This window comes from Somniosus microcephalus, chromosome 6 (genome assembly GCF_052327205.1).
Source record: "Somniosus microcephalus isolate GS21.2 chromosome 6, FLI_Smic_1.0, whole genome shotgun sequence".
NCBI lineage: Eukaryota > Metazoa > Chordata > Chondrichthyes > Squaliformes > Somniosidae > Somniosus > Somniosus microcephalus.
The window spans coordinates 279,819,387-280,107,744 of NC_140992.1; the positions used below are offsets into that span (position 1 = coordinate 279,819,387).

General features: G+C 51.1%; 2 protein-coding genes and 1 non-coding gene across 3 annotated transcripts; 1 reads left to right on the forward strand and 2 right to left on the reverse strand.

Moving 5' to 3' along the window:
- The first annotated feature begins 38,725 nt into the window (after positions 1-38,725).
- On the forward strand, positions 38,726-163,322 carry LOC147116762 (large neutral amino acids transporter small subunit 2-like). The gene is made up of 11 exons (XM_085991910.1): positions 38,726-38,935; positions 93,338-93,542; positions 94,409-94,560; positions 114,397-114,522; positions 131,931-132,084; positions 137,482-137,605; positions 138,906-139,009; positions 140,868-140,964; positions 145,711-145,860; positions 154,539-154,713; positions 162,696-163,322. Exons 1-11 carry the CDS (start codon positions 38,845-38,847, stop codon positions 162,812-162,814), a joined length of 1,497 nt encoding a protein of 498 aa, XP_085848036.1. The 5' UTR covers positions 38,726-38,844; the 3' UTR covers positions 162,815-163,322.
- Positions 163,323-200,889: 37,567 nt separating this feature from the next.
- Positions 200,890-227,664, reverse strand: lrp3 (low density lipoprotein receptor-related protein 3). The gene is made up of 7 exons (XM_085991911.1): positions 227,399-227,664; positions 216,405-216,446; positions 212,120-212,258; positions 209,659-209,867; positions 206,977-208,063; positions 205,314-205,446; positions 200,890-201,956 (listed from the first exon to the last, which is right to left on the reverse strand). The coding sequence occupies exons 1-7, from the start codon at positions 227,436-227,438 to the stop codon at positions 201,093-201,095; spliced, it is 2,514 nt and encodes an 837-aa protein (XP_085848037.1). The 5' UTR covers positions 227,439-227,664; the 3' UTR covers positions 200,890-201,092.
- An 8,877-nt stretch (positions 227,665-236,541) lies between these two features.
- trnat-agu (transfer RNA threonine (anticodon AGU)) lies at positions 236,542-236,615 on the reverse strand. The gene has a single exon. It is a non-coding gene; the product is annotated as a tRNA-Thr (tRNA).
- Between the last annotated feature and the right edge of the window lie 51,743 nt (positions 236,616-288,358).

The following is a 288,358-nucleotide window of genomic DNA, read 5'->3' on the forward strand; positions in this document are numbered from 1 at the left end:
CCCGAGTCCTGGACAACCACGTGTGCAGGAGCTCAAGCTCTGGGTTTCAGAGCTTGATCAGCAGCTGGTGTCACTACGGTGCACTTGTGAGGCTGAGAGTTACATGGATAGCACGTTTCAGGAGGTGGTCACCCTACAGCGTAAGAAGCATTTCTGCAGCTGCAGACGTGACTCTAGGATGGTATGTTGCCTCCCTGGTGCCAGGGTTAAGGATGTCACTGAGCGGCTGCAGGACATTCTGAGGGGGGAGGGTGAACAGCCAGAGGTTGTGGTCCATATCGCTACCAACGACATAGGTAGAAAGAGGGATGAGGTCCTGCAGGCAGAGTTTAGGGAGCTAGGAGAGAGATTAAAAAGCAGGACCTCAAAAGGTAGTACCCGGTGCCACATGCTAGTGAGTACAGGAATAGGAGGATAGAGCAGATGAATGCGTGACTGGAGAGATGGTGCAGGAGGGAGGGTTTTAGATTCCTGGGACATTGGGACCAGTTCTGGGGGAGGTGGGACCTGTACAAGCCAGATGGGTTGCCGGGACCAACATCCTCGCGGCGGGGGGAGGGGGGGTGTTGCTAGTGCTGTTGGGGAGGGATTAATCTAATTTGGCAGGGGGATGGGCACCAGGATGTAGCCTTAGAAAGGAGAAACAAGGTGCACAAAGGATTGGCAGACACAGATAGCACTGGAGTAAGAAATAGTACAGTATTAGGTGGGGTCAGACTAAGAGAATACAAGGTGGTCTGAGAGGTTTACAGTGCATGTGTGTGAATGCCCGAAGTGTGGTAAATAAGGTTGGTGAGCTGCAGGCGCCAATAGACACATGGGAATATGATGTCGTGGCGATAACGGAGACCTGGCTTAAAAAAGGGCAGAATTGGGTTTAAATATTCCTGGATACACAGCGCCAGGGACCTGGGTTCGAATCCGGCCTCGGGCGACTGTCTGTGTGGAGTTTGCACATTCTCCCCGTGTTTGCGTGGGTTTTCTCCGGGTGCTCCGGTTTCCTCCCACAGTCCAAAGATGTGCGGGTTAGGTTGATTTGGCGATGATAAATTGACCCTTAGTGTTAGGGGATTAAATACGTGGGGTTACGGGGATAGGGTGGGATATGTGTCGGTGCAGGCTCGATGGGCCGAAATGGCCTCTATCTGCACTGTAGATTCTGTGATTCTGTGATTCTGTGATATAAGGTGGGAGAAATTCAGTATCGCCCCGTTTGCGGCGCAATTATCGGCCGGGCACAAAGTTTAGCGCCGGCACTAATTATCGCCTCCAACTACAAACTTGGCTTCTATCGCCCCTGGAGGTGATTGGAGTGCTTAATCAGGCGCTACACACCTCTCTTAAGGCGCTAACACCGAGGAGCGAGGCGCTACCTCAGAGCGCTGGCGAAGCTCATGTGATGTCAGTCAGCAATGGAACACAGACACACTGGCGCCGGCCAGTTCTTAAAGGGGAGGGTCGATCTTGCTCTCCATCCACACCCTGCTCATTGCAGCCTTGAATCTCAGCCTGGAGAGACCTGTACATCAAATCTGCTGGAAAGAACAATGGAGAGACCCAGGGAAAGAGCTCAGAGTGCAGCCCCCATAGTCTCTTCTAAATCGATGCAAGGAAGATCAAATCAAAATGAACCTGCAAAGTGCTGCTCAGTATCCAAAACTCCTTCACACAGCGTTGATTCTCTCCAGAAGTCTCTCACTCACTCAGAATGCGTGGTGCAAAAATTTCACCAACAAAAAAAGGCAGGAAGCGGTCGCCTTTAAATAGTGTTCCCCCAGTCCCTTCCCGACTGCAAAACGCTCCCCTCAGCCTTAGCGGCAAGGCGGTAAGGCAGGGGGTGCTACTCAATATCCGGTCTGGGGCGCTACCGGGACGTTGCACGCTCGACTGATGTCACAATCTGTGGGCGCAGGAGATCGTGGTGGCAGTGTTTAGCGCCGCCGCAAAATGTCTAGTCAATTTCGTGAGCGGTGCAAACATCGCCGTGCCCGGGCGCTAGTTGCTTTGCGCCCCATTAGCACCCTCTTAAGGCGCTAACCAGAGGCGCAAACCAACCGAATTTTTCCCCCAAGATGTTCAGGAGAGATAGGGAAGGAAAGAAAGGAGGTGGGGTGGCAGTATTGGTTAAGGAGAATATTACAGTGCTGGAGAGAGAGGAGGTCCTGGAGGGGTCAAAGACAGAATCTATATGGCTAGAGTTAAGAAACAATAGAGGTGCCATTACAGGTGTATTATATAGGCTGCCAACTAGCGGGAAGGATACAACGGTATTACCATCGCCGAATCCCCCACCATCAACATCCTGGGGTCACCACTGACCAGAAACTGAACTGGACCAGACACATAAATACTGTGGCTACAAGAGCAGGCCAGAGGCTGGGAATTCTGCGGCGAGTGTCTCACCTCCTGACTCCCCAAAGCCTTTCCACCATCTACAAACCACAAGTAAGGAGTGTGATGGAATACTCTCCACTTGCCTGGATGAGGGCAGCTCCAACAACACTGAAGAAGCTCGACACCATCCAAGACAAAGCAGCCCGCTTGATTGGCACCCCATCCACCACCGTAAACATTCACTCCCTCCACCACCGGCGCACCGTGGCTGCAGTGTGTACCATCTACAAGATGCACTGCAGCAACTCGCCAAGACTTCTTCGGCAGCACCTCCCAAACCTGCGACCTCTTCCACCTAGAAGGACAAGGGCAGCAAGCGCATAGGAACACCACCACCTGCAAGTTTTCCTCCAAGTCACACACCATCCTGACTTAGAAATATATACGCCAATCCTTCATCATCGCTGGGTCAAAATCCTGGAACTCCCTCCCTAACAGCACCGTGGGAGTACCTTCACCACACGGACTGCAGCGGTTCAAGAAGGCAGCTCACCATCACCTTCTCGAGGGCAATTAGGGACGGGCAATAAATGCTGGTCTTGCCAGCAACGCCCACATCCCAGGAATTAATAAAAAAAATACATAGGAGCAAATTTGCAGAGAAATGACAGAGGTGCACGAACTATAGAGTAGTGATAATCATCCTATTATAGACTGGGATAGTAATAATGTAAAGGAGAGGGGGAAGATATTCTGAAGTGTGTTCAAGAGAACTTTCTTGATCAGTGTGTTTCCGGCCCAACGAGGAAGGAGGTATTGCTGGATCTGGTTCTGGGGAATGAGGTGGGTCAAGTGGAGCAAATGTCAGTAGGGGAACATTTAGGGAACAGTGATCATAGTATCATTAGCTATGGAAAAGGACAGGGAGCAATCTAGAGTAAAAATACTTAATTGGAGGAAGGCAAATTTCAGTGGGTTGAGAACGGATCTGGCCCGGGTAAATTGGAATCAAAGATTGGCAGGCCAAACTGTAATTGAACCATGGGCTGCCTTTAAAGAGGAGATGGTTCGGGTACAGTCGAGGTACATTGCCACGAGGGGGAAAGGTGGGGCAACTAAAGTCAGAGCTCCCTGGATGATGAAAGAGATGAAGCAAAAAAAGGAGCCCATATGACAGATGTCAGGTTGAGAATACATCTGAGAATCAGGCTAAATATGGAAAGTTCAGAGGAGAAGTGAAAAAGAAAATAAGAGGGGCAAAGAGAGGGTATGAGAATAGACTGGCAGCTAACGTAAAAGGAATCCAAAAGTCTTCTTTAGGCATATAAATAATAAATGGGTAGTAAGAGGAGGGATGGGGCCGATTAGGGGCCAAAATGGAGACCTACACATGGAGGCAAAGGGTATAAGAACATAAGAAACAGGAGCAGGAGTCGGCCATTCGGCCCCTCGAGCCTGCTCCGCCATTCAATAAGATCATGGCTGATCCAATCTTGGTTTCAACACCACTTTCCCGCTCTCTCCCCATATCCCTCGACTCCCCTGTAGTTCAAATGTCTGTCAATCTCCGCCTTGAATATATTCAGTGATTCCGCCTCTACAGCTCTCCGGGGTAGAGAATTCCAAAGATTCCCAATCCTCTGAGAGAAGAAATTCCTCCTCATCTCAGTCTTAAATGGGCGGCCCCTTATTCTGAAACTATGCCCCCCTAGTTCTAGATTCCCCCACGAGGGGAAACATCCTCTCAGCATCTACCCTGTCAATCCCCCTCAGAATCTTATATGTTTCAATAAGATCACCTCTCATTCTTCTAAACTCCAATGAGTATAGGCCCAACCTGCTCAACCTTTCATTATACGTCAACCCCTTCATCCCAGGAATCAACCTAGTGAACCTTCTCTGAACTGCCTCCAATGCAAGTATATCCCTCCTTAAATATGGAGACCAAAACTGTACGCAGTACTCCAGGTGTGGTCTCACCAACGCCCTGTAAAGTGGCATCAAAACTTCCCTACTTTTATACTCCAACCCCCCTTGCAATAAAGGCCAACATTCCAATTGCCTTCCTGATTACTTGCTGTACCTGCATGCTAGCTTTCTGTGTTTCATGTACCAGGACCCCCAGATCCCTCTGTACCGCAGCATTTTGTAGTCTCTCTCCATTTAAATAATAATTTGCTTTTTCATTCTTCCTTCCAAAGTGGATAACCTCACATTTTCCCACACTATACTCCATCTGCCACCTCACTGCCCACTCACTGAACCTCTCTATATCCCTTCGCAGACTCTTTGGGCTGGATTGTCATTGAGGAGGCGGGTAGGAGGCGGGACTACAACTTTCGGGGTTGTAGTCCCGCCTCCATTGAGTTGTGGCCAACCCACGCAATTTTAACTTGATTGACCTTGATGAGCCCGCCCAGCAGGCTCAGCAGGCCAATTAAGGGCCACCCGGCAACAGGTGACATCACAGACTGAAATTTCATCTGTCAAAACCTTTTGACAGATGAAATATCAGCGATCGACAGCTGTTTGAAGCTGTCAAACACTGACAATCTGTACTCTAAGTTAATTCCTTCCTCTCAGGATGATTTAGAGATCTCTCTGGAACAGAAAGCTGAACGCTGGAACTTTTGACAGCTCGTGGCCATTCTGCTTTCTGTGCCGGTGAGATGAGGGACTCCCGAGACCTGAAGGAAGGAAGGCTGTAAAGGTAAGTAAAACTTCTTTAAACACTTTAAACGCACCAAACACACTTAGCTTTGCACTCATGCACACATCACGCACCTGAACACCGGACATCTCAACCCCTCCAAGCCCTTCATCCCGACGGTCTACCTCGCTAACTTGGCGTGGTTTGGAGCCGTCGGGAATCCCACACTTCAAGAATGAAAACAGGGATTAGGCTAAAAACTGCCTGTTAACTACCTGTTAACAGGCAGTTAATTGGCACTAATCCCCTTCCCGCCTCGGGGAGGCGGGTCCCAGTGCGGGTCGGGTACCCGCCTCCTGTGAAACTGGCATGGAGGCGGGTTGGGGGCGGGATGGGTTCGCGCCCCCTGATTTCGGGATTTTAACCCCCCACACGCCTCCAATCCCGCCTCCACGGCCCAATGAAAATCCAGCCCTTTGTGTCCTCCTCACAACTTGCTTTCCCACCTATCTTTGTATCATCAGCAAATTTGGCTACATTACACTCGGTCCCTTCATCCAAGTCATTAATATAGATTGTAAATAGTTGAGGCCCCGGCACTGATCCCTGTGGCACCCCACTAGTTACCAATTGCCAACCGGAAAATGACCCATTTATCCCGACTCTTTGTTTTCTGTTAGTTAGCCAATCCTCTATCCATGCTAATATATTACCCCAACCCCGTGAGCTCTTATCTTGTGCAGTAACCTTTTATGTGGCACCTTATCGAATGCCTTCTGGAAATCCAAATACACCACATCCACTGGTTTCCCTTTATCCACCCTGTTTGTTGCATTCTCAAAGAACTCTAATAAATTTGTCAAACACGATTTCCCTGCAAAGTTAAAGCACACGGTATTGGGGGTAAGGTATTGACTTGGATAGAGAACTGGTTGGCAGACAGGAAGCAAAGAGTTGGAATAAACGGGTCTTTTTCCGAGTGGCAGGCAGTGACTAGTGGGGTACCGCAGGGATCGGTGCTAGGACCCCAGCTATTCACAATATATATTAATGATCTAGACGAGGGGACTAGATGTAATATCTCCAGGTTTGCAGACGACACAAAGCTGGGTGGGCGTGCGTGCTGTGAGGAGGATGCAGAAAAACTCCAGTATGATTTGGACAGGTTGGGTGATTGGGCAGATGCATGGCAGATGCAGTATAATGTGGATAAATGCGAGGTTATCCACTTTGGTGGCAAAAACAGGAAGGCAGATTATTACCTGAACGGCAATAGATTGGGAAAAGGGGAAGTGCAACGAGACCTGGGTGTCCTTGTGCACCAGTCGCATGCAGGTGCAGCATGCAGGTGCAGCAGGTGGTTAAGAAGGCAAATGGTATGTTGGTCTTCATAGCGAGAGGATTCGAGTACAGGAGCAAGGATATCTTGCTACAGTTGTACAGGGCCTTGGTGAGACCACACCTTGAGTATTGTGTGCAGTTTTGGTCGCCTTATCTGAGGAAGGATGTTCTTGCCATGGAGGGAGTGCAGCGAAGATTCACCAGACTGATACCTGGGATGGCAGGAATGTCGTATGAGGAGAGATTGGGTCGATTGGGCTTATATTCACTGGAGTTTAGAAGAATGAGAGGGGATCTCATTGAAACTTACGGGGCTTGCAGCGCGTGTAAGCCCCGTATTTGCACTTACCCCGCGCTCCTGCCGATCAGCTCCAGGGACGCCTGCACTTGCAGAAACTGAAAGAAGAATCCCGGGCAGCGTATGACGTCACGCCGCCCAGGAGTGCAGCCAGCGCGGAGCCAGGAGCGTGCAGTGTAAGTGAGACACGCCCCTTGAGGTCTCAGTTTCACTGGACACGCCCCCAATGTTTCTGTTAAGCTGCTTTGCTTTTTTACATGCAAAGCAGCAGTTTAAATAGGTTTTTGGAAGTTTTTTGAAGATTTTGGTAACTTTTATAAACTTTTTAAAATGTTTACGTTATTTTGAGTAATCTGAAGTAGTTTTAAAGAGAATTAAAGCAATTTAAAGACTTTTAAAAGCCCTAAAAGAATTTTTTTAATTCCATTTATTTATTTAGCAATGTCGTCGTCATACGTGTCTTCACACTGTTCCCTTTGGGGAACTGTATGAAGTGGTGGAAGGATTTATGGCCGTGATTAACGCTCATTCCGTGACCGTAACCATCTTTGAACCAGCCATTAGGGCGGTTAGTCCTATGGCGGGAGGGTTTTACGGGCTCCCACAAGCTATACAAGGAGGGGGGGCCACCCACACCCACGGACGCAAATATCCCACTGGATGTCAACCCAGAATTTAGAGCCGGCGCTCCGACTCCACTTGCCGGGACTGTCTGGAGCGGGGTTCGAAACCCTACCCTGATCTGGCCCAGCGGCAGGGATCCTACCGCTATGACAAAGGCCCAATCCGATTAGCAACGTGAAATGGCAGCATAGGGCTCCAGTCATGGGGAGGGAAAAGGCGCAGGAAACGTATGGGTGTCACCTTTTGTGCGGAGTGGGCCTTTTGCGTAGCAGTAAGCATCCCCGCCGCTGGGCCAGAAGGAGTAGGGTTTTGAACCCCACTCCAGACAGTCCCGGCAAGTGGAGTCGGAGCTCCAACTTTAAATTCTGGGTGGACATCCAGCGGGATACTTGCGTCCGTGGGTGTTGGTGGCCCCCCCCCCCCCCCCCCCCTCAGATGGGTTGTGGGAGCCCGTAAAACCCTCCCGCCATAGGACTAACCACCCTAATGGCTGGTTCAAAGATGGTTACGGTCACGGAATGAGCGTTAATCACGGCCATAAATCCTTCCACCACTTCATACAGTTCCCCAAAGGGAACAGTGTGAGGATACGTCCGATGATGACCTCTTGCGCAATGCACCTCCTTGGACCCTCAGTCGCAGATGCGAGGGGGCAAGTCGTGCAATTGTTAAATTTTTTATTTTATTGACATGTAAAATGTTGGCCCAATAATTCCCTTCCAAATGCGCTAGTACGGTCGGGGTACTTACGCATCTGGCCGGATGAAATGCCGGTTTTCAGCATGCACAGTGCATGTGGGGAAAACCGGCATTTCCTGTCCTCTGAACGAAGGGGTTCAGAGGCAGAACGCGTGCGACTGCACAGGCAGCGCGTGCGCAGTATAATTCGCCGCTTTCATTAATGCTTTCAGTGAGATCCAGTCATTACAACTTACACATGAAAAAAGCATGGGTACAGTTGCTACAGAGGCTGCAGAGGAAGATATTTCTTATCGTGGAGCTTCTGAAAGTATGTATGTCTGTATATATTCCTTTGCGTGTTATGTATATATTCCTTTACTTATGTGTATGAATGTATTATTTAATTATGACTTTCAGAGAAAGTAACTTATTGGAAAATCATAATTAAAAACATACATTCATACACATTAGTAAAGGAATATAAAACATACATACATATACGTAAAGGAATATATGTGGACATACATACATAACTCACTCTCACATTCCATTCACACAGCCACAATTGCTCCTTCTACCTACCGTTCTGAAAACCCTTTTAAAAAAAAAATTTAAACTTTTAAACTTACTTAAAATTTCTTAAAATAACTTCCCTCCCTTTCCCAAACAAAAATATTGCATTTCAAAAGCTCCACGATAAAATATATCTTCCTCCGCAGCCAATGAACAACTTTACACTTGCTTTTTTCAAGTGTAACTTCTAAGGACTTAACCTCACGGATTTCATGAATGAAATCCACGAAGTTCACTGCGCAAGCGCTGCCTGTGCAGTCGCACGCGCTCGAGGTCTGGAAATGCCGGCGTTCCCCGCATGCGCTGTTCATGCTGAACGCCGGCATTTCCAACGGCCAGAAACGTGAGTAAGCTGACCGTACTCACGCTTCTGGCCTGGAATTTCTGGCCCATAAAATTCTAACAGGACTAGACAGACTAGATGCTGGAAGGATGTTCCCGATGGTCTGGGAGTCCAGAACCAGGGGTCACAGTCTAAAGATAAGGGGTAAGCCATTTAGGACTGAGATGAGGAGGAATTTCTTCACCCAGAGAGTGGTGAGCCTGTGGAATTCTCTACCACAGAAGGCAGTTGAGGCCAATTCATTAAATATATTCAAGAAGGAGTTAGATATATTTCTTAAGGCTAAAGGGATCAAGGGATATCGGGAGAAAGCAGGGACAGGGCACTGAATTTGGATGATCAGCCATGATCTCATTAAATGGCGGAGCAGGCTCGAGGGACCGAATGGCCTACTCCTGCTCCTATCTTCTATGTTTCTATAAAACCATGTTGACTCTGCTTGATTGCCTTATGATTTTCTAAATGTCCTGCTATTACCTCCTTAATAATGGATTCCAGCATTTTCCCAATGACAGACGTTAGGCTAACTGGCCTATAGTTTCTTGCTTTTTGCCTCCCTCATTTCTTGAATAGGGGAGTTACACTTGCGGTTTTCCAATCCGCTGGGACCTCTCCAGAATCCAGAGAATTTTGGTAAATTACAACCAATGCATCCACTATCTCTGCAGCCACTTCTTTTAAGGCCCCAGGATAAAGACCATCAGGTCCAGGGGACTTGTCGGCCTTTAGCCCCATTAGTTCGCCTAGTACTTTTTCTCTATAGCCCCTTGATTATCTATTATTATTGGAATGTTTTTAGTGTCTTCTACCGTGAAGACTGATTCAAAATATTTGTTCAGAGTCTCTGCCATTTCTCTATTTCCCATGATTAATTCCCCAGTCTCATCCTCTAAGGGACCAACGTTTACTTTAGCTACTCTCTTCCTTTTTATATACCTCTAGAAGCTCTTACTGTCTGTTTTTATATTATTTGCTGGTTTATTACTCTATCTTCTCCCTCTTCATTATTTTTTTAGTCATCCTTTGCTGGTTTCTAAAAATTTCCCAATCCTCTGGCCTACCATTAATCTTCGCAACATTATATGCCTTTTCTTTCAATTTGATTCCATCCTTAACTTCCTTAGTTAGCCACGGATGGTTCATCCTTCTCATGGAGCCTTTCTTTCTCACTGAAATATATCTTTGCTGAGATTTATGAAATATCTCCTTAAATGTCTGCCACTGCTGAGCTACCATCTTACCCATTAATTTATTTTCCCAGTCCACTTTAGCCAACTCTGTCTTCATACCTTTGTAATTGCCTTTATTTAAGTTTAGGACACTAGTTTGAGACCCAAGTTTCTCACCCTCAAACTGAATTTGAAATTCTACCATGCTATGATCACTCTTCCCTAGAGGATCCTTTACAATGAGATCATTAATTAATCCTGTCTCATTACACATTACCAGATCTAAAATAGCCTGCTCCCTGGTTGGTTCCACAATGTATTGCTCTAAGAAACCATCCCGAATACACTCTATGAACTTGTCCTCAATGCTACCTTTGCCAATTTGATTTGTCCAATCTATACGATGAGTAAAATCACCCATGATTATTGCAGTACCTTTTTTACAAGCCCCCATTATTTCTTGATTTATACTCTGTCTTACAGTGTAGCTACTGTTAGGGGGCCAATATACTACTCCCACCAGTGACTTCTTTCCCTTATTATTTATTATCTCCACCCAAACTGATTCTACATCTTGATCTTCTGAGCCAATATAATTTCTCACCACTGCACTGATCTCATCATTTATTAACAGAGCTACCCCACCTCCTTTTCCTTTCTGCCTATCCTTCCGAAATGTCAAATAACCCTGAATATTCAGTTCCCAGCCTTGGTCATCTTGTAGCCCCATCTCTGTAATGGCTATCAGATCACCCATTTATTTCTATTTGTGCCGTCAATTCATCTATCTTGTACCGAATGCTTCATGCATTCAAATAAAGAGTATGGCTGAGGTACTAAATGAATACTTTGCATCTGTCTTCCCCAAGGAAGAATGTGCTGCCATAGACATAGTGAAGGAGGAGGTAGTGGAGATACTGGATGGGATAGAAATTGATAAGGAGGAGGTACTAGAAAGGCTGTACTTAAAGTAGATAAGTCACCAGGACCGGATGGGATGCATCCTAGGATGCTGAGGGAAGTAAAAGGTGGAAATCGCGAAGGTACTGGCCATAATCTTCCAATCCTCTTGGATACAGGGGTGGTGCCAGAGGACTGGAGAATTGCAAATGTCAGGGTTAGGGTTATGGTTCAAAAAAGGGTGTAAAGATAAACCCAGCAACTACAGGCCAGTCAGTTTAACCTCGGTAATGGGGAAGCTTTTAGAAACGATAATCAGGGACAAAGTTAACAGTCACTTGGACAAGTGTGGATTAATTAAGGAAAGCCAGCATGGATTTGTTAAAGGCAAATCGTGTTTAACTAACTTGATCGAGTTTTTTGATGAGGTATCAGAGAGGGTTGATGAGGGCAATGCGGTTGATATGGTGTACATGGACTTCCAAAAGATGTTTGGTAAAGTGCCACATAATAACAAAGTTGAAGCCCATGGAATAAAAGGTACAGTGGTAGCATGGATACGAAATTGGCTAAGTGACAGGAAACAGAGAGTAGAGGTGAACGGTTGTTTTTCGGACTGGAGGAAGGTATACAGTGGTGTTCCCCAGGGGTCGGTTATAGGACCACTGCTTTTCTTGATATGTATTAATGACTCAGACCTGGGTGTACAGGGCACAATTTTAAAATTTGCAGATGACACAAAACTTGGAAGTATAGTGAACAGTGAGTGTTGTGTATGTACCTTTAAGAGAATAACTGGTCTCAGACTGCAGTACCGGCAGTGACCACCCCTGTATAAAAGGCGCTAGTGAGCCTCTGTAGTTTCAGTTTCCCGATTGACTTCATTCAGTAAAGACTTGTTTTGTTCAACTCCTGCTGTCCGTGTCTCAATCATACACGGACATAATACTGGCGACGAGCAGATACGAACTTACCTACAGTCTGCACCACCTCCTGGGATCCATTCCTGCAGCGAAGTGAGCAGAGGTCGAGGCCAGAAGGAAGAAAGAAGCAGTAGAAACGGGCGTCGACCGTGGGCATCCGCCCCTGCGTTAGCGGAGTTGAAGATTGCTGGAGAAGCTGTCGAAAGCGGGGCCTGGTTCCTGTCGACGGTGCTTCAGCTAATCGGGCTGGTGGCAGGTAGTACACTGATCCTTCCTGGGCTGCGGCGGTCGCGAACTCGAGCGGGTGGCTTGCAACGGGGCCGAGCAGTGTTGTCGGGAAGAGGAGAGAGGGTGGAGCACACAAGGCGCGGCCGGTGCTACGAAGCCGGGCTGCGTATAGACCGAAGAAGAGGGAGGCAAGAGTCCCACAGGGTTGTTCCACGACGGGAAAATAATTTTTTAAAAAAGAAATATTAAACGCGCAGGAAACCACGAGGAGCTGCAGGTTGCAACGGAAACCGTGGAAAGCAGCGCTAGCAACAGCGGGGAAGAAGGCAAAGCGCGGGAGGCGCCATCTTAATCAGCGGGTAAGAAGGCAAAGCGCGGGAGGCGCCATTTTGTTAAATCGGGGAAGAAGGCAAAGCGCGGGAGGCGCCATTTTAGATTTTCAAGATGCCGAAGACTGGCTGTATCACTGCCTTTGAGAATACAATAGAGGACTGGACCACGTATGTGGAAAGAGTCGAGGTATATTGCGAGGCAAACGAAATAGCCGATGAGAAAAAGGCATCGGTATTGCTAAACTTAATGGGCGCTAGAACGTACGGCCTATTGTGGGACCTGATTGCTCCAGCCAAACCGAAGGCGAAGAGTTTTAACGAAATTGTTGCTGTCCTACAGGAACACCTAAACCCTGCACCGCTGTTGATAGCAGAAAGATTTAAATTCCACAGGAGAACTCAGCATAAAGATGAGAGCAATGCTGAGTACCTTACGGAACTACGCAAGCTATCAAAGCACTGCCAGTTCGGAGCAGGACTGGCAGATACCCTACGGGACAAATTTGTCTGTGGACTCCTGAGTGAAGGAACACAGAAGAAGTTACTGTCAGAGAAAGAGCTGACGCTAGATAAGGCTTTTAGCATGGCAGTATCGTACGAAGCAGCAGCCAGGGGAGCTGCGGAAATTCAACAAAAGCCACAGGAATACGGCACCCACGAAATGACATGGGGATTTGCAAAATGTTATCGCTGCGGCAGAACTAACCATGACCAGAAGGACTGCTGGTCCAAGGACAAAATATGTAGGCAATGCGGAAAGATGGGACACATTGCACGAGTTTGCAGGTCTGGGAAGAAGACCAGCGACAACAAAAAGGCTACTAAGGAACCGTACAAGAAAGTACAAAAGATGACGGACAGTAGTTCCAAAGACCAGATGAGCGAGAGTGAATCCGGGAACAGGAGACTAAGCTGTCTCAAACTTCACAATGTAATCGCAAAAGAGGATCACCGAACCATTTGGGTCACCCTCACGGTAGCAGGGTCCCAAGTTAAAATGGAATTGGATACAGGATCAGCGCTAACCATCATGAATCGACGAGACTACGAGCGGCTATTCTCACACATACCCTTGAGAGAGACATCCATCGTCTTGACGACGTATACGGGGCAAAAAGTATACCCCAGAGGGAAAATAAGGGTGCCTGTCGAATACAACGGCAAGAAAATACGGAAATTGTATCTCTACATACTGCAAAATGGTGGACCACCGTTATTGGGACGTGAATGGATCAGGAAGATAAGCTTAGATTGGCACTCCATTCATGCAATGACGGTGGACGGTAAAAAAGATGAAGACGTCATTACTGGACGATTGTCAACAATCTTAGCTAACGCCAAAGAGGTATTTCAACAAGAACTGGGCACTCTTAAAGGCGTAACCGCCTCGATAAAAATAGAAGAGAATGCAATTCCCAAGTTTTTCAAAGCAAGACCGGTACCATATGTAATTCGCCCAGCTGTCGAGGCAGAGCTGGAGAATCTGGAGAAGGCAGGCGTGTTGTCTAAGGTCGACTGGAGCGAGTGGGTGACACCCATCGTTCCTGTCATGAAGAAAACGTTAAGCAATAAGTCTGAGGAGCCAAGGAAGGTTCGCATCTGTGGGGATTTCAAGGTGACGGTGAACCCAGTCCTTCACACAGTACAATATCCTCTTCCAAGGATAGAAGACATCTTCGCCTCACTGTCTGGAGGGAAGCGTTTTACAAAAATTGACCTAGCACAAGCATATTTGCAGATGGAGGTTGAAGAATCCTCTAGGAAGTATCTCACGATAAACACTCACAAAGGTCTTTACCAGTATCATCGATTGGTATTCAGAGTAGCATCGGCTCCGGTGATATGGCAAAGAGCGATGGAACAAGTCCTGCAAGGGATTCCGGGGACTCAGTGTTACTTGGACGACATCCTTGTGACAGGTGAAGATGACAGTGAACACCTTAACAACCTAGAACAGGTGCTCACTAGACTACGGGAACATGGGCTACGAGCCAACCGCCCCAAGTGCGAGTTTTTTATGAAACAGATATCGTATTGTGGCCACGTGATTGATGAAGAGGGGTTACATAAGTCCCCTGACAAAATTGAAGCGGTTGTTAAGGCCCCAGCGCCTGAAAATGTGTCGCAACTGAGGTCATTCCTCGGATTGGTGAATTACTACCATAAGTTTTTGCCGAATTTGTCGACAATTCTGCACCCACTGAACGCCCTGCTACGAATGGGAGTAGCATGGAAATGGAGCAATGACTGTAAGCGGGCCTTTCAGAAGAGTAAGGACATAATCACTTCAAGAGAAGTATTGGCTCACTACAACCCAGCACTGCCGATCAGACTGGCGTGTGATGCGTCTCCCTACGGCATTGGGGCGGTACTGTCACATAAATTCCTTGATGGTTTAGAGAGGCCGATAGCTTTTGCGTCATGCTCGTTAACTTCTGGCGAGCGTAACTACGCCCAGATTGACAGAGAGGCCCTCAGCCTAGTGTGGGGGGTGAAGAAGTTCAATCACTACCTGCATGGTCAAAAATTTACTCTGCTAACCGATCATCAACCTCTTGTCTCCATTTTCAACCCTCAGAAGGGCGTACCGATAATGACAGCGCAACGGCTGCAGCGGTGGTCCCTTTTCCTAGGGGCACACCAATATGACATCGAGTACAAAGGAACTAAACATCATGGAAATGCTGATGGATTGTCACGCCTACCGTACCAACGGTGGAAGAAGAAGACCTTGCAGTGGATCCAATGGAGTTATTCCACTCGACCATAGTCGAATGTCTCCCTGTGACGAATGCAAACATAGAAAAGGAAACACGGAATGACCCGACACTATCACGGGTCTATGATTTAACGGTGAAGGGATGGCCAGCACATGGCGAACCACTGCTGCCAGCATTCTCGCCGAGAAGAGAACAGCTGTCAGTGTGCAGAGGAACCTTGATGTGTGGATCCAGAGTAGTAATTCCACCTAAGTTGACGGATAGGGTGCTCAATGAGCTTCATGAGGGTCATCTGGGTGGGGTAAAAATGAAGAACTTAGCCAGAGCATTTGTGTGGTGGCCGGGAAACGATAGAGAAATCGAAGAGATGACCAAGAGCTGTGCAGGATGCCAGAAGGTCCAAAATGCCCCACCACAAGCCCCTCTACATCCATGGGAGTGGCCCTCATCTCCATGGCAAAGGGTGCACATTGATTTTGCTGGTCCCTTCATGGACTCGATGTTTTTAATTGCGGTGGATGCACATTCAAAGTGGCCAGAGGTAATAAAAATGTCCTCAACCACCACAGAAAAAACTATCACAGTTTTACGAACCATATTCGCCAGGAATGGGCTGCCTGAACAGATTTGCTCTGACAATGGACCACAGTTTGTGTCTGAAGAGTTCCGGAGGTTCTTAAAGAACAATGGTGTTAAGCATTACACATCTGCCCCATATCATCCAGCCACTAATGGATTGGCCGAGAGGTTTGTTCAAACATTCAAGAAGGCTATCAAGGCAATGTGTAATGAAGATATACCCCTACAACACAAGGTGGACAACTTCTTGTTTACCTACCGGAATGCGACACATGCGGTTACCAACCAAACTCCAGCCATGATGTTCTTCAATCGAAGACTACGATGCCGCTTGGATTTGGTTAAGCCAAACGTCCGAAGAGATGTGGAGAACAGGCAGTTTCGGAATATGAATGAAAGGCCGACCAGGAGTTTTAAGATAGGTCAACCAGTTTTGACCCGGGACTACCGCACTGAGAAATGGCAGCCAGGAACGATTTGTACATGGCAAGGACCTCTCATGTATACCGTGGACGTTGGAGAGAGCATTGTAAGACGCCATGCTGACCAGATTCTAGAGTCACTGGAAAACGTCAACTCCACACCACGATCTGATACACCTGACAATGAAATCGACGTACCAATTGCAGCTACCGCAGAATCGGTGATATTGGAAGCAGATGAACCAAACAACGACATTAATCCCGACTCAACCTTGCCAGAAGAACCTGATACCCCAAAGAGGCGTTATCCAGACAGAATCAGGAAGCCTCCTCAAAGACTGAACTTATAATTGCTTAAACTTAACCAATGTATCTAGCAACCGTAATTGTGATTGTAATTCGTTATCATTTAGTTGTTAAATGAATGTTATGTACTGTTTATCTAAAAGGGGAGGAATTGTTGTGTATGTACCTTTAAGAGAATAACTGGTCTCAGACTGCAGTACCGGCAGTGACCACCCCTGTATAAAAGGCGCTAGTGAGCCTCTGTAGTTTCAGTTTCCCGATTGACTTCATTCAGTAAAGACTTGTTTTGTTCAACTCCTGCTGTCCGTGTCTCAATCATACATGGACATAATAGTGAGGAGGATAGTGATAGACTTCAGGAAGATATAGACAGGCTGGTGGAATGGGCGGACACGTGGCAGATGAAATTTAACGCAGAAATGCAAAGTGAACATTTTGGTAGGAAGAACGAGGAGAGATAATATAAACTAAAGGGTACAATCCTAAAGGGGGTGCATGAACAGAGAGACCTGGGGGTATATGTGCACAAATCATTGAAGGTGGCAGGGCAGGTTGAGAAAGCGGTTAAAAAAGCTTACGGGATCCTGGGCTTCATAAATAGAGGCATAGAGTACAAAAGCAAGGAAGTTATGATGAACCTTTATAAAACACTGGTTCGACCTCAACTGGAGAATTGTGTCCAATTCTGGGCACCGCACTTTAGGAAGGATGTGAAGGCCTTAGAGAGGGTGCAGAAAAGATTTACGAGAATGATTCCAGGGATGAGGGACTTCAGTTACATGGATAGACTAGAGAAGCTGGGGTTGTTCTCCTTGGAGCAGAGAAGATTGAGAGGAGATTTGATAGCGGTGTTCAAAATCACGAGGGGTCTGGACAGAGTAGATAGAGAGAAACTGTTCCCACTGGCAGAAGGGTCGAGAACCAGAGGACACAGATTTAAGGTGATTGGCAGAAGAACCAACGGCGACATGAGGAAAAACTTTTTTACGCAGCGAGTGGTTAGGATCTGGAATGCACGGCCTGAAAGGGTGGTGGAGGCAGATTCAATCCCGGCTTTCAAAAGGGAGCTGGATAAGCACCTGAAGGCAAATAACTTGCAGGGCTGTGGGGAAAGGGCGGGGGAGTGGGAGTAACTGAAGTGCTCTTGCAGAGAGCCGGCACGGGCTCGACAGGCCGAATGGCCTCTTTCTATACTGTAACCATTCCATGATTGTATTCTATGACTGTATGAAAGGTTTTGATCGAGTGGATACAGAGAGAATGTTTCCACTTGTGGGGAAGAGCATAACTAGAGGCCATCAATATAAGATAGTCACCAAGAAACCCAATAGGGAATTCAGGAGAAACTTCTTTACCCAGAGAGTGGTGAGAATGTGGAACTCGCTCCCACAGGGAGTGGTTGAGGCGAATAGTATCGATGCATTTAAGGGGAGGCTAGACAAGCATATGAGGGAGAAGGGAATAGAGGGTTATACTGATCGATTTAGATGAGGAAAGACGGGAGGAGGCTCGAGTGGAGCATAAACGCCGGCATGGACTGGTTGGGCCGAATGGCCTGTTTCTGTGCCGTATATCCTGTGACACACACACACTCACACTCACTCGCGCGCGCGCGCACACACTCGCCCGCGCACACTCGCGCGCGCACACTCGCGCACACACTCGCGCACACTCACGCACACACTCACGCACACTCACGCACACACTCACGCACACACTCACGCACACACTCACGCACACACACACGCACACACACGCACACACGCACACACTCACACACACTCACACACACTCACAATCACACACGCACTCTCACACACACTCACTCACTCTCACATACACTCACTCACACACACACTCACACACACACACACACACACTCTCTCACACTCACACACACTCTCTCACACTCACACACACTCTCTCACACTCACATACACACACGCACACACATACGCACACACACTCACACAGACACACACAGACACACACTCACACACACACACACACTCATGCACACACTCACACACACACACACACTCACAATCACTCACACACACACACACACAGACACACACACGCACACTCTCACACACACTCACTCACTCTCACATACACTCACTCACACACACACACACACACACACACACTCTCTCACACACACACACTCTCTCACACTCACATACACACACGCACACACATACGCACACACACTCACACAGACACACACTCACACACACACTCACTCACACTCACATACACACACTCACACACACACTCAAACACTCTCACACACACTCACTCACACTCACATACACACACGCACACACACACACACACACTCACACATTCACACACACTCTCACACACACTCGCACACACACACAATCTCACGCACACTCACTCACACTCACATACACACACACACACTCACTCACACACACTCACACACACTCACTCACACACACACACTCTCACGCTCACTCACACACACTCACACACTGACACACACGCACACTCACTCACACACTCAAACACAAACACACTCACACGCTCACACACACACACTCACACACTGACACACACGCACACTCACTCACTCACACACTCACTGATTTTCCTCTTGGTGGCCCAGGTGGGCACTGAGGTGAAGCTAGCCTCTCCTTCCCCCGCCCCATCCCCTGGGATCAGCTCTCTCAGCACGGAGCAGAGACGGACCCGACCCGGCCCGGCCCGGCCCTTCTGTGAGGCTCAGACCAATCCTGGCTGGTGCATTAATGAACAAATGAAGTGTGGCAGCCCTACAATGGAAATCTTTGTCCCAGGATTAACATTCTTCTTTCAAACAAAAGCAGATTAACTGGTCAGCCACCTCACAGCTACTTGTGGGATCCTGCTGTGCACAAAGAGCTGCCAGTTCGTCTCCATAACAGAGCCATGGCACTGGGAGACACAATAAAGCGCTGTTATTTCCTTTGCTTTAATAATGTTCCCGATTCCTTGCCGTGGTGAAAGCTGACGTTCCCCAGATAAGCCGAGCCTGTGAGTATTTCACAGGGTCGGTACGAGCGGTGAGCAGCTCAGACTTGGGAACGGCCTCCTGCCCTGTGCGTGCGATCGCCAAAACACAGACACGAGGAAATCATCGGGCTCGGTGAGATTTAACTGGCTCCTGGACTTCCACCCACATTACAACAGTGACCACACTTCAAGAAGCACTTCATTGGCTGTAAAGCGCTTTGGGACGTCCCGAGGCCGTGGAAGGCACTGGAGAAACGCGAGTCTTTCTTTCTTGGATCCTGAAGGTGATTAGCTCATGAATTGCCCCCTCCTCGAAGCAGCAACAACAGACGGGAGACTCGGGGATGCTGTCTGGCCGAGTCTCTGGTTATTAGAAGTTCTCTGGAGCCCTAATCCGATGAGTCATAAGAATATTCCACGGCCAACGGACTGTGTCACTCGTGTCCCATTAGACTTTATATACAAATCAAAGGCTCCTACAGCACAGGAGGAGGCCATTCGGCCCATCGTGCCGGCACTTTGAAAGATTCTCTCCAATTGGTCCCACTCCCCCACTCTTTCCCCACAGCCTTGCCAATTCTTCCTCTTCAAGTATTTCTCCAATTCCCTTTTGAAAGTTCCCATTGAATCTGCTTCCACCGCCCTTTCAGGCAGCGCGTTCCAGATCACAACAACTCGCTGCGGAAAAACATTCTCCTCATCTCTCCCTCTGGTTCTTTTGCCAATTACCTTCAATCTGTGTCCTCTGGTTACCGACCCTCCTGCCACTGGAAACAGTTTCTCCTTATTCACTCGTTCAAAACCCTTCATGATTTTGAACGCCTCTATAAAATCTCCCCTTAACCTTCTCTGCTCTAAGGAGATCATCCCCAGCTTCTCCAGTCTCTCCACGTAACTGAAGTCCCTCATCCCGGGTACCATTCTAGTAAATCTCCTCCGCACCCTCTCCAAGGCCTTCCCATCCTTCCTAAAGTGCGTTGCCCAGAATTAGAAACAATGCTGAGGCCCAACCAGTGTTTTATTAAGGTTCAGCATAATGTTCTATTCATTGGTCAGGAACTCAGATCTCCTCAATCTTCTCCTTTACCTCCTGTAGATGCTGCCTCTCACTGCCCCCCAATATGCCCACGCCACCCCCTGGGAACATTTGATGGGACCGTGTAGAGGGAGCTTTACTCTGTATCTAACCCGTGCTGTACCTGCCCTGGGAGTGTTTGATGGGACAGTGTAGAGGGAGCTTTACTCTGTATCTAACCTGTGCTGTACCTGCCCTGGGAGTGTTTGATGGGACAGTGTAGAGGGAGCTTTACTCTGTATCCAACCCTGTGCTGTACCTGCCCTGGGAGTGTTTGATGGGACAGTGTAGAGGGAGCTTTACTCTGTATCTAACCCGTGCTGTACCTGCCCTGGGAGTGTTTGATGGGACAGTGTAGAGGGAGCTTTACTCTGTATCTAAGCCTGTGCTGTACCTACCCTGGGAGTGTTTGATGGGACAGTGTAGAGGGAGCTTTACTCTGTATCTAACCCGTGCTGTACCTGCCCTGGGTGTGTTTGATGGGACAGTGTAGAGGGAGCTTTACTCTGTAGCTAACCCTGTGCTGTACCTGCCCTGGGAGTGTTTGATGGGACAGTGTAGAGGGAGCTTTACTCTGTATCTAACCCGTGCTGTACCTGCCCTGGGAGTGTTTGATGCGACAGTGTAGAGGGAGCTTTACTCTGTATCTAAGCCCGTGCTGTACCGGCCCTGGGAGTGTTGTGTGGCACTGCCACCGTGCTAAATGGGATAGATTCAGAACAGATCTAGCAGCTCAAAACTGGGCATCCATGAGGCGCTGTGGGCCATCAGCAGCAGCAGAATTGTATTCCACCACAATCTGTAACCTCATGGCCCGGCATATTCCTCACTCTACCATTATCAATAAGCCAGGGGACCAACCCTGGTTCAAGAAGGAGTGTAGCAGAGCATGCCAGGCGCAACACCAGGTGTATCTAAAAATGAGGTGCCAACCTGGGGAAGCTGCAACACAGGACTACATGCATGCTAAACAGCGAAAGCAGCATGCTATAGATAGAGCTAAGCGATCCCACAATCAACGGATAAGATCAAAGCTCTGCAGTCCTGCCACATCCAGTCGTGAATGGTGGGGGACAATTAAACAACTAACGGGAGGAGGAGGCTCCAAGAATATCCCCATCCTCAATGATGGTGGAGCCCAGCACGTGAGTGTGAAAGACAAGCTGAAGCGTTTGCAACCATCTTCAGCCAGAGGTACTGAGTGGATGATCCATATCGGCCTACTCCTGAGGTCCCCACCATCACAGAAGCCAGTCTTCAGCCAATTCAATTCACTCCACGTGATATCAAGAAACGGCTGAGCGCACTGGATACAGCAAAGGCTGTGGGCCCCGACAACATCCCGGCTGTCGTGTTGAAGACTTGTGCTCCAGAACTAGCCGCACCTCTAGCCAAGCTGTTCCAGTACAGCTATAACACTGGCATCTACCCGACAATGTGGAAAACTGCCCAGGTATGTCCTGTCCACAAAAAGCAGGACAAATCCAATCCGGTCAATTACCGCCCCATCAGTCTACTCTCAATCATCAGCAAAGTGATGGAAGGTGTCGTCGACAGCTCATTCAAGCGGCACTTACTCACCAATAACCTGCTCACTGATGCCCAGTTTAAGTTCCGCCAGGACCACTCAGCTCCAGACCTCATTACAGCCTTGGTCCAAACATGGACAAAAGAGCTGAATTCCAGAGGTGAGGTGAGAGTGACTGCCCTTGACACCAAGGCAGCATTTGACCGAGTGTGGCATCAAGGAGCCCTAGTAAAATTGAAGTCAATGGGAATCAGGGGAAAACTCTCCACTGGCTGGAGTCATACCTTACACAAAGAAAGATGGTCGGTTGAAGGTCAATCATCACAGCCCCAGGACATCGCTGCAGGAGTTCCTCAGGACAGTGTCCTAGGCCCAACCATCTTCAGCTGCTTCATCAATGACCTTCCCTCCATCATAAGGTCAGAAGTGGGGATGTTCGCTGATGACTGCACAGTGTTCAGTTTCATTCACAACTCCTCAGATAATGAAGCAGTCCATGCCCGCATGCAACAAGACCTGGACGACATTCAGGCTTGGGCTAAGTGGCAGGTAACATTCGTGCCACAGAAGTGCCAGGCAATGACTATCTCCAACAAGCGAGAGTCTAACCACCGCCCCTTGACATTCAACAGCATTACCATCGCCGAATGCCCCACCATCAACATCCTGGGGATCACCATTGACCAGAAACTTAACTGGACCAGACACATAAATACTGTGGCAACAAGAGCAGGTCAGAGGCTGGGAATTCTGCGGCGAGTGTCTCACCTCCTGACTCCCCAAAGCCTTTCCACCATCTACAAGGCACAAGTCAGGAGTGTGATGGAATACTCTCCACTTGCCTGGATGAGTGCAGCTCCAACAACACTCAAGAAGCTCGACACCATCCAGGACAAAGCAGCCCGCTTGATTGGCACCCCATCCACCACCTTAAACATTCACTCCCTCCACCACCGGCGTACCGTGGCTGTAGTGTGTACCATCTGCAAGATGCACTGCAGCAACTCGCCAAGGCTTCTTCGGCAGCACCTCCCAAACCCGCGACCTCTTCCACCTAGAAGGACAAGGTCAAAATCCTGGAACTCCCTCCCTAACAACACTGTGGGAGTACCATCACCATAAGGACTGCAGTGGTTCAAGGAGGCGGCTCACCATCGCTGCACTATCGGAGGGGCAGTACTTAGGGAGTGCTGCACTGTCGGGAGGGCAGTACTGAGGGATCGCTGCACTGTCGGAGTGGCAGTACTGAGGGAGCACCGCACTGTCGGAGGGGCAGTACTTAGGGAGTGCTGCACTGTCGGGGGGGCAGTACTGAGGGCGTGCTGCACTGTCGGAGGGACAGTACAGAGGCATCGTTGCACTGTCAGAGGAGCAGTACCGAGGGAGCACTGCACTGTCGGAGGGTCAGTACTGAGGGAGCACTTCACTGTCAGAGGATCAATACTGAGGGAGCACTGTACTTTCGGGGGGGCAGTACTGAGGAAGCACTGCACTGTCAGAAGGGCAATACTGAGGGATCGCTGCACTATCAGAGGGGCAGTACTGAGGGAGTGCTGCACTGTCAGAGGGGCAGTACTGAGGGAGCACTGCATTGTCAGAGGGGCAGTACTTAGGGGAGTGCTGCACTGTTGGAGGAGCAGTACTGAGGGAGCACTGGATATTGGGAGGTGTCGGTCATAAGCTTCCCTTTTTTCTTCATCCTACCCTGTATGTCCCTAGACATCCAGGGAGCTCTAGATTTGTTAGTCCCACCCTTTTTCTTTAAGGGAACATATTTGCTCTGAACCCTCACTGTCTTGGTAAAGGGTTTTGACCCGAAACGTTGACTCTAATTTCTCTCCACGGAAGTTGCCTGGCCTGCTGAGTTTTTCCAGCATTTTCTGTTGTTATTTCGGATTTCCAGCATCTGCAGTATTTTGCTACCTCACTATCTCCTCCTTGAATGCCTCCCACTGTTCTGACACTGATTTACCTTCAAGTTTCTGTCTCCAGTCCACTTTGGCTAAATCACCTCTCAGCTTAGTAAAATTAGCTTTTCTCCAATTGAGAACTTTTATTCCTGGTCTGTCCTTGTCCTTTTCCATATAGACCCTAAATCTAACTGAATTATGATCACTACCACCAATATACTCTCCCACTGATACCCATTCCACCTGCCCAGCTTCATTCCCGAAAACTAGGCCCAGAACCGCCCCCTCTCTTGTTGGGCTTGCTACATACTGGCTAAAAAAGTTCTCCTGGATACATTTTAAGAACTTTGCTCCCTCTATACCTTTCACACTAATTTTATCCCAGTTAATAGTAGGGAAGTTGAAATCCCCTACTATTACTGCCCGATTTTTGCACGTCCCAGAAATGTGCCTACATATTTGCTCTTCTATCTCCCTCTGACTGTTTGGGGGTCTATAGTTCACTCCCAGCAGGGTGATCGCCCCTTTTTTTGTTTTTCAGTTCAACCCATATGGCCTCATTGGATGATCCTTCTAACATATCCTCCCTCCTCACAGCTGTAATTGTTTCTTTAACCAATATTACGACTCCCCTCCTTTTTTATCCCCTCTCTATCTCGTCTGAAAACCCTGTAACCAGGAATGTTGAGCTGCCATTCCTGCCCTTCTTTCAGCCATGTCTCAGTAATAGCTATAATATCAGACTCCCACGCGTCTATCCGTGCCCTCAGCTCATCTGCATTATTCACTAGACTCCTTGTGTTGAAGTATATACCATTTAGCACTGCCAAACTCCCTTGTTGTCTATTTTCTAGCCTTTGTTTCTTTTGCCTTCCAAACTCGTTTACTAATTTTCTGCCTTCCATTTCCAGCTTTGCTTCTCTCCCTTCTGAATCAACTCTCAGGTGCCCACCCCCCTGCCAAGCTAGTTTAAACCCTCCCCAACAGCACTAGCAAACCCTGCTGTGAGGATATTGGTCCCGGTCCTGTTGAGCTGCAACCCATCCGGCTTGTACAGGTCCCACCTTCCCCAGAAACGGTCCCAATGCCTCAGGAATCGAAAGCCCTCCCTCCTGCACCATCTCTCCAGCCACGCATTCACCTGCTCTATCCTCCTGTTTCTGTACTCACTAGCACGTGGCACCGGGAGTAATCCGGAGATTACTACCTTTGAAGTCCTGCTTTTTAATCTCTTTCCTAGCTCCTTAAAATCTGCCTGCAGTACCTCATCCCTCTTTCTGCCTATGTTATTGGTACCGATATGGACAACGACCTCTGGCTGTTCACCCTCCCCCCACAGAGTGTCCTACAGCCGCTCAGTGACATCCTTGACCCTGGCACCAGGGAGGCAACATATTATCCTGGAGTCACGTCTGAGGCCGCAGAAACGCCTGTCTGTTTCCCTAACTATCAAATCCCCTACCACTATTGCTCTTCCACTCTTCTTCCTCCCCCCCATGCAGCTGAGCCACCCATGGTGCCGCGGCCTTGGCTCTGGCTGCTCTTCCCAGAGAAACCATCGCCCCCATCAGTATCCAGAACTGAATACTGGTTAGCGAGCAAGATGCACTCAGGGGACTCCTGCACTACCTCTGGCGGTCACCCATTCCCTCTCTGCCTGCACACTCTTAAGCTGCGGGATGACCCCCTCTAGAAACGTGCTATCCACGAAATTCTCAGCCTCGCGGATGCACCACAGTGACTCCAGCCGGAGCTCGAGTTGCTTTAGCTGGCGACACTTCCCGCACGTGGTCGTCCAGGACTTCCCACATGGCAAAGGATGTGCATTCCACGGGACTGAGCTGCCCTGCCTTGCCTCTAATTAATAGACAATTAACTCAAAACACTCACCAGCTACTCACCAATCAGCTCCTTCCCTTGTGCAGACGTCACTTTTTAATTCTGATGGCCCTCTTTCAAATTCTGCCCTAGTTGAGTTGCTCCCGCTCAGGGCTGGCTTTACTTAAAGTAGATAAGTCACCAGGACCGGATGGGATGCATCCTAGGATGCTGAGGGAGGTTAAGGAGGAAATTGTGGAGGTACTGGCCATAATCTTCCAATCCTCCTTGGATACGGGGGGTGGTGCCAGAGGACTGGAAAATTGCAAATGTTACACCCTTGTTCAAAAAAGATGTAAGGATAAACCTAGCAACTACAGGCCAGTCAGTTTAACCTCGGTAGCTTTTAGAAACTATGGCCAAGATTTTCCGGGGGGTCAGCGGGTGCGATCGGTGACGAGTCGGGTGGGAAAATGTTTTTTTCCCCAGCGGGTCGGGACTCCACTGTGAACCCGCCGCCACATGCATTTACTAAATGTCGGGTCTGTGAGCGCTGAGCAGACCCGACACACAGTGGCGGGGGAGCCAATTTAAATCATTAGTGGCTTGTTTACAGTCACCGCTTAACAATGGTTTTAAACTGACCTTTTGAATTTGACAGCTCGCCCACGGGTTTCACGCTGTTGCTAGACCACATCTGTGAAGCTGAAGCGGGAGGTCAGTGGCCATTGAATCAGCTGATGAGTTGACAGCTTCAAATGTCAAGTAAAAGCTCCCACCTTACAGAGATATCTTCCCTCAGCCACAAGCTCTTCCTCACTGCATTTCCACAACAGATTCAGGATGCTGCAAGTCTTTACACATGTCTTCATCCAGTCTGACCTCATTACCTCTCTCACCATCGACAGATCGCTTCTGTCATCTCTACTTCACCTGCCATCTATTCCATCAGCATCGGTGCCCGTTATACTCTCTCACCTTGGTCCTCAGAATCCCACCACAATCAGCCCCAACACCAGCAGCACCAATCACACCAGCAGCACCAACAACAACACCAACCATCTCCGCAATCAACTGATGCTGCACAGGACAGTGGACATCAGCACCCTAGAGGCCAGGGATGGCCTCACCATGACCAGATTTAATTCACTTGATGCTGTACACCCAGGCTGCCACATGATACACCAGGTTGGTACCACCCCACATCAACACCATAAAGCATCCCTACAATGCCCAAGCCATTTCTTTCACACTCACTGCATTGCTGGAGTCTCACCATTCACTGAAACTCACTAAGCCACTTCCAAAGGTGCACACAAATCTGTCCAAGTACGCAAAGTGTTGAAAATAAAGGTTTCAATATTTGACACCACTTTAACAGAAACTTTACATGGACATTGCATAAAACACACAAATGCCTACCCTTGTATGTTTTTAGTTGGTATACTTGGACTAGGATGAGGGTGAGTGTGAGGCGTGGCTAGTGAGATGGAGAAGTGATAGTGTAGATAGAGAGGGATGGGTGGAGGTGCAAGGTAAGTTGGTGTGAGTAAGGATGTGCAGGAGTAGGGTAGGGAAGGCAGAGTGATGGGGATGTGATGAGTGGCTCAGCAGGATGAGGTTGAGTGTGGCTTTGCAGTAACGTTTGTGATCTACTGAGATCATTGAAAGGTTTGCGTCACTGCAGTCTGGTCCTCCTGACCACATCCCTGCTTGTGTCCTCCTGTGCGAGGTGCAACCAGGCTGCGTTGATCTCCTGGAGCGGTCTCTTCTGCCCATGGGAAGGGAAGAGGACCTCGCTGCTTGCTGTGACTCCCTCCATAAGCATATGGGAGAGCCTGGGTGCAGACCTGTGCCTCTGTGCAGTCTTTGCTAGTGTTTGCAGCACCTCAATGCTGTAGAACACTGACTGCACAAATATCAAAATGAATGTGGCCGTGGTCCCTTTAAGGAAACCGGCTGATGACGCGTCATCAAATGACGTCACCTGACCCGCTTACTCTAATTGGCCAGGAAACACGCTGGGCGGGGCTTAATAAGCCCAATCATCGTAATTTCATTTTGGACAGCGGGCTGGAGTCAGGCGCGGGATCGGGAGCAGCACCAACACCGCCCGTCACGGACCTGCCGAAGTCAGCAAAATCCCGGCCAAGGATCCAGGACAAAGTTAACAGTCACTTGGACCAGTGTGAGATAATTAAGGAAAGCCAGCACGGATTTGTTAAAGGCAAATTGTGCCTAACTAACTTTAATTGAGTTTTTTGATGAGGTAACAGAGAGGGTTGATGAGGGCAATGCGGTTGACGTGGTGTACATGGACTTCCAAAAGGTGTTTGATAAAGTGCCACATAATAGGCTTGCCAGCAAAGTTGAAGCCCATGGAATAAAAGGGACAGTGGCAGCATGGATACGGAATTGGCTAAGTGACAGGAAACAGAGAGTAGTGGTGAACAGAGAGTAGTGGTGAACAGAGAGTAGTGGACGGAGAATAGTGGTGAACAGAGAGTAGTGGTGAACGGAGAGTAGTGGTGAACGGAGAGTAGTGGTGAACGGAGAGTAGTGGTGAACGGAGAGTAGTGGTGAACGGAGAGTAGTGGTGAATGGAGAGTAGTGGTGAACGGAGAGTAGTGGTGAACAGAGAGTAGTGGTGAACGGAGAGTAGTGGTGAACAGAGAGTAGTGGTGAACAGAGAGTAGTGGTGAACGGAGAGTAGTGGTGAACGGAGAGTAGTGGTGAACGGAGAGTAGTGGTGAACGGAGAGTAGTGGTGAACGGAGAGTAGTGGTGAACGGAGGGTAGTGGTGAACGGAGAGTAGTGGTGAACGGAGAGTAGTGGTGAACGGAGAGTAGTGGTGAACGGAGAGTAGTGGTGAACAGAGAGTAGTGGTGAACGGAGAGGAGTGGTGAATGTTCCACAGGGGTCGGTTCTAGGACCACTGCTTCTCTTGATATACATTAATGACTCAGACCTGGCTGTACAGGGCACAATTTCGAAATTTGCAGATGACCCAAAACTTGGAAGTATAGTGAACAGTGAGGAGCAGAGTGATAGACTTCAGGAAGACAGACAAGCTGGTGGAATGGGCAGACACGTGGAAAATTAAATTTAATGCAGAAAAGTGTGAGGTGATACATTTTGGTAGGAAGAACAAAGAGAGGCAATATAAACTAAAGGGTACAATCCTAAAGAGGGTGCATGAACAGAGAGACCTGGGGGTATGTGTGCACAAATCGTTGAAGGTGGCAGGGCAGGTTGAGAAAGCGGTTAAAAAAGCATACGGGATCATGGGCTTCATAAATAGAGGAATAGAGTACAAAAGCAAGGAAACTGGGAATACACAATGAATGGTAGGACCCTAGGAAGGACAGAGGATCAGAGGGACCTTGGTGTGCATGTACATAGATCCCTGAAGGCAGCAGGACAGGTAGATAAGGTGGTTAAAAAGGCATATGGGATACTTGCCTTCATTAGCTGAGGCATAGAATATAAGAGCAGGGAGGTTATGATGGAGCTGTACAAAACGCTAGTTAGTCCACAGCTGGAATACTGTGTGCAGTTCTGGTCGCCACACTATAGGAAGGATGTGATTGCATTGGAGAGGGTGCAGAGGAGATTCACCAGGATGTTACCTGGGCTGGAGCGCTTCAGCTATGAAGAGAGACTGGACAGGCTGGGGTTGTTTTCCTTAGAGCAGAGAAGGCTGAGGGGGGACCTGATTGAGGTGTACAAAATTATGAGGGGCATAGATAGGGTAGATAGAAAGGAACTTTTCCCCTTAGTAGAGGGGTCAATAACCAGGGGCCATAGATTCAAGGTAAGGGGCAGGAGGTTTAGAGGGGATTTGAGGAAAACTTTTTCACCCAGAGGGTGGTTGGAATCTGGAACTCACTGCCTGAAAGGGTGGTAGAGGCAGGAACCCTCACAACATTCAAGAAGCATTTAGATGAGCACTTGAAACGCCATAGCATACAAGGCTACGGGCCAAGTGCTGGAAAATGGGATTAGAATAGACAGGGCTTGATGGCCGGCGCAGACACGATGGGCCGAAGGGCCTCGTTCTGTGCTGTATAACTCTATGGGCAGGATTTTCATTGGGCTGTGGAGGCAGGATTGGAGGTGTGTGGGGGGTTAAAATCTCAAAATCGGGGGGCATGAACCCATCCCGCCCCCAACCCGCCTCCATGCCAGTTTCAAAGGAGGCGGATACCCGACCTGTGCTGGGACCCGCCTCCCCGAGGTGGGAAGGAGATTAATGCTAATTAACTGCCTGTTAACAGGCAGTTAACAGGCAGTTTTTAGCCTAATCCCTATTTTTATTGCTGAAGTGTGGGATTCCCGACGGCTCCAAACCACGCTAAGTTAGCGAGGCGGACCGTCGGGCTGAAGGGCTTGGAGGGTTCGAGATGTCCGGTGTTCAGGTGAGTGATGGGTGCATGAGTTCAGAGGTAAGTGTGTTTGGTGTGTGTAAAGAAGTTTTACTTACATTTACTTACCTTTACAGCCTTCCTTCCTTCAGGTCTCGGGAGTCCCTCATCTCACCGGCACAGAAAGCAGAATGGCCGCCAGCTGTCAAAAGTTGCAGCATTCAGCTTTCTGTTCTGGAGAGATCTCTAAATCAGCCTGAGAGGAAGGAATTAACTTGGAGCTCAGATTGTCAGTGTTTGACAGCTTCAAAGAGCTGTCAAAAGCTTTTGACAGATGAAATGTCAATCTGTGACGTCACCTGTTGCCGGGTGGTCTTTAATTGGCCTGCTCAGCCCGCTGGGCGGACTCAACAAGGTCAATCAAGTGAAAATCGCGTGGGTTGGCCACAACTCAATGGAGGCGGGACTACAACCCCGAAAGTTGTAGTCCCGCCTCCTACACGCCTCCTCAATGAAAATCCAGCCTTATGACTCTATGACTCTATGATGAACCTGTATAAAACACTGATTCGGCCTCAACTGGAGTATTGTGTCCTATTCTGGGCACCGCACTTTAGGAAGGATGTGAAGGCTTTAGAGAGGGTGCAGAAAAGATTTACGAGAATGATTCCAGGGGTGAGGGACTTCAGTTATGTGGATAGACTGGAGAAGCTGGGGTTGTTCTCCTTGGAGCAGAGAAGATTGAGAGGAGATTTGATAGAGGTGTTCAAAATCATATGGGGTCTGGACAGAGTAGAGAGAGAGAAACTGTTCCCATTGGCGGAAGGGTCGAGAACCAGAGGACACAGATTTAAGGTGATTGGCAGAAGAACCAAAGGCGACATGAGGAAAAACTTTTTTACGCAGCGAGTGGTTAGGATCTGGAATGCGCTGCCTGAAAGGGTGGTGGAGGCAGATTCAATCGTGGCTTTCAAAAGGGAGTTGGATAAGTACCTGAAGGCAAAAGATTTGCAGGGCTACGGGGAAAGGGCGGGGAGTGGGACTAGCTGAAGTGCTCTGGCAGAGAGCCGGCACGGGCTCGACGGGCCGAATGGCCTCCTTCTATACTGTAACCATTCTATGATTCTAAATGCAGCTCCTGCACTCCTTTCCTGACTCCATCAGCTCCAGCATTCTGGACGGTCTCCCTCCAGTTCTCAGTGGACAAGGACCCACAGAACAAACCCGCCGGAACTGGCGCTCAATGGACAGGTCAGTCAGAGAGGCCGCGCAATTGCTGGGTTTGGGATATGGGAACCTGGCCCCGTGGAACATCGGGAGCTTCCCTCTGCTCCGACCCCAACTTCACACTGCTCCCCTGCGATAGAGCGCTGACAGCACAACTCGCGAGCCCAGGCTGACACTACAGTGGTGCACAACCCTTTAAACTGTCACACTTAGAACATCAGCTCAAAGAATTTACAGACAGGAGCAGACCCGCCCAAGAGAGTAACAGTCAGTTCACAGATAATAAAAACAGCAAATGCTGGAAGCGCTCAGCAGGTCAGGCAGCTTCTGTGTAGAGAGAAACAGAGTTAATGGCCCAGAAATTCGGGTCGGGGGCTTCCCGCGGGTGCAAGCCCCCGACCTGCACTTACCTTGCACACCGGCCGTTGAGCTGTGGGCCCGCGTGGAATTCCGCTCCGGGGCCTCCTCCAACTGCCGGCACGCAGTGCTTGCGTATCCCAGGGGCGCAGTTAGTTCAATGCGTCCCCGGGGATCACGTGGGCCATGGGGAGCCAATCGGAGCAGGGAATGCTTCATTCATAAGTTTGACAAGAAGGACTGTCAAACTTATAAATACTATAAGCCCTAAAACATCACTAAAACTTCAAATAAATTTTTTTTTAATCACATTTTTTAAATAAACTATAAATTACATGAAATAACTATTTTAAACAATAATTTACATTTTTGAAAAAAATAATTTTATTTTCTAATGGGGCTAAAAATAAACATACCTTTCTTTAAAGTATTTAAAAATAATAAACCTGTGGAAAAAATGTTTTAATTTTAATTAATTCGCCACTTACCTTGTAAAAAGCAGGCCCTGCGACTGCTTTTTAAATTGGCCCAGAACTTGGTGTCGGGGGCTTGCCGCGCGTGCAAGCCCCCGATGTGCACTCACCCTGCGCGCCGACATCTGAAACCTGGGCCTGCTTGCATTTCCTGTCACAGGCCCGGTTCCGATGTCGGCGCGCTGTGCTTACCTGATCCAGCGGCGTAGTTAGTGCGATGTGCCGGCTGGGATCAGGTGAGCACTGTGCAGCCAATCAGGGGAGGGGAAACTCATTCATGAGTTTGAGAGTAAGAACTGTCAAACTCATGAAAACTACGGGGGCCCAAAACACTATTTAAACTTTAAATAAAAATTAAAAAAACATCCCAATCATTAAATTAAGTATAAATAAATTTTAAAAAATAATTTAAACAATAATTTTTTTTTTGAAAAAAATAAATTTTTAATAAAAAGGGTCTCAAACTAAACTTACCTTATTGTAGATTCTTTAAAATAATAAACCTGTGGAGAAAAAAATTCTAAATTGCACTAAAACACCACTTACCTGTAAAAATAAATACTTACGTGTGCTTTTTACAAGCGTAAAGACCGGAGGCCTTTACACAGGCGCAAATCCCCCAAAACAGAGGAAATCCAAGATGCACGCGCTGCCCCCTACAGCGCACGCGCTAGCCTCTTCAACTCTTGGGTTAGAGGAGAGGAAATGCCGGTTTTCAGCGCATGCGCTGTGCATGCTGAAAACCGGCATTTCCTCCGGCCAGACGCGTGAGTGCCCCTTCCGTACTCACGCGTTTGGGGAGGAATTACTGCCCCAATGTGTAATTTCTGCAGACTTACCCTCCCAGGAAAACCTGCAAAGAAAACATAAGTTCGATGCGCACGCGCAGCCTCTCCCGCGCACGTGTTCGAACTCTGAACCCCTTCGTTCAGGGGAACGGAAGTACCGGTTTCCCGCGCATGCGCAGTGCATGCAGGAAACCGGCACTTCCATTGGGCTTACGGGTGAGTGCCCCGTGCGTACTCACCCGTGGAGACCCGAAGTTCTGGGCCATTTAATGTTTCATCAGAACTGGATATAACAGATTTTCAGCAAATAAAGAGGCAGGTAATGGGGGAGGGGAGGAAAGGACAAAAGTGGTCATCCAACCTGCGACTGGTCTCCCCAATATCGAGGAGACCGCAGCGTGAGCAGCGAATACAATGGCCCGGATATTCCGATCCCTAGGGGTGGGATCGCGCTGTGTACACACCCATGGGGACATCGGAAATGTCGCTTTCAGGCATGCACATCGCACGCGCTGAAAACCGGCATTTCCGATCTGTCAAGAATGCTCCTGACAGATCGGACGCCCGCCCTGGAGCAGGACCTCTGCGGGCGGAGAGTTCCGCTTTCGGGAGCTCCTCTGCCCGCAGAAAACCTTTAGAATCCTTACGCCTGGTAAAAGCAAGTGAAGGCCGGCTTTTACCAGGATAAGAGTTGAAAAAAAGTTATAAAAAATTTAAATTTTCAGTCATTTATCATTTAAAAATACTTTTAAAAAGAGGTAAGTTTATTTTTAGCCCCGTAAAAAACTTTACTTATTTTTCTCAAAAAATTAAATTTTTGTTTAAAATATTTAATTTATTGTAATTTCAACTAATTTTAAATATGTGATTTTTTTTAAATTTATTTAATGTTTTGCAGTGTTTTTGGGGTGATCTCCATTCCTATATTTGACAGGTCTATCTGTCAAGTGTATGAAGGGAGATTCCCCTCTTTGATTGGCTCCCCGTGGCCCACGTGATCCCAGGGACGCTGCGAACCGCCTGCGCCCCCGGGATACGTGGGCCCTGCGCACTTGGAGTTCAAGAGGCCCAGCATCGGAACTATACGCACCTCGGGAGCCCTCAGGTAAGTGCGTAGATTTTTTCCAGATCGGAGGCTTCCGCACACGGGAAGCCTCCAATCGGAAAATACGGGCCATTATACTAAATGACAAGAAGTACAAGTAAATCGCTGTTTCACCTGGAAGGGGTGTTTGGGGCCCTGGACGGTGGAAGGGGGGGGAGGTAAAAAGGCGGGTGTTGCATCTCCTGTGCTTTCACGGGAAGGTGCCGGGGGAAGGGGAAGGGGAGTTGGGGGTGATAGAGGAATGGGCCAGGGTTTCGCGGAGGGAGCGGTCCCTTCGGAATGCTGAAAGGGGAGGTGAGGCGAAGATGTGTTTGGTGGTGAGATGCTGCTGGAGGTGGCGGAAATGGCGGAGGATGGGCTGGATTGGACCCCCTAGAATGGGGCGGTGAATCAGTGTCATTCTCCCTCTTTGGGGATTGGCTCTTTCCCCTCGCCACCCCCCCCCCAGTCAGATAGCGATTGGTTAGATCTTCTCGGCCACTCACAGTCCAGGAATGGGTGCCGGACACATGGGCCCTTACGGCCCAACGGCCAATCGGAGCCCACCATTGAGGGAAGCTTCAAACAATCAGCAGCCCACCGTTCTGGGTACTCCGCCATGCCAGCCAATCCCGGCCTCCGGCATCCCGGTATTCTAAAGTGTTCAAGTTATTCCGACGCCTGCTTGAGCGAACATTGGGGAAAGTCGGACGGCTCCCAGAAACGGAAGACAATGAGTCAAACGGGGCAGAAGAAAGATATTTGCACGGGGCCCAGGGTGAGGCGAACACACAAGCCTGATTGCACTCCCACAGTTGGGTTGCTACGAGATGCTCAGCTTTCGCTCAACAACTTGGGAATCTCTGTTCAGGGGGCGGCTCCTCAATCAGAACACGCCGACTTCACATCTGATTGTGAGGCTGACGTTATTCTACTCCAGCACCAGAGCCGGGCCTCACACTCTTTCCTTTTGGTTTAGGCCGTGCAGTCACTCTGGGCCATGCCCCCTCCACTCCTTATTTCCTGTAACCCAAGCCATCAGAGATACCTTTCCCATTCCGTAACCCAGCAACAGAGGGCACACATACTGAATGCAATACTCTCACTGCTCAGTTCCCCATTTCCTTCATCCTACCGCCTTTGATCCCCTTCCTTCTCCCTCGTCACCCATCACCCCCTGTGCTCGCTGACCTACATTGGCTCCCAGTCCGGCAACGCCTCAATTTCAAAATTCTCATCCTTCTTTTCCAATCCCTTCATGGCCTCGCCCCTCCCTATCTCTGTAATCTCCTTCAGCCCCACAATCCCCCGAGATATCTGCGCTCCTCTAATTCTGGCCTCTTGAGATTCCCTGATTATAATCGCTCCACCATTGGCGGCCGTGCCTTCAGCTGCCGGGGCCCCAAGCTCTGGAATTCCCTCCCTAAACCTCTCCGCCTCGCTACCTCTCTCTCCTCCTTTAAGACGCTCCTTAAAACCGACCTCTTTGACCAAGCCTTTGGTCACCTGTCCTAATATCTCCTTATGTGGCTCGGTGTCAAATTTTGTTTGATAACACTCCTGTGAAGCACCTCAGGACGTTTTACCATATTGAAGATGCTACGTAAATGCAAATTGTTGTTGTCGTGTGCCATACAGCCGAGGTACAGTTTTAAAGTGGATGCAGGAACAGAGAGACCTGGGGTGTTTGGACACAAATCTTTGAAAGGGCACAGATTTACGGTGATTGGCAAAAGAGCCTGGGGGGAGATGAGGAAACACTTTTTTACGCAGCGAGTTGTTGTGATCTGGAATGCGCTGCCTGAAAGGGCGGTGGAAGCAGATTCAATAATAACTTTCAAAAGGGGAATTGGATAAAATACTCGAAGGGGGAGGAATTTGCAGGGCTGTGGGGAAAGAGCGGGAGAGGAACTAATTGGAGAGCTCGTTCAAAAAGCCAGCACAGGCTCGATGGGCCGAATGGTCTCCTCCATTCTATGATTCTGTACACTTTCCTCTCTCCAATTTCCTGCCCTCTTCCCTCAAGACATTGCATCGCTTGTGGGTGCAGTCCCGTGGGAACCTCCAATGCCTCGCCTACATAACAGCTGGACTTGGCAGGTTATTCAATCCTGGAGGGTATTGGGGTTGTTTGTTGGGGAGCCATGCTACCCACTGCCCCCTGAGCTCAGCTAGGACCACTCCCACCAGCCATCAGATGCCTGGGTAACCCACTCCCCGAATTTCTTCATGGTTACCTCCTTTCATTGTGTCGGCCGTGGCTCAGTGGGCAGCACTCTCACCTCTGAGGCAGAAGGTCGTGGGTTCCAGACCCACTCCAGAGACTTGAGTACAAAAATCTAGGCTGACACTCCCAGTGCAGTGCTGACAGAGTGCTGCACTGTCGGAGGGAGCAGTACTGAGGGAGCGCCGCACTGTCGGAGGGAGCAGTATTGAGGGAGTGCTGCACTGTCGGAGGGAGCAGTACTGAGGGAGTGCCACACTGTCGGAGGGGCAATACTGAGGGAGTGCTGCACTGTCGGAGGGAGCAGTACTGAGGGAGCGCCGCACTGTCGGAGGGGCAATACTGAGGGAGCATTGCACTGTCGGAGGGATAGTACTGAGGGAGCGCCGCACTGTCGGAGGGGCTGTACTGAGGGAGCGCTGCACTGTCGGAGGGGCAGTGCTGAGGGAGCGCTGCACTGTCAGTGGGGCAGTACTGAGGGAGTGCCACACTGTCGGAGGGGCAGTACTGAGGGAGCGCCGCACTGTCGGAGGGGCAGTACTGAGGGAGTGCCACACTGTCGGAGGGGCAGTACTGAGGGAGCGCCGCACTGTCGGAGGGGCGGTACTGAGGGAGTGCCGCACTGTCGGAGGGGCAGTACTGAGGGAGCGCCGCACTGTCGGAGGGGCAGTACTGAGGGAGCGCCGCACTGTCGGAGGGGCAGTACTGAGGGAGCGCCGCACTGTCGGAGGGGCAGTACTGAGGGAGCGCCGCACTTTCGGAGGGGCAGTACTGAGGGAGCGCCGCACTGTCGGAGGGGCAGTACTGAGGGAGCGCCGCACTGTCGGAGGGGCAGTACTGAGGGAGCACCGCACTGTCAGAGGGGCCGTCTTTTGGATGAGACATTAAACCGGGGCACCAGCTGACCAGAGCTGGACTCAGTGCTCAAGGTGTGGTCTGACCAGCACTCTGTACAGTTTTATTGACTTCCTCTGATTTGTTCTCTACTGATTTACCAATCTTCAGTTCACTTGGTTGATTGCTGATCTGTCATGAATTCGCACCTGAAATGTTAAGTCTACTGATTTCTGTCAGCCTCACCGTGAGCTCTGAGTCCAGCTCTGGTCAGCTTACTGGGGTACAGTCCCACATGTGCCAACACCGAACCTTTTCTTTGTTGTGTAAGGATGTCAAGTGATGTGGAGCAAAGGTGGGTGGATGGAGTTGAGGAACAGATCAGCCATGATCGAATAGAATGGTGGAGGAGGCTCGAGGGGCTGAATGGCCTCTTCCTGCTCCTAATGTTCCTACGTTCCCAAAGGCACGGCCGTTATCTACAGACACAACAGGCAGGATTTTCATTCAGGAGTCGGGTGGGAGGCGGGACTACAACTGCCGGGGTTGTAGTCCCGCCTCCATCGAGATGCGGCCAATCCACGCGATTTTAACTTGATTGACCTTGTTGAGCCCGCTGGGCGGGCTCAGCAGGCCAATTAAGGGCCACCCGGCAACAGGTGACGTCACAAACTGAAATTTCATCTGTCAAGAGGTTTAGACAGATGAAATATCAGCGTTTCACAGCTGTTTGAAGCTGTCAAACACTGACAGTCTTACTTCTAACCTGAGTCCTTCTCCACAGACTCAGTTAGAAATCTCTCCTGCACAGAAAGCTGCAGGCTGTCACTTTTGACAGTTCGCAGCCGTTCTGCTTTCTGTGCCGGTGAGATGAGGGACTCCCGGGACCTAAAGGAAGGAAGGCTGAAAAGGTAAGAAAAGGTAATTTACACTTCTTTAATCACTTTAGACACACCAAACACACTTACCTTTGCACTCATGCACACATCACTCACCTGAACACCGACATCTCGACCCCTCCTTCAACCCGACGGCCCGCCTCCTCTAACTTGGCGTGGTTTGGAGCCGTCGGGAATCCCACACTTCAACCTTAAAAATAGGGATTAGGCTAAAAACTGCCTGTTAACAGGCAGTTAATTGGCACTAATCCCTTCCCGCCTTGGGTAGGTGGGTCCCAGTGTGGGGTGGGTACCCGCCTCCTTTGAAACTGACATGGAGGCGGGTTTGGGTGCGGGATGGGTTCGTGCCCCCCGATTTTGGGATTTTAACCCCCCGCACGCCTCCAATCCCGCCTCCACGGCCCAATGAAAATCCTGCCCAACGTCCCTCTTCCATTGTTGAGATTCTCTCTGGGTGTGGTGAGAAACCGTGAGCTGACGTTTCCACTTTAAGAGAATGAGTCGGAGTCAGGTGACTGAGATTGGAAGGTTTACTGAGAAGCTGCTAACATCTCTCTGAGACGGGCTGAAGTCTGCTTTAGTTTCTTGTGGATAAAATGTAAAATTTAGGACGAGTCTCCGCTCACTCCAAATTGAACAACTCTGTGCGCTGCCTCCTGTTCTCCAGGGGTCTGAGGGGGAAGGGAACCTTCATCCTGAGCTAGGTTTGTGCAGTGACAGGTTTGGCAGCAGTTCGTCCCTCTCTTTCTCTGGGTGACTGATGGCTGGAGAGGGGTAAGCGAGGAGGAGCCAGGAACCCAGCGGCAATTCTTAGCAGCAATGCCGGCAAATAAACGTCCAGGCGACATCCCTGATCGAGTGGCATTGAAAAAGGAGATTGGTCTGACCAGTGCCTGTGCCATTATTGTGGGTAAGTACTGAGGACAGGGAGAGTACGGGAGAATCATTGCCTCTGCTGAAAACTTCCTCCCATCAAAGTCTGGAGCATTTTTATGATGCACTTTTAGACGAGTCGATTGAATATCTTTCTGTCCAAGCTGCGTGTGTGTTTCTATAAGTTTTATACCTTTATAAATTTTAACATGTTCTTATCCGATTGATAAAGTGACAGGGTCTCAGGCTAGGGAATCGAATCGGGTTCCTCAGACCCTGAGTCTCAAGGAGACACGAGCCTCACAGCCGAGCTCGGAGGACCCGCACCCACCAGATTCATTCATATGTGCGAGCATCTCTCCCCCTTCCTGCACTCCCATTCGCTCAGATTTAACGTTGTTTTTTTAAACTGAATGTTAATTGTAACAGAAAGCGGCTTTGAACAACTCACTCATTCACCCGAATCAGGGCAACTTTCCAAAAAAGACCACTTTCAGGGAAGTGAATTTTCTCAAGAGCCGGAATCCCCAGCGCGGGGAATAATCCGTGGATCTCTTTAAAGGGCCAGTGCTGTCGGTGTTGTCCATGGGAGGCGGGGCCATCAATCACCCAGTCAATTATGTCACAACTTCGTCACATTGTGATGTGAACTACATCGGAACACATCGAGTTGAGAACAGATTTTGTAGACAGCTCTGTTCTGAGTGACTGTCAGGGCCATGGTTGCAGAGTATCATCTGACCCACAGTCCACATTCTTCCAGCTCGGGATCTCAATTCACATCTATCCCAGACCGATCGCATGAAGGTCCACTCTGCTTATTCTGCCAAGTCTCAACATCAAACACTCCCAGGGCAGGTACAGCACGGGTTAGATACAGAGTAAAGCACCCTCTACACTGACCCATCAAACACTCCCAGGGCAGGTACAGCACAGGTTAGATACAGAGTAAAGCACCCTCTACACTGTCCCATCAAACACTCCCAGGGCAGGTACAGCACGGGTTAGATACAGAGTAAAGCACCCTCTACACTGTCCCATCAAACACTCCCAGGACAGGTATAGCACGGGTTAGATACAGAGTAAAGCACCCTCTACACTGACCCATCAAACATTCCCAGGGCAGGTACAGCACGGGTTAGATACAGAGTAAAGCACCCTCTACACTGACCCATCAAACACTCCCAGGGCAGGTACAGCACGGGTTAGATACAGAGTAAAGCTCCCTCTACACTGTCCCATCAAACACTCCCAGGGCAGGTACAGCACGGGTTAGATACAGAGTAAAGCACCCTCTACACTGTCCCATCAAACACTCCCAGGGCAGATACAGCACGGGTTAGATACAGAGTAAAGCTCCCTCTACACTGTCCCATCAAACACTTCCAAGGCAGGTACAGCACAGGTTAGATACAGAGTGTGATGAAATATGCCATTCATCACTCATCTGTATTCTCTGTGTGTGATTGTGCCTGTGACTGTGGTTTAGTTTCAGTTTCATTTCCCTTACCTCAGTTCCATTTCCTCACCTGTATTTTATTGTGTGTAGGGCTCCGCCCATACCTGGCCTCTACTTAAGCAGGCCCAGTGTGTCTCACATCCAGTACAGCCGACCTCTGGATGGGAGACACTTCTCTACTGTGTGTTACCTTCTAAGTTAATAAAAGCCTTGCTTTGTTCAGTTAACATTGAGTCTCAGATTTATTGAGGCACATCACAGAGTAAAGCACCCTCCACAGTGTCCCATCAAACACTCCCAGGGCAGGTACAGCACAGGTTAGATACAGAGTAAAGCTCTCTCTGCACTGTCCCATCAAACACTCCCAGGGCAGGTACAGCACAGGTTAGATACAGAGTAAAGCACCCTCTACACTGTCCCATCAAACACTCCCAGGGCAGGTACAGCACAGGTTAGATACAGAGTAAAGCTCCCTCTACACTGTCCCCATCAAACACTCCCAGGGCAGGTACAGCACAGGTTAGGTACAGAGTAATGCACCCTCTACACTGTCCCATCAAACACTCCCAGGGCAGGTACAGCACGGGTTAGATACAGAGTAAAGCTCCCTCTACACTGTCCCATCAAACACTCCCAGGGCAGGTACAGCACGGGTTAGATACAGAGTAAAGCTCCCTCTACACTGTCCCATCAAACACTCCCAGGGCAGGTACAGCACGGGTTAGATACAGAGTAAAGCTCCCTCTACACTGTCCCATCAAACACTCCCAGGGCAGGTACAGCACGGGTTAGATACAGAGTAAAGCTCCCTCTACACTGTCCCATCAAACACACCCAGGGCAGGTACAGCACGGGTTAGATACAGAGTAAAGCTCCCTCTACACTGTCCCATCAAACACTCCCAGGGCAGGTATAGCACGGGTTAGATACAGAGTAAAGCTCCCTCTACACTGTCCCATCAAACACTCCCAGGGCAGCACGGGTTAGATACAGAGTAAAGCTTCCTCTACACTGTCCCATCAAACACTCCCAGGGCAGGTACAGCACGGGTTAGATACAGAGTAAAGCTCCCTCTACACTGTCCCATCAAACACTCCCAGGGCAGGTACAGCACGGGTTAGATACAGAGTAAAGCTCCCTCTACACTGACCCATCAAACACTCCCAGGGCAGGTAAAGCACGGGTTAGATACAGAGTAAAGCTCCCTCTACACTGTCCCATCAAACACTCCCAGGGCAGGTATAGCACGGGTTAGATACAGAGTAAAGCTCCCTCTACACTGTCCCATCAAACACTCCCAGGGCAGGTATAGCACGGGTTAGATACAGAGTAAAGCTCCCTCTACACTGTCCCATCAAACACTCCCAGGGCAGGTACAGCACAGGTTAGATACAGAGTAAAGCTTCCTCTACACTGTCCCATCAAACACTCCCAGGGCAGGTACAGCACGGGTTAGATACAGAGTAAAGCTCCCTCTACACTGTCCCATCAAACACTCCCAGGGCAGGTACAGCACGGGGTTAGATACAGAGTAAAGCTGCCTCTGCACTGTCCCATCAAACACTCCCAGGGCAGGTACAGCACGGGTTAGATACAGAGTAAAGCTCCCTCTACACTGTCCCATCAAACACTCCCAGGGCAGGTACAACACGGGTTAGATACAGAGTAAAGCTCCCTCTACACTGTCCCATCAAACACTTCCAGGGCAGGTACAGCACGAGTTAGTTACAGAGTAAAGCTCCCTCTACACTGTCCCATCAAACACTCCCAGGGCAGGTACAGCACGGGTTAGATACAGAGTAAAGCTCCCTCTACACTGTCCCATCAAACACTCCCAGGGCAGGTACAGCACGGGTTAGATACAGAGTAAAGCTCCCTCTACACTGTCCCATCAAACACTCCCAGGGCAGGTACAGCACGGGTTAGATACAGAGTAAAGCTGCTCTACCTGGTAATTACTGTCAGCAGGGGCTGACTCTGGGCTTTGGAATTTCTGCTGGTATAAAAACAAGGGGCTTTTGCTAATGCACGGAGGTAACTAGCACCGAGTCCAGTTCTACAGAGTACTGCTTCTAAAGAAATTCGGGAATTTGGTGAGGGGCGGAATTTTGTGATGTGGGGGTAAGAGGTTCTGCTTGATACTTAAGAAATATAAAGAACTCAGGTGAAATTCGGACTGTGGGCTAAATTACAGTAAAGATCTAAAGCATAAAACTAAATTTAATAAATTAATCAAGTTTATTAGCTAGATTGAAAACTATTAATAGACAATTGAGTATTTCAAAACTTGAAAACCTAATTAGTTAAATAAAATACAATGGCCCAGAAATTAGGTTCGGGGGCTTGCCGCGCGTGCAAGCCCCCGATGTGCACTTACCCGGCGCGCCTGCCGTTCTGCTCCCGGGACGCTTACAATTCCTGTTTTCAGTTGATTACTCCCGGGCAGCGTCTGACGTCACGCCACCCAGGAGTGCAGCCAGCGCGAAGCCTGGAGCGCGGAGTCTAAGTTAGACACGCCCCTTGAGGTCGCCTTAACATAGGCCACGCCCCCAATTTTTAACACAAGCTGCAAAACAATTTTACATACAGAGCAGCGTTTTAAATAAAGTTTTTGTATTTTTATTAATCTTTAGGTAACTTTTATAAAGTTTTAAATACTTTTACACTATTTTGAAGAATGTAAAGTAGTTTTAAACAGAATAAAAGCGTAGTTATTTTGATGAGCCGGCTGGGATCACGTGGGCACTGGGCAACCAATGGGAGGTTGCAAAAGTTCATTCATGAGTTTGATAGTAAGAACTGTCAAACTCATGAAAACTCAGGGCGCCCAAAACAGCACTTAAACTACAAATAAAAGTTAAAAAAACATCCCACTAAATAAATGAACTATGAATAACTAAAAAACTATTTTAAACAATTAATCAAATTTAAAAAATTTTTTTTTTTTTAACAAATAGGGTCTAAAAATACACTTACCTTACTGTAAATTCTTTAAAAATAATAAAGCTGTGGAAAAAATGTTATAATTTTAAGTAATAGACCACTTACCTTAAAGAATTAAGTCCTTACGAATGTAAAAAGGAGAGGCCCTTACACGCGCAAACCTGTGGAAAAAAAGGAATTTCAGCGCGCACGCATTCGTCCTCTGAACCCCTTGGTTCAGAGGACAGGAAATGCCGGTTTCCCGCGCATGCGCTGTGCATGCTGAAATCCGGCACTTCCAACGGGCCCACGCGTGAGTATCCCGTCCGTACTCACGCGTTGGGACCGGAATTACTGGCCCAAAAGAAATGTGTTGCAGCTGCAGCATGTGGGAGCTGGAGGACCCCAGTCTGATCCACAGCGACCACATCTGCAGTAAGTGTCTGCAGCTCAAGGAACTTCGGCTCAGAGTTGATGAGCTGGAGTCCGAGCTTCGGACACTGCGATGGGAGGGGGAGCGTTACCTGGACACTGTGTTCCAGGAGGCAGTCACACCCCTTGGGTTAAATACTTCAGATTTGTTCCGTGGTCAGGGACAGGAGGGTGTGACTACAAGCGAGGCAGGTATTGGGATCCAGGAGGTAGTGGTGGAGGAGCCTCAGCCCTTGCACTTGTCCAACAGGTACGAGATTCTTGCTCCCTGTGTGGACGAGGCCAGGGACTTCAGGGAGGATGAGCAAACTGACCACAGCACCGTGGTACAGGGGACCATTCAAGTGGGGGGAGTAAAAAGAAATGTTGTAATGACTGGGGACAGTATAGTGAGGGGGATAGATACTGTTCTCTGCAGCCGAGAGCGTGAGTCCCGAAGGCTGTGTTGCCTGCCCGGTGCCAGGGTTAAGGACATCTCCTCTTGGCTGGAGAGAAACTTGGAGTGGGAGGGGGAGGATCCAGTTGTCGTGGCCCATGTAGGTACCAATGGCATAGGTAGGACTAAGAAAGAAGTTCTGCTGAGGGAGTATGAGCAGTTAGGGGCTAAACTAAAAAGCAGAAGCACAAAGGTAATACTCTCTGGATTACTACCTGAGCCACGAGTAAATTGGCATAGGGCCAATAAGATCAGAGAGTTGAATGCGAGGCTCAAGGATTGGTGTGGGAGAAATGGGTTGTGATTCATGGGGCACTGGCACCAGTACTGGGGAAAGAGGGAGCTGTTCCATTGGGATGGGCTTCACTTGAACCATGCTGGGACCAGTGTCCCGGCGAATCGAATAACTAGGGCTGTAGATAAGGCTTTAAACTAAATAGTGGGGGGGGAGGGTTCAGGTGAGGGGAAACTTAGAAAGTTAAAGAGAAAGGACAAGGCAATAGTGCAGGGTAGCGATGGGGCTAATGATAACCAGAGTGTGACAGGAAGGGACAGAGTGTACAAGCATAAGAGTGCAGCAGCAAATAGGGTCAGAGTAGAGAAAAATGGTAAAAAGACAAAATTAAAGGCTCTTTATCTGAACGCACGCAGCATTCGTAACAAGATAGATGAGTTGACGGCACAAACAGAAATGAATGGGTATGATCTAATAGCCATTACAGGGACTGGGCTGCAAGGTGACCAAGACTGGGAACTGAATATTCAGCGATATTTGACATTTCGTAAGGATAGGCAGAAAGGAAAAGGAAGTGGGGTAGCTCTGTTAATAAAGGATGAGATCAGTACAGTAGTGAGAAATGATATTGGCTCGGAAGATCAAGATGTAGAATCATTTTGGGTGGAGATAACAAATAATAAGTGAAAGAAGTCACTGGCGGGAGTGGTGTATACGCCCCCTAGCAGTGGCTACACTGTGGGACAGAGTATAAATTAAGAAATAATGGGGGCTTGGAAGAAAGGTACTGCAATAATCATGGGCGATTTAAACATAGAAACATAGAAAATAGGAGCAGGAGTAGGCCATTCGGCCCCTCGAGCCTGCTCCGCCATTCAATGAGATCATGGCTGATCATCCAAACTCAGTACCCTGTCCCTGCCTTCTCCCCATATCCCTTGATACCTTTAGCTCTGAGAAATATATCTAACTCCTTCTTGAATATATTTAAAGACTTGGCCTCAACTGCCTTGTGTGGTAGAGAATTCCACAGGTTCCCCACTCTCTGGGTGAAGAAATTCTTCCTCATCTCTGTCCTAAATGGCTTACCCCTTATCCTTAGACTATGACCCCTGGTTCTGGACTCTCCGACCATCGGGAACATTCTACCTGCATCTAGTTTGTCCAGACCTGTCAGAATTTTATAGGTTTCGATGAGATCCCCTCTCATTCTTCTAAACTCCAGCGAGTATAAGCCCAATCGACCCAATCTCTCCTCATACGTCATTCCTGCCATCCCAAGGATCAGCCTTGTGAATCTTCGCGGAACTCCTTCCATGGCAAGAACATCCTTCCTCAGATAAGGTGACCAAAACTGCACACAGCACTCAAGGTGTGGTCTCACCAAGGCCCTGTACAACTGCAGCAGGACATCCTTGCTCCTGTACTCGAACCCTTTTGCTATGAAGGCCAACATACCATTTGCCTTCTTCACCGCCTGCTGCACCTGCATGCTTACCTTCAGCGACTGGTGCACAAGGACACCCAGGTCTCGTTGCACTTCCCCTTCTCCCAATCTATTGCTATTCAGATAATAGTCTGCCTTTCTGTTTTTGACACCAAAGTGGATAACCTTGCATTTATCCACGTTATATTGCATCTGCCACGCTTCTGCCCAATCACCCAACCTGTCCAAATCATCCTGGAGTTTCTCGGTATCCTCCTCGCAGCACACACGCCCACCCAGCTTTGTGTCATCTGCAAACTTGGAGATATTACATCTAGTTCCCTTATCTAGATCATTAATATATATTGTGAATAGCTGGGGTCCAAGGACCGATCCCTGCGGTACCCCACTAGTCACTGCCTGCCACTCAGAAAAAGACCCGTTAATTCCTACTCTCTGCTTTCTGTCCGCCAACCAGTTCTCTATCCAAGTCAATACCTTGCCCCCAATCCCATGTGCCTTAACTTTACACGTTAATCTCTTATGCGGGACCTTATCGAAAGCCTTTTGAAAGTCCAAATACACCACATCTACTGGTTCTCCCTTATCTATTTTCCCAGTTACATCCTCAAAAAATTCCAGTAGATTAGTCAAGCACGATTTACCTTTTGTAAATCCATGTTGACTTTGTCCGATCCTGTCACTGTTTTCCAAGTGCTCAGCTATTACATCCTTTATAATGGACTCTAGCATTTTCCCCACTACCGATGTCAGGCTTACCGGTCTGTAATTCCCCACTTTCTCTCTACCACCCTTTTTGAATAGTGGGGTTATATTAGCTATCCTCCAATCCATGGGAACTGTTCCAGAGTCTATTGAATTTTGGAAGATGACCAGCAATGCATCTACTATTTCTAGGGCCACTTCCTTAAGTACCCTAGGATGTAGATTATCAGGCCCTGGGGATTTATCAGCCTTCAATCCCATCAATTTCCCCAACACCATTTCCCTACAAATACTGATTTCTTTCAGTTCCTCCCACTCATCAGACCCTATGCTTTCCAACATCTCTGGGAGGTTATTTGTGTCCTCCTTTATGAAGACAGAACCAAAATATGCATTTAATTGGTCTGCCATTTCTTTGTTCCCCATTATAACTTCCCCTGCTTCCGACTGCAAGGGACCTACACTTGATTTCACTAATCTTTTTTTCTTCACATATCTATAAAAGCTCTTATAGTCAGTTTTTATGTTCCCTGCAAGCTTACTTTCATATTCTATTTTCCCCTTCTTAATTATAGATTGGACAAATAAAATTGGCAAAGGTAGCCTTGAGGGAGAGTTCATAGAGTGTATTCAGGACAGTTTCTTAGAACAATACATTGTGGAACCAACCAGGGAACAGGCTATTTTAGATCTGGTAATGTGTAATGAGACAGGATTAATTAATGATCTCATTGTAAAGGATCCTCTAGGGAAGAGTGATCATAACATGTAAGAATTTCACATTCAGTTTGAGGCTGAGAAACTTGGATCTGAAACTAGTGTCCTAAACTTAAATAAAGGCAATTACAAGGGTATGAAGACAGAGTTGGCAAAAGTGGACTGGGAAAATAGATTAAAAGGTAAGACAGTAGATAAGCAGTGGCAGACTTTTATTTCATAACTCTCAGCAAAGGTTTATTCCAGTGAGAAAGAAAGACTCTACGAGAAGGATGAACCATCCGTGGCTAACTAAGGAAGTTAAGGATGGAATCAAATTGAAAGAAAAGGCATAAAATGTTGTGAAGATTAGTGGTAGGCCAGAGAATTGGGAAATTTTTAGAAAACAGCAAAGGATGACTAAAAAAATAATAAAGAGGGAGAAAATAGATTATGAGAGTAAACTGCCTGTAGCAAGAAATATAAAAACAGACAGTAAGAGCTTTTACACGTATCTAAAAAGGAAGAGAGTAGCTAAAGTAAATGATGGACCCTTAGAGGTTGAGACTGGGGAATTAATAATGGGAAACAAGGAAATGGCAGAGACTTTGAATAAATATTTTGTATCTGTCTTCACGGTAGAAGGAAGAATAGAAAAGCAAAATATTATTCAAATGGAGAGAGATTACGGAACGCTGCGGTACAGAGGGATCGCTGTGTCCTCATACATGAAACACAAAAAGTTAGCATGCAGGTTCAGCAAGTAATTAGGAAGGCAAATAGAATGTTAAGAACATAAGAAATAGGAGCAGGAGTAGGCCAATCGGCCCCATGAGCCTGCGCCGCCATTCAATAAGATCATGGCTGATCTGATCCTAACCGCCAATCCACTATCACAGAACCATCTCCTGAATCTAACAGAATTAGACACACGAAATAGGAGCAGGATCAGGCTACACGGCCCCTGGGCCCGCTCCGCTACCCACAGGGCCATGACCGATCCAAACCTAGACTCATGTCCAAATTCCTGCCCGCTCCCCGTAACCCTTAATTCCCTTTACTTCTAGGAAACTGTCTATTTCTGTTTTAAATTTATGTAATGATGTAGCTTCTACAGCTTTTTGGGGCAGCATATTCCATGGACCTACCACCCTCTGAGTGAAGTAGTTCCTCCTCATCTCAGTTTTGAAAGAGCAGCCCCTTATTCTAAGACTATGCCCCCTAGTTCTAGTTTCACCCATCATCGGGAACATCTTCCCCGCATCCACCCGATCCAACCCCTTCACAATCTTATATGTTTCAATAAGATCGCCTCTCATTCTTCTGAACTCCAATGAGTAGAGTCCCAATCTACTCAACCTCTCCTCATATGTTCATCCCCTCATCCCCGGGATTAACCGAGTGAACCTTCTTTGTACTGACTCGAGAGCAAGTATGTCCTTTCTTAAGTATGGACACCAAAACGGTACGCAGTATTCCAGGTGCGGTCTCACCAATACCTTGTACAACTGAAGCAATACCTCCCTATTTTTATATTCTATCCCCCTAGCAATGAAAGCCAACATTCCATTGGCCTTCTTAATCACTTGCTGCACCTGCATACTAACCTTTTGAGTTTCGTGCACCAGGACCCCCAGATCCCTTTGTACTTCAGTACTTTCCAGTTTCTTGCCATTAAGATAATAACTTGCTCTACGATTTTTCCTGCCAAAGTGCATAACCTCACACTTTCCAGTATTGTATTCCATCTGCCAAATCTCTGCCCACTTACTTAGCCTGTCTATGTCCCCTTGCAGGTTTTTTATGTCCTCCTCACTCACTACTTTCCCTCCCATCTTAGTATCATCTGCAAACTTTGATATGTTACACTCGGTCCCCTCCTCCAAATCGTTAATATAGATTGTAAAGAGTTGGGGACCCAGCACTGACCCCTGCGGAACACCACTAGTTACTGATTGCCAGTCTGAGAATGAACCATTTATCCCAACTCTCTGCCTTCTGTTAGATAGCCAATCCTCTATCCATGCCAGAATATTACCCCCAATCCCGTGATTTTTTATCTTAAGCAATAATCTTTTGTGTGGCACCTTGTCAAGTGCCTTTTGGAAATCTAAATACACTACGTCCACTGGTTCCCCTTTATCCACCCTATACGTTACTTCCTCAAAGAACTCCAGCAAATTTGTCAAACATGACTTCCCCTTCATAAAACCATGCTGACTTTGTCCTATTAAATTATGATTGTCCAAATGTCCTGTTACTGTCTCCTTAATAATGTACTCCAAAATTTTACCTACCACAGATGTTAGGCTAACCGGTCTATAGTTTCCAGCCTTCTGTCTACTGCCCTTTTTAAATAAGGGTGTTACATTAGCAGTTTTCCAGTCTGCCGGGACCTTTGCTGAGTCTAGGGAGTTTTGGAAAATTATTACCAATGCATCCACAATCCCTACCGCCACTTCCCTCAAGACCCTAGGATGTAAGCCATCAGGTCAAGGTGATTTATCCGCCTTGAGTCCCATTATTTTACCGAGTATCACTTCCTTAGTGATTTTGATCGTGTTTAGCTCCTCCCCCACTTTAGCCCCCTGTTTGTCCAGTGTTGGGATATTCTTAGTGTCTTCTACTGTAAAGACTGATGTAAAATATTCATTCAGTGTTTTTGCCATCTCCATATTTCCCACCATTAATTTCCCGGTCTCATCCTCTAAGGGACCAACATTTACTTTAGCCACCCTTTTTCTTTTTATATAACTATAAAAACTCTTACTATCTGTTTTTATATTTTTTGCTAATTTACTTTAATAATCTATCTTCCCTTTCTTAATCAATCTTTTTGTTATTTTTTGCTGTCTTTTAAAGTTTTCCCAATCCTCTATCCTCCCACTAGATTTGGCTACCTTATATGCCCTTGTTTTTAGTTGAATACTATCCTTAATTTCTTTACTTAGCCACGGATGGCTGTCTTTCCTTTTACACCCTTTTCTTCTCAGTGGAATATATATTTTTTGGAAGTTGTAAAATAACTCCTTAAATGTACACCACTGATCATGTATCGTCTTACCCTTTAATCTATTTTCCCAATCCACTCTACTCAATTCCGCTCTCATACCTTCATAGTCTCCTTTATTCAAGCTTAGCACGCTTGTTTGAGATCCAACCTTCTCACCCTCTAATTGAATATGGAATTCAACCATGTTATGGTCACTCATTCCAAGGGGATCCTTTACTAGGACATTTTTAATTAATCCCGTCTCGTTACACAGGACCAGATCTAAGGTTGCTTGCCCCCTGGTCGGTTCAGTTACATACTGCTCAAGAAACCCATCCCTAATACACTCAATGAACTCATCCTCAAGGCAGCCCTGCCCAATTTGATTTGTTCAATTAATATGATAGTTAAAATCCCCCATAATTATAGATGTTCCCTTATTACAAGCCTCAACTATTTCCTGATTGATACCCCATCCAACAGAATTGCCACTGTTCGGAGGCCTATAGACTACGCCCACTAGTGTTTTTTTCCCCTTATTATTCCTTACCTCCACCCAAACTGTTTCATTATCCTGATCTTTTGACCCAATATCATTTCTCTGTATTACAGTGATTCCTTCCTTTATTAACATAGCCACCCCACCTCCCCTTCCTTCCTGCCTGTCCTTCCTGATCGTTAAATAACCTGGTATGTTTAATTCCCAGGCATTGTCACCCTGCAGCCATGTTTCTGTAATGGCCACAAGATCATACCCATATGTAGTTATTTGTGCCATTAACTCGTCTATTTTGTTACGAATGCTACGTGCATTCAGATAGAGAACTTTCAAATATGTTTTGTGACACTTAGTTCCTGCTTTTGCCCTTTTTATTATTTTACCTTTTACTCCATACCTTCTACCCCTTCCTGACATGCTCTGGTTTTTAATTTCCCCACTGCTACCTAAGTCTATGACCTTCTCTGTTGTCATTTTTATTATTTGCTCTCTAGGAACCTCCCCCCCCCACTAGTTAGTTTAAAGCCCCCTCTACAGCCCTAGTTATATGATCCGCCAGGACTCTAGTCCCAGCACTGGCCAAGTGAAGCCCGTCCCAACGGAACAGTTCCCTCCTGCCCCAGTACTGGTGCCAGTGTCCCAGGAAGCAAACCCCATTTCTCCCACACCAGTCTTTGAGCCACACAGTTAACTCTCTAATTTTATTTGTCCTAGCCAAATTCGCTCGTGGCCTTTATTGCAAGGGGGATGGAGTATAAAAGTAGGGAAGTCTTGCTACAACTGTACAGGGTATTGGTGAGACCACACCTGGAGTACTGCGTACACAGAAATCACAGAAACCCCACAGTGCAGATAGAGGCCATTTCGGCCCATCGAGCCTGCACCGACACATATCCCACCTGATTTCCGTAACCCCTACACCAACACATATCCCACCCTAGCCCCGTAACCCCACGTATTTAATCCCCCTAACACTAAGGGTCAATTTATCATAGCCAATCAACCTAACCCGCACATCTTTGGACTGTGGGAGGAAACCGGAGCACCCGGAGGAAACCCACGCAAACACGGGGAGAATGTGCAAACTCCACACAGACAGTCACCCGAGGCCGGATTCGAACCCGGGTCCCTGGCGCTGTGAGGCAACAGTGCTAACCACTATGCCACTATGCCACCGCGCTACAGTTTTGGTCTCCTTATTTAAGGAGGAATATACTTGCATTGGAGGCAGTTCAGAGACGATTCACGAGGTTGATTCTGGAGACGAAGGGGTTGTCTTATGAGGAAAGGTTGAGCAGGTTGGGCCTATACTCATTGGAGTTTAGAAGAATGAGAGGTGATCTTATTGAAACATATAGGGGGAAAAATTCAATTGGTAGCACCACACCTTAGCGCCTTAAGAGGGCGCTAAGTGGGGCGCAAATCAACTAGCGCCTGGGCGCGGCACTGCCCAGGCCACCCGCAAAATTCAGTGGGAGGTTAGTGGCGGCGCTAACCGGTAGCGCCCTGCAGCGCTGCGCCACTGGCGATGACATCATTGGTGTGCGCAGCGTCCTGCTAACGCCCCGGCCGTGTCCCATCAAACACTCCCAGGACAGGTACAGCACGGGTTAGATACAGAGTAAAGCTCCCTCTACACTGTCCCATCAAACACTCCCAGGGCAGGTACAGCCTGGGTTAGATACAGTGTAAAGCTCCCTCTACACTGTCCCATCAAACACTCCCAGGACAGGTACAGCACGGGTTAGATACAGAGTAAAGCTCCCTCTACACTGTCCCATCAAACACTCCCAGGGCAGGGACAGCACGGGTTAGATACAGAGTAAAGCTCCCTCTGCACTGTCCCATCAAACACTCCTAGGGCAGGTACAGCACGGGTTAGATACAGAGTAAAGCTCCCTCTACACTGTCCCATCAAACACTCCCAGGGCAGGTACAGCACGGGTTAGATACAGAGTAAAGCTCCCTCTACACTGTCCCATCAAACACTCCCAGGGCAGGTACAGCACAGGTTAGATACAGAGTAAAGCTCCCTCTACACTGTCCCATCAAACACTCCCAGGGCAGGTACAGCACGGGTTAGATACAGAGTAAAGCTCCCTCTACACTGTCCCATCAAACACTCCCAGGGCAGGTACAGCATGGGTTAGATACAGAGTAAAGCTCCCTCTACACTGTCCCATCAGACACTCCCAGGGCAGGTACAGCATGGGTTACATACAGAGTAAAGCTCCCTCTACACTGTCCCATCAAACACTTCCAGGGCAGGTACAGCACGGGTTAGATACAGAGTAAAGCTCCCTCTACACTGTCCCATCAAACACTCCCAGGGCAGGTACAGCACTGGTTAGATACAGAGTAAAGCTCCCTCTACACTGTCCCCGTCAAACACTCCCAGGGCAGGTACAGCACGGGTTAGATACAGAGTAAAGCTCCCTCTACACTGTCCCATCAAACACTCCCAGGGCAGGTACAGCATGGGTTAGATACAGAGTAAAGCTCCCTCTACACTGTCCCATCAAACACTCCCCGGGCAGGTACAGCACGGGTTAGATACAGAGTAAATCTCCCTCTACACTGTCCCATCAAACACTCCCAGGGCAGGTACAGCACGGGTTAGATACAGAGTAAAACTCCCTCTACGTTGTCCCATCAAACACTCCCAGGGCAAGTACAGCACACGTTAGACACAGAGTAAAGCCTCCTTTACACTGTCCCGTCAAACAATCCCAGGGTAGGTAAAGCACGGGTTACAGACAGAGTCAATTTCTCTCTGCACTGCCTCATGAAACACTCACAGAGCAGGTACAGCACGGGTTAGATACAGAGTAAATCTCCCTCTACACTGTCCCATCAAACACTCTCAGTGAAGGTACGGATTAGATACAGAGTAAAACTCCCTAGACACTGTCCCATCATACACTACCATGGAAGGTACAGCACGGGTTAGATACAGAGTAAAGCTCCCGCTACACTGTCCCATCAAACACTCCCAGGGCAGGTACAGCACGGGTTAGATACAGAGTAAAGCTCCCTCTACACTGTCCCATCAAACACTTTCAGGGCAGGTACAGCACGGGTTAGATACAGAGTAAAGCTCCCTCTACACCGTCCCATCAAACACTCGCAGTACAGGTACAGCACAGATTGGGAGAAGGGGAAGTGCAACGAGACCTGGGTGTCCTTGTGCACCAGTCGCTGAAGGTAAGCATGCAGGTGCAGCAGGCGGTTAAGAAGGCAAATGGTATGTTGGCCTTCGTAGCAAGAAGGTTCGAGTACAGGAACAAGGATGTCTTGCTGCAGCTGTACAGGGCCTTGGTGAGACCGCACCTTGAGTATTGTGTGCAGTTTTGGCATTAAAAGGGAAATTAAAGAAGTGTGCAATAAGGGCACAGCAGTCATCATGGGTGACTTTAATCTACATGTAGATTGGGCTAACCAAATTAGTAACAATACTGTGGAGGAGGAATCCCTGGAGTGTTTACGGGATGGTTTCCTGGATCAATATGTCGAGTAACCAATCAGAGATCAGGCCATTTTAGACTGGGTATTATGTAACGAGAAAGGATTAATTAGCAATCTTGTTGTACGAGGCCCCTTGGGTCGGAGCGATCATAATATGATCAAATTCTTCATTAAGATGGAGAATGAAGTAGTTGACTCAAAGACCAGGGTCCTAAATTTAAACAAAGGAAACTACGATGGTCTGAGGAGCGAGTTGGGTAGGATTGATTGGGGAATGTCACTCAAAGGGTTGATGGTGGATAGGCAATGGCAAACATTCAAAGACCAAGTGGATTAGCTACAGAATTTGTTCATCCCAGTTTGGCATAAAAATAAAACAAAAATGGTGACTCAACCGTGGCTAACAAGGGAAATTAGGGATAACATAAGATCCAAGGAGAGGACATATAAATTGGCCAGAAAAAGCAATAATCCTGAGGATTGGGAGCAGTTTAGGATTCAACAAAGGAGGACAAAGGGATTAATTAAGAAGGGAAAAATAGAATATGAGAGTAAGCTTTCAGGGAACATAAAAATGGACTGTAAAAGCTTTTATAGATATGTGAAGAGAAAAAGATTGGTGAAGTCAAGCGTAGGTCCCTTGCAGTCAGAATCAGGGGAATTTATAATGGGGAACAAAGAAATGACAGACCAACTAAATACATATTTTGGTTCTGTCTTCACAAAGGAGGACACAAATAACCTCCCAGAGATGCCGGGGAACATAGGGCCTGATGAAAGGGTGGAACTGAAAGAAATCAGTATTTGTAGGGAAATGGTATTAGGGAAATTGATGGGATTGAGGGCTGATAAATCCCCAGGGCCTGATAATCTACACCCTAGGGTACTTAAGGAAGTGGCCCTAGAAATAATAGATGCATTGCTGGTCATCTTCCAGAACTCGATAGACTCTGGAACAGTACCCATGGATTGGAGGGTAACTAACGTTACCCCACTATTCAAAAAAGGTGGTAGAGAAAAAGCGGGGAAGATAAGCCTGACATCGGTAGTGGGGAAAATGCTAGAGTCTATTATAAAAGATGTAATAGCAGAGCACTTGGAAAGCAGTGACAGGATCAGACAAAGTCAACATGGATTTACAAAAGGTAAATCGTGCTTGACTAATCTACTGGAATTTTTGGAGGATGTAACTGGTAAAATAGATAAGGGAGAACCGGTGGATGTGGTGTATTTGGACTTTCAGAAGGCTTTCGATAAGGTCCCACACAAGAGATTAGTGTGCAAAATTAAGCTTCATGGGATTGGGGGCAAGGTATTGGCTTGGATAGAGAACTGGTTGGTGGATAGAAAGCAAAGAGTTGGAATAAACGGGTCGTTTTCTGAGTGGCAGGCAGTGACTAGTGGGGTACCGCAAGGATCGGTCCTAGGACCCCAGTTGTTCACAATATATATTAATGATCTGGACGAGGGAATTGGATGTAATATCTCCAAATTTGCAGATGACACAAAGCTGGGTGGGAGGGTATGCTGTGAGGAGGATGTCGTGAAACTCCAGTACGATTTGGACAGGTTGGGTGATTGGGCAGAAACGTGGCAAATGCACTATAATGTGGATAAATGTGAGGTTATCCACTTTGGTGGCAAAAACAGGAAGGCAGACTATTATTTGAATGGCAATAGATTGGGAGAAGGGGAATTGCAAAGAGACCTGGGTGTTCTTCTGCACCAGTTGCTGAAGGTAAGCATGCAGGTGCAGCAGGTGGTTAAGAAGGCAAATGGTATGTTGGCCTTCGTAGCAAAAGGGTTCGAGTACAGGAACAAGGATGTCTTGCTGCAGCTGTACAGGGCCTTGGTGAGACCGCACCTTGAGTATTGTGTGCAGTTTTGGTCGCCTTATCTGAGGAAGGACATTCTTGCCATGGAAGGAGTGCAGCGAAGATTCACCAAGCTGATACCTGGGATGGCAGGAATGACGTACGAGAAGAGATTGTGTCGATTGGGCTTATACTCACTGGAGTTTGGAAGATTGAGAGGGGATCTCATCAAAACCTATAAAATTCTGTCAGGCCTGGACAGACTAGATGCAGGCAGGATGTTTCCGATGGCCGGGGAGTCCAGAACCAGGGGTCATAGTCTAAGGATAAAGGGTAAGCCATTTAGGACTGAAATGAGGAGGAATTTCTTCACCCAGAGAGTGGTGAACCTGTGGAATTCTCTACCACAGAGGGCGGTGGAGGCCAATTCATTAAATATATTCAAGAAGGTGTTGAATATATTTCTTAAGGCTAAAGGGATCAAGGGATATGGGGAGAAGGCAGGGACAGGGTACTGAATTTGGATGATCAGCCATGATCTCATTTAATGGCGGAGCAGGCTCGAGGGGCCGAATGGCCTACTCCTGCTCCTATATTCTATGTTTCTATGTTAGGTTAGATACAAAGTAAAGCTCCCTCTACACTGTCCCATTAAACACTCCAGGGCAGGTACAGCACGGGTTAGATACAGAGTAAAGCTCCCTCTACACTGTCCCATCAAACACTCCCAGGGCAGGTACAGCACGGGTTAGATACAGAGTAAAGCTCCCTCTACACTGTCCCATCAAACACTTCCAGGGCAGGTACAGCACGGCTTAGATACAGAGTAAAGCTCCCTCTACACTGTCCCATCAAACACTCCCAGGGCAGGTACAGCACGGGTTAGATACAGAGTAAAGCTCCCTCTACACTGTCCCATCAAACACTTCCAGGGCAGGTACAGCACGGGTTAGATACAGAGTAAAGCTCCCTCTACACTGTCCCATCAAATACTCCCAGGGCAGGTACAGCACGGGTTAGATACAGAGTAAAGCTCCCTCTACACTGTCCCATCGAACACTCCCAGGGCAGGTATAGCACGGGTTAGATACAGAGTAAAGCTCCCTCTACACTGTCCCATCAAACACTCCCAGGGCAGGTACAGCACGGGTTAGATACAGAGTAAAGCTCCCTCTGCACTGTCTCATCAAACATTCCCAGGGCAGGTACAGCACGGGTTAGATACAGAGTAAAGCTCCCTCTACACTGTCCCATCAAACACTCCAGGGCAGGTACAGCATGGGTTAGATACAGAGTAAAGCTCCCTCTACACTGTCCCATCAAACACTGCCAGGGCAGGTACAGCACGGGTTAGATACAGGGTAAAGCTCCCTCTACACTGTCCCATCAAACACTCCCAGGGCAGGTACAGCACGGGTTGCATAGAGTAAAGCTCCCTCTACACTGTCCCATTAAAAACTCCAGGGCACGTACAGCACGGGTTAGATACAGAGTAAAGCTCCCTCTACACTGTCCCATCAAACACTCCCAGGGCAGGTACAGCACGGGTTAGATACAGAGTAAAGCTCCCTCTACACTGTCCCATCAAACACTTCCAGGGCAGTTACAGCATGGGTTAGATACAGAGTAAAGCCCCCTCTACACTGTCCCATCGAACACTCCCAGGGCAGGTATAGCACGGGTTAGATACAGAGTAAAGCTCCCTCTACACTGTCCCATCAAACACTCCCAGGGCAGGTACAGCACGGGTTGATACAGAGTAAAGCTCCCTCTACACTGTCTCATCAAACATTCCCAGGGCAGGTACAGCACAGGTTAGATACAGAGTAAAGCTCCCTCTACACTGTCCCATCAAACACTCCAGGGCAGGTACAGCATGGGGTAGATACAGAGTAAAGCTCCCTCTACACTGTCCCATCAAACACTCCCAGGGCAGGTACAGCACGGGTTAGATACAGTGTAAAGCTCCCTCTACACTGTCCCATCAAATACTCCCAGGGCAGTTACAGCACGGGTTAGATACAGAGTAAAGCTCCATCTACACTGTCCCATCAAACACTCCAGGGCAGGTACAGCATGGGTTAGATACAGAGTAAAGCTCCCTCTACACTGTCCCATCAAACACTCCCAGGGGAGGTACAGCACGGGTTAGATACAGAGTAAAGCTCCCTCTACACTGTCCCATCAAACACTCCCAGGGCAGGTACAGCACGGGTTAGATACAGAGTAAAGCTCCCTCTACACTGTCCCATCAAACACTCCCAGGGCAGGTACAGCACGGGTTAGATACAGAGTAAAGCTGCCTCTACACTGTCCCATCAAACACTCCCAGGGCAGGTACAGCACAGGTTAGATACAGAGTAAAGCTCCCTCTACACTGTCCCATCAAAGACTCCAGGGCAGGTACAGCATGGGTTAGATACAGAGTAATGCTCCCTCTACACTGTCCCATCAAACACTGCCAGGGCAGGTACAGCACGGGTTAGATACAGGGTAAAGCTCCCTCTACACTGTCCCATCAAACACTCCCAGGGCAGGTACAGCACGGGTTGCATAGAGTAAAGCTCCCTCTACACTGTCCCATCAAACACTCCCAGGGCAGGTATAGCACGGGTTAGATACAGAGTAAAGCTCCCTCTACACTGTCCCATCAAACACTCCAGGGCAGGTACAGCATGGGTTAGATACAGAGTAAAGCTCCCTCTACACTGTCCCATCAAACACTGCCAGGGCAGGTACAGCACGGGTTAGATACAGGGTAAAGCTCCCTCTACACTGTCCCATCAAACACTTCCAGGGCAGTTACAGCATGGGTTAGATACAGAGTAAAGCCCCCTCTAAACTGTCCCATCGAACACTCCCAGGGCAGGTATAGCACGGGTTAGATACAGAGTAAAGCTCCCTCTACACTGTCCCATCAAACACTCCCAGGGCAGGTACAGCACGGGTTGATACAGAGTAAAGCTCCCTCTACACTGTCTCATCAAACATTCCCAGGGCAGGAACAGCACAGGTTAGATACAGAGTAAAGCTCCCTCTACACTGTCCCATCAAACACTCCAGGGCAGGTACAGCATGGGGTAGATACAGAGTAAAGCTCCCTCTACACTGTCCCATCAAACACTCCCAGGGCAGGTACAGCACGGGTTAGATACAGAGTAAAGCTCCCTCTACACTGTCCCATCAAATACTCCCAGGGCAGTTACAGCACGGGTTAGATACAGAGTAAAGCTCCATCTACACTGTCCCATCAAACACTCCAGGGCAGGTACAGCATGGGTTAGATACAGAGTAAAGCTCCCTCTACTCTGTCCCATCAAACACTCCCAGGGGAGGTGCAGCACGGGTTCGTTACAGAGTAAAGCTCCCTCTACACTGCCCCATCAAACACTCCCAGGGCAGGTACAGCACGGGTTAGATACAGAGTAAAGCTCCCTCTACACTGTCCCATCAAACACTCCCAGGGCAGGTACAGCACGGGTTAGATACAGAGTAAAGCTGCCTCTACACTGTCCCATCAAACACTCCCAGGGCAGGTACAGCACAGGTTAGATACAGAGTAAAGCTCCCTCTACACTGTCCCATCAAACACTCCCAGGGCAGGTACAGCACGGGTTAGATACAGAGTAAAGCTCCCTCTACACTGTCCCATCAAACACTCCCAGGGCAGGTACAGCACGGGTTAGTTACAGAGTAAAGCTCCCTCTGCATTGTCCCATCAAACACTCCCAGGGCAGGTGCAGCACTGGTTCGATACAGAGTAAAGCTCCCTCTACACTGTCCCATCAAACACTCCCAGGGCAGGTACAGCACGGGTTAGATACAGAGTAAAGCTCCCTCTACACTGTCCCATCAAACACTCCCAGGGCAGGTACAGCACGGGTTAGATACAGAGTAAAGCTCCCTCTACACTCTCCCATCAAACACTCCCAGGGCAGGTAGAGCACAGGTTAGACACAGATTAAATTTCCCTTTACACTGTCCCATCAAACAATCCCAGGGCAGGTACAGCACGGGTTAGATACAGAGTAAAGTTCTCTCTACACTGTCCCATCAAACAATCCCAGGGCAGGTACAGCACGGGTTAGATACAGAGTAAAGCTCCCTCTACACTGTCCCATCAAACACTCCCAGGGCAGGTACAGCACGGGTTAGATACAGAGTAAAGCTCCCTCTACACTGTCCCATCAAACACTGCCAGGGCAGGTACAGCACGGTTTAGATACAGAGTAAAGCTCTCTCTACACTGTCCCATCAAACACTCCCAGGGCTGGTACAGCACGGGTTAGATACAGAGTAAAGCTCCCTCTACACTGTCCCCATCAAACACTCCCAGGGCAGGTACAGCACGGGTTAGATACAGAGTAAAGCTCCCTCTACACTGTCCCATCAAACACTCCCAGGGCAGGTACAGCACGGGTTAGATACAGAGTAAAGCTCTCTCTACACTGTCCCATCAAACACTCCCAGGGCAGGTACAGCATGTTGAATCCGTGAATCTTAAAGTATGGTGTTCTTTAATAACTAGACGGAGGCTGTAGATTAACAATCAACAGGTGTTTACTGGAGGAGGGTTGTCTAAAGACTAACAGTACAGATGCCTGCTCAAGGCTTATATACAGGTGTGGTCACTGCCGGTACTACAGTATGCAGGAGCTGTAAAAGTAGTTCTCTCTTAAAGGTACATACACTACAATTCCTCCCCTTTTAGATTAACAGTACCCATAACATTCAAATAACAGTTAACACTTTAACATGCACATTTAACTGAAATAGTCCATTTATACATTCAGTCTTTGGGGCGGCTTCCTGATCCTTTCGGGATAGCGCCTTTCCTGAGTGTCTTGTTCTTGGTGCGGACACGATTCTGGCCCCCTGTCGTCGGTTAGTTCATCAGTTTCCGCTGCTACTGTTTCTGGGGTAGATACTACCGGTATGTTGGGTTCATCCCCAGGTACGCGAGACATGGAGTTGACTCGTTCCTGTGACTCTAGGGTCTGGTCAGCATGGCGTCTCACAATGTTCTCCCCGACATCCACTGTGTACATTAGTGGCCCCTGCCGTGTGCATATCGTTCCTGGTTGCCATTTCTCTGTTCGGTAGTCGCGGGCCAAGACTGGTTGTCCTACAGTGAAGCTCCTTGTCGGCTTCTCATTGATGTGCTGGAATTGCTTATCCTCAACATTTCTTCGCACATTTGGTCTGAGCAAATCCAGACGAGATCTCAACCTTCGGTTAAAGAACATCATGGCCGGGGCCTGGTTGGTAACTGCATGTGTCGCATTTCTGTAGGCTAACAGGAGATTGTCCACCTTATGCTGTAGTGGAATTTCATCATCGCACATGGCCCTTATTGCCTTTTTAAAGGTTTGTACGAACCTCTTAGCCAATCCATTTGTGGCTGGATGATACGGGACGGATGTGTAATGCCTTACCCCATTCCTTCTCATAAATTTCCGAAACTCTTCGGACACAAACTGTGGTCCATTATCAGAGCAAATCTGCTCTGGCAAGCCGTTCCTGGCAAATATGTTCTGTAGGACTGCAATCGTTTTCTCTGTAGTGGTGGAGGACATTTTGATCACCTCAGGCCATTTCGAGTGCGCATCCACTGCTATTAAGAACATTGAGTCCATGAATGGACCAGCAAAATCAATATGCACCCATTGCCATGGAGAGGAGGGCCACTCCCATGGGTGTAGAGGGGCATGTGGTGGTGCATTTTGGACCTTCTGGCATCCTGAGCAGCTCTTTGTTAGGTCCTCGATTTGTTGATCGATCCCCGGCCACCACACATAAGCCCTAGCAAGGCTTTTCATTTTCACCCCTCCCAGATGGCCTTTGTGAAGCTCATTGAGCACTCTCTCCCTTAACTTGGGTGGAATTACCACTCGGGATCCACACATCACTGTCCCCTGGCATACTGACAGCTGTTCTCTTCTGGATGAGAATGCTGGCAACAGTGAGTCGCCATGTGCTGGCCATCCCTTCACCGTCAAATCATATACCCGAGACAGTGTCGGATCATTTCGGGTCTCCTTCTCTATATCTGCGTTAGTTACTGGCAAGCGTTCAATTATCGACGAATAAAATATTTCGATAGGGTCCACTGCTGGTACTTCCTCCGCAGTAGGCAGTGGCAGGCGTGATAGCCCATCAGCGTTTCCATGCTGTTTCGTGCCCTTATACTCGATTTCATATTGGTTCGCCCCTAGAAAAAGGGACCATCTTTGTAGCCGTTGTGCAGTCATCACCGGAACGCCCTTCTTTGGATTAAAGATGGAGACAAGTGGTTGGTGGTCAGTCAGCAAGGTGAACTTCTGCCCATGCAGATAGTGGTTGAATTTTTTTGCTCCACATACTAGGCTGAGGGCCCCCCTGTCAATCTGGGCGTAGTTGCGCTCGGCTGAGGTTAGTGACCGAGACGCAAAGGCCACTGGCCTCTCCAACCCGTCTGGGAATTTGTGCGACAGCACCGCTCCAATACCATAGGGTGATGCATCACACGCCAACCGAATTGGTAGTGCTGGGTTGAAATGGGCCAACACCTCTTTTGATGTGATCAATTCTTTGCACTTCTGGAAAGCTCGTTTACATTCGTCATTCCACTTCCATGTTACCCCCGTTTGCAGTAGGGTGTTCAGTGGGTGTAGTACTGTAGACAAATTCGGCAAGAACTTATGGTAGTAGTTCACCAGCCCGAGGAACGACCTCAGTTGTGACACATTTTCCAGTGCTGGAGCCTTGACTACTGCCTCAATCTTTTCAGGGGACTTATGTAACCCCTCTTCATCAATAACATGGCCACAATACGAGATCTGCTTCTGGAAAAACTCGCACTTGTGGCGATTAGCTCGTAGCCCATATTCCTTTAATCTAGTGAGCACCTTCTCCAGGTTGGCGAGGTGATCACTGTCATTTTCGCCCGTGACCAGGATGTCGTCCAAATAACACTGGGTCCCTGAAATCCCTTGCAGGACTTGATCCATTGCCCTTTGCCAAATAGCCGGAGCCGATGCTACCCCGAACACCAGCCGGTTGTATTGGTAGAGACCTTTATGAGTGTTGATCGTGAGGTATTGTTTCGAGGCTTCTTCTACCTCCATTTGCAGGTACGCCTGGGCCAGGTCAATCTTAGTGAAGCGTTTACCTCCAGATAGCGAGGCGAAAATATCTTCAATCCGTGGAAGCGGATATTGTACCGTGTGAAGGACTGGGTTCACTGTCACCTTAAAATCCCCACAGATGCGGACCTTCTTTGGTTCCCCAGGCGTATTACTCAACGACCTCTTCATTACAGGAACGATGGGTGTAGCCCACTCGCTCCAGTCCACTTTGGACAGTACTCCTGAACGTTCCAACCCTTCCAGCTCTGCTTCGACAGCTGGTCTGATCGCATAAGGCACTGGTCTGGCCTTAAGAAACTTTGGGCTTGCATTTTCCTCTATTTTAATCGTCGCTGTTATGTCTTTTAGTGTTCCTAGTCCCTCCTGGAACACTTCTTGTGCGTCAGTTAGCATTTTTGACAGTCGTCCAGGTGTGACGTCATCATCCTTTTTGGCCTCAACCTTCAGTGCCTGTATGGAATGCCAATCTAATTGTATCTTCCGGATCCATTCACGTCCTAGTAGTGGTGGTCCTCCATCTGGCAATACATATAGGTCCATTTTTGGTATTTCCTGGCCTTTGTATATCATGTTCACCCTTATTTTTCCTCTGGGGTAGACCTTTTGCCCCGTGTACGTCTTCAAGACAATCTCTGTAGCCTTCAAGGGTATATGTGAGAATAGCCGCTTGTAGTCCCTTCGGTTTATGACTGTTAGGGCTGATCTTGTGTCCAATTCCATTTTCACTTGGACTCCGTCTATCTTGAGCGTGACCCAGATAGTCTGGTGATCCTCCATTTTGATTACATTATGTAGTTTCAGACAACCCAGCTCCTTGCTTCCGGAGTCTGTATCACTTTTCTGTTCGTCTGAACTACTGTCCATCACCTTATGTACCTTTTTGTACTTCTCCTGTGGAGATTTCTTGCTGCTGGTTTTCTTCCCTGACCTGCAGACTCTTGCTATGTGTCCTGCTTTTCCACACTGTCTGCACACTTGGTCTTTGAACCAACAATCCTTCTGGTCGTGTGTTGTTCTGCCGCAGCGATAACACTTCCCTGCTCCATGTGACATTTCATTGGTGCCATATTCTTGCGGTCTCCGTTGTATCTCTGCAGCGCCCCGTGCGGCTGCTTCGTGTGATATTGCCATGCTGAAAGCCTTGTCCAGCGTAAGATCCTTTTCTGATAGAAGCCGTTTCTGGGTTCCTTCACTTTGAAGCCCACACACAAACTTGTCCCTTAACGTATCTGCTAGTCCCATTCCAAACTGGCAGTGTTTCGATAGCTTGCGCAGTTCCGTTAAATACTCAGCATTACTTTCGTCTTTCTGCTGGTTCCTTTTGTGGAACTTAAATCTTTCTGCTATCAGCAGCGGTGTGGGGTTTAAGTGGTCCTGTTGGATTTCCACTATGCTTTTGAAATCCTTATCCACTGGCTTCTCTGGGGTTATTAGGTTTCGCAGTAAGCCATACGTTTTTGCACCCATGGAATTCAACAAAACCAGTGCTTTCCTGGCATCTGGCACTTCATTCGCCTTGCAGTACACCTCAATGCGTTCCACATATGTCGCCCAATCTTTGACTTCATTGTCGAACGCAGTGACACTGCCACTCTTCGGCATCCCTGGGTGTGGTTAGACTTTCTAAAATGGCGTCTCCCGTGCTCTCCCTTCTTCTCCGCTGGCTCAAAATGGCGTCTCCCGCGCTTTCCTTTCTTCCCGCGCTCGCCCTTCTTCTCCGCTGCGGCTTCAAAAATGGCGTCTCCCACGCTCTCCCTTCTTCTCCACGGCTCAAATGGCGCGCTCTCCCTTCTTCTCCGCGGCTCAAATGGCGTCTCCCGCGCTCCCTTTCTTTCCCCGCGGACGCTGCTCCACCCTTGAGCCCTGGCTGCGCTCTGCGCGTTCTCCTGTGCACCTCTCTTGTTGCCGCCGCTCGGTCCTGAACCCCGGCTGTGCTTTACCCGCTCTCTCTTTTTGTTTTCCGTCGACGCCGCTCGGTCTTCAACCCCCGGCTGCGCCCTGTGCGCTCTACCCTCTCTCTTACCCCGTCGACGCTGCTCAGCCTTTTCTGGTCGGTCGGCTCCAGCCGCCGCTGTCCGGGAAGGGTCTGCGCTATACCTGTTGCCAGTCTGTTGCTGGATCGTCGTGGCTGGAGAACCAAGCCCAGCTCTCAACAGCCTCCCCTGCGATGTTCACTCTCTGCCGGATGACTGGGCGGTTGCTCGTGGTCGACGCCCGTGCTTCTGGCCTCGACTTTCTTCCACCGTCCTCCCGGAGCAAATCCTTGAAAGGAAATGCAGAGTTGCAGGTAGATTCGAATCGACCTGTTGAATCCGTAAATCTTAAGGTATGGTGTTCTTCAATAACTAGACGGAGGCTGTAGATTAACAATCAACAGGTGTTTACTGGAGGAGGGTAGTCTAAAGACTAACAGTACAGATGCCTGCTCAAGGCTTATATACAGGTGTGGTCACTGCCGGTACTACAGTATACAGGAGCTGTAAAAGTAGTTCTCTCTTAAAGGTACATACACTACACAGCAGGGGTTAGATACAGAGTAAAGCTCTCTCTACACTGTCCCATCAAACACTCCCAGGGCAGGTACAGCACGAGCTAGATACAGAGTAAAGCACCCTCTACACTGTCCAATCAAAGGCTCCCAGGGCAGTTATTGCACGGGTTAGATACAGTGTAAAGCACCCTCTACACTGTCCAATCAAACACTCCCAGGGCAGTTATTGCACGGGTTAGTTACAGAGTAAAGCTCCCTCTACACTGTCCCATCAAACACTCTCAGGGCAGGTACGGGTTAGATACAGAGTAAAGCTCCCTCTACACTGTCCCATCAAACACTCCCAGGGCAGGTACAGCACGGGTTAGCTACAGAGTAAAGCTCCCTCTACACTGTCCCATGAAACATTCACAGGGCAGGTACAGCACGGGTTAGATACAGAGTAAAGCTCCCTCTACACTGTACAGTCAAACACTCTCAGGGCAGGTACGGGTTAGATACAGAGTAAAGCTCCCTCTACACTGACCCATCAAACACTCCCAGGGCAGGTACAGCATGGGTTAGATAGAGAGTAAAGCTCCCTCTACACTGTCCCCATTAAACACTCCCAGGGCAGGTACAGCACGGGTTAGATACAGAGTAAAGCTCCCTCTACACTGTCCCATCAAACACTCCCAGGGCAGGTACAGCACGGGTTACAGGCAGAGTAAAGCTCCCTCTACACTGTCCCATCAAACACTCCCAGGGCAGGTACAGCACGAGTTAGACACAAAGCTCCCTCTACACTGTCCCATCAAACACTCCCAGGGCAGGTACAGCACGGGTTAGATACAGAGTAAAGCTCCCTCTACACTGTCCCATCAAACACTCCCAGGGCAGGTACAGCACGGGGTTAGATACAGAGTAAAGCTCCCTCTACACTGTCCCATCAAACACTCCCAGGGCAGGTACAGCACGGGTTAGATACAGAGTAAAGCTCCCTCTACACTGTCCCATCAAACACTCCCAGGGCAGGTACAGCACGGGTTAGATACAGAGTAAAGCTCCCTCTACACTGTCCCATCAAACACTCCCAGGGCAGGCACAGCACGGGTTAGATACAGAGTAAAGCTCCCTCTACACTGTCCCATCAAACACTCCCACGGCAGGTACAGTACGGGTTAGATACAGAGTAAAGCTCCCTCTACACTGTCCCATCAAACACTCCCAGGGCAGGTACAGCACGGGTTAGATACAGAGTAAAGCTCCCTCTACACTGTCCCATCAAACTCTCCCAGGGCAGGTACAGCACAGGGTTAGATACAGAGTAAAGCTCCCTCTACACTGTCCCATCAAACACTCCCAGGGCAGGTACAGCACGGGTTAGATACAGAGTAAAGCTCCCTCTACACTGTCCCATCAAACACTCCCAGGGCAGGCACAGCACGGGTTAGATACAAAGTAAAGCTCCCTCTACACTGTCCCATCAAACACTCCCAGGGCAGGTACTGTGAAGGAATAGCCATGATTCAGAGAAATACACGATACCATGAACAGATTTCTAATATTATTAATACATGATATACTGGTTTTAAAATTGTAAAACCTCAGAGACAGAAGCTGTAAACAGAGAACAGGCTTCTGAGATAAAGATCAGTTGATGACAAAGTTGTAAACAAGCTTTGAAATAGGAATAGTTAAATATACTAGAACAATGAAAGATTGAAGCAAACCATTGGCATTTCCGAAAGGTCTACGGTTTGCAACCAACCCAATGAGAATGCCCAGTTTACGATGTTATAAGTTAACATGTAAAACAGAAACACAAACATTAAAAGAGGCAAGTGCCTTTGAACAGATGACCTGCTGGTCAAAAAGTTTTTATGTTAAACTTGGAAGACAGGAACCATAAGATTAAATATGCAACCAATTGAAATAGCTAGAAAACAAGTAAACACACAGTTAAAGTGGTTTTGATTTACATATTGTAAATATAATACCAAGAAGAAGGCTTTGAAAATATGACTTCAATAGATGACACCAAGCAATCACATGGTTTTTGTATTAAACTTGGAGCAGCACGGAGTTAAAATGTCTGCTAAAAACTAGTAAAGCCAATATTAAGAATTGAATGAAAGCATTTTGTAAGAAAGACATCAAACAGAAACCATAGCTGTCATTGTTTTTATTGTAGGAATTGACGAATTCCTACGAATAACTGAGATCGACACAGGAGAACAATGAAACAGGTCTTTACTCAACGGAGATGCCACGAGGACTGCCTTGGCAGTCACGTGGTTTGCGACGTGACGTCATCACGTTTGCCCGCGTTTTCCCGCGCTCTTAAAGGGGCCACGCCCCGTACATGCAAACTCTATATACAAAACACAGTAATGCCTAACACAATGGCACAGGCTTAGGCTGGTGTTAGAACATCGTTAAAGAGAATTATGTACAGTTAGCCAGAGTCATTCAGTGGTTCTGCCACATGATGATGGTTTTTGGAGCACCTAAAGGTAGAGAAATAATTATGCATGCAGTAGTTGAATTGATAGTAAGATAGAAAGCATTCAAACAGAGATATCAATAAAGACAATTAGCTGATATCAGCAGAGAACATCAAAGAAGAAACCATTGCCAAAAGAGTAAAAAACATAGACCTTTTCAAAAGAAAGGCAGAATTCGCTAAACGGGCAAAGCGTTTCTCAACTCTTCAGAGGCATCTCTGTAAGTCTTTAACTATGAGTCTTGGGAAGTCAAAGTAATTGATTTTGGTGGGTAATCTGGATTTAGAAATAAGTAAGAAATAAGAAATGTAACGAAGTAAAGATTTAAGAATAAGGATCTCATAAGAACATAAGAACATAAGAAATAGGAGCAGGAGTAGGCCAATTGGCCCCTCGAGCCTGCTCCGCCATTCAATAAGATCATGGCTGATCTGATCCTAACCGCCAATCCACTATGACAGGGCTATTTCCTGAATCCAACAGAATTAGACACACGAAACAGGAGCAGGATCAGGCTGCACAGCCCCTGGGCCCGTTCCGCTACCCACAGGGCCATGACCGATCCAAACCTAGACTCATGTCCAAATTCCTGCCCGCTCCCCGTAACCCTTAATTCCCTTTTCTTCTAGGAAACTGTCTATTTCTGTTTTAAATTTATGTAATGATGTAGCTTCGACAGCTTTTTGGGGCAGCATATTCCATGGACCTACCACCCTCTGAGTGAAGTAGTTCCTCCTCATCTCAGTTTTGAAAGAGCAGCCCCTTATTCTAAGACTATGCCCCCTAGTTCTAGTTTCACCCATCATCTGGAACATCCTCCCTGCATCCACCCAATCCAAACCCTTCACAATCTTATATGTTTCAATAAGATCGCCTCTCATTCTTCTGAACTCCAATGAGTAGAGTCCCAATCTACTCAACCTCTCCTCATATGTCCATCCCCTCATCCCCGGGATTAACCGAGTGAACCTTCTTTGTACTGAGTCGAGAGCAAGTATGTCTTTTCTTAAGTATGGACACCAAAACTGTATGCAGTATTCCAGGTGCGGTCTCACCAATACCTTGTACAACTGAAGCAATACCTCCCTATTTTTATATTCTATCCCCCTAGCAATGAAAGCCAACATTCCATTGGCCTTCTTAATCACTTGCTGCACCTGCATACTAACCTTTTGAGTTTCGTGCACCAGGACCCCCAGATCCCTTTGTACTTCAGTACTTTCCAGTTTCTTGCCATTAAGATAATAACTTGCTCTACGATTTTTCCTGCCAAAGTGCATAACCTCACACTTTCCAGTATTGTATTCCATCTGCCAAATCTCTGCCCACTTGCTTAGCCTGTCTATGTCCCATTGCAGGTTTTTTATGTCCTCCTCACTCGCTACTTTCCCTCCCATCTTAGTATCATCTGCAAACTTTGATATGTTACACTCGGTCCCCTCCTCCAAATCGTTAATATAGATTGTAAAGAGTTGGGGACCCAGCACTGACCCCTGCGGAACACCACTGGTTACTGATTGCCAGCCTGAGAATGAACCATTTATCCCAACTCTCTGCCTTCTGTTAGATAGCCAGTCCTCTATTCATGCCAGAATATTACCCCCAATCCCGTGATTTTTTATCTTAAGCAATAATCTTTTGTGTTGCACCTTGTCAAATGCCTTTTGGAAGTCTAAATACACTACGTCCACTGGTTCACCTTTATCCACCCTATATGTTACTTCCTCAAAGAACTCCAGCAAATTTGTCAAACATGACTTCCCCTTCATAAAACCATGCTGACTTTGTCTTATTAAATTATGATTATCCAAATGTCCTGTTACTGTCTCCTTAATAATGGACTCCAAAATTTTACCTACCACAGATGTTAGGCTAACCGGCCTATAGTTTCCAGCCTTCTGTCTACTGCCCTTTTTAAATAAGGGTGTTACATTAGCAATTTTCCAGTCTGCCGGGACCTTTGCTGAGTCCAGGGAGTTTTGGAAGATTATTACTAATGCATCCACAATCCCTACCGCCACTTCCCTCAAGGCCCTAGGATGTAAGCCATCAGGTCCAGGCGATTTATCCGCCTTGAGTCCCATTATTTTACCGAGTACCACTTCCTTAGTGATTTTGATCGTGTTTATCTCCTCCCCCCCTATAGCCCCCTGCTTGTCCAGTGTTGGGATATTCTTGGTGTCCTCTACTGTAAAGACTGATACAAAATATTCATTCAGTGTTTTTGCCATCTCCATATTTCCCACCATTAATTTCCCGGTCTCATCCTCTAAGGGACCGACATTTACTTTAGCCACCCTTTTTCTTTTTATATAACTATAAAAACTCTTACTATCTGTTTTTATATTTTTTGCTAGTTTACTTTCATAATCTATCTTCCCTTTCTTAATCAATCTTTTTGTTATTTTTTGCTGTCTTTTAAAGTTTTCCCAATCCTCTATCCTCCCACTAGATTTGGCTACCTTATATGCCCTTGTTTTTAGTCGAATACTATCCTTAATTTCTTTACTTAGCCACGGATGGCTGTCTTTTCTTTTACACCCTTTTCTTCTCAGTGGAATATACTTTTTTTGGAAGTTGTAAAATAACTCCTTAAATGTACACCACTGATCATGTATCGTCTTACCCTTTAATCTATTTTCCCAATCCACTTTACTCAATTCCGCTCTCATACCTTCATAGTCTCCTTTATTCAAGCTTAGCACGCTTGTTTGAGATACAACCTCCTCACCCTCTAATTGAATATGGAATTCAACCATGTTATGGTCACTCATTCCAAGGGGATCCTTTACTAGGACATTTTTAATTAATCCTGTCTCGTTACACAGGACCAGATCTAAGGTTGCTTGCCCCCTGGTCGGTTCAGTTACATACTGCTCAAGAAACCCATCCCTAATACACTCAATGAACTCATCCTCAAGGCAGCCCTGCCCAATTTGATTTGTCCAATTAATATGATAGTTAAAATCCCCCATAATTATAGATGTTCCCTTATTACAAGCCTCAACTATTTCCTGATTGATATTCCGTCCAACCGAGTTGCGACTGTTCGGAGGCCTATAGACTACGCCCACTAGTGTTTTTTTCCCCTTATTATTCCTTATCTCCACCCAAACTGTTTCATTATCCTGATCTTTTGACCCAATATCATTTCTCTGTATTACAGTGATTCCTTCCTTTATTAACATAGCCACCCCACCTCCCCTTCCTTCCTGCCTGTCCTTCCTGATTGTTAAATAGCCTGGTATGTTTAATTGCCAGGCATTGTCACCCTGCAGCCATGTTTCTGTAATGGCCACAAGATCATACCCATATGTAGCTATTTGTGCCATTAACTCGTCTATTTTGTTACGAATGCTACGTGCATTCAGATATAGAACTTTCAAATGTGTTTTGTGACACTTAGTTCCTGCTTTTGCCCTTTTTATTACTTTACCTTTTACTCCATACCTTCTGCCCCTTCCTGACATGCTCTGGTTTTTAATTTCCCCACTGCTACCTAAGTCTATGACCTTCTCTGTTGTCATTTTTATTATTTGTTCTCTAGGAACCTCCCCCCCACTAGTTAGTTTAAAGCCCTCTCTACAGCACTAGTTATATGATCCGCCAGGACTCTAGTCCCAGCACTGGCCAAGTGAAGCCCGTCCCAATGGAACAGCTCCCTCCTGCCCCAGTACTGGTGCCAGTGTCCCAGGAAGCAAACCCCATTTCTCCCACACCAGTCTTTGAGCCACGCATTTAACTCTCTTATTTTATTTGTCTGAGGTATAAGAAAAGTAAGCTAATTATATTCTGAATTGTTAATGTTGCGACTGATTCAACAGCAGTTAACTGAATGTCATCTCTTAAATAAAACTATATATTTTTAGAATTGTCTCAAAGAGTAATTCTATATAAACTCGCAAACCCAAATTCTGTACACTATTTTGCAAGGAGTTGCAGAATTCTGGGGGGTATTCCGAAGCCTTATAATATCTGGAAGGTTACAGTCTAGTTCAACTTATTAAAAGTACTATCTGGAGGATGGTAACATCGTCAGTCGTTCCTTTCATTTAGGGAGAGATAGCCTGAACCTTTATACCCATTTAAGCGTCTTATGCTATTCGGCTATCCCTAACTTAAGTTGAGGTTGAACGTCTGGGGAATACGCCTGTTCTGGGATGGCCCAAAAGGGCTAGGACTGTAATTATGCCTTCAGTATGGGTTAGATACAGAGTAAAACTCCCTAGACACTGCCCCATCATACACTCCCAGGGAAGGTGCAGAACGGGTTAGACACAGAGTAAAGCTCCCTCTACACTGTCGCCTTAAACACTCACAGGGCAGTTACAACACGGGTTAGATGCAGGGTAAAGTTCCCTCTACACTGTCCCATCAAACACTCACAGGGCAGGTACAGCACGGGTTAGATGCAGGGTAAAGCTCCCTCTACACTGTCGCCTTAAACACTCACAGGGCAGGTACAGCATGGGTTAGATGCAGGGTAAAGCTCACTCTACACTGTCCCATCAAACACTCACAGGGCAGGTACAGCACGGGTTAGATGCAGGGTAAAGCTCCCTCTACACTGTCCCATCAAACACTCCCAGCATAGGTGCAGCAAGGTTTAGTCACAGAGTTAAGCTCCCTCTGCACTGTCCAATCAAATACTCCCAGGGCAGGCACAGCACGGGTTAGATACAGATTAAAGCTCTGTTTACACTGTCCATTCAAAAACTCTCAGGGCAGGTATGTGTTAGATACAGAGTAAAACTCCCTAGACACTGTCCCGTCATGCACTCCCAGGAAGGTACAGCATGGGTTAGATACTGAGTCTAGCTCCCTCTACACTGTCCCATCAAACACTCCCAGGGCTGGTACAGCACGGGTTATATACAGAGTAAACTAACTCTACACTGTCTCATCAAAATCTCCCAGGGCAGGCACAGCACGGACTAGATGCAGAGTAAAGCTCCCTCTACACTGTCCCATCAAACACACCCAGGGCTGGTAGAGTACGGGTTATATACAGAGTAAACTCCCTCTACACTGTCTCATCAAAATCTCCCAGGGCAGGTACAGCATGGATTAGATACAGAGTAAAGCTCCTTCTACACTGTCCCATCAAACACTCCCAGGGCAGCAACAGCAAGGGTTAGATACAGAGTAAAGCTCCCTCTACACTGTCCCATCAAACACCCGCAGGGCAGGAATAGCATGGGTTAGATGCAGAGTAAAGCTCCCTCTACACTGCCCCATCAAACACTCCCAGGGCAGGTACAGCACGGGTTAGATACAGAGTAAAGTTCCCTCTACACTATCGCATCAAACATTCCCAGGGCAGATACAGCACAGGTTAGATACAGAGTAAAGCTCCCTCTACACTGTCCCCATCAAACACTTCCTAAGAAGGTAAAGCACGGGTTTGACACAGAGTAAAGTTCCCTCTGCACTGTCCCATCAAACACTCCCAGGGCAGGTACATCATGGGTTAGATAAAGAGTAAAGCTCCTTCTACACTGTCCCATCAAACACTCCCAGGGCAGGTACAGCACAGGATAGATATAGAGATAAGCTCCTTCTACACTGTCACATCAAACACTCCCAGGGCTGGTACAGCATGGAATAGAGACAAAGTAAAGCTCCTTCTACACTGTCCCATCAAACACTCCCAGGGCTGCTACAGCATGGAATAGAGACAAAGTAAAGCTCCCTCTGCACTGTCCCATCAAACACTCCCAGGGCAGATACAGTATGGGTTTGATACAGAGTAAAGCTACCTCTACACTCTCCCATCAAACACTTCCAGGGCAGGTACAGCACGAGGTAGATAAAGAGTAAATCTCCCACTACACTGTCCCATCAAACACGCGCAGGGCAGGTACAGCACGGGTCAGATACAGAGTAAAGCTCCCACTACAATGTCCCACCAAACACTTCCAGGGCAGGTACAGCACAGGTTAGATACAGACTAAAGCTCCCTCTACACTGTCCCATCAAACACTCCCAGCGTAGGTACAGCAAGCTCCCAGCGAAGGTTCAGGAAGATTTAGTCACAGAGTTAAGCTCCCTCTGCACTATCCAATCAAATACTCCCAGGGCAGCCACAGCACGGCTTAGATACAGATTAAAGCTACGTTTACACTGTCCCATCAAAAACTCTCAGGGCAGGTATGTGTTAGATACAGAGTAAAACTCCCTAGACACTGTCCCATCATGCACTCCCAGGAAGGTACAGCACGGGTTAGATACTGAGTATAGCTCCCTCTACATTGTCCCATCAAACACTCCCAGGACAGGTATAGCATGAGTTAGATACAGAGTAAATCTCCCTCTACACTGTCCCATCAAACACTTCCTGGGCAGTTACAACACGTGTTAGATACAGAGTAAAGCGCCCTCTACACAGTCCCATCAAACGCTTCCTGGGCAGTTACAGCACGTGTAAGATACAGAGTAAAGCGCCCTCTACACTGTCCCATCAAACACTCCCAGGGAACGCACAGCACGGGTTAGATACAGAGTAAAGCTCCCTCTACACTGTCCTATCAAACATTCCCAGGGCAGGTACAGGACCTGTCAGATAGAGAGTAAAGCTCCCTCTACACTGTCCCATCAAACACACCCAGGGCAGGTACAGCCCGGGTTAGATACAGTGTAAAGCTCCCTCTACAATGTCCCATCAAACTCTCCCAGGGAAGGTACAGCACGTGTTAGATACAGATTAAAGTTACCTCTACACTGTCTCATCAAACACTCCCAGGGCTGGTACAGCACACATTAGAAACAGAGTAAAGTTTCCTCTCACTGTCCCATCAAACACTCCCAGTGCAGGTACAGCACGGGTTAGATACAGAGTAAAGCTTCCTCTACACTGTCCCATCAAACACTCCAGGGCAGGTACAGCACGGGTTAGATACAGAGTAAAGCTCCCTCTACACTGTCCCATCAAACACTCCAGGGCAGGTATAGCATGAGTTAGATACAGAGTTGAGCTCCTTCTACGCTGTCCCATCAAAATCTCCCAGGGCAGGTACAGCATGGGCTACATACAGAGTAAATCTCCCTCTACACTGTCCCATCAAACACTCCCAGGGCAGGTACAGCACGGGTTAGATACAGAGTAAAGTTCCCTCTACACTGTCCCATCAAACACTTCCTGGGCAGTTACAGCACGTGTTAGATACAGAGTAAAGCGCCCTCTACACTGTCCCATCAAACACACCCAGGGAAGGCACAGCACGGGTTAGAAACAGTGTAAGGGTTCCTCTACACTGTCCCATCAAACACTCCCAGGGCAGGTACAGCACGGGTTAGATACAGAGTAAAGCTCCCTCTACACTGTCCCATCAAGCACTCCCAGGGCAGGTACAGCACGTGTTAGATAGAGAGTAAAGCTCCCTCTACACTGTCCCATCAAACACACCCAGGGCAAGTACAGCGCGGGTTAGATGCATTGTAAAGCTCCCTCTACAATGTCCCATCAAACACTTCCAGGGCAGGTACAGCGCGGGTTAGATACATTGTAAAGCTTCCTCTACAATGTCCCATCAAACTCTCCCAGGGAAGGTACAGCACGTGTTAGATACAGATTAAAGTTACCTCTACACTGTCTCATCAAACACTCCCAGGGCAGGTACAGCACAGGTTAGATACAGATTAAAACTACCTCTACACTGTCTCTTCAAACACTCCCAGGGTAGGTACAGCACGGGTTAGATACAGAGTAAAGCTCCCTCTACACAGTCCCATCAAAGACTCCCAGGGCAGGTACAGCACGGGTTAGATACAGAGTAAAGAACCCTCTACACTGTCCCATCAAACACTCCCAGGGCAGCTACAGCACAGGTTAAATACAGAGTAAAGCTCCCTCTATACTGTCCCATCAAAGACTCCCAGTGCAGGTGCAGAATGGGTTAATTACAGAGTAAAGCTCCCTCTACACTGTCCCATCAAACACTTCCAGGGCAGGTACAGCACGGGTTAGATACAGAGTAAAGCTCCCTCTACACTGTCCCATCATACACTCCCAGGGCATGTACAGCACGGGTTAGATACAGAGTAAAGCTCCCTCTACACTGTCCCATCAAACACCCCCAGTGCAGGTACAGATTGGGTTACATGCCGAGTAAAGCTCCCTCTACACTGTCCCATCAAACACCCCCAGGGAACGCACAGCACTGGTTAGATACAGTGTAAATCTCCCTCTACAATGTCCCATCAAACTCTCCCAGGGAAGGTACAGCACGTGTTAGATGCAGATTAAAGTTACCTCTACACTGTCTCATTAAACACTCCCAGTGCAGGTACAGCATGGTTTAGATACAGAGTAAAGCTCCCTCTACAGTGTCCCATCAAACACTCCAGGGCAGGTACAGCACGGGTTAGAGACAGAGTAAAGCTCCCTCTGCATTGTCCCATGAAACACCCCCAGGGAAGGTACAGCACGGGTAAGATACAGAGTAAAGATTCCTCTATACTGTCCCATCAAACACTCCCAGGGCAGGTACAGCATGGGTTAGATACAGTGTAAAGCTCCCTCCACACTGTCCCATCATGCACTCCCAGGAAGGTGCAGCATGGGTTAGATACAGAGTAAAGATCCCTCTACACGGTCCCATCAAACACTCCCAGGGCAGGTACAGCTCAGGTTTGATACAGAGTAAAGCTCCCTTTACAATGTCCCATCAAACACCCTCAGGGCAGTTACAGCACAGGTTAGATACAGAGTAAAGCTCCCTCTACACTGTCCCATCAAACACTCCCAGTGCAGGTACAGAATGGGTTAGATACAGAGTAAAGCTCGCTCTGCACTGTCCCATCAAACATTTCCTGGGCAGGTACAGCACGGGTTAGATACAGAGTAAAGCTCGCTCTGCACTGTCCCATCAAACATTTCCTGGGCAGGTACAGCACGGGTTAGATACAGAGTAAAGCTCCCTCTACACTGTCTCATCAAACACTCCCAGTGCAGGTACAGAATGGGTTACATACAAAGTAAAGCTCCCACTACACTGTCCCATCAAACACCCCCACGGAAAGCCCAGCACGTGTTAGATAGAGAGTAAAGCTCCCTCTACACTGTCCCATCAAACACACCCAGGGCAGGTGCAGCACGGGTTAGATACAGTGTAAAGCTCCCTCTACAATGTCCCATCAAACTCTCCCAGGGAAGGTACATTACATGTCAGATACAGATTAAAGTTACCTCTACACTGTCTCATCAAACACTCCCAGGGCAGGTACAGCACAGGTTACAGACAGAGTAAAGCTTCCCCGACACTGTCCCATCAAACACTCCAATGGCAGGTATCGCATGGGTTAGATACAGAGTAAAGCTCCCTCTGCATTGTCCCATGAAACACTCCCAGGGAAGGTACAGCATAGGTAAGATACAGAGTAAAGCTTCCTCTATACTGTCCCATCAAACACCCCCAGGGTAGGCACTGCAAGGGTTAGATACAGAGTAAAGCTCCCTCTACACTGTCCCATCAAACACTTCCAGGGCAAGTACAGCTCGTGTTAGAAACAGAGTAAAGCTCCCTCTACACTGTCCCATCAAACACCCTCAGGGCAGTTACAGCACAGGTTAGATACAGAGTAAAGCTCGCTCTGCACTGTCCCATCAAACACTTACAGGGCAGGTACAGCACGGGTTAGATACAGAGTAAAGCTTCCTCTATACTGTCTCATCAAACTCTCCCAGGGAAGGTACAGCACGTGTTAGATACAGATTAAAGTTACCTCTACACTGTCTCAGCAAACACTCCCAGGGCATGTACAGCACAGGTTAGAAACAGAGTAAAGCTCCCTCTACACTGTCCCATGAAACAATCCCAGGGCAGGTACAGCATGGGTAGATATAGAGTAAAGCTTCCTCTACACTGTCCCATCAAACGCTCCCAGTGCAGGTACAGCACGGGTTAGATACAGAGTAAAGCTTCCTCTACACTGTCCCATGAAACAATCCCAGAGAGGTACAGCACGTGTGAGATACAGTGTAAAGCTCCCTCGACACTGTCCCATCAAACACTCCCAGGGCAGGTACAGCATGGGTTAGAGACAGAGTAAAGCTCCCTCTACACTGTCCCATCAAACACTCCCAGGGCAGCTACAGCACGGGTTAAAGACATAAGAACATAAGAACATAAGAAATAGGAGCAGGAGTAGGCCAGTCGGCCCCTCGAGCCTGCTCCGCCATTCAATAAGATCATGGCTGATCTGATCCTAACTGCCAATCCACTGTCACAGAACCATCTCCTGAATCTAACAGAATTAGACACACGAAATAGGAGCAGGATCAGGCTACACGGCCCCTGGGCCCGCTCCGCTACCCACAGGGCCATGACCGATCCGAACCTAGACTCATGTCCAAATTCCTGCCCGCTCCTCGTAACCCTTAATTCCCTTTACTTCTAGGAAACTGTCTATTTCTGTTTTAAATTTATGTAATGATGTAGCTTCGACAGCTTTTTGGGGCAGCATATTCCATGGACCTACCACCCTCTGAGTGAAGTAGTTCCTCCTCATCTCAGTTTTGAAAGAGCAGCCCCTTATTCTAAGACTATGCCCCCTAGTTCTAGTTTCACCCATCATCGGGAACATCCTCCCCGCATCCACCCGATCCAACCCCTTCACAATCTTATATGTTTCAATAAGATCGCCTCTCATTCTTCTGAACTCCAATGAGTAGAGTCCCAATCTACTCAACCTCTCCTCATATGCCCATCCCCTCATCCCCGGGATTAACCGAGTGAACCTTCTTTGTACTGACTCGAGAGCAAGTATGTCCTTTCTTCAGTATGGACACCAAAACTGTATGCAGTATTCCAGTTGCGGTCTCACCAATACCTCCCTATTTTTATATTCTATCCCCCTAGCAATGAAAGCCAACATTCCATTGGCCTTCTTAATCACTTGCTGCACCTGCATACTAACCTTTTGAGTTTCGTGCACCGGGACCCCCAGATCCCTTTGTACTTCAGTACTTTCCAGTTTCTTGCCATTAAGATAATAACTTGCTCTATGATTTTTCCTGCCAAAGTGCATCACCTCACACTTTCCAGTATTGTATTCCATCTGCCAAATCTCTGCCCACTTACTTAGCCTGTCTATGTCCCCTTGCAGGTTTTTTATGTCCTCCTCACTCACTACTTTCCCTCCCATCTTAGTATCATCTGCAAACTTTGATATGTTACACTCGGTCCCCTCCTCCAAATCGTTAATATAGATTGTAAAGAGTTGGGACCCAGCACTGACCCCTGCGGAACACCACTAGTTACTGATTGCCAGTCTGAGAATGAACCATTTATCCCAACTCTCTGCCTTCTGTTAGATAGACAGAGTAAAGCTCGCTCTGCACTGTCCCATGAAACACTCCCAGGGAAGGTACAGCATGGGTAAGGTACAGAGTAAAGCTTCCTCTACACTGGCCCATCAAACACTCCCAGGGCAGGTACAGCACGTGTTAGAGTCAGAGTAAAGCTCCCTCTACGCTGTCCCATCAAACACTCCCAGGGCATATACATCACAGGTTAGATACAGAACAAAGCTCCCTCCACACTGTCCAACCAAACACTCCCAGGGCATATACAGCATAGGTTAGATGCAGAGTAAAGCTCCCTCTACACTGTCCCATCAAACACCCCCACGGAAGGCACAGCACGTGTGAGATACAGAGTAAAGCTCGCTCTACACTGTCCCATCAAACACTCCCAGGGCAGGTACAGCATGGGTTAGATACAGTGTAAAGCTCCCTCTACAATGTCCCATCAAACACTCCCAGGGTAGGGAAAGCACAGGTTAGATACAGAGTAAAGCTCCCTCTACACTGTCCCATCAAACACTCCCAGGGCAGGTACAGCACGGGTTAGATACAGAGTAAAGCTCCCTCTACACTGTCCAATCAAACACTCCCAGGGCAGGTACAGCATGGGGTTAGATACAGAGAAAAGCTCCCTCTACACTATCCCCATCAAACACTCCCAGGGCAGGTACAGCACGGGGTTAGATACAGAGTAAAGCTCCCTCTACACTATCCCCATCAAACACTCCCAGGGCAGGTACAGCACGGGTTAGATACAGAGTAAAGCTCCCTCTACACTGTCCCATCAAACACTCCCAGTGCAGGTACAGCACGGGTTAGATACAGAGTAAAGCACCCTCTACACTGTCCCATCAAACACTCCCAGGACAGGTACAGCACGGGGTTAGATACAGAGTAAAGCACCCTCTACACTGTCCCATCAAACACTCCCAGGGCAGGTACAGCACGGGTTAGATACAGAGTAAAGCTCCCTCTACACTGTCCCATCAAACACTCCCAGGGCAGGTACAGCACAGGTTAGATACAGAGTAAAGCTCCCTCTACACTGTCCCATCAAACACTCCCAGGACAGGTACAGCACGGGGTTAGATACAGAGTAAAGCACCCTCTACACTGTCCCATCAAACACTCCCAGGGCAGGTACAGCACGGGTTAGATACAGAGTAAAGCTCCCTCTACACTGTCCCATCAAACACTCCCAGGGCAGGTACAGCACGGGTTAGATACAGAGTAAAGCTCCCTCTACACTGTCCCATCAAACACTCCCAGGACAGGTACAGCACGGGTTAGATACAGAGTAAAGCTCCCTCTACACTGTCCCATCAAACACTCCCAGGGCAGGTACAGCACGGGTTAGATACAGAGTAAAGCTCCCTCTACACTGTCCCATCAAACACTCCCAGGGCAGGTACAGCACGGGTTAGATACAGAGTAAAGCTCCCTCTACACTGTCCCATCAAACACTCCCAGGGCAGGTACAGCACGGGTTAGATACAGAGTAAAGCTCCCTCTACACTGTCCCATCAAACACTCCCAGGACAGGTACAGCACGGGTTAGATACAGAGTAAAGCTCCCTCTACACTGTCCCATCAAACACTCCCAGGGCAGGTACAGCACGGGTTAGATACAGAGTAAAGCTCCCTCTACACTGTCCCATCAAACACTCCCAGGGCAGGTACAGCACGGGTTAGATACAGAGTAAAGCTCCCTCTACACTTCATGGTCATCTAGAGCAAGGGAAGCGGATTCTGGTGAAGAGGGGAGGAACTAAGTGGAGGGGGCGGGTTGTGAAGAATGCTGTTCCCTGTACCGGACACCAGGGGAGACTGTGTCTTGTGTCAGACAGAAGATGGACCAGAGCTGCAGCATCTCTGGTCAATGAATGTGGCTGATTTAACACTGGGTGAGTCAGAAAGGCGCCTGGACATAAAGGGACAGTTGTTACTTTGTAGTGTCATCCGTGCTTAGCGGGCAGCTCTCTCTCTCGCCTCTCAGTCAGAAGGTCGTGGGTTCAAGTCCCACTCTAGAGACTTCAGCACATAAATCTAGGCTGACACTCCAGTGAATGCTGCCCTGTCGAAGGTGCCATCTTTTGGATGAGACATTAAACTGAGGCCCCGTCTGCCCTCTCAGGCGGACGTAAAAGATCCCATGGTCACTATTTCGAAGAAGAGCAGGGGAGTTCTCCCCGGTGTCCTGGGGCCAATATTTATCTCGCAATCAAGATCACTAAAAACAGATGCTCGGGTCATTATGACAGTGCTGTTTGTGGGATCTTGCTGTGTGCAAATTGGCTGCCGCGTTTCCTACACTTCAAAAAGTACTTCATTGGCTGTGAGGCGCTTTGAGACGTCCCAAGGTGGTGAAAGGCGCTGGAGAAATGCGAGTCTTTCTTTCACTTTTAATGTCGAGACAATGTGGAGAAGGAATTAAAAAGCTGACAGAGTGCCGGACAGAGAGCCCAATATACATGCTGAGGATTCACAGCGCACGGACAGACACCAACTTGCATTTATATAGTGCCTTTAATGCAGAACTAGGTCCCAAAGCACTTCAAAGAAGCATCATAGATAGAAATTGACACCGAGCCATAAAAGGAGATATTCGGGCAGGTGACCAAAAGCTTGGCCAAAGAGGTAGGTTTGAAGGAGAGTCTTAAAGGAGGAAAGAGAGGTAGCGAGGCAGAGAGGTTTAGGGAGGGAATTCCAGAGCTTAGGGCCCAGGCAACAGAAGGCACGGCCACCAATGATGGAGCGATTAAAATCAGGGGTGCTCAAGAGGGCAGAATTGGAGGAGCACAGAGATCTCGGGGTTGCAGGGTTGGAGGAGGTTACAGCGATAGCGAGGGGGCGAGACCATGGAGGGATTTGAACATGAGGAGAATGATCTCAGATGAAAAAGGCCTCAAATGTTGTAAATAATCCTTTCCGACTCTGAGCCTGTGCCCACTGCTCCTGGAGTACCTGCACGTTATCCTGTTCAGTATCTTCTCATTGACCTCTATAAGAAGCTCCAAGTCTCCCCTGGATGGTCTTCCCCCTGGCACTGGGCATCAGCCTTGCTCGTGGCTGGATGACCCACTGTTCAGAAAGAAAAGAAAGACTTGTATTTCTACAGCGCCTTTCATGACCTCAGGAAGTCCCAAAGCGCTTTACAGCCATTGAAGTACTTTTCTGAAGTGTAGTCACTGATGACGCTGGGGAGAGCTCCCCTGCTGTTCTTCGAAATAGTGCCATGGGATCGTTTACATTTCAACTGAGAGAGCAGACGGGGCCTCGGTTTAACGTCCCATCCGAAAAATGGCACCTCTGATAGTGCAACATTCCCTCAGTACTGCCCGTCAGACAGGGCAGCACTCCCTCAGTCTCCGACAGTGCAGCACTCCCTCAGTACTGCCCCTCCGACAGTGCGGCACTCCCTCAGTACTGCCTCTCCGACAGTGCAGCACTCCCTCAGTACTACCTCTCCGACAGTGCGGCGCTCCCTCAGTACTGACCCTCCGACAGTGCGGCGCTCCCTCAGTACTGCCCCTCCGACAGTGCGGCGCTCCCTCAGTACTGCCTCTCCGACAGTGCAGCACTCCCTCAGTACTGCCCCTCCGACAGTGCGGTGCTCCCTCAGTACTGCCCCTCCGACAGTGCGGCGCTCCCTCAGTACTGACCCTCCGACAGCAGTGCTCATAGAAACATAGAAGATAGGAGCAGGAGTAGGCCATTCGGCCCCTCGAGCCTGCTCCGCCATTCAATGAGATCATGGCTGATCATCCAAATTCAGTACCCTGTCCCTGCCTTCTCCCCATATCCCTTGATCCCTTTAGCCTTAAGAAATATATCCAACTCCTTCTTGAATATATTTAATGAACTGGCCTCCACCGCCCTCTGTGGCAGAGAATTCCACAGGTTCACCACTCTCTGGGTGAAGAAATTCCTCCTCATTTCAGTCCTAAAGGTAAGGTAAGCTGAAGGTTATCCACTTCGGTGGTAAAAACAGGAAGACAGATTATTATCTGAATGGCAATAGATTGGGAAAAGGGGAAGTGCAACGAGACCTGGGTGTCCTTGTGCACCAGTCGCTGAAAGTAAGCATGCAGGTGCAGCAGGCGGTTAAGAAGGCAAATGGTATGTTGGCCTTCATAGCAAGAGGATTCGAGTACAGGAACAAGGATGTCTTGCTGCAGTTGTACAGGGCCTTGGTGAGACCGCACCTTGAGTATTGTGTGCAGTTTTGGTCACCTTACCTGAGGAAGGACGTTCTTGCCATGGAGGGAGTGCAGCGAAGATTCTCCAGGCTGATACCTGGGATGGCAGGAATGACGTACGAGGAGAGATTGTGTCGATTGGGCTTATACTCACTGGAGTTTAGAAGATTGAGAGGGGATCTCATCGAAACCTATAAAATTCTGTCAGGTCTGGACAGACTAGATGCAGAAAGGATGTTTCTGATGGCCGGGGAGTCCAGAACCAGGGGTCATAGTCATAGGATAAGGGGTAAGCCATTTAGGACAGAAATGAGGAGGAATTTCTTCACCCAGAGAGTGGTGAGCCTGTGGAATTCTCTACCACAGAGGGCGGTGGAGGCCAGTTCATTAAATATATTCAAGAAAGAGTTGGATATGTTTCTTGAGGCTAAAGGGATCAAGGGATATGGGGAGAAGGCAGAGACAGGGTACTGAATTTGGATGATCAGCCATGATCTCATTGAATGGCGGAGCAGGCTCGAAGGGCCGAATGGCCTACTCCTGCTCCTATCTTCTATGTTTCTATGTTTCTAAATGGCTTACCCCTTATCCTTAGACTATGACCCCTAGTTCTGGACTCCCCGGCCATCGGGAACATCCTTCCTGCATCTAGTCTGTCCAGGCCTGACAGAATTTTATAGGTTTCGATGAGATCCCCTCTCAATCTTCTAAACTCCAGTGAGTACAAGTCCAATCAACACAATCTCTCCTCATACGTCAATCCTGCCATCCCAGGTATCAGCCTGGTGAATCTTCGCTGCACTCCTTCCATGGCAAGAACATCCTTCCTCAGATAAGGCGACCAAAACTGCACACAATACTCAAGGTATGGTCTCACCAAGGCCTTGTACAGCTGCAGCAAGACATCCTTGTTCCTGTACTCGAACCCTCTTGCTACGAAGGCCAACATACCATTTGCCTTCTTAACCGTCTGCTGCACCTGCATGCTTACCTGCAGCGACTGGTGCACAAGAACACCCAGGTCTCTTTGCACTTCCCCTTCTCCCAATCTATTGCCATTCAAATAATAATCTGCCTTCCTGTTTTTGCCACCAAAGTGGATAACCTCACATTTATCCACATTATAGTGCATTTACCATGTTTCTGCCCAATCACCCAACCTGTCCAAATCGTACTGGAGTTTCACGACATCTTCCTCATAGCATACCCTCCCACCCAGCTTTGTGTCGTCTGCAAATTTGGAGATACTACATCCAATTCCCTCGTCCAGATCATTAATATATATTGTGAACAGCTGGGGTCCTAGGACCGAACCTTGCGGTACCCCACTAGTCACTGCCTGCCACTGGGAAAACGACCCGTTTATTCCAACTCTTTGCTTTCTATCTGCCAACCAGTTCTCAATCCAAGTCAATACCTTGCCCCCAATCTCTTTTGCAGGCAAGCTAATTTCTTATGCGGTACTGCCCCTCCTACAGTGCGGCACTCCCTCAGTACCGCCCCTCCGACAGTGCGGCGCTCCCTCAGTACTGTCCCTCCGACAGTGCGGCGCTCCCTCAGTACTGCCCCTCCGGCAGTGCGGCACTCCCTCAGTACTGCCCCGCCGACAGTGCGGCGCACCCTCAGTACTGCCCCTCCGACAGTGCGGCACTCCCTCAGTACCTCCCCTCCAACAGTGCGGCGCTCCCTCAGCACTACACTGAAGTGTCAGCCTGGATTTTTGTGCTCAAGTCTGTGGAGTGGGGCTTGAACCCATGACCTTCTGACATAGAGGTGAAAGTGCTGCCCACTGAACCACGGCTGACACCTGATATCCCGGTGACTGTAACTGTACACACTACTCCAGGTGTACACACTACTCCAGGTGTACACACTACTCCAGGTGTACACACTACTCCAGGTGTATACACTGCTCCAGGTGCAACCTAAACAGGGCTAGTGTACAAGCTTCAGTGTGACCCCATAAAATTCAACAGGGGCTAAAGGGTTAAATCATGAGGACAGTTTTTATAGACTAGGCTTGTATCCCTTTGAGTTTAGAAAATGAAGAATTTATCTAATTGAGGTGTTTAAGATGATTATAGAATTTTATAGGTTAGATAGCTGGAAGTTATGGGTAGAATTAAGAAATAGTAAAGGACTTTAGACTGTAGTGGGAGTTTTGTATATGCCCCTTGGTAGCAGCTGTGAAGTGGCAGAATGTATAAATGCAGAGACTAGACAAGCATGTAGTAAAGGTAGAGTGGGTTTTAATGGGGAATTTTAACTTTCATATAGATTGGGATAAGCAGACTAGCACCTGTCAGAAAGGCAGTGAATTTCTTTAGCATGTCCGGGTTAGTTTTCTACAACAATATGTCCCAGAGGCAACAAGGGGGCAAGCCATATTAGATTTAGTAATGAGTAATCAGTCAGATTTAGTTAACAGCCTAACTGTGCGTGAACATTTATCCAATAGCGATCATAACATGATCAAGTTCAATGTAACGTTTGAAAGGGAGAAATGCGAAACAGCTACTAAGATTCGAGATTTAGGCAAGGCCGACTTCAATGGGATGAGGCAGAGACTGTCCACAGTAAACTGGGCAAATCTGAAAAATGGGGAAAACGGCAGAAGATCAGTGGGAGATGTTCAAAAATGAATTTAATGTGATACAGAACCACTTTATACCCTTGAGGGGCAAGAGTTCTACTTGTCAAAAAAAAACAGCCATGGACGACTAAAGAGGTAAGGGGCAGCATTAAAACTAAAAGAAAAGCATACAAAAATGTAATAAATATCACAGATCCCGGCGAAAGGGAAAGATACAAAAAACAGCAAAGGGTCACAAAATAGATAGTAAGAACTACAAAAAGGGAGTATGAAAAGAAATTTGTAAAGGATATCAAAATCAACACAACATTTTTTTACAATTATATTAGGAAAAAGAGGGTGGTCAGGGGCAATGTTGGCCCCTTAAAAACTGAAAGCGGTGATATTGTCCATGATAATGGGGAAATGGCGGACATGTTGAATAATTATTTTGCATCAGTATTTACAGTAGAGGAAGAGGATAGCATGCCAGAAATCCCAAGGAAACTAAATCAGGGACAGGGACTCAATAAAGTTAACATAAGCAAAATAGCAGTAATGAAGAAAATAATGGCACTAAAGAGTGACACATCCCCAGGACCAGATGGTTTCCACCCCAGGGTTTTAAAGGAAGTCGGTGAGCTTATTGCAGATGCCCGAACTATAATCTTCCAAAGTTCTCTCGATTCAGGAACTGTCCCTTTAGATTGGAAAATTGCACAAGTCACTCCCTTATTTAAGAATGGCAAGAGAGGAAAACCAGGGAATTCTAAACCAGTTAGCCTAACATCTGTTGTTGGGAAATTGCTAGAGTCGATAATTAAGGATAGGGTGACTGAACACCTCGAAAATTTTCAGTTGATCAGAGAGAGCCAGCATGGATTGTGAAAGGCAGGTCATGCCCGACAAACCTGATTGAATTTTTTGAAGAGGTGACTAAAGTAGTGGACAGGGGAATGTCTATGGATGTTATTTATACAGACTTCCAGAAGGCATTTGATAAAGTCCCACATAAGAGACTGTTAACTAAGGTAGAAGCCCATGGAGCTGAGGGCAAATTATTGACCTGATTAGGAAATTGGCTGAGCGGCAGGAGACAGAGAGTGGGGATAATGGGCAGGTACTCTAATTGGCAGGATGTGACTAGTGGTGTCCCGCAGGGATCTGTGTTGGGGCCTCAAATATTCTCAACTATTATTAACAACTTAGATGATGGGATAGAGAGCGACATATCCAAATTTGCTGATGACACAAAGATAGGTGGAATTGTAGGCAGTGTAGATGGAAGCATAAAATTACACAGGGATATCGACAGATTAAGTGAATGGGCAAAACTGTGGCAAATGGATTTCAATGTAGGCAAATGTGAGATCATCCATTTTGGACCAAAAAGGATCGAACAGGGTCCTTTCTAAATGGTGAAAGGCTAAAAACAGTGGAGGTCCAAAGAGACTCGGGGGGTCCAGGTACACAGATCATTAAAATGTCATGGATAGGTACAGAAAATAATCAAAAAGGCTAATGGAATGCTGGCCTTTATATCTCGAGGACTAGAATACAAGGGGGTCGAAATTATGCTGCAGCTGTACAAAACCCCGGTTAGACCACACCTGGAGCACTGGGAGCAGTTCTGGGCACCACACCGTAGGAAGGATATATTGGCCTTGGAGGGAGTGCAGCGTAGGTTTACCAGAATGATACCCGGACTTCAAGGGTTAAGTTACGAGGAGAGATTACACAAACTAGGGTTGTATTCCCTAGAATTTAGAAGGTTAAGGGGTGATTTGATTGAAGTTTTCAGGATATTAAGGGGAACAGATAGGGTAGAGAGAGAGAAACTATTTCCGCTGGTTGGGGAGTCTAGGGCTAGGGGGCAGAGTCTAAAAATTAGAGCCAGACCTTTCAGGAGTGAAATTAGGAAACACTTCTACACACAAAGGGTGGGAGAAGTTTGGAACTCTCTTCCGCAAACAGCAATTGATGTCAACTGTTAATTTTAAATCTGAGATTGATAGATTTTTGTTAACCAAAGGTATTAAGGGATATGGGGAAAAGGTGGGTATATAGAGTTAGGTCGCAGATCAGTCATGATCTCATTGAATGGCGGAACAGGCTCAAGGGGCTGAATGGCCTCCTCCTGTTCCTATGGTCCTATGTTCCTGCTACTTCCTCTGGTGGGGGGAGTCCAGAACAAGGGGGCATAAACTAAAAATTAGAGCCAGGCCGTTCAGGGGTGATGTCAGGAAGCACTTCTTCACACAAAGGGTGGTGGAAATCTGGAACTCTCTCCCCCAAAAAGCTGTTGAGACTGGGGGTCAACTGAAAATGTCAAAACTGAGATTGATAGATTTTTGTTGAGTAAGGTTATTAAGGGTTACAGAACCAAGGCAGGTAAATGGAGTTAAGATACAGATCAGCCATGATCTAATTGAATGGCGGTACAGATTCGAGGGGCTGAATGGCCTCCTCCTGTTCCTGTGTAACAGGCTCGAGGGGCTGAATGGCCTCCTCCTGTTCCTGTGTAACAGGCTCAAGGGGCTGAATGGCCTCCTCCTGTTCCCGTGTATCAGGCTCGAGGGGCTGAATGGCCTCCTCCTGTTCCCGTATAACAGGCTCGAGGGGCTAAATGGTCTCCTCCTGTTCCCATGTAACAGGCTCGAGGGGCTGAATGGCCTCCTCCTGCTCCCATTTAACAGGCTCGAGGGGCTGAATGGCCTCCTGTTCCCGTGTAACAGACTCGAGGGGCTGAATGGCCTCCTCCTGTTCCCGTGTAACAGGCTCGAGGGGCTGAATGGCCTCCTCCTGTTCCCGTGTAACAGGCTCGAGGGGCAGAATGGCCTCCTCCTGTTCCCGTGTAACAGGCTCGAGGGGCTAAATGGCCTCCTCCTGTTCCCGTGTAACAGGCTCGAAGGGCTGAATGGCCTCCTCCTGTTCCTGTGTAACAGGCTCGAGGGGCTGAATGGCCTCCTCCTGTTCCCGTGTAACAGGCTCGAGGGACTGAATGGCCTCCTCCTGTTCCTGTGTAACAGGCTCGAGGGGCTGAATGGCCTCCTCCTGTTCCTGTGTAACAGGCTCGAGGGGCTGAATGGCCTCCTCCTGTTCCTGTGTAGAAGCCCGGGAGAAGCTATCAGCAGGGAACCAGATACAGAATCCCCTCGGTGAACCCATTACACTGATTTTTTTTAAATAATTTCGGCTCAGGAATTCCGCTGTGGCCTTGGGAGGGTTAACTGGCCAAACTGTGAGTCTCAGCCAGCGACCCTGTCACACAGAAGGAACCGCAAGAAAAAAGTCTTGTTTGTCACAGTTGAATGATGTCGCTGCCAGGGTCTCTGTGTCATCTGTATGCAGAGCCAGGAGCCGAGGCATCTGCACTTTTATCCATTCCGCGGGAGAAGCCCCTAGCAACCCAGCTTGGCTCCCATTTCACTCTGGTTAAGGAGCTGCCCCAGGACTTCCTACAGTTGCAGCCAGACCTGTCACTGAGTCAGAATGGCCCTCTGGACAACTTCACTTCCACCGACACAACTACTAACAGGCCCGAGAATGCAGCCCGGCCTAACCAACACCCACTAATTGGAATGATCGGGAGTGCTCGACACAGCCTAAAGTGTTTCTGTAACAACTGCAGCAGTGTTACATTACCCTCAATGGCTTGTTTTTAAAATTAGTTCTCGGGATGTGGGCCTCGCTGGCAAGGCCAGCATTTATTGCCCATCCCTAGTTGCCCTTGAGAAGGTGGTGGTGAGCCGCCACCTTGACCCGCTGCAGTCCCTGTGGTGAAGGTGCTCCCACAGTGCTGTTAGGGAGGGAGTTCCAGGATTTTGACCCAGTGACGATGAAGGATCAGCGATATATTTCCAAGTCAGGATGGTGTGTGACTCGGAGGGGAACTCGGAGATGGTGGTGTTCCCATGACAGTGCTGCTCTGTGGGTAATGGCAGTGCAAGATGATGGCCTGAGCCATCCACAGCGGGAAGGTGCGCCCCTGGTCCCTGCTGAGCTAACCGGCTTCAGAGAGCCTGGTCACAGAGGCTGCTACAGTTAATCTCAGTGGCCCTGGATACGGGAGGAGGAAGTGTGCGTGTTGGGAAGCACGGGATGGGCGGTGAATCCCGACCTATTCTGGGAGGAGTCCGGTGTTGAGAGTGAAGTTGCTCTGGATTGCTGCAGATTTCGGTGTTAACATCGGGACAGCACAGTGCTGGCCTGGGTAATTCTTCCAACATGTTGCTGTGTTTCCCAGGAACAAGCTTAGTGTCCGCAGAAAAGGGCAATTGCTTGAAGGTTTAAGCACCCTTTCCTGATGGAGCCATTCCCTCTGGTATCCTATCTCTCCCTGTTCAAGAAATGGATAAATATTGGAAAAGGAGAAATTTGCAGGGCTCTGGGGAAAGAGCAGGGAGTGGGATTCATTGGAGAGCTCTTTCAAAGAGCCGGCACAGGCACGATGGGCCGAATGGCCTCCTCCTGTGCTGTATGACTCTGTGATTTTTACTCTGGTACCCCAGCTCTCCCATTAAAGCCCATCCTCTGGTACATCACTGTCGTGGTAAAGTTGTTTGGAAAGACTGACCATGTTACGGAAACATCATCATCTCATCATTGTAGCAGAAAGATTTTAAAGGAGGGACTGGAGCTAGAAAAGGCCATGATCAAGGCAGGGAGAGGGGCACAGCATGTAAACACAAGGCAGTGATGGGAATTTGTACAAAAACTTGCGAGGCCACAGTTAGAGTATTGCGCACAGGAAGGATATTGGAGCCATTGAAGGGGTGAAGCAGTGACAATCCAGTAGAATGAGATGAGGAATGAAAGGTTAAATTGATAGAACCAGAGAATCATATCGCACAGGAGGAGGCCGTTCGACCCATCGTGCCTGCTCCGCCATTCAATGAGATCATGGCTGATCATTCAAACTCAGTACCCTGTCCCTGCTTTCTCCCCATATCCCTTTAGACTTAAGAAATATAGCTAACTCCTTCTTGAATATATTTAATGATTTGGCCTCTACTGCCCTCTGTGGTAGAGAATTCCACAGGTTCCCCACTCTCTGGGAGAAGAAATTCCTCCTCATCTCTGTCCTAAATGGCTTACCCCTTATCCTTAGACTGTGACCCCTAGTTCTGGACTCCCCGGCCATCGAGAACATCCTTCCTGCATCTAGTCTGTCTAGTCCTCTTAGAATTTTATAAGTTTCAATGAGATCCCCTCTCATTCTTCTAAACTCCAGCGAGTATAAGCCCAATCGACCCAATCTCTCCTCATACGTCATTCCTGCCATCCCAGGTATCAGCCTGGTGAATCTTTACTGCACTCCCTCCATGGCAAGAACATCCTTCCTCAGATAAGTTGACCAAAACTGCACACATTACTCAAGATGTGGTCTCACCAAGGCCCTGTACAATTGCAGCAAGACATCCTTGTTTCTGTACTCGAACCCTCTCGCTACGAAGGCCAACATACCATTTGCCTTCTTAACCGCCAGCTGCACCTGCATGCTTACCTTCAGCGACTGGTGCACAAGGACACCCAGGACTCATTGCACTTCCCCTTCTCCCAATCTATTGCCATTCAGATAATAATCTGCCTTCCTGTTTTTGACACCAAAGTGGATAACCTCACATTTATCCACGTTATATTGCATCTGCCATGCTTCTGCCCAATCACCCAACCTGTCCAAATCATACTGGAGTTTCTCTGCATCCTCCTCACAGCACACACGCCCACCCAGCTTTGTGTCGTCTGCAAACTTGGAGATTATGGCCTAGAAATTCGGTAGGCTTAGCGCCGCTTTTGAGGCGCTAGAGGGCCTAGCGCCGGAGTTATGGCCAGTTTGGAAATTGAGTGGGTCCCTAAATCGGCGTTAGGCCGTTAGCGCTGCGCCGGCACCGATGACGTCATCGGTGTGCGCAGCGTCCCGGTTGCCATGGTAACCCGCCCGAACTCCGAAATTGACTTGCGGCCGCCTCGCCCGTGGCAGCCGCAAGCAACGTTCTGGCAGAGGTGCCTTACTGGACTTTGCGCCGGCGCATTAAAGGCCCCGTGGCGGCCGGCCGCTTTCCCGCCGGCCGCCTGGCCGCAGCTCCCTCCCCGGACTTCTCCCCCCCACCCCCCGGGACAGATGCAAGCCCGGCACTTGTCCGAGGTGCCGGGCTCATTTTTACAATGATTTTCGCGGGCCGCGGCCGGGTGCAGGCAGCTCCTCCTTAAGGGAAGGAGGAGGCCTGCACTTCCCGAACCTGCTGCACCGCAGCAGGCGCCGCAGCGCCGGAATAGCGCCGCAATTCAGCGCGTAGCGCCAGTTTTCAGGCGCAAACAGCTTTCAGCAGCGCCGGCAGCCGTTTGGGCGCAGAACTAGTGAATTTTTGGCCCGCCCAGCGCGACTTAGCTCCGGCACTAACTTCCGGCGCTAAAGCCGTCGCTGCGCCAAAACCCAATTTCTAGGCCATTACATCTAGTTCCCCTGTCTAGATCATTAATATATATTGTGAATAGCTGGGGTCCTAGCACCGATCCCTGCAGTACCCCACTGGTCACTGCCCGCCACTCGGAAAAAGACCCGTTTATTCCAACTCTTTGCTTTCTGTCTGCCAACCAGTTCTCTAGCCAAGTCAGTACCTTGCCCCCAATCCCATGTGCCTTAACTTTACACGCTAATCCACCGGCCTTTCAGGCAGCGCATTCCAGATTGGGGCTATTTTCATTGAAACTAAAAGGTTAAGGGAGAATCTGATGGAAGTTTTCCAAATTGTGGAAGATTTTGAGAGGGTAAATAGTAGAAGATTGTTCCCATTGGTTGGTGAGTGGGTAACAAGGGGACCCAGACTGAAGATCATCACTGAAGGTGGGAGTTAGAAGAAATGTTTTCACACTGAGGATTGTTTGGACACGGAACAATTTACCGCAAGGGGCTATTGGGGCAGAGACTGGAACATCATTTAACAGCGAATCGGATAAGAGTTTGAAAAGGAAGAATATAAAAGGAGGTAGGGGAAGGCCGGGGGTGAGAGCAGGAAGCTCCAATTGAGGAGCTAGTACCGGCACAATGGCCTCATTCTGTGCCGTAATTGCTATGAGTCAGTGAGAAGGGAAATTGAGTGTGAATGTTTGAGAATTGTAACACCTCGTGATGTCAGAATGTTTTCTTTCCACAGGTAACATCATCGGATCCGGAATCTTTATCTCCCCGAAAGGAGTCCTGGAACACGCGGGCTCTGTGGGCCTGGCGCTCATTATCTGGATGCTGGCCGGGCTAATCACTGTCATCGGGTCCCTTTGCTATGCGGAGCTTGGAGTGACAATCCCCAAGTCAGGAGGAGACTATGCATATGTCAAGGACGTGTTTGGAGGATTACCAGGGTACTTGGGATTGGGGATTCCCAGAGTTTTCTCCCCACCGTGCTGGGATACGGTTCCAAGTGAATATTCTTCTTTGCGGGGCAGCGAATGTTGGCAGGCTATTCGACTGCACTGAGCGTCACAGTCCCGTCTGTGCACACACAGCAGGGATCATTGGATAATGATCTGGAGCAGGAACCGTGGCTGAGTATTGTTCCATCCCGACCTCCCCCCCCCCACAATCCCCGCCCGGGGACACTGAGACCAATGGTCCTATCACCGCCCCGGCTAACAGCACAGATCAGAGGTCGAGCCCGAGAGCTGTGTCTGGACAGTCCAGCTCTGCACTGGACAACACGCAATGATTTCCCCCTTTCTTTCTAGCCCATTGCCCGCCCTGTTCTTGCTTGACCCTGGCTCACCGCCTGCTCCGTGATAGGCTGTAGGGATGTGAGAGCGCCGTCACGCTCACACGCAATCTGATTTTCCCTGGGTGTCCCCCCCCCCACTCCGTGTGAGTCGGATGGAGATTGCGGCCCCTCCCCACAATCCATGCCACCATCGGGGTCACCAACCTTCCGGGATTGGCCTGGAGTCTCCAGGAGTTGAAGATTTATCTCCAGGACACGGCTTCCAGCAACACCCAGGAGAAAAATCACAGGAGCACTAAAATAAATTATGTCTTTTTCTCTGAGCATGTTTACTTATTAGTTACAAAAAAATATTGGCGGCAGGAGGTCATGTGATGAATCCTCCAGGGACACGGCCAACCAGAGTTGGCGGTCCATGTCACGGTGCGTTGATACTGCGCGGGGCTCAGAGCGGTCCGCGTGCTTCCGTTGTTGCGATGTGCCTGAGGATGATGTAAGGCTTCTTGTTTTGCTCAGGTTCCTGGTGCTGTGGAGCGCCCTGCTGGTCATATCTCCCACCACCCAGGCCGTGATGGCATTGACCTTCTCCAGTTATGTGCTGCAGCCAGTCTTCCCTGCGTGTGTGCCTCCGTACATCGCCTCGAGACTCCTGGCCACAGTCTGCCTCTGTGAGTATCAAAGCCGGACATTACAGTGTAATGGCAGACCAATTATATACAAACTTTGGTTCTGTCTTCACAAAGGAGGACACAAATAACCTTCCAGAAATGTCGGGGAACATAGGGTCTAATGAGAGGGAGGAATTGAATGAAATCAATATTTGTAGGGACATGGTGTTAGGGAAATTGACGGGATTGAAGGCCGATAAATCCCCAGGGCCTGATAATCTACATCCTAGGGTACTTAAGGAAGTGGCCCTAGAAATAGTAGATGCATTGCTGGTCATCTTCCAAAATTCTATAGATTCTGGAACAGTACCCATGGATTGGAGGGTAGCTAATGTAACCACACTATTCAAAAAAGGTGGTAGAGAGAAAGCGGGGAATTATAGACCGGTAAGCCTGACATTGGTAGTGGGGAAAATGCTAGAGTCCATTATAAAAGATGTAATAGCAGAGCACTTGGAAAACAGTGACAGGATCGGACAAAGTCAACATGGATTTACAAAAGGTAAATTGTGCTTGACTAATCTACTAGAATTTTTTGAGGATGTAACTGGTAGAATAGATAAGGGAGAACCAGTAGATGTGGTGTATTTGGACTTTCAGAAGGCTTTCGATAAGGTCCCGCATAAGAGATTAGCGTGTAAAGTTAAGGCACATGGGATTGGGGGCAAGGTACTGTCTTGGATAGGTAACTGGTTGGCAGACAGGAAGCAAAGAGTTGGAATAAACGGGTCTTTTTCCGAGTGGCAGGCAGTGACTAGTGGGGTACCGCAGGGATCAGTCCTAGGACCCCAGCTAATCACAATATATATAAATGATGTAGACGAGGGAACTAGATGTAATATCTCCAAGTTTGCAGATGACACAAAGCTGGGTGGGCATGTGTTATGTGAGGAGGATGCCGAGAAACTCCAGTATGATTTGGACAGGTTGGGTGATTGGGCAGATGCATGGCAAATGCAGTATAATTGTGGATAAATGCGAGGTTATCCACTTCGGTGGCAAAAACAGGAAGACAGATTGTCATCTTGACGGAAAGAGATTGGGAAAAGGGGAAGTGCAACGAGACCTGGGTGTCCTTGTGCGCCAGTCGCTGAAGGGAAGCATGCAGGTGCAGCAGGTGGTTAAGAAGGCAAATGGTATGTTGGCCTTCATAGCGAGAGGATTTGAGTACAGGAGCAAGGATGTCTTGCTGCAGTTGTACAGGGCCTTGGTGAGACCACACCTTGAGTATTGTGTGCAGTTTTGGTCGCCTTATCTGAGGAAGGATGTTCTTGCCATAGAGGGAGTGCAGCAAAGATTCACCAGACTGATACCTGGGATGGTAGGAATGAGGTATGAGGAAAGATTGGGTCGATTAGACTTATATTCGCTAGAGTTTAGAAGAATGAGAGGGGATCTCATTGAAACTTATAAAATTCTAACAGGACAAGACAGACTAGGTGCAAGAAGGATATTCCCGATGGCAAGGGAGTCCAGAACCAGGGGTCACAGTCTAAGGATAAGGGGTAAGCCATTTAGGACAGAGATGAGGAGGAATTTCTTCACCCAGAGAGTGGTGAACCTGTGGAATTCTCTACCACAGACGACAGTTGAGGCCAATTCATTAAATATATTCAGGAAGGAGTTAGATATATTTCTTAAGGCTAAAGGGATCAAGGGATATGGGGAGAAAGCAGGGACAGGGTACTGAATTTGGATGATCAGCCATGATCTCATTAAATGGCAGAACGGGCTCAAGGGGCTGAATGGCCTACTCCTGCTCCTATCTTCTATGTTTCTATGCCTGTCCACTCCTAGTTCACTCGATGTGCAAACCCACTTAGTCCATTTAATATAAATTTTTAAATGGCAATGGAGAAAATAATGGGACTGAAGATAGACAAATCTCCAGGAAATGAAGGTTGCCACCCCAGGGTATTGAAAGAAATAGGTGTGGAGGTTGCAGATGCATAAGAACATAAGAAATAAGAGCAGGAGTCGGCAATTCGGCCCCTCGAGCTTGCTCCACCATTCAATAAGATGATGGCTGATCATCGACCTCAACTCCATTTTCCCGCCCGATCCCCATGTCCCTCGATTCCCCAATCCTGAGACTGTGCTCCTAGTTCCAGACTCTCCAGCCAGGGGGGGAACATCCTCTCAGCATCTACCCTGTCAATCCACCTCAGAATCTTGTACGTTTCAGTGAGATCATCTCTCATTCTTCTAAACTCCAGAGAGTATCGGCCCACTCTACACAACCTCTCATCATAGGACAGCCCTCTCATCCCAGGAATCAATCTAGTGAACCTTCGTTGCACCGCCTCCAAGGCAAGTATATCATTCCTCAGATAAGGAGACCAAAACTGTGCCCAGTACTCCAGGTGTGGTCTCACCAAGGCCCTACTCTTAATTTTCCAGAGCTCTCTCGATGCAGGAATTGTGCCTTTGGATTGGAGAGATTTTCATTCCATTATTTAAGGCGGGAGGTGGGAGAATCCCGCTAACTGCAGACCGGTCAATTTAACATCAGTGGCACGGATTTTAACTCTTGCCGTCTGACAGAAACCGGACAGGGGGTCCGTTAAAATGAGGGAACAATTTCCGCCCTCCGCTCCCACTGTCCTCCCGCCGGGTCCCGACATTATCCTGCTCCGCTCAACGGGTCGAGCGGCTCCTCTTTAAATTCATAGATTCATAGAAGATAGGAGCAGGAGTAGGCCATTCGGCCCTTCGAGCCTGCTCCGCCATTCAATGAGATCATGGCTGATCATCCAAACTCAGTACCCTGTCCCTGCCTTCTCCCCATATCCCTTGATCCCTTTAGCCTCAAGAAATATATCCAACTCTTTCTTGAATATATTTAATGAACTGGCCTCCACCGCCCTCTGTGGCAGAGAATTCCACAGGTTCACCACTCTCTGGGTGAAGAAATTCCTCCTCATTTCAGTCCTAAATGGCTTACCCCTTATCCTTAGACTGTGACCCCTGATTCTGGACTCCCCGGCCATCATAAACATCCTTCCTGCATCTAGTCTGTCCAAACCTGCCAGAATTTTATGGGTTTCGATGAGATCCCCTCTCAATCTTCTAAACTCCAGTGAGTATAAGCCCAATCGACACAATCTCTCCTCATACGTCATTCCTGCCGTCCCAGGTATCAGCCTGGTGAATCTTCGCTGCACTCCCTCCATGGCAAGAACGTCCTTCCTCAGGTAAGGTGACCAAAACTGCACACAATACTCAAGGTGCGGTCTCACCAAGGCCCTGTATAACTGTAGCAAGACATCCTTGTTCCTGTACTCGAACACTCTTGCTACGAAGGCCAACATACCATTTGCCTTCTTAACCGCCTGCTGCACCTGCATGCTTACCTTCAGCGACTGGTGCACAATAACACCCAGGTCTCTTTGCACTTCCCCTTCTCTCAATCTATTGCCATTCAAATAATAATCTGCCTTCCTGTTTTTGCCACCAAAGTGGATAACCTCACATTTATCCACATTATAGTGCATTTGCCATGTTTCTGCCCAATCACCCAACCTGTCCAAATCGTACTGGAGTTTCACGACATCCTCCTCACAGCTTACGCACCCACCCAGCTTTGTGTCGTCTGCAAATTTGGGGATATTACATCCAATTCCCTCGTCCAGATCATTAATATATATTGTGAACAGCTGGGGTCCTAGGGCCGATCCTTGTGGTACCCCACTAGTCACTGCCTGCCACTGGGAAAATGACCCGTTTATTCCAACTCTTTGCTTTCTGTCCGCCAACCAGTTCTCTATCCAAGTTAATACCTTACCCCCAATCCCATGTGCCTTAATTTTGCACGCTAATCTCTTATGTGGGACCTTATCGAAAGCCTTCTGAAAGTCCAAATGCACCACATCCACTGGTTCTCCCTTATCTATTTTACCAGTTACATCATCAAAAAATTCCAGTAGATTAGTCAAGCATGATTTACCTTTTGTAAATCCATGTTGACTTTGTCCGATCCTGTCACTGTTTTCCAAGTGCTCTGCTATTACATCTTTTATAATAGACTCTAGCATTTTCCCCACTACCGATGTCAGGCTTACCGGTCTATAATTCCCCGCTTTTTCTCTACCACCTTTTTTGAATAGTGGGGTAACATTAGCTACCCTCCAATCCATGGGTACCGTTCCAGAATCTATCGAGTTCTGGAAGATGACCAGCAATGCATCTGCTATCTCTAGGACCACTTCCTTAATTGGCCTGGGATGTAGACCATCAGGCCCTGGGGATTTATCGGCCTTCAGTCCCATCAATTTTCCTAACACCATTTCCCTACAAATACTGATTTCTTTCAGTTCCTCCCTTTCATCAGACCCTATGTTCCCCGGCATCTCTGGGAGGTTATTTGTGTCCTCCTTTGTGAAGACAGAACCAAAGTATGTATTTAGTTGGTCTGCCATTTCCTTGTTTCCCATTATAAATTCCCCTGATTCTGACTGTAAGGGACCTACGCTTGACTTCACCAATCTTTTTCTCTTCACATATCTATAAAAGCTTTTACAGTCAGTTTTTATGTTCCCTGAAAGCTTACTCTCATATTCTATTTTCCTTTTCTTAATTAATCCCTTTGTCCTCCTTTGTTGACTCCTAAACTGCTCCCAATCCTCAGGATTATTGCTTTTTCTAGCCAATTTATATGTCCTCTCCTTGGATCTTATGCTATCCCTAATTTCCCTTGTTAGCCACGGTTGAGTCACCATTTTTGTTTTATTTTTATGCCAAACTGGGATGAACAAATTCTGTAGCTCATCCATTCGGTCTTTGAATGTTTGCCATTGCCTATCCACCGTCAACCCTTTGAGTGCCATTCCCCAATCAATCCTACCCAACTCGCTCCTCAGACCATCGTAGTTTCCTTTATTTAAATTGAGGACCCGAGTCTCTGAGTCAACTACTTCATTCTCCATCTTAATGAAGAATTCGATCATATTATGATCGCTCCGACCCAAGGGGCCTCGTACAACAAGATTGCTAATTAATCCTTTCTCGTTACATAATACCCAGTCTAAGATGGCCTGATCTCTGGTTGGTTCCTCGACATATTGGTCCAGGAAACCATCCCGTAAACACTCCAGGAATTCCTGCTCCACAGTATTGTTACTAATTTGGGCAGATCGATGGGTCATTTTAGTCAGTGGCCTGAGGAAGGGAGAGTGACCGGGAAAGTGACTGGGAGAGTGACCAGGAGAGTGACCGGGAGAGTGACTGGGGGAGAGTGACCGGGAGAGTGACCAGGAGAGTGACCAGGAGAGAGTGACCTGGAGAGAGTGACCAGGAGAGTGACCGGGGGAGTGACTGGGGGAGAGTGACCAGGAGAGAGTGACCGGGAGAGTGACCGGGAGAGTGTGAACAGGAGAGAGTGACCGGGAGAGAGAGTGACCGGAGAGAGTGACCAGGAGAGAGTGACCGGGAGAGAGTGACCAAGAGAGAGTGACCAGGAGAGAGTGACCAGGAGAGAGTGACCGGGAGAGTGACCGGGAGAGAGTGACCGGGAGAGTGACCGGGAGAGTGGCCGGGAGAGAGAGTGACCGGGAGAGTGGCCGGGAGAGTGACCGGGAGAGTGACCGGGAGAGTGTGACCAGGAGAGAGTGACCAGGAGAGAGTGACCGGGAGAGTGACCGGGAGAGAGTGACCGAGAGAGAGTGACCGGGAGAGAGAGTGACCGGAGAGAGTGACCAGGAGAGAGTGACCGGGAGAGAGTGACCAAGAGAGAGTGACCAGGAGAGAGTGACCAGGAGAGAGTGACCGGGAGAGTGACCGGGAGAGAGTGACCGGGAGAGAGTGACCGGGAGAGAGTGACCAGGAGAGAGACCGGGAGAGAGTGACCGGGAGAGTGACCGGGAGAGTGGCCGGGAGAGAGTGACCGGGAGAGTGGCCGGGAGAGTGACCGGGAGAGAGTGACCAGGAGAGAGTGACCAGGAGAGAGTGACCGGGAGAGAGTGACCAGGAGAGAGTGACCAGGAGAGAGTGACCGGGAGAGAGTGACCGGGAGAGTGGCAGGGAGAGAGTGACCAGGAGAGAGTGACCGGGAGAGAGAGTGACCGGGAGAGTGGCCGGGAGAGTGACCGGGAGAGAGTGACCGGGAGAGAGTGACCGGCAGAGAGTGACCGGGAGAGAGTGACCGGGAGAGAGTGACCGGGAGAGTGGCCGGGAGAGTGACCAGGAGAGAGTGACCGGGAGAGAGAGTGACCGGGAGAGAGTGACCGGGAGAGAGAGTGACCGGGAGAGTGACCGGGAGAGTGACCGGGAGAGAGTGACCAGGAGAGAGTGACCGGGAGAGTGGCCGGGAGAGTGACCGGGAGAGAGAGTGACCGGGAGAGAGAGTGACCGGGAGAGAGAGTGACTGGGAGAGAGAGTGACCGGGGGAGAGTGACCGAGAGAGAGTGACCGGGAGAGAGAGTGACCGGGAGAGAGAGTGACCGGGAGAGAGTGACCGGGAGAGAGTGACCGGGAGAGAGAGTGACCGGGAGAGAGTGACCGGAGAGAGTGACCGGGAGAGAGAGTGACCGGGAGAGAGAGTGACCGGGAGAGAGAGTGACCGGAGAGAGTGACCGGGAGAGAGAGTGACCGGGAGAGAGAGTGACCGGGAGTGAGTGCCCAGGAGAGAGTGACCGGGAGAGAGTGACCGGGAGAGTGGCCGGGAGAGTGACCGGGAGAGAGAGTGACCGAGAGAGAGAGTGACCGAGAGAGAGAGTGACCGGGAGAGAGAGTGACCAGGAGAGAGAGTGACCGGGAGAGAGAGTGACTGGAGAGAGTGACCGGGAGAGAGAGTGACCGAGAGAGAGAGTGACCGAGAGAGAGAGTGACCGGGAGAGAGAGTGACCGGGAGAGAGAGTGACCGGGAGAGAGAGTGACCGGAGAGAGTGACCGGGAGAGAGAGTGACCGGGAGAGAGACTGACCGGGAGAGAGTGCCCAGGAGAGAGTGACCGGGAGAGAGTGACCGGGAGAGTGGCCGGGAGAGTGACCGGGAGAGAGAGTGACCGAGAGAGAGAGTGACCGAGAGAGAGAGTGACCGGGAGAGAGAGTGACCGGGAGAGAGTGACCGAGAGAGAGACTGACCGGGAGAGAGAGTGACCGGGAGAGAGAGTGACCGGGACAGAGAGTGACCGGGAGAGAGAGTGACCGGGAGAGAGAGTGACCAGGACAGAGAGTGACCGGGAGAGAGTGACCGAGAGAGAGAGTGACCGGGAGAGAGTGACCGGGAGAGAGTGTGACCGGGAGAGAGAGTGACCGGGAGAGAGTGTGACCGGGAGAGAGTGACCGGGAGAGAGAGTGACCGGGAGAGAGAGTGACCGAGAGAGAGAGTGACCGAGAGAGAGTGTGACCGGGAGAGAGTGACCGGGAGAGAGAGTGACCGGGAGAGAGTGACCGGGAGAGAGAGTGACCTGAGAGAGAGTGACCGGGAGAGAGTGACCGGGAGAGAGAGTGAACGGAGAGAGAGTGACCGGGAGAGAGTGACCGGGAGAGAGAGTGACCGGGAGAGAGAGTGACCAGGAGAGAGAGTGACCGGGAGAGAGTGACCGGGAGAGAGTGTGACCGGGAGAGAGTGACCAGGAGAGAGTGTGACCGGGAGAGAGTGACCGGGAGAGAGAGTGACCGGGAGAGAGTGACCAGGAGAGAGAGTGACCGGGAGAGAGTGATCGGGAGAGAGAGTGACTGGGAGAGAGAGTGACCGGGAGAGAGAGTGACTGGGAGAGAGAGTGACCGGGAGAGAGAGTGACCGGGAGAGAGTGACCAGGAGAGAGAGTGACCGGAAGAGAGAGTGACCGGGAGAGAGAGTGACCGGGAGAGAGAGTGACCGGGAGAGAGAGTGACTGGGAGAGAGAGTGACCGGGGGAGAGTGACCGGGAGAGAGTGACCGGGAGAGAGAGTGACCGGGAGAGAGAGTGACCGGGAGAGAGAGTGACCGGGAGAGAGAGTGACAGGGGGAGAGTGACCGGGAGAGAGTGACCGGTAGAGAGAGTGACCGGGACAGAGAGTGACCGGGAGATTGAGTGACCGGGAGAGAGAGTGACCGGGAGAGAGAGTGACAGGGGGAGAGTGACCGGGAGAGAGTGACCGGGAGAGAGAGTGACCGGGAGATTGAGTGACCGGGAGAGAAAGTGACCGGGAGAGAAAGTGACCGGGAGAGAGAGTGACCGGGAGAGAGAGTGACCGGGAGAGAATGTGACCGGGAGATTGAGTGACCGAGAGAGAGAGTGACCGGAGAGAGAGTGACCGGAGAGAGAGTGACCGGGAGAGAGAGTGACCGGGAGAGAAAGTGACCGGGAGATTGAGTAACCGAGAGAGAGAGTGACCGGGAGAGAGAGTGACCGGGAGAGAGTGACCGGGAGAGAGTGACCGGGAGAGAGTGACCGGGAGAGAGAGTGACCGGAAGACAGAGTGACCTGGAGAGAGTGACCGGGAGAGAGAGTGACCGGGAGAGAGAGTGACCGGGAGAGAGAGTGACCGGAGAGAATGTGACCGGGAGAGAGTGACCGGGAGAGAGAGTGACCGGGAGAGAGAGTGACCGGCAGAGAGAGTGACCGGGAGAGAGAGTGACCGGGAGAGAAAGTGACCGGGAGAGAGAGTGACCGGGAGCGAAAGTGACCGGGAGAGAGAGTGACCGGGAGAGAGTGACCGGGAGAGAGAGTGACCGGAGAGAGAGTGACCGGGAGAGAGTGACCGGGAGAGAGTGACCGGGAGAGAGTGTGACCGGAAGAGAGTGTGACCAGGAGAGAGTGACCGGGAGAGAGAGTGACCGGGAGAGAGAGTGACCGGAGAGAGAGTGACCGGGAGAGAGAGTGACCAGGAGAGAGTGACCGGGAGAGAGAGTGACCGGAGAGAGAGTGACCGGGAGAGAGTGACCGGGAGAGAGTGACCGGGAGAGAGAGTGACCGGGAGAGAGAGTGACCGGAGAGAGAGTGACCGGGAGAGAGAGTGACCAGGAGAGAGTGACCGGGAGAGAGTGACCGGGAGAGAGAGTGACCGGGAGAGAGTGACCGGAGAGAGTGACCGGGAGAGAGTGACCGGGAGAGAGAGTGACTGGGAGAGAGTGACCGGGAGAGAGAGTGACCGGGAGAGAGTGACCGGGAGAGATTGACCGGGAGAGAGAGTGACCAGGAGAGAATGACCGGGAGAGAGTGACCGGGAGAGAGATTGACCGGGAGAGAGAGTGACCGGGAGAGAGTGACCAGGAGAGAGTGACCAGGAGAGAGAGTGACCGGGAGAGAGAGTGACCGAGAGAGAGTGACCGGGAGAGAGAGTGACCGGGAGAGAGAGTGACCGGGAGAGAGAGTGACCGGGAGAGAGAGTGACCGGGAGAGAGTGACCGGGAGAGAGTGACCGGGAGAGAGAGTGACCGGGAGAGAGTGACCGGAGAGAGTGACCGGGAGAGAGTGACCGGGAGAGAGAATGACCAGAGAGAGAGTGACCGGGAGAGAGTGACCGGGAGAGAAAGTGACCGGGAGAGAGAGTGACCGGGAGAGAGAGTGACCGGGAGAGAGTGACCGGGAGAGAGTGACCGGGAGAGAGTGACCGGGAGAGAGAATGACCGGGAGAGAGAGTGACCGGGAGAGAGAGTGACCGGGAGAGAGAGTGACCGGGAGAGAGTGACCGGGAGAGAGAGTGACCGGGAGAGAGAGTGACCGGGAGAGAGAGTGATCCGGAGAGAGAGTGACCGGAAGAGAGAGTGACCGGAAGAGAGAGTGACCGGGAGAGAGTGACCGGGAGAGAGAGTGACCGGGAGAGAGAGTGACCGGGAGAGAGAGTGACCGGGAGAGAGAGTGATCCGGAGAGAGAGTGACCGGAAGAGAGAGTGACCGGAAGAGAGAGTGACCGGGAGAGAGAGTGACCGGGAGAGAGAGTGACCGGGAGAGAGAGTGACCGGGAGAGAGTGACCGGGAGAGAGAGTGACCGGGAGAGAGAGTGACCGGAGAGAGAGTGACCGGGAGAGTGAGTGACCGGGAGAGAGTGACCGAGAGAAAGTGACCGGGAGAGAGTGACCGGGAGAGAGTGACCGGGAGAGAGTGACCGGGAGAGAGAGTGACCGAGAGAGAGAGTGACCGGGACAGAGAGTGACCGGGAGAGAGAGTGACCGAGAGAGAGAGTGACCGGGAGAGAGAGAGTGACCGAGAGAGAGAGTGACCAGGAGAGAGTGACCGGGAGAGAGTGACCGGGAGAGAGAGTGACCGGGAGAGAGAGTGACCGGGAGAGAGTGACCGAGAGAGAGAGTGACCGGGAGAGAGTGACTGGGAGAGAGAGTGACCGAGAGAGAGAGTGACCGGGAGAGAGCGACTGGGAGAGAGAGTGACCGGGAGAGAGAGTGACCGGGAGAGAGTGACCGGAGAGAGAGTGACCAGGAGAGAGTGACCGGGAGAGAGAGTGACCGGGAGAGAGAGTGACCGGGAGAGAGTGACCGGGAGAGAGAGTGACCGGGAGAGAGAGTGACCGGGAGAGAGTGACCGGGAGAGAGAGTGACCGGAAGAGAGAATGACCGGGAGAGAGAGTGACCGGGAGAGAGAGTGACCGGAGAGAGAGTGACCGGAGAGAGTGACCGGGAGAGTGAGTGACCGGGAGAGAGTGACCGAGAGAAAGTGACCGGGAGAGAGTGACCGGGAGAGAGTGACCGGGAGAGAGAGTGACCGAGAGAGAGAGTGACCGGGACCGAGAGTGACCGGGAGAGAGAGTGACCGAGAGAGAGAGTGACCGGGACAGAGAGAGTGACCAAGAGAGAGAGTGACCGGGAGAGAGTGACCGGGAGAGAGTGACCGGGAGAGAGAGTGACCGGGAGAGAGAGTGACCGGGAGAGAGTGACCGAGAGAGAGAGTGACCGGGAGAGAGTGACTGGGAGAGAGAGTGACCGGGAGAGAGAGTGACCGAGAGAGAGTGACCAGGAGAGAGTGACCAGGAGAGAATGACCGGGAGAGAGTGACCGGGAGAGATAGTGACCGGGAGAGAGAGTGACCGGGAGTGAGAGTGACCGGGAGAGTCACCGGGACAGAGAGTGACCGGGAGAGAGAGTGACCGGGAGAGAGTGACCGAGAGAGAGAGTGACCGGGAGAGAGAGTGACCGGGAGAGAGAGTGACCGGGAGAGAGTGACCGGGAGAGAGAGTGACCGAGAGAGAGAGTGACCGAGAGAGAGAGTGACCGGGAGAGAGAGTGACCGGGAGAGAGAGTGACCGGAGAGAGAGTGACCGGGAGAGAGAGTGACCGGAGAGAGAGTGACCTGGAGAGAGTGACCGAGAGAGAAAGTGACCGGGAGAGAGAGTGACCGGGAGAGAGAGTGACCGGGAGAGAGTGGCCGGGAGAGAGTGACCGGGAGAGAGAGTGACCGGGAGAGAGTGACCGGGAGAGAGAATGACCGGGAGAGAGAGTGACCGGGAGAGAGAGTGACCGGGAGAGAGTGACCGGGAGAGAGAGTGACCGGGAGAGAGAGTGACCGGGAGAGAGTGTGACCGGGAGAGAGAGTGATCCGGAGAGAGAGTGACCGGAAGAGAGAGTGACTGGAAGAGAGAGTGACCGGGAGAGAGTGACCGGGAGAGAGAGTGACCGGGAGAGAGAGTGACCGGGAGAGAGAGTGACCGGGAGAGAGAGTGATCCGGAGAGAGAGTGACCGGAAGAGAGAGTGACTGGAAGAGAGAGTGACCGGGAGAGAGAGTGACCGGGAGAGAGAGTGACCGGGAGAGAGAGTGACCGGGAGAGAGTGACCGGGAGAGAGAGTGACTGGAAGAGAGAGTGACCGGGAGAGAGAGTGACCGGGAGAGAGAGTGACCGGAGAGTGAGTGACCGGGAGAGTGAGTGACCGGGAGAGAGTGACCGAGAGAAAGTGACCGGGAGAGAGGGACCGGGAGAGAGTGACCGGGAGAGAGTGACCGGGAGAGAGAGTGACCGAGAGAGAGAGTGACCGGGACAGAGAGTGACCGGGAGAGAGAGTGACCGAGAGAGAGAGTGACCGGGAGAGAGAGAGTGACCGAGAGAGAGAGTGACCAGGAGAGAGTGACCGGGAGAGAGTGACCGGGAGAGAGAGTGACCGGGAGAGAGAGTGACCGGGAGAGAGTGACCGAGAGAGAGAGTGACCGGGAGAGAGTGACTGGGAGAGAGAGTGACCGGGAGAGAGAGTGACCGGGAGAGAGTGACCGGAGAGAGAGAGTCCAGGAGAGAGTGACCGGGAGAGAGAGTGACCGGGAGAGAGAGTGACCGGGAGAGAGTGACCGGGAGAGAGAGTGACCGGGAGAGAGAGTGACCGGGAGAGAGTGACCGGGAGAGAGAGTGACCGGAAGAGAGAGTGACCGGGAGAGAGAGTGACCGGGAGAGAGAGTGACCGGAGAGAGAGTGACCGGAGAGAGTGACCGGGAGAGTGAGTGACCGGGAGAGAGTGACCGAGAGAAAGTGACCGGGAGAGAGTGACCGGGAGAGAGTGACCGGGAGAGAGAGTGACCGAGAGAGAGAGTGACCGGGACAGAGAGTGACCGGGAGAGAGAGTGACCGAGAGAGAGAGTGACCGGGAGAGAGAGAGTGACCAAGAGAGAGAGTGACCGGGAGAGAGTGACCGGGAGAGAGTGACCGGGAGAGAGAGTGACCGGGAGAGAGAGTGACCGGTAGAGAGTGACCGAGAGAGAGAGTGACCGGGAGAGAGTGACCGGGAGAGAGAGTGACCGGGAGAGAGAGTGATCGAGAGAGAGAGTGACCGGGAGAGAGAGTCACCGGGAGAGAGATTGACCGGGAGAGAGAGAGACCGGCAGAGAGTGACCGTGAGAGAGAGTGACCGGGAGAGAGAGTGACCGGAGAGAGTGACCGGGAGAGAGTGACCGGGAGAGAGAGTGACGGGGAGAGAGAGTGACCGGGAGTGAGAATGACCGGGAGAGAGAGTGACCGGGAGAGAGAGTGACCGGAGAGAGTGACCGGGAGAGAGTGACCGGGAGAGAGAGTGACCGGGAGAGAGAGTGACCGGGAGAAAGAGTGACCGGGAGAGAGAGTGACCGGGAGAGAGAGTGACCGGGAGAGAGAGTGAGCGGGAGAGAGAGTGACCAGGACAGAGAGTAACCGGGAGAGAGAGTGACCGGGAGAGAGAGTGACCGGGAGAGAGAGTGACCGGGAGAGAGAGTGGCCGAGAGAAAGTGACCGGGAGAGAGAGTGACCGGGAGAGCGTGACCGGGAGAGAGAGTGACCGGGAGAGAGAGTGACCGGGAGAGAGAGTGACCGGGAGAGAGTGACCGAGAGAAAGTGACCGGGAGAGAGAGTGACCGGGAGAGAGTGACCGAGAGAGAGAGTGACCGGGAGAGAGAGTGACCGAGAGAGAGAGTGACCGGGAGAGAGTGACCGGGAGAGAGAGTGACCAGGAGAGAGAGTGACCGGGAGAGAGAATGACCGGAGAGAGAGTGACCGGAGAGAGTGACCGGGAGAGAGTGTGACCGGGACAGAGAGTGACCGGGAGAGAGTGACCGGGAGAGAGAGTGACCGGGAGAGAGAGTGACCGGGAGAGAGTGACCAGGAGAGAGAGTGACCGGGAGAGAGAGTGACCAGGAGAGAGAGCGACCGAGAGAGAGAGTGACCGGGAGAGAGTGACTGGGAGAGAGAGTGACCGGGAGAGAGTGACCGGAGAGAGTGACCGGGAGAGAGTGACCGGGAGAGAGAATGACCGGGAGAGAGAGTGACCGGGACAGAGAGTGACCGGGAGAGAGTGACCGGGAGAGAGAGTGACCGGGAGAGAGAGTGACCGGGAGAGAGAGTGACTGGGAGAGAGAGTGAGCGGGAGAGAGAGTGACCGGGAGGGAGAGTGACCGGGAGAGAGTGACCGGAGAGAGAGTGACCAGGAAAGAGTGACCGGGAGAGAGAGTGACCGGGAGAGAGAGTGACCGGGAGAGAGTGGCAGGGAGAGAGAGTGACCGGGAGAGAGAGTGACCGGGAGAGAGAGTGACCGGGAGAGCGTGACCGGGAGAGAGAGTGACCGGGAGAGAGAGTGACCGGGAGAGAGTGACCGGGAGAGAGTGACCGGGAGAGAGTGACCGGGAGAGGGAGTGACCGGGAGAGAGAGTGACTGGGAGAGAGTGACCGAGAGAGAGAGTGACCGGGAGAGAGAGTAACCGGAAGAGAGAGTGACCGGGACAGAGAGTGACCGGGAGAGAGAGTGACCGGAGAGAGTGACCGAGAGAGGGAGTGACCGGGAGAGAGAGTGACCGGAGAGAGAGTGACCGGGAGAGAGAGTGACCGGGAGAGAGTGACCGGGAGAGAGAGTGACCGGAGAGAGAGTGACCGGGAGAGAGAGTGACCGGGAGAGAGAGTGACCGGGAGAGAGAGTGACCGGAGAGAGAGTGACCGGGAGAGAGTGACCAAGAGAGAGAGTGACCGGAGAGAGAGTGACCGGAGAGAGAGTGACCGGGAGAGAGTGACCGAGAGAGAGAGTGACCGGAGAGAGAGTGACCAGGAGAGAGTGACCGAGAGAGAGTGTGACCAGGAGAGAGAGTGACCGGGAGAGAGAGTGACCGGGAGAGAGAGTGAGCGGGAGAGAGAGTGTCCGGGAGAGAGAGTGACCGGGAGAGAGAGTGACCAGGACAGAGAGTGACCAGGAGAGAGAGTGACCGGGAGAGAGAGTGACCGGGAGAGAGAGTGACCGAGAGAAAGTGACCGGGAGAGAGAGTGACCGGGAGAGCGTGACCGGGAGAGAGAGTGACCGGGAGCCAGAGTGACCGGGAGAGAGAGTGACCGGGAGAGAGAGTGACCGGGAGAGAGTGACCGAGAGAAAGTGACTGGGAGAGAGAGTGACCGGGAGAGAGTGACCGAGAGAGAGAGTGACCGGGAGAGAGAGTGACCGAGAGAGAGAGTGACCGGGAGAGAGAATGACCGGAGAGAGAGTGACCGGAGAGAGTGACCGGGAGAGAGTGTGACCGGGACAGAGAGTGACCGGGAGAGAGTGACCGGGAGAGAGAGTGACCGGGAGAGAGAGTGACCGGGAGAGAGTGACCAGGAGAGAGAGTGACCGGGAGAGAGAGTGACCAGGAGAGAGAGTGACCAGGAGAGAGAGTGACCGAGAGAGAGAGTGGCCAGGAGAGAGTGACCGGGAGAGAGTGACTGGGAGAGAGAGTGACCGGGAGAGAGTGACCGGAGAGAGTGACCGGGAGAGAGTGACCGGGAGAGAGAATGACCGGGAGAGAGAGTGACCGGGACGGAGAGTGACCGGGAGAGAGTGACCGGGAGAGAGAGTGACCGGGAGAGAGTGTGACCGGGAGAGTGACCGGGAGAGAGAGTGACCGGGAGAGAGAGTGACCGCGACAGAGAGTGACCGGGAGAGAGAGTGACCGGGAGAGTGATCGGGAGAGAGAGTGACCGGGAGAGTGACCGGGAGAGAGAGTGACCGGGAGAGAGAGGGACCGGGAGAGAGTGACCGGGAGAGAGAGTGACCGGGAGAGAGAGTGACCGGGAGAGAGAGTGACCGGAGAGAGTGACCAGCAGAGAGTGACCGGCAGAGAGTGACCGGGAGAGAGAGTGACCGGGACAGAGAGTGACCGGGACAGAGAGTGACCGGGACAGAGAGTGACCGGGAGAGAGAGTGATCGGGACAGAGAGTGACCGGGACAGAGAGTGACCGGGACAGAGAGTGACCGGGAGAGAGAGTGACCGGGAGAGAGACTGACCGGAGAGAGAATGACCAGCTACAGCACGGGCTAGATACAGAGTAAAGCTCCTTCGACATTGTCCCATCAAACACTCCCAGGGCAGGTACAGCACGGGTTAGATACAGAGCAAAGCTCCCTCTACACTGTCCCATCAAACACTCCCAGGGCAGGTACAGCACGGGTTAGATACAGAGTAAAGCTCCCTCTACACTGTCCCATCAAACACTCCCAGGGCAGGAACAGCACGGGTTAGATACAGAGTAAAGCTTCCTCTACACTGTCCCATCAAACACTCCCAGGGCAGGTACACCACGAGTTAGATACAGAGTAAAGCTCCCTCTACACTGTCCCATCAAACACTCCCAGGGCAGGTACAGCATGGGTTAGATAAAGAGTAAAGCTCCCTCTACACTGTCCCATCAAACACTCCCAGGGCAGGTACAGCACGGGTTAGAAACAGAGTAAAGCTCCCTCTACACTGTCCCATCAAACACTCCCAGGGCAGGTACAGCACGGGTTAGATACAGAGTAAAGCTCCCTCTACACTGTCCCATCAAACACTCCCAGGGCAGGTACAGCACGGGTTAGTTACAGGGTAAAGCTCCCTCTACACGGTCCCATCAAACACTCCCAGGGCAGCTACAGCACGGGTTAGATACAGAGTAAAGCTCCCTCTACACGGTCCCATCAAACACTCCCAGGGCAGCTACAGCACGGGTTAGATACAGAGTAAAGCTCCCTCTACACTGTCCCATCAAACACTCCCAGGGCAAGTACAGCACGGGTTAGATACAGAGTAACGCTCCCTCTACACTGTCCCATCAAAAACTCCCAGGGCAGGTACAGCACGTGGTTAGATACAGAGTAAAGATCCCTCTACACTGTCCCATCAAACACTCCCAGGGCAGGTGCAACACGGGTTAGATACAGAATAAAGCTATCTCTACACTGTCCCATCAAACGATCCCAGGGAAGGTACAGCAAGGGTTAGAAACAGAGTAAAGCTCCCTCTACACTGTCCCATCAAACACTCCCAGGGCAGCTACAGCATGGGTTAGATACAGAGTAAAGCTCCCTCTACACTGTCCCCATCAAACAATCCCAGGGCAGGTACAGCACGGGTTAGACACAGAGTAAAGCTCCCTCTACACTGTCCCATCAAACACTCCCAGGGCAGGTACAGCACGGGTTAGTTACAGAGTAAAGCTCCCTCTACACTGTCCCATCAAACACTCCCAGGGCAGGTACAGCACGGGTCAGATACAGAGTAAAGCTCCCTCTACACTGTCCCATCAAACACTCCCAGGGCAGGTACAGCATGGGTTAGATACAGAGTAAAGCTCCCTCTACACTGTCCCTTCAAACATTCCCAGGGCAGGTACAGCATTGGTTAGATACAGAGTAAAGCTCCCTCTACACTGTCCCATCAAACACTCCCAGGGTAGGTACAGTACGGGTTAGATACAGAGTAAAGCTCCCTCTACACTGTCCCATCAAACGCTCCCAGGGAAGGTACAGCAAGGGTTAGAAACAGAGTAAAGCTTCCTCTACACTGTCCCATCAAACACTCCCAGGGCAGGTACAGCACGGGTTAGATACAGAGTAAAGCTCCCTCTACACTGTCCCATCAAACACTCCCAGGGCAGGTACAGCACAGGTTAGATACAGAGTAAAGCTCCCTCTACACTGTCCCATCAAACACTCCCAGTGCAGGTACAGCACAGGTTAGATACAGAGTAAAGCTCCCTCTACACTGTCCCATCAAACACTCCCAGGGCAGGTACAGCACGGGTTAGATACAGAGTATCTTCGAGCCTGCTCCGCCATTCAATATGATCATGGCTGATCCTCTATCTCAATACCATACTCCCGCTCTCTCCCCATACCACTTGATGCCTTTAGTGTCTAGAAATCTATCTATCTCCTTCTTAACTATATTCAGTGACTTGGCCTCCACAGCCTTCTGTGGTAGAGAATTCCACAGGTTCACCACCCTCTGAGTGAAGAAATTTCTCCTCGTCTCAGTCCCAAATGTCCTACCCTGTGTCCTGAGACTGTGACCCCTCGTTCTAGACCCACCAGTCAGGGGAAACATCCTCCCTGCACCCAGTCTGTCTAGCCTTGTCAGAATTTTACACATTTCAATGAGATCCCCTCTCATTCTTCTAAACTCTAGTGAATACAGGCCTAGTCGACCCAATCTCTCCTCATACGACAGTCCTGCCAACCCAGGAATCAGTCTGGTGAACCTTCGCTGCACTCCCTCTATGGCAAGTATATCCTTCCTTAGGTAAGGAGACCAAAACTGCACACAGTACTCCAGGTGTGGTCTCACCAAGGCCCTGTATAACTGTAGTAAGACATCCTTGCTCCTGTACTCAAATCCTCTTGCAATGGATGCCAACATACCATTTGCCTTCCTAACTGCTTGCTGCACCTGCATGTTTGCTTTCAGTGACTGGTGTACAAGGATACCCAGGTCCCTTTGTACATCAGCATTTCCCAATCTATCACCATTTAAATAATACTCTGCCTTTCTGTTTTTCCTACCGAAGTGGATAATTTCACATTTATCCACATTATACTCCATCTGCCATGTATTTGCCCACTCACTCAACTTGTCTAAATCGCCTTGAAGCCTCTTTGCATCCTCCTCACAACTCACAATCCCACCTAGTTTTGTGTCGTCAGCAAACTTAGAAATATTACATTTGGTTCCCTCATCCAAATCATTGATATATATTGTGAATAGCTGGGGCCCAAGCACTGATCCCTGCGGTACTCCACCAGTCACCGCCTGCCATCCCGAAAAAGACCCATTTATTCCTACTCTCTGTTTCCTGTCTGTTAACCAATTTTCAATCCATGCCAGTATATTACCCCCAATCCCATGTGCTTTAATTTTGCACATTAACCTCTTATGTGGGACTTTATCAAAGGCCTTCTGAAAATCCAAATACACCACATCCACTGGTTCTCCCTTATCTATTCTACCAGTTACATCCTCAAAAAACTCCAGTAGGTTTGTCAAACACGATTTCCCTTTCATAAATCCATGTTGACTTTGTCTAATCCCGTTGATATTTTCTAAGTGTCCTGTTATCACATCCTTTATAATAGACTCTAGCATTTTCCCTACTACTGATGTTAGGCTAACCGGTCTGTAGTTCCCGGTTTTCTCTCTCCCTCCTTTTTTAAATAGTGGGGTTACATTTGCCACCTTCCAATCTGCAGGAACTGTTCCATAATCTATAGAATTTTGGAAGATGACAACCAATGCATCCACTATTTCCATGGCTACCTCTTTCAGTACTCTGGGATGCAGATTATCAGGCCCTGGGGATTTATCGGCTTTCAGTCCCATTAATTTCTCCAGCACTATTTTTTTTACTAATACTAATTTCTTTTAATTCCTCCTTCTCACTAGACCCTTGGTTCCCTAGCACCTCTGGGAAGTTATTTGTGTCCTCTTCCGTGAAGACAGAACCAAAGTATTTGTTTAATTGCTCTGCCATTTCCTTGTTCTCCATTATAAATTCTCCCGTCTCTGACCGTAAGGGACCTACATTTGTCTTCACTAATCTTTTTCTTTATACATACTTGTAGAAGCTTTTACAATCCGCTTTTATGTTCCTTGTAAGTTTACTCTCATACTTTTTTCCCCTCTTAATCAATCTCTTGGTCCTTTTTTGCTGAACTCTAAACTGCTCCCAATCCTCAGGCTTGCTACTTTTTCTGGCAACTTTATATGATTCCTCTTTGGATCTAATACTATCCTTAATTTATTTTGTTAGCCATGGTTGGGCCGCTTTTCCTTTTGTGTTTTTGCGCCAGAAAGGACTGTATAACTGTTGCAATTCATGCATTCGTTCCTTAAATGTTAGCCATTGCCTATCCACCGTCATGCCTTTTAATGAAGCTCCCCAATCTATCATAGCCAACTCACTCCTCATACCATCGTAGTTTCCTTTGTTTAGATTTAGGACCCTAGTTTCGGATTGGACTTCTTCACTTTCCATTTTAATGAAGAATTCTATCATGTTATGGTCACTCTTCCCTAAAGGACTCCACACAACAAGATTATTAATTAACCCCTTCTCATTGCACAATACCCAATCTAGGCTAGCCTGTTCCCTAGTTGGCTCCTCAACGTACTGGTCTAAAGATACAGAGTAAAGTATCAATGGATTTGCTCGTCACTCACTCAGTTCTTGTTCCCGCAGTGCTGCTAACCTGGGTGAATTGTTTCAGTGTGCGATGGGTCACCCGCATCCAGGACCTCTTCACCGCGGGAAAACTCCTGGCCCTTGGACTCATAATCATGGTCGGGTTCGTGCAGATCTGCAAAGGTAAAGGATGCATACCTCACAGAATACGTCTAAAACAGCATCACAATATTCCCTGCTTGGGATCACCCATTGATAACAGTCTTCACACAGGAGATCCTATTGCAGCCATGCTACAACAACAGCTTGTATTTATATAGCGCCTTTAACATAGTAAAACGTCCCAAGGCGCTTCACAGGAGCGATTATCAAACAAAATTTGACACCGAGCCACATAAGGAGATATTAGGACAGGTGACCAAAAGCTTGGTCAAAGAGGTAGGTTTTAAGGAGCGTCTTAAAGGAGGAAAGAGGGGTAGAGAGGCGGAGAGGTTTAGGGAGGGAATTCCAGAGCTTAGGGCCCAGGCAGCTGAAGGCACGGCCGCCAATGGTGGAATGATTATAATCGGGAATAACAACAGAAAATGCTGGAAATACTCAGCAGGCCAGGCAGCGTCCGTGGAGAGAGAAACAGAGTTAACGTTTCAGGTCTGGGACCCTTCATCAGAACTGGAAAAAGCTGGAAATGTAACAGATATTAAGCAGGTACAGACACGGGGCGGGGGGGAGGAAGGAATTGAAAGAACATGCTGTGAAAATGTTGCAAATGGAAATGGCAAAATCATACTGCATGAAAAATGGGGGCAGGGGTTATTATCTGAAATTGTTGAACTCAATGTTGAGTCCGGCAGGCTGCAAAGTGCCCAATCGAAAGATGAGGTGCTGTTCCTCGAGCTTACGTTGAGCTTCACTGGAACAGTGAGAGAGGCCGAGGACGGAGAGGTCGGAGTGGGAGTGGAGCGGAGAGTTAAAGTGACAGTCGACCGGAAGCTCGGGGTTATAATCGGAGATGCTCAAGTGGGCAGAATTAGAGAAGTGCTGATATCTCAGGGGGTTGTGGGGCTGGAGGAGATTACAGCGATAGGGAGGGGCGAGGCCACGGAGGGATGGAAAACAAGGATGAGAATTTTAAAATCGAGGCAATGTAGGTCAGAAGTGTTGTGGGTTTGATGGTGGGGGTAGAGGAAATGGCCATAGTAGCACAGGAAGGGAGTGAAGCACAGGGAGGAGGGAGGTAGGGCATAGATATAACATTCCAACTAACACACTGGGGTCGATCTTGGCTTTGTGCGATAGTTAAAATAGATGTGAGCGAGTGCACAGTCCCCTTTACAACTCTCCCCATTTTTATCCATTGAAGTTAATAGATATAAAAATGGGGAGAGTTGTAAAGTGGCTGTTGTTAGAGCCGTGGTTCAGTGGATAAATAATTACACGGATGCTGTACATAAACAAATAACAGGTCTTTACTGGAGGAGGGTAATCTCTAGACTGGGGTACAGAGGCATGCGCACAGCTTATATACCGGTGTGGTCACTGCCGGTACTACAGTATACAGGAGCTGTAAAAAGTAGTTCTGACTTAAAGCACATACACTACAATTCCTCCCTTTTTAGATTACTAATACCCCCTTAATATTCAAATAACAATTACATTTTTACATGTACATTCAATAACAAAAGTCCATTTATAGATTCAGTCTTTGGGGCGGCTTCCTGACCCTTTCGGGATAGCGCCTTTCCGGAGGTTCTTGTTCTTGGTGCAGAGGCGATTCTGACCCCCTTTCATCAGGTAGTTCATCGGGTTCCACTGCTACTGGGTCTGAAGTAGATACTACCGGTATGTCGGGTTCATCCCCAGGTACTCGAGACATGGGGTTGACACATTCCTGTGATGCTAAGATCTGATCGACGTGGCGTCTCACAATGTTCTCCCCGACATCCACTGTGTACATTAATGGCCCCTGCCTTGTACATATCGTTCCGGGTTGCCACTTCTCTGTTCGATAGTCCTGGGCCAAGACTGGTTGCCCTACATTGAAGCTCCTTGTCGGCTTCTCGTTGATGTGCTGGAATTGTTTGTCCTCAACATTTCTTCGCACATTTGGTCTGAGCTAGTCCAGACGAGATCTCAACCTTCGGTTAAAGAACATCATGGCCGGGGTCTGGTTGGTAACTGCATGTGTCGCGTTTCGGTAGGCTAATAAGAAATTGTCCATCTTATGCTGTAGTGGAATTTCCTCGTCGCACATGGCCTTTATCGCCTTCTTAAAGGTTTGTACGAACCTCTCAGCCAATCCATTGGTGGCTGGATGATACGGGGCGGATGTGTAATGCCTTACCCCATTCCTTTTCATGAATTTTTGGAACTCGTCGGACACAAACTGTGGTCCATTATCAGAGCAGATCTGCTCTGGCAACCTGTTTCTGGCAAATATGGTCCGTAGGACTGCAATCGTTTTCTCTGTAGTGGTTGAAGACATCTTTATCACCTCAGGCCACTTTGAATGAGCATCCACTGCTATTAAGAACATTGAGTCCATGAAAGGACCAGCGAAATCAATGTGCACCCGTTGCCATGGAGAGGAAGGCCACTCCCATGGGTGTAGAGGGGCATGTGGTGGTGCATTTTGGACCTTCTGGCATCCTAAGCAGCTCTTAGTTAGGTCTTCGATTTGTTGATCGATTCCCGGCCACCACACATAAGCCCTAGCTAGGCTTTTCATTTTCACTCCCCCCAGATGACCTTCATGTAGTTCATTTAGCACTCTCTCCCTTAACTTGGGTGGAATCACCACTCTGGATCCACACATCACTGTCCCCTGGCATACTGACAGCTGTTCTCTTCCGGATGAGAATGCTGGCAACAGTGAGTCGCCATGTGCTGGCCATCCCCTCACCGTCAATTCACATACCCGTGACAGCGTCGGATCATTGCGGGTCTCCTTCTCTATATCCGCGTTTGTTACTGGCAATCGTTCAATTATCGACGAATAAAATATCTCAATAGGGTCCACTGCTGGTGCTTCCTCCACAGTAGGCAGTGGCAGGCACGATAGCCCATCAGCGTTCCCATGCTGTCTCGTGCCTTTATATTCTATTTCATATTGATTCGCCCCTAGAAACAGGGACCATCTTTGTAACCGCTGTGGAGTCATTACTGGCACGCCCTTCTTAGGATTAAAGATGGAGACAAGTGGTTGGTGGTCAGTCAGAAAGGTGAACTTCTGTCCATGCAGATAGTGGTTGAATTTTTTTACTCCCCATACTAGGCTGAGGGCCTCCCTGTCAATCTGGGCGTAGTTGCGCTCGGCTGAGGTTAGTGACCGAGACGCAAAGGCTACTGGCCTCTCCAACCCGTCTGGGAATTTGTGCGACAGCACTGCTCCAATGCCGTAGGGTGATGCATCACATGCCAAACGAATTGGTAGTGCTGGGTTGAAATGGGCCAACACCTCTTTTGATGTGATCAATTCTTTACACTTCTGGAAAGCTCGTCTACGTTCGTCATCCCACTTCCATGGTACCCCTGTTTGCAGTAGGGTGTTCAGCGGGTGTAATACCGTAGACAAATTTGGTAAGAACTTGTGGTAATAGTTTACCAGCCCGAGGGACAACCTCAGTTGTGACACATTTTCTGGTGCTGGAGCCTTGACTACTGCCTTTATCTTGTCAGGGGACTTATGTAACCCCTCTTCATCGATGACGTGGCCGCAATACGAGATCTGTTTCTGGAAAAACTCGCACTTGTGGCGATTAGCTCGTAGCCCATATTCCTTTAATCTGGCGAGCACCTTCTCCAAGTTAGCGAGGTGATCACCGTCATTTTCACCCGTGACCAAGATGTCGTCCAAATAACACTGGGTCCCTGGAATCCCTTGCAGGACCTGATCCATCGCCCTTTGCCAGATAGCCGGAGCCGAGGCTACTCCAAACACCAGCCGGTTGTATTGATAGAGACCTTTATGGGTGTTGATCGTAAGGTAATGTTTCGAAGCTTCTTCTACCTCCATTTGCAAGTACGCCTGGGCTAGATCAATTTTGGTGAAGCATTTACCACCAGATAGCGAGGCGAAAATATCCTCAATTCGTGGAAACGGATATTGCACCGTGTGAAGGACTGGGTTCACTGTCACCTTAAAATCCCCACGGATGCGGACCTTCTTTGGTTCCCCAGGCATATTACTCAACGACCTCTTCATTACAGGAACGATGGGTGTAGCCCACTCGCTCCAGTCCACTTTGGACAGTACTCCTGAACGTTCCAACCCTTCCAGCTCTGCTTCAACCGCTGGTCTGATCGCATAAGGCACTGGTCTGGCCTTCAGAAACTTTGGGCTTGCATTATCCTCTATTTTAATTGTTGCTGTTATTCCTTTTAGTGTTCCTAGTCCCTCCTGGAACACTTCTTTTGCGTCAGTTAGCATTTTTGACAGTCGTCCAGGTGTGACGTCGTCATCCTTTTTGGCCTCCACCTTCAGTGCCTGTATGGAATGCCAATCTAAATGTATCTTACGGATCCATTCGCGTCCTAGCAGTGGTGGTCCTCCATTTGGCAATACATATATATCCATTTCACCCTTATTTTTCCTTTGGGGTAGACTTTTTGCCCCATATACGTCTTCAAGACAATCTCTGTAGCTTTCAAGGGTATGTGTGAAAATAGCCGCTTGTAGTCTCTTTGATTTATGACTGTTAGAGCTGACCCTGTGTCCAATTCCATTTCCACTTGGACTCCGTCTATCTTGAGTATAACCCAGATAGTCTGATGATCCTCCATTTCGGTTACATTATGTAGTTTCAGACAACCCAGCTCCTTGCTTCCGGAGTCTGTGTCACTTTTCTGTTCGTCTGAACCACTGTCCATCACCTGGTGTACCTTTTTGTACTTCTCCTGTGGAGATTTCTTACTGTTGGTTTTCTTCCCAGACCTGCAGACTCTTGCTATGTGTCCTGCTTTCCCACACTGTCTGCACACTTGGTCCTTGAACCAACAATCTTTCTGGTCATGTGTTGTTCTGCCGCAGCGATAGCACTTCCCTGTTCCATAGGTCATTTCGTTGGTGCCATATTCTTGCGGTCTCCGTTGTATCTCTGCAGCGCCCCTTATGGCTGCTTCGTGTGATACTGCCATACTGAAAGCTTTGTCCAGCGTAAGGTCCTTTTCTGATAGAAGCCGTTTCTGGGTTCCTTCACTTTGTAGCCCACACACAAACTTGTCCCTTAACGTGTCTGCTAGTCCCGCTCCAAACTGGCAGTATTTCGATAGCTTGCGCAGTTCCGTTAGGTACTCAGCATTGCTTTTGTCTTTGTGTTGGTTCCTTTTATGGAACTTAAATCGTTCTGCTATCAGCAGCGGTGTGGGGTTTAAGTGGTCCTGTAGGATTTCTACTATGCTTTCAAAATTCTTGTTTACTGGCTTCTCTGGGGTTATTAGATTTCGCAGTAACCCATAAGTTTTTGCACCCATGGAATTTAACAGAACCAGTGCTTTATTAGCATCTGGCACTTCATTCGCCCTGCAGTACACCTCAATACGTTCCACATATGTCGCCCAATCTTCGACTTCATTGTCGAACGTAGAGATACTGCCACTCTTCGGCATCCTTGGTTGTGCGTTAACTATCACCAATGGCGCCTCCCGCGCTTCCCCTTCTTCTCCGCTGGCACAAAATGGCGTCTCCCGCGCTTTCCTTCCTTCCCGCGCTCGCCCGTCTTCTCCGCTGCGGCTTCGCAAAATGGCGTCTCCCGCGCTCTTCCTTCTTCTCCGCGGCTCAATGGCGCCTCCCGCACTCTCCCTGCTTCTCCACGGCTCAATGGCGTCTCCCCTTGCTTCGCCCCGTGGACCCTGATCAGCCCGTGATCCCTGGCTGTGCTCTGCGCGTTCTTCTCTTGATATTTGTCGACGCCGCTCAGTCTAGAACCCGGCTGTTTCTTACCCTCTCTCTCTCCGGTTTGCAGTATTTTTCCTCGACGCCGCTCGGTGATCAACCCCCAGCTGCGCCCTGCTCTCTTCACCCTCTTTCTTACCCCGTCGACGCTGCCCGGCTCTCTCTCTCTGCCGTCGGTCGGCTCCAGCCGCCGCTGCTCGGGAAGGGTCTGCTCTGGACCTGTCGTCGGTCTCTTACTGCTCGTTGTGGCTGGGGAACCAAGCCCGGCTCTCCACAGCCTCCCCAGCGAAGTTGGATCTCTGCCTGACTGCTGGGCGGTTGCTCGCGGTCGACGCCCGTGTTCCTGGACTCGACTATTTTTAAAAAAAAAATTTTTATGTTGCAGGTAGATTCGCATCAACACTCGTCACCACTGTTAGATCCATGGTTCAGTGGATAAATAATTACATGGATGCTGTACATAAACAAATAACAGGTCTTTACTGGAGGAGGGTAATCTCTAGACTGGGGTACAGAGGCATGCGCACAGCTTATATACCGGTGTGGTCACTGCCGGTACTACAGTATACAGGAGCTGTAAAAAGTAGTTCTGACTTAAAGCACATACACTACAGCTGTGTACTCACTCACATCTATTTTACACTATCGCACAAAGCCAAGATCGACCCTACTGTGTGTTATTGGCTATTATAGCCCTGTGTGTGTATATATATTTAATATTATACTACACTGAGAATGTTGCAGAGTTGAATGTTTGTCAGTTTCAGGCTCTATCTCAGACACACTTAACATTGAAAGATGGTTGTTCAACCGGAACAATGTCTGAGGTCTCAGGACGACCCAAAGCGCTTTACAGCCAATGAAGTACTTTTTGAAATGAAGGCCGGAATTTTACCAGCGCTGAGAGGATGGGATCGGAGGCGGGTCAGCTGTGAAATTTGAAATGATTGACAGCGGGTCGGGACCCCGCGGTCAACCCGCCTCCACGCGAGTCTCCCAGGTGTCGGCTCTGTCAGCGCTGAACAGACCCGACACCAAGCGGCGGGGGAGGGAAGTTAGATTATTAAGAGCTTGTTAACAGGCACTTAAAAACTATTTTAAGCTCACCTTTAGATTTTAAGAGTTCGCCCACGGCTTCCCCGCTGCTCGGGGATCAGGTCAGGTCAGGTCAGGAGTTGTGTCAGCACGGGATGATTTACTAACTTGACAGCTGCAAATGGTCGATAAAAGCTCCCATTTCATAGGTCTTCACTTTCCAAGGTTAGAAACTGTTGCTTACTGCATTTGGAAGACAGATTGAGCTTCATGCAGCTTGCAAGTGTTTGGAGCAAACTCTCCATCCAGTGTCACCTCATTGGAACAACCTCCCTCACCATTGACAGATTGCTTCTGTCATCTCAACCTCACCTGCCGTCTATTCCATCAGCATTGGTGCCAATGAGGTCCTCAGAATCTGACCATGATCAGCCCCAACACCAGCAACACCAACAACAACACCAACCTTCTCCGCAATCACCTGATGCTGCACAGGACACAGGGCATCAGCACCCGACCACATTGCTGCCCGGGACGCCAGGGATGGCCTCACCATGGCCAGATTTACTTCACTTGATGCTGTACACCCTGGCTGCCACATGATGTGCCAGGTTGGCACCATCCCACACCAGCACCATAAAGTATCCCTACAATGCCCAAGCCATTCCTTTCACACTCACCACTATTGCGGGGGGTACCATTGTGTCTCATCATTCACTGAAACTCACTAAGCCACTTCCAAAGGTGCACACAAATCTCTCCAAGAATGCAGTGTTGAAAATAAAGGTTTCAATATTTGACACGACATGAACAGAAACTTTACATGAACATTGGTTAAAGCACCCAAGTGCCTACCCTTGTGTGTTGTTAGTTGGTATTTGTTACGTCCGTGTATAATAAGACACAGACTGCAGGAGAACGGTACAACAGGTGTTTACTCAACGTGGCTCACACTGCAACTGATCTGTACAGATTACTACTCAGTGCTATATACAGGTGTGGTCACTGCCGGTACTGCAGTATACATGAGCTGTACAAAGTAGTTCCTCCCCTTAAAGGTATATACATTATAATTCCTCCCCTTTTAGATTAACAGTACCATAACACTCATTTAACAATTAAATATCGAACTAATTACAATTAACACTTTTAACATGCAACATTAGCTGAAAATAGTCTATCTATATATTCAGTCTTTGGGGAGGCTTCCTGATCCTTTCTGGATAGCGCCTTTCCCGAGTGTCTTGCTCTTGGTGCGGAGGCAATTCTGGCCCCCTGTCGTCGGTTGGTTCATCAGCTTCCGATGCTACTGTTTCTGGGGTAGATGCGACCTGTACGTCGGGTTCATCACCAGGTACGTATGGGCGAGGCATGGGGTTGACTTGTTCCTGTGACTCTAGGATCTGGTCAGCATGGCGTCTCACGATGCTCTCCCCAACGTCCACTGTGTACATTAGTGGGCCCTGCCGTGTGCATATCGTTCCTGGCTGCCATTTTTCTGTTCGGTAGTCGCGGGCCAAGACTGGTTGCCCTACATTGAAGCTCCTTGTTGGCTTCTCATGGATGTGCTGGAATTGCTTACTCTCAACATCTCTTCGTACGTTTGGTTTGAGCAAATCCAGGTGAGATCTTAACCTTCGGTTAAAGAACATCATGGCTGGGGCCTGGTTGGTGACTGCATGTGTCGCATTCCGGTAGGCGAAGAGGAAATTGTCCACCTTGTGCTGCAGCGGAATGTTGTCATTCTACATAGCCTTTATTGCCTTCTTAAAGGTTTGTACGAACCTCTCAGCCAATCCATTTGTGGCTGGATGATACGGGGCGGATGTGTAATGCTTTACCCCATTCTTTTTCAAGAACCTCCGGAACTCTTCGGACACAAACTGTGGTCCGTTGTCGGAGCAAATCTGTTCTGGCAAGCCATTCCTGGCAAAAATGGTCTGTAGGACTGCAATAGTTTTCTCCGTGGTGGTGGAGGACATTTTGATGACCTCAGGCCATTTCGAGTGCGCATCCACGGCTATTAAAAACATTGAGTCCATGAATGGACCAGCAAAATCAATATGCACCCGTTGCCATGGAGATGAGGGCCACTCCCATGGGTGTAGAGGGGCCTGTGGTGGTGCATTTTGGACTTTCTGGCATCCTGAGCAGCTCTTGGTCAGGTCCTCGATTTGTTTATCGATTCCCGGCCACCACACATAAGCCCTGGCTAGGCTTTTCATTTTTACCCCTCCCAGATGACCCTCATGAAGCTCATTGAGCACTCTATCCCTTAACTTGGGTGGAATTACCACTCGGGATCCACACATCAAGGTCCCCCGGCACACTGACAGCTGTTCTCTCCTTGTCAAGTGCTAGTCAGAGTAGAAATAGAAGGATACTTCAGATGAATACGTGGCTAGAGGAATGGTGCCAGGGGGAGGGATTCAAGTTCCTGGGACATTGGAACCGGTTCTGGGGGAGGTGGGACCAGTTCAAACTGGACGGTTTGCACCTGGGCAGGGCTGGAACCAATGTCCTAGGGGGAGTGTTTGCTAGTGCTGTGGGGGAGGGTTTAAACTAAAATGGCAGGGGGTTGGGAACCTGAGCAGGGAGACAGAGGAAAGGGAAACAAGGATAAAAGCAAAAGATAGGAAGGAGAAAAACAAAAGTGGCAGTCAGAGAAATCAACGGTTTAAATCAAACATGGCCACAGTAAATAATAATTCTAATAGGTCTAAGAGCGTTAAAAAAACAAGCCTGAAGGCTTTGTGTCTTAATGCGAGGAGCATTTGTAATAAGGTGGATGAATTGGCTGCGCAAATAGAAGTAAACAAATACGATTTGGTTGGGATTACGGAAACGTGGCTCAAGGAAGGCCAGGACTAGGAACTCAACATCCAGGGGTAGTCGATATTCAGGAAAGATAGGCAAAAAGGAAAGCGAGGTGGGGTAGCATTACTGGTTAAAGAAGAGATTAACACAATTGTAATGAAGGATATTAGCTCTGATGAGGTGGAATCTGTATGGGTAGAATTGAGAAATACTAAGGGGAAAAAAACGTTAGTGGGAGTGGTTTATAGACCTCCAAACAGTAAGGCGGAGGTTGGGGATGACATTAAAAGAGAAATTAAAGAAGCGTGCAATAAGGGCACAGCAGTCATCATGGGTGACTTTAATCTACATATAGATTGGGCCAACCAAAGGAGTAACAATACTGTGGAGGAGGAATTCCTGGAGTGTTTACGGGATGGTTTCCTGGACCAATATGTCGAGGAACCAACCAGAGATCAGGTCACCTTAGACTGGGTATTATTTAACGAGAAAGGATTAATTAGCAATCTTGTTGTAAGAGGCCCCTTGGGTCAGAGCGATCATAATATGATCGAATTCTTCATTAAGATGGAGAATGAAGTAGTTGACTCGGAGACTAGGGTCCTCAATTTAAATAAAGGAAACTACGATGGTCTGAGGAGCGAGTTGGGTAGGATTGATTGGGGAATGGCACTCAAAGGGTTGACGGTGGATAGGCAATGGCAAACATTCAAAGACCGAATGGATGAACTACAGAATATGTTCATCCCAGTTTGGCATAAAAATAAAACAAAAAAGGTGACCCAACTGTGGCTAACAAGGGAAATTAGGGATAGCATAAGGTCCAAGGAGAGGGCATATAAATTGGCCAGAAAAAGCAATAATCCTGAGGATTAGGAGCAGTTTAGGATTCAACAAAGGAGGACAAAAGGATTAATTAAGAAAGGGAAAATAGAATATGAGAGTAAGCTTGCAGAGAACATAAAAACTGACTGTAAAAGCTTTTACAGATATGTGAAGAAAAAAAGATTGGTGAAGTCAAGCGTAGGTCCCTTGCAGTCAGAGACGGGGAAATTTATAATGGGGAACAAAGAAATGGCAGACCAACTATATACATATTTTGGTTCTGTCTTCACAAAGGAGGACACAAATAACCTCCCAGAGATGCCGGGGAACATAGGATCTGATGAAAGGGTGGAACTGAAAGAAATCAGTATTTGTAGGGAAATGGTGTTAGGAAAATTGATGGGACTGAAGGCCAATAAATCCCCAGGGCCTGATAATCTACATCCCAGGGTACTTAAGGAAGTGGCCCTAGAAATAGTAGATGCATTGCTGGTCATCTTCCAGAACTCGATAGACTCTGGAACGGTACCCATGGATTGGCGGGTAGCTAATGTTACGCCACTATTCAAAAAAGGTGGTAGAGAAAAGGCGGGGAATTATAGACCGGTAAGCTTGACATCGGTAGTGGGGAAAATGCTAGAGTCCATTATAAAAGATGTAATATCAGAGCACTTGGAAAGCAGTGACTGGATCGGACAAAGTCAACATGGATTTACAAAAGGTAAATCATGCTTGACTAATCTACTGGAATTTTTTGAGGATGTAACTGGTAAAATAGATAAGGGAGAACCAGTGTATGTGGTGTATTTGGACTTTCAGAAGGCTTTCAATAAGGTCCCGCATAAGAGATTAGCGTGCAAAAGTAAGGCACATGGGATTGGGAGCAAGGTATTGACTTGGATAGAGAACTGGTTGGCGGACAGAAAGCAAAGAGTTGGAATAAACGGGTCGTTTTCCGAGTGGCAGGCAGTGACTAGTGGGGTACCGCAAGGATCGGTCCTAGGACCCCAGCTGTTCACAATATATATTAATGATCTGGACGAGGGAATTGGATGTAATATCTCCAAATTTGCAGACAACACAAAGCTGGGGGGGAGGGTAAGCTGTGAGGAGGATGTCGTGAAACTCCAGCACGATTTGGACAGGTTGGGTGATTGGGCAGAAACATGGCAAATGCACTATAATGTGGATAAATGTGAGGTTATCCACTTTGGTGGCAAAAACAGGAAGGCATATTATTATTTGAATGGTAATAGATTGGGAGAAGGGGAAGTGCAAAGAGACCTGGGTGTTCTTGTACACCAGTCGCTGAAGGTAAGCATGCAGGTGCAGCAGGCAGTTAAGAAGGCAAATGGTATGTTGGCCTTCGTAGCAAGAGGGTTCGAGTACAAGAACAAGGATGTCTTGCTGCAGTTGTACAGGGCCTTGGTGAGACCACACCTTGAGTATTGTGTGCAGTTTTGGTCGCCTTACCTGAGGAAGGACGTTCTTGCCATGGAAGGAGTGCAGCGAAGATTCACCAGGCTGATACCTGGGGTGGCAGGAATGACGTATGAGGAGAGATTGTGTTGATTGGGCTTATACTCACTGGAGTTTAGAAGATTGAGAGGGGATCTCATCGAAACCTATAAAATTCTGTCAGGCCTGGACAGACTAGATACAGGAAGGATGTTTCTGATGGCCGGGGAGTCCAGAACCAGGGGTCATAGTCTAAGGATAAGGGGTAAGCCATTTCGGACTGAAATTAGGAGGAATTTCTTCACCCAGAGAGTGGTGAACCTGTGGAATTCTCTGCCACAGAGGGCGGTGGAGGCCAGTTCATTAAGTATATTCAAGAAAGAGTTGGATATATTTCTTAAGGCTAAAGAGATCAAGGGATATGGGGAGAAGGCAGGGACCGGGTACTGAATTTGGATGATCAGCCATGATCTCATTGAATGGCGGAGCAGGCTCGAAGGGCCGAATGGCCGACTCCTGCTCCTATCTTCTATGTATCTATGTATCTATGTCAAGAATGCTGGCAACAGTGAGTCGCCATGTGCTGGCCATCCCTTCACCGTCAAATCATATACCCGAGACAGTGTCGGGTCATTTCGGGTTTCCTTTTCGATACAAGCGTTAGTTACCGGTAGGTATTCAACTATAGTCGAATGGAATATTTCAACAGGATCCACTGCTGGCGTTTCCTCCACAGTAGGCAGTGGCAGGCGAGATAGCCCATCAGCATTTCCATGCTGTTTCGTGCCCTTATATTCAATCTCGTAGTGGTGCGCCCCTAGAAAAAGTGACCATCTTTGTAGTCGTTGCGCAGTCATCACCGGAACGCCCTTCTTTGGATTAAAAATGGAGACAAGGGGCTGGTGATCAGTCAGCAAGGTGAATTTTTGCCCGTGCAGATAGTGATTGAACTTTTTCACTCCCCACACTAGGCTGAGGGCCTCCCTGTCAATCTGGGCGTAGTTACGCTCAGCTGAGGTTAGTGATCATGACGCAAAGGCTATTGGCCTCTCTGAGCCGTCCGAGAATTTGTGCGACAGCACCGCTCCAATGCCGTAGGGTGACGCATCACACGCCAACCGAATTGGTAATGCTGGGTTGTAATGGGCCAATACCTCTTTTGATGTGATTCGTGTTTTGCTCTTCTGGAAAGCTTGTCTACATTCGTCACTCCACTTCCATGGCACCCCAGTTTGCAGTAGGGTGTTCAGTGGGTGTAGTATTGTAGACAAATTTGGCAAGAACTTATGGTAGTAGTTTACCAGCCCGAGGAACGACCTCAGTTGTGACACATTTTCCGGTGCTGGAGCCTTGACTACTGCCTCAATCTTCTCTGGGGACTTATGTAACCCCTCTATCGATAACGTGGCCACAATACGAGATCTGTTTTCTAAAAAACTCGCATTTGGGGCGGTTAGCTCGGAGCCCATATTCCTGCAATCTAGTGAGCACCTGCTCCAGGTTGGCGAGGTGGTCACTGTCATTTTCGCCCGTGACCAGGATGTCGTCCAAATAACACTGGGTCCCTGGGATCCCTTGCAGTACTTGTTCCATTGCCCTCTGCCAAATAGCCGGAGCTGATGCTACCCCGAATACCAGCCGGTTGTATTGGTAGAGACCTTTATGGGTGTTGATTGTGAGGTATTTTTTTGATGCTTCTTCTACCTCCATTTGCAGATACGCCTGGGCCAGATCAATCTTATGAAGCGTTTCCCTCCAGATAGCGAGGCGAAAATATCTTCAATCTGCGGAAGTGAATATTGTACGGTGTGAAGGACCGGTTTCACTGTTACCTTAAAGTCCCCACAGATGCGAACCTTCCTTGGTTCCCCAGGTGTGCTGCTCAACGACTTTTTCATCACAGGGACGATGGGTGTAGCCCACTCGCTCCAGTCTACCTTGGACAGTACTCCTGAACATTCCAGACTCTCCAGCTCTGTTTCGACGGCTGGGCGGATCGCATAAGGTACCTTAAAAAATTTTGGACTTGCGTTTTCTTCAATTTTAATCGTCACTGTCATGCCTTTTAGTGTTCCGAGTCCTTGCTGGAACACTTCTTTCGCGTCAGTTAGGATCTTTGACAGTCGCCCAGGTGTGACGTCGTCATCCTTTTTGTCAGCCACAGTCAGTGCCTGTATGGAATGCCAATCCAATTGTATTTTCCAGATCCATTCACGTCCCAGTAATGGTGGTCCTCCATCTTGCAATACATACAGGTCTAGTTTTGGTGTTTCCTTACCGTTATATATAACGGTCACCCTTATTTTTCCTTTGGGGTAGACTTTTGCCCCGTGTACGTCTTCAAAATAATTTTTGTGTCTCTCAAGGGTATGTGTGAGAATAGCCGCTCGTAGTCCCGTCGGTTTATGACTGTTAAAGCTGATCCTGTGTCCAATTCCATCTTTACCTGGACTCCTGCTATCTTGAGAGTGACCCAAATGGTTCGGTGATCCTCCGTTGTGATCACATTATGTAGTTTCAGACAACTCAGTTCCCTGCTTTCGGAGTCGTTATCACTCTTTTGTTCGTCTGAACTATTCTCCGTCATCTTATGTACCTTCTTGTACTTTCCTTTGGTAGGTTTCTTATTGCTGGTTTTCTTTTCCGACCTGCAGACTCGTGCTATGTGTTCTACTTTTCCACACTGTCTGCACACTTTGTCTTTGAACCAGCAATCATTCTGGTCGTGTGTTGTTCTGCCGCAGCGATAGCACTTCTCTGTTCCATATGACATTTCGTTTGTGCCATATTCTTGCGGTCTCTGTTGTATCTCTGCAGCGCCCCGTGCTGCTGCTTCATATGATACCGCAATGCTGAAAGCCTTTTCCAGCGTAAGGTCCTTTTCAGATAAAAGCCGTTTCTGGGTTCCTTCATTTTGAAGCCCACACACAAACTTGTCCCTTAAGGTATCTGCCAGTCCCGCTCCAAACTGGCAGTGTTTCGATAGTTTGCGCAGTTCTGTTAAATAATCAGCATTGCTTTCATCCTTCTGCTGGTTCCGTTTGTGAAACTTGAATCTTTCTGCTATCAGCAGCGGTGTGGGGTTTAAATGTTCCTTTAGTATCGTTACTATGTCTTCAAAACTCTTTTCCATTGGCTTCGTTGGGGTTACTAGATTTCGCAATAAACCATACGTCTTTGCACCCATTAAATTTAACAATACCGACGCTTTCTTGTCATCTGACACCCCATTTGCCTTGCAGTACACCTCTATTCGTTCGACATATGTAGTCCAATCTTCGACTTCATTGTCAAATGCGGTGATACTGCCACTCTTCAGCATTTTGGGTGTGGTTTAAAATGGCGTCTCCCAATGGCTTAAAATGGCATCTCCCGCGCTTTCCTTCCTCCCCCGCTGCTGCCGACGCCACTCCCGGCAGTTCTCATGGCAATGGCGGCGCCTCGCGGGTTTCTGCGCGTCTCTCTCTCCCTCTCTCCAACGCTGCTCGGCTCCTGAACACCGGCTGCGCCCTGTGCGCTCTGCCCTCTCTCTCTCTCCCCCGTCAACGCTGCTCGGCCCTTTGCTGTGCCGCTTGGTCGGCTCTAGCCCGCCGCTGTCTGGGAAGGGTCTGCGCACTACCTGTTGCCAGCCCGTTTCGCTGGGCCACCTCGACTGGAAAGCCAAGCCTGTCTCTCGACAGCCTCCCCTGCAATTCTCGAGTCTCTGCTGGATGACTGGGCGGTTGCCCATGGTCGACACCCGAGTCTCTGGCCTTGAGCTCCAATCCACTGATCTCCAGGAACGAATCCCCGGGAGGTGATGCAGAGTTGCAGGTAGGTTCGAACCTGCCTCGTCGCCAATGTTACGTCCGTGTAATAATCAGACACAGACTGCGGAGAACGGTACAACGGTGTTTACTCAACGTGGCTCAGACTGCAACTGATCTATACAGATTACTACTCAGTGTTATATACAGGTGTGGTTACTGCCGGTACTACAGTATACATGAGCTGTACAAAGTAGTTCCCCCCCTTAAAGGTATATACATTACAGTATTCTTGCACTAGGATGAGGGTGAGTGTGAGGGGTGGCTAGTGAGATGGAGAAGTGATAATGTAGATAGAGAGGGATGGGTGGAGGTGCAAGGTAAGTTGGTGTGAGTAAGGATGTGCAGGAGTAGGGTAGGGAAGGCAGAGTGATGGGGATGTGATGAGTGGCTCAGCAGGATGAGGTTGAGTGTGGCTTTGCAGTAACGTTTTGTGATCTACTGAGATCATTGAAAGGTTTGCGTCACTGCAGCCTGGTCCTCCTGACCACATCCCTGCTTGTGTCCTCCTGTGCGAGGTGCAACCAGGCTGCATTCCTCTCCTGGGGCGGTCTCTTCTGCCCATGGGAAGGGAAGAGGACCTCCCTGCGTGCTGTGACTCCCTCCATAAGCATATGGGAGAGCCTGGGTGCAGCTCTGTGCCTTTGTGCAGTCATTGCCAGTGTTTGCAGCACCTCAATGCTGTAGAACACTGACTGCACAAATATCAAAATGAATGTGGCTGTGGTCCCTTTAAGGAAACCGGCTGATGACGCGTCATCAAATTATGTCACCAGCCCCGCTTCCGTTTAATTGGCCGGGAACCTCGCTGGGCGGGGCTTAACAAGCCCAATCAACGTAATATTACTTCAACAGAGCGGGTTGGGACCACGCTACCGACCCCGGCCACTCCAGACTGACCCCGGTCACCCCAGACTGACCCCAGACCAGCCCCGGCCACCCCGGACCGACCCCGGACCAACCCCGGCCACCCCAGACTGACCCCGGTCACCCCGGACCGACCCCAGACCGACCCCGGCCACCCCGGATCGACCCCGGCCACCCCAGACCGACCCCGGTCACCCCAGACCGACCCCGGACCGACCCCGGCCACCCCAGACCGACCCTGGCCACCCCGGACCGACCCCAGACCAACCCCGGCCACCCCAGACCGACCCCGGCCCCGCCGCACTGTCGGAGGGGCAGTACTGAGGGAGCACTGCACTGTCAGAGGGGCAGTACTGAGGGAGCGCCGCACTGTCGGAGGGACAGTACTGAGGGAGCGCCGCACTGTTGGAGGGACAGTACTGAGGGAGTGCTGCACTGTCGGAGGGACAGTACTGAGGGAGCGCCGCACTGTCGGAGGTGCCGCCTTTCGGATGAGACATTAAACTGAGGTTCCGTCTGCTCTCTCAGGTGGATGTAAAAGATCCCAGGGCCACTATTCGAAGAAGAGCAGGGGAGTTCTCCCCGGTGTCCTGGGGCCAATATTTATCCCTCAACCAACATCACTAAAACAGATGATCTGGTCATTATCACATTGCTGTTTGTGGGAGCTTGTGGTGCGCAAATTAGCTGCCGCGTTTCCTACATTACAACAGTGACTACACTTCAAAAAGTACTTCATTGGCTGTAAAACGCTTTGGGACATCCTGATGTCGGGAAAGGCGCTATAGAAATGCAAGTCTTTGTTTCACGCTCAGTGTGTTGGAGTATCGCGGGTGGTGGGGTTTCTGTGATCCTGGGGTAACCCACACTCGGTATTCTCTCTATTTCTACAGGTCATTATGAAGCCTTGAAACCCAGCAATGCTTTTGATAGTCAGACCACCCCCGGGATTGGCCACATTGCCCTCGCCTTCCTGCAGGGCTCCTTCTCCTACAGCGGCTGGAACTTCCTCAACTATGTGACAGAAGAACTCGTCGATCCGTGCAGGTGTGGCCATGTCGGGAGCATCACAGAGAGTTGAAGCAACTGTCGAAATGCAGAGTTATCCGCGTCAGTCCCCCTGGAATGGAGACACACTGTGCTGGCCACTGGCGGGTAGTGTCGGCACAGCTTCCTGGTCGCTCTTTCTGCTGGTGCTGGTGGTGTTGGGCGGGGGATGGGGTTTCTGATGGTGCTGTTGGTGTTGGGCTAGAGATGGATTTCTGCTGGTGCTGGTGGTGTTGGGCTGGGGTGGGGTTTCTGCTGGTGCTGATGGTGTTGGGCTGACGATGGGGTTTCTGCTAGTGCTTATGGTTTTGGGCTGGGGATGGAGTTTCTGCTGGTGCTAATGGTGTTGGGCTGAAGATGAGTTTCTGCTGGTGCTGATGGTATTGGGCTGGGGGGTGGATTTTCTGCTGGTGCTGATGGTGTTGGGCTGGGGACGGGGTTTCTGCTGGTGCTGATGGTGTTGGGCTGGGGATGGATTTTCTGCTGGTGCTGATGGTGTTGGGCTGGGGATGGGGTTTCTGCTGGTGCTGATCGTGTCGGGCTGGGGATGGAGTTTCTGCTGGTGCTGATGGTGTTGGGCTGGAGATGGGGTTTCTGCTGGTGCTGATGGTTTTGGACTGGAGATGGGTTTCTGCTGGTGCTGATGGTGTTGGGCTGGTGATGGGGTTTCTGCTAGTGCTCATGGTTTTGGGCTGAGGATGGAGTTTCTGCTGGTGCTAATGGTGTTGGGCAGAAGATGAGTTTCTGCTGGTGCTGATGGTGTTGGGCTGGGGGTGGATTTTCTGCTGGTGCTGATGGTGTTGGGCTGTGGATGAGGTTTCTGCTGGTGCTGATGGTGTTGGGCTGGGGATGGATTTTCTGCTGGTGCTGATGGTGTTGGGCTGGGGGTGGGGTTTCTGCTGGTGCTGATCATGTAGGGCTGGGGATGGAGTTTCTGCTGGTGCTGATGGTGTTGGGCTGGAGATGGGGTTTCTGCTGGTGCTGATGGTTTTGGGCTGGAGATGGGTTTCTGCTGATGCTGATGGTGTTGGACTGGGGATTGGGTATCTGCTGGTGCTGATGGTGTTGAAATGGGTATTGGGTTTCTGCTGGTGCTGATGGTGTTGGGCTGGGGATGGATTTTCTGCTGGTGCTGATGGTGTTGGGCTGGGGATGGGTTTTCTGCTGGTGCTGATGGTGTTGGGCTGGAGATGGGGTTTCTGCTGGTGCTGATGGTGTTGTACTGGGTTGGGGTTTCTGCTGGTGCTGATGGTGTTGTTCTGGTGATGGGGTTTCTGCTGGTTCTGATGGTGTTGGGCTGGAGATGGGGTTTCTGCTGGTGCTAATGGTTTTGGGCTGGAAATAAGTTTCTGCTGGTGCTAATGGTGTTGGGCTTGGTTGGGGTTTCTGCTGGTGTTGATGGTGTTGGGCTGGGGATTGGGTTTCTGCTGGTGCTGATAATGTTGAAATAGGGATTGGGTTTCTGCTGGTGCTGATGGTGTTGGGCTGGGGATGGGGTTTCTTCTGGGGCTGATGGTGTTGGGCTGCAGATGGGTTTCTGCTGGTGCTGATCATGTTGGGCTGGGGATGGGGTTTCTGCTTGTGCTGATGGTGTTGGGATGGAGATGGGGTTTCTGCTGGAGCTGATGGTGTTGGGCTGGGTATGGGGTTTCTGCTGGAGTTGATGGTGTTGGCTGGGGATTGGGTTTCTGCTGGTGCTGATGGTGTTGGGCTGGAGATGGGGTTTATGCTGATGGTGTTGGGCTGGGGATTTGGTTTCTGCTGGTGCTGATCTGTAGATGGGGTTTCTGATGGTGCTGGTGGTGTTGGGTTGGAGATGAGTTTCTGCTGGTGCTGATAGTGTTGGGCTGGGGTTGGGGTTTCTGCTGGTGCTGATGGTTTGGGCTGGGGGTGGGGTGTCTGCTGGTGTTTCTCTGTGTTGTCCTGTTGTCTTGTGTTAAATGAGTTGAAGGTTGCTGAGGTGCTGGTTCCAATTCACTATTTTTGCACATCTCTGTTTGCACAAGGTAATATTGACTGACTGGTGACTGTTCCTCACGGGGAAGGTTGGTGAGGTTTCCCTCTGGTCAAAGTGGCTCACATAAAATCCCTGGCAATGGAAAATTCCTCAGTTTCTCCACAGTTACTTCGGGTCAGCAAGAGAATCCCAGCAGAAATTCATAGTTTCTACTCTGAGTCATAAGATCGTGGGTTCAAGTCACCGCTCCAAAGTCTTGAGCAAAAAATTAGGCTGACACTCCAGTGCAGTACTGAGGGAGCGCTGCACTGTCGGAGGGGCAGTACTGAGGGAGCGCTGCACTGTCGGAGGGGCACTACTGAGGGAGAGCCGCACTGTCGGAGGGTCAGTACTGAGGGAGCGCCGCACTGTCGGAGGTGCAGTACTGAGGGAGCGCCGCACTGTCGGAGGGGCAGTACTGAGGGAGCGCCGCACTGTCGGAGGGGCAGTACTGAGGGAGCGCCGCACTGTCGGAGGAGCAGTACTGAGGGAGCGCCGCACTGTCGGAGGGGCAGTACTGAGGGAGCGCCGCACTGTCGGAGGGGCAGTACTGAGGGAGCGCCGCACTGTCGGAGGGGCAGTACTGAGGGAGCGCCGCACTGTCGGAGGGGCAGTACTGAGGGAGAGCCGCACTGTCGGAGGGTCAGTACTGAGGGAGGGCTGCACTGTCGGAGGGGCAGTACTGAGGGAGTGCTGCATTGTCGGAGGGGCAGTACTGAGGGAGCGCCGCACTGTCGGAGGGGCAGTACTGAGGGAGCGCCGCACTGTCGGAGGGGCAGTACTGAGGGAGCGCCGCAGTGTCGGAGGGGCAGTACTGAGGGAGCGCCGCACTGTCGGAGGGGCAGTACTGAGGGAGAGCCGCACTGTTGGAGGGTCAGTACTGAGGGAGCGCTGCACTGTCGGAGGGGCAGTACTGAGGGAGTGCCGCACTGTCGGAGGGGCAGTACTGAGGGAGCGCTGCACTGTCGAAGGGGCAGTACTGAGGGAGTGCCGCACTGTTGGAGGGGCAGTACTGAGGGAGTGCTGCACTGTCGGAGGGGCAGTACTGAGGGAGTGCCGCACTGTCGGAGGGGCAGTACTGAGGGAGCGCCGCACTGTCGGAGGGGCAGTACTGAGGGAGTGCCGCACTGTCGGAGGGGCAGTACTGAGGGAGCGCCGCACTGTCGGAGGGGCAGTACTGAGGGAGTGCCGCACTGTCGGAGGGGCAGTACTGAGGGAGCGCCGCACTGTCGGAGGGGCAGTACTGAGGGAGCGCCGCACTGTCGGAGGGGCAGTACTGAGGGAGAGCCGCACTGTCGGAGGGTCAGTACTGAGGGAGCGCTGCACTGTCGGAGGGGCAGTACTGAGGGAGTGCCGCATTGTCGGAGGGGCAGTACTGAGGGAGCGCCGCACTGTCGGAGGGGCAGTACTGAGGGAGCGCCGCACTGTCGGAGGGGCAGTACTGAGGGAGCGCTGCACTGTCGGAGGGGCAGTACTGAGGGAGTGCTGCACTGTCAGAGGGGCAGTACTGAGGGAGCGCCGCACTGTCGGAGGGGCAGTAATGAGGGAGTGCTGCACTGTCGAAGGGGCAGTACTGAGGGAGTGCTGCACTGTCGAAGGGGCAGTACTGAGGGAGCGCCGCACTGTCGGAGGGGCAGTACTGAGGGAGCGCCGCACTGTCGGAGGGGCAGTACTGAGGGAGCGCCGCACTGTCGGAGGGGCAGTACTGAGGGAGCGCCGCACTGTTGGAGGTGCAGTACTGAGGGTGCGCCGCACTGTCGGAGGGGCAGTACTGAGGGAGCGCCGCACTGTCGGAGGGGCAGTACTGAGGGAGCGCCGCACTGTCGGAGGGGCAGTACTGAGGGAGCGCCGCACTGTCGGAGACTCCATCTTTCGGATGAGAATTTAAACCGAGGCCCCGTCTGCCCTCTCAGTTGGACGTAAAAGATCCCACGGGCACTATTTTGAAAATTAAGGCACATGGGATTGGGGGCAATGTATTGACTTGGATAGAGAACTGGTTGGCGGACAGAAAGCAAAGAGTTGGAATAAACGGCTCTTTTTCCGAGTGGCAGGCAGTGACTAGTGGGGTACCGCAGGGATCGGCCCTTGGACCCCAGCTGTTCACAATATATATTAATGATCTGGACGAGGGAATTGGATGTAATATCTCCCAAGTTTGCAGACGACACAAAGCTGGGGGGGGCGGGTAAGCTGTGAGGAGGATGTCGTGAAACTCCAGTACGATTTGGACAGGTTGGGTGATTGGGCAGAAACATGGCAAATGCACTATAATGTGGATAAATGTGAGGTTATCCACTTTGGTGGCAAAAACAGGAAGGCAGATTATTTTTTGAATGGCAATAGATTGGGAGAAGGGGAAGTGCAACGAGACCTGGGTGTCCTTGTGCACCAGTCGCTGAAGGTAAGCATGCAGGTGCAGCAGGCGGTTAAGAAGGCAAATGGTACGTTGGCCTTCGTAGCGAGAGGGTTCGAGTACAGGAACAAGGATGTCTTGCTGCAGTTGTACAGGGCCTTGGTGAGACCGCACCTTGAGTATTGTGTGCAGTTTTGGTTGCCTTATCTGAGGAAGGACGTTCTTGCCATGGAAGGAGTGCAGCGAAGATTCACCAGGCTGATACCTGGGATAGCAGGAATGACGTATGAGGAGAGATTGGGTCGATTGGGCTTATACTCACTGGAGTTTAGAAGATTGAGAGGGGATCTCATCGAAACCTATAATATTCTGTCAGGCCTGGACAGACTAGATACAGGAAGGATGTTTCTGATGTCCGGGGAGTCCAGAACCAGGGGTCACAGTCTAAGGATAAGGGGTAAGCCATTTAGGACTGAAATGAGAAGGAATTTCTTCACCCAGAGAGTGGTGAACCTGTGGAATTCTCTACCACAGAAGCCAGTAGAGACCAATTCATTAAATATATTCAAGAAGGAGTTGGATATATTTCTTAAGGCTGAAGGGATCAAGGGATATGGGGAGAAAGCAGGGACAGGGTACTGAATTTGGATGATCAGCCATGATCTCATTGAATGGCGGAGCAGGCTTGAGGGGCCGAATGGCCTACTCCTGCTCCTATCTTCTATGTTTCTATGTAGGAGCGGGGGAGTTATCCCCGGTGTTCTGCCCAATATTTATCCATCAATGAACATCACTAAAACAGATTATCTGGTCATTAATCACATTGCAGTTTGTGGGATCTTGCTGTGCGTAAATTGGCTATCGGCATTTCCTACATTACAACAGTGACTACACTTCAAAAAGTACTTCATTGGCTGTAAAGCGCCTTGGGACGTCCTGAGGTTGTGAAAAGCCCTGGGGACATGCCAGTTCTTTAATTCTATTCTCCTTGTGCTTTCCTGATGCTGCAGAATAATCCCGAATATTTTTCAAATCTTCCTTCCAGGAACATTCCTCGTGCCATCTTCATCTCCATCCCGCTGGTGACCTTTGTTTACGTCTTCTCCAACGTGGCCTACGTGACGGCCATGAGCCCCCAGGAGCTGCTGGATTCCGGAGCTGTGGCCGTCGTAAGTGAAGCTCCTCATTCTGCCGGGTCTCCGGGAGATTTCCCAGCAGACCGACGTCATCCAGCACGAGGGAGGAGGGAAAGGGCATTTCCTCTGGTTGGGGACTCGGTGACGGTGGGGGAGGGGGGGCCTCAAGTTCCGATTATCACCAAGAGGGGCTGATGTTTCCGGTGCCCCCACCCCGGAATGGCGATAGCAGGGAGGGAGCGGCCTGCCAATGGAGATCGTTCATTTAACGCCCCGTCCACGTGGGCAATGCCGCCACCGCCATTTTGGGTAAGGACCCGAGCACGGCGGCCGGAGGACTTGCCTGTTTGAGGGCACGTGTAATATGCAAATCAGGGTCCCAGAACGTACATACGACCCTGATTGTAATATCGAGGTACATGAAGAGCGTCGCAGTGACGCTCAGCCCATCTCTACAGGGGTTGAGTGAAGTTATTTTTAAGTGTGTGGGGCCAGAGGGAGCAGGAGGCCACAAAAATACACCAGCACATCCCGCTCCCCCTCCTCCTCTCCTGGGGGAGGGAGCGCCGCACTGTCGGAGGGGCTGTACTGAGGGAGCGCCGCACTGTCGGAGGGTCAGTACTGAGGGAGCGCCGCACTCTCGGAGGGGCAGTACTGAGGGAGCGCTGCACTGTTGGAGGGGCAGTACTGAGGGAGCGCTGCACTGTCGGAGGGGCAGTACTGAGGGAGCGCTGCACTGTCGGAGGGGCAGTACTGAGGGAGCGCCGCACTGTCGGAGGGGCAGTGCTGAGGGAGCGCTGCACTGTCGGAGGGTCAGTACTGAGGGAGCGCCGCACTCTCGGAGGGGCAGTACTGAGGGAGCGCTGCACTGTTGGAGGGGCAGTACTGAGGGAGCGCTGCACTGTTGGAGGGGCAGTACTGAGGGAGCGCTGCACTGTCGGAGGGGCAGTACTGAGGGAGCGCCGCACTGTCGGAGGGGCAGTGCTGAGGGAGCGCTGCACTGTCGGAGATGCTGTCTTTCGGATGAGATGTTTAACGGGTGGATGTAAAAGATCCCATGCCACTGTTCCGATGAAGAACAGGGGAGTTATCCCCAGTGTCCTGGCCAATATTTATCCTTCAATCAATATCACTAAAAACAGATTATCTGGTCATTATCACATTGTTGTGTGTGGGAGCTTGCTGTGCACAAATTGGCTGCCGCATTTCCCACATTACACCAGTGACTGCACTTCAAAAAGTACTTCATTGGCTGTAAAGCACTTTGGGACGTCCTGAGGTTGTGAAAGGCGCTATAGAAATGCAAGTTCGTTCTTTTTTTCTGTTCCCTCAGACCTTTGGGGAGAAGTTACTGGGATCGATGCCATGGATCATGCCCTTCTCCGTGGTCCTGTCAACCTTCGGAGGGATCAACGGTTACCTGTTCACCTCCTCCAGGTGAGAATCGTCACTTTCACCCGGGGCGGAACCCACACCCGGCGGGATTCAGCTGTGCCAAACCACCACTGCCCCACCCACACCGTTAGCCCCCCTCCGGGACTGACCTGGGGTCTCATCGGGGCGTGAATCATCTTTCGTTTACTTTCAACACTTTCATTTGTTAGTTGTAAAAATGTTGGAGGTTGGGGCTGTTCCACGGAGAGTCAAGAATCGTCCACTTGGTTAGTGCAGAGTCTGCCTGCTCTTCAATTGGCCGCGGGAAGGCGGGTGCCGTGAGGATGCACCAATGGCGGGAGAGTGGGGGCGGGGCGCTGTGAGGCGGGAGGTCATGTGATGAAACCTGCAGAGTTGGCGACCCGACCTGACCCGCTTCCCCCCGCAGGTCAGTGGGGTCAGAGGGCAGGGCCCAGGGAGCCACCTCCAGCCTGGCCCCTAACCCTGACCTGCCAAAGGCCACGGTCCCAGATGAGGTCGTTGGTGGGGTCATGCACTCTGACCTTCCGCCCGTTTCAGGCTTCTCCCCTCCCCCGCTAACATGCTGCCTCCGCGGAGTCCCTGCACAGGTGTTCCGAGCTCACACGACCAGCTTCCTCCTAATGTCGGAATCCCACCGGGTGCCCGCTCTGCTACAAGGCTGACCTCCTCACAGAGTCGGATAGCGGCCGCCCTCTCGCCAGAACTCCACCCGAACAAGGACAATCCCAGCAACAGTCACACCACTGGAACTCTGACCCTGCCCCTCCAGCACCTGATCTCTGACCCTGCCCAGGACAACGCAACAACAGTCACGTCTCTCTCCAGGCTTCGAAACATCCCAAGTCAAATTCATTTAGGGTACTGTAGAGGGAGCTTTACTCTGTATCTAACCCGTGCTGTACCTGCCCTGGGAGTGTTTGATGGGACAGTGTAGAGGGACCTTTACTCTGTATCTAACCCGTGCTGTACCTGCCCTGGGAGTGTTTGATGGGACAGTGTAGAGGGAGCTTTACTCTGTATCTAACCCCGTGCTGTACCTGCCCTGGGAGTGTTTGACGGGACAGTGTAGAGGGAGCTTTACTCTGTATCTAACCCGTGCTGTACCTGCCCTGGGAGTGTTTGATGGGACAGTGCAGAGGGAGCTTTACTCTGTATCTAACCCCGTGCTGTACCTGCCCTGGGAGTGTTTGATGGGACAGTGTAGAGGGAGCTTTACTCTGTATCTAACCCGTGCTGTACCTGCCCTGGGAGTGTTTGATGGGACAGTGTAGAGGGAGCTTTATTCTGTATCTAACCCGTGCTGTACCTGCCCTAGGAGTGTTTGATGGGACAGTGTAGAGGGAGCTTTACTCTGTATCTAACCCGTGCTGTACCTGCCCTGGGAGTGTTTGATGGGACAGTGTAGAGCGAACTTTACTCTGTATCTAACCCGTGCTGTACCTGCCCTGGGAGTGTTTGATGGGACAGTGTAGAGGGAGCTTTACTCTGTATCTAACCCATGCTGTACCTGCCCTGGGAGTGTTTGATGGGACAGTGTAGAGGGAGCTTTACTCTGTATCTAACCCGTGCTGTACCTGCCCTGGGAGTGTTTGATGGGACAATGCAGAGGGAGCTTTACTCTGTATCTAACCCATGCTGTACCTGCCCTGGGAGTGTTTGATGGGACAGTGCAGAGGGAGCTTTACTCTGTATCTAACCCGTGCTGTACCTGCCCTGGGAGTGTTTGATGGGACAATGCAGAGGGAGCTTTACTCTGAATCTAACCCGTGCTGTACCTGCCCTGGGAGTGTTTGATGGGACAGTGTAGAGGGAGCTTTACTCTGTATCTTCTTCTTACTTGCTCTGATGTTATGCTGTTTCACTCGGTCTTTGTTTTCAGACTGTGCTACGCTGGAGCTCGCGAGGGTCACCTGCCGAGTCTGCTAGCGATGATCCACATGAAACGTTGCACTCCTATCCCGGCACTCCTCTGCTCTGTAAGGAAGAGTGAATTCTGCTCACTAACAAATCATCCCCTCCCACCTCTTCCCAGAGGCTGATTGACCACAATTAACAGATGGAATGTCTGGTGTCACTTCTAATAGATTAGAAACTAAGAGCCAGCCGTGACTCAGTGGGTCGCACTGTCGCCTGAGTCAGAGGGTCGAGGGCTCGTAGTCCCCACTCCAGAGACTTGAGCACAAAATCCACACTGACACTCCAGTGCCGTACTGAGGGAGCGCCGCACTGTCGGAGGTGCAGTACTGAGGGAGCGCTGCACTGTCGGAGGGGCAGTACTGAGGGAGCGCCGCACTGTCGGAGGTGCAGTACTGAGGGAGCGCCGCACTGTCGGAGGGGCAGTACTGAGGGAGCGCCGCACTGTCGGAGGTGCAGTACTGAGGGAGCGCCGCACTGTCAGAGGGGCAGTACTGAGGGAGCGCCGCACTGTGGGAGGGGCAGTACTGAGGGAGCGCCGCACTGTGGGAGGGGCAGTACTGAGGGAGCGCTGCACTGTGGGAGGGGCAGTACTGAGGGAGCGCTGCACTGTCGGAGGGGCAGTACTGAGGGAGTGCTGCACTGCGGGAGGGGCAGTACTGAGGGAGCGCCGCACTGTGGGAGGGGCAGTACTGAGGGAGTGCTGCACTGTGGGAGGGGCAGTACTGAGGGAGCGCCGCACTGTGGGAGGGGCAGTACTGAGGGAGCGCCGCACTGTCGGAGGGTCAGTACTGAGGGAGCGCCGCACTGTCAAAGGGCAGTACTGAGGGAGCGCCGCACTGTCGGAGGGGCTCTACTGAGGGAGAGCTGCACTGTCGGAGGGTCAGTACTGTCGGAGGGCTGCACTGTCGGAGGGGCAGTACTGTCGGAGGGGCAGTACTGAGGGAGCGCTGCACTGTCGGAGGGTCAGTACTGAAGGAGAATTGCACTAATCGGAGGGGCAGTACTGAGGGAGCACCGCACTGTTGGAGGGGCATAGAAACATAGAAACATAGAAGATAGGAGCAGGAGTAGGCCATTCGGCCCCTCGAGCCTGCTCCGCCATTCAATGCGATCATGGCTAATCATCCAATTTCAGTACCCGGTCCCTGCTTTCTCCCCATACCCCTAGATCCCTTTAACCTTAAGAAATATATCCAACTCCTTCTTGAATATATTTAATGAATTGGCTTCTACTGCCTTCTGTGGTAGAGAATTCCACAGGTTCACCACTCTCTGGGTGAAGAAGTTCCTCCTCATTTCTGTCCTAAATGGCCTACCCCTTTTCCTTAGACTGTGACCCATGGTTCTGGACTCCCCGATCATCGGGAACATCCTTCCTGCATCTAGTCTGTCTAGTCCTGTCAGAATTTTTTAAGTTTCAATGAGATCCCCTCTCATTCTTCTAAACTCCAGCGAGTATAAGCCTAATCGTCCCAATCTCTCCTCATACGTCATTCCTGCCATCTCAGGTATCAGCCTGGTGAATCTTCGCTGAACCCCCTCCATGGCAAGAATGTCCTTCCTCAGATAAGGCGACCAAAACTGCACACAATACTCAAGATGTGGTCTCACCAAGGCCCTATACAACTGCAGCAAGACATCCTTGTTCCTGTACTCAAACCCTCTCGCTACAAAGGCCAACATACCATTTGCCTTCTTAACCGCCTGCTGCACCTGCATGCTTACCTTCAGCGACTGGTGTACAAGGACACCCAGGTCTCGTTGCACTTCTCCTTCTCCCAATCTATTGCCATTCAGATAATAATCTGCCTTCCTGTTTTTGCCACCAAAGTGGATAACCTCACATTTATCCACGTTATATTGCATCTGCCATGCTTTTGCCCAATCACCCAACCTGTCCAAATCATCCTGGAGTTTCTCGGCATCCTCCTCACAGCACACACGCCCACCCAGCTTTGTGTCATCTGCAAATTTGGAGATATTACATCTAGTTCCCTTGTCTAGATCATCATTAATATATATTGTGAATAGCTGGGGTCCAAGGACCGATCCCTGCGGTACCCCACTAGTCACTGCCTGCCACTCGGAAAAAGACCCGTTTATTCCAACTGAGAGGCAGTGCTGAGGGAGCACTGCACTGTCGGAGGGTCAGTACAGAGGGAGTGCTGCAATATCAGAGGGGCAGTACAGAGGGAGCGCCGCACTGTCAGAGGGGCAGTACTGAGGGAGCGCCACACTGTCGGAGGGACAGTACTGAGGGAGTGCTGCACTGTTGGGGGGGCTGTACTGAGGGAGCGCTGCACTGTCGGAGGGACAGTACTGAGAGAGTGCGGCACTGTCGGGGGGGGCTGTACTGAGGGAGCGCCGCACTGTCAGAGGGGCAGTACTGAGGGAGTGCTGCATTGTCGGAGCGGCAGTACTGAGGGAGCGCTGCACTGTCGGAGGGGCAGTACTGAGGGAGCGCTGCACTGTCGGAGGGGCAGTACTGAGGGAGCGCTGCACTGTCGGAGGGGCAGTACTGAGGGAGTGCAGCACTGTCGGAGAGGCAGTGCTGAGAGGGCGCTGCACTGTCAGAGGGGCAGTACTGAGGGAGCGCTGCACTGTCACAGGGGCAGTACTGAAGGAGTGCTGCACTGTTGGAGAGGCAGCACTGAGGGAGCACCGCACTGTTGGTGGGGCAGTACTGAGGGAGCGCCGCACTGTCGGAGGGGCAGTACTGAGGGAGCGCTGCACTGTCGGAGGGGCAGTACTGAGGGAGCGCTGCACTGTCAGAGCGGCAGTACTGAGGGAGCGCTGCACTGTCGGAGGGGCAGTACTGAGGGAGCGCTGCACTGTCGGAGGGGCAGTACTGAGGGAGCGCTGCACTGTCAGAGCGGCAGTACTGAGGGAGCGCTGCACTGTCGGAGGGGCAGTACTGAGGGAGTGCTGCACTGTCGGAGGGGCAGTACTGAGGGAGTGCTGCACTGTCGGAGGGGCAGTACTGAGGGAGCGCTGCACTGTCGGAGGGGCAGTATTGAGGGAGTGCAGCACTGTTGGAGAGGCAGTGCTGAGAGGGCGCTGCACTGTCAGAGGGGCAGTACTGAGGGAGCGCTGCACTGTCGGGGCAGGGGAGATCGCCCTGTTGTCCTGGGTGAATATTTATCCCTCAACCAACATCACTAAAACAGATTAGCTCGTCATTATCACATTGTATGATTGTGGGATCTTGCTGCGCGTAAATTAGCTGCCGCGTTTCCCACATTACAACAGTGACTACACTTCAAATATACTTCATTAGGTGTAAAAAATTGTGGGGTGTGGGGTATATCAGTGTTACAGTGAGGGGTGTGGGGTATATCAGAGTGTTACAGTGAGTGGTGTGGGGTATATCAGTGTTACAGTGAGGGGTGTGGGGTATATCAGAGTGTTACAGTGAGGGGTGTGGGGTATATCAGAGTGTTACAGTGAGGGGTGTGGGGTATATCAGAGTGTTACAGTGAGGGGTGTGGGGTATATCAGAGTGTTACAGTGAGGGGTGTGGGGTATATCAGAGTGTTACAGTGAGGGGTGTGGGGTATATCAGAGTGTTACAGTGAGGGGTGTGGAGTATATCAGAGTGTTACAGTGAGGGGTGTGGGGTATATCAGTGTTACAGTGAGGGGTGTGGGGTATATCAATGTTACAGTGAGGGGTGTGGGGTATATGAATGTTACAGTGAGGGGTGTGGGGTATATCAGAGTGTTACAGTGAGGGGTGTGGGGTATATCAGAGTGTTACAGTGAGGGGTGTGGGGTATATCAGTGTTACAGTGAGGGGTGTGGGGTATATCAGAGTGTTACAGTGAGGGGTGTGGGGTATATCAGTGTTACAGTGAGGAGTGTGGGGTATATCAATGTTACAGTGAGGGGTGTGGGGTATATCAGAGTGTTACAGTGAGGGGTGTGGGGTATATCAGTGTTACAGTGAGAGGTGTGGGGTATATCAGTGTTACAGTGAGGGGTGTGGGGTATATCAGTGTTACAGTGAGGGGTGTGGGGTATATCAGTGTTACAGTGAGGGGTGTGGGGTATATCAGTGTGTTACAGTGAGGGGTGTGGGGTATATCAGAGTGTTACAGTGAGAGGTGTGAGGTATATCAGAGTGTTACAGTGAGGGGTGTGGGGTATATCAGTGTTACAGTGAGGGGTGTGGGGTATATCAGTGTGTTACAGTGAGGGGTGTGGGGTATATCAGAGTGTTACAGTGAGAGGTGTGAGGTATATCAGAGTGTTACAGTGAGGGGTGTGGGGTATATCAGTGTTACAGTGAGGGGTGTGGGGTATATCAGTGTTACAGTGAGGGGTGTGGGGTATATGAGTGTTACAGTGAGGGGTGTGGGGTATATCAGTGTTACAGTGGGGGGTGTGGGGTATATCAGTGTGTTACAGTGAGGGGTGTGGGGTATATCAGAGTGTTACAGTGAGAGGTGTGAGGTATATCAGAGTGTTACAGTGAGGGGTGTGGGGTATATCAGTGTTACAGTGAGGGGTGTGGGGTATATCAGTGTGTTACAGTGAGGGGTGTGGGGTATATCAGTGTTACAGTGAGGGGTGTGGGGTATATCAGTGTGTTACAGTGAGGGGTGTGGGGTATATCAGAGTGTTACAGTGAGAGGTGTGAGGTATATCAGAGTGTTACAGTGAGGGGTGTGGGGTATATCAGTGTTACAGTGAGGGGTGTGGGGTATATCAGAGTGTTACAGTGAGGGGTGTGGGGTATATGAGTGTTAAATGGGTTGTTTATCTCTGTTCCTCGCTCTGATGGTTCTTGTCCTTTGCCTCCTCCAGTGTCTCACCTCCTTGTTGATGCTGATTATTGCGGATATTTACACTCTGATTAATTACGTGGTGTTCATCAATTATTTGTGCTACGGAGTCACTGTCACCGCTCTCCTCGTTCTTCGCTGGAAGCAGCCCAACATTTCTAGGCCAATTAAGGTAGGTAAGGAGTTCCTGTCTCACCTCCAGCCTCCCCTTCCTCCGCTACCTTTATCTCCCTCCCCATAGCCCTGTATCAATCCCAAGCTAATCCCACTGCCCCGCTCCCTCCCCATAGCCCTGTATCAATCCCAAACTACTCCCACTGCGCCGCTCTCTCCCCATAGCCCTGTATCAATCCCAAGCTAATCCCACTGCCCCGCTCTCTCCCCATAGCCCTGTATCAATCCCAAGCTAATCCCACTGCCCCGCTCTCTCCCCATAGTCCTGTATCAATCCCAAGCTAATCCCACTGCCCCGCTCCCTCCCCATAGCCCTGCATCAATCCCAAGCTAATCCCACTGCCCCGCTCTCTCCCCATAGCCCTGTATCAATCCCAAGCTAATCCCACTGCCCCGCTCTCTCCCCATAGCCCTGTATCAATCCCAAGCTAATCCCACTACCCCGCTCTCTCCCCATAGCCCTACATCAATCCCAAACTAATCCCAAATATTTTTCTCTGATGACATTCCTACAAAGTGTCTTGGGATGTTTTACATTAAAGGTGTTATATAGAATGATACAGCACAGGAGGAGGCCGTTTGGCCCATCATGCCTGTGCCGGCTCTTTGAACGAGCTCTCCAATCAGTCCCACTCCCCCTGCTCTTTCCCCAGAGCCCTGCACATTTTTCTTTTTCAAGTATTTATCCAATTCCCTTTTGAAAGTTACTATTGAATCTGCTTCCACCGCCCTTTCAGGCAGCGCGTTCCAGATCACAACAACTCGCTGCGTAAACCAATTTCTCCCCAACTCCCCGCTGGTTCTTTTGTCAATTATCCTGCTTGACTTGTTTGCAGCCTTTAACACTGTTGACTACTCCATCCTCCTCCAACGCCTCTCCACCGTCGTCCAGCTGGGTGGGACTGCCCTCACCTGGTTCCATTCCTATCTAACCAGCCGTAGCCTGAGAATCACCTGCAACGGCTTCACTTCCCGATCCCGCACTGTTACCTCTAAGGATCTATCCTTGGCCCCCTCCTATTTCTCATCTACATGCATGCCGACTTCAATGGGATAAGACAGAGACTGTTCACAGTAAACTGGACAAATCTGTTAATGGGTAAAAGGACAGAAGATCAGTGGGAGATGTTCAAAAATAATTTAAGGTGATACAGAACCAGTTTATACCCCTGAGGGGCAAGAGCTCTACCTGCCAAAAAAAACAGCCATGGACAACTAAAGAGGTGAGGGACAGCATAAAACTAAAAGAAAAAGCATACCAAATTGTAAAAAATAGCGCAGATCCTGGCGAATGGGAAAGATACAAAAAACAGCAAAGGGTTACAAAGCAGACAGTAAGAGCTACAGAAAGGGAGTATGAAAAGAAACTTGCAAGGGATATCAAAATCAATACGAAGAATTTTTATACTTACATTGGGAAAAGAGGGTGGTCAGGGGCAATGTTGGCCCTTTAAAAACTGAAAGCGGTGATATTGTCAATGACAAGGGGAAATGGCGGACCTGTTGAATAATGACTTCGCGTCAGTATTTACAGTAGAGGAAGAGGATAGCATGTCCGAAATCCCAAGGAAACTAAATCGGGGCAGCGACTCAATAAAATTAACGTAAGTAAAATAACAATAATGAAGAAAATAAAGGCACTAAAGAGCGACAAATCCCCAGGACCAGATGGTTTCCATCCCAGGGTTTAAAGGAAGTAGGTGAGCACATTGCAGATGCCCCAACTATAATCTTATTTAAAAAGGGCAGTAGACAGAAGGCTGGAAACTATAGACCGGTTAGCCTAACATCTGTGGTAGGTAAAATATTGGAGTCCATTATTAAGGAGACAGTAACAGGACATTTGGATAATCATAATTTAATAGGACAAAGTCAGCATGGTTTTATGAAGGGGAAGTCTTGTTTGACAAATTTGCTGGAGTTCTTTGAGGAAGTAACATATAGGGTGGATAAAGGGGAACCAGTGGACGTAGTGTATTTAGACTTCCAAAAGGCATTTGACAAGGTGCCACACAAAAGATTATTGCTTAAGATAAAAAATCACGGGATTGGGGGTAATATTCTGGCATGGATAGAGGATTGGCTCTCTAACAGAAGGCAGAGAGTTGGGATAAATGGTTCATTCTCGGACTGGCAATCAGTAACTAGTGGTGTTCCACAGGGGTCAGTGCTGGGTCCCCAACTCTTTACAATCTATATTAACGATTTGGAGGAGGGGACCGAGTCTAACATATCAAAGTTTGTAGATGATACTAAGATGGGAGGGAAAGTAGTGAGTGAGGAGGACATAAAAAACCTGCAAGGGGACATAGACAGGCTAAGTAAGTGGGCAGAGATTTGACAGATGGAATACAATACTGGAAAGTGTGAGGTTATGCACTTTGGTAGGAAAAATCGTAGAGCAAGTTATTATCTTAATGGCAAGAAACTGGAAAGTACTGAAGTACAAAGGGATCTGGGGGTCCTGGTGCACGAAACTCAAAAGGTTAGTATGCAGGTGCAGCAAGTGATTAAGAAGGCCAATGGAATGTTGACTTTCATTGCTAGGGGGATAGAATATAAAAATAGGGAGGTATTGCTTCAGTTGTACAAGGTATTGGTGAGACCGCACCTGGAATACTGCATACAGTTTTGGTGTCCATACTTAAGAAAAGACATACTTGCTCTCGAGTCAGTACAAAGAAGGTTCACTCGGTTAATCCCGGGGATGAGGGGATGGACATATGAGGAGAGGTTGAGTAGATTGGGACTCTACTCATTGGAGTTCAGAAGAATGAGAGGCGATCTTATTGAAACATATAAGATTGTGAAGGGGTTGGATCGGGTGGATGCGGGGAGGATGTTCCCGATGATGGCTGAAACTAGAACTAGGGGGCATAGTCTTAGAATAAGGGGCTGCTCTTTCAAAACTGAGATGAGGAGGAACTACTTCACTCAGAGGGTGGTAGGTCCATGGAATATGCTGCCCCAAAAAGCTGTAGAAGCTACATCATTACATAAATTTAAAACAGAAATAGACAGTTTCCTAGAAGTAAAGGGAATAAAGGGTTACGGGGAGCGGGCAGGAATTTGGACATAAGTCTAGGTTCGGATCGGTCATGGCCCTGTGGGTAGCGGAGCGGGCCCAGGGGCCGTGTAGCCTGATCCTGCTCCTATTTCGTGTGTCTAATTCTGTTAGATTCAGGAGATGGTTCAGTGATAGCAGATTGGCGGTTAGGATCAGATCAGCCATGATCTTATTGAATGGCGGAGCAGGCTCGAGGGGCCGATTGGCCTACTCCTGCTCCTATTTCTTATGTTCTTATGTTCTTAATCTTCCAAAGTTCTCTCGATTCAGGAACTGTCCCTTTAGATTGGAAAATTGTGCATGTCACTCCGTTATTTAAGAATGGCGAGAGAGGGAAACCAGGGAATTATAGACCAGTTAGCCCAACATCTGTTGTTGGGAAATTGCTAGAGTCTATAATTAAGGATAGGGTGACTGAACACCTCAAATTTTCAGTTGATCAGAGAGAGCCAGCATGGATGTGTGAAAGGCAGGTCATGCCCGACAAACCTGATTGAATTTTTTGAAGAGGTGACTAAAGTAGTGGACAGGGGAATGTCTATGGATGTTATTTATATGGATTTCCAGAAGGCATTTGATAAAGTCGCACATAAGAGACTGTTTACTGAGGTAGAAGCCCACAGAATTGAGGGCAAATTATTGGCCTGGTTAGGAAATTGGCTGAGCGGCAGGAGACAGGCAGTGGGGATAATGGGCAGGTACTCTAATTGGCAGGAGGTGACTAGTGGTGTCCCACAGGGATCTGTGTTGGGGCCTCAACTATTCACAGTATTTATTAATGACTTAGATGATGGCATAGAATGTCATGTATCCAAATTTGCCGATGACACAAAGATAGGTGACATTGTAGGCAGTGTAGATGGAAGCATAAAATTACACAGGGATATCGACAGATTAAGCGAATGGGCAAAACCGTGGCAAATGGATTTCAATGTAAGCAAATGTGAAGTCATCCACTTTGGACCAAAAAGGATCGAACAGGGAACTTTCTAAATGGTGAAAGGCTAAAAACAGTGGAGGTCCAAAGAGACTCGGGGGGTCCAGGTACACAGATCATTAAAATGTCAGGAACAGGTACAGAAAATAATCAAAAAGGCTGATGGAATGCTGGCCTTTATATCTGGAGGACTAGAGTACAAGTGGGTAGAAGTTATGCTGCAGCTGTACAAAGCCCTGGTTAGACCACACTTGGAGCACTGTGAGCAGTTCTGGGCACCACACCTTAGGAAGGATATATTGGCCTTGGAGGGAGTGCAGCGTAGGTTTACCAGAATGATACCTGGACTCCAAGGGTTAAGTTACGAGGAGAGATTACACAAACTAGAGTTGTATTCCCTAGAATTTAGAAGGTTAAGGGGTGATCTGATCGAAGTTTTCAGGATATTAAGGGGAACAGATAGGGTAGAGAGAGAGAAACTATTTCCGCTGGTTGGGGAGTCTAGGGCTAGGGGGCATAGTCTAAAAATTAGAGCCAGACCTTTCGGAAGTGAAATTAGGAAACACTTCTACACACAAAGGGTGGTCGAAGTTTGGAACTCTCTTCCGCAAAAGGCAATTGATGCTGGGTCAACTGTTAATTTTAAATCGGAGATTGATAGCTTTTTGTTAACCAAAGGTATTAAGGGATTTGGGGCAAAGGCGGGTGTATAGAGTTAGGTCGCAGATCAGCCATGGTCCCATTGAATGGCGGAACAGGCTCGAGGGGCTGAATGGCCTCCTCCTGTTCCTGTGTTCCCTTGGCGACATCATCCAAAAACACAATGTCAGGTTGCACATGTACGCTGACGACACCCAGCTCTACCTCACCACCACCTCTCTCGACCCCTCCACTGTATCTGACTTGTCACACTGCTTGTCCGACATCCAGTCCTGGATGAGTCACTGTCTTCGGCCCTTGCCACTCTGTTCCCTAGCTACCGACTCCATCCCTGTCCCTGGCCACTGTCTCAGGCTGAACCAAACCTTGGCTTCCTATTTGATCCTGAGATGAGTTTCCGACCACTTATCAGCACCATCACCAAGACCACTTATTTCCACCTCCTTAACAGTCTCCACCCTTGCGTCAGCTCATCTGCTGCTGAAACCCTCATCCAGGCCTTTGTTACCTCTAGACTCGACTACTCCAACACACCCCTGGCTGGCCTTCCATCTTCCACCCTCCGTAAACTTGAGGTGATCGAAAACTCGGCTGCCCGTGTCCTAACTCACACCGAGTCCCGTTCACCCATCACCCTGTGCTCACTGACCCGTGTCCTAACTCACACCGAGTCCCGTTCACCCATCACCCCCTGTGCTCACTGCCCCGTGTCCTAACTCACACCCAGTCCCGTTCACCCATCACCCCCTGTGCTCACTGCCCCGTGTCCTAACTCACACCCAGTCCCGTTCACCCATCACTCCCTGTGCACACTGCCCCGTGTCCTAACTCACACCCAGTCCCGTTCACCCATCACCCCGTGCTCACTGTCCCGTGTCCTAACTCACACCCAGTCCCGTTCACCCATCACCCCCTGTGCTCACTGCCCCGTGTCCTAACTCACACCCAGTCCCGTTCACCCATCACCCCCTGTGCTCACTGCCTCGTGTCCTAACTCACACCCAGTCCCATTCACCCATCACCCCCTGTGCTCACTGCCCCGTGTCCTAACTCACACCCAGTCCCGTTCACCCATCACCCCCTGTGCTCACTGCCCCGTGTCCTAACCCGCACCGAGTCCCGTTCACCCATCACCCCCTGTGCTCGCTGCCCCGTGTCCTAACTCACACCCAGTCCCGTTCACCCGTCACCCCCTGTGCTCACTGCCCCGTGTCCTAACTCACACCAAGTCCCGTTCACCCCTCACCCCCTGTGCTCACTGCCCCGTGTCCTAACTCACACCCAGTCCCGTTCACCCCTCACCCCGTGCTCACTGCCCCGTGTCCTAACTCACACCCAGTCCCGTTCGCCCATCACCCCCTGTGCTCACTGCCCCGTGTCCTAACTCGCACCCAGTCCCGTTCACCCATCACCCCCTGTGCTCACTGCCCCGTGTCCTAACTCACACCCAGTCCCATTCACCCATCACCCCCTGTGCTCACTGCCCCGTGTCCTAACTCACACCCAGTCCCGTTCACCCATCACCCCCTGTGCTCACTGCCCCGTGTCCTAACTCACACCCAGTCCCGTTCACCCATCACCCCCTGTGCTCACTGCCCCGTGTCCTAACTCACACCCAGTCCCGTTCACCCATCACCCCCTGTGCTCACTGCCCGTGTCCTAACTCACCCAGTCCCGTTCACCCATCACCCCCTGTGCTCACTGCCCCGTGTCCTAACTCGCACCCAGTCCCGTTCACCCATCACCCCCTGTGCACACTGCCCCGTGTCCGAACTCACACCCAGTCCCGTTCACCCCTCACCCCGTGCTCACTGCCCCGTGTCCTAACTCACACCCAGTCCCGTTCACCCATTACCCCCTGTGCTCACTGCCCCGTGTCCTAACTCACACCCAGTCCCGTTCGCCCATCACCCCCTGTGCTCACTGCCCCGTGTCCTAACTCGCACCCAGTCCCGTTCACCCATCACCCCCTGTGCTCACTGCCCCGTGTCCTAACTCACACCCAGTCCCGTTCACCCATCACCCCCTGTGCTCACTGCCCGTGTCCTAACTCACCCAGTCCCGTTCACCCATCACCCCCTGTGCTCACTGCCCCGTGTCCTAACTCGCACCCAGTCCCGTTCACCCATCACCCCCTGTGCTCACTGCCCCGTGTCCTAACTCACACCCAGTCCCGTTCACCCATCACCCCCTGTGCTCACTGCCCCGTGTCCTAACTCACACCCAGTCCCGTTCACCCATCACCCCCTGTGCTCACTGCCCCGTGTCCTAACTGACACCCAGTCCCGTTCACCCATCACCCCCTGTGCTCACTGCCCCGTGTCCTAACCCGCACCCAGTCCCGTTCACCCATCACCCCCTGTGCTCACTGCCCCGTGTCCTAACTCACACCCAGTCCCGTTCACCCATCACCCCTGTGCTCACTGCCCCGTGTCCTAACTCACACCCAGTCCCGTTCACCCAACACCCCCTGTGCTCACTGCCCCGTGTCCTAACTCACACCCAGTCCCGTTCACCCATCACCCCCTGTGCTCACTGCCCCGTGTCCTAACTCTCACCCAGTCCCGTTCACCCATCACCCCCTGTGCTCACTGCCCCGTGTCCTAACTCGCACCCAGTCCCGTTCACCCATCACCCCCTGTGCTCACTGCCCCGTGTCCTAACCCGCACCCAGTCCCGTTCACCCATCACCCCCTGTGCTCACTGCCCCGTGTCCTAACTCACACCCAGTCCCGTTCACCCATCACCCCTGTGCTCACTGCCCCGTGTCCTAACTCACACCCAGTCCCGTTCACCCAACACCCCCTGTGCTCACTGCCCCGTGTCCTAACTCTCACCCAGTCCCGTTCACCCAACACCCCCTGTGCTCACTGCCCCGTGTCCTAACTCACACCAAGTCCCGTTCACCCATCACCCCCTGTGCTCACTGCCCCGTGTCCTAACTCACACCCAGTCCCGTTCACCCATCACCCCCTGTGCTCACTGCCCCGTGTCCTAACTCACACCCAGTCCCGTTCACCCATCACCCCCTGTGCTCACTGCCCCGTGTCCTAACTCGCACCCAGTCCCGCTCACCCATCACCCCCTGTGCTCACTGCCCCGTGTCCTAACTCACACCCAGTCCCGTTCACCCATCACCCCCTGTGCTCACTGCCCCGTGTCCTAACTCACACCCAGTCCCGTTCACCCATCACCCCCTGTGCTCACTGCCCCGTGTCCTAACTCACACCCAGTCCCGTTCACCCATCACCCCCTGTGCTCACTGCCCCGTGTCCTAACTCACACCCAATCCCGTTCACCCATCACCCCGTGCTCACTGCCCTGTGTCCTAACTCGCAGCCAGTCCCGTTCACCCATCACCCCCTGTGCTCACTGCCCCGTGTCCTAACTCACACCCAGTCCTGTTCACCCATCACCCCCTGTGCTCACTGCCCCGTGTCCTAACTCACACCCAGTCCTGTTCACCCATCACCCCCTGTGCACACTGACCTACATTGGCTCCCGGTCCAGCAACGCCTCAATTATAAAATTCTCATCCTTGTTTTCAAATCCCTCCATGGCCTCACCCCTCCCTATCTCTGTAATCTCCTTCAGCCCCACAACCCCGAGATATCTGCGCTCCTCTAATTCTGCCCTCTTGAGCATCCCTGATTATAATCGCTCCACCATTGGTGGCCGTGCCTTCTGTTGCCTGGGCCCTAAGCTCTGGAATTCCCTCCCTAAACCTCTCCGCCTCGCTACCTCTCTTTCCTCCTTTAAGACCTACCTCTTTGACCAAACTTTTGGTCACCTGCCCTGATTTATCCTTATGTGGATCGGTGTCAATTTTGTTTGATAATCGCTCCTGTGAAGCACTTTGGGACATTTTACTACGTTAAAAACGCTATATAAATTCAGGCTGATGTTGTTGAGTGACTCTACAGACCGCGCGCTCTCTCTCCCCCTCTCAGTGTCGAGCGGTGCTCGAATGACCCTGATTTCAGTCTCAGTTTCTGGGCTCCTTTCCCTGCAGGTGAATCTCCTGTTCCCGGTCGTTTACCTGCTGTTCTGGGCTTTCCTGCTGGTTTTCAGCTTCTACTCCGAGCCCCTGGTGTGTGGCACTGCCCTCCTCATCATACTGACTGGCGTCCCCGTCTACCTGCTGGGAATCCAATGGAAGAAGCCAAAGTATTTTGATGATGTGATCGGTGAGTGTGGAGCAAGAGGCAGTGGCCACTGTAAAAGGGTTAAATGTGTCGATGGCGGTAAAGCTGGGTGGATCGGGAGATACGGAGCCTGAAACTGGCCACCGGCAGAAAGGATTTAAAGTGAACGGAAAATGAGATTTAACAGAGAAATGCTGTGCACATTGGGGCCGAGCATCACCATGAGCAGTTGATGAGTGGAATGGCAGCGTAGTGGTGATGTCACTGGACGAGTAATCCAGAGGCCTGGACTAATGATCCAGAGACGTGAGTTCAAATCCCACCACGGCGGCTGGGGAATTTAAATTCAGTTCATTAATTAAATCTGGAATAAAAAGCTAGTCTTAGTAATGATAACCATGAAACTATCGGATTGTCGTTAAAAACCCATCTGGTTCACTAATGTCCTTTAGGGAAGGAAATCTACTGCCCTTACCTGGTCTGGCCTATATGTGACTCCAGACCCACAGCAATGTGGTTGACTTTTAACCACCCTCTGAAATGGTCGAGCAAGTCACTCAGTTGTAACAAACCGCTACAAAACAAAATAATAAGAATGAAACCGGACGGATCACCCGGCATTGACCTCGGCTCCGGCTACGGACACAGCAACAGCACACCCAGCCCAGTCAACCCTGCAAAGTCCTCCTCACCAACATCTGGGGACCTGTGCCAAAATTGGGAGAGCTGTCCCACAGACTGGTCAATCAACATCCTGACATAGTCATACTCACAGAATCATACCTTTCAGCCAATGTCCCGAACTCCTCCATCACCATCCCCGGGTATGTCCTGTCCCACCGGCACGACAGACCCACCAGGGGTGGCGGCACAGTAGTATACAGTCGGGAAGGAGAGGCCCTGGGACTCCTCAACATTCACTCCAGGCCCCATGAAGTCTCATGGCTTCAGGTCAAGCATGGGCAAGGAAACCTCCTGCTGATTACCACCTACCGCCCTCCCTCAGCTGATGAATCAGTACTCCTCCATGTTGAACACCACTTGGAAGAAGCACTGAGAGTAGCAAGGGCACAGAATGTACTCTGGGTGGGGGACTTCAATGTCCATCACCAAGAGTGGCTCGGTAGCACCACTACTGACCGAGTCTTAACTGCCAGTCTGGGCCTGCGACAGGTGCCGAGTGAACCAACAAGAGGGAAAAACCTACTTGACCTCATCCTCACCAATCTACCTGTCGCTGATGCATCTGTCCATGACAGCATTGGTAGCAGTGACCAGCGCACAGTCATTGTGGAGACGAGGTCCCGCCTTCACACTGAGGACACCCTCCATCGTGTTGTGTGGCACGACCACTGTGCTAAATGGGATAGATTCAGAACAGATCTAGCAGCTCAAAACTGGGCATCCATGAGGCGCTGTGAGCCATCAGCAGCAGCAGAATTGTATTCCACAACAATCTGTAACCTCATGGCCTGGCATATCCCTCACTCTACCATTACCATCAAGCCAGGGGACCAACACTGGTTCAGTAAGGAGTGTAGAAGAGCATGCAGGAGCAGCACCAGGTGTACCTAAAAATGAGGTGCCAACCTGGGGAAGCTGCAACACAGGACTACAGGCATGCTAAAAAGCTGAAGCAGCATGCTATAGACAGGGCTAAGCGATCCCACAATCAACGGATAAGATCAAAGCTCTGTTGTCCTGCCACATCCAGTCGTGAATGGTGGTGGGCCATTAAACAACTAACGGGAGGAGGAGGCTCCAAGAATATCCGCATCCTCAATGATGGTGGAGCCCAGCACGTGGGTACAAAAGATAAGGCTGAATCGTTTGCAACCATCTTCAGCCAGAAGTGCCAAGAGGATGATCCATCACGGCCTCCTCCCGAGGTCCCCACCACCACAGAAGCCAGTCTTCAGCCAATTCTATTCACTCCACGTGATTACAAGAAACATAAGAACATAAGAAACCGGAGCAGGAGTCGGCCATTCGGCCCCTCGAGCCTGCTCCGCCATTCAATAAGATCATGGCTGATCCAATCTTGGCCTCAACTCCACTTCCCTGCCCGCTCCCCACACCCCTCGACTCCCCTGTAGTTCAAATGTCTGTCTATCTCCACCTTGAATATATTCACTGACTCCGCCTCTACAGCTCTCTGGGGTAGAGAATTCCAAAGATTCACGAGCCTCTGAGAGAAGAAATTCCTCCTCATTTCCGATTTAAAAGGGCGACCCCTTATTCTGAAACTATGCCCCCTAGTTCTAGATACCCCCACGAGGGGAAACATCCTCTCAGCATCTACCCTGTCGAGCCCCCTCAGTATCTTATGTTTCAATAAGATCCCCTCTCATTCTTCTAAATTCCAATGAGTATAGGCCCAACCTGCTCAACCTTTCTTCATAAGACAACCCCTTCATCCCAGGAATCAACCGAGTGAATCGTCTCTGAACTGCCTCCAATGCAGGTATATCCTTCCTTAAATAAGGAGACCAAAACTGTACGCAGTACTCCAGGTGTGGTCTCACCAACACCCTGTACAGTTTATACTCCATTCCTTTTGCAATAAAGGCCAACATTCCATTTGCCTTCCTAATTACTTGCTGTACCTGCATGCTAATATTTTGTGATTCATGTACAAGGACCCCCAGATCCCTCTGTACCGCAGCATTTTGTAGTCTCTCTCCATTTAAATAATAATTTGCTTTTTCATTCTTCCTTCCAAAGTGGATAATCTCACATTTTCCCACATTATACTCCATCTGCCAAATTTTTCCCCACTCACTTAACCGATCTATATCCCTTTGCAGACTTTTTGGGGTTGATTTTCAGTGTGTCGTGAGGCGGGCTTTCAGGCGTGCGGGGGGCAAAAATCCCGAAATCGGGGGTCCTGACACCATCCCGCCCAAAACCCGCCTCCACGTATGTTTCAAAGGAGGCGGGTACCCGCCCCGCACTGGGACCCGCTGACCCGAGGCGGGAAGGGATTATTGCCAATTAACTGCCTGTTAACAGGCAGTTTTTAGCCTAATCCCTATTTTGAAGGTTGAAGTGTGGGATTCCCGACGGCTCCAAACCACGCCAAGTTAGAGGAGTCGGGCCGTCGGGCTGAAGGACTTGGAGGGGTCGCGATGTCGGTGTTCAGGTGAGTGATGGGTGCATGAGTGCAAAGGTAAGTGTGTTTGGTGTGTCTAAAGTGTGTAAAGAAGTTTAAATTACCTGTACTTACCTTTACAGCCTTTCTTCCTCTAGGCTTCGGGAGTCCATCATTCAGCCGGCACAGCAAGCTGAATGGCCGCGAGCTGTCAAAAGTGACAGCCTTCAGCTTTCTGTGCCGGCAAGATTTCTAACTGAGTCTGTGGAGAAGGATTCAGGTTAGAGGTAAGACTGTCAATGTTTGACAGCTTCAAACAGCTGTGAAACGCTGATATTACATCTGTCAACACATCTTGACAGATGAAATTTCAGTCTGTGACGTCACCTGTTGCCGGGTGGCCCTTAATTGGCCTGCTGAGCCCGCTGGGCGGGCTTAACAAGGTCAATCAAGGGAAAATCACGTGGATTGGCCACATCTCGATGGAGGCGGGACTAAAACCTGAAAGTTGTAGTCCCGCCTCCTTCCCAACTTCCGAATGAAAATCCAGCCCATTGTGGCCTCCTCACAATTTGCTTTCCCACCCATCTTTGTATCATCCGTAAACTTGGCTACATTACACTCGGTCCCTTCATCCAAGTCATTAATATAGATTGTAAATAGTTGAGGCCCCAGCACCGATCCCTGTGGCACCCCACTAGTTACCGTTTGCCAACCGGAAAATGACCCATTTATCCCGACTCTCTGTTTTCTGTTAGTTAGCCAATCCTCTATCCATGCTAATATATTACCCCCAACCCCGTGAGCTCTTATCTTGTGCAGTAACCTTTTATGTGGCACCTTATCGAATGCCTTCTGGAAATCCAAATACACCACATCTACTGGTTCCCCTTTATCTACCCTGCTCGTTACATCCTCAAAGAACTCCAGCAAATTTGTCAAACACGATTTCCCTTTCATAAAACCATGTTGACTCTGCTTGATTGTATGATGATTTTCTAAATGTCCTATTACTTCCTTTATAATGGACTCCAGCATTTTCCCAATGACAGATGTTAGGCTAACTGGTCTACAGTTTCCTGCTTTCTGTCTCCCTCCTTTCTTGAACAGGGGAGTTACAAACAGCTGAGAGCACGGGATATAGCAAAGGCTGTGGGCCCCGACAACATCCTGGCTATCGTGCTGAAGATTTGTGCTCCAGAACTAGCCGCACCTCTAGCCAAGCTGTTCCAGTACAGCTACAACACTGGCATCTACCCGACAATGTGGAAAACTGCCCAGGTATGTCCTGTCCACAAAAAGCAGGACAAATCCAATCCGGCCAATTACCGCCCCATCAGTCTACTCCCAATCATCAGCAAAGTGATGGAAAGTGTCATCGACAGTGCTATCAAGCGGCACTTACTCACCAATAACCTGCTCACCGAGGCCCAGTTTGGGTTCCGCCAAGACCACTCGGCTCCCGACCTCCTTACAACCTTGGTCCAAACATGGACAAAAGAGCTGAATTCCAGAGGTGAGGTGAGAGTGACTGCCCTTGACATCAAGGCAGCATTTGACCGAGTCTGGCATCAAGGAACCCTAGTAAAACTGAAGTCAATGGGAATCGGGGGGAAAACTCCCCACTGGCTGGAGTCATACCGAGCACAAAGGAAGATGGTTGTGGTGGTTGAAGGTCAATCATCACAGCCCCAGGACATCGCTGCAGGAGTTCCTCAGGGCAGTGTCCTAGGCCCAGCCATCTTCAGCTGCTTCATCAATGACCTTCCCTCCAACATAAGGTCAGAACTGGGGATGTTCGCTGATGACTGCACGGTGTTCAGTGCCATTCACAACTCCTCAGATAATGAAGCAGTCCATGCCCGCATGCAACAAGACCTGGACGACATTCAGGCTTGGGCTGATAAGTGGCAGGTAACATTCGCATCACAGAAGTGCCAGGCAATGACTATCTCCAACAAGCGAGACTCTAACCACCACCCCTTGACATTCAATGGCATTACCATCGCTGAATCCCCCACCATCAACATCCTGGGGGTCACCATTGACCAGAAGCTTAATTGGACCAGCCACATAAATACTGTGGCAACAAGAGCAGGTCAGAGGCTGGGAATTCTGCGGTGAGTGTCTCACCTCCTGCCTGCCCAAAGCCTTTCCACCATCTACAAGGCACAAGTCAGGAGTGTGATGGAATACTCGCCACTTGCTTGGATGAGTGCAGCTCCAACAACACTCAAGAAGCTCGACACCATCCAGGACAAAGCAGCCCGCTTGATTTGCACCCCATCCACTACCTTAAACATTCACTCCCTCCACCGCCGGCGTACCGTGGCTGCAGTGTGTACCATCTACAAGATGCACTGCAGCAACTCGCCAAGGCTTCTTCAGCAGCACCTTCCAAACCCGCGACCTCTTCCACCTAGAAGGACAAAGGCAACAGGCGCATGGGAACACCACCACCTCCAAGTTCCCCTCCAAGTCACACACCATCCTGACTTGGAAGTGTATCACCGATCCTTCATCGCCACTGGGTCAAAATCCTGGAACTCCCTCCCTAACAGCACTGTGGGAGTACCTTCACCACACGGACTGCAGCAGTTCAAGAAGGCGGCTCACCACCACCTTCTCAAGGGCAATTAGGGATGGGCAATAAATGCTGACCTTACCAGCGACGCCCACATCCCATAAAAACGAATTTAAAAAAAATAGAGACACTGAACGAGAAACAGAGGACATCTCAAGGCTGCAAAGTACCATGGGGTGAAGCCCACCCCTCAGATCCTCACTCTCTCATCGAAGCCCATCTCTGAGACCCTCACTCTCCCATCGAAGCCCATCTCTGAGACCCTCACTCTCCCATCGAAGCCCATCTCTGAGACCCTCACTCTCCCATCGAAGCCCATCTCTGAGACCCTCACTCTCCCATCGAAGCCCATCTCTGAGACCCTCACTCTCCCATCGAAGCCCATCTCTGAGACCCTCACTCTCCCATCGAAGCCCATCTCTGAGACCCTCACTCTCCCATCGAAGCCCGTCCCTCTGAGACCCTCACTCTCCCATCGAAGCCCATCTCTGAGACCCTCACTCTCCCATCGAAGCCCATCTCTGAGACCCTCACTCTCCCATCGAAGCCCACCCCTCAGACCCTCACTCTCCCATCGAAGCCCATCTCTGAGACCCTCACTCTCCCATCGAAGCCCATCTCTGAGACCCTCACTCTCCCATCGAAGCCCATCTCTGAGACCCTCACTTAAGGCCAGGCCTGTAAATGCAGCTCTCAGTTGCCATCTGCTGGCTGGTTCAAGAAGTGCAGCTCTGCTACCCACAAGACCCAGTGGCTGGGAGGCCGAGATTTTACTCATTTGGTATTAAGCCCCATGCCGACTCCAGAGGACTTCCTGGGGGCAGCCTCGTTAGAATATTACTCCCGGGGGGGGAGGATGGGGAAAGTGGAACATGGCTTCGAGCACTGTGCACGGTTCTGAGCTCCATATTATAAAAAGGATGTCGAGACGCTGGAGAAAGTGCGAGAAAGATTCACTGGAATGAGACCAGAACTAGAGGCCATCAATATAAGAGAGTCACTAATAAATCCAATCGGGAATTCAGGTTAAACTTCTTTACCCAGAGAGTGGTGAGAATGTGGAACTCGCTGCCACAGGGAGTGGTTGAGGTGAATAGTATCGATACATTTAAGGGGAAGCGAGATAAACACGAGGGAGAGAGGAACAGAAGGATATGCTGATAGGGTGAGACGATGTCAATTGGAGCTTTCCAGACTGAGATGGGTAGATTTTTGTTGGGTACGGGTATCAAGGGATGTGGAGCCAAGGCAGGGAGATGGAGTGGAGGTGTGACCGTGCAAATCAGACATGATCCAATTGAATGATAGAACAGGCTTGAGGGGCTGAATGGCCTCCTCCTGTTCCTCATGTCCCTGTGTGTGAAGAAGTGCTTCCTGACATCACCCCTGAACGGCCTGGCTCTAATTTTAAGGTTCTGCCCCCTTGTTCTGGACTCCCCCCACCAGAGGAAATAGTTTCTCTCGATCGAACGTATCAAATCCCTTTTAACATTTTAAACAACTCGATTAGATCGCCACCTCAAGGCAAGGAGGGAAAATAAGCGAAGGGGAAAATAATGAGAGATTTCTATAAAGAGAGCCCATTGTCTCAGCTCAGTGCAATAAAATACAGAGCGTTGATGAGAACTTCTTCAGCCTCAATCCTTCCTGCGCTAACCCCTGACCCCAAATGGCATGTTGGCCTTTATTGCAAGGGGGTTGGAGTATAAGAGTGAGGAAGTCTTGCTCCAATTGTACAGGGCCTTGGTGAGACCACACCTGGGGTACTGTGCATAGTTTTTGGTCTCCTTATCTAAGAAAGGATATACTTCGCTTGGAGGCGGTGCAGCGAAGGTTCACTAGATTGATTCCTGGGATGAGAGGGTTGTCCTATGATGAGATTGTGTAGATTGGGCCGATACTCTCTGGAGTTTAGAAGAATGAGAGGTGATCTCATTGAAACATACAAGATTCTGAGGGGGATTGACAGGGTAGATGCTGAGAGGTTGTTTCCCCTGGCTGGAGTGTCTAGAACCAGGGGGCACAGTCTCAGGATAAGGGGTCGGCCATTTAATACTGAGATGAGGAGGAATTTCTTCACCCAGAGGGTTGTGAATCTTTGGAATTCTCTGCCCCAGAGGACTGTGGAGGCTCAGTCTTTGAGTATATTTAGGGCTCCGATCGATAGATTTTTGGACTCTAGGGGAATCGAGGGATATGGAGATCGGGTGGGAAAGTGGAGTTGAGGTCAAAGATCAGCCATGATCTTATTGAATGGCGGAGCAGGCTCGAGGGGCCGAATGGCCGACTCCTGCTCCTAATTCTTATGTTCTTATGTTCTGATCCAGCTGTTGTGTTCTCCTTTTTCAGAATCAACGACATTTTCTGGACAGAAGTTCTGTTTTGTCGTTTACCCACAGGAGGAAACTCCAGAGGAAAATGGGCGACCTCTGCCCCTGGATCCAAACAGAAAGTACCGGGATGCATAGCCGACCTTGGGCCTGGACTGTGCCCCAGACTACTGCCAACGAGCTGTCACCAAACCGTGGCCAACTACAAGGACAGTAGGAAATGTTTTGCCAAAAAACAAAAACGGAAAAAAAAAGATTTGCTGGAGAGGAAGAAATTCTGACATTTTCAGTTTAGGGATCAAAGCGATAGAGTTCCGTAGAGCTTCTGGAAAAGTCCATCTAACCGCCCGAAGGAAGCGGGAGTCTCCGCGCCCGAGTCTGTCACACCGATTGATCCCTGATTGGGATCTATTCTACTTCCCCTCAGCCTGAGGGACTGATCCAAGCTCGAATTACAATTAACATTGTGGACTAGCCAATACAGCATGACCTTTGCCACCAATGTCAATAACCGGGACAGTACAACCTTGGACCCTTGGTGCACTGTTGACTAATCCCAGCGTCTCCCCAACCCCATCCAATCGCCGTCTCCCCAAACCCACCGACCGACCGTCTCCCCAAACCCACCTACCGACCGTCTCCCCAAACCCACCTACCGACCGTCTCCCCAAACCCACCTACCGACCGTCTCCCCAAACCCACCTACCGACCGTCTCCTCAAACCCACCTACCCAATGTCTCCCCAAACCCAGCTACCGACCGTCTCCCCAAACCCACCTACCGACCGTCTCCCCAAACCCACCTACCGACCGTCTCCCCAAACCCACCTACCGACCGTCTCCCCAAACCCACCTACCGACCGTCTCCCCAAACCCACCTACCGACCGTCTCCCCAAACCCACCTACCGACCGTCTCCCCAAACCCACCTACCGACCGTCTCCCCAAACCCACCTACCCAACGTCTCCCCAAACCCAGCTACCGACCGTCTCCCCAAACCCACCTACCGACCGTCTCCCCAAACCCACCTACCGACCGTCTCCCCAAACCCACCAACCCAACGTCTCCCCAAACCCACCTACCGACCGTCTCCCCAAACCCACCTACCGACCGTCTCCCCAAACCCACCTACCCAACGTCTCCCCAAACCCACCTACCCAACGTCTCCCCAAACCCAGCTACCGACCGTCTCCCCAAACCCACCTACCGACCGTCTCCCCAAACCCACCTACCGACCGTCTCCCCAAACCCACCTACCGACCGTCTCCCCAAACCCACCAACCCAACGTCTCCCCAAACCCACCTACCGACCGTCTCCCCAAACCCACCTACCGACCGTCTCCCCAAACCCACCTACCCAACGTCTCCCCAAACCCACCTACCCAACGTCTCCCCAAACCCACCTACCGACCGTCTCCCCAAACCCACCTACCGACCGTCTCCCCAAACCCACCTACCCAACGTCTCCCCAAACCCACCTACCCAACGTCTCCCCAAACCCACCTACCGACCGTCTCCCCAAACCCACCTACCGACCGTCTCCCCAAACCCACCTACCCAACGTCTCCCCAAACCCACCAACCCAACGTCTCCCCAAACCCACCTACCGACCGTCTCCCCAAACCCACCTACCGACCGTCTCCCCAAACCCACCTACCCAACGTCTCCCCAAACCCACCTACCCAACGTCTCCCCAAACCCACCTACCTAACGTCTCCCCAAACCCACCTACCCAACGTCTCCCCAAACCCACCTACCCACCTTCTCCCCAACCCCACCCACCCACCTTCTCCCCATATCCCCAACCCCACCTACCCACCTTCTCCCCGTATCCCCAGCCCCACCTACCCACCTTCTCCCCATATCCTCAACCCCACATACCCACCTTCTCCCCGTATCCCCAACCCCACCTACCCACCTTCTCCCCGTATCCACAACCCCACCTACCCACCTTCTCCCCATATCCTCAACCCCACCTACCCACCTTCTCCCCGTATCCACAACCCCACCTACCCACCTTCTCCCCATATCCACAACCCCACCTACCCACCTTCTCCCCATATCCCCAACCCCACCTGCCCACCTTCTCCCTGTATCCCCAACCCCACCTACCCACCTTCTCCCCATATCCTCAACGCCACCTTCTCCCCATATCCTCAACCCCACCTACCCACCTTCTCCCCATATCCTCAACCCCACCTTCTCCCCATATCCCCAACCCCACCTACCCACCTTCTCCCCATATCCCCAACCCCACCTACCCACCTTCTCCCCATATCCCCAACCCCACCTACCCACCTTCTCCCCATATCCCCAACCCCACCTACCCACCTTCTCCCCATATCCCCAACCCCACCTACCCACCTTCTCCCCGTATCCCCAACCCCACCTACCCACCTTCTCCCCATATCCCCAACCCCACCTACCCACCTTCTCCCCATATCCCCAACCCCACCTACCCACCTTCTCCCCATATCCCCAACCCCACCTACCCACCTTCTCCCCGTATCCCCAACTCCACCTACCCACCTTCTCCCCACATCCTCAACCCCACCTTCTCCCTATATCCTCAACCCCACCTTCTCCCCATATCCTCAACCCCACCTACCCACCTTCTCCCCATATCCCCAACCCCACCTACCCACCTTCTCCCCGTGTCCCCAACCCCACCTACCTACCTTCTCCCCGTATCCCCAACCCCACCTACCCACCTTCTCCCCATATCCCCAACCCCACCTGCCCACCTTCTCCCCGTATCCCCAACCCCACCTACCCACCTTCTCCCCGTATCCACAACCCCACCTACCCACCTTCTCCCCATATCCCCAACCCCACCTGCCCACCTTCTCCCTGTATCCCCAACCCCACCTACCCTCCTTCTCCCCATATCCTCAACCCCACCTTCTCCCCATATCCTCAACCCCACCTACCCACCTTCTCCCCATATCCTCAACCCCACCTACCCACCTTCTCCCCATATCCCCAACCCCACCTACCCACCTTCTCCCCGTGTCAACTCCACCTACCCACCTTCTCCCCATATCCTCAACCCCACCTTCTCCCCATATCCTCAACCCCACCTACCCACCTTCTCCCCATATCCCCAACCCCACCTACCCACCTTCTCCCCATATCCTCAACCCCACCTACCCACCTTCTCCCCATATCCCCAACCCCACCTGCCCACCTTCTCCCCGTATCCCCAACCCCACCTACCCACCTTCTCCCCATATCCCCCAACCCCACCTACCCACCTTCTCCCCGTATCCCCAACCCCACCTACCCACCTTCTCCCCATATCCTCAACCCCACCTTCTCCCCATATCCTCAACCCCACCTACCCACCTTCTCCCCATATCCCCCACCCCACCTACCCACCTTCTCCCCATATCCCCAACCCCACCTACCCACCTTCTCCCCGTATCCCCAACCCCACCTACCCACCTTCTCCCCATATCCCCAACCCCACCTACCCACCTTCTCCCCATATCCCTAACCCCACCTACCCACCTTCTCCCCATATCCCCAACCCCACCTTCTCCCCGTATCCCCAACCCCACCTACCCACCTTCTCCCCATATCCCCAACCCCACCTACCCACCTTCTCCCCATATCCCCAACCCCACCTACCCACCTTCTCCATGTATCCCCAACCCCACCTACCCACCTTCTCCCCGTGTCCCCAACCCCACCTACCCACCTTCTCCCCATATCCCCAACCCCACCTACCCACCTTCTCCCCGTATCCCCAACCCCACCTACCCACCTTCTCCCCGTATCCCCAACCCCACCTACCCACCTTCTCCCCATATCCCCCAACCCCACCTACCCACCTTCTCCCCATATCCCCCAACCCCACCTACCCACCTTCTCCCCGTATCCCCACCTTCCCACCTTCTCCCCGTATCCCCAACCCCACCTACCCACCTTCTCCCCGTATCCCCAACCCCACCTACCCACCTTCTCCCCAACCCCACCTACCCACCTTCTCCCCGTATCCCCAACCCCACCCACCCACCTTCTCCCCATATCCCCAACCCCACCTACCCACCTTCTCCCCGTATCCCCAACCCCACCCACCCACCTTCTCCCCATATCCCCAGCCCCACCTACCCACCTTCTCCCCAACCCCACCTACCCACCTTCTCCCCGTATCCCCAACCCCACCCACCCACCTTCTCCCCGTATCCCCAACCCCACCCACCCACCTTCTCCCCATATCCCCAACCCCACCTACCCACCTTCTCCCCGTATCCCCAACCCCACCCACCCACCTTCTCCCCGTATCCCCAGCCCCACCTACCCACCTTCTCCCCGTATCCCCAACCCCACCCACCCACCTTCTCCCCGTATCCCCAACCCCACCCACCCACCTTCTCCCCGTATCCCCAACCCCACCTACCCACCTTCTCCCCATATCCCCCAACCCCACCTACCCACCTTCTCCCCGTATCCCCAACCCCACCTTCTCCCCGTATCCCCAACCCCACCTTCTCCCCGTATCCCCAACCCCACCTACCCACCTTCTCCCCGTATCCCCAACCCCACCTACCCACCTTCTCCCCGTATCCCCAACCCCACCTACCCACCTTCTCCCCGTATCCCCAACCCCACCTACCCACCTTCTCCCCGTATCCCCAACCCCACCTACCCACCTTCTCCCCATAGCCCTCTCGCTCCAGAAACTCCTCTCTCCTGCCCCTAGTTACACTCTCGGTATCAATGTCCTTCCCTGGGAACCTATTCCACGCTCCATTCCCCTTGGGACGAAAAATTTACTCATCTTTAACTTGTGCCCCCGGGGATTTGAACCCCTCCCCACCGGGAACAATTTTCCTGGGTCAGTTTTGTCAATTTCCTTCAGAGTTTTGGAAACCTCAATGAGATCACCTGAAAGTCTGCCTTTCCCCAGAGGGATTAATCCTCACTACCAGGACCTTCCCCCGGAATGATTTCGTCCTTTCCCCACCATCCTTAATCCTTGCAAGGGCAACGTGCTGCTTTTGATTGGGTGCCAGACCTCACATCGCCCCTGATGGTTCTGTTAAAGATTTCTAAGGACCTCCCCCCACTCCCTCCCCTCCTCTTCAACCCCCCTCTCTCCTCTCTTTCCCCCTCCTCTACCACCCCCTGCTCTTTCACCCTCTATTTCTTTCCCCTCCCCCCAAGGATTCTGTAACGTGATGCAGCCTCTGTCCCTGCAGCCTGGGTCAGGGTATCAGAGGGGCTCTTGTCCTCCTGACCCTTGCCCTCCTGACCCTCAGCACCACCCCCCCACCCCCCGCCACGGCCCATTGCTCCTCTTTCTGCGCAGTGTGTCCGCTTCCAGCTCTGTGTCCATTTACTTAATGGCCCTGGTCTCAGGAGCTTTTCTGGTGTACCCTGATCCAGTACCCGTCCTGATTCCAGTGCCGGCCCTGATTCCAGTGCCCGTTGTGATCCACACGCTCGCCCAGACAGTGTTGGTTGCAGTGCTGCGCGGTGGGGCTTCGATATAAGCCATCTTTCCAAATCTGGCCTTTCCCAGCAATGTGTCCGCTGAGAACTTCTCAAAGCAAGAATTCACGAGAATGAAGAAAAAGGGAGGGGAAGGGAGGGGAGGGCATCGTGTCCGAGTTGGGACAGGGCCCCCTTACACCCCCCCTTACCCCCTCTTACCCTGTGCCCCCTCTTACCCCGTGCCCCCTTACCCTGTGCGCCCCCTTTGCTGGGGCAGCTAAGAATTCTGCAGAGACTTGAGAAACGGGATCAGAATGAACTGGAGAATCGTCGTCCACTGATTGGGACCCGCTCAGCCCAGGGCGTGGGGTTATTTTACGGTGGGGGTAGGGGGGATGGGAGTAGTGATGCACTAATCGTGATATACAGGAAGAACTTCAGGAAAACCTTCTTTAGATTCATTAAAGTTCTTCAAATCCCATTTTGGAAGTTTGTTCTTTACCTAGTTATTAAACGTTTGAAATTCCCGCAGTTGCAGATTTAAAATGTAACATGAATTTTAAAATATTCTATCTGGTGCTGGAAATGCTCAAATTGCAGTGCCTGAATTTCTGGGTAACGAGCAGGGGTTATAAAAACCCGGGAATCTCCGTCTCACAATCTCCGGGGACAGCCGTGGTTCAGTGGGTAGTGCTCTCACCTCTCACCTCAGTCAGAAGGTCATGGGTTCAAATCTCACTCCCAGTAGGGTACTGGGGGAGCGCCGCACTGTCGGAGGGGCAGTACTGAGGGAGCACCGCACTGTCGGAGGGGCGGTACTGAGGGAGCGCCGCAATGTCAGCGGGGCAGTACTGAGGGAGCGCCGCACTGTCGGAGGGGCAGTACTGAGGGAGCGCCGCACTGTCGGAGGGGCAGTACTGAGGGAGCACCACACTGTCGGAGGGGCGGTACTGAGGGAGCGCCGCACTGTCGGAGGGGCAGTACTGAGGGAGCGCCGCACTGTCGGAGGGGCAGTACTGAGGGAGCGCCGCACTGTCGGAGGGGCAGTACTGAGGGAGCACCGCACTGTCGGAGGGGCGGTACTGAGGGAGCGCCGCACTGTCAGCGGGGCAGTACTGAGGGAGCGCCGCACTGTCGGAGGGGCAGTACTGAGGGAGCGCCGCACTGTCGGAGGGGCAGTACTGAGGGAGCGCCGCACTGTCGGAGGGGCAGTACCGAGGGAGCGCCGCACTGTCGGAGGGTCAGTACCGAGGGAGCGCCGCACTGTCGGAGGGGCAGTACCGAGGGAGCGCCGCACTGTCGGAGGGGCAGTACCGAGGGAGCGCCGCACTGTCGGAGGGTCAGTACTGAGGGAACGCCGCACTGTCGGAGGGGCAGTACTGAGGGAGCGCCGCACTGTCAGCGGGGCAGTACTGAGAGCGCCGCACTGTCGGAGGGGCAGTACTGAGGGAACGCCGCACTGTCGGAGGGGCAGTACTGAGGGAGCGCCGCACTGTCAGCGGGGCAGTACTGAGAGAGCGCCGCACTGTCGGAGGGGCAGTACTGAGGGAGAGCCGCACTGTCGGACGGGCAGTACTGAGGGAGCGCCGCACTGTCGGATGGGCAGTACTGAGGGAGCGCCGCACTGTCGGACGGGCAGTACTGAGGTGAGCGCCGCACTGTCAGCGGCGCAGTACTGAGGGAGTACCGCACTGTCGGAGGGACAGTACTGAGGGAGCGCTGCACTGTCGGAGGGGCAGTACTGAGGAAGCGCTGCACTGTCGGGGGGCAGTACTGAGGGAGCGCCGCACTGTCGGAGGGTCAGTACTGAGGGAGCGCCGCACTGTCGGAGGGGCAGTACTGAGGAAGCGCCGCACTGTCGGAGGGTCAGTACTGAGGGAGCGCCGCACTGTCGGAGGGGCAGTACTGAGGAAGCGCCGCACTGTCGGAGGGTCAGTACTGAGGGAGCGCCGCACTGTCGGAGGGGCAGTACTGAGGGAGCGCCGCACTGTCGGAGGGGCAGTACTGAGGGAGCGCGCCACTGTCGGAGGGGCAGTACTGAGGGAGTGCTCCACTGTCGGAGGTGTTGTCATTCGGATAAGACATTAAACCGAGGCACCGTCTGCCCTGTCAGGTGGATTTAAAAGCGCCCATGGCACTATTCAAAGAAGTTCTCCCTGATGTCCTGGGGCCAATATTTATCCGTCAACCAACATTCCTAAAAACAGATGATCTGCTCATTCTCACATTGCTGTTTGTGGGATCTTGCTGTGTGCAAATTGACTGCCGCGTTTCCTACATTACAACAGTGACTACAACTTCAAAAATAGTTCATTGCCTGTAAAGCGCTTTGGGACGTCCTGAGGTGGTGAAAGGTGCTATATAAATGCAAGTTCTTTATTTTTTTTATTCATTTATGGGGTGTGGGCGTCGCTGGCAAGGCCGGCATTTATTGCCCATCCCTAATTGCCCTTGAGAAGGTGGTGGTGAGCCGCCTTCTTGAACCGCTGCAGTCCGTGTGGTGAAGGTGCTCCCACAGTGCTGTTAGGGAGGGAGTTCCAGGATTTTGACCCAGCGACGATGAAGGGTATATTTCCAAGTCGGGATGCTGTGTGACTTGGAAGTGATGGTGTTACTCGACGGACGAGGGGAATGCATCCTCTGACATATTGCCCTCCATTTGTCATTCCGACACTGGGCACAATGGATGCCTGATAATCCCAGGACCCCAACACCCCGAAGGCACGGAGGGAAGTCAGTCAGCACCGTGTGTCAGTGGGACACCTCCTATCAGCACCTTGTGTCAGTGGGACACCTCCTATCAGCACCGTGTGTCCGGGACACCTCCTATCAGCACCTTGTGTCCGGGACACCTCCTATCAGCACCGTGTGTCAGTGGGACACCTCCTATCAGCACCGTGTGTCCGGGACACCTCCTATCAGCACCATGTGTCAGTGGGACACCTCCTATCAGCACCGTGTGTCCGGGACACCTCCTATCAGCACCTTGTGTCCGGGACACCTCCTATCAGCACCGTGTGTCAGTGGAACACCTCCTATCAGCACCGTGTGTCAGTGGGACACCTCCTATCAGCACCCTGTGTCAGTGGGACACCTCCTATCAGCACCGTGTGTCAGTGGGACACCTCCTGTCCGCACCGTGTGTCCGGGACACCTCCTATCAGCACCGTGTGTCCGGGACACCTCCTATCAGCACCGTGTGTCAGTGAGACACCTCCTATCAGCACCGTGTGTCCGGGACACCTCCTATCAGCACCGTGTGTCAGTGGGACACCTCCTATCAGCACCGTGTGTCCGGGACACCTCCTATCAGCACCTTGTGTCAGTGGGACACCTCCTATCAGCACCGTGTGTCCGGGACACCTCCTATCAGCACCGTGTGTCAGTGGGACACCTCCTATCAGCACCGTGTGTCAGTGAGACACCTCCTATCAATACAATACAATACAATACAATACAAATCGCTTTATTGGCATGATAAGGTACATCTTATGTTGCCAAAGCATCAAAATACATTTATGGTTGAACACATAAACGCGGTTCCATTCATACAGTGTATAAACAGGTATATCCCTGAGTTTATAAATATATTTTCGCCTTGTTTATATATACTCTTGTCTTAGTTTATTGGTTGTCCCTCTGTTCATGGCAAGCTGTAACATAGTGTGCCGCCAGTGTTACACAGCTTCTCTCCTCCCCCAGTAGGAATGGGAGTTTTTGGTTGTCAGTCAGATTTCTGAATTCAGGGCATATTTGTGAGAATTTTTGATAGAAATTCTCTCTGATGCCCTGATATTTTCCACAGGCTGTGAGGAAGTGCATCTCTGTCTCCACCACTCCCTGACTGCAGTGAGAGCATATCCTGTCTTCTCTTGGCAGCCTGGTCTGCCTGTGTCTGCCTTTTTCGATCGCTAGGCTATGTTCGCTAAGTCTGTACCTTGTCAAGGTTCTTCTCAGTTTGTTATCCTTTACCATGGTCAGGTAATCAGCTATGTTGTATTGTCTGTTTAGGGCCAAGTAGCAATTGAGTTTGCTTTGGGTTTTTGTTGTTTCTGCCCAATATGACAGATATTTTTCCTTTTGCTTAGCGACGATTGTGTTGGGTCGAATTCTTTGTGTTACCCTGTCACTGTCCTGGGACTGGTTATTGTTAGTATTGTTATTAGTTACTTTATTGAGTCCCAGGACTAGTTGACTGAGGGTATTCTTCTTTATGGTCAGCTCTTGGCATTTCAGGGCGTCGTAGTGATAGCATTGGGGGTTGCTCATTTGTAGGTGATTCCAAAATTTGGTGGCTCTTTTTTGGATAGTGATTATTAATGGGTATTGGCCTAGTTCCGCCCTGCATGCGTTGTTTACTGTTTTCCTTTGAGTCCGGAGGATACTTTTACAGAATTCCGCATGTAGGATCTCAATTGGGTGTTTGTCCCATTTTGCAAAATCTTGTTGTGTTAGTGGTCCCCAGACCTCACTGCCATAGAGTGCAATTGGTTCAATTACTGATTTGAAAATTTTGAGCCAAATGCTAATTGGGATTTCTATTTGGATTGATTTTTTGATGGCATAGAAAGCCCTTCTTGCTTTCTCTTTCAGTTCATTCACAGCCAGTTTGAAGTTTCCCGTAGAACTGATTTTTAAGCCCAAGTATGTGTAGTGAGTGGTTTGTTCAATTTTGGTTGTTCCTACTGTGAAATTTATTGTGGGTCCATGTTGTTTGGATCATTGCTGGAACACAAGGACTTTGTTTTTTTGGGGATTTATTGTCAGGGCCCAAGTCTGGCAGTATGACTCCAGCAGGTCCAGGTTCTGCTGTAGACCCTCCTTAGTTGGTGACAGCAGAACCAGGTCGTCGGCATAGAGGAGGAATTTAACCTTGGATTCATATAGGGTGAGGCCGGGTGCTGTAGATTGTTCAAGTAGTTTTGCCAATCCATTAATGTAAATATTAAAGAGTGTCGGTGAGATTGGCGAGCCCTGCGTCACCCCCCGCCCCTGTGGGAAGTATTTTGTTTGCAATTCCAATTCCAATTCCAATTAAAATGCTTTATTGGCATGAAAGTTTACAGAGAACCATATTGCCAAAGCTTACATAGCAAAAAGGTACAGTTTTCCAACATTCTGTAGGTGTCAATCGATTTGACATTTGTTGGGTACATACAATATTACTTTTAAACAATATTAATTTTAAACAGTCTTTGTACTTCATTTGGTACGTTCAATATTAATTTTAAACAGTCTTAATTTTAAACAGTCCTCAGGTTGTGACATGTTGTTACATATTTGGCCCCAAGGTATGGTCTGTCTCCTTCTCCTAGGACTAATCTCAATTTTGACAGATCATCCAATTCCTTGAAATCTGGGGTTGTTTGGCTTAGCTTGTTGAATAATATGTTTCTTGATGTGTTGAATTTTTCGCATTTTAGGAGGAAATGCATTTCTGTTTCAACCTCGCCAGCCAGACATTGATCGCATATTCTATTCTCTCTAGGCTGCCAGGATTTCTTGTATCTGCCTTTTTCAATTTCCAGTTGGTGGTCGCTTAGTCTGTACCTGGTGAGGGTCTGTCTCTGTTTTGTGTCTCTGATGGTCGTGAGGTAGTCTGCCAGTTTATATTCTCTTTTTAGGGCCCGGTAACATTCTAATCTGCTTTGGCTTTCGGTTATTTTGTTCCAATGTTCCAGGTAGGTTTCTTTGCATTTTTTAATGATTTGGTTCACTCGGATTGGTGTTTGGACGGCTGTGTTGGTCTGGGGCTGGTCAGGGTCCGGCTGAGTACTTAGTTTCCGTAGCAGCTGACTCAGGGGACTCTTTTCTGGGTTTAGCTCTTGGGTCTGAAAGGCTTTGAAATGAAGGGTGTCTGGGGAGCTAGATTTGAGGTGATTTAGGAAGTTTAGTGCTCGTTTTTGGATGTTTATTATCAGTGGGTATCTGCCTAGTTCGGCTCTGCATGCATTTGTTGGCGTTTTCCTTTGGGTGCGAAGGATGCTTCGGCAGAATTCTGCATGTAGGGCTTCTATTGTATGTTTTTCCCATTTAGTGTAGCTTTGGTGATTTAGCGGGCCCCATACTTCACTACCGTACAGTGCAATGGGCAGGATTATGCTGTCAAATATTTTGAGCCAGATTTTGATTGGGATTTGGATGTTGTAGAATTTTCTTTTTATTGCATATAGGGCTCTTTGGGCTTTTTCTTTTAGTGCATTCACTGCTATGCTGAAGCTCCCTGATGCTGTAATAGTTAGACCAAGGTAGGTGTAGCTCATAGTGTGTCCTATAGTGATATCACTGAGGGTAAACTGGTATTTGTTTTCCTGACATCTGGGCCTTTTTTGAAAAATCATGATGTTGGTTTTCTTTAGATTTACTGTTAGAGCCCAATTTTGGCAGTATTTGTCGAGTTTGTTTGTCTCCAATTTTAACTGCACATTTATTGTTTGTATACATTGATTTAATTACATCATATGTTTTACCTCCTACCCCGCTTTCGATAAGTTTCAGGAATAAACCGTCATGCCAGATGGAGTCGAAAGCCTTCTGGAAATCTACAAAGCATGCGTAGATTTTGCTTTTGTTATGGTGAACGTGTTTGTCAATTAGGGTCTGTAGGGTGAAGATATGATCGGATGTTCTATAGTTTGGCAGGAATCCAATTTGGCTTTTACTCAAGACATTGTGCTCTTCAAGGAAGTTTATAAGTCTTTTGTTTATGATGCTACAGAATACCTTCCCCAGGTTACTGTTTACACAGATGCCTCAATAGTTGTTTGGGTCGATTTTGTCCCCACTTTTGTATATGGGTGTTATGAGTCCTTTGTTCCAGATGTCAGGGAAATAACCGACACTCAGAACCAAGTTGAAGAGTTTTAGGATAGCCAGTTTCAGTTTGTCGTCTGCGTGTTTAATCATCTCGTTTAGTATGCCGTCTGTCCCGCAAGCTTTTCCTGGTCGCAGGTCCTTGAGTTTTTCAAGAAGTTCTTTTTCTGTTATTATGGCGTCTAGCGGGTTTTGGTTATCTTTTATGGCCATTTCAAGCTTTTCCAGTTTTTTGCGTATTTGGTGTTGCTCTGGTCTTAGTGTGTTTTTCTGGTATAATTTTTCAAAGTGGTTTACCCATGTGTCCCCATTTTGAATGGACAAATCGTCGTGTTGTTTTTTGTGTAGTGTTTTCAAGTTGTCCCAGAAACAATTCGACTCAATGGATTCCTCCATGGAGCTGAGTGTATTCTTAATAAATTGCTCTTTTTTGGTCCTGAGTGTGTTTCTGTATTGTGTTAGCGTCTGACAATAAGTAAGGCGTAATTCCTCGTTTTCTGGATGTCTGTGTTTTTGGTTTGATAGTTTTCTAAGTTTTTTCCTCATGTTATGGCAATCATGGTCAAACCATTTTTCATAGTTTTTTGTTTTGGGTTTGTTCTTGCGAGCTTTCAAGTTTGCATTTGTTGCCAAATTATCAAAAATATTGTTTAGTTTACTAACTGCCCGGTTTACGCCTTCTTTATTGTGAGTGTATATGTTATCCAGAAAGGTGTCTAAGAGAGCTTGAGTTGATGCATTGCTAATTGTTTTCTGGTATTTTTCCGTGTCGTTTTTGGCCCATCTGTACGATTTTTTGGTGTTGTACAGTTTACTGGGTTGTGTTTCTATGTTGTTTGTTTCTGTCTTTTTGAGAAACATAGTAATTTGGCTGTGATCTGACAGTGTTGTTTGTGGTTTGACTGTGAATGCTCTGAAAGAGGATGGGTCCAAGTCTGTAATCATATAGTCTACTGTGCTGCAGCCAAGAGGTGAGCAGTAGGTCGATCTTCCTAGGAGGTCTCCTATGAACCTACCATTGACAATGTACAGACCCAGGTTTCGGCAGAGCTGTAGTAGCTGTTTACCGTTGGTATTTGACTGCTTGTCGCAGTTATGCCTGTATGGAAGGGAAGGGATGTCAAAGTGATTATTCCCGAATACGTAATTGTTTCCCTGATTATTGGTGAAGTCTGGTTCTTCGCCCGTTCTTGAATTGAGGTCCCCACAGATCAACACGTTCCCCTGGGCCTGGTATTGGATAATTTCCCCCTCCATGTTGGAGAAGGTGTCCTCTTTGTAGTATGGGGAATCGATTGGAGGGATATAAAGTGCGCAAATGTAAACATCTTGGGTGTTTGAAATAATCTCCCTCTCAAGTTTGAGCCACATATGGTTTTCGCCCTTTTTTATAAATTTGATGTAATTCTTAAGTTCTGTTTTAAACCAGATCAGTATGCCTCCGGAGTCTCTGCCTTGGGTTACACTTGGTAATTTATTGGAGGGGACCACTAGCTCAGTGTACCCTTGGGGACAGCCGGTGTGTCCTTTTCCTTTATACCAAGTTTCCTGTAAAATGATAATATCTAGATCTTTAGTTTCCTCTATGAACTCTGGGGTCCTACTCTTCACTTCTCGCACTGAAGAGCGTAGACCTTGGATATTCCAGGTCGAAATATATAAGGATTTCATGTTAAGTTTTATCTTTTTCTATGATAGGTTAAAGAGTGGTACGTGTTTGTCGTGTCTAAGTGTGGGGAAAAAAAAGATCACCCCAGTTGTCTACAAAAGTTAATACAATTTGGTTACAGTTCTTTCTATTAATTAGTCCTTGATCCATAAGGCGGAAGTAGATACTGCTGCACATCTGCTTATTGTCTCTTAATGGATTGTTTCTGTCTGAGGTATTGCGTACGTCCTGTGCATCTCTCCCTCTGTCTGGCTGGTAGCGGTCCTATTCCCCTGTGGGACAGGAGTGGTGCAGGTCTGATAATATTGTTTTGCATGGGGATCCTCTCCGGTCTCGGTTGGTGTGGTGGTGGTCTTTGTAGTGTTCCTGATATGTACCCCGCTGATCTCTGGTGGTCGGCGGGGGGTCCTCTTGGAGTCTGGGTATGGACCCGGTTAAAAGCGACGTCCTTCAGGGCTTTAGCAAAGATCGATATTTTTTGCCTTTGGATGTGGACGTGGTCGTAAAGACATTCTTCATCGAGGGTGGGGTGTTGGGCCAGGTGTACGTTGTGGTTTGATTTGCATTCTGTTGCTATGCTGGCATTTATCTCATGAATTGTGTTGTTGTTGAAGTCTGTTCTCGGCAATATTGTGGAAACAGTGATTCTAGTGTTTGGAAATGTACTGCTTGCCTTCCTAATCATTGCTCTGAGCGATGTTGCTACCTCTTTCTGTTTGGCCTTTAGGTCATTTGTGCCCGTGTGTATTATTATGTGTTGGGGGGAGCCTAATCTGGCTTTGGTCAGCCATCCCATGGCTCTGTCTGTTGTTGGGCACCAAATCTTTTCTACTTTACTTCTAGGGAAGAGCTTTTTCTCCCATAGAAATTTCCCATTTGAGTCTATGAGTATTACGACGTCAGCCTCGTTTGTGTTTACTGTCTGGTGGCTTTCGCCTGGACTCATAGTGTGTGTGCTGGGCTGGGGTGTCTGGTGTGTGCGTACCTCTTGTGAGCGGCTCGCTTGTGGTTCCATGGTGGTGGGGGAAGATTGCGAATCAGTATGCTGGTCGGTCTGTGTGGCACCCCTTGTATTGTGTGTCTGTTGCTTTTGTTCCGTGTGGGAGTGCAGCCGTTCCGTCCGGCTCTGTCTTGTCTTATCTCTAGCCTCTGGTTGCTGGTCTAATGGTGTTTTCTCTCCTCTATGGCTCTCTTCTTTTTCCTGCAGCTCTTTCACCTGATTCTTAAGTAGATTCATCTGGTTATCAAGTCTATTCAGCTCTCTCTTGTGTCTCTCCCTCTCCTGCTTTTGTTTGTCATTCAATTTGAGGACCTCCTCTCTAAGTTTAACCATCTCTATCTCTAATTGATTAAATTTATCTTTTGGTTGTATCTGGCTGTGTGATCCCGGGGTATGTGTCTGGTCGGCCCTGGAAGGCTCACTCACTTCCTGGCTATGCTGCTCTTCTCTTGGTGGGCTGGGAATGGTAGGGGAACTATGTGTGGCTTCCTCCGTGGTAGTTATGCTGGGGTTTGTCAGTTGTATCGTGTGGCTGTGGTTCCCCGGGGTTAGTGTCTGGTTTGAACTGTGTGGCTCATTCATCCCTTGACCATGCAGATTTTCTCCTGGTAAGTTGTCAATGTTGGGGGGAGTGCGGGCCACTCTGGGGCTGTTCATTCCCCTCGTAGTTGATCTTTTCAGTGTCCTGAAGGCCGTTGCAAATTTGTCGAGGTTGCCTTGCACTAATATTGTTCCGGTATTGTACGCGTTGACAGTCGTGATTGAACTGTCTCCTGGTGTGTTAATTTTCATTATGGACCCATTTGCGGTATTTTTTAGCTTAACACTGGTATAGTGTGATTTTATTGCTCTGATCCAAGCCGCTGGCTGATCTGAGTAGAATATGAGGTTACTTTTTGTCCCATTGTTGTAACAGTCAGTAAAGAGAGTTTCTGGTTTTTCTCTCATCTGAGCATGCTTGATCGTTTTTATAGCTTTTTTTGTGGTGTTGGGGGGAATCTGGAAGCGGGGCTGTTGTGGATCTTCTGATTCGCTCATTTTTGGTAAAGTATTGTTGATCTTAGAATAAGCTTTTCTGGGGCCCCGGGTTTGGTGTTACCCTCTCCCTGTTCGCGAACTTTCCCGGTCCTCCTCTCCGACCCCGTGGTCCCTGGGCCTCGGCTCCTGGGTTCACCCTTCTCAGGTCTGAGTCTGTGAGCCGCTGTTTCCCGGTGCCTTCGGGCTGTTCCCCTCCCCCTCAGAGGTCTCTGGGCCTCTGTTTCGGCCTGGCTCCTCGGGCCTTTCCCTGGGCCTCCCTCCCTGGGCCCTGTACTCACGGTCTTGGTTGCGAGCCTTCTGGTTGCTCTCCTTCTCCTCAGAGGTCTCTGTGCCTGCTGGCCTGGCTCCTCGGGCCTTTCCCGTGCTGGATTGTTGGGCTGTGGCCTGAGTCCCCTCGGCTGTGCCGATTGCTGGATTTCCGGGCTGCGTTCCGAATCTCCTCGGCTGTGCCGATTTCTGCGATGCGGCCCGAGTCCTCTCCGCTGTGCCGATTGCCAGGCTGCGTTCCGGATCTCCTCGGCTGTGCCGATTTCTGGGATGCGGCCCGAGTCCTCTCCGCTGTGCCCGTTGCCGGGCTGCGTTCCGATTTCTGGGATGCGGCCCGAGTCCCCTCGGCTGTGCCAGTTGCTGGACCGCTGGGCTGCGGCCCGAGTCACCTCGCCTCCTCGAACTCGGTCCCGATGCCGCCGACTCAACCACCGCTGCTGAAGCCCCGTGTGGCTGCCGTTCACTGGTTTGTGTAGTTCTTCTCCTGTTTCTTTTTTTTTGCTTTGGCTTTTTTTTTTTGCTTTGGCTTTTTTTTCCCTCTATTTTCCTCTGGGATTTTTTTTCTTTGGTAGTCTTTCTGGCGGTCTTTTCCTTCTCTACTTTGTCTAGACTAATCTAAACTTAAACTAAATTAAACTAAACTAACTTAACTAGAACTAAATTTAATTTTAAAACCTTTTTAAAAATTGAAATGAAATGAAACTTTTTTCCCCACTTTAGACACTAAAAACACTAAAATCTCAGCAGCCCATCTTCAGCATGTGTATTCACTCCGTCTGACGTGTCAGTGGGACACCTCCTATCAGCGCCGTGTGTCAGTGAGACACCTCCTATCAGCACCGTGTGTCAGTGGGACACCTCCTATCAGCACCGTGCGTCAGTGGGACACCTCCTATCAGCACCGTGTGTCAGTGGGACACCTCCTATCAGCACCGTGTGTCCGGGACACCTCCTATCAGCACCGTGTGTCAGTGGGACACCTCCTATCAGCACCGTGTGTCAGTGAGACACCTCCTATCAGCACCGTGTGTCAGTGGGACACCTCCTATCAGCACCGTGTGTCCGGGACACCTCCTATCAGCACCGTGTGTCAGTGGGACACCTCCTATCAGCACCGTGTGTCAGTGGGACACCTCCTATCAGCACCGTGTGTCAGTGGGACACCTCCTATCAGCGCCGTGTGTCAGTGAGACACCTCCTGTCCGCACCGTGTGTCAGTGGGACACCTCCTATCAGCACCGTGTGTCAGTGGGACACCTCCTATCAGCGCCGTGTGTCAGTGAGACACCTCCTATCAGCACCGTGCGTCAGTGGGACACCTCCTATCAGCACCGTGTGTCAGTGAGACACCTCCTATCAGCACCGTGCGTCAGTGGGACACCTCCTATCAGCACCGTGTGTCAGTGAGACACCTCCTATCAGCACCGTGCGTCAGTGGGACACCTCCTATCAGCACCGTGTGTCAGTGAGACACCTCCTATCAGCACCGTGTGTCAGTGGGACACCTCCTATCAGCACCGTGTGTCCGGGACACCTCCTATCAGCACCGTGTGTCAGTGGGACATCTCCTATCAGCACCGTGTGTCAGTGGGACACCTCCTATCAGCACCGTGTGTCAGTGGGACACCTCCTATCAGCACCGTGTGTCCGGGACACCTCCTATCAGCACCTTGTGTCAGTGGGACACCTCCTATCAGCACCTTGTGTCCGGGACACCTCCTATCAGCACCGTGTGTCAGTGGGACACCTCCTATCAGCACCGTCTGTCAGTGAGACACCTCCTACCAGCACCGTGTGTCAGTGGGACACCTCCTATCAGCACCGTGTGTCAGTGGGACACCTCCTATCAGCACCGTGTGTCAGTGGGACACCTCCTATCAGCACCTTGTGTCAGTGGGACACCTCCTATCAGCACCGTGTGTCAGTGGGACACCTCCTATCAGCGCCGTGTGTCAGTGGGACACCTCCTATCAGCGCCGTGTGTTAGTGGGACACCTCCTATCAGCACCGTGTGTCCGGGACACCTCCTATCAGCACCGTGTGTCAGTGGGACACCTCCTATCAGCACCGTGTGTCAGTGAGACACCTCCTATCAGCGCCGTGTGTCAGTGGGACACCTCCTATCAGCGCCGTGTGTCAGTGGGACACCTCCTATCAGCACCGTGTGTCCGGGACACCTCCTATCAGCACCGTGTGTCAGTGGGACACCTCCTATCAGCACCGTGTGTCCGGGACACTTCCTATCAGCACCGTGTGTCAGTGGGACACCTCCTATCAGCACCGTGTGTCAGTGGGACACCTCCTATCAGCACCGTGTGTCAGTGGGACACCTCCTATCAGCGCCGTGTGTCAGTGGGACACCTCCTATCAGCACCGTGTGTCCGGGACACCTCCTATCAGCACCGTGTGTCAGTGGGACACCTCCTATCAGCACCGTGTGTCCGGGACACCTCCTATCAGCACCGTGTGTCAGTGGGACACCTCCTATCAGCACCGTGTGTCAGTGGGACACCTCCTATCAGCACCGTGTGTCAGTGGGACACCTCCTATCAGCACCGTGTGTCAGGGGGACACCTCCTATCAGCACCGTGTGTCCGGGACACCTCCTATCAGCACCGTGTGTCCGGGACACCTCCTATCAGCACCTTGTGTCAGTGGGACACCTCCTATCAGCACCGTGTGTCCGGGACACCTCCTATCAGCACCGTGTGTCAGTGGGACACTTCCTATCAGCACCGTGTGTCAGTGGGACACCTCCTATCAGCACCGTGTGTCCGGGACACCTCCTATCAGCACCGTGTGTCCGGGACACCTCCTATCAGCACCGTGTGTCAGTGGGACACCTCCTATCAGCACCGTGTGTCAGTGGGACACCTCCTATCAGCACCGTGTGTCAGTGGGACACCTCCTATCAGCACCGTGTGTCCGGGACACCTCCTATCAGCACCGTGTGTCAGTGGGACACCTCCTATCAGCACCGTGTGTCCGGGACACCTCCTATCAGCACCGTGTGTCAGTGGGACACCTCCTATCAGCACCGTGTGTCCGGGACACCTCCTATCAGCACCGTGGGTCCGGGACACCTCCTATCAGCACCGTGTGTCAGTGGGACACCTCCTATCAGCACCGTGTGTCAGTGGGACACCTCCTATCAGCACCGTGTGTCAGTGGGACACCTCCTATCAGCACCGTGTGTCCGGGACACCTCCTATCAGCATCGCGTGTCCGGGACACCTCCTATCAGCACCGTGTGTCCGGGACACCTCCTATCAGCACCTTGTGTCAGTGGGACACCTCCTATCAGCACCGTGTGTCAGTGGGACACCTCCTATCAGCACTGTGTGTCCGGGACACCTCCTATCAGCACCGTGTGTCAGTGGGACACCTCCTATCAGCACCGTGTGTCAGTGGGACACCTCCTATCAGCACCGTGTGTCAGTGGGACACCTCCTATCAGCACCGTGTGTCAGTGGGACACCTCCTATCCGCACCGTGTGTCAGTGGGACACCTCCTATCAGCATCGCGTGTCCGGGACACCTCCTATCAGCGCCGTGTGTCAGTGGGACACCTCCTATCAGCATCGCGTGTCCGGGACACCTCCTATCAGCACCGTGTGTCAGTGGGACACCTCCTATCAGCACCGTGTGTCCGGGACACCTCCTATCAGCACCGTGTGTCCGGGACACCTCCTATCAGCACCGTGGGTCCGGGACACCTCCTATCAGCACCGTGTGTCAGTGGGACACCTCCTATCAGCACCGTGTGTCAGTGGGACACCTCCTATCAGCACCGTGTGTCAGTGGGACACCTCCTATCAGCACCGTGTGTCCGGGACACCTCCTATCAGCATCGCGTGTCCGGGGCACCTCCTATCAGCACCGTGTGTCCGGGACACCTCCTATCAGCACCTTGTGTCAGTGGGACACCTCCTATCAGCACCGTGTGTCAGTGGGACACCTCCTATCAGCACTGTGTGTCCGGGACACCTCCTATCAGCACCGTGTGTCAGTGGGACACCTCCTATCAGCACCGTGTGTCAGTGGGACACCTCCTATCAGCACCGTGTGTCAGTGGGACACCTCCTATCAGCACCGTGTGTCAGTGGGACACCTCCTATCAGCACCGTGTGTCAGTGGGACACCTCCTATCAGCATCGCGTGTCCGGGACACCTCCTATCAGCGCCGTGTGTCAGTGGGACACCTCCTATCAGCATCGCGTGTCCGGGACACCTCCTATCAGCACCGTGTGTCAGTGGGACACCTCCTATCAGCACCGTGTGTCCGGGACACCTCCTATCAGCACCGTGTGTCCGGGACACCTCCTATCAGCACTGTGTGTCAGTGGGACACCTCCTATCCGCACCGTGTGTCAGTGGGACACCTCCTATCCGCACCGTGTGTCAGTGGGACACCTCCTATCCGCACCGTGTGTCAGTGGGACACCTCCTATCAGCACCGTGTGTCAGTGGGACACCTCCTATCAGCATCGCGTGTCCGGGACACCTCCTATCAGCGCCGTGTGTCAGTGGGACACCTCCTATCAGCACCGTGTGTCCGGGACACCTCCTATCAGCACCGTGTGTCAGTGGGACACCTCCTATCAGCACCGTGTGTCACTGGGACACCTCCTATCAGCACCGTGTGTCCGGGACACCTCCTATCAGCACCGTGTCAGTGGGACACCTCCGATCAGCACCGTGTGTCAGTGGGACACCTCCTATCAGCATCGCGTGTCCGGGACACCTCCTATCAGCGCCGTGTGTCAGTGGGACACCTCCTATCAGCACCGTGTGTCCGGGACACCTCCTATCAGCACCGTGTGTCAGTGGGACACCTCCTATCAGCACCGTGTGTCACTGGGACACCTCCTATCAGCACCGTGTGTCCGGGACACCTCCTATCAGCACCGTGTGTCAGTGGGACACCTCCTATCAGCACCGTGTGTCCGGGACACCTCCTATCAGCACCGTGTGTCAGTGGGACACCTCCTATCAGCACCGTGTGTCCGGGACACCTCCTATCAGCACCGTGTGTCAGTGGGACACCTCCTATCAGCACCGTGTGTCCGGGACACCTCCTATCAGCACCTTGTGTCAGTGGGACACCTCCGATCAGCACCGTGTGTCAGTGGGACACCTCCTATCAGCATCGCGTGTCCGGGACACCTCCTATCAGCGCCGTGTGTCAGTGGGACACCTCCTATCAGCACCGTGTGTCCGGGACACCTCCTATCAGCACCGTGTGTCAGTGGGACACCTCCTATCAGCACCGTGTGTCACTGGGACACCTCCTATCAGCACCGTGTGTCCGGGACACCTCCTATCAGCACCGTGTGTCAGTGGGACACCTCCTATCAGCACCGTGTGTCCGGGACACCTCCTATCAGCACCGTGTGTCAGTGGGACACCTCCTATCAGCACCGTGTGTCCGGGACACCTCCTATCAGCACCGTGTGTCAGTGGGACACCTCCTATCAGCACCGTGTGTCCGGGACACCTCCTATCAGCACCGTGTGTCAGTGGGACACCTCCTATCAGCACCATGTGTCAGTGGGACACCTCCTATCAGCACCGTGTGTCCGGGACACCTCCTATCAGCGCCGTGTGTCAGTGGGACACCTCCTATCAGCACCGCGTGTCAGTGGGACACCTCCTGTCCGCACCGTGTGTCAGTGGGACACCTCCTATCAGCACCTTGTGTCAGTGGGACACCTCCTATCAGCACCGTGTGTCCGGGACACCTCCTATCAGCACCGTGTGTCAGTGGGACACCTCCTATCAGCACCGTGTGTCAGTGGGACACCTCCTATCAGCACCGTGTGTCAGTGGGACACCTATCAGCACCGTGTGTCAGTGGGACACCTCCTATCAGCACCGTGTGTCCGGGACACCTCCTATCAGCACCGTGTGTCCGGGACACCTTCTATCAGCACCGTGTGTCAGTGGGACACCTCCTATCAGCACCGTGTGTCCGGGACACCTCCTATCAGCACCGTTTGTCTGGGACACCTCCTATCAGCACCGTGTGTCAGTGGGACACCTCCTATCAGCACCGTGTGTCAGTGGGACACCTCCTATCAGCACCGTGTGTCCGGGACACCTCCTATCAGCACCGTGTGTCCGGGACACCTCCTATCAGCACCGTGTGTCCGGGACACCTCCTATCAGCACCGTGTGTCCGGGACACCTCCTATCAGCACCGTGTGTCAGTGGGACACCTCCTATCAGCACCGTGTGTCAGTGGGACACCTCCTATCAGCACCGTGTGTCAGTGGGACACCTCCTATCAGCACCGTGTGTCAGTGGGACACCTCCTATCAGCACCGTGTGTCCGGGACACCTCCTATCAGCACCGTGTGTCAGTGGGACACCTCCTATCAGCACCGTGGGTCCGGAACACCTCCTATCAGCACCGTGTGTCAGTGGGACACCTCCTATCAGCACCGTGTGTCAGTGGGACACCTCCTATCAGCACCTTGTGTCAGCACTGGGATCACATTACCACACCCCTGGGTGATCCACTGCTGGCCACTGAGGGCTCAGAGATCCCCGGAGATCCACCCAGAGATCGCTGGAGATCCAGCAGCATGGCCGCTACTTCTATTCTCCGACGTTACAAGGGATGGGCGGATTGTGAAATTCGCTTTCTCTGCTCGGATTTGAACCACTTCAATAGGTCCAATTGTATTGCCTCCCATCCTCTTCAAAGTAATCCATTTCGAGACTGCCTGTGATCAAAGCCCAGACTACACATAAACCGCTTCATGTTTGGGATTATCCAATGCAAGTGGATAATCCTCATCTAAAAAATGTAACCCCGAGTCACTATTTCAAGATAAACCGTGACTGCAGGCTGAGTGAGCACAGGCACAACCTGGGGAAAACCAAACTGAGGACAGATTTCAGGAGACAACATCTAGAGAGCACCTTTAACATAGTAAAAGGGCCCAAGGCACTTCACAGGAGCGATTATCCAACAAAGTTTGACACCGAGCCACGAGGAGATATTAGGATGTGACCAAAAGCTTGGTCAAAGAGGTAGATTTTAAGAAGCGTCTTAAAGGAGAGAGGTAGTGAGGCATAGAAACATAGAAGATAGGAGCAGGAGTAGGCCATTCGGCCCCTCGAGCCTGCTCCACCATTTAATGAGATCATGGCTGATCATCCAAATTCAGTACCCTGTCCCTGCTTTCTCCCCATACCCCTTGATCCCTTTAGCCTTAAGAAATATATCCAACTCCTTCTTGAATATATTTAATGAATTGGCCTCAACAGCCCTGTGTGGCAGAGAATGCCACAGGTTCACCACTCTCTGGGTGAAGAAATTCCTCCTCATCTCAGTCCTTACCCCTTATCCTTAGACTGTGACCCCTGGTTCTGGACTCCCCTGCCATCGGGAACATCCCTCCTGCATCTAGTCTGTCCAGTCCTTTCAGAATTTTATAAGTTTCAATGAGATCCCCTCTCATTCTTCTAAACTCTAGCGAATATAAGCCTAATCGACCCAATCTCTCCTCATACGTCATTCCTGCCATCCCAGGTATCGGTCTGGTGAATCTTCGCTGCACTCTCTCCATGGCAAGATCATCCCTCCTCAGATAAGGCGACCAAAACTGCACACCATACTCAAGGTGTGGTCTCACCAAGGCCCTGTACAACTGCAGCAAGACATCCTTGTTCCTGTACTCGAATCCTCTCGCTATGAAGGCCAACATACCATTTGCCTTCTTAACCGCCTGCTGCACCTGCATGCTTACCTTCAGCGACTGGTGCACAAGGACACCCAGGTCTCGTTGCACTTCCCCTTTTCCCAATCTATTGCCATTCAGATAATAATCTGTCTTCCTGTTTTTACCACCGAAGTGGATAACCTCGCATTTATCCACATTATACTGCATTTGCCATGCATTTGCCCAATCACCCAACCTGTCCAAATCATACTGGAGTTTCTCTGCATCCTCCTCATAGCACACATGCCCACCCAGCTTTGTGTCGTCTGCAAACTTGGAGATATTACATCTAGTTCCCTTGTCTAGATCATTAATATATATTGTGAATAGCTGGGGTCCTAGCACCGATCCCTGCGGTACCCCACTAGTCACTGCCTGCCACTCGGAAAAAGACCAGTTTATTCCAACTCTTTGCTGCCTGTCTGCCAACCAGTTCTCTATCCAAAACAGTACCTTACCCCCAATCCCATGTGCTTTAACTTTACACGCTAATTTCTTATACGGGACCTTATCGAAAGCCTTCTGAAAGTCCAAATACACCACATCCACTGGTTCTCCCTTATCTATTCTACCAGTTACATACTCAAAAAATTCCAGTAGATTAGTCAAGCATGATTTACCTTTTGTAAATCCATGTTGACTTTGTCCGATCCTGTCACTGTTTTCCAAGTGCTCTGCTATTACATCTTTTATAATGGACTCTAGCATTTTCCCCACTACCAATGTCAGGCTTACCAGTCCATAATTCCCCATTTTTTCTCTACCACAGATAGTCACCAGGCAGAGGGATAGAATGGGACACAGATAGACAGAGCAGGCAAAAAGGGAGATGTATATCGACAGCGGAACAAATAGAGACACACAAAGCGGCAGATAGAGACACACAGTGAGACAGAGTGAGACAGACAGAGGGACAGAGAGAGACAGTGAGATAGACAGAGGGACAGAGAGAGACAGTGAGATAGACAGAGGGACAGAGAGAGACAGTGAGATAGACAGAGGGACAGAGAGAGACAGTGAGATAGACAGAGGGACAGAGAGAGACAGTGAGATAGACAGAGGGACAGATAGAGACAGTGAGATAGACAGAGGGACAGATAGAGACAGTGAGATAGACAGAGGGACAGAGAGAGACAGTGAGATAGACAGAGGGACAGAGAGAGACAGTGAGATAGACAGAGAGACAGTGAGATAGACAGAGGGACAGATAGAGACAGTGAGATAGACAGAGGGACAGTGAGACAGTGAGATAGACAGAGGGACAGATAGAGACATTGTGAGACTGACAGAGGGACAGAGAGAGACAGTGAGATAGACAGAGGGACAGAGAGAGACAGTGAGATAGACAGAGGGACAGAGAGAGACAGTGAGATAGACAGAGGGACAGAGAGAGACAGTGAGATAGACAGAGGGACAGAGAGAGACAGTGAGATAGACAGAGGGACAGATAGAGACAGTGAGATAGAGGGACAGATAGAGACAGTGAGATAGACAGAGGGACAGAGAGAGACAGTGAGATAGACAGAGGGACAGATAGAGACACAGTGAGACAGACAGAGGGACAGAGAGAGACAGTGAGATAGACAGAGGGACGGATAGAGACACAGTGAGACTGACAGGGACAGATAGAGACACAGTGAGACTGACAGAGGGACAGATAGAGACACAGTGAGACTGACAGAGGGACAGAGAGAGACACAGTGAGACTGACAGAGGGACAGATAGAGACACAGTGAGACTGACAGAGGGACAGATAGAGACACAGTGAGATAGACAGAGGGACAGATAGAGACAGTGAGATAGACAGTGAGATAGACAGAGGGACAGATAGAGACACAGTGAGACAGACAGAGGAACAGATAGAGACACAGTGAGATAGACAGAGGGACAGATAGAGACAGTGAGATAGACAGAGGGACAGATAGAGACAGTGAGATAGACAGAGGGACAGATAGAGACACAGTGAGACAGACAGAGGAACAGATAGAGACATTGTGAGACTGACAGAGGGACAGATAGAGACACAGTGAGATAGACAGAGGGACAGATAGAGACAGTGAGATAGACAGAGGGACAGAGACAGTGAGACTGACAGAGGGACGGATAGAGACACAGTGAGACAGACAGAGGGACAGATAGAGACAGAGAGATAGACAGAGGGACAGATAGAGACACAGTGAGACTGACAGAGGGACGGATAGAGACACAGTGAGACTCAGAGAGGTTTCGGCAGTGAATTCCAGAGCTTAGGGCCCAGGCAGCCAATGATGGAGCGATTAAAATCAGGGATAAGAACATAGGAACACCAGGAGACCATTCAGCCCCTTGAGCTTGTTCTGCCTTTCAGTGAGATCATGGCTGATCTGTAACTTAGCTGCATCCACTCATCTTGGCTCCATATCATTTTATACCCTTGTCTAGAAAGAATCTATCAATCTCAGATTTAAAATTAACTGAGCTAGCATCTATGGCTTTTAGTGGGAGAGAGTTCCACACTGCCACCACCCTATGCGTGTCCTAGGCCCAACCATCTTCAGCTGCTTCATCAATGTCCTTCCCTCCATCATAAGGTCAGAAGTGGGGATGTTCGCTGATGACTGCAGTGTTCAGTGCCAACTCCTCAGATAATGAAGCAGTCCATGCCCGCATGCAACAAGACCTGGACCACATTCATGCTTGGGCTGATAAGTGCCAGGCAATGACTATCTCCAACAAGCAAGCGTCTAACCACCACCCCTTGACATTCAACGGCATTACCATCGCCGAATCCCCCACCATCAACATCCTGGGGGTCACCATTAACCAGAAACTTAACTGGACCAGCCACATAAATACTGTGGCAACAAGAGCAGGTCAGAGGCTGGGTATTCTGCGGCAAGTGTCTCACCACCTGACTCCCCAAAGCCTTTCCACCATCTACAAGGCACAAGTAAGGAGTCCTAGAGTTATACAGCACAGAAAGAGGCCCTTCGGCCCATCATGTCCGTGCCGGCCATCAAGCCCTGTCTATTCTAATCCCATTTTCCAGCACTTGGTCCGTAGCCTTGTATGTTATGGCATTTCAAGTGCTCATCTAAATGCTTCTTGAATGTTGTGAGGGTTCCTGCCTCTACCACCCTTTCAGGCAGTGAGTTCCAGACTCCAACCACCCTCTGGGTGAAAAAGTTTTTCCTCAAATCCCCTCTAAACCTCCTGCCCCTTACCTTGAAACTATGCCCCCTGGTTATTGACCCCTCTACTAAGGGGAAAAGTTCCTTTCTATCTACCCTATCTATGCCCCTCATAATTTTGTACACCTCAATCAGGTCCCCCCTCGGCCTTCTCTGCTCTAAGGAAAACAACCCCAGCCTGTCCAGTGTGTCTTCATAGCTGAAGCGCTCCAGCCCAGGTAACATCCTGGTGAATCTCCTCTGCACCCTCTCCAATGCAATCACATCCTTCCAATAGTGTGGCGACCAGAACTGCACACAGCATTCCAGCTGTGGCCTAACTAGCATTTTGTACAGCTCCATCATAACCTCCCTGCTCTTATATTCTATGCCTCAGCTAATGAAGGTAAGTATCCCATATGCCTTTTTAACCACCTTATCTACCTGTCCTGTTGCCTTCAGGGATCAATAAGAGATTAGCGTGTAAAGTTAAGACACATGGGATTGGGGGCAAGATACTGACTTGGATAGAGAACTGGTTGGCAGACAGGAAGCAAAGAGCTGGAATAAACGGGTCTTTTTCCGAGTGGCAGGCATTGACTAGTGGGGTACCGCAGGGATCGGTCCCAGCTATTCACAATATATATTAATGATCTAGACGAGGGAACTAGATGTAATATCTCCAAGTTTGCAGACGACACAAAGCTGGGTGGGCGTGTGTGCTGTGAGGAGGATGCAGAGAAACTCCAGTATGATTTGGACAGGTTGGGTGATTGGGCAGATGCATGGCAAATGCAGTATAATGTGGATAAATGCGAGGTTATCCACTTTGGTGGCAAAAACAGGAAGGCAGATTATTATCTGAACGGCAATAGATTGGGAGAAGGGGAAGTGCAACAAGACCTGGGTGTCCTTGTGCACCAGTCGCTGAAGGTAAGCATGCAGGTGCAGCAGGCGGTTAAGAAGGCAAATGGTATGTTGGCCTTCGTAGCGAGAGGGTTTGAGTACAGGAACAAGGATGTCTTGCTGCAGTTGTACAGGGCCTTGGTGAGACCACACCTTGAGTATTGTGTGCAGTTTTGGTCGCCTTATCTGAGGAAGGATGTTCTTGCCATGGAGGGAGTGCAGCGAAGATTCACCAGGCTGATACCTGGGATGGCAGGAATGACGTATGAGGAGAGATTGGGTCGATTAGGCTGATACTCGCTGGAGTTTAGAAGAATGGGAGGGGATCTCATCGAAACTTATAAAATTCTAACAGGACTAGACAGACTTGATGCAGGAAGGATGTTCCCGATGGTGGGGGAGTCCAGAACCAGGGGTCACAGTCTAAAGATAAGGGGTAAGCCATTTAGGACAGAGATGAGGAGGAATTTCTTCACCCAGAGTGGTGAACCTATGGAACTCTCTACAACAGAAGGCAGTGGAGGCCAATTCATTAAATATATTCAAGAAGGAGTTAGATATATTTCTTAAGGTTAAAGGGATCAAGGGATATGGGGAGAAGGCAGGGACAGGGTACTGAGTTTGGATGATCAGCCATGATCTCATTGAATGGCGGAGCAGGCTCGAGGGGCCGAACGGCCTACTCCTGCTCCTATCTTCTATGTTTCTATGTACATGCACACCAAGGTCCCTCTGATCCGCTGTCCTTCCTAGGGTCCTACCATTCATTGTGTATTCCCTTGCCTTGTTAGTCCTCTCAAAATGCATCACCTCACACTTTTCAGGGTTAAATTCCATTTGCCACTGTTCTGCCCATCTAACCAACCCGTCTATATCATCCTGTAGCCTGAGGCTTCCCTCCTCGCTATTTACCACTCCACCAATTTTCGTGTCCTCTGCGAACTTACTGATCATACCTCCTACATTCATATCTAAATCATTAATGTACACTACAAACAGCAAAGGACCCAGCACCAATCCCTACGGTACACCACTGGACACAGGCTTCCAGTCACAAAAACAACCTTCGACCATCACCCTCTGCCTCCTGCCACTAAGCCAATTTTGGATCCAATGTGCCAAGTTGCCCTGGTTCCCATGGGCTCTTACCTTCTTGACCAGTCTCCCATGCGGGACTTTGTCAAAAGCCTTAGTGAAGTCCATGCAGACCACATCAACTGCACTACCCTCATCCACACCCCTCGAAAAATTCAATCAAATTGGTTAGACATGATCTCCCCTGACAAAGCCATGCTGACTATCCCTGATTAATCCCTGCCTCCCCAAGTGGAGACTAATTCTGTCCCTCAGAATTTTTTCCAATAATTTCCCTACCACTGATGTTAGGCTCACTGGCCTGTAATTCCCTGGTTTATCCCTACTACCCTTCTTGAACAATGGTACTACGTTAGCTGTTCTCCAGTCCTCTGGCACCTCCCCTGTGGCCAGAGAGGTTCTGAAAATTTGTGTCAGAGCCCTGCAATCCCCTCCCTTGCCTCACACAACAGCCTGGGATACATCTCGTCTGGGCCTGGAGATTTATCCACTTTTAAGCCCACTAAAACCGCTAGTACCTCCTCCCTCTCAATACTAATTTGTTCAACTATGTCACAATCCCCCTGCCTGATTTCTATGCCTACATTGTCCTTCTCCATAGTGAACACAGATGCAAAATATTCATTTAAAACCTCACCCACATCTTCCGGCTCTACACACAGATTGCCACTTTGGTCCCTAATGGGCCCTACTCTTTCCCTGGTTATCCTCTTGCCCTTAATATACTTATAAAACACCTTGGGATTTTCCTTTATTTTGCCCGCCAGTGCTTTTTCATGCCCCCTCTTCGCTCTCCTAATTTCTTTAAGTACCCCCCTGCACTTTCTATACTCCTCTAGGGCTTCCACTGTTTTTAGTCCTTTGTATCTGCCAAAAGCCTCCCTTTTTTTCCTAACCCATTCTTATATATCCCTTGACATCCAGGGTTCCCTGGGCTTGTTGGTCCCATCCTTGACCTTTACGGGAACATGTTGGCGTTGTACTCTCTCTATTTCCTTTCTGAAAGACTCCCACTGCTCTGATGTGGATTTTCCTACAAGTAGCTTATTCCAATCCACATTGGCCAGATCCTGCCTTCTCATATTGAAATCAGCCTTCCCCCAATTTAGAACCTTTATTTCTGGTCCATCTTTGTCCTTTTCCATGACTACCTTAAATCTCACCGAATTATGGTCACTGTCACCAAAATGCTCTCCTACTGACACTTCTACCACTTGCCCGGCTACATTCCCTAGAATTAGGTCCAGTACCACCACCTCTCTTGTAGGACTTTCTACATGCTGGCTCAAAAAGCTCTCCTGGATGCACTTTTAAGAATTCCGCACCCTCTAAGCCTTTCACAGACTGTCCCAGTTAATATTGGGGAAGTTGAAATCCCCTATTACTTCTACACTTCTCTGAGATTTCCCTACATATCTGTTTGTGGGCCTATAGTACATTCCCAGCAAAGTGCTTGCCCCCTTTTTGTTTTTAAGTTCTATCCATATGGCCTCATTAGAGGAACCTGCTAAGATATCATCCCTCCTTACAGCAGTAATTGGCTCCTTGATTAATATTGCGACACCCCCTCCTCTTTTACACCCCCCTCTGTCTCACCTGAAGATTCTATACCCCGGAATATTGAGCTGCCAGTCCTGCCCCTCCCTCAACCATGTCTCTGTGATAGCAACAATATCATACTCCCATGTGTTCATCAACACCTTCAATTCATCTGCCTTACTCGCAAGACTCCTTGCATTAAAATAAATGCCATCCAGCCTTGCCATACTCCCTTGTGCTGTTACATATTTGCTCTGCCTTCCAGGCTGACTTGTTTTTTCCTCTATATTTGGCTGTGCATCACCCCCTACTATAGCTCCACTCTGTATCCCATGCCCCTGCCAAGTTAGTTTAAAAACCCCACAACAGTACTAGCAAATCTCCCCACAAGGATGTTGGTCCTGTTCCGGTTCAGGTGCAACCCGTCCGACTTGTACAGGTCCCACCTTCCCCAGAAGCAGACCCAGTGATCCAGGAAACTAAAGCCCTCCCTCCTGCACCAACTCTTTAGCCACGCATTCATCTGCTCTATCCTCCTATTACTATGCTCACTGGCACGCGGCACCGAGTGTGATGGAATACTCTCCACTTGCCTGGACGAGTGCAGCTCCATCAACACTAGAGAAGCTCTACACCATCCAAGACAAAGCAGCCTGCTTGATTGGCACCCCATCTACCACCTTAAACATTCACTCCTTCCATCACCGGCGCACCGTGGCTGCAGTGTGTACCATGTACAAGATGCACTGTAGCAACTCGCCAAGGCTTCTTCGGCAGCACATCCCAAACCCGCGACCTCTTCCACCTAGGACAAGGGCAGCAGGCGCATGGGAACACCACCACCTCCAAGTCACACAACATCATGACTTGGAAATATATCGGCCGTTCCTTCGTCACTGGGTCAAAATCCTGGAACTCCCTCCCTAACAGCACTGTGGGAGCACCTTCACCACACGGACTGCAGCGGTTCAAGGCGGCGGCTCACCACCACCTTCTCTAAGGCAATTAGGGATGGGCAATAAATGCTGGCCTTGCCAGCGATACCCACATCCCAGAAACGAATATAAAATAATTTTGGATGAGATGTTAAACCGAGGCCCGTCTGCTCTCTCAGGTGGACGTACAATGTCCCACGGCCACTATTTCAAAGAAGAGCAGGAGATTTATCCCCAGTGTCCTGGGCCAATATTTATCCCTCAATCAACATCACAAAAAACAGATTATCCGGTCATTATCACATTGCTGTTTGTGGGAGCTTGCTGTGCGCAGGTTGGTTGCCGTGTTTCCTACATTACAACAGTGACTACACTTCAAAAGTTCTTCATTGGTTGTAACGCGCTTTGGGACGTCCAGAGGTTGTGAAAGGCAACGTAGAAATGCAAGTTCTTTCTTTCAAGCTTCTCGTGCAACACCCCTCCCTTACTCCTACCACAGGTAGCTGTGCTCCCAGCCACTTATATCCCATGCAATGGAATTCCCTCCCTAAAATCCTCCCCCTCCCGCTCTTCCTTTAAAACCCTCCTTAAAGCCCACCTCTTTGAGCGGGCTTTAGGAAATCCCTCCTGATTGTGCCTTTGGCTCGTGCTCCACTTCTTATTGCCTAGTTCCATTCTTATCTATCTAATCTTAACCAGAGAACCACCTGCAATGGCCATTGTTTTCGGTCCCCGCCACAAACTCCGTTTCCCTCGCCACCGACTCCATCCCTCTCCCTAACATCTGTCTGAGGCTGAACCACACTGTTCGCAACCTTGGTATCGTAATTTAACCCTGAAATGAGCTACCGACCACATAGGCGCAGCATAACTAAGACCGCCTACTTCCACCTCTGAAACATTGCCCGTCTCCGCCCTGCCTCAACCCATCTGCTGCTGAAACCCTCATCCATGCCTTTGTTACCTCTAGACTTGACTATTCCAATGCACTCCTGGCTGGCCTCCCACATTCCACCCTACGTAAACTTGGTCATCCAAAACTCGGCTGCCTGTGTACTAACTCGCACCAAGTCCTGTTCAGCCATCACCCGTGTTCGCTGACCTACATTGGCTCCCGGTTAAGCAACACCTAGATTTTAAAATTCTCGTCCTCGTTTTCAAATCACTCCACGGCCTCGCCCCTCCCCATCTCTGTAATGTCCTTCAGCCCCACAACCCCCCCCCCCCCCCCCCACCAACTCAAGATATCTGCGCTCCTCAAATTCTGCCCTCTTGAGCATCCGATTACAATCGCTCAACCTTTGGTGGCTGTGCCTTCAGCTGCCAAGGCCCTTTGCTCTGTTATTCCCTCCCTAAACCTCTCCGCCTCTCTCCTCCTTTAAGGTGCTCCTTAAACCGACCCCTTTGACCCAGCTTTTGGACATCTGCCCTAATTTCTCATGTGGCTCAGTGTCAAATTTGTTGTCTGATAACCCTCCTGTGCAGCGCCTTGGGATGTTTTACCACATTGTAAGGAGCAATACCAATGAAGGGAGTTGTTGTGTCAGTCAGCAAATTGGTATTGGTAACCTGCTCACCACTGGCCACTCAAGGAAGGTCATTGAAGCTCCACACCACAATTTGTGAAGTTGAAATATTAAGCAATTTATTGATCCATTGCCACAATAAAACTTGATTTCTGGGGACAACCCCACTTTTGGCACTTCCCTATTTCAAAATTCCAGTGTTGTCACTAGGCAAGTTTAGTGTACTGGTAGATCATGGGGCTATCACACCCACACAAATTTAACAAGCTACTTGTGAGACATTCTTATTTTAGTCCCTCAGATTAGTTCCACCCCCAATGACAGACCTGTACCCACCAGTACTGTACCCGTGTTAGTGACAGACCTGTACCCACCAGTACTGTACCCGTTAGTGACAGACCTGTACCCACCAGTACTGTACCCGTGTTAGTGACAGACCTGTACCCACCAGTACTGTACCCGTTAGTGACAGACCTGTACCCACCAGTACTGTACCCGTGTTAGTGACAGACCATACCCACCAGTACTGTACCCGTGTTAGTGACAGACCTGTACCCACCAGTACTGTACCCGTTAGTGACAGACCTGTACCCACCAGTACTGTACCCGTGTTAGTGACAGACCAGTACCCACCAGTACTGTACCCGTGTTAGTGACAGACCAGTACCCACCAGTACTGTACCCCAGTGTTATACAGTGACAGACCTGTACCCACCAGTACTGTACCCGTGTTAGTGACAGACCTGTACCCACCAGTACTGTACCCCAGTGTTATACAGTGACAGACCTGTACCCACCAGTACTGTACCCGTGTTAGTGACAGACCTGTACCCACCAGTACTGTACCCGTGTTAGTGACAGACCTGTACCCACCAGTACTGTACCCGTTAGTGACAGACCAGTACCCACCAGTACTGTACCCCAGTGTTATACAATGACAGACCTGTACCCCAGTGTTAAGCTGTAAATGCTCTCTCCAGGCACAGCCCAAGTTTGGATGGACTGAATCTAGAAAGGTGCCACTGGGTATTTTTCACAATTCAAATGGACACGTTGGAATTTTCACTCCCCTTGTTACATGTAACTGAAATGCCAGTGACAACACATGAATCCAGTCGGGCACATCGCTTACGAGAGCTTTGCTGCAGCGGTGAGTGACAACAGAGTATTTTAAATGTTCAGTTATGTGCCTGCACAGATTTCTGTCTTCTTGGTAGAAATGTACATCGGACAATTGTGTAAATTTTAGCATCAAAAAGGGGAAGGCTTGAATCACGGCACGACAAGTTGGAAATTCATCGACAGGACACAGCTTCACATCCTCAACTCCACATGCGGCACCCTCCGAACTCAATCAGGTCGGCTCTGTGGGAGGAGGCTTCACTCAACCAGAGCTTTTGGTCCCCAGCATCATGATGACACACTTTATATTCTTCTGAGACAAACCCCACTTCAATTTGGTTTCTTCGTGTTTTTTGTTTCACAGATTTATCAGCTGCATTGCAAAGGTTCAATCCACCCGGAGGACGAGTACAGGGGAGAGAGAGAGAGGGGAAGAGCTTTCAAACACAGGCACTGACAATGAGAAACCGCTTTCAATCAGTGGCCTCCCCACACTGGACAGGCCGATAGAGAGACAGACACACAGAGTGAGACAGATAGAGAGACAGAGACAGACACACAGAGCGAGACAGATAGAGAGTCAGAGACAGACACACAGAGCGAGACAGATAGTCAGAGACAGACACACAGAGCGAGACAGATAGAGAGACAGACACACAGAGCGAGACAGATAGAGAGACAGAGACAGACACACAGAGTGAGACAGATAGAGAGACAGAGACAGACACACAGAGCGAGACAGATAGAGAGACAGAGACAGACACACAGAGCGAGACAGATAGAGACAGACACAGAGCAAGACAGATAGAGAGACAGACACACAGAGTGAGACAGATAGACAGAGACAGACACAGAGTGAGACAGATAGAGAGACAGAGACAGACACACAGAGCGAGACAGATAGAGAGACAGAGACAGACACACAGAGCGAGACAGATAGAGAGACAGACACACAGAGTGAGACAGATAGAGAGACAGAGACAGACACACAGAGCGAGACAGATAGAGAGACAGAGACAGACACAGAGCGAGACAGATAGAGACAGACACACAGAGTGAGACAGATAGAGAGACAGAGACAGACACAGAGCGAGACAGATAGAGAGACAGAGACAGACACACAGAGCGAGACAGATAGAGAGACAGACACACAGAGCGAGACAGATAGAGAGACAGAGACAGACACACAGAGCGAGACAGATAGAGAGACAGAGACAGACACACAGAGCGAGACAGATAGAGAGACAGAGACAGACACACAGAGCGAGACAGATAGAGAGACAGACACACAGAGCGAGACAGATAGAGAGACAGAGACAGACACACAGAGCGAGACAGATAGAGAGACAGACACACAGAGCGAGACAGATAGAGAGACAGAGACAGACACACAGAGCGAGACAGATAGAGAGACAGAGACAGACACACAGAGCGAGACAGATAGTCAGAGACAGACACACAGAGCGAGACAGATAGAGAGACAGACACACAGAGCGAGACAGATAGAGAGACAGAGACAGACACACAGAGCGAGACAGATAGAGAGACAAGCAGAGTGGGACATAGAAACATAGAAGATAGGAGCAGGAGTCGGCCATTCGGCCCCTCGAGCCTGCTCCGCCATTCAATGAGATCATGGCTGATCATCCAAACTCAGTACCCTGTCCCTGCTTTCTCCCCATATCTCTTGATCCCTTTAGCCTTAAGAAATATATCTAACTCCTTCTTGAATATATTTAATGAATTGGCCTCAACTGCCCTGTGTAGCAGAGAATTCCACAGGTTCACCACTCTCTGGGTGAAGAAATTCCTCCTCATCTCAGTCCTTACCCCTTATCCTTAGACTGTGACCCCTGGTTCTGGACTCCCCCGCCATCGGGAACATCCTTCCTGCATCTAGTCTGTCTAGTCCTGTCAGAATTTTGTAAGTTTCAATGCGATCCCCTCTCATTCTTCTAAACGCTAACGAATATAAGCCCAATCGACCCAATCTCTCCTCATACGTCATTCCTGCCATCCCAGGTATCAGTCTGGTGAATCTTCGCTGCACTCCTTCCATGGCAAGAACATCCTTCCTCAGATAAGGCGACCAAAACTGCACACAATACTCAAGGCCTGGTCTCACCAAGGCCCTGTACAACTGCAGCAAGACATCCTTGTTCCTGTACTCAGACCCTCTCGCTATGAAGGCCAACATACCAGTTGCCTTCTTAACTGCCTGCTGCACCTGCATGCTTACCTTCAGCGACTGGTGCACAAGGACACCCAGGTCTCGTTGCACTTCCCCTTTTCCCAATCTATTGCCGTTCAGATAATAATCTGTCTTCCTGTTTTTACCACCGAAGTGGATAACCTTGCATTTATCCACATTATACTGCATTTGCCATGCATCTGCCCAATCACCCAACCTGTCCAAATCATACTGGAGTTTCTCTGCATCCTCCTCACAGCACACACGCCCACCCAGCTTTGTGTCGTCTGCAAACTTGGAGATATTACATCTAGTTCCCTTGTCTAGATCATTTATATATATTGTGAATAGCTGAGGTCCTAGCACGGATCCCTGCGGTACCCCACTAGTCACTGCCTGCCACTCAGAAAAAGACCAGTTTATTCCAACTCTTTGCTGCCTGTCTGCCAACCAGTTCTCTATCCAAAACAGTACCTTACCCCCAATCCCATGTGCTTTAACTTTACACGCTAATTTCTTATACGGGACCTTATCGAAAGCCTTCTGAAAGTCCAAATACACCACATCTACTGGTTCTCCCTTATCTATTCTACCAGTTACATACTCAAAAAATTCCAGTAGATTAGTCAAGCATGATTTACCTTTTGTAAATCCATGTTGACTTTGTCCGATCCTGTCACTGTTTTCCAAGTGCTCTGCTATTACATCTTTTATAATGGACTCTAGCATTTTCCCCACTACCAATGTCAGGCTTACCAGTCCATAATTCCCCATTTTTTCTCTACCACAGATAGTCACCAGGCAGAGGGATAGAATGGGACACAGATAGACAGAGCAGGCAAAAAGGGAGATGTATATCGACAGCGGAACAAATAGAGACACACAAAGCGGCAGATAGAGACACACAGTGAGACAGAGTGAGACAGACAGAGGGACAGAGAGAGACAGTGAGATAGACAGAGGGACAGAGAGAGACAGTGAGATAGACAGAGGGACAGAGAGAGACAGTGAGATAGACAGAGGGACAGAGAGAGACAGTGAGATAGACAGAGGGACAGAGAGAGACAGTGAGATAGACAGAGGGACAGAGAGAGACAGTGAGATAGAGGGACAGAGAGAGACAGTGAGATAGAGGGACAGAGAGAGACAGTGAGATAGAGGGACAGAGAGAGACAGTGAGATAGACAGAGGGACAGAGAGAGACAGTGAGATAGACAGAGGGACAGAGAGAGACAGTGAGATAGACAGAGGGACAGAGAGAGACAGTGAGATAGACAGAGGGACAGATGTATGCAGAAGGGGAACAGATAGAAAGACACAAATCAGCAGAAAGACGGATAGAAGACAAAAAGATAGGGAGGAAAATAGACAAACTGAGGGACCGAAAGACCAGCCTGTCCCACTGCAGACAAAAATCTGGTTCCAAACCTGCCCATGAAAAGGGACCAAAATATCTCATTACAGTGAAAAGTTAGCTGGGCCGCTTCGCAATCCTAGATTCATCGTATAAACACTTTGATATATCCTCCAAACATTTCCCGGGGGCCAGGAATTACAGAACCGAGACCAAAATGACATCTTTAGCGGTGAGCAAGTTAATAATCGCACTGCATTGTATTCACGGCAACTCCCAGGCTTCGCTCGCACTCTTTAGATTGACATGTTAGGCTGTATAAATAGTACACCTCAAAGTCTCATCTACACTCGCTGCCGTGTATTAAGCCATACAATGGCCGAAGGTTTTAAATAACAAGAGTCAACACAACAAACGTCAGGTGATTGTAAATGCAACAGGTCTTCCGCATGAGGACTGGCTGCTGACTCCAGCCCACGTCCCGTTTAATGCATCACGTTTAAAAGCAGCTCCATTGATATGTGGTTCCCCATTTTTTTTGGTAGTTTGGAGAAGGAAACAATCGTTTTAAAAAATACTGCAGCGATAAAAATACCGGAAAGGGTTCACCATTTAAAATGTCTGTGTGGAGATCTGGGGGGATCTCAGCAGTCGAGCAGGACTTCGTCATCGCTCCTGTGGTTTGCCTGCCGGAAGGGGTTGCGGAAGGAAGGGTCTGGCGGAGGGGTCTCTGTGGAGAAGTGTTTGTGGCGAGGCACCGACAGGGAGACCGGGCGATGGCAGCGTTGACTCCTGCGCACAGGAGGAGCCGAGGTCAATCTTTGCCGGCTGGGATTGCGGCGACGGTCAGACGGCGAACAGCAAACCTGCCCTCCCTCCAGCGCCGTTATACGCACTGCCTCCGAGCTCCTGGCCCTGCCACCGCCGCACCTCGCGGGCACGGGGCGTGCGCCTAAGCCCAGGCGCTGCCGGTGCCTGCCGAAGCCCGACTCCAGGCTGCCGGACAGCGGGTCACGGGTAGAGATGGCGCCCGACGCCCGCTCGAGGGGGAGGTCCAAGTCACTGCTGTAGGTCTCCTCGGAACTCGAAGAGCGGAGCAGGCGGGGCGTCTGTAGCTCCGTCTGGCCAGCTGCGCTGGGGGACGGGGACTCTTTTGGTACCGAGTTTTCGAGGGGCACCGTCGGCAAGTCGTCTCCTGCAGCCCCCCGAGTCTCACCGACCTGCCGATCGGTCTCGGTGTCAGTGTCGGAGTCGGGTTCCTCGCGAGGTCCCGCGCAGCTCCGGCCGCTCTCCTCCTGCGGGCAGCTCCGCACTGTCTCACTCCGGCCCAGACGGGAGGACGAGGAGGCCGAGGTGGGGGTAAGCAGGGGGATAAGCCCCCAGCCCCTGGGTCTCTGGAAGAACCTGCTCCAAATCCTGCTGAGGCGGCCACGGGATGACATCCTGCGCGTGGAATGCCGGCGTATTTGGCGTCTCATAGCTGTGCGAATATTCTGCAGGACGGAGGCCTGGAAACAAACAAAAAGCGTAAGAATCTCTGCAAAGACTGGTTTGGCCTCCTTACTGGCACTGACGCTTGCAGATTCCCAAACGTATAACGAGATAATCCCCCTGCCTCCCCTCAGGGCAATAACTCGCTCTGGGGGCGAGTTACACAGGCCCCTGCCGCCCCCGGTACCTCGAGCAAGCAGCCGGTTTCCACACACAAGCCAAGTCTTTCGGTTGAGATGTTAAACCTCTCAGGTGGCCATAAAAGATCATACAGCAAATGTAACGCCACTATTCAAGAAAGGAGGGAGACAGAAAGCAGGCAACTATCGACCAGTTAGCCTAACATCTGTCATTGGGAAAATGCTGGAGTCCATCATTAAGGAAGTGATAGCAGGGCATTTAGAAAATCATAATATAGTCAAGTAGAGTCAGCATGGTTTTATGAAAGGGAAATCATGTTTAACAAATTTGCTGGAATTCTTTGAGGAACGAGCAGGGTAGATAAAGGGGAACCAGTGGATGTGGTGTATTTGGATTTCCAGAAGGCATTCGATAAGGTTCCACATAAAAGGTTACTACACAAGATAAGAGCTCACGGGGTTGGGATAATATATTAGCATGGATAGAGGATTGGCTAACTAACAGAAAACAGAGTCGGGATAAATGGGTCATTTTCAGGTTGGCAAACTGTAACTAGTGGGGTGCCGCAGGGATCAGTGCTGGGGCCACAACTATTTACAATCTATTAATGACTTGGATGAAGGGACTGAGTGTAATGTAGCCAAATTTGCTGATGATACAAAGATAGGTGGGAAAGCAAATTGTGTGGAGGACACAAAGAATCTCTAAAGGGATATAGATAGGCTGAGTGAGCGGGCAAAAATCTGGCAGATGGAGTATAATGTGGGAAAATGCAAGGTTATCCACTTTGGAAGGAAGAAAAAAGCAAATTATTTAAATGGGGAGTGATTACAAAATGCTGAGGTACAGAGGGATCTGGGGGTCCTTGTACATGAATCACAAAAAGTTAGCATGCAGGTACAGCAAGTAATTAGGAAGGCAAATGGAATGTTGGCCTTTATTGCAAAGGGAATGGAGTATAAAAGTAGGGAAGTCCTGTTACAACTGTACAGGGCGTTGGTGAGACCACACCTGGAGTACTGCGTACAGTTTTGGTCTCCTTATTTAAGGAAGGATATACTTGCATTGGAGGCAGTTCAGAGAAGGTTCACGAGGTTGATTCCGGAGACGAAGGGGTTGTCTTATGAAGAAAGGTTGAGCAGGTTGGGCCTATACTCATTGGAGTTTAGAAGAATGAGAGGGGATCTTATTGAAACATATCAGATTCTGAAGGGGCTCGACAGGGTAGATGCTGAGAGGATGTTTCCCCTCGTGGGGGAATCTAGAACTAGGGGGCATAATTTCAGAATAAGGGGGCACCCATTTAAATCGGAAATGAGGAGGAATTTCTTGAATCTGTGGAATTCTCTGCCCCAGAGGCTGGGTCATTGAATATATTTAAGGTGGAGATAGACAGATTTTTGAACGATAAGGGAGTCGAGGGTTATGGGGAGCGGGCAAGGAAGTGGAGTTGAGGCCAAGATCAGATCAACCATGATCTTATTGAATGGCGGAGCAGGCTCGAGGGGCCGAATGACCGACTCCTGCTCCTACGTCTTATGTTCTTATTACCAGGGGAGGGGAGTTCTCCCCGGTCTCCTGGCCAATATTTATCCCTCAACCAACATAACAAAAACAGATTATCTGGTCATTATCACATTGCTGTTTGTGGGAGCTTGCTGTGCGCAAATTGGCTGCCGCTTTTCCTACATTACAACAGTGACCACACTTCAAAAAGTACTTCATTGGCTGTAAAGCGCTTTGGGACAGCCTGAGGTGATGAAGGCGCTATAGAAATGCAAGACTTTATTTCTTTAGAGAGTAAGTGTTGGTGGACTATTCAACGGTGGGTGGCATCATAGCCCGGTGCAATCCTGCCCTCACCCACACCCACGCACCTCCCAGCGGAGGCTGATGGGCAGTGATCAAGGGCGGGAAGCTCCAGCCTCTCTATTCCAGGGGGATTTGACATTAATTATGGGGCCCCGACTGTCAGATAGACCTGGTCTGAATAGCTCAGTAACCACAACTTGCACCAACCGTACCCAGTGAGCCATCAGGATCAGTAGACACTTTTTTTGGGATGAGCGTTGCTGGCAAGGCCGGCATTTATTGCCCACCCCAGGAGCTGGCTCAGAGTGGTACTGGCAGAGCCCGCTCGCTCGCTCAGCTTCACATCCTGCGAAGCCGAGGGGGTTGGGGGATGGGACAAAAATAAATAACCGTCGGAAAGAAGAACATGAAGGTGCCATCTTTCTCACTCATTCGCCATCTGTTAGCGTGTACTTCATTAATTGTTTGAAGGGAGAGAGATCAGGCATGCTATTTTTATTTATTCATTCACGGAATATGGGCGTCGCTGACAAGACCAGCATTTATTGCCCATCCCCAGTTGCCCTTGAGAAGGTGGTGGTGAGCCGCCTTCTTGAACCGCTGCAGTCCGTGTGGTGAAGGTGCTCCCACAGTGCTGTTAGGGAGGGAGTTCCAGGACTTTGACCCAGCGACGATGAAGGAACGGCCGATATATTTCCAAGTCAGGATGGTGTGTGACTTGGAGGGGACCTTGGAGGTGGTGGTGTTCCCATGCGCCTGCTGCCCTTGTCCTTCTAGGTGGTAGAGGTCGCGGGTTTGGGAGGTGCTGCCGAAGAAACCTTGGCGAGTTGCTGCAGTGCATCTTATAGATGGTACACACTGCAGCCACGGTACGCCGGTGGTGGAGGGAGTGAATGTTTAAGGTGGTGGATGGAGTGCCAATCAAGCGGGCTGCTTTGTCCTGGATGGTGTCAAGCTTCTTGAAAACAGAAAATGTGGGAAACACAGGGCGGGTCTGCGTGCACGGAGCGTCTGCGTGCGCGGAGCACAGCAGGTTCATGCTTCAGGCGAGACGTGGCTCTGTACTTTCAGCGCTTTTATTTTAGAAATCAGAGATTTGGTATCTTGCAAAGACCAGGAGTGAAGAGATTTGTAAAAGTCCCCACAGAATGGTACAGCACAGGAGGCCATTCGGCCTATCATGCCTGTGCTATCCAATTAGTCCCACTCCCCCTGCTCTTTCCCCAGAGCCCTTTTCCAGTATTTCTCCAATTCCTTTTTGAAAGTTACTATTGAATCTGCTTCCACCGCCCTTTCAGGCAGCACATTCCAGATCACAACAACTCGCTGCGTCAAAACATTCTCATCTCCCCTCTGGTTCTTTGGCCAATGATCTGACATGAGCACGGGCAGGAGGCCTCGCAATAATTCAGCAGGTGTACCTGAGCCGGGTTGTAGACGGGGAAGTCGTCGACAGGTGGGATGAGGCCCTGGGCGATCAGTTGGCCATAGGAAGGGGGAGCCTCGCGCTGCACAAAATCCGCCTCCAGGCGAGTCATCGGGGTGTCAAAGGCTCTAAAACAAAAACGGAAAGTTAATCTGTAAAAGGAGAAGTTCTGGTTTAGGAACACCATCATTTCAAAAAAATCTAACTCAGATGTTCAGAAACCAGGCTGACACACAGTGCAGTACTGAGGGAGTGCTGCACTGTCGGAGGGGCAGTACTGAGGGAGCGCCGCACTGTTGGAAGGGCAGTACTGAGGGAGCGCCGCATTGTCGGAGGGTCAGTACTGAGGGAGCGCTGCACTGTCGGAGGGTCAGTACTGAGGGAGCGCCGCACTGTCGGAGGGGCAGTACTGAGGGAGCGCCGCACTGTCGGAGGGGCAGTACTGAGGGAGCGCCGCACTGTCGGAGGGGCAGTACTGAGGGAGCGCCGCACTGTCGGAAGGGCAGTACTGAGGGAGCGCCGCACTGTCGGAGGGGCAGTACTGAGGGAGCGCCGCACTGTCGGAGGGGCAGTACTGAGGGAGCGCCGCACTGTCGGAGGGGCAGTACTGAGTGAGCGCCGCACTGTCGGAGGGGCAGTACTGAGGGAGCGCCGCACTGTCGGAGGGGCAGTACTGAGGGAGCGCCACACTGTCGGAGGGACAGTACTGAAGGAGCGCCGCACTGTCGGAGGGGCAGTACTGTTGGAGGGGCAGTACTGAGGGAGCGCCGCACTGTCGGAAGGGCAGTACTGAGGGAGCGCTGCACTGTCGGAGGGGCAGTACTGAGGGAGAGCCGCACTGTCGGAGGGGCAGTACTGAGGGAGCGCCGCACTGTCGGAGGGTCAGTACTGAGGGAGCGCCGCACTGTCGGAGGGGCAGTACTGAGGGAGCGCCGCACTGTCGGAGGGGCAGTACTGAGGGAGCACTGCACTGTCGGAGGGGCAGTACTGTTGGAGGGGCAGTACTGAGGGAGTGCCGCACTGTCGGAGGGGCAGTACTGAGGGAGCGCCGCACTGTCGGAGGGGCAGTACTGAGGGAGTGCCGCACTGTCGGAGGGTCAGTACTGAGGGAGAGCTGCACTGTCGGAGGGGCAGTACTGAGGGAGCGCTGCACTGTCGGAGGGGCAGTACTGTTGGAGGGGCAGTACTGAGGGAGCGCCGCACTGTCGGAGGGGCAGTACTGTCGGAGGGGCAGTACTGAGGGAGCGCTGCACTGTCGGAGGGGCAGTACTGAGGGAGCGCTGCACTGTCGGAGGGGCAGTACTGTTGGAGGGGCAGTACTGAGGGAGCGCCGCACTGTCGGAGGGGCAGTACTGTCGGAGGGGCAGTACTGAGGGAGCGCTGCACTGTCGGAGGGGCAGTACTGTCGGAGGGGCAGTACTGAGGGAGTGCCGCACTGTTGGCGGTGCCGTATTTGGGATGAGACGTTAAACCGAGGCACCGTCTGCTCTCTCAGGTGGATGTAAAAGCTCCCATGTTCTGACCTGCCTTTTCTCCTGAAGATTACTATCTGCAACAAATATTATTGCTATAAAACTCTGGTATTTTGACTTTTAACTAAGCCTATCCGCGCGTGGTGAAGGTGCTGCGCAGACTCGGGGTCGCTCCGCTTACGGTACCTGTACTCGCGGGTTCGGAGGGAGTAGAGTTTAAACGCACATCCCAAGGCGATGACCAGCAGGAGTCCACAGATGAGGCTCCCAATCAGGGCGGCCGTGATCACCTTCCTCGGCACCACCACCAGGCAGTTCTGCTCATCGCTGCCGTCCTGGCAATCCTCCTGTCCGTCGCAGCGCCACTGCTCGAAGATGCAGATCTTGGTGCCGCAGTGGAAGTTCCCCGGCTGGCAGGAGAAGCAGTTCTTCTCGTCCGAGCCGTCGGGGCAGTTTTTCTGGTTGTTGCAGCGGTCCGCCAGCGGGTAGCACATGCCGCTGGTGCCCCCGCACGGGTACTCGTCCTTCTGGCAGGCCGCACAGCTCTCCTCGTCCTTGCCGCTCGGGCAGTGCCACCAGCCATCGCAGCACTGCGAGTCAGCGAAGCAGCCCCCGTCGTTCCCGCACGGTCGCTCCTGCGGCAGGCAGTAACCTTTCACCTGGTAGGTGGCGTTGAAGCCGTGACCCGTGCTGCCGGGCTCGGTGTGGTAGGAGACAGCGATCTGGCCCCTGGAGGACTCGAGAGTGACGGAGCGCCGGTTGTTGCGGAAGGAGAGGGTCTGCAGCAGCCCGCCCCGCTCCTCGGCCGTCCCATCGTACACACGCACCCTGTCGTTGTAGCCCAGCTGCAGGTTGAGCTGCAGCACAATGCGTCGGCTGTCCTGTGTGTCCACCACCCAGGTGCAGTCCAGCGGTGCCTTGTCTCGCTGGGAGCGGAAGTAGTCGGGCGAAGCGAAGGAGCCGTAGAAGTTGCCCAGCCTCTTCCCGCAGCTGGTATCGGGGCAGCTTTCCTCGTCTGTCCCCTCCTCGCAGTCTGCGCTGCCGTCGCACCTCACCGTCATGGGGAGGCACTGCGGAGCGCGCTCGACCAGGCACCGGAAGGTTCCGGCCGGGCAGAGGCTGGTGTGAGGCACAGTCGGGGGGACCAGGCACTCCTGCTCGTCAGAGTTATCGCCACATTCATCCATCTGGTTGCACCGCCAGGCACTCAGGATGCATTTCCCATTCCCGCACAGGAACTCGTCCGACTTGCAGCTGCTCTGCGCCAGCTTCCCTGTGTGAACAGGAAAAGATTCACAACCTCAGACTCCCTGGGTGCATCAAATCTACAGCACAGAAACAGGCCATTCATCCCAACTGGTCTATGCCAGTGTTTATGCTTCACACGAGCCTCCTCCCAACACTCTTTATCTCACCCCATCAGCATATCCTTCTATTCCTTTCTCCCTCATGTGTTTATCCAGCTTCCCCTTAAATACATCGATACTATTCACCTCAACCACTCCCTGTGGTAGCAAGTTCCACATTCTCACCACTCTCTGGGTAAAGGAGTTTCTCCTGAATTCCCGATTGGATTCATTAGTGACTATCTTATATTGATGGCCCCTAGTTCTGGTCTCCCCCACAAGTGGAAACATCTTCTCTACGTCTACCCTGTCGAACTGTTTCATAATCTTAAAGACCTCGATCAGGTCACCCCTCAGCCTTCTCTTTTCTAGAGAACAGAGCCCCCGCCTGTTCAGTCCTTCCTGATAGGTATAACCCTCAGTTCCGGTATCGTTCTAGCAAAACTTTTTTTGCACTTTCTCCACTGCCTCCATGTCCTTTTTATAATGCGGAGACCAGAAACGTGCAGTCTTCCCTGAGGTTGCCCACTCGCTGTAATACTCCACTCCCGGGCTACAATCCCAGCTTTGCTCCCAGGGTGAATTGGGTTAGCTGCCATCAGCCAGGACAGCACACAGGGCGCTACGATTGGCCCTCAGTACCTCCCGAGATGTGCAACGGAGGGGGCACTCCCACTCGTGCGACAACCCCCCCCCCACCACACCCTCTTTGCTGACACTCTGCTGGGAGGAGCACATATTAAGTGAGGACAGCACTGGACTTAATTGCTAAACCTTTATAAATCACTGGTTAGGCCCCAGCTGGAGTATTGTGTTCAATTCTGGACACCACACTTTAGGAAGGATGTGAAGGCCTTAGAGAGGGTGCAGAGGAGATTTACTAGAATGGTACCAGGGATGAGGGACTTCAGTTACGTGGATAGACTGGAGAAGCTGGGGATGTTCTCCTTAAAGCAGAGGAGGTTTAAGGGGAGATTGGAGAGAGGTGTTCAAAATCATGAAGGGTTTCAATAGAGTAAGTAAGGAGGGTCGGTAACCAGAGGGCACAGATTTAAGATAATTGGCAAAAGAACCAGAGGCTACATCAGGAAACAATTTTTTACGCAGCGAGTTGTTGTGATCTGGAATGCGCTGCCTGAAAAGGGCGGTGGAAGCAGATTCAATGGTGACTTTCAAAAGGGAATTGGATAAATACTTGAAGGGAAAAAAAATTCAGGGATATGTGGAAAGATCAGGGGAGTGGGACTAATTTCAAAGAGCCGGCACAGGCACGATGGGCTGAGTGGCCTCCTTCTATGATTGCAATGCCCTCCACGGTAGAACACCCCATCAACTTATGGTCACTTGGACGAGGTATGTCATTGGAGGCGGGCACAGGGTGAGGCTGCACCTTCAGGACAGGAAGGGAGAATACTAGGAGGGGAATGAAATGCTACTTATGCCTGCAGTACCCCCCCTCCTCCCCACCCCACCCCAGTACAACCAGAGAGACGGCCCCCAATGGCAGAGTAATTAGACACACCTCGGATATAAGACAATCGGAATCCACGAGACCGCCCCAAGCTGGAGCGATCGGAATGGAAGAAGACCCAGGCATGATCCCGGGTGGAGATGAAGGGCTTGGGGATGTATGAGCCGCACATTCTGTACTCCTCTCGCATTGGGGCCGGGCCCACCATCAGCCAGTCCACCGTGCACTTGTGGGAATTCTCCAGCTCGAAATTCTGAAAACTGCAAAATAACACGAGAGAAAGTCACCCCCTTACTGCAGAAAAACCCCGGGAACAAGCAGCTCCCACTCTACATCCCCCCCCCCCACCCCCGCCGCCCTGGTGTGATCATTCATTCCCATGGCAAGGCCAGCCCCCTCTTGAATCACTGCTGTCCGTGTGATGATGTTTGTGGGCTGCAGTTCATTTCAATACAGTTGAAGACAACATTAATAGAATATTGTCAATTAATTGCTGCAAAATAGTTCTGGGAGGGGAGGGCCAGATCTAAAACCCTGACCACTAGAAATTTTACCACCAGGCCGTGACACACTTTCAGCAAAATGTTGCTGAGGATGTGTAGATGTGTGAAATGTACGCTAATAGTGGGGCGATACAGTCAGTTGTGAATCAATGCAGCGAGGTTTTAAGTGCACATCAATGGAAAGTGACAATGTAAGTTAGAAGGTTGCCAGGGACACTACAGCTGTACAGTGTCATACCCCTCCAAGAAGGCCTTCTCAAATCATTTTGCATTCACAGTGATTGTAGTATAACGCCATCCTTGCATTAATTAATTCTTATTCCTGCTATTAGTCAAAATAAACACTATTGTGGCATGATTTGCTTCATTTTGTATTAGCACAATGACACGATCAAATGGCAGTGACTAATACATGTATAATTCCATTGCTTTCATTTGATCGGAGCTTTTTAACATGTGACAAAATGTTATAAAAGCAGTTATTTTCAGTCTCTTAAGGGCCGATTTTAAACCCACGCACCCAAAGGAAGATTGTTGCGTGGTCAGATCAGTCATTACAGCCCCAGGACGTGGCTGCAAGAGGTCAAGGAAGCATCCTCCATCGAATCATCTTCAGCTGCTTCATCGATGGCCTGCGCTCTGTCTTAAGATTAGGAATGGGTCTGTTCACTGATGAATCCACGGTGATTAGCTCCATTCACAACTCCTGATAGAGAGCAATGCAGCCTACAACAGGACCTGGCTAACATCCAGGCCTGGACTGACAAGTGGCAGGTAACAGTAATGCCACCTGTGCCAGGTAATGACCGTCTCGAACAAGAGAAAGCCCAGCGATCTTCCCTTGACCTTCAACAGCACCGCCATCACCAAGCCTGTACCATTAACATTTTAGGAGTCACCATTGACTAAAAATGTAAATTGGCCAGCAATATCAGCACAGAGGCTACAAGAACAGGGCCCTGGTGAGACCACACCTGGAGTACTGTATTGAGTTTTGGTCTCCTTACCTAAGGAAGGATGTACTTGCCATAGAGGGAGTGCAACGAAGGTTCACCAGACTGATTCCTGGGATGGAGGGATTGTCCTATGAGAGATTGAGCAGACTAGGCCTATATTCCCTAGAGATTAGAAGAATGAGAGGTGATCTCATTGAAACATAAAATTCTTACAGGGCTTGACAGGGTAGATGCAGGGAGGATGTTTCCCCTGGCTGGGGAGTCTAGAACCAGGGGTCACAGTCTCAGAATAAGGGGTCGGCCATTTAGGACTGAGATGAGGAGAAATTTCTTCACTCAGAGGGTGGTGAATCTTTGGAATTCTCGGCCCCAGAGGGCTGTGGAGGCTCAGTCGTTGAGTATATTCAAGACAGAGATCGATAGATTTTTGGATACTAAGGGAATTGAGGAATATGTGGATCGGGCGGGAAGGTGGAGTGGAGGTCGATGATCAGCCATGATCTTATTGAATGGCGGAGCAGGCTCGAGGGGACGAATGGCCGACTCCTGCTCCTATTTCTTATGTTGTGATGCTTGCTATTCTTTGCAGCGGTTTGATACAACTGAGTGTCTCGCTCGGCCACTTCAGAGAGCAATTATGAGTCAACCACATTGGTGTGGGATTGGAGTCACATATAGGCCAGACCAGGTAAGGACGGCACATTTCCTTCACATTAGTGAACCAGTTGGGTTTTTAATGACAATCTGACAGCTTCGTGGTCACTTTTACTGAGACCAACTTTTTAAAAACTGAATTCAAATTCAAATTCTCAAGTACACGTATACACACACACATTTAAGTGTGTCACTGGATGGTGATCAGGAGCAGCAAAGGTAGCCTCCTGAACCCGGACACTGAGGCGAACCGCAGCAGGATCCTGGCTGGGTGCTGCCATGGGCAGTGCGTTCACTCAGCGAGTCACAGAGGGAGCAGAACACCCTGCTCACAGATCCGTGAACAGGACGGGAGGGCAAGTCACATTCCGCCAAACTCAAACCTCCCAGAGCCCGCACCTGATGGTTATGAGGTCTCCATAGTCCCCCTGGATGTACCAGCTGCAGTTCCTGGATGGGGGATAGTTCATGGGCCAGGAGGGGCTGTAGATAACTCCACGTTGTTCTTTGTGCGGCTCCAGCCTCCCGTGACAGGCAGCTGAGAGAACAGTAAAAAAAAAAAACACCAAAATCAAACATTGCAACACAGTGCACACCAGGAATGTGCAGGAATTAAATCCTTTACAGCTCTCCCCCCACCCAGTGCACCCAACAGTACCTGGCCTCACTCGAAACTCAGCCGTCACTCACAGCTCAAACCTGCATCCACCGTTCCACAGCACCGCCCACCACGGCAACCAACGGCGCCGCTCCCCCCCCCCGGCAACCAACGACGCCGCTCCCCCCCGGCAACCAACAGCCCTGCTCCCCCCCCCCGGCAACCAACGACGCCGCTTTCCCCCCCCCGGCAACCAACGACGCCGCTTCCCCCCCCCCGGCAACCAACGACGCCGCTTCCCCCCCCCCGGCAACCAACGACGCCGCTCCCCCCCGGCAACCAACGGCGCCTCTCCCCCCCCCCCCCCCGGCAACCAACACCTAAAGGACATTCGTGAACCTGTTGGTTTTTATGACAATCCAACAGGAGTTTTTATATTTCCAGTTTTCTTAGTGAATTTGCACGTGACCAAGCCCTTCACAAACTGACTGCTTTTGGGACAAAGCAGCAGTCTGAGCAGTTACAGGTGTTGTGAAAGATAGCACTTTGGAACTTTGTAGAGGGATGGTTCACAATGATTTTGCGTACTGTTCTCCGAGTTTGAATCCAGTCCACACTATTGGGATTAAGGCCTCTCTCTCTCCAGCTGGAAACGACCCATGTAAACTCGTCACGCTGTAATTACACTGTCCTGCCAGTGGGGGGTGCTGCAGCGCTAGGGTGTAAGTATTGTGTTATTATGTGCTTATATCAGCAGTCTCCATATAAATGTGGACAGATTTACTTATACGACAAATATAAAAATCAGACTAGAACATGAGATTAAAATGATGCTTGCAAAGTGTCAAGTTGGATCCAAAATTGGCTCGGAGACAGGAAGCAAAGGGTAATGGTTGAAGGGTGTTTTTGCAACTGGAAAGCTGTTTCCAGTGGGATTCCGCAGGGCTCAGCACTGGGTCCCTTGCTTTTTGTGGTATATATCAATGATTTAGACTTGAATATAGGGGGTATGATTAAGAAGTTTGCAGATGATACTAAAATTGGCTGTGTGGTTGATAAAGAAGAAGAAAGCTGCAGACTGCAGGAAGATATCAATGAACTGGTCAGGTGAGCAGAACAGTGGCAAATGGAATTAAATCTGGAGAAGTGTGAGGTAATGCATTTGGGGAGGGCTAACAAGGCAAGGGAATACACATTAAATGATAGGATGCTGAGAAGTGCAGAGGATCAGAGGGCCTTTGGAGTACAGGTCCACAGATCCCTGAAGGTAGCAGGCCAAGTAGATAAGGTGGTTAAGAAGGTATACGGGATACTTGCCTTTATTAGCCGAGGCACAGAATATAAGAGCAGGGGGGTTATGCTTGAACTGTATAAAACACTAGTTAGGCCTCAGCTAGAATACTGCGTGCAGTTCTGGTCAGCGCATTACAGGAAAGATCTGATTGCACTAGAGAGGGTGCAGAGGAGATTTACAAGGATGTTGCCTGGGCTGGGGAATTTTAGCTATGAGGAAAGATTGGATAGGCTGGGGTTGTTTTCTTTGGAACAGAGGAGGCTGAGGTGTGACCTAATTGAGGTGTATAAAATTATGAGGGGCCGAGAGAGTGGATAGGAAGGACCTATTTCCCTTAGCAGAGGGGTCAATAACCAGGGGGCATAAATTTAAAGTAATTGGTCGGAGGTTTAGAGGGGATTTGAGGGGAAATTTCTTCACCCAGAGGGTGGTGGGGGTCTGGAACTCACTGCCTGAAAGGGTGGTCGAGGCAGGAACCCTCATCACATTTAAAAAGTGCTTGGATAGGCACTTGAAGCGCTGTAGCCTACAGGGCTACGGACCAAGAGCTGGAAAGTGGGATTAGTCTGGATGGCGCTTTGTCGGCTAGCACGGACAAGGTGGCACGAATGGCCTCCTTCCGTGCTGTAAATTTCCAAGATTCTACGATTTCACTTGCAACCTGTGATCCCATTATCCCACGCCCTCTTAACTCCACGTCGCCTCAAAACTATAGTCGGGCTTAACACCTTGCGTGCAATGCCACCGGAGATCAGCTAGTACTTATTAAAATCACAAGAGACTTTATGATTTACAATATTACAGATCTTCTTATCCATCACCATTAAGAAAGGTCTTTTTTCCCTCTCAGGACAGTTCAGAGTGAGTTGGGCAGAATGGTTTTGTACGTACAGCTGGTCTTGGGAGCAGCCAGATATATCCTGGCTCAGCCCTTATGCCCTTGATATAGTGGGACCTGGGAACCTTGCCAGTTTCACAATGGTTTGGTTTCTTTTTCCATCAGAGTTGATCGCTCACTGACAGGTCGCCTGTGCCATGGACGATGCACTGTTGTACAAGGGTTGGAGTGTGATACCAAACAAAGCACAATGTATTATTCTGCTGCTCCACTGAAGCAGTGTCCCTTTAAAACTGTAAACTTCAGTTGGTCACTAAACAGGGGCACAGGGCGAGTTTAACTCAAGATTCAAGATTATTTTATTGCCATATGTAACTGGTACAATGGAATGCTTACTCCCCACTCACTCCCACAATATAAGTATAATAAATATAAAAAGCAAAAGTAAAAACAAGTATAAGTACAGAAACAATAAGCAAATAAGTATAGCAATGACAGTCCAAGTTGCAGGATATGATGAATAACGCAAAAAGCCTCTATTACCACTGGAAGTAATAGTAATGTAATATGATAAGTATATGATAGTATAATATATTTATATATAAATAAGTATAAGTTAAAATGCAGTGTGCAATGTACAAATGAGTTACAAGTTAAGGTTGAGGTAACTGTAGCGAAAATAAATCACAAAGTAGCGACACAGGTTAGCAAGGCCATAAAAAAGCAAACCAAGCACTGGGGTTTATTTCTAGAGGGATAGAATTGAAAAGTAGGGAAGTTATACTAAACCTGTATCGAACCTTGGTTAGACCACACTTGGAGTACTGCGTACAGTTCTGGTCGCCATATTATAAAAAGGATATAGAGGCACTGGAGAGGGTGCGGAGAAGATTTACAAGGATGATACCAGAAATGCGAGGGTATACACATCAGGAAAGGATGAACAGGCTGGGTCTCTTTTCTCTTGAAAAAAGGCTGAGGGTGACCTAATAGAGGTCTTTAAAATTATGAAAGGTTTTGATCGAGTGGATACAGAGAGAATGTTTCCACTTGTGGGGAAGAGCATAACTAGAGGCCGTCAATATAAGATAGTCACCAAGAAATCCAATAGGGAATTCAGAAGAAACTTCTTTACCCAGAGAGTGGTGAGAATGTGAACTCGCTCCCACAGGGAGGGGTTGAAGCGAATAGTATCGATGTATTTAAGGGGAGGCCGGACAAGCACATGAGGGAGAAGGGAATCGAGGGTTATGCTGATAGAGTTAGATGAGGAAAGACGGGAGGAGGCTCGAGTGGAGCATAAACACCGGCATAGACTGGTTGGGCCGAATGGCCTGTTTCTGTGCCGTATATCCGATGTAATCCCCGATTTCCATCGGCCCACCATTGGCGGCCGTGCCTTCAGCTGCCGGGGCCCCGAGCTCTGGAATTCCCTCCCTGAACCTCTCCGCCTCTCTCTCTCCTCCTTTAAGACGCTTCTTAAAACCGACCTCTTTGACCGAGCTTTTGGGTCACTGGTCCGAATATCTCATGTAGCCCAATGTCAATGTTGTTTGCTAACTGCTCCTGTGAAGCACCTTGGGACGGTTTACTGCATTAAAGACGCTGTCTAAATACAAATTGTTGTTTGATCAGAAAACTGCAGATTAGAAAATGCTCGTTAGTTTCAGGCCACTGACGACTGGCTTGCTTTACTTTTTAAAAGGTGGCTTTGCGTCTGTAAGTATTACAGCCTTGAGTGTGACAAACAAAGCACGCACCGGACACAGCGTTAGTGCGAGTTGGTACTGTTGATATCAGCTTTTCACTATTCGAGACTGTTGATGTCTCACAGTTTTCCCCCTCGATGTTCCGGTGAGCAGGATGTAAACTTTATTTAAAGGGTTATAAAAATGTATAAATAGAAAGTTTTTTAAAAAGTATGACCGTGTAACAAAGAGGAAGCGACGCTTACCCATTCCGGAACATTCTGCTCCTCCCAGAAAGAATGAACCAGCTGCGGAGAAAAAAAAAGTTTATGAGTAAAATCAAACCGGTTTTTTAAAAAGCCCATTTCTGGTGGGAATAGAACCTCGCCGCCCGGCTACGGTGCTCCACATCCACCCCATGTTCCAGGTGTATGGCGGAAGGTGAGGGAAGATACGATTCATTCAATAAATCACAGGCCCTCAGTCATCGGGACAGCTCAGACTCAGGAACATGCCGCCGCCCCTCTCCATCAGCAAACAGCACGTGCGAGAGAGAGCCGCTGGTAAAAGAGCAATAAAACCCACTCAGAAATAAGCACCAACTGCTCCTTCAGTTTATGTACAAATGAGATTAAATTAAGAACGTGCATTTCTACAGCGCCTTCCACAACCTCAGCATGTCCCGAAGCACTCTACAGACAATGAAGTACTTTTGAAGTGTAGTCACTGTTGTAATGTAGGAAATGCAGCAGCCAATTTGCGCACAGCAAGCTCCCACACACAGCAATGTGATAATGACCAGATAATCTGTTTTAGTGATGTTGGTTGAGGGATATTGGCCAGGACACCGGGGAGAACTCCCTGCTCTACTTCAAACAGTGAATGGAATCTTTTATGTCCACCAGGGAGCAGACGGGGCCTCGGTTTAATGGATCAGTTAGTGAAACAGATTTCATTCCTTGATTTCAGGACTGTGCACAGTCACAGGTGCACTGAGACAGACACCAGGACACGATCAGAGCAGGGATCGATACAGAATACACTCTGCTCTTCCACTCTCATACTCTGAAGACCCCCAGAGAAAACCCACCAAACTAAAACTACTATGTTATGTTAAGTGGGTCACTCTAATGCACCACTTCCATGTCTTCGCCCCGTTGTGTAATCTGGGTGGGTTAGCATCACTGCAAACTGCGCTTCCCCAGAGATTATTTGAATCTGGCGGCCGTGCCTTCAGCCACCTCAGCCCTAAGCTCTGGAATTCCCTCCCTAAACCTCTCCGCCTCTCTCTCCTCCTTGAAGACGCTCCTTAAAACTGACCTCTTTGACCAAGCTTTTGGCCATCTATCCTAATACCTCGATCTCTGACTCGATGTCTATTTTTGTTTGATTACGCCTCCTGCGAAGCGCCTTGGGACGTTGTACAACGTTAAAGGCGCTGTATCAAGTGCAAAGTAGCGGTTGTTGTTGTGTTTATAAAAGAAGAAAAGTTAATTTTCGCCGAGCAGCAGTCGGGGCATTGCCGCTGATCGCAGTGGCTGGGATTAGATGGGATGTGTGGGGGGGGGGGGGCGGTAAAAGGCCAGGATTCTTGTTCCCAATTAACAACTTGCATTTATATAGAGCCTTTAACATAGGAATAGGGCCCAAAGCGCTCGATGACTATTCAGTGAGCCATGACCCAAGCACAGTCATGGTGTGAGGACAAGCTGGGGCCCTGACCATCAACACCCAGGCTCACGGGCGAGTCTCCGCTGGACAAGTTACAGAGAGCCCACTGCAGCTCAGGAGAACAGTGGCGACATTGAGAACAAGCAGAATGTGTCAGGGGAGGTGCTGAATCACAGCAGCCCTGGTAATGAAGCGCACACATTAGCGATGCTGATAGCAGCTCGCTGACAGGCTTCCAGCCTTTCCTGTTACTGGTTTCATGGTGCGATGCTGGATGTCGATGGAACAGTTCCCACCGCCCCCCCCCAGGAGATTGCATTGCCAGGAACCGCTGACAGATGCAGCACTGGGTCCCTGCGCTTTCAGGTAAAAAAAAGTCACCCGTGGCTCAGTGGGCAGCACCCTCTCGCCCGAGTCGGAAGGTCGTGGGTACAAGTCCCATTCCAGAAACCTGAGCATAAGATCTAGGCTGACACACACGAGTGCAGCGAGGGAGTGCGGTTCCAATCCACTGCACTATTTTGAATAGCAGGTGAGTTCTCCCTGGAGTCCTGCCAATATTCATCCCTCAACCAACATCACTAATATTAGATGCTTTCTTTATTTATTTCATTGCTGTTTGTGCGAGTTTGCTGTGCACAAATTGGCAGCCCGGTTTCCTAAATTACTAAACACGAGTGGACAGGTCCAAAAAATAATTAAATAGGCTAATTGAAAAGTTGCTATGTCAAGGAATACAAAGGGCAGGAAGTGAAGCTTCAGCTGTACAGAGCCTTGGTCAGACCCCACCTGGACACTGCGTTCAGTGCTGGGCACCGCACCTCGGGAAGGATGCACTGGCCTCGGAGTGGGGCAGCGCAGATTCACCAGCATGATCCCGGGGCTCAAAGGGTTAAATCACAAGGACAGACTGGGCTTGTATTCTCTCGAGTTTAGAAGATTAAGGGGTGATCTAATCGAGGTGTTTAAGATGATTTATAGGAGTTGATAGTGTAGATGAAGAGAAACTCTTTCCTCTGGCGGGGGGAGTCCAGAACCTTAAAATTAGAGCCAGGCCGTTCAGGGGTGATGTCAGGAAGCACTTCTTCACACACAGGGGAGTAGAAATCTGCAACTCTTCCCCCCCCCCCCCCCCCCACCCCCCAAAATGCAGTTGAGGCTGGGGATCAATTGGAAATGTCGAGACCGAGATCGACTGTTAGGCAAGGGTATTAAGGGTTACGAAACCAAGGTAAGTAAATGGGATGCAGATCAGCCATGATGTAATGAAATGGTGGAACAGGCTCGAGGAGCTGTATGGCCTCTTCCTGTTCCTTATGTCCCGATTACAACAGTGACTGCTCTTCAAAAACAGTACTTCATTGGTTGTAAAGTGCTTTGGGACAGTCGGAGGTCATGAAAGGTGCTGTATTGGCAGATGAGGAGAATGTTTTTTACGCAGCGAGTTGTTGTGATCTGGAATGCGCTGCCTGAAAGGGCGGTGGGAGCAGATTCAATAATAACTTTCTAAAGGGAATTGGAGAAATACTTGAGCAGAAACATTAGCAGGGCTGTGGGGAAAGAGTGGGACTAATTGGAGAGCTCGTTCAAAGAGCCGGCACAGGCACGATGGGCCGAATGGCCTCCTCCTGTGCGGTGTGATTGTATGCTATGATTCTAGAAACGCAAGTCTTTGATTCTTTCTTTCAGTAATAACAAACCGAGGACTCCCACAGGAAAACAGAGTGTTACCCGAGACCTGAGGGACGCGGCGCTATTTCAGTCAGGGGCTGGTGCGCCCCAAGGGTGGGAACGAATCCACCGACTCCCAGCATCGCCCCAACAAACCAGCAACAAACACACAGCAAGCTCACTCATGGAAACAGCTTTTAAGAGCCAATGCATTGAAATACCACAGGGAGTCTTTATGTCGTAATAAAGCAAAGCAGGAAATAAAAGCAGGCGATTGGACTTCAGTCAGTTTTTATCCCTCAGGCCCAGAGTTATTTAAAGTGCTCAGAGCACATCTGTGGCCTGCCCACACCTCACAAACAGGCAATCGCAAAATCAGCCGCACAGCCCCTACAATCAGGGCCAGGATTTAGCACCAGGAATATTCAACTAAGCTCACACTTCCACTTTCACACCATTACTTTTGTGATTCGAATGAATTTAACATTTTGGTATGGTTTCAACAAATCTAAATACAGATCCAGGCAGTTTCTGCACATTACGTCCTTAACTTTTTACCCAACAATTCTGAATCGGGCAGACTGAAGAAAGAGCTTGCATTTAGATAGTGCCCTTCAAATCCGCCCCAAAGCAGCACTTTGTATGTACGATAGCAAAATACTTGAAATGTAGTCACTGTTATAATGTAGGAAACGCAGCAGCCAATTTGCGCAATGCAAGCTTCCACAGCAACGTGCGTGATAATGACCAGATAACTCCCTCAGTACTGCCCCTCCGACACTGCAGCACTCCCTCAGTACTGCCCCTCCGACAGTGCGGCGCTCCCTCAGTACTGCCCCTCCGACAGTGCGGCGCTCCCTCAGTACTGCCCCTCCGACAGTGCGGCGCTCCCTCAGTACTGCCCCTCCGACAGTGCGGCGCTCCCTCAGTACTGCCCCTCCGACAGTGCGGCGCTCCCTCAGTACTGCCCCTCCGACAGTGCGGCGCTCCCTCAGTACTGCCCCTCCGACAGTGCGGCGCTCCCTCAGTACTGCCCCTCCGACAGTGCGGCGCTCCCTCAGTACGGCGCTCCCTCAGTGCTGCCCCGCCGACAGTGCGGCGCTCCCTCAGTACTGCCCCTCCGACAGTGCGGCGCTCCCTCAGTACTGCCCCTCCGACAGTGCGGCGCTCTCTCAGTACTGCCCCTCCGACAGTGCGGCGCTCCCTCAGTACTGCCCCTCCGACAGTGCGGCGCTCCCTCAGTACTGCCCCTCCGACAGTGCGGCGCTCTCTCAGTACTGCCCCTCCGACAGTGCGGCGCTCCCTCAGTACTGCCCCTCCGACAGTGCGGCGCTCCCTCAGTACTGCCCCTCCGACAATGCGGCGCTCCCTCAGTACTGCCCCTCCGACAGTGCGGCGCTCCCTCAGTACTGCCCCTCCGACAGTGCGGCGCTCCCTCAGTACTGCCCCTCCGACAGTGCGGCGCTCCCTCAGTACTGCCCCGCCGACAGTGCGGCGCTCCCTCAGTACTGCCCCTCCGACAGTGCGGCGCTCTCTCAGTACTGTCCCTCCGACAGTGCGGCGCTCCCTCAGTACTGCCCCTCCGACAGTGCGGCGCTCCCTCAGTACTGCCCCTCCGACAGTGCGGCGCTCCCTCAGTACTGCCCCTCAGTACTGCCCCACCGACAGTGCGGCGCTCCCTCAGTACTGCCCCTCCGACAGTGCGGCGCTCCCTCAGTACTGCCCCTCCAACAGTGCAGCACTCCCTCAGTACTGCCCCTCCGACAGTGCAGCGCTCCCTCAGTACTGCCCCGCCGACAGTGCGGCGCTCCCTCAGTACCGCCCCTCCGACAGTGCGGCGCTCCCTCAGTACCGCCCCTCCGACAGTGCGGCGCTCCCTCAGTACCGCCCCTCCGACAGTGCGGCGCTCCCTCAGTACCGCCCCTCCGACAGTGCGGCGCTCCCTCAGTACCACCCCTCCGACAGTGCGGCGCTCCCTCAGTACTGCCCCTCCAACAGTGCAACGCTCCCTCAGTACTGCCCCTCCGACAGTGCGGCGTTCCCTCAGTACTGCCCCTCCGACAGTGCGGCGCTCCCTCAGTACTGCCCCTCCGACAGTGCGGCGCTCCCTCAGTACCGCCCCTCCGACAGTGCGGCGCTCCCTCAGTACCGCCCCTCCGACAGTGCGGCGCTCCCTCAGTACCGCCCCTCCGACAGTGCGGCGCTCCCTCAGTACTGCCCCTCCGACAGTGCGGCGCTCCCTCAGTACTGCCCCTCCGACAGTGCAGCGCTCCCTCAGTACTGCCCCTCCGACAGTGCAACGCTCCCTCAGTACTGCCCCTCTGACAGTGCGGCGCTCCCTCAGTACTGCCCCTCCGACAGTGCGGCGCTCCCTCAGTACTGCACTAGAAGTGTCAGCCTGGATTATATGCTCAAGTCTCTGGAGTGGGGTTTGAACCCACGACCTTCATAGACCTCCACATCAGATACTGATGAAAAGCTCAACAAGCGCCCTGGTGTGTAATTGTAGATTTATTTATCCGTCCCTTCACACACACACTCACCAATTCCGAAGCACGCGGACGGGCCCAGGGTTGCTCACTCTCTACTTTTGCTCCCTTTCCAACTCATCATGGGAGGAGGAAAACTGTCTAACTTACAATCCACCTTAGCACAGAGTAACGACAGGGTGTGGTCAACTGCACCCACTTACTGAGCAGAACAACGCCAAGTGGGGAGAACCTAACCCATCACTACAGCACCTTCCGTTTTGGGAGGGGACGGTGGAGGGAGGGCAGAGATCGGAGGACAGACATCAGTGTGGGGGGCCTGGAGCATCGTCAGAGGCATCGTCAACAGTCTGAAAAACACCGACACACTGCTCCCCAGTTGTGTCACACACTGACACACTGCTCCCCAGTTGTGTCACACCGTCACACTGCTCCCCAGTTGTGTCACACCGTCACACTGCTCCCCAGTTGTGTCACACACCGCTCCCCAGTTGTGTCACACCGACACACTGCTCCCCAGTTGTGTCACACCGTCACACTGCTCCCCAGTTGTGTCACACCGTCACACTGCTCCCCAGTTGTGTCACACCGTCACACTGCTCCCCACTTGTGTCACACCGTCACACTGCTCCCCACTTGTGTCACACCGTCACACTGCTCCCCAGTTGTGTCACACCGTCACACTGCTCCCCAGTTGTGTCACACCGTCACGCTGCTCCCCAGTTGTGTCACACCGTCACGCTGCTCCCCAGTTGTGTCACACACCGACACACTGCTCCCCAGTTGTGTCACACACCGACACACTGCTCCCCAGTTGTGTCACACACCGTCACACTGCTCCCCAGTTGTGTCACACGCCGACACAGTGCTCCCCAGTTGTGTCACACGCCGACACACTGCTCCCCAGTTGTGTCACACGCCGACACACTGCTCCCCAGTTGTGTCACACGCCGACACACTGCTCCCCAGTTGTGTCACACGCCGACACACTGCTCCCCAGTTGTGTCACACGCCGACACACTGCTCCCCAGTTGTGTCACACGCCGACACACTGCTCCCCAGTTGTGTCACACCGTCACGCTGCTCCCCAGTTGTGTCACACCGTCACGCTGCTCCCCAGTTGTGTCACACCGTCACGCTGCTCCCCAGTTGTGTCACACACCGACACACTGCTCCCCAGTTGTGTCACACACCGACACACTGCTCCCCAGTTGTGTCACACACCGACACACTGCTCCCCAGTTGTGTCACACCGACACACTGCTCCCCGGTTGTGTCACACCGTCACACTGCTCCCCGGTTGTGTCACACCGACACACTGCTCCCCGGTTGTGTCACACACCGACACACTGCTCCCCGGTTGTGTCACACCGACACACTGCTCCCCGGTTGTGTCACACACCGACACACTGCTCCCCGGTTGTGTCACACCGACACACTGCTCCCCGGTTGTGTCACACCGTCACACTGCTCCCCGGTTGTGTCACACCAACACACTGCTCCCCGGTTGTGTCACACCGTCACACTGCTCCCCGGTTGTGTCACACCGTCACACTGCTCCCCAGTTGTGTCACACACCGACACACTGCTCCCCAGTTGTGTCACACACCGACACACTGCTCCCCAGTTGTGTCACACACCGACACACTGCTCCCCAGTTGTGTCACACACCGACACACTGCTCCCCAGTTGTGTCACACACCGACACACTGCTCCCCAGTTGTGTCACACACCGACACACTGCTCCCCAGTTGTGTCACACACCGACACACTGCTCCCCAGTTGTGTCACACACCGACACACTGCTCCCCAGTTGTGTCACACACCGACACACTGCTCCCCAGTTGTGTCACACACCGACACACTGCTCCCCAGTTGTGTCACACACCGACACACTGCTCCCCAGTTGTGTCACACACCGACACACTGCTCCCCAGTTGTGTCACACACCGACACACTGCTCCCCAGTTGTGTCACACACCGACACACTGCTCCCCAGTTGTGTCACACACCGACACACTGCTCCCCAGTTGTGTCACACACCGACACACTGCTCCCCAGTTGTGTCACACACCGACACACTGCTCCCCAGTTGTGTCACACACCGCACACTGCTCCCCAGTTGTGTCACACCGACACACTGCTCCCCAGTTGTGTCACACCGACACACGGCTCCCCAGTTGTGTCACACCGACACACGGCTCCCCAGTTGTGTCACACACCGACACACTGCTCCTGTTTTATTGCTCCTCTCCTTCACGTTCTGCCACAACTAGTTTCTCTTTGTTGCGGCTTATCTGTGAGCAGAGAAGCCCAGCCGCAGTGAGGAAGCAGTAATGCCCGTGGCCGCGGGTTACTGTAGCCAACGACTGCCCGCGTGTCACAGCGCCAGAGTACAATCTGTACAGTGAAGGTCACCCTAACTCAGGCACACAAGCTGCAAGCCAATATTTGCTTTAAACCTCGCCAAAAGTTAATTTTTAAAATGGAAGGGTATTTGCTGCGTGTCGCCGTGCAGTCAGGCAGGGAGCAGGAGCAGTACAACCACTGCATTTGACCTGCCCCCAGAGAAGGGACTACAAATAAACCTGCCCAAACGCAAAGCCGCCGTGGCTATTCCACCGCCAAACTCATCCTCGCAGAGTTTGCCGTGACGTTCAGTGTCACCGGTTATGTGTGACGTGGGCATCGCGATGTTCCACAGAGTGGGCCCACAAGGATCCACCACCATCACCAGTATCCTGGCACAACTCCACGGCCACCGAACAGTACAGGTAAAGGTGGGAAACAGAGCAAAACCTCACTCCAGGTTACACTGCCCACATAACCAGGAGGCACTGAGCAGGTAACACAGGGCACAACAGGAGACGCTGAGAATTCACGCCATCGCACTGAGAATCACAGCAATCAGAATAGTGGAACTACCAATTATTCACAAAACATCCCCTTCCACCGTCAAAAACTCGCTCCACCACAATTGACAGCTGCATCTTTCAAAGTTGGATTACATTTGGAGGAAGCACTGTGTCCCTGTATAACACTGGGGTACAGTACTGGTGGGTACAGGTCTGTCACTGTATAACACTGGGGTTCAGTACTGGTGGGTACAGGTCTGTCACTGTATAACACTGGGGTACAGTACTGGTGGGTACAGGTCTGTCACTGTGTAACACTGGGGTACAGTACTGGTGGGTACAGGTCTGTCACTGTATAACACTGGGGTACAGTACTGGTGGGTACAGGTCTGTCACTGTGTAACACTGGGGTACAGTACTGGTGGGTACAGGTCTGTCACTGTGTAACACTGGGGTACAGTACTGGTGGGTACAGGTCTGTCACTGTATAACACTGGGGTACAGTACTGGTGGGTACAGGTCTGTCACTGTATAACAGTAGGGTACAGTACTGGTGGGTACAGGTCTGTCACTGTATAACACTGGGGTACAGTACTGGTGGGTACAGGTCTGTCACTGTATAACAGTGGGGTACAGTACTGGTGGGTACAGGTCTGTCACTGTATAACAGTGGGGTACAGTACTGGTGGGTACAGGTCTGTCACTGTATAACACTGGGGTACAGTACTGGTGGAGACAGGTCTGTCACTGTATAACACTGGGGTACAGTACTGGTGGGTACAGGTCTGTCCCTGTATAACACTGGGGTACAGTACTGGTGGGTACAGGTCTGTCGCTGTATAACACTGGGGTACAGTACTGATGGGTACAGGTCTGTCCCTGTATAACACGGGTACAGTACTGGTGTGTACAGGTCTGTCGCTGTATAACACTGGGGTACAGTACTGGTGGGTACAGGTCTGTCACTGTATAACACTGGGGTACAGTACTGGTGGGTACAGGTCTGTCACTGTATAACACTGGGGTACAGTCCTGGTTGGTACAGGTCTGTCACTGTATAACACTGGGGTACAGTACTGGTGGGTACAGGTCTGTCACTGTATAACACTGGGATACAGTACTGGTGGGTACAGGTCTGTCACTGTATAACACTGGGGTACAGTACTGGCGGGTACAGGTCTGTCACTGTATAACACTGGGGTGCAGTACTGGTGGGTACAGGTCTGTCACTGTATAACACTGGGGTACAGTACTGGCGGGTACAGGTCTGTCACTGTATAACACTGGGGTACAGTACTGGTGGGTACAGGTCTGTCACTGTATAACACTGGGGTACAGTACTGGTGGGTACAGGTCTGTCACTGTATAACACTGGGGTACAGTACTGGTGGGTACAGGTCTGTCACTGTATAACACTGGGGTACAGTACTGGTGGGTACAGGTCTGTCACTGTATAACACTGGGGTACAGTACTGGTGGGTACAGGTCTGTCACTGTATAACACTGGGGTACAGTACTGGTGGGTACAGGTCTGTCACTGTATAACACTGGGGTACAGTACTGGTGGGTACAGGTCTGTCACTGTATAACACTGGGGTACAGTACTGGTGGGTACAGGTCTGTCACTGTATAACACTGGGGTACAGTACTGGTGGGTACAGGTCTGTCACTGTATAACACTGGGGTACAGTACTGGTGGGTACAGGTCTGTCACTGTATAACACTGGGGTACAGTACTGGTGGGTACAGGTCTGTCACTGTATAACACTGGGGTACAGTACTGGTGGGTACAGGTCTGTCACTGTATAACACTGGGGTACAGTACTGGTGGGTACAGGTCTGTCACTGTATAACACTGGGGTACAGTACTGGTGGGTACAGGTCTGTCACTGTATAACACTGGGGTACAGTACTGGTGGGTACAGGAAATGTGAGGGATTAATTCAGAATAATTCATTATTTTAGATGCTGACTGACCAGCTGTGTATTTGCAATATACTTATTTTACACCTAAAATGACTGAATTAAAGATATCTTTGAATTGAATATAATACTGGAGATTGGTCCGCACTGTCACCTGTCTAAAACATGAGCTCGATACAGTGCGCTCTCCAAAACAAACCCACATCCGTCTATTTGTTCATAAAAAGGTTTTCCAACAGACTGTGTGTGATGGATGTTTATTTTAGATTTGCGGCATGTCTATACTGAATTTACCGCAAACAGGTGCATATCTGCAGCGCGCAGTTTAGATTGAATTTGCTGTGAGCGATTCTCCCTCGCTCAGGGGCAGATCTGGGGGGCGGGGGGCCCGGGTACAGGGGGCAGGGGTCCGGGGGTAGTGTGGGGGGTCCGGGGGGTGTAAGGGGTGTCCGGGTGCGGGGCACACTGAGGCCGAGGCCGCTCACCGCCGGGGGTCCGGGGGTCCAGTGGGTCCAGTGTGGGGTGTCCGGGGGGAGAGGGGAGAGGGGCCCGGGGTGTGAGGGGTCCGGGTGTGAAGGGTCCGGGTGTGCAGTAAGCGGGGGGTGTGAGGGGTGCAGTAACCGGGGTCCGGGACACACTGAGGCCGCTCACCGCTGCCGACCAGCACCAGGCCGAGGATCCGCGCCGCCATCTTCCCGTCACATGGCCGCCAAGCCGCCTCCCGCCCGCCGCTGGGCGGCCTCGGGCTCCAGCTCGGCCTCCCTCCAGCTCATGGTCGCCGCGGGCGGGCGGCCTGTCCCGGGTTCGGTTTCCAGCGACAATCCGCACCGGCCCCAGACTGCGGCTCACCGCGCCTGCGCACACCGGCGCTGCTCCCCACCGCGCCTGCGCACACCTGGCCCCGCTCCCCACCGCGCCTGCGCACACCCGGCCACTAGCTTTCTCATTACGTCATCCACAAAGCATCATAGGAGAGGCTCTCGTAGAGGAAAAGTAGGGCGCCGCCATCTTTGATAAAGGCATAATACCCTGCCCATACACTGATTATTGAATTACATAGAATATACATTTTTCAATTTTTCAAGATGATGACAGGTTTTGATAGAGTAAATAGGGAATTTTTTTCAGAGAAACGTATAGCACAGAATATAAGATATGGGAGGTTATGCTTGAACTGTATAAAACACTAGTTAGGCCACAGCTAGAATACTGCGTGCAGTTCTGGTCACCACATTACAGGAAGGGTGTGATTGCACTAGAGAGGGTGCAGAGCAGATTTACGAGGATGTTGCCTGGGCTGGGGAATTTTAGCTATGAGGAAAGATTGGAGAGGCTGGGGTTGTTTTCTTTGGAACAGAGGAAGCTGAGGGGAGATTTAATTGAGGTGTATAAAATTATGAGGGGCCTAGATAGAGTGGACAGGAAGGACCTATTTCCCTTAGCAGAGAGGTCAATAACCAGGGGGCACAGATTTAAAGTAATTGGTGGAAGGATTAGAGGGGAGTTGAGGAGAACTTTTTTCACCCAGAGGGTGGTGGGGGTCTGGAACTCTCTACCTGAAAGGGTGGTCGAGGCAGAAACCCTCATCACATTTAAAAAGTAGTTGGATATGCACCTGAATTGCCGTAACCCGCAGGGCTACGGACCAAGAGCTGGGATTAGGTTGGATAGCTCTTTGTCGGCCAGCATGGATAAGATGGGCTGAACGGCCTCCTTCTGTGCTGTAACCATTCTATTATTCAAAAACATTGGCAAAAATATCAAGAAGAGAGATGAGGAGAACTGTTTCACTCCGAGAGTTGTGGGGATCGGGAACGCTCGGCCTGAACAGGTGAAGGGAGCTGATCGTATCAACAAGTTTAAAATAGAGTTAGACAGGAGCTGGAGGATAAGGAACTTACAGGGTCATAAGAACATATGATTAGGAGCAGGAGTCGGCCATTCGGCCCCTCGAGCCTGCTCCGCCATTCAATAAGATCATGGCTGATCTTCTACCTCATCTCCACTTTCCTGCACTATCCCCATATCCCTTGATTCCCTTAATTTTCAAAAATCTATCGATCTCTGTCTTGAATATACTCAACGACTGAGCCTCCACAGCCCTCTGGGGTAGAGAATTCCAAAGATTCACCACCCTCTGAGTGAAGAAATTTCTCCTCATCTCAGTCCTAAATGGTCGACCCCTTATCCTGAGACTGTGACCCCTGGTTCTAGGCTCATCGGCCAGGGGGATGCCTCTCAGCATCTACCCTGTCAATCCCCCTCAAAACAAAAAGCGGGGGAGTGGGACTGAGCACGACTGCTCTTTCAAAGAGCTGGCACAGGCATGATGGGCCAAATGGTCTCCTCCTGTACTGTACGTTTCTACGGAAAATTATAAATATACGGCATAGAAACAGGCCATTCGGCCCAACCAGTCCATGCCGGCGTTTATGCTCCACACGAGCCTCCTCCCGTCTTTCCTCATCTAAATCTATCAGCGTAACCCTCTATTCCCTTCTCCCTCAGATGTTTGTCCAGCCTCCCCTTAAATGCATCGATACTATTCACTTCAACCACTCCCTGTGGGAGCGAGTTCCACATTCTCACCACTCTCTGGGAAAAGAAGTTTATTCTGAATTCCCCATTGGATTTCTTGGTGACTATCTTATATTGATAATTACTGTTCAGCTGCCTCTGCCATTTCCCTTCCTTTCCTTCGCCCACCGGGCCAAACTTCCTCTAAGGTTCCCCCCTGCCCTAGCCCTGAACTCACTCTTTCTCCAGTTTCTTTCCGATCTCCTCTCATGACCTTGTCCATGAGACCCACCTCCTGCTCCCTCGACCCTATTCCAACCAAATTGCTGACCACCCAACTTTCTGGCTCCCCTGTTAGCTGACATTGTTAACGGTTCTCTCCCCTCAGGTAATGTCCCCCTCTCCCTCAAATCTGCCATCATCACCCCTCTCCTCAAAAAACAACCCTTGACCCCTTCGTCCTTGCAAACTACCGCCCCATCTCCAACCTCCCTTTCCTCCCCAAAGTCCTTGAACGTGTTGTCGCCTCCCAAATCCGTGCCCATCTTTCCCATTACTCCATGTTTGAATCCCTCCAATCAGGTTTCCGCCCTTGCCACAGTACCGAAACGGCTCTCATCAAAGCCACAAATGACACCCTTTGTGACTGTGACAAAGATAAACTATCCCTCCTTGTCCTTCTTGACTTGTCTGCAGCCTTTGACACGGTTGACCACTCCATCCTTCGCCAACGCCTCTCCACCATCGTCCAGCTGGGTGGGACTGCACTCGCCTGGTTCCATTCTTATCTATCTAATCGTAGCCAGAGAATCACCTGCAACGGCTTCTCTTCCTGTTCCCGTATCGTTACCTCTGGTGTCCCCCAAGGATCTATCCTTGGCCCCTCCTACTTCTCATCTACATGTTGCCCCTTGACGACATCATCCGAAAACACAGCGTCAGTTTCCACATGTACGCTGACGACACCCAGCTCTACCTCACCACCTCTTCTCTCAACCCCTCCACGATCTCTAAATTGTCAGACTGCTTGTCTGACATACTGTTCTGGATGAGCAGAAATTTTCTCTAATTAAATATTGGGAAAACCGAAGCCATTGTTTTCGGTCCCCGCCACAAACTCCGTTCCCGAGCCACCGACTCCATCCCTCTCCCTAACATCTGTCTGAGGCTGAACCACACTGTTCACAACCTTGGTGACATATTTGATCCTGAAATGAGCTTCCGACCACATATCTGCAGCATAACTAAGACCGCCTACTTCCACCTCCGTAACATCGCCCGTCTCTGCCCCTGCCTCAGCTCATCCGCTGCTGAAAGTCTCATCCATGTCTTTGTTACCTCTAGACTTGACTATTCCAACGCACTCCTGGCTGGCCTCCCACATTCCACCCTATGTAAACTTGAGGTCATCCAAAACTCGGCTGCCCGTGTCCTAACTCGTACCAAGTCCCTTTCGCCCATCACCCCTGTGCTCGCTGACCTACATTGGCTCCCGGTTAAGCAACGCCTCGATTTCAAAATTCTGATTCTTGTTTTCAAATCCCTCCATGGCCTTGCCCCTCCCTATCTCTGTAATCTCCTCCAGCCCCACAACCCCCCACCGCCCCCCGAGATATCTGCGCTCCTCTAATTCTGCCCTCTTGAGCATCCCTGATTATAATCACTCAACCTTTGGCGGCCGTGTCTTCTGTTGCCTAGGCCTTAAGCTCTGGAATTCCCTGCCTAAACCTCTCCGCCTCGCTACCTCTCTTTCCTCCTTTAAGACGCTCCTTAAAACCTACCTCTTTGACCAAGCTTTTGGTCACCTGCCCTAATTTCTCCTTATGTGGCTCGGTGTCAAATGTTTTGTTTTATAATACTCCTGTGAAGCACCCTGGGACGTTTTACTACGTTAAAGGCGCTATATAAATACAAGCTGTTGTTGTTGTAGTGCCTCCTCATAACTGAAGCCTCTCATCCCTCGTGTCATCTTAGTGCATCCCTTCTGCACCCTTTCCATCACCTTGACGTACGGAAAAGTAAGCGCCCAAAACAGGAGATGATATTAGTTGACTCTGGAGCAATGGATGATACGAGAATGGAGAGGTCATAGAGTCATAGAGTCCTAGGGCTAGATTTTCAGTTGCTTGCGCCAGCAGTTAGCGCCTTAAGAGAAGTGATTTTCGGGCGCTATGCGTGTAGCGCCCGGGCGCAGCGCAGTTTGCGCTCCGCCCCAAATTAAGTTGCCCGTTAGCGCCGGCGCAAAGTGTAGCGGCCGCCCGGATGCGCGCGCAGAAAATGACATCACATCGTCGTGCAACGCCCTTTGGCCGCCCCGAATCCAAACTTCAGTAGGACCGCCCCATTGTGCGGCTGGCGTCCAGAGCGTTTGTAAAATGGAACGCAACACACCCTGGGGAGCGCAAATTAAAGGGCACTCCTCCTGCACTATATAAGGCAGTCTGCATGTGTTGTGTGGAAGGATCCAGTGTCCTCCTCCTCCTCCTCCTCCTCCCCCTCCTCCTCCCCCTCCTCCTCCTCCTCCTCCCCCTCCTCCTCCTCCTCCTCCTCCTCCTCCCCCTCCCCCTCCTCCTCCTCCTCCTCCCCCTCCCCCTCCCCCTCCTCCTCCTCCTCCTCCATTCCCCCCAGACTCTGCCTTTGAAAAACACACATGCACCCTTCCCCTTTAAGAGCTCACTGGCACCAGAGTGTCTGCCGTGCGCTGCGCCCGAGCTTGGGTGTTGCGCTCTGCACCGCCGGCTTAGCGCCTAAAGATAGTAGTGGAACGCCTCTTTTAGCGCTCCACCAACCTCTTAGGGCGAAGCCACTGAATTTCCGGCAACGGGGCGCTACTTTGGGGCGGGCGCTAACTTCGGGCGGGCGCTAAGGTTAGCGCCCCAAAACTGTCTATACTGAAAATCTAGCCCCTAGAGTTTTACAGCACAGAAAGAGGCCCTTCGGCCCATCGTGTCTGCGCCGCCCATCCATCCCTGTCCAGTCTAATCCCATTTTCCAGCATTTGGTCCATTGCCTTGTATGCAATGGCATTTCAAGTACTCATCCAAATGCTTCTTGAATGTTGTGAGGGTTCCTGCCTCTACCACCCTTTCAGGCATTGAGTTCCACATTCCAACCACCCTCTGGGTGAAGAAGTTCCTCCTCAAATCCCCTCTAAATCTCCTGCCCCTTACCCTGAATCTATGCCCCCTTGTTATTGACCCCCCTACTAAGGGGAAAAGTTCCTCTTTATCTACCCTATCTATGCCCCTCATCATTTTGTACACCTCAATCAGGTCCCCCCTCAGCCTTCTTTGCTCCAAGGAAAACAACCCCAGCCTGTCCAGCCTCTCTTCATAGCTGAGGCGCTCCATCCCAGGTAACATCCTGGTGAATCTTCTCTGCACCCTCTCCAAAGCAATCACATCCTTCCTATAGTGAGGCGACCAGAACTGCACACAGTACTCCAGCTGTGGCCTCACCAGCGTTTTGTACAGCTCCATCATAACCTCCCTGCTCTTATATTCTATGCCTCGGCTAATGAAGGCAAGTATCCCATATGCCTTTTTAACCACCTTATCTACCTGCTCCGCTGCCTTCAGGGATCTATGTACATGTACACCAAGGTCCCTCTGACCCTCTGTACTTCCTAGGGTCCTACCACTCATTGTGTATTCCCTTGCCTTATTTGTCCGTCCAAAATGCATCACCTCGCACTTTTCAGGGTTAAATTCCATTTGCCACTTTTCCGCCCATCTGACCAACCCGTTTATATCGTCCTGTAGCCTGAGGCTTTCCTCCTCGCAATTTACCACCCCACCAATTTTCGTGTCATCTGCGAACTTACTGATCATACCTTTTACATTCTCATCCAAATCATTTATGTAGATCACAAACAACAAGGGACCCAGCACCGATCCCTGAGGTACCCCACTGGACACAGGCTTCCAGTCACAAAAGCAACCTTCGACCATCACCCTCTGCCTCCTGCCACTCAGCCAGTTTAGGATCCAACGCGCCAAAGCACCCTGGATCCCATGGGTTCTTACCTTCTTGACCAGTCTCCTATGCGGGTTCTAACTATCAGGAACGATTGAACAGGCTGGGGCTCTTTAATCTAGAAATGAGTAGGCTGAGGGGTGACCTGATCCAGGTCTTTAAGATTATGAAGGGATTTGATTCGGTAGACGTAGAGAAGATGTTTCCACTTGTTGGGAGACCAAAACTAGAGGCCGTAAATATAAGATAGTCACTAGAATCATAGAATCACAGAAATTTACAGCACAGAAGGAGGCCATTCGGCCCATCGTGTCTGTGCTGGCTGAAAAAGAGCTCTCCAGCCTAATCCCACTTTCCAGCTCTTGGTCCGTAGCCCTGTAGATTACAGCACTTCAAGTGCATATCCAAGTACTTTTTAAATGTGATGAGGGTCTCTGCCTCCACCACCCTTTCAGGCAGTGAGTTCCAGACCCCCACCACCCTCTGGGTGAAAACATTTCTCCTCAACTCCCCTCTAAACCTTCCACCAATTACTTTAAATCTGTGCCCCCTGGTTATCGACCCCTCTGCTAAGGGAAATAGGTCCTTCCTATCCGCTCTCTAGGCCCCTCATAATTTTATACACCTCAATTAAATCTCCCCTCAGCCTCCTCTGTTCCAAAGAAAACAACCCCAGCCTCTCCAATCTTTCCTCATAGCTAAAATTCCCCAGCCCAGGCAACATCCTCGTAAATCTCCTCTGTACCCTCTCTAGTGCGATCACATCCTTCCTGTAATGTGGTGACCAGAACTGCACGCAGTATTCTAGCTGTGGCCTAACTAGTGTTTTATACAGTTCAAGCATAACCTCCCTGCTCTTATATTCTATGCCTCGGCTAATAAATCCAACAAGGAATTCAGGAGAAACTTCTTTACCCAAAGAGTGGTGAGAATGTGGAACTCGCTACCACAGGGAGTGGTTGAAGCGAATAGTATCGATGCATTTAAGGGGAGGCTCGATAAACATAGGAGGGAGAAGGGAATAGAGGGTTATGCTGATAGATTTAGATGAGAAAAGATGGGATGAGGCTCGTGTGGAGCATAAACGCCGGCACAGACCAGTTGGACCGAATGCCCTGTTTCTGTGCTGTAATTCGATGGCTTGACAGGCAAAGTGTGAGTCATGGAGTCATAGAGTTATACAGTACAGAAAGAGGCCCTTCGGCCCATCGTGTCCGCGCCAGCCATCAAGCCCTGTCTATTCTAATCCCATTTTCCAGCACTTGGTCCGTAGCCTTGTATGCTATGGCGTTTCAAGTGCTCATCTAAATGCTTCTTGAATGTTGTGAGGGTTCCTGCCTCTACCACCCTTTCAGGCAGTGAGTTCCAGATTCCAACCACCCTCTGGGTGAAAACGTTTTTCCTCCTAAACCTCCTCTAAACCTCCTGCCCCTTACCTTGAAACATGCCCCCTGGTTATTGACCCCTCTACCCTATCTATGCCCCTCATAATTTTGTACACCTCAATCAGGTCCCCCCTCAGCCTTCTCTGCTCTAAGGAAAACAACTCCAGCCTGTCCAGTCTCTCTTCATAGCTGAAGCGCTCCAGCCCAGGTAACATCCTGGTGAATCTCCTCTGCACCCTCTCCAATGCAATCACATCCTTCCTATAGTGTGGCGACCAGAACTGCACACAGTATTCCAGCTGTGGCCTAACTAGCGTTTTGTACAGCTCCATCATAACCTCCCTGCTCTTATATTCTATGCCTCAGCTAATGAAGGCAAGTATCCCATATGCCTTTTTAACCACCTTATCTACCTGTCCTGCTGTTCAGCTCAGAGTAAGTCTGAAACGCCAACTAGCTCCTGGAATCACAGGGAAGTGTAAGTTAGCGTGGACATTTCCCCACAGCAAACAGGACAGGAGTTTTACATGAAACACCATTCGATTTTTTTTAAACACAGGTGAAATGAAATCAATTCTGAGAGCACAGAAAAGTGATCCTGTGTTGCATTTTGCATTAAGGACTTTATTTACAAAAAAAGTTATTGTATATATATTAAATATAATGCAAATAGAAACATAGAAGATAGGAGCAGGAGTAGGCCATTCGGCCCCTCGAGCCTGCTCCGCCATTCAATGCGATCATGGCTGATCATCCAAACTCAGTACCTGGTCCCTGCTTTCTCCCCATATCCCTGGATCCCTTTAGCCTTCAGAAATATATCCAACTCCTTCTTGAGGAGAAATGCAGGAAAAGTGAATTAAAAACAATTCTGGAAATACACAGAGGTCTCACAAACCATCTACCCCAGAGTGTTGTTTTTACAGAGGCTGACTGGCCCCCTGGGTATTCCCAGCTGGTCCTATCTCTCTAACCTCCAGCCCCACAACCCCCTGAGATCTCTGCACCCCTCCAATTCTGGCCACTGAGCACCCCTGATTTTAATCGCTCCATCATCGGCGGCCGTGCCTTCAGCTGCCGAGGCCCCAAACTCTGGAATTCCCTCCCTAAACCTCTCCACCTCTCTACCCCTCTCTCCTCCTTTAATTCGCTCCTTAAAACCTGCCTCTTTGACCGAGCTTTTGGTCACCTGTCCAAATATCTCCTTATGTGTCTCGGTGTCAAATTTTGTTTGATAATCGCTCCTGTGAAGCACCTTGAAAGAAAGACTTGCATTTCTATAGCGCCGTTCACGACCACCGGACGTTCCAAAGCACTTTACAGCCAATGAAGTACTTTTATTTGAAGTGTAGTCGCTGTTGTAATGTAGGAAAAGTTTGGGACGTTTTACTACATTCCAGTTGTTTTTATTAAGTAGCAGTTGTTGTTGTTGTTTTTATAAAGAACAAAAGCCAGTCTTCGCTGGGAAGCAGTCGGGGCATCGCAACTGATCGCAGCGGATTGGATTAGACGGGAAGGTGGACCAAGGCCAGGACTCACACTCCCGATTAGCAAGTGAGTGTAAACTGGGGGCCGCGTTTCCTACATTACAACAGTGACTGCACTCCAATAAAAGTACTCCATTGGCTGTAAAGCGCTGTGGGACGTCACGAACTTGTGAAAAACGCCGGGGAATCATAGAATCAATAGAACTTTACAGCGCAGAAAGAGGCCATTCGGCCCATCATGTCGGTGCTGGTCGAAAACATATAAATGCAAGTTGTTGCAAACAGACTGTGTGCTGGAGTTAAACACAAACCCTCTCCTTGCCCGCGCTCTGCCGCGGTGAGCAGCGCCTGGCCGGGGAGAGAATCTGCAGTAAATGAGTGGTGATTGTAAAAGGATTGAGGCTGGGCTGTGGCCAGGCCAGGGTAAAAAAGGCACCGCTGGGATTCGAACCCAGGATCTCCTGTTTACTAGACAGGCGCTTTAACCAACTAAGCCACGGCGCCGCCGACACAGCCTCGGGAATCAGCGCTCTTACACACAGCGCGCCTGCGCACTGCGCTCCATTCACAAAACCCACAGGCGGGAGCGCGCCTGCGCACTGAGACCGGCCCCAGAGACAGGGGGAGGAGCCATAGGGGAGGAGGGGCAATGGGGGTGGGGTAATGGGAGGGGTAATGGGGGAGTAATGGGGATGGGGTAATGAGGGAGGGGCAATGGGAGTGGGGTAATGGGAGGGGTAATGGGGGAGGGGCAATGGGGTGGGGTAATGGGGGAGGGGCAATGGGGTGGGGTAATGGGGAGGGGTAATGGGGGTGGGGTAATGGGGAGGGTAATGGGGGTGGGGTAATGGGGGAGTAATGGGGAGGGGTAATGGGGGCAATGGCAATGGGATGGGGTAATGGGGTGGGGTAATGGTGAGGGGCAATGGGAGTGGGGTAATGGGAGGGGTAATGGGGGAGGGGTAATGGGGTGGGGTAATGGGGAGGGGTAATGGGGAGGGGCAATGGGGGAGGGCAATGGGGGAGGGGTAATGAGGATGGGGCAATGGGGGAGTGGTAATGAGGGTGGGGTCCAGGGAAGTGGGGACCCACAGTGTCATAGGGTAGGTACAGACGAGGGTCATTCAGTCATCTGAATCCATCCAGAATGAAATAATTTACATACTGGCTAAAAAAATTCTCCTGAATGCATTTTAAGAATTCTGCTCCCTCTATACCTTACACACTAATTTTTTCCCAGTTAATATTAGGGAACTTGAAATCCCCTACTATTACTGCCCTATTTTTGCACGTCTCAGAAATGTGCCTACATATTTGCTCTTCTATCTCCCTCTGACTGTTTGGGGTCTATAGCTCACTCCAGCAGTGTGATTGCCCCTTTTTTTGTTTTTCAGTTCAACCCATATGGCCTCATTGGATGATCCTTCTAACATATCCTCCCTCCTCACAGATGTAATTGATTCTTTAATCAATATTGCGACCCCCCCCTCCTTTATTATCCCCCTCTCTATCTCGTCTGAAAACCCTGTAACCAGGAATGTTGAGCTGCTACTCCTGCCCTTCTTTCAGCCATGTCTCAGTAATGGCTATAATGTCAGACTCCACGTGTCTATCCGTGCCCTCAGCTCATCTGCATTATTCCCTGCACACCTTGTGTTGAAGTATATACCATTTAGCGCTGCCAAACTCCCTTGTTGTCTATTTTCTAGCCTTTGTTTCCTCTGCCTTCCAAACTCGTTACTCATTTTCTGCCTTCCATTTCCAGCTTTGCTTCTCTCCCTTCTGAATCCACTCTCAGGTGCCCACCCCCCTGCCAAGCTAGTTTAAACCCTCCCCAACAGCACTAGCAAACCCCGCCATGAGGATATTGGTCCCGGTCCTGTTGAGGTGCAACCCGTCCGGCTTGAACAGGTCCTACCTCCCCCAGAAACGGTCCCAATGCCTCAGGAGTCTAAAGCCCTCCCTCCTGCACCATCTCTCCACCCACATATTCATCTGCTCTATCCTCCTGTTTCTGTACTCACTAGCACGTGGCACCGAGATTATCAGGTCATTATCACATTGCTGTTTGTGGGAGCTTGCTGTGCGCAAATTGTCTGCCGCGTTTCCTACATTACAACAGTGACTACACTTCAAAAGTACTTCATTGTCTGTAAAGCGCTTTGAGACGTCCTGAGGTCGTGAAAGGCGCTATATAAATGCAAGTCTTTCTTTCGCATATCCCACCAAGTCTAATCCCACTCTCTGTCACTCCCCGATACCCTTTAATATCCCACACAGTCAAATCCCACTCTCCCCCTCACTCCCCGCACCATTTAATATCCCACACAGTCTAATCCCACTCTCCCGCTCACTCCCCGTACCCTTTAATATCCCACCCAGTCTAATCCCACTCTCCCGCTCACTCCCTGTACCCTTTAATATCCCACCCAGTCTAATCCCACTCTCCTGCTCACCTCCCCGTACCCTTTAATATCCCACCCAGTCTAATCCCACTCTCCCCTTCACTCCCGTAGCCTTTAATATCCCACCCAGTCTAATCCCACTCTCCCCTTCACTCCCGTAGCCTTTAATATCCCACCCAGTCTAATCCCACTCTCCCCTTCACTCCCCGTACCCTTTAATATCCCACCCAGTCTAATCCCACTCTCCCCCTCACTCCCCGTACCCTTTAATATCCCACCCAGTCTAATCCCACTCTCCCCCTCACTCCCCGGACCCTTTAATATCCCACAAGTCTAATCCCACTCTCCCCCTCACTCCCCGTACCCTTTAATATCCCACCCAGTCCAATCCCACTCTCCCCCTCACTCCCCGTACCCTTTAATATCCCACCCAGTCTTATCCCACTCTCCCCGATACCCTTTAATATACCACCCAGTCTAATCCCACTCTCCCCCTCACTCCCCGCACTCTTTAATATCCCACCCAGTCTAATCCCACTCTCCCCCTCACTCCCCGCACCCTTTAATATCCCACCCAGTCTAATCCCACTCTCCCCCTCACTCCCCGCACCCTTGAATATCCCACCCAGTCTAATCCCACTCTCCCCCTCACTCCCCGCACCCTTTAATATCCCACCCAGTCTAATCCCACTCTCCCCCTCACTCCCCGCACCTTTTAATATCCCACCCAGTCTAATCACACTCTCCCCCTCACTCCCGATACCCTTTAATATCCCACCCAGTCTAATCCCACTCTCCCCCTCACTCCCCGTACCCTTTAATATCCCACCCAGTCTAATCCCACTCTCCCCCTCACTCCCCGCACCCTTTAATATCCCACCCAGTCTAATCCCACTCTACCCCTCACTCCCCGTACCCTTTAATATCCCACCCAGTCTAATCCCACTCTCCCCCTCACTCCCCGTACCCTTTAATATCCCACCCAGTCTAATCCCACTCTCCCCCTCACTCCCCGCACCCTTTAATATCCCACCCAGTCTAATCCCACTCTCCCCCTCACTCCCCGTACCTTTTAATATCCCACCCCGTCTAATCCCACTCTCCCCCTCACTCCCCGCACCCTTTAATATCCCACCCAGCCTTATCCCACTCTCCCCGATACCCTTTAATATCCCACCCAGTCTAATCCCACTCTCCCCCTCACTCCCCGCACCCTTTCATATCCCACCCAGCCTTATCCCACTCTCCCCGATACCCTTTAATATCCCACCCAGTCTAATCCCACTCTCCCCCTCACTCCCCGCACCCTTTAATATCCCACCCAGTCTAATCCCACTCTCCCCCTCACTCCCGATACCCTTTAATATCCCACCCAGTCTAATCCCACTCTCCCCCTCACTCCCCGCACCCTTTAATATCCCACCCAGTCTAATCCCACTCTCCCCCTCACTCCCCGCACCCTTTAATATCCCACCCAGTCTAATCCCACTCTCCCCCTCACTCCTTGCACCCTTTAATATCCCACCCAGTCTAATCCCACTCTCCCCCTCACTCCGCGCACCCTTTAATATCCCACCCAGCCTAATCCCACTCTCCTCACTCCCCGTACCCTTTAATATCCCACCCAGTCTAATCACTCCCCGTACCCTTTAATATCCCACCCAGTCTAATCCCACTCTCCTCACTCCCCGTACCCTTTAATATCCCACCCAGTCTAATCCCACTCGCCCGCTCACTCCCCGTGACCTTTAATATCCCACCCAGTCTAATCCCACTCTCCCCCTCACTCCCCGTACCCTTTAATATCCCACCCAGTCTAATCCCACTCTCCCCTCACTCCCCGTACCATTTAATATCCCACCCAGTCTAATCCCACTCTCCCCTCACTCCCCGTACCCTTTAATATACCACCCAGTCTAATCCCACTCTCCCCCTCACTCCCCGCACCCTTTAATATCCCACCCAGTCTAATCCCACTCTCCCTTCACTCCCCGTACCATTTAATATCCCACCCAGTCTAATCCCACTCTCCCCTCACTCCCCGTACCCTTTAATATCCCACCCAGTCTAATCCCACTCTCCCCCTCACTCCCCGTACTCTTTAATATCCCACCCAGTCTAATCCCACTCTCCCCTCACTCCCCGCACCCTTTAATTTCCCACCCAGTCTAATCCCACTCTCCCCCTCACTCCCCGTACCCTTTAATATCCCACCCAGTCTAATCCCACTCTCCCCTCACTCCCCGTACCCTTTAATATCCCACCCAGTCTAATCCCACTCTCCCCCTCACTCCCCGTACCCTTTAATATCCCACCCAGTCTAATCCCACTCTCCCCTCACTCCCCGCACCCTTTAATATCCCACCCAGTCTAATCCCACTCTCCCCCTCACTCCCCGTACACTTCAATATCCCACCCAGTCTAATCCCACTCTCCCCCTCACTCCCCGTACCCTTTAATATCCCACCCAGCCTTATCCCACTCTCCCAGATACCCTTTAATATCCCACCCAGTCTAATCCCACTCTCCCCCTCATTCACCGCACCCTTTAATATCCCACCCAGTCTAATCCCACTCTCCCCCTCACTCCCGATACCCTTTAATATCCCACCCAGTCTAATCCCACTCTCCTCCTCACTCCCCGCACCCTTTAATATCCCACCCAGTCTAATCCCACTCTCCCCCTCACTACCCGCACCCTTTAATATCCCACCCAGTCAAATCCCACTCTCCCCCTCACTCCGCGCACCCTTTAATATCCCACCCAGCCTAATCCCACTCTCCTCACTCCCCGTACCCTTTAATATCCCACCCAGTCTAATCCCACTCTCCCCCTCACTCCCCGTACCCTTTAATATCCCACCCAGTCTAATCCCACTCTCCTCACTCCCCGTACCCTTTAATATCCCACCCAGTCTAATCCCACTGGCCCGCTCACTCCCCGTAACCTTTAATATCCCACCCAGTCTAATCCCACTCTCCCCCTCACTCCCCGTACCCTTTAATATCCCACCCAGTCTAATCCCACTCTCCCCTCACTCCCCGTACCATTTAATATCCCACCCAGTCTAATCCCACTCTCCCCTCACTCCCCGTACCCTTTAATATACCACCCAGTCTAATCCCACTCTCCCCCTCACTCCCCGCACCCTTTAATATCCCACCCAGTTTAATCCCACTCTCCCCTCACTCCCCGTACCATTTAATATCCCACCCAGTCTAATCCCACTCTCCCCTCACTCCCCGTACCCTTTAATATCCCACCCAGTCTAATCGCACTCTCCCCCTCACTCCCCGTACCCTTTAATATCCCACCCAGTCTAATCCAACTCTCCCCTCACTCCCCGTACCATTTAATATCACACCCAGTCAAATCCCACTCTCCCCTCACTCCCCGTACTCTTTAATATCCCATCCAGTCTAATCCCACTCTCCCCTCACTCCCCGTACCCTTTAATATCCCACCCAGTCTAATCCCACTCTCCCCCTCACTCCCCATACCCTTTAACATCCCACCCAGTCTAATCCCACTCTCCCCTCACTCCCCACACCCTTTAATATCCCACCCAGTCTAATCCCACTCTCCCCCTCACTCCCCGTACCCTTTAATATCCCACCCAGTCTAATCCCACTCTCCCCCTCACTCCCCGTACCCTTTAATATCCCACCCAGTCTAATCCCACTCTCCCCCTCACTCCCCGTACCCTTTAATATCCCACCCAGTCTAATCCCAATCTCCCCCTCACTCCCCACCCTTTAATATCCCACCCAGTCTAATCCCACTCTCCCCCTCACTCCCCACCCTTTAATATCCCACCCAGTCTAATCCCACTCTCCCCCTCACTCCCCGTACACTTCAATATCCCACCCAGTCTAATCCCACTCTCCCCCTCACTCCCCGCACCCTTCAATATCCCACCCAGTCTAATCCCACTCTCCCCCTCACTCCCCGAACCCTTTAATATCCCACCCAGTCTAATCCCACTCTCCCCCTCACTCCCCGTACCCTTTAACATCCCACCCAGTCTAATCCCACTCTCCCCTCACTCCCCACACCCTTTAATATCCCACCCAGTCCAATCCCACTCTCCCCCTCACTCCCCGTACCCTTTAATATCCCACCCAGTCTAATCCCACTCTCCCCCTCACTCCCCGTACCCTTTAATATCCCACCCAGTCTAATCCCACTCTCCCCCTCACTCCCCGTACCCTTTAATATCCCACCCAGTCTAATCCCACTCTCCCCCTCACTCCCCACACCCTTTAATATCCCACCCAGTCTAATCCCACTCTCCCCCTCACTCCCCGTACCCTTTAATATCCCACCCAGTCTAATCCTACTCTCCCCCTCACTCCCCGCACCCTTTAATATCCCACCCAGTCTAATCCCACTCTCCCCCTCACTCCCCACCCTTTAATATCCCACCCAGTCTAATCCCACTCTCCCCCTCAATCCCCGTACACTTCAATATCCCACCCAGTCTAATCCCACTCTCCCCCTCACTCCCGCACCCTTTAATATCCCACCCAGTCTAATCCCACTCTCCCCCTCACTCCCGATACCCTTTAATATCTCACCCAGTCTAATCCCACTCTGCCCCTCACTCCCCGCACCTTTTAATATCCCACCCAGTCTAATCCTACTCTCCCCCTTACTCCCCGCACTCTTTAATATCCCACCCAGTCTAATCCCACTCTCCCCCTCACTCCCCGAACCCTTTAATATCCCACCCAGTCTAATCCCACTCTCCCACTCACTCCCTGCACCCTTTAATATCCCACCCAGTCTAATCCCACTCTCCCCCTCAATCCCCGCACCCTTTAATATCCCACCCAGTCTAACCCCACTCTCCCCCTCACTCCCCGTACCTTTTAATATCCCACCCAGTCTAATCCCACTCTCCCCCTCACTCCCCGCACCCTTTAATATCCCACCCAGTCTAATCCCACTCTCCCTCTCACTCACGATACCCTTTAATATCCCACCCACTCTAATCCCACTCTCCCCCTCACTCCCCGCACCCTTTAATATCCCACCCAGTCTAATCCCACTCTCCCCCTCACTCCCGATACCCTTTAATATCCCACCCAGTCTAATCCCACTCTCCTCCTCACTCCCCGTACACTTCAATATCCCACCCAGTCTAATCCCACTCTCCCCCTCACTCCCGATACCCTTTAATATCCCACCCAGTCTAATCCCACTCTCCCCCTCACTCCCCGCTCCCTTTAATATCCCACCCAGTCTAATCCCACTCTCCCCCTCACTCCCGATACCCTTTAATAACCCACCCAGTCTAATCCCACTCTCCCCCTCAATCCCCGCACCCTTTAATATCCCACCCAGTCTAATCCCACGCTCCCCCTCACTCCCCGCACCCTTTAATATCCCTCCCAGTCTAATCCCACTCTCCCCCTCACTCCTCGCACCCTTTAATATCCCACCCAGTCTAATCCCACTCTCCCCCTCACTCCGCGCACCCTTTAATATCCCACACAGCCTAATCCCACTCTCCTTACTCCCCGTACCCTTTAATAACCCACCCAGTCTAATCCCACTCTCCCCCTCACTCCACGTACCCTTTAATATCCCACCCAGTCTAATCCCACTCTCCTCACTCCCCGTACCCTTTAATATCCCACCCAGTCTAATCCCACTCTCCCCCTCACTTCCCGCACCCTTTAATATCCCACCCAGTCTAATCCCACTCTCCCCTCACTCCCCGTACCCTTTAATATCCCACCCAGTCTAATCCCACTCTCCCCCTCACTCCCCGTACCCTTTAATATCCCACCCAGTCTAATCCCACTCTCCTCACTCCCCGTACCCTTTAATATCCCACCCAGTCTAATCCCACTCTCCCCCTCACTCCCCATACCCTTTAACATCCCACCCAGTCTAATCCCACTCTCCCCTCACTCCCCACACCCTTTAATATCCCACCCAGTCTAATCCCACTCTCCCCCTCACTCCCCGTACCCTTTAATATCCCACCCAGTCTAATCCCACTCTCCCCCTCACTCCCCGTACCCTTTAATATCCCACCCAGTCTAATCCCACTCTCCCCCTCACTCCCCGTACCCTTTAATATCCCACCCAGTCTAATCCCAATCTCCCCCTCACTCCCCACCCTTTAATATCCCACCCAGTCTAATCCCACTCTCCCCCTCACTCCCCACCCTTTAATATCCCACCCAGTCTAATCCCACTCTCCCCCTCACTCCCCGTACACTTCAATATCCCACCCAGTCTAATCCCACTCTCCCCCTCACTCCCCGCACCCTTCAATATCCCACCCAGTCTAATCCCACTCTCCCCCTCACTCCCCGAACCCTTTAATATCCCACCCAGTCTAATCCCACTCTCCCCCTCACTCCCCGTACCCTTTAACATCCCACCCAGTCTAATCCCACTCTCCCCTCACTCCCCACACCCTTTAATATCCCACCCAGTCCAATCCCACTCTCCCCCTCACTCCCCGTACCCTTTAATATCCCACCCAGTCTAATCCCACTCTCCCCCTCACTCCCCGTACCCTTTAATATCCCACCCAGTCTAATCCCACTCTCCCCCTCACTCCCCGTACCCTTTAATATCCCACCCAGTCTAATCCCACTCTCCCCCTCACTCCCCACACCCTTTAATATCCCACCCAGTCTAATCCCACTCTCCCCCTCACTCCCCGTACCCTTTAATATCCCACCCAGTCTAATCCTACTCTCCCCCTCACTCCCCGCACCCTTTAATATCCCACCCAGTCTAATCCCACTCTCCCCCTCACTCCCCACCCTTTAATATCCCACCCAGTCTAATCCCACTCTCCCCCTCAATCCCCGTACACTTCAATATCCCACCCAGTCTAATCCCACTCTCCCCCTCACTCCCCGCACCCTTTAATATCCCACCCAGTCTAATCCCACTCTCCCCCTCACTCCCGATACCCTTTAATATCTCACCCAGTCTAATCCCACTCTGCCCCTCACTCCCCGCACCTTTTAATATCCCACCCAGTCTAATCCTACTCTCCCCCTTACTCCCCGCACTCTTTAATATCCCACCCAGTCTAATCCCACTCTCCCCCTCACTCCCCGAACCCTTTAATATCCCACCCAGTCTAATCCCACTCTCCCACTCACTCCCTGCACCCTTTAATATCCCACCCAGTCTAATCCCACTCTCCCCCTCAATCCCCGCACCCTTTAATATCCCACCCAGTCTAACCCCACTCTCCCCCTCACTCCCCGTACCTTTTAATATCCCACCCAGTCTAATCCCACTCTCCCCCTCACTCCCCGCACCCTTTAATATCCCACCCAGTCTAATCCCACTCTCCCTCTCACTCACGATACCCTTTAATATCCCACCCACTCTAATCCCACTCTCCCCCTCACTCCCCGCACCCTTTAATATCCCACCCAGTCTAATCCCACTCTCCCCCTCACTCCCGATACCCTTTAATATCCCACCCAGTCTAATCCCACTCTCCTCCTCACTCCCCGTACACTTCAATATCCCACCCAGTCTAATCCCACTCTCCCCCTCACTCCCGATACCCTTTAATATCCCACCCAGTCTAATCCCACTCTCCCCCTCACTCCCCGCTCCCTTTAATATCCCACCCAGTCTAATCCCACTCTCCCCCTCACTCCCGATACCCTTTAATAACCCACCCAGTCTAATCCCACTCTCCCCCTCAATCCCCGCACCCTTTAATATCCCACCCAGTCTAATCCCACGCTCCCCCTCACTCCCCGCACCCTTTAATATCCCTCCCAGTCTAATCCCACTCTCCCCCTCACTCCTCGCACCCTTTAATATCCCACCCAGTCTAATCCCACTCTCCCCCTCACTCCGCGCACCCTTTAATATCCCACACAGCCTAATCCCACTCTCCTTACTCCCCGTACCCTTTAATAACCCACCCAGTCTAATCCCACTCTCCCCCTCACTCCACGTACCCTTTAATATCCCACCCAGTCTAATCCCACTCTCCTCACTCCCCGTACCCTTTAATATCCCACCCAGTCTAATCCCACTCTCCCCCTCACTTCCCGCACCCTTTAATATCCCACCCAGTCTAATCCCACTCTCCCCTCACTCCCCGTACCCTTTAATATCCCACCCAGTCTAATCCCACTCTCCCCCTCACTCCCCGTACCCTTTAATATCCCACCCAGTCTAATCCCACTCTCCTCACTCCCCGTACCCTTTAATATCCCACCCAGTCTAATCCCACTCTCCCCCTCACTTCCCGCACCCTTTAATATCCCACCCAGTCTAATCCCACTCTCCCCTCACTCCCCGTACCCTTTAATATCCCACCCAGTCTAATCCCACTCTCCCCCTCACTCCCCGTACCCTTTCATAACCCACCCAGTCTAATCCCACTCTCCCCCTCACTCCCCACACCATTTAATAACCCATCCAGTCTAATCCCACTCTCCCACTCACTCCCCGTACCCTTTAATATCCCACCCAGTCTAATCCCACTCTCCCCCTCACTCCCCGAACCCCTTAATATCCCACCCAGTCTAATCCCACTCTCCCCCTCACTCCCTGTACCTTGTAATATCCCACCCAGTCTAATCCCACTCTCTGTCACTCCCCGATACCCTTTAATATCCCACCCAGTCCAATCCCACTCTCCCCCTCACTCCCCGTACCCTTTAATATCCCACCCAGCCTTATCCCACTCTCCCCGATACCCTTTAATATCCCACCCAGTCTAATCCCACTCTCCCCCTCACTCCCCGCACCCTTTAATATCCCACCCAGTCTAATCCCACTCTCCCCCTCACTCCCGATACCCTTTAATATCCCACCCAGCCTAATCCCACTCTCCCCCTCACTCCCAGCACCCTTTAATATCCCACCCAGTCTAATCCCACTCTCCCCCTCACTCCCCGCACCCTTTAATATCCCACCCAGTCTTATCCCACTCTCCCCCTCACTCCTTGCACCCTTTAATATCCCACCCAGTCTAATCCCACTCTCCCCCTCGCTCCGCGCACCCTTTAATATCCCACCCAGTCTAATCCCACTCTCCTCACTCCCCGTACCCTTTAATATCCCACCCAGTCTAATCCCACTCTCCCCCTCACTCCCCGTACCCTTTAATATCCCACCCAGTCTAATCCCACTCTCCTCACTCCCCGTACCCTTTAATATCCCACCCAGTCTAATCCCACTCGCCCGCTCACTCCCCGTTACCTTTAATATCCCACCCAGTCTAATCCCACTCGCCCGCTCACTCCCCGCACCCTTTAATATCCCACCCAGTCTAATCCCACTCTCCCCCTCACATCCCGTACCCTTTAATATCCCACCCAGTCTAATCCCACTCTCCCCTCACTCCCCGTACCATTTAATATCCCACCCAGTCTAATCCCACTCTCCCCTCACTCCCCGTACCCTTTAATATACCACCCAGTCTAATCCCACTCTCCCCCTCACTCCCCGCACCCTTTAATATCCCACCCAGTCTAATCCCACTCTCCCCTCACTCCCCGTACCATTTAATATCCCACCCAGTCTAATCCCACTCTCCCCTCACTCCCCGTACCCTTTAATATCCCACCCAGTCTAATCCCACTCTCCCCCTCACTCCCCGCACCCTTTAATATCCCACCCAGTCTAATCCCACTCTCCCCTCACTCCCCGTACCATTTAATATCCCACCCAGTCTAATCCCACTCTCCCCTCACTCCCCGTACCCTTTAATATCCCACCCAGTCTTATCCCACTCTCCCCCTCACTCCTTGCACCCTTTAATATCCCACCCAGTCTAATCCCACTCTCCCCCTCACTCCCCGTACACTTCAATATCCCACCCAGTCTAATCCCACTCTCCCCCTCACTCCCCGTACCCTTTAATATCCCACCCAGCCTTACCCCACTCTCCCCGATACCCTTTAATATCCCACCCAGTCTAATCCCACTCTCCCCCTCACTCCCCGCACCCTTTAATATCCCACCCAGTCTAATCCCACTCTCCCCCTCACTCCCCGCACCCTTTAATATCCCACCCAGTCTAATCCCGCTCTCCCCCTCACTCCCCGTACACTTTAATATCCCACCCAGTCTAATCCCTCTCTCCCCCTCACTCCCCGCACCCTTTAATATCCCACCCAGTCTAATCCCACTCTCCCCCTCACTCCCCGTACCTTTTAATATCCCACCCAGTCTAATCCCACTCTCCCCCTCACTCCCCGTACACTTCAATATCCCACCCAGTCTAATCCCACTCTCCCCCTCACTCCCCGTACCCTTTAATATCCCACCCAGCCTTATCCCACTCTCCCCGATACCCTTTAATATCCCACCCAGTCTAATCCCACTCTCCCCCTCACTCACCGCACCCTTTAATATCCCACCCAGTTTAATCCCACTCTCCCCCTCACTCCCGATACCCTTTGATATCCCACCCAGTCTAATCCCACTCTCCTCCTCACTCCCCGCACCCTTTAATATCCCACCCAGTCTAATCCCACTCTCCCCCTCACTCCCCGCACCCTTTAATATCCCACCCAGTATAATCTCACTCTCCCCCTCACTCCTTGCACCCTTTAATATCCCACCCAGTCTAATCCCACTCTCCCCCTCACTCCGCGCACCCTTTAATATCCCACCCAGCCTAATCCCAATCTCCTCACTCCCCGTACCCTTTAATATCCCACCCAGTCTAATCCCACTCTCCCCCTCACTCCCCGTACCCTTTAATATCCCACCCAGTCTAATCCCACTCTCCTCACTCCCCGTACCCTTTAATATCCCACCCAGTCTAATCCCACTGGCCCGCTCACTCCCCGTAACCTTTAATATCCCACCCAGTCTAATCCCACTCTCCCCCTCACTCCCCGTACCCTTTAATATCCCACCCAGTCTAATCCCACTCTCCCCTCACTCCCCGTACCATTTAATATCCCACCCAGTCTAATCCCACTCTCCCCTCACTCCCCGTAACCTTTAATATACCACCCAGTCTAATCCCACTCTCCCCCTCACTCCCCGCACCCTTTAATATCCCACCCAGTCTAATCCCACTCTCCCCTCACTCCCCGTACCCTTTAATATCCCACCCAGTCTAATCCCACTCTCCCCCTCACTCCCCGTACCCTTTAATATCCCACCCAGTCAAATCCCACTCTCCACTCACTCCCCGTACCATTTAATATCCCACCCAGTCAAATCCCACTCTCCCCTCACTCCCCATACTCTTTAATATCCCACCCAGTCTAATCCCACTCTCCCCTCACTCCCCGTACCCTTTAATATCCCACCCAGTCTAATCCCACTCTCCCCCTCACTACCCGTACCCTTTAATATCCCACCCAGTCAAATCCCACTCTCCACTCACTCCCCGTACCATTTAATATCCCACCCAGTCAAATCCCACTCTCCCCTCACTCCCCGTACTCTTTAATATCCCACCCAGTCTAATCCCACTCTCCCCTCACTCCCCGTACCCTTTAATATCCCACCCAGTCCAATCCCACTCTCCCCCTCACTCCCCGTACCCTTTAATATCCCACCCAGTCCAATCCCACTCTCCCCCTCACTCCCCGTACCCTTTAATATCCCACCCAGTCTAATCCCACTCTCCCCCTCACTCCCCGTACCCTTTAATATCCCACCCAGTCTAATCCCACTCTCCCCCTCACTCCCCACACCCTTTAATATCCCACCCAGTCTAATCCCACTCTCCCCCTCACTCCCCGTACCCTTTAATATCCCACCCAGTCTAATCCCACTCTCCCCCTCACTCCCCGCACCCTTTAATATCCCACCCAGTCTAATCCCAATCTCCCCCTCACTCCCCACCCTTTAATATCCCACCCAGTCTAATCCCACTCTCCCCCCTCACTCCCCACCCTTTAATATCCCACCCAGTCTAATCCCACTCTCCCCCTCACTCCCCGTACACTTCAATATCCCACCCAGTCTAATCCCACTCTCCCCCTCACTCCCCGCACCCTTTAATATCCCACCCAGTCTAATCCCACTCTCCCCCTCACTCCCGATACCCTTTAATATCCCACCCAGTCTAATCCCACTCTCCCCCTCACTCCCCGCACCCTTTAATATCTCACCCAGTCTAATCCCACTCTGCCCCTCACTCCCCGCACCTTTTAATATCCCACCCAGTCTAATCCTACTCTCCCCCTTACTCCCCGCACTCTTTAATATCCCACCCAGTCTAATCCCACTCTCCCCCTCACTCCCCGAACCCTTTAATATCCCACCCAGTCTAATCCCACTCTCCCACTCACTCCCTGCACCCTTTAATATCCCACCCAGTCTAATCCCACTCTCCCCCTCAATCCCCGCACCCTTTAATATCCCACCCAGTCTAACCCCACTCTCCCCCTCACTCCCCGTACCTTTTAATATCCCACCCAGTCTAATCCCACTCTCCCCCTCACTCCCCGCACCCTTTAATATCCCACCCAGTCTAATCCCACTCTCCCTCTCACTCACGATACCCTTTAATATCCCACCCACTCTAATCCCACTCTCCCCCTCACTCCCCGCACCCTTTAATATCCCACCCAGTCTAATCCCACTCTCCCCCTCACTCCCGATACCCTTTAATATCCCACCCAGTCTAATCCCACTCTCCTCCTCACTCCCCGTACACTTCAATATCCCACCCAGTCTAATCCCACTCTCCCCCTCACTCCCCGTACCCTTTAATATCCCACCCAGCCTTATCCCACTCTCCCCGATACCCTTTAATATCCCACCCAGTCTAATCCCACTCTCCCCCTCACTCCCCGCTCCCTTTAATATCCCACCCAGTCTAATCCCACTCTCCCCCTCACTCCCGATACCCTTTAATATCCCACCCAGTCTAATCCCACTCTCCCCCTCAATCCCCGCACCCTTTAATATCCCACCCAGTCTAATCCCACGCTCCCCCTCACTCCCCGCACCCTTTAATATCCCTCCCAGTCTAATCCCACTCTCCCCCTCACTCCTCGCACCCTTTAATATCCCACCCAGTCTAATCCCACTCTCCCCCTCACTCCCCGCACCCTTTAATATCCCACCCAGTCTAATCCCAATCTCCCCCTCACTCCCCACCCTTTAATATCCCACCCAGTCTAATCCCACTCTCCCCCTCACTCCCCACCCTTTAATATCCCACCCAGTCTAATCCCACTCTCCCCCTCACTCCCCGTACACTTCAATATCCCACCCAGTCTAATCCCACTCTCCCCCTCACTCCCCGCACCCTTTAATATCCCACCCAGTCTAATCCCACTCTCCCCCTCACTCCCGATACCCTTTAATATCCCACCCAGTCTAATCCCACTCTCCCCCTCACTCCCCGCACCCTTTAATATCTCACCCAGTCTAATCCCACTCTGCCCCTCACTCCCCGCACCTTTTAATATCCCACCCAGTCTAATCCTACTCTCCCCCTTACTCCCCGCACTCTTTAATATCCCACCCAGTCTAATCCCACTCTCCCCCTCACTCCCCGAACCCTTTAATATCCCACCCAGTCTAATCCCACTCTCCCACTCACTCCCTGCACCCTTTAATATCCCACCCAGTCTAATCCCACTCTCCCCCTCAATCCCCGCACCCTTTAATATCCCACCCAGTCTAACCCCACTCTCCCCCTCACTCCCCGTACCTTTTAATATCCCACCCAGTCTAATCCCACTCTCCCCCTCACTCCCCGCACCCTTTAATATCCCACCCAGTCTAATCCCACTCTCCCTCTCACTCACGATACCCTTTAATATCCCACCCACTCTAATCCCACTCTCCCCCTCACTCCCCGCACCCTTTAATATCCCACCCAGTCTAATCCCACTCTCCCCCTCACTCCCGATACCCTTTAATATCCCACCCAGTCTAATCCCACTCTCCTCCTCACTCCCCGTACACTTCAATATCCCACCCAGTCTAATCCCACTCTCCCCCTCACTCCCCGTACCCTTTAATATCCCACCCAGCCTTATCCCACTCTCCCCGATACCCTTTAATATCCCACCCAGTCTAATCCCACTCTCCCCCTCACTCCCCGCTCCCTTTAATATCCCACCCAGTCTAATCCCACTCTCCCCCTCACTCCCGATACCCTTTAATATCCCACCCAGTCTAATCCCACTCTCCCCCTCAATCCCCGCACCCTTTAATATCCCACCCAGTCTAATCCCACGCTCCCCCTCACTCCCCGCACCCTTTAATATCCCTCCCAGTCTAATCCCACTCTCCCCCTCACTCCTCGCACCCTTTAATATCCCACCCAGTCTAATCCCACTCTCCCCCTCACTCCGCGCACCCTTTAATATCCCACCCAGTCTAATCCCACTCTCCCTCTCACTCACGATACCCTTTAATATCCACCCACTCTAATCCCACTCTCCCCCTCACTCCCCGCACCCTTTAATATCCCACCCAGTCTAATCCCACTCTCCCCCTCACTCCCGATACCCTTTAATATCCCACCCAGTCTAATCCCACTCTCCTCCTCACTCCCCGTACACTTCAATATCCCACCCAGTCTAATCCCACTCTCCCCCTCACTCCCCGTACCCTTTAATATCCCACCCAGCCTTATCCCACTCTCCCCGATACCCTTTAATATCCCACCCAGTCTAATCCCACTCTCCCCCTCACTCCCCGCTCCCTTTAATATCCCACCCAGTCTAATCCCACTCTCCCCCTCACTCCCGATACCCTTTAATATCCCACCCAGTCTAATCCCACTCTCCCCCTCAATCCCCGCACCCTTTAATATCCCACCCAGTCTAATCCCACGCTCCCCCTCACTCCACGCACCCTTTAATATCCCTCCCAGTCTAATCCCACTCTCCCCCTCACTCCTCGCACCCTTTAATATCCCACCCAGTCTAATCCCACTCTCCCCCTCACTCCCCGCACCCTTTAATATCCCACCCAGTCTAATCCCAATCTCCCCCTCACTCCCCACCCTTTAATATCCCACCCAGTCTAATCCCACTCTCCCCCTCACTCCCCACCCTTTAATATCCCACCCAGTCTAATCCCACTCTCCCCCTCACTCCCCGTACACTTCAATATCCCACCCAGTCTAATCCCACTCTCCCCCTCACTCCCCGCACCCTTTAATATCCCACCCAGTCTAATCCCACTCTCCCCCTCACTCCCGATACCCTTTAATATCCCACCCAGTCTAATCCCACTCTCCCCCTCACTCCCCGCACCCTTTAATATCTCACCCAGTCTAATCCCACTCTGCCCCTCACTCCCCGCACCTTTTAATATCCCACCCAGTCTAATCCTACTCTCCCCCTTACTCCCCGCACTCTTTAATATCCCACCCAGTCTAATCCCACTCTCCCCCTCACTCCCCGAACCCTTTAATATCCCACCCAGTCTAATCCCACTCTCCCACTCACTCCCTGCACCCTTTAATATCCCACCCAGTCTAATCCCACTCTCCCCCTCAATCCCCGCACCCTTTAATATCCCACCCAGTCTAACCCCACTCTCCCCCTCACTCCCCGTACCTTTTAATATCCCACCCAGTCTAATCCCACTCTCCCCCTCACTCCCCGCACCCTTTAATATCCCACCCAGTCTAATCCCACTCTCCCTCTCACTCACGATACCCTTTAATATCCCACCCACTCTAATCCCACTCTCCCCCTCACTCCCCGCACCCTTTAATATCCCACCCAGTCTAATCCCACTCTCCCCCTCACTCCCGATACCCTTTAATATCCCACCCAGTCTAATCCCACTCTCCTCCTCACTCCCCGTACACTTCAATATCCCACCCAGTCTAATCCCACTCTCCCCCTCACTCCCCGTACCCTTTAATATCCCACCCAGCCTTATCCCACTCTCCCCGATACCCTTTAATATCCCACCCAGTCTAATCCCACTCTCCCCCTCACTCCCCGCTCCCTTTAATATCCCACCCAGTCTAATCCCACTCTCCCCCTCACTCCCGATACCCTTTAATATCCCACCCAGTCTAATCCCACTCTCCCCCTCAATCCCCGCACCCTTTAATATCCCACCCAGTCTAATCCCACGCTCCCCCTCACTCCCCGCACCCTTTAATATCCCTCCCAGTCTAATCCCACTCTCCCCCTCACTCCTCGCACCCTTTAATATCCCACCCAGTCTAATCCCACTCTCCCCCTCACTCCGCGCACCCTTTAATATCCCACACAGCCTAATCCCACTCTCCTTACTCCCCGTACCCGTTAATATCCCACCCAGTCTAATCCCACTCTCCCCCTCACTCCCCGTACCCTTTAATATCCCACCCAGTCTAATCCCAATCTCCTCACTCCCCGTACCCTTTAATATCCCACCCAGTCTAATCCCACTCTCCCCCTCACTTCCCGCACCCTTTAATATCCCACCCAGTCTAATCCCACTCTCCCCTCACTCCCCGTACCCTTTAATATCCCACCCAGTCTAATCCCACTCTCCCCCTCACTCCCCGTACCCTTTCATAACCCACCCAGTCTAATCCCACTCTCCCCCTCACTCCCCACACCATTTAATAACCCATCCAGTCTAATCCCACTCTCCCCCTCACTCCCCGAACCCCTTAATATCCCACCCAGTCTAATCCCACTCTCCCCCTCACTCCCTGTACCTTGTAATATCCCACCCAGTCTAATCCCACTCTCTGTCACTCCCCGATACCCTTTAATATCCCACCCAGTCCAATCCCACTCTCCCCCTCACTCCCCGTACCCTTTAATATCCCACCCAGCCTTATCCCACTCTCCCCGATACCCTTTAATATCCCACCCAGTCTAATCCCACTCTCCCCCTCACTCCCCGCACCCTTTAATATCCCACCCAGTCTAATCCCACTCTCCCCCTCACTCCCGATACCCTTTAATATCCCACCCAGCCTAATCCCACTCTCCCCCTCACTCCCAGCACCCTTTAATATCCCACCCAGTCTAATCCCACTCTCCCCCTCACTCCCCGCACCCTTTAATATCCCACCCAGTCTTATCCCACTCTCCCCCCTCACTCCTTGCACCCTTTAATATCCCACCCAGTCTAATCCCACTCTCCCCCTCGCTCCGCGCACCCTTTAATATCCCACCCAGCCTAATCCCACTCTCCTCACTCCCCGTACCCTTTAATATCCCACCCAGTCTAATCCCACTCTCCCCCTCACTCCACGTACCCTTTAATATCCCACCCAGTCTAATCCCACTCTCCTCACTCCCCGTACCCTTTAATATCCCACCCAGTCTAATCCCACTCGCCCGCTCACTCCCCGTAACCTTTAATATCCCACCCAGTCTAATCCCACTCGCCCGCTCACTCCCCGCACCCTTTAATATCCCACCCAGTCTAATCCCACTCTCCCCCTCACTCCCCGTACCCTTTAATATCCCACCCAGTCTAATCCCACTCTCCCCTCACTCCCCGTACCATTTAATATCCCACCCAGTCTAATCCCACTCTCCCCTCACTCCCCGTACCCTTTAATATACCACCCAGTCTAATCCCACTCTCCCCCTCACTCCCCGCACCCTTTAATATCCCACCCAGTCTAATCCCACTCTCCCCTCACTCCCCGTACCATTTAATATCCCACCCAGTCTAATCCCACTCTCCCCTCACTCCCCGTACCCTTTAATATAACACCCAGTCTAATCCCACTCTCCCCCTCACTCCCCGTACCCTTTAATATCCCACCCAGCCTTATCCCACTCTCCCCGATACCCGTTAATATCCCACCCAGTCTAATCCCACTCTCCCCCTCACTCACCGCACCCTTTAATATCCCACCCAGTCTAATCCCACTCTCCCCCTCACTCCGATACCCTTTAATATCCCACCCTGTCTAATCCCACTCTCCTCCTCACTCCCCGCACCCTTTAATATCCCACCCAGTCTAATCCCACTCTCCCCCTCACTCCCCGCACCCTTTAATGTCCCACCCAGTCTAATCCCACTCTCCCCCTCACTCCCCGCATCCTTTAATATCCCACCCAGTCTAATCCCACTCTCCCCTCACTCCCCGTACCATTTAATGTCCCACCCAGTCTAATCCCACTCTCCCCTCACTCCCCGTACCCTTTAATATCCCACCCAGTCTAATCCCACTCTCCCCCTCACTCCCCGGACCCTTTAATATCCCACCCAGTCTAATCCCACTCTCCCCTCACTCCCCGTACCATTTAATATCCCATCCAGTCAAATCCCACTCTCCCCTCACTCCCCGTACCCTTTAATATCCCACCCAGTCTAATCCCACTCTCCCCTCACTCCCCGTACCCTTTAATATCCCACCCAGTCTAATCCCACTCTCCCCCTCACTCCCCACACCCCTTTAATATCCCACCCAGTCTAATCCCACTCTCCCCCTCACTCCCCGTACCCTTTAATATCCCACCAAGTCTAATCCCACTCTCCCCCTCACTCCCCGCACCCTTTAATATCCCACCCAGTCTAATCCCACTCTCCCCCTCACTCCCCACCCTTTAATATCCCACCCAGTCTAATCCCACTCTCCCCCTCACTCCCCACCCTTTAATATCCCACCCAGTCTAATCCCACTCTCCCCCCTCACTCCCCGTACACTTCAATATCCCACCCAGTCTAATCCCACTCTCCCCCTCACTCCCCGCACCCTTTAATATCCCACCCAGTCTGATCCCACTCTCCCCCTCACTCCCGATACCCTTTAATATCCCACCCAGTCTCATCCCACTCTCCCCCTCACTCCCCGCACCCTTTAATATCCCACCCAGTCTAATCCCACTCTGCCCCCTCACTCCCCGCACTCTTTAATATCCCACCCAGTCTAATCCCACTCTCCCCCTCACTCCCCGAACCCTTTAATATCCCACCCAGTCAATCCTACTCTCCCCCTTACTCCCTGCACTCTTTAATATCCCACCCAGTCTAATCCCACTCTCCCCCTCACTCCCCGAACCCTTTAATATCCCACCCAGTCTAATCCCGCTCTCCCCCTCACTCCCCGCACCCTTTAATATCCCACCCAGTCTAATCCCACTCTCCCCCTCACTCCCCGCACCCTTTAATATCCCATCCAGTCTAATCCCAATCTCCCCCTCACTCCCCACCCTTTAATATCCCACCCAGTCTAATCCCACTCTCCCCCCTCACTCCCCACCCTTTAATATCCCACCCAGTCTAATCCCACTCTCCCCCCTCACTCCCCGTACACTTCAATATCCCACCCAGTCTAATCCCACTCTCCCCCTCACTCCCCGCACCCTTTAATATCCCACCCAGTCTAATCCCACTCTCCCCCTCACTCCCGATACCCTTTAATATCCCACCCAGTCTAATCCCACTCTCCCCCTCACTCCCCGCACCCTTTAATATCTCACCCAGTCTAATCCCACTCTGCCCCTCACTCCCCGCACCTTTTAATATCCCACCCAGTCTAATCCTACTCTCCCCCTTACTCCCCGCACTCTTTAATATCCCACCCAGTCTAATCCCACTCTCCCCCTCACTCCCCGAACCCTTTAATATCCCACCCAGTCTAATCCCACTCTCCCACTCACTCCCTGCACCCTTTAATATCCCACCCAGTCTAATCCCACTCTCCCCCTCAATCCCCGCACCCTTTAATATCCCACCCAGTCTAACCCCACTCTCCCCCTCACTCCCCGTACCTTTTAATATCCCACCCAGTCTAATCCCACTCTCCCCTCACTCCCCGTACCCTTTAATATCCCACCCAGTCTAATCCCACTCTCCCCCTCACTCCCCGTACCCTTTCATAACCCACCCAGTCTAATCCCACTCTCCCCCTCACTCCCCACACCATTTAATAACCCATCCAGTCTAATCCCACTCTCCCCCTCACTCCCCGAACCCCTTAATATCCCACCCAGTCTAATCCCACTCTCCCCCTCACTCCCTGTACCTTGTAATATCCCACCCAGTCTAATCCCACTCTCTGTCACTCCCCGATACCCTTTAATATCCCACCCAGTCCAATCCCACTCTCCCCCCTCACTCCCCGTACCCTTTAATATCCCACCCAGCCTTATCCCACTCTCCCCGATACCCTTTAATATCCCACCCAGTCTAATCCCACTCTCCCCCTCACTCACCGCACCCTTTAATATCCCACCCAGTCTAATCCCACTCTCCCCCTCACTCCCGATACCCTTTAATATCCCACCCTGTCTAATCCCACTCTCCTCCTCACTCCCCGCACCCTTTAATATCCCACCCAGTCTAATCCCACTCTCCCCCTCACTCCCCGCACCCTTTAATGTCCCACCCAGTCTAATCCCACTCTCCCCCTCACTCCCCGCATCCTTTAATATCCCACCCAGTCTAATCCCACTCTCCCCTCACTCCCCGTACCATTTAATGTCCCACCCAGTCTAATCCCACTCTCCCCCTCACTCCCCGTACCCTTTAATATCCCACCCAGTCTAATCCCACTCTCCCCCTCACTCCCCGGACCCTTTAATATCCCACCCAGTCTAATCCCACTCTCCCCTCACTCCCCGTACCATTTAATATCCCATCCAGTCAAATCCCACTCTCCCCCTCACTCCCCGTACCCTTTAATATCCCACCCAGTCTAATCCCACTCTCCCCTCACTCCCCGTACCCTAGTCTAATCCCACTCTCCCCTCACTCCCCGTACCCTTTAATATCCCACCCAGTCTAATCCCACTCTCCCCCTCACTCCCCACACCCTTTAATATCCCACCCAGTCTAATCCCACTCTCCCCCTCACTCCCCGTACCCTTTAATATCCCACCAAGTCTAATCCCACTCTCCCCCTCACTCCCCGCACCCTTTAATATCCCACCCAGTCTAATCCCACTCTCCCCCTCACTCCCCACCCTTTAATATCCCACCCAGTCTAATCCCACTCTCCCCCTCACTCCCCACCCTTTAATATCCCACCCAGTCTAATCCCACTCTCCCCCTCACTCCCGTACACTTCAATATCCCACCCAGTCTAATCCCACTCTCCCCCTCACTCCCCGCACCCTTTAATATCCCACCCAGTCTGATCCCACTCTCCCCCTCACTCCCGATACCCTTTAATATCCCACCCAGTCTCATCCCACTCTCCCCCTCACTCCCCGCACCCTTTAATATCCCACCCAGTCTAATCCCACTCTGCCCCCTCACTCCCCGCACTCTTTAATATCCCACCCAGTCTAATCCCACTCTCCCCCTCACTCCCCGAACCCTTTAATATCCCACCCAGTCAATCCTACTCTCCCCCTTACTCCCTGCACTCTTTAATATCCCACCCAGTCTAATCCCACTCTCCCCTCACTCCCCGAACCCTTAATATCCCACCCCAGTCTAATCCCACTCTCCCCCTCACTCCCCGCACCCTTTAATATCCCACCCAGTCTAATCCCACTCTCCCCCTCACTCCCCGCACCCTTTAATATCCCATCCAGTCTAATCCCAATCTCCCCCTCACTCCCCACCCTTTAATATCCCACCCAGTCTAATCCACTCTCCCCCTCACTCCCCACCCTTTAATATCCCACCCAGTCTAATCCCCACTCTCCCCCTCACTCCCCGTACACTTCAATATCCCACCCAGTCTAATCCCACTCTCCCCCTCACTCCCCGCACCCTTTAATATCCCACCCAGTCTAATCCCACTCTCCCCCTCACTCCCGATACCCTTTAATATCCCACCCAGTCTAATCCCACTCTCCCCCTCACTCCCCGCACCCTTTAATATCTCACCAGTCTAATCCCACTCTGCCCCTCACTCCCCGCACCTTTTAATATCCCACCCAGTCTAATCCTACTCTCCCCCTTACTCCCCGCACTCTTTAATATCCCACCCAGTCTAATCCACTCTCCCCCTCACTCCCCGAACCCTTTAATATCCCACCCAGTCTAATCCACTCTCCCACTCACTCCCTGCACCCTTTAATATCCACCCAGTCAATCCCACTCTCCCCCTCAATCCCCGCACCACCTTTAATATCCCACCCAGTCTAACCCCACTCTCCCCCTCACTCCCGTACCTTTTAATATCCCACCCAGTCTAATCCCACTCTCCCCCTCACTCCCCGCACCCTTTAATATCCCACCCAGTCTAATCCCACTCTCCCTCTCACTCACGATACCCTTTAATATCCCACCCAGTCTAATCCCACTCTCCCCCTCACTCCCCGCACCCTTTAATATCCCACCCAGTCTAATCCCACTCTCCCCCTCACTCCCGATACCCTTTAATATCCACCCAGTCTAATCCCACTCTCCTCCTCACTCCCCGTACACTTCAATATCCCACCCAGTCTAATCCCACTCTCCCCCTCACTCCCCGTACCCTTTAATATCCCACCCAGCCTTATCCCACTCTCCCCGATACCCTTTAATATCCCACCCAGTCTAATCCCCACTCTCCCCCTCACTCCCCGCTCCCTTTAATATCCCACCCAGTCTAATCCCACTCTCCCCCTCACTCCGATACCCTTTAATATCCCACCCAGTCTAATCCCACTCTCCCCCTCAATCCCCGCACCCTTTAATATCCACCCAGTCTAATCCCACGCTCCCCCTCACTCCCCGCACCCTTTAATATCCTCCCAGTCTAATCCCACTCTCCCCCTCACTCCTCGCACCCTTTAATATCCCACCCAGTCTAATCCCACTCTCTCCCTCACTCCGCGCACCCTTTAATATCCCACACAGCCTAATCCCACTCTCCTTACTCCCCGTACCCTTTAATATCCCACCCAGTCTAATCCCACTCTCCCCCTCACTCCCCGTACCCTTTAATATCCCACCCAGTCTAATCCAATCTCCTCACTCCCCGTACCCTTTAATATCCCACCCAGTCTAATCCCACTCTCCCCCTCACTTCCCGCACCTTTAATATCCCACCCAGTCTAATCCCACTCTCCCCTCACTCCCGTACCCTTTTAATATCCCACCCAGTCTAATCCCACTCTCCCCTCACTCCCCGTACCCTTTCATAACCCACCCAGTCTAATCCCACTCTCCCCCTCACTCCCCACACCATTTAATAACCCATCCAGTCTAATCCCACTCTCCCCCTCACTCCCCGAACCCCTTAATATCCCACCCAGTCTAATCCCACTCTCCCCCTCACTCCCTGTACCTTGTAATATCCCACCCAGTCTAATCCCACTCTCTGTCACTCCCCGATACCCTTTAATATCCCACCCAGTCCAATCCCACTCTCCCCCTCACTCCCGTACCCTTTAATATCCCACCCAGCCTTATCCCACTCTCCCCGATACCCTTTAATATCCCACCCAGTCTAATCCCACTCTCCCCCTCACTCCCGCACCCTTTAATATCCCACCCAGTCTAATCCCACTCTCCCCCTCACTCCCGATACCCTTTAATATCCCACCCAGCCTAATCCACTCTCCCCCTCACTCCCAGCACCCTTTAATATCCCACCCAGTCTAATCCCACTCTCCCCCTCACTCCCCGCACCCTTTAATATCCCACCCAGTCTTATCCCACTCTCCCCCCTCACTCCTTGCACCCTTTAATATCCCACCCAGCCTTATCCACTCTCCCCGATACCCTTTAATATCCCACCCAGTCTAATCCCACTCTCCCCCTCGCTCCGCGCACCCTTTAATATCCCACCCAGCCTAATCCCACTCTCCTCACTCCCGTACCCTTTAATATCCCACCCAGTCTAATCCCACTCTCCCCCTCACTCCACGTACCCTTTAATATCCCACCCAGTCTAATCCCACTCTCCTCACTCCCGTACCCTTTAATATCCCACCCAGTCTAATCCCACTCGCCCGCTCACTCCCCGTAACCTTTAATATCCCACCCAGTCTAATCCCACTCGCCCGCTCACTCCCGCACCCTTTAATATCCCACCCAGTCTAATCCCACTCTCCCCTCACTCCCCGTACCCTTTAATATCCCACCCAGTCTAATCCCACTCTCCCCTCACTCCCCGTACCATTTAATATCCACCCAGTCTAATCCCACTCTCCCCTCACTCCCCGTACCCTTTAATATACACCCAGTCTAATCCCACTCTCCCCCTCACTCCCCGCACCCTTTAATATCCCACCCAGTCTAATCCCACTCTCCCCTCACTCCCCGTACCATTTAATATCCCACCCAGTCTCTAATCCCACTCTCCCCTCACTCCCCGTACCCTTTAATATACCACCCAGTCTAATCCCACTCTCCCCCCTCACTCCCGTACCCTTTATATCCCACCCAGCCTTATCCCACTCTCCCCGATACCCGTTAATATCCCACCCAGTCTAATCCCACTCTCCCCCTCACTCACCGCACCCGTTAATATCCCACCCAGTCTAATCCCACTCTCCCCCTCACTCCCGATACCCTTTAATATCCCACCCTGTCTAATCCCACTCTCCTCCTCACTCCCCGCACCCTTTAATATCCCACCCAGTCTAATCCCACTCTCCCCTCACTCCCGCACCCTTAATGTCCCACCCAGTCTAATCCCACTCTCCCCCTCACTCCCCGCATCCTTTAATATCCCACCCAGTCTAATCCACTCTCCCCTCACTCCCCGTACCATTTAATGTCCCACCCAGTCTAATCCACTCTCCCCTCACTCCCCGTACCCTTTAATATCCCACCCAGTCTAATCCCACTCTCCCCTCACTCCCCGGACCCTTTAATATTCCCACCCAGTCTAATCCCACTCTCCCCTCACTCCCCGTACCATTTAATATCCCATCCAGTCAAATCCCACTCTCCCCTCACTCCCCGTACCCTTAATATCCCACCCAGTCTAATCCCACTCTCCCCTCACTCCCCGTACCCTTTAATATCCCACCCAGTCTAATCCCACTCTCCCCCTCACTCCCCCACACCCTTTAATATCCCACCCAGTCTAATCCACTCTCCCCCTCACTCCCCGTACCCTTTAATATCCCACCAAGTCTAATCCCACTCTCCCCCTCACTCCCCGCACCCTTTAATATCCCACCCAGTCTAATCCCACTCTCCCCCTCACTCCCCACCCTTTAATATCCCACCCAGTCTAATCCCACTCTCCCCCTCACTCCCCACCCTTTAATATCCCACCCAGTCTAATCCCACTCTCCCCCTCACTCCCCGTACACTTCAATATCCCACCCAGTCTAATCCCACTCTCCCCCTCACTCCCCGCACCCTTTAATATCCCACCCAGTCTGATCCCACTCTCCCCCTCACTCCCGATACCCTTTAATATCCACCCAGTCTCATCCCACTCTCCCCCTCACTCCCCGCACCTTTAATATCCCACCCAGTCTAATCCCACTCTGCCCCTCACTCCCCGCACTCTTTAATATCCCACCCAGTCTAATCCCACTCTCCCCCTCACTCCCCGAACCCTTTAAAATCCACCCAGTCAATCCTACTCTCCCCCTTACTCCCCGCACTCTTTAATATCCCACCCAGTCTAATCCCACTCTCCCCGTCACTCCCCGAACCCTTTAATATCCCACCCAGTCTAATCCCACTCTCCCCCTCACTCCCCGCACCCTTTAATATCCCACCCAGTCTAATCCCACTCTCCCCCTCAATCCCCCGCACCCTTTAATATCCCACCCAGTCTAACCCCACTCTCCCCCTCACTCCCCGTACCTTTTAATATCCCACCCAGTCTAATCCACTCTCCCCCTCACTCCCCGCAACCTTTAATATCCCACCCAGTCTAATCCTACTCTCCCTCTCACTCCCGATACCCTTTAATATCCCACCCACTCTAATCCCACTCTCCCCCTCACTCCCCGCACCCTTTAATATCCCACCCAGTCTAATCCCACTCTCCCCCTCACTCCCCGCACCCTTTATTATCCCACCCAGTCTAATCCCACTCTCCCTCTCACTCCCGATACCCTTTCATATCCCACCCACTCTCATCCCACTCTCCCCCTCACTCCCCGCACCCTTTAATGTCCCACCCAGTCTAATCCCACTCTCCCCCTCACTCCCCGCACCCTTTAATATCCCACCCAGTCTAATCCCACTCTCCCCCTCACTCCTTGCACCCTTTAATATCCCACCCAGTCTAATCCCACTCTCCCCCTCACTCCCCGCACCCTTTAATATCCCACCCAGCCTAATCCCACTCTCCTCACTCCCCGTACCCTTTAATATCCCACCCAGTCTAATCCCACTCTCCCCCTCACTCCCCGTACCCTTTAATATCCCACCCAGTCTAATCCCACTCTCCTCACTCCCCGTACCCTTTAATATCCCACCAGTCTAATCCCACTCGCCCGCTCACTCCCTGTAACCTTTAATATCCCACCCAGTCTAATCCCACTCTCCCCCTCACTCCCCGTAACCTTTAATATCCCACCCAGTCTAATCCCACTCTCCCCTCACTCCCCGTACCATTTAATATCCCACCCAGTCTAATCCCACTCTCTCCTCACTCCCCGTACCCTTTAATATACCACCCAGTCTAATCCCACTCTCCCCCTCACTCCCCGCACCCTTTAATATCCCACCCAGTCTAATCCCACTCTCCCCTCACTCCCCGTACCATTTAATATCCCATCCTGTCTAATTCCACTCTCCCCTCACTCCCCGTACCCTTTAATATCCCACCCCAGTCTCATCCCACTCTCCCCCCTCACTCCCCGTACCCTTTAATATCCCACCCAGTCTAATCCCACTCTCCCCTCACTCCCCGCACCCTTTAAGATCCCACCCAGTCTAATCCCACTCTCCCCCTCACTCCCCGTACCTTTTAATATCCCACCCAGTCTAATCCCACTCTCCCCCTCACTCCCCGTACACTTCAATATCCCACCCAGTCTAATCCCACTCTCCCCCTCACTCCCCGTACCCTTTAATATCCCACCCAGCCTTATCCCACTCTCCCCCTCACTCCCCGCACCCTTTAATATCCCACCCAGTCTAATCCCACTCTCCGCTCACTCCCCGTACCTTTTAATATCCCACCCAGTCTAATCCCACTCGCCCGCTCACTCCCCGTAACTTTAATATCCCACCCAGTCTAATCCCACTCTCCCCCTCACTCCCCGTACCCTTTAATATCCCACCCAGTCTAATCCCACTCTCCCCTCACTCCCCGTACCATTTAATATCCCACCCAGTCTAATCCCACTCTCCCCCTCAATCCCCGCACCCTTTAATATCCCACCCAGTCTAACCCCACTCTCCCCCTCACTCCCCGTACCTTTTAATATCCCAACCAGTCTAATCCCACTCTCCCCCTCACTCCCCGCACCCTTTAATATCCCACCCAGTCTAATCCCACTCTCCCTCTCACTCCCGATACCCTTTAATATCCCACCCACTCTAATCCCACTTTCCCCCTCACTCCCCGCACCCTTTAATATCCCACCCAGTCTACTCCCACTCTCCCCCTCACTCCCGATACCCTTTAATATCCCACCCTGTCTAATCCCACTCTCCTCCTCACTCCCCGTACCCTTTAATATCCCACCCAGCCTTATCCCACTCTCCCCGATACCCTTTAATATCCCACCCAGTCTAATCCCACTCTCCCCCTCACTCCCCGCACCCTTTAATATCCCACCCAGTCTAATCCCACTCTCCCCTCACTCGCGATACCCTTTAATATCCCACCCAGTCTAAACCCACTCTCCCCCTCAATCCCCGCACCCTTTAATATCCCACCCAGTCTAATCCCACGCTCCCCCTCACTCCCCGCACCCTTTATTATCCCTCCCAGACTAATCCCACTCTCCCCCTCACTCCTCGCACCCTTTAATATCCCACCCAGTCTAATCCCACTCTCCCCCTCACTCCGCGCACCCTTTAATATCCCACCCAGCCTAATCCCACTCTCCTTACTCCCCGTACCCTTTAATATCCCACCCAGTCTAATCCCACTCTCCCCCTGACTCCCCGTACCCTTTAATATCCCACCCAGTCTAATCCCACTCTCCTCACTCCCCGTACCCTTTAATATCCCACCCAGTCTAATCCCACTCTCCCCCTCACTCCCCGCACCCTTTAATATCCCACCCAGTCTAATCCCACTCTCCCCCTCACTCCCCGTACCCTTTAATATCCCACCCAGTCTAATCCCACTCTCCCCCTCACTCCCCGTACCCTTTCATAACCCACCCAGTCTAATCCCACTCTCCCCCTCACTCCCCACACCATTTAATAACCCACCCAGTCTAATCCCACTCTCCCACTCACTCCCCGTACCCTTTAATATCCCACCCAGTCTAATCCCACTCTCCCCCTCACTCCCCGTACCCTTTAATATCCCACCCAGTCTACCCCTTTAATATCCCCACCCATCCCGTACCTAATCCCCACCAGTCTAATCCCACTCTCTGTCACTCCCCGATACCCTTTAATATCCCACCCAGTCCAATCCCACTCTCCCCCCTCACTCCCCGTACCCTTTAATATCCCACCCAGCCTTATCCCACTCTCCCCGATACCCTTTCATATCCCACCCAGTCTAATCCCACTCTCCCCCTCACTCCCCGCACCCTTTAATATCCCACCCAGTCTAATCCAACTCTCCCCCTCACTCCCGATACCCTTTAATATCCCACCCAGTCTAATCCCACTCTCCCCCTCACTCCCCGCACCCTTTAATATCCCACCCAGTCTAATCCACTCTCCCCCTCACTCCCCGCACCCTTTAATATCCCACCCAGTCTAATCCCACTCTCCCCCTCACTCCCTTGCACCCTTTAATATCCCACCCAGTCTAATCCCACTCTCCCCCTCACTCCCGCGCACCCTTTAATATCCCACCCAGCCTAATCCCTCTCTCCTCACTCCCCGTACCGTTTAATATCCCACCCAGTCTAATCCCACTCTCCCCCTCACTCCCCGTACCCTTTAATATCCCACCCAGTCTAATCCCACTCTCCTCACTCCCCGTAACCTTTCATATCCCACCCAGTCTAATCCCACTCTCCCCTCACTCCCCGTACCATTTAATATCCCACCCAGTCTAATCCCACTCTCCCCTTCACTCCCGTACCCTTTAATATCCCACCCAGTCTAATCCCACTCTCCCCTCACTCCCCGTACCCTTTAATATCCCACCCAGTCTAATCCCACTCTCCCCCTCACTCCCCGTACCCTTTAATATCCCACCCAGTCTAATCCACTCTCCTCACTCCCCGTAACCTTTCATATCCCACCCAGTCTAATCCCACTCTCCCCTCACTCCCCGTACCATTTAATATCCCACCCAGTCTAATCCCACTCTCCCTCACTCCCCCGCACCGTTTAATATCCCACCCAGTCTAATCCCACTCTCCCCCTCACTCCCCGTACCCTTTAATATACCCACCCAGTCTAATCCCACTCTCCCCCTCACTCCCCGCACCCTTTCATATCCCACCCAGTCTAATCCCACTCTCCCCCTCACTCCCCGTACCCTTTAATATCCCACCCAGTCTAATCCCACTCTCCCCTCACTCCCCGTACCCTTTAATATACCACCCAGTCTAATCCCACTCTCCCCTCACTCCCCGTACCCTTTAATATCCCACCCAGTCTAATCCCACTCTCCCCTCACTCCCCGCACCCTTTAATATTCCCACCCAGTCTAATCCCACTCTCCCCCTCACTCCCCGTCCCCTTTAATATCCCACCCAGTCTAATCCCACTCTCCCCCTCACTCCCCGCACCCTTTAATATCCAACCCAGTCTAATCCCACTCTCCCCCTCACTCCCCGCACCCTTTAATATCCCACCCAGTCTAATCCCACTCTCCCCCTCACTCCCCGCACCCTTTAATATACCACCCAGTCTAATCCCACTCTCCCCCTCACTCCCCGCACCCTTTAATATCCCACCCAGTCTAATCCCACTCTCCCCCTCACTCCCCGTACCCTTTAATATCCCACCCAGTCTAATCCCACTCTCCCCTCACTCCCGTACCCTTTAATATACCACCCAGTCTAATCCCACTCTCCCCTCACTCCCCGTACCCTTTAATATCCCACCCAGTCTAATCCCACTCTCCCCTCACTCCCCGCACCCTTTAATATCCCACCCAGTCTAATCCCACTCTCCCCCTCTCTCCCCGTCCCCTTTAATATCCCACCCAGTCTAATCCCACTCTCCCCCTCACCTCCCGCACCCTGTTAATATCCAACCCAGTCTAATCCACTCTCCCCTCACTCCCGCACCCTTTAATATCCCACCCAGTCTAATCCCACTCTCCCCCTCACTCCCCGCACCCTTTAATATCCCACCCAGTCTAATCCCACTCTCCCCCTCACTCCCCGAACAATTTAATATCCCAACCCAGTCTAATCCCACTCTCCCCTCACTCCCCATACCCTTTAATATCCCACCCAGTCTAATCCCACTCTCCCCCTCACTCCCCGTACCCTTTAATATCCCACCCAGTCTAATCCCACTCTCCCCCTCACTCCCCGAACAATTTAATATCCCACCCAGTCTAATCCCACTCTCCCCCTCACTCCCCGCACCTTTAATATCCCACCCAGTCTAATCCCACTCTCCCCCTCACTCCCGTACCCTTTAATATCCCACCCAGCCTTATCCCACTCTCCCCGATACCCTTTAATATCCCACCCAGTCTAATCCCACTCTCCCCCTCACTCCCCGCACCCTTTAATATCCCACCCCAGTCTAATCCCGCTCTCTCCCTCACTCCCCGCACCCTTTAATATCCCACCCAGGCTAATCCCACTCTCCCCCTCACTCCCCGTACCCTTTAATATCCCACCCAGTCTAATCCCACTCTCCCCCTCACTCCCCGTACCCTTTAATATCCCACCCAGTCTAATCCCACTCTCCCCCTCACTCCCCGTACCCTTTAATATCCCACCCAGTCCTAATCCCACTCTCCCCCTCACTCCCCATACCCTTTAATATCCCACCCAGTCTGATCCCACTCTCCCCCACACTCCCCCGCACCTTTAATATCCCACCCTGTCTAATCCCACTCTCCCCCTCACTCCCCGTACCTTTTAATATCCCACCCAGTCTAATCCCACTCTCCCCCTCACTCCCCGTACACTTCAATATCCCACCCAGTCTGATCCCACTCTCCCCTCACTCTCCCGTACCCTTTAATATCCCACCCATCCTTATCCCACTCTCCCCGATACCCTTTAATATCCCCACCCAGTCTAATCCCACTCTCCCCTCACTCACCGCACCCTTTAATATCCCACCCAGTCTAATCCCACTCTCCCCCTCACTCCCCGCACCCTTTAATATCCCACCCAGTCTAATCCCACTCTCCTCCTCACTCCCCGCACCCTTTAATATCCCACCCAGTCTAATCCCACTCTCCCCCTCACTCCCCGCAGCCTTTAATATCCCACCCAGTCTAATCCCACTCTCCCCCTCACTCCTTGCACCCTTTAATATCCCACCAGTCTAATCCCACTCTCCCCCTCACTTCCGCGCACCCTTTAAGATCCCACCCAGCCTAATCCCACTCTCCTCACTCCCCGTACCCTTTAATATCCCACCCAGTCTAATCCCACTCTCCCCCTCACTCCCCGTACCCTTTAATATCCCACCCAGTCTAATCCCCACTCTCCTCACTCCCCGTACCCTATAATATCCCCACCCAGTCTAATCCCACTGGCCCGCTCACTCCCCGTAACCTTTAATATCCCACCCAGTCTAATCCCACTCTCCCCCTCACTCCCCGTACCCTTTAATATCCCACCCAGTCTAATCCCACTCTCCCCTCACTCCCCGTACCATTTAATATCCCACCCAGTCTAATCCCACTCTCCCCTCACTCCCCGTACCCTTTAATATACCACCCAGTCCTAATCCCACTCTCCCCCTCACTCCCCGCACCCTTTAATATCCCACCCAGTCTAATCCCACTCTCCCCTCACTCCCGTACCATTTAATATCCCACCCAGTCTAATACCACTCTCCCTCACTCCCCGTACCGTTTAATATCCCACCCAGTCTAATCCCACTCTCCCCCCTCAATCCCCCGTACCCTTTAATATCCCACCCCAGTCTAATCCCACTCTCCCACCCAGTCTAATCCCACTCTCCCCTCACTCCCCGTACCATTTAATATCCCACCCAATCAAATCCCACTCTCCCCTCACTCCCCGTAATCTTTAATATCCCACCCAGTCTAATCCCACTCTCCCCTCACTCCCCGTACCCTTTAATATCCCACCCAGTCTAATCCCACTCTCCCCCTCACTCCCCGTACCCTTTAACATCCCACCCAGTCTAATCCCACTCTCCCCTCACTCCCCACACCCTTTAATATCCCACCCAGTCTAATCCCACTCTCCCCCTCACTCCCCGTACCCTTTAATATCCCACCCAGTCTAATCCCACTCTCCCCCTCACTCCCCGTACCCTTTAATATCCCACACAGTCTAATCCCACTCTCCCCCTCACTCCCCGTACCCTTTATTATCCCACCCAGTCTAATCCCACTCTCCCCCTCACTCCCCACACCCTTTAATATCCCACCCAGTCTAATCCCACTCTCCCCCTCACTCCCCGTACCCTTTAATATCCCACCCAGTCTAATCCCACTCTCCCCCTCACTCCCCGCACCCTTTAATATCCCACCCAGTCTAATCCCACTCTCCCCCTCACTCCCCACCCTTTAATATCCCACCCAGTCTAATCCCACTCTCCCCCTCACTCCCCAGCCTTTAATATCCCACCCAGTCTAATCCCACTCTCCCCCTCACTCCCCGTACACTTCAATATCCCACCCAGTCTAATCCCACTCTCCCCCTCACTCCCCGCACCCTTTAATATCCCACCCAGTCTAATCCCACACTCCCCCTCACTCCCGATACCCTTTAATATCCCAACCAGTCTAATCCCACTCTCCCCCTCACTCCCCGCACCCTTTAATATCCCACCCAGTCTAATCCCACTCTGCCCCTCACTCCCCGCACCTTTTAATATCCCACCCAGTCTAATCCCACTCTCCCCCTCAATCCCCGCTACCTTTAATATCCCACCCACTCTAACCCCACTCTCCCCCTCACTCCCCGTACCTTTTAATATCCCACCCAGTCTAATCCCACTCTCCCCCTCACTCCCCGCACCCTTTAATATCCCACCCATTCTAATCCCACTCTCCCTCTCACTCCCGATACCCTTTAATATCCCACCCACTCTAATCCCACTCTCCCCCTCACTCCCCGCACCCTTTAATATCCCACCCAGTCTAATCCCACTCTCCCCCTCACTCCCGATACCCTTTAATATCCCACCCAGTCTAATCCCACTCTCCTCCTTACTCCCGATACCCTTTAATATCCCACCCAGTCTAATCCCACTCTCCCCCTCACTCCCCGTACCCTTTAATATCCCACCCAGTCTAATCCCACTCTCCCACTCTCCCCGATACCCTTTAATATCCCACCCAGTCTAATCCCACTCTCCCCCTCACTCCCCCGCACCCTTTAATATCCCACCCAGTCTAATCCCACTCTCCCCCTCACTCCCCGCACCCTTTAATATCCCTCCCAGTCTAATCCCACTCTCCCCCTCACTCCCCGCACCCTTTAATATCCCACCCAGTCTAATCCCACTCTCCCCCTCACTCCCCGCACCCTTTAATATCCCTCCCAGTCTAATCCCACTCTCCCCTTACTCCCCATACCCTTTAATATCCCACCCAGTCTAATCCCACTCTCCCCCTCACTCCTCGCACCCTTTAATATCCCACCCAGTCTAATCCCACTCTCCCCCTCACTCCGCGCACCCTTTAATATCCCAACCAGTCTAATCCCACTCTCCCCCTCACTCCCCGTACCCTTTAATATCCCACCCAGTCTAATCCCACTCTCCTTACTCCCCGTACCCTTTACTATCCCACCCAGTCTAATCCCACTCTCCCCCCTCACTCCCCGTCCCCTTTAATATCCCACAAGTCTAATCCCACTCTCCTCACTCCCCGTACCCTTTAATATCCCACCCAGTCTAATCCCACTCTCCCCCTCACTCCCCGCACCCTTTAATATCCCACCCAGTCTAATCCCACTCTCCCCTCACTCCCCGTACCCTTTAATATCCCACCCAGTCTAATCCCACTCTCCCCCTCACTCCCCGTACCATTTCATAACCCACCCAGTCTAATCCCACTCTCCCCCTCACTCCCCACACCATTTAATAACCCACCCAGTCTAATCCCACTCTCTGTCACTCCCCGATACCCTTTAATATCCCACCCAGTCCAATCCCACTCTCCCCCTCACTCCCCGTACCCTTTAATATCCCACCCAGCCTTATCCCACTCTCCCCGATACCCTTTAATATCCCACCCAGTCTAATCCCACTCTCCCCCTCACTCACCGCACCCTTTCATATCCCACCCAGTCTAATCCCACTCTCCCCCTCACTCCCGATACCCTTTAATATCCCACCCAGTCTAATCCCACTCTCCTCCTCACTCCCCGCACCCTTAAATATCCCACCCAGTCTAATCCCACTCTCCCCCTCACTCCCCAGCCTTTAATATCCCACCCAGTCTAATCCCACTCTCCCCCTCACTCCCCGTACACTTCAATATCCCACCCAGTCTAATCCCACTCTCCCCCCTCACTCCCCGCACCCTTTAATATCCCACCCAGTCTAATCCCACTCTCCCCCTCACTCCCGATACCCTTTAATATCCCACCCAGTCTAATCCCACTCTCCCCCTCACTCCCCGCACCCTTTAATATCCCACCCAGTCTAATCCCACTCTGCCCCTCACTCCCCGCACCTTTTAATATCCCACCCAGTCTAATCCTACTCTCCCCCTTACTCCCCGCACTCTTTAATATCCCACCCAGTCTAATCCCACTCTCCCCCTCACTCCCCGAACCCTTTAATATCCCACCCAGTCTAATCCCACTCTCCCCCTCACTCCCCGCACCCTTTAATATCCCACCCAGTCTAATCCCACTCTCCCCCTCAATCCCCGCACCCTTTAATATCCCACCCAGTCTAACCCCACTCTCCCCCTCACTCCCCGTACCTTTTAATATCCCACCCAGTCTAATCCCACTCTCCCCCTCACTCCCCGCACCCTTTAATATCCCACCCAGTCTAATCCCACTCTCCCTCTCACTCCCGATACCCTTTAATATCCCACCCACTCTAATCCCACTCTCCCCCTCACTCCCCGCACCCTTTAATATCCCACCCAGTCTAATCCCACTCTCCTCCTCACTCCCCGTACACGTCAATATCCCACCCAGTCTAATCCCACTCTCCCCCTCACTCCCCGTACCCTTTAATATCCCACCCAGCCTTATCCCACTCTCCCCGATACCCTTTAATATCCCACCCAGTCTAATCCCACTCTCCCCCTCACTCCCCGCACCCTTTAATATCCCACCCAGTCTAATCCCACTCTCCCCCTCACTCCCGATACCCTTTAATATCCCACCCAGTCTAATCCCACTCTCCCCCCTCAATCCCCGCACCCTTTAATATCCCACCCAGTCTAATCCCACGCTCCCCCTCACTCCCCGCACCCTTTAATATCCCTCCCAGTCTAATCCCACTCTCCCCCTCACTCATCGCACCCTTTAATATCCCACCCAGTCTAATCCCACTCTCCCCCCTCACTCCGCGCACCCTTTAATATCCCACCCAGCCTAATCCCACTCTCCTTACTCCCCGTACCCTTTAATAACCCACCCAGTCTAATCCCACTCTCCCCCTCACTCCTCGTACCCTTTAATATCCCACCCAGTCTAATCCCACTCTCCTCACTCCCCGTACCCTTTCATATCCCACCCAGTCTAATCCCACTCTCCCCCTCACTCCCCGCACCCTTTAATATCCCACGCAGTCTAATCCTACTCTCCCCTCACTCCCCGTACCCTTTAATATCCCACCCAGTCTAATCCCACGCTCCCCCCTCACTCCCCGTACCCTTTCATAACCCACCCAGTCTAATCCCACTCTCCCCCTCACTCCCCACACCATTTAATAACCCACCCAGTCTAATCCCACTCTCCCACTCACTCCCCGTACCCTTTAATATCCCACCCAGTCTAATCCCACTCTCCCCCTCACTCCCCGTACCCTTTAATATCCCACCCAGTCTAATCCCACTCTCCCTCTCACTCCCCGTACCCTGTAATATCCCACCCAGTCTAATCCCACTCTCTGTCACTCCCCGATACCCTTTAATATCCCACCCAGTCCAATCCCACTCTCCCCCTCACTCCCCGTATCCTTTAATATCCAACCCAGCCTTATCCCACTCTCCCCGATACCCTTTAATATCCCACCCAGTCTAATCCCACTCTCCCCCTCACTCCCCGCACCCTTTAATATCCCACCCAGTCTAATCCCACTCTCCCCCTCACTCCCGATACCCTTTAATATCCCACCCAGTCTAATCCCACTCTCCCCCTCACTCCCCGCACCATTTTAATATCCCACCCAGTCTAATCCCACTCTCCCCCTCACTCCCCGCACCCTTTAATATCCCACCCAGTCTAATCCCACTCTCCCCTCCTCACTCCTTGCACCCTTTAATATCCCACCCATTCTAATCCCACCTCTCCCCCTCACTCCGCGCACCCTTTAATAGCCCACCCAGCCTAATCCCACTCTCCTCACTCCCCGTACCTTTTAATATCCCACCCAGTCTAATCCCACTCTCCCCCTCACTCCCCGTACCCTTTAATATCCCACCCAGTCTAATCCCACTCTCCTCACTCCCCGTACCCTTTAATATCCCAACCAGTCTAATCCCACTCGCCCGCTCACTCCCCGTAACCTTTAATATCCCACCCAGTCTAATCCCACTCTCCCCTCACTCCCCGCACCCTTTAATATCCCACCCAGTCTAATCCCACTTTCCCCCTCACTCCCCGTACCTTTTAATATCCCACCCAGTCTAATCTCACTCTCCCCCTCACTCCCCGTACACTTCAATATCCCACCCAGTCTAATCCCACTCTCCCCCTCACTCCCCGTACCCTTTAAAATCCCACCCAGCCTTATCCCACTCTCCCCGATACGCTTTAATATCCCACCCAGTCTAATCCCACTCTCCCCCCTCACTCCCCGCACCCTTTAATATCCCACCCAGTCTAATCCCACTCTCCCCCTCACTCCCGCACCCTTTAATATCCCACCCAGTCTAATCCCGCTCTCCCCCTCACTCCCCGTACCCTTTAATATCCCACCCAGTCTAATCCCACTCTCCCCCTCACTCCCCGTACCCTTTAATATCCCACCCAGTCTAATCCCACTCTCCCCCTCACTCCCCGCACCCTTTAATATCCCACCCAGTCTAATCCCACTCTCCCCCCTCACTCCGCACCATTTAATATCCCACCCAGTCTAATCCCACTCTCCCCCTCACTCCCCACCCTTTAATATCCCACCCAGCCTAATCCCACTCTCCCCCTCACGCCCCGTACACTTCAATATCCCACCCAGTCTAATCCCACTCTCCCCCTCACTCCCCGCAACCTTTAATATCCACCCAGTCTAATCCCACTCTCCCCCTCACTCCCGATACCCTTTAATATCCCACCCAGTCTAATCCCACTCTCCCCCTCACTCCCCGCACCCTTTAATATCCCACCCAGTCTAACCCCACTCTCCCCCTCACTCCCCGTACCTTTTAATATCCCACCCAGTCTAATCCCACTCTCCCCCTCACTCCCCGCACCCTTTAATATCCCACCCAGTCTAATCCCACTCTCCCTCTCACTCCCGATACCCTTTAATATCCCACCCACTCTAATCCCACTCTCCCCCTCACTCCCCGCACCCTTTAATATCCCACCCAGTCTAATCCCACTCTCCCCCTCACTCCCGATACCCTTTAATATCCCACCCAGTCTAATCCCACTCTCCTCCTCACTCCCCGTACACTTCAATATCCCACCCAGTCTAATCCCACTCTCCCCCTCACTCCCCGTACCCTTTAATATCCCACCCAGTCTAATCCCACTCTCCCCCTCACTCCCGATACCCTTTAATATCCCACCCAGTCTAATCCCACTCTCCCCCTCACTCCCCGCACCCTTTAATATCCCACCCAGTCTAATCCCACTCTCCCCCTCACTCCCGATACCCTTTAATATCCCACCCAGTCTAATCCCACTCTCCCCCTCAATCCCCGCACCCTTTAATATCCCACCCAGTCTAATCCCACGCTCCCCCTCACTCCCCGCACCCTTTAATATCCCTCCCAGTCTAATCCCACTCTCCCCCTCACTCCTCGCACCCTTTAATATCCCACCCAGTCTAATCCCACTCTCCCCCTCACTCCGCGCACCCTTTAATATCCCACCCAGCCTAATCCCACTCTCCTTACTCCCCGTACCCTTTAATATCCCACCCAGTCTAATCCCACTCTCCCCCTCACTCCTCGTACCCTTTAATATCCCACCCAGTCTAATCCCACTCGCCTCACTCCCCGTACCTTTTAATATCCCACCCAGTCTAATCCCACTCTCCCCCTCACTCCCCGCACCCTTTAATATCCCACCCAGTCTAATCCCACTCTCCCCTCACTCCCCGTACCCTTTAATATCCCACCCAGTCTAATCCCACGCTCCCCCTCACTCCCCGTACCCTTTCATAACCCACCCAGTCTAATCCCACTCTCCCCCTCACTCCCCACACCATTTAATAACCCACCCAGTCTAATCCCACTCTCCCACTCACTCCCCGTACCCTTTAATATCCCACCCAGTCTAATCCCACTCTCCCCCTCACTCCCCGTACCCTTTAATATCCCACCCAGTCTAATCCCACTCTCCCCCCTCACTCCCCGTACCCTGTAATATCCCACCCAGTCTAATCCCACTCTCTGTCACTCCCTGATACCCTTTAATATCCCACCCAGTCCAATCCCACTCTCCCCCTCACTCCCCGTACCCTTTAATATCCCACCCAGCCTTATCCCACTCTCCCCGATACCCTTTAATATCCCACCCAGTCTAATCCCACTCTCCCCCTCACTCCCCGCACCCTTTAATATCCCACCCAGTCTAATCCCACTCTCCCCCTCACTCCCGATACCCTTTAATATCCCACCCAGTCTAATCCCACTCTCCCCCTCACTACCCGCACCCTTTAATATCCCACCCAGTCTAATCCCACTCTCCCCCTCACTCCTTGCACCCTTTAATATCCCACCCAGTCTAATCCCACTCTCCCCCTCACTCCACGCACCCTTTAATATCTCACGTCTAATCCCACTCTCCTCACTCCCCAAACCCTTTAATATCCCACCCAGTCTAATCCCACCCTCCCCCTCACTCCCTCCGCACCCTTTAATATCCCACCCAGTCTAATCCCACTCTCCCCCTCAATCCCCGCACCCTTTTAATATCCCACCCAGTCTAACCCCACTCTCCCCTCACTCCCCGTACCATTTAATATCCCACCCAGTCTAATCCCACTCTCCCCCTCACTCCCCGCACCCCTTTAATATCCCACCCAGTCTAATCCCACTCTCCCTCTCACTCCCGATACCCTTTAATATCCCACCCACTCTAATCCCACTCTCCCCCTCACTCCCCCGCACCCTTTAATATCCCACCCAGTCTAATCCCACTCTCCCTCTCACTCCCGATACCCTTTTATATCCCACCCACTCTAATCCCACTCTCCCCCTCACTCCCCGCACCCTTTAATATCCCACCCAGTCTAATCCCACTCTCCCCCCTCACTCCCGATACCCTTTAATATCCCACCCAGTCTAATCCCACTCTCCTCCTCACTCCCCGTACACTTCAATATCCCACCCAGTCTAATCCCACTCTCCCCCTCACTCCCCGTACCCTTTAATATCCCACCCAGTCTAATCCCACTCTCCCCCTCACTCCGATACCCTTTAATATCCCACCCAGTCTAATCCCACTCTCCCCCTCACTCCCCGCACCCTTTAATATCCCACCCAGTCTAATCCCACTCTCCCCCTCACTCCCGATTCCCTTTAATATCCCACCCAGTCTAATCCCACTCTCCCCCTCAATCCCCGCACCCTTTAATATCCCACCCAGTCTAATCCCACGCTCCCCCTCACTCCCCGCACCCTTTAATATCCCTCCCAGTCGAATCCCCACTCTCCCCCTCACTCTCGCACCCTTTAATATCCCACCCAGTCTAATCCCACTCTCCCCCTCACTCCGCGCACCCTTTAATATCCCACCAGCCCTCACTCCGCGCACCCTTTAATATCCCACCCAGCCTAATCCCACTCTCCTTACTCCCCGTACCCTTTAATATCCCACCCAGTCTAATCCCACTCGCCTCACTCCCCGTACCTTTTAATATCCCACCCAGTCTAATCCCACTCTCCCCCTCACTCCCCGCACCCTTTAATATCCTACCCAGTGTAATCCCACTCTCCCCTCACTCCCCGTACCCTTTAATATCCCACCCAGTCTAATCCCACGCTCCCCCTCACTCCAGTACCCTTTCATAACCCACCCAGTCTAATCCCACTCTCCCCTCACTCCCCACACCATTTAATAACCCACCCAGTCTAATCCACTCTCCCACTCACTCCCCGTACCCTTTAATATCCCACCCAGTCTAATCCCACTCTCCCCCTCACTCCCCGTACCCTTTAATATCCCACCCAGTCTAATCCCACTCTCCCCCTCACTCCCCGTACCCTGTAATATCCCACCCAGTCTAATCCCACTCTCTGTCACTCCCTGATACCCTTTAATATCCCACCCTGTCCAATCCCACTCTCCCCCTCACTCCCCGTACCCTTTAATATCCCACCCAGCCTTATCCCACTCTCCCCGATACCCTTTTATATCCCACCCAGTCTAATCCCACTCTCCCCCTCACTCCCCGCACCCCTTCAATATCCCACCCAGTCTAATCCCACTCTCCGCCTCACTCCCGATACCCTTTAATATCCCACCCAGTCTAATCCCACTCTCCCCCTCACTCCCCGCACCCTTTAATATCCCACCCAGTCTAATCCCACTCTCCCCCTCACTCCCCGTACCCTTTAATATCCCACCCAGTCTAATCCCACTCTCCCCCTCACTCCCGATACCCTTTAATATCCCACCCAGTCTAATCCCACTCTCCCCCTCACTCCCCGCACCCTTTAATATCCCACCCAGTCTAATCCCACTCTCCCCCTCACTCCCGATTCCCTTTAATATCCCACCCAGTCTAATCCCACTCTCCCCCTCAATCCCCGCACCCTTTAATATCCCACCCAGTCTAATCCCACGCTCCCACTCACTCCCCGCACCCTTTAATATCCCTCCCAGTCGAATCCCACTCTCCCCCTCACCTCCTCGCACCCTTTAATATCCCACCCAGTCTAATCCCACTCTCCCCCTCACTCCGCGCACTCCTTTAATATCCCACCCAGCCTAATCCCACTCTCCTTACTCCCCGTACCCTTTAATATCCCACCCAGTCTAATCCCACTCTCCCCCTCACTCCTCGTACCCTTTAATATCCCACCCAGTCTAATCCCACTCGCCTCACTCCCCGTACCTTTTAATATCCCACCCAGTCTAATCCCACTCTCCCCCTCACTTCCCCGCACCCTTTAATATCCTACCCAGTGTAATCCCACTCTCCCCTCACTCCCCGTACCCTTTAATATCCCACCCAGTCTAATCCCACGCTCCCCCTCACTCCCAGTACCCTTTCATAACCCACCCAGTCTAATCCCACTCTCCCCCTCACTCCCCACACACATTTAATAACCCACCCAGTCTAATCCACTCTCCCACTCACTCCCCGTACCCTTTAATATCCCACCCAGTCTAATCCCACTCTCCCCCTCACTCCCCGTACCCTTTAATATCCCACCCAGTCTAATCCCACTCTCCCCCTCACTCCCCGTACCCTGTAATATCCCACCCAGTCTAATCCCACTCTCTGTCACTCCCTGATACCCTTTAATATCCCACCCTGTCCAATCCCACTCTCCCCCTCACTCCCCGTACCCTTTAATATCCCACCCAGCCTTATCCCACTCTCCCCGATACCCTTTAATATCCCACCCAGTCTAATCCCACTCTCCCCCTCACTCCCCGCACCCTTCAATATCCCACCCAGTCTAATCCCACTCTCCGCCTCACTCCCGATACCCTTTAATATCCCACCCAGTCTAATCCCACTCTCCCCCTCACTCCCCGCACCCTTTAATATCCCACCCAGTCTAATCCCACTCTCCCCCTCACTCCCCGCACCCTTTAATATCCCACCCAGTCTAATCCCACTCTCCCCCTCACTCCTTGCACCCTTTAATATCCCACCCAGTCTAATCCCACTCTCCCCCTCACTCCTTGCACCCTTTAATATCCCACCCAGCCTAATCCCATTCTCCTCACTCCCCGTACCCTTTAATATCCCACCCAGTCTAATCCCACTCTCCCCCTCACTCCCCGTACCCTTTAATATCGCACCCAGTCTAATCCCACTCTCCTCACTCCCCGTACCCTTTAATATCCCACCCAGTCTAATCCCACTCTCCCCCTCACTCCCCAAACCCTTTAATATCCCACCCAGTCTAATCCCACTCTCCCCTCACTCCCCGCACCCTTTAATATCCCACCCAGTCTAATCCCACTCTCCCCCTCAATCCCCGCACCCTTTAATATCCCACCCAGTCTAACCCCACTCTCCCCCTCACTCCCCGTACCTTTTAATATCCCACCCAGTCTAATCCCACTCTCCCCCTCACTCCCCGCACCCTTTAATATCCCACCCAGTCTAATCCCACTCTCCCTCTCACTCCCGATACCCTTTAATATCCCACCCACTCTAATCCCAATCTCCCCCTCACTCCCCGCACCCTTTAATATCCCACCCAGTCTAATCCCACTCTCCCCCTCACTCCCGATACCCTTTAATATCCCACCCAGTCTAATCCCACTCTCCTCCTCACTCCCCGTACACTTCAATATCCCACCCAGTCTAATCCCACTCTCCCCCTCACTCCCCGTACCCTTTAATATCCCACCCAGCCTTATCCCACTCTCCCCGATACCCTTTAATATCCCACCCAGTCTAATCCCACTCTCCCCCTCACTCCCCGCACCCTTTAATATCCCACCCAGTCTAATCCCACGCTCCCCCTCACTCCCCGTACCCTTTAATATCCCACCCAGTCTAATCCCACTCTCCCCCTCACTCCGCGCACCCTTTAATATCCCACCCAGCCTAATCCCACTCTCCTTACTCCCCGTACCCTTTAATATCCCACCCAGTCTAATCCCACTCTCCCCCTCACTCCCCGTACCCTTTAATATCCCACCCAGTCTAATCCCCACTCTCCTCACTCCCCGTACCCTTTAATATCCCACCCAGTCTAATCCCACTCTCCCCCTCACTCCCCGCACCCTTTAATATCCCACCCAGTCTAATCCCACTCTCCCCTCACTCCCCGTACCCTTTAATATCCCACCCAGTCTAATCCCACTCTCCCCCTCACTCCCCGTACCCTTTCATAACCCACCCAGTCTAATCCCACTCTCCCCCTCACTCCCCACACCATTTAATAACCCACCCAGTCTAATCCCACTCTCCCACTCACTCCCCGTACCCTTTAATATCCCACCCAGTCTAATCCCACTCTCCCCCTCACTCCCCGTACCCTTTAATATCCCACCCAGTCTAATCCCACTCTCCCCCTCACTCCCCGTACCCTGTAATATCCCACCCAGTCTAATCCCACTCTCTGTCACTCCCCGATACCCTTTACTATCCCACCCAGTCTAATTCCACTCTCCCCCTCACTCCCCGTACCCTTTAATATCCCACCCAGTCTAATCCCACTCTCCCGCTCACTCCCCGTACCCTTTAATATCCCACCCAGTCTAATCCCACTCTCCCCCTCACTCCCTGCACCCTTTAATATCCCACCCAGTCTAATCCCACTCTCCCCCTCACTCCCCACCCTTTAATATCCCACCCAGTCTAATCCCACTCTCCCCCTCACTCCCTGCACCCTTTAATATCCCACCCAGTCTAATCCCACTCTCCCCCTCACTCCCCACCCTTTAATATCCCACCCAGTCTAATCCCACTCTCCCCCTCACTCCCCACCCTTTAATATCCCACCCAGTCTAATCCCAATCTCCCCCTCACTCCCCGTACACTTTAATATCCCGCCCAGTCTAATCCCACTCTCCCCCTCATTCCCCGCACCCTTCAATATCCCACCCAGTCTAATCCAACTCTCCCCCTCACTCCCGATACCCTTTAATATCCCACCCAGTCTAATCCCACTCTCCCCCTCACTCCCCGCACCCTTTAATATCCCGCCCAGTCTAATCCCACTCTCCCCCTCACTCCCCGCACCCTTCAATATCCCACCCAGTCTAATCCAACTCTCCCCCTCACTCCCGATACCCTTTAATATCCCACCCAGTCTAATCCCACTCTCCCCCTCACTCCCCGCACCCTTTAATATCCCACCCAGTCTAATCCCACTCTCCCCCTCACTCCCCGCACCATTTAATATCCCACCCAGTCTAATCCCACTCTCCCCCTCACTCCCCGAACCCTATATTATCCCACCCAGTCTAATCCCACTCTCCCCCTCACTCCCCATACACTTTAATATCCCACCCAGTCTAATCCCACTCTCCCCCTCACTCCCCGCACCCTTTAATATCCCACACAGTCTAATCCCACTCTCCCCCTGACTCCCCATACCCTTTAATATCCCACCCAGTCTAATCCCACTCTCCCCCTCACTCCCCGCACCCTTTAATATCCCACCCAGTCTAATCCCACTCTCCCCCTCACTCCCCGTATCCTTTAAGATCCCACCCAGTCTAATCCCACTCTCCCCCTCACTCGCCGTACCCTTCAATAACCCACCCACTCTAATCCCACTCTCCCGCTCACTCCCCGTACCTTTTAATATCCCACCCAGTCTAATCCCACACACACCCTCACTCCCCGTACCCTTTAATATCCCACCCAGTCTAATCCCACTCTCCCCCTCACTCCCCGTAACTTTAATAACCCACCCAGTCTAATCCCACTCTCCCCCTCACTCCCCGCACCCTTTAATATCCCATCCAGTCGAATCACACTTTCCCCCTCACTCCCCGCACACTTTAATATCCCACCCAGTCTAATCCCACTCTCCCCCTCACTCCCCGTACCCTTTAATATCCCACCCAGTCTAATCCCACTCTCCCCCTCACTCCCCGCACCCTTTAATATCCCACCCAGTCTAATCCCACTCTCCCCCTCACTCCCCGTACCCTTTATTATCCCACCCAGTCTCATCCCACTCTCCCACTCACTCCCCGGACACTTTAATAACCCACCCAGTCTAATCCCACTCTCCCCCTCACTCCCTGCACCCTTTAATATCCCACCTAGTCTAATCCCACTCTCCCGCTCACTCTCCCCGTACCCTTTAATATCCCAACCAGTTTAATCCCACTCTCTCCCTCACTCCCTGCACCCTTTAATATCCCACCCAGTCTAATCCCACTCTCCCCCTCACTCCCCGTACCCTTTAATATCCCACCCAGTCTAATCCCACTCTCCCCCTCACTCCCCGCACCCTTTAATATCCCATCCAGTCTAATCCCACTCTCCCCCTCACTCCACGCACCCTTTAATATCCCACCCAGTCTAATCCCATTCTCCCCCTCACTCCCCCACACCCTTTAATACCCCACCCAGTCTAATCCCACTCTCCCCCTCACTCCCCGCACCCTTTAATATCCCACCCAGTCTAATCCCACTCTCCCCCTCACTCCCCGCTCCCTTTAATATCCCACCCAGTCTAATCACACTCTCCCCCTCACTTCCCGCACCCTTTAATATCCCACCTAGTCTAATGCCACTCTCCCGCTCACTCCCCGTACCCTTTAATATCCCACCCACTCTAATCCCACTCTCCGCATCACTCCCCGTACCCTTTAATATCCCACCCAGTCTAATCCCACACTCCCCTTCACTCCCCGTACCCTTTAATAACCCACCCAGTCTAATCCCACTCTCCCCCTCACTCCCCGTACCCTTTAATATCCCACCCAGTCTAATCCCACTCTCCCCCTCACTCCCCGTACCCTTTAATATCCCACCCAGTCTAATCCCACTCTCCCCTCACTCCCCGTACCCTTTAATAACCCACCCAGTCTAATCCCACTCTCCCCCTCACTCCCTGCACCCTTTAATATCCCACCCAGTCTAATCCCACTCTCCCCCTCACTCCCCGTACCCTTTAGTATCCCATCCAGTCTAATCCCACTCTCCCCCTCACTCCCCGCACCCTTTAATACCCCACCCAGTCTAATCCCACTCTCCCCCTCATTCCCCATACCCTTTAATATCCCACCCACTCTATTCCCACTCCCTGTCACTCCCCGATACCCTTTAATATCCCACCCAGTCTAATCCCACTCTCCCCCTCACTCCCCGCACCCTTTAATATCCCACCCAGTCTAATCCCACTCTCCCCCTCACTCCCCACCCTTTAATATCCCACCCAGTCTAATCCCACTCTCCCCCTCACTCCCCACCTTTGATATCCCACCCAGTCTAATCCCACCCTCCCCCTCACTCCCCGTACACTTTAATATCCCACCCAGTCTAATCTCACTCTCCCCCTCACTCCCCGCACCCTTTAATATCCCACCCAGTCTAATCCAACTCTCCCCCTCACTCCCGATATCCTTTAATATCCCACCCAGTCTACTCCCACTCTCCCCCTCACTCCCCGCACCCTTTAATATCCCACCCAGTCTAATCCCACTCTCTCCCCCTCACTCCCCGCACCCTTTAATATCCCACCCAATCTAATCCCGCTCTCCCCCTCGCTCCCCGCACCCTTTAATATCCCACCGAGTCTAATTCCACTCTCCCCCTCACTCCCCGCACCTTTTAATATCCCACCCAGTCTAATCCCACTCTCCCCCTCACTCCCCGTACCCTTTAATATACCACCCAGTCTAATCCCACTCTCCCCCTTACTCCCCGCACCCTTTAATATCCCACCCAGTCTAATCCCACTCTCCCCCTCACTCCCCGAACCCTTTAATATCCCACCCAGTCTAATCCCACTCTCCCCCTCACTCCCCATATACTTTATTATCCCACCCAGTCTAATCCCACTCTCCCCCTCACTCCCCGTACCCTTTAATATCCCACACAGTCTAATCCCACTCTCCCCCTGACTCCCCATACCCTTTAATATCCCACCCAGTCTAATCCCACTCTCCCCCTCACTCCCCGCACCCTTTTAATATCCCACCCAGTCTAATCCCACTCTCCCCCTCACTCCCCGCATCCTTTAATATCCCACCCAGTCTAATCCCACTCTCCCCCTCACTTGCCGTACCCTTCAATAACCCACCCAGTCTAATCCCACTCTCCCGCTCACTCCCCGTACCTTTTAATATCCCACCCAGTCTAATCCCACACACCCCCTCACTCCCCGTACCCTTTAATATCCCACCCAGTCTAATCCCACTCTCCTCCTCACTCTCCGTACCCTTTAATAACCCACCCAGTCTAATCCCATTCTCCCCCTCACTCCCCACACCCTTTAATACCCCACCCAGTCTAATCCCACTCTCCCCCTCACTCCCCGCACCGTTTAATATCCCACCCAGTCTTATCCCACTCTCCCCGATACCGTTTAATATCCCACCCAGTCTAATCCCACCCTTTAATATCCCACCCACTCTAATCCCACTCTCCGCATCACTCCCCGTACCCTTTAATATCCACCCAGTCTAATCCCACTCTCCCCCTCACTCCCCGTACCCTTTAATAACCCACCCAGTCTAATCCCACTCTCCCCCTCACTCCCCGTACCCTTTAATATCCCACCCAGTCTAATCCCACTCTCCCCCTCACTCCCCGTACCCTTTAATATCCCACCCAGTCTAATCCCACTCTCCCCCTCACTCCCCGTACCCTTTAATAACCCACCCAGTCTAATCCCACTCTCCCCCTCACTCCCCATACCCTTTAATATCCCACCCACAATTCACAATTCACAATTCAAATCGCTTTATTGGCATGATAAGTTACATCCTATGTTGCCAAAGCATCAAAATACATCCATGGTTTACCACATAAACGCAGTTCTATTCATACAGTGTATAAACAGGTATATCCCTGAGTGTATAAACATACATTCGCATTGTTTATATATATTCTTTTCTGAGTTTACTGGTTGGCTCTCCGTTCATGGCTTTAGTATCCCATCCAGTCTAATCCCACTCTCCCCCTCACTCCCCGCACCCTTTAATATCCCACCCAGTCTAATCCCACTCTCCCCCTCACTCCCCGCACCCTTTAATATCCCACCCAGTCTAATCCCACTCTCCCACTCACTCCCCACCCTTTAATATCCCACCCAGTCTAATCCCACTCTCCCCCTCACTCCCCACCCTTTAATATCCCACCCAGTCTAAACCCCCCTCCCCCTCACTCCCCGTACACTTTAATATCCCACCCAGTCTAGTCCCACTCTCCCCCTCACTCCCCGCACCCTTTAATATCCCACCCAGTCTAATCCAACTCTCCCCCTCACTCCCGATATCCTTTAATATCCCACCCAGTCTAATCCCACTCTCCCCCTCACTCCCCGCACCCTTTAATATCCCACCCAGTCTAATCCCACTCTCCCCCTCACTCCCCGCACCCTTTAATATCCCACCCAGTCTAATCCCACTCTCCCCCTCACTCCCCGCACCCTTTAATATCCCACCGAGTCTAATTCCACTCTCCCCCTCACACCCCGCACCTTTTAATATCCCACCCAGTCTAATCCCACTCTCCCCCTTACTCCCCGCACCCTTTAATATCCCACCCAGTCTAATCCCACTCTCCCCCTCACTCCCCGAACCCTTTAATATGCCACCCAGTCTAATCCCACTCTCCCCCCTCACTCCGCATATACTTTATTATCCCACCCAGTCTAATCCCACTCTCCCCCTCACTCCCCGTACCCTTTAATATCCCACACAGTCTAATCCCACTCTCCCCCTGACTCCCCATACCCTTTAATATCCCACCCAGTCTAATCCCACTCTCCCCCTCACTCCCCGCACCCTTTAATATCCCACCCAGGCTAATCCCACTCTCCCCCTCACTCCCCGTATCCTTTAATATCCCACCCAGTCTAATCCCACTCTCCCCCTCACTCGCCGTACCCTTCAATAACCCACCCAGTCTAATCCCACTCTCCCCCTCACTCCCCGTACCCTTTAATATCCCACACAGTCTAATCCCACTCTCCCCCTGACTCCCCATACCCTTTAATATCCCACCCAGTCTAATCCCACTCTCCTCCTCACTCTCCGTACCCTTTAATAACCCACCCAGTCTAAACCCACTTTCCCCCTCACTCCCCGCACCCTTTAATATCCCATCCAGTCTAATCCCACTCTCCCCCTCACTCCCCGCACACTTTAATATCCCACCCAGTCTAATCCCACTCTCCCCCTCACTCCCCGTACCCTTTAATATCCCACCCAGTCTAATCCCACTCTCCCCCTCACTCCCCATACCCTTTCATATCCCACCCAGTCTTATCCCACTCTCCCCGATACACTTTAATATCCCACCCAGTCTAATCCCACTCTCCCCCTCACTCCCCGCACACTTTAATATCCCACGCAGTCTAATCCCACTCTCCCCTCACTCCCCGTACACTTCAATATCCCACCCAGTCTAATCCCACTCTCCCCCTCACTCCCCGTACCCTTTAATACCCCACCCAGTCTAATCCCACTCTCCCCTCACTCCCCGTAACCTTTAATATCCCACCCAGTCTAATCCCACTCTCCCACTCACTCCCCGGACCCTTAAATAACCCACCCAGTCTAATCCCACTCTCCCCCTCACGCCCTGCACCCTTTAATATCCCACCCAGTCTAATCCCACTCTCCCGCTCACTTCCCCGTACCCTTTAATATCCCACCCAGTCTAATCCCACTCTCCCC

Bases quoted from the DNA above. Each gene is read 5' to 3' on its own strand.
- LOC147116762 (XM_085991910.1), top strand. From the start codon at position 38,845: ATGCCGGCAAATAAACGTCCAGGCGACATCCCTGATCGAGTGGCATTG. The intron at 132,085-137,481 runs GTGTGGCCATGT...TCTTCCTTCCAG, and splicing joins GAACTCGTCGATCCGTGCAG to GAACATTCCTCGTGCCATCT. The intron at 139,010-140,867 runs GTGAGAATCGTC...CTTTGTTTTCAG, and splicing joins TACCTGTTCACCTCCTCCAG to ACTGTGCTACGCTGGAGCTC.
- lrp3 (XM_085991911.1), bottom strand. From the start codon at position 227,438: ATGGCGGCGCGGATCCTCGGCCTGGTGCTGGTCGGCAGCG. The intron at 209,868-212,119 runs GTGCGGGCTCTG...GTTATTTTGCAG, and splicing joins GGAGACCTCATAACCATCAG to TTTTCAGAATTTCGAGCTGG. The intron at 208,064-209,658 runs GTGTGTCTAATT...CTGTTCACACAG, and splicing joins CCGATTGTCTTATATCCGAG to GGAAGCTGGCGCAGAGCAGC.